Below are 281233 nucleotides of genomic sequence, written 5' to 3'. Positions count from 1 at the left end.
TCTTACCGCCCTTTTCCAGAGTAATGGTGAATGATTCCACATCCTCAAGACCAAGTCTGGGAGGTGAGTGTACCCCTCTGTTCTGAGTCCCTCCCAGTCTGGTCACTGGCCACATGCTACTGGTCAGGCTGCCTCTGAAATCTCTCCACAGGCCCTCCCTTACTCCAGCCATGGCCACTGCCCATGCCTCATGCTCCCAAGGGAGCGGCTGTGCCTGCCTCCTCTACCGTCTCTCTATCCAGGCTCTCTGCAAGGTGCCTCCCAACCCTGGGCCCCTGGGTCTTCATCACAGCACCGTGCCTTTTTTCCAGCACATGGAGTATAACCCAGTCATCTCATTTAATGCCTTCTCCTCAACTGGATGCTCCAAAAATTCAAGGACTCAATGTGTCTTCTTCATCAGGATCCTCCGTGCAGCACAACTAATGTCATGCAGCAAAAATTCAAGATATGCTTGCGGAATATTTGTTGAATACAAGGAAGGATAAATGTCTGGAAGGGTAGATGGATGGAAGAATGAGCAGATGGATGAAAGGATGAAAGGTGGATAGGAAGGTGGGTGATGGAAAAGTATATGGAAAGATGGGTGGATAGATGGAAGAATGACTCGGTGGATAAACAGATGGATGGATTGATATGTGGATGGCTGATGGTTGGATGAATAAATGGATGCCTAAACAAATGGATGGGTGGATGGCCGGAAGAATGAATAAATGGATGGGTAGATGGCTGAATAAATGGATGGGTGAGGGCAGCCCCGGTGGCGCAGCGGTTTAGCGCCGCCTGTAGCCCGGGGGGTGATCCTGGAGACCCGGGATCGAGTCCCACATCAGGCTTGTTGCATGGAGCCTGCTTCTCCCTCTGCCTGTGTCTCTGCCTCTCTCTCTCTCTCTGCGTCTCTATGAATAAATAAATAAAATATTTAAAAAATGGATGGGTGAATGGGTGGTTGGTTGGATGGAAGAATGGATGGCTGGATAAATGGACAGTTGAATAAGTGGATAGGTGGGTGACTAGATGGAAGAATGGATAGATGGATGGATGGATGGATGGATAAATGGATAGACGGGTGGGTGGGTGGATTGGTATCTACATAAACTTTCAATATATGGATGAAAGGTTGAAGGGATGGACAGCTGGAGAAAAAAAGTAAACTTTTCCAAAATGAACTCCTTTTGCAGACACTTGACTCTCCACGCTCCAATGAAACAATTTATTACCAAAGCATAATAGTGCCAAGAGTAGCAGGAAGGGTCCCCATGGAGGGGACTGGCTCACCTCCTACCATGAGTTGGGGGTCTTCTCTGTCTACAACCCCAGTGGCTGGTGGGAGATGACAGCTGAAAGGATGGGACAGTCGAACTGAGGAATTCACATTATCTGGAGCTTAACTGCTGGGTTCTCTGAGGCTAATCAAGATTGATTCATAGTGTGGTTTAAGCAACAGCAGGCATAGGCATGTGCATTCGAGGGATCTTTCCAGAAGCATATCTGTGATACTACAGCAGGCCTTCAGTCACATTTCTTGCATTGTTTTTTTTTTTTTTCTATTTCAAACCTCGAGTCAAAAGTTCTGAAAGACAATAAAAATGGCTGTTAGTATCTTACTCATTCAAGGAGCACCAATGAAACCCCTACTGTGTGATGAACACTTTCTAGAGGTTGGTGATACTACCATGAACAAGAACAAGAACCTAGGGGATCCCTGGGTGGCGCAGCGGTTTGGCGCCTGCCTTTGGCCCAGGGCGCGATCCTGGAGACCCGGGATCGAGTCCCACGTCGGGCTCCCGGTGCATGGAGCCTGCTTCTCCCTCTGCCTGTGTCTCTGCCTCTCTCTCTCTCTCTGTGTGATGACTATCATAAAAAAAAATTAAAAAAAAAAAGAACAAGAACCTTTGTTGGACTTGGAAGAGGGGGTAGACACTACAAATTAAACATCCCCACTTCTTTCCAGAAGGGGATGAGGCTGTGTGGAAAACCAGTAGTGTGATGAGGGGGTGGGGAGGTGCCTCACGAGGGCAGTCAGGGAAGGCTCAGGTCTGAGAGTCAATAATGAGAAGGAGCAAGTCATTCAAAGATAAAGGGAAAAGGTGTTCCAGACTGTGAGAATGGCAAGTGCAAAGGTCCTGAGGTGGGATCAAACTTGGCCTGATTTAGGATCTGAGGGGAAGGTAGTGTGGCTGGCACAGAGTGTACGGGAGAGGTTGAGGGGACGAGGGGAGGTCAGCCACACAGGACCCCGGCAAGGAGCTTCCATAAAGCAGAAGTGGGATGAAAAGCAGAGGTGGGATGATCTTCCAGTTACTCCAAGGTCACCAGGTTCTTTGAATAGCATCTCCTCATTAAGTTCCTAACCTTGGGACAAACCTGCTACTGAGCAGACTTATTCAGTTTCATATCCCAAACCACAAGGACCCTGAAAAGGGATGTTAGGTTCTGAGGGTTTTTTTTTTTTTTAGATTTTATTTATTTATTTTTGAGAGAGAGAGAGAGAGAGAGAGAGAGAGGCAGAGACACAGGCAGAGGGAGAAGCAGGCTCCATGCAGGGAGCCCAACGTGGGACTCAATCCTGGGCCTCCAGGATCACGCCCTGGGCTGAAGGTGGTGCTAAACCACTGAGCCACTGGGGCTGCCCGTTCTGAGTTTTAAATTTTCCATTGCACCAGGCGGACAGGGAGGCACCGCAGGACCGGCCAGCACCCACAAGGAGACCTGAGTCTCGGTCTGTTAGATTTGGGTGGAGTCTCTGTGCAGCTGGCCAGTGAGGGGCAGGTGGGGTCCCAGACAGGCCAGACAGAGGAGACCCCACCCTCATAGAGCTCAGAACCAGTAGGTGGCTATGACAGGTGACCTTGCGGTTGGCCATCCCCAGGGTGATCCTGGGAGAAGGGCAGAGGCAGAGACCTGAGGGGATGGGCAGGGGAGGCTGGCAACCTCCTGGAGGGATAGTGTAAGTGAGTGAGGGTGTGCGCAGGGTGGGGGCGGGTAGAGGTTTCCTGGACAGCTGGGGGACACAGCAGCTGTCTGCAGCACTGGAGAGATAGGCAATGGGCAATCTGTGTGGGTGGAGTCATGTTTTCACTTTTGGAGAGTCTCTGTGCTGGGGGCCAGCTGTGTGTCATGGGGCATTGAGTGGCATCCCTGGGCCTCTACCTATTCAATGCCAGTGGCACCCTTTCCCCAGTTGTGACAACCAAAAGTGTTTCCAGACACTGGGGCACAACATGGCCTCCATCTGAGGACCCCTGACTTTGGACAAACACTGAGCTTTTGATTCCAGCTAGCCACCAAGACCAGAAATTATAACTCTGTGGACGGAGGAGGGCCTGGGGGCCTCCGAAGCTTCTCTTCGGAACAGGTCCACAAAGCCTTGCCAAAATTAACTGTCGAATTAATTAGTTTATGTAGTCTTGACCTTCCCCCAACGTCTTTACACTCTCACGGGGGCTGATGGGAGTGCAGACAGGTACAGGGCTCCGATGGGGAGCTATCCAGTTCTCTCTTGCAGAATAAGAACCCCCTTCACAGACACACACGAGCTCACCCGAGTGAGGCCTGTGCACACAGGTGTTCAAAGCCACACTGCTTGTAAAACAGACCCCCCACCCCCGCCCGGGAAACCAAGCAAATGCCCAGCCACTGGTTCTAGAGGGTATCCTTCCAACCCACAAGGAAGTCTGGTGCTGCCATATACAAGGTTGTGGGCCACAGGGGAGAGCAAGGTGGCACCGGGCACAGAACCAGCGTGTTTGGTGGTGGGGTGGGGAGACAGGGAGTCAACTCGAAGGAAAGCAGAGGCTACAGGTGGTGGGATGGACGGATGGAGGAATATTTCCTGAGGGCTGAAAGGTTCAAGAACCCTGTGGAAAAATCCAGTATCTAACTGGGAAGTTGGCTCTGGAGTAACCATTTAACGGCATCTGGGAGAGTGCATGCGTGGCTCAGTCTGTTGGGCATCTGCTTTCCCCTTGGGTCATGATCCCGGGATGCCAGGATCAAGCCGGCGGGCTTCCTCCTCAGCATGGAGCCTGATTCTCCCTCTCATCCCTGCTCATGCTCTCTTTCGCTGTCTCTCTCAAATAAATAAGTGAAAAAACTTAAATTAAAGAAAAAGCATCTGGGAAAGCAGGGTTGGGGGCATGGAGGGCTGTTAAGACTCACGAACTCCTCCCACTGGAACCTACCTAGGGTACCATCTGGAGGTCCACGGGGTCGTAGGCTGACACCCGCAGGTCCTGCAGCAGGGCTTTCAGATTGTTCCTCAGCATGACGTAGGGTGGCTTCTCATCATATTGGAGGGTCATCACCACCTTCATGTACTCCTGCAGGGTCTCTGTGGTCCAGATATCCCCGTCACGGGAGAGGCCTGAGAAGGGGCCCAACCCAGAGCCTGGGAGGCTGTGCCTGTTTGCTCAGTGCTTCTTCTGCACCTGGAACTGCCTCAGGCACTTAGATTAACTTTTTTTTTTTTTTTTTTTGTAAAACATCAAACCTATGCAACAGTAGAACAGTATCACCAACACCAGCATACCCATCATCCAGTTTCAACAACTCACAGCTGATCTCATTTCCCCTCTGGTATTGGTAAAGCAGAGGCCAGTTAATTATATCATTTTACCTATAAACCTTTAGTGTGTATCTCTAAAACAGGAGTCAGCCACTTTGAAGTGGCAGAGTGGTGGCACCTGGGTGGCTCAGTGGTTGAGCATCTGCCTTTGCTCAGGTCACGATCCTGGGATCTTGGGATGAGTTCCCCATCAGGCTTCCCGCAGGGAGCCTGCTTCTCCCTCTGCCTCTTTCTGTGTGTCTCTCATGAATAAATAAATAAAATATTTTTAAAAAAGTGCCAGAGGGTAAGCAGTTTTGGCTGTGTGTGTGTGTGTGTGTGTGTGGTCTGTGTACCACAAAAGCAGCCAGAGATGACAGTAAAGCCAGTGGTCAGGTTGTGAGGCCAGACAGGTTTGTTTTACAGATGCTGTAGCCTCATTTTAGACAAGTTTAATGTACCATGAAATGTTCTTTTGATTTTTATCCCTCAGCTATTTTTTTTAAAGATTTTATTTATTAGAGAGAGAGAGAACAGGCAAGAGAAGGAGCAGCGGGGAGAAGGAGGGGGAGGGGGGAGTGGGGGGAGCAGCAGGCAGAAGGAGAAGCAGGCTCCCCATTGAGCAGAGAGCCTGATGATGGACTTGATCCCAGGACCCTGAGATCATGACCTGAGCCAAAGGCAAATGCTTAAGTGACTGAGCCACTCAGGAGCGCCGCCAACACCCCCCCCCCCGCCCCCTGCCACAGCCATGGGCTTGGCTTAGAATGGCTAAGACTCAGGGAGCTAACCCAGGGGTTCATTCTTCAGCGCCCAAGAACCCAAGGCTAGAGGGAGGGGAAAGTGACTTGAAGAGCAGAGCCATAATCAGAACCCAGGATTTCAAGGTAACAAAAAATGAGCCCTTACAGAGCCAGAGGAGACAAACTATCTGTTTCTTTCTGCCTCCTCTTTAGAGGGCAATGTGGAAGTTCTACAGAAGAGGCACTAGGAAAAAAATAAAAAGTCTAAATCTCCAATCATGGAGATTTAAAAATCATGGTTTAGAGCAGCCTGGGTGGCTCAGCGGTTTAGCGCCGCCTTTGGCCCAGGTCATGATCCTGGAGACCCTGGATCGAGTCCCGCGTCAGGCTCCTTGCATGGAGCCTGCTTCTCCCTCTGCCTGTGTCTCGGCCTCTCTGTGTGTGTCTCTCACGAATAAATAAAATCTTAAAAAAAAAAATCATGGTTTAATGGGGCACCCGAGGGGAGGCTCCTGCTCAGTGGAGAGCCTGCTTCTCCCTCTCTGCCCCTCCCCTCCCACTCGTGCTCCCTTTCTCCTGCACTTACTCTCTTTCTAATAAATAAATAAAATCTTAAAATAAAAAGATGGTTTAGCCAAATCACGAATATTGTGCAGCTGTTTAAAAAAGGCTACAATGGATCTAGGAGTAAGAACACAGAAAAGCCAGTGTCGAATGGAAACAAGATGTTGACCAAAATGTGTGTAAGGTGAGCCTATTTTCATTTTTTTTAAATAACAGTTTTGTAAAAACAATGGTTTTGTAAAACAAAACCACGTGTGCATATATTTGTCTATGTTTGCTTCATACACAGAGGAAGAACTGGCAGCAGATTGTAGGGGTGCGGCTCCTCCCATCTTGGTGCCGTGTCCCTTTGCAATGTCTGCGGCTTCTCTCATCTCATGAGGTAGAGACACCTGGTCACCTGCTGAGTCAGAGTCAGCCTTGTGACTTGCTTGAATGTGGCAGAGTGGTATCTTGGGACTCCTGTGCTCTGCAGCTTCCACTCGTGTCCTTTTGGAAAGTTGTCCTAAGAGTGCTTTGTGAAGAAGCCCAGAGCTGAGGCCTCCCAGGCCTGCCAGTGACAAGCCAGCGCCAGTCGCCAGATGGGAAAGAGGAGCACTTGAACAAGCCTGCCCCAGTTGAGCCATCGGATGGCAGCATCAGCATGAATAATTCCTCCTCCCTACTTACCCAAGGACCAGGAGAAAAATCACCAGGCAGGACCTGGCCCATATTTCTATCCCAAAGAAATTTTCATAGAGAAATACAATTTTGTGTGTGTGGTTGTGTATGTGCATGTGTGCTGTTATTTAGAGACACTTCTGAATTTTGGGGTCAGGCAATATTTTTTTTTTATTTTTTTATTTTTTTAAATTTTTATTTATTTATGATAGTCACACAGAGAGAGAGAGGCAGAGACACAGGCAGAGGGAGAAGCAGGCTCCATGCACCGGGAGCCCGACGTGGGATTCGATCCCGGGTCTCCAGGATCGCGCCCTGGGCCAAAGGCAGGCGCCAAACCGCTGCGCCACCCAGGGATCCCAATATTTTTGTTTTTAAACGATGGGCATATATGCACATGGAGAGGCAATGCCAGGATGGACCCACGCCACCTGGTCCCCACCAAGGCCCTCAACGCTTCCTTTCCCCTTTCAGGACATACCTGAGGGACACATCCAGCGACTGCACTGTCCCACGAGGGTCTCCGGGTTGTCAAGAAACCTGACAGGACAGGGGCGTTTGCAAGACGTCTTTTAGGGAAGGAAGAGCAAACTTTTAAAGCAGAATGTCTAGCAGGTGTACAGTAGACTCCTGTTATTTGGGGTCACTCTCCTGTAGTGTGTCCTCCAACACCAGATTAGTAAATGCTTTTAGGGGAAACATAGCATCAGGTTCCTGTGAGGTTCTGGTTACAATGTTTTCACTGTGACTTCAATTGATCATTACTTAAGTTTGTCTTCTGTGTGTTTGGGTTTAAAGATACTTTAATACACTGTTGATTTATTCACACTGAACTCACAGCTAGCAGCACTAGGACTCATGCCTGAAGGAAACTCACAAACACAGGTATTTTCTCTGTAAGACACGTCTCAGCCTTCTTACACTTCAGGGACACTAGATAGCTCTTCAGCACTGAGTGTGGGACCTTTTTAAATAGTGAAATCACCAACAAAAAGCACAAAAATCTGGAAAGTGTGGCATTAAAAGGACTGCATAAAGGATCCTTGTTTACGATGTGAGATTTGCAATGAAAAGGCAGAGCATCGCCTTTTTCAGCCTCAGCTGGGACTTCATGCATCAGATGGCTCAAAATTTTCGCTACTCTGTGTGTGTCTGAGAATGATCTAGAAAGCACTGTGAGTACTGATTCTGGTGAATTCACAAATACAGAATCTGTAGATAACTGAGGGTTGACTATCTTCCTCTTTATAAATGCACACGTGTATTTGTACACACACACACACACACACACAAACCGTCTTGGTGGTCCACTCAAGAAAAATAGAAATTCATCCACTTCCCTTGCTCCGTCCTCACAGTCCCAGCCCACTGGTCCTCACGGTCCCAGCCCAATGTATCTTCTCTGGCCTGGACCACCGACCTGGCTCCCCACTCTCCACACAGTGCCTGGGTGCTGTCCTTGTCTCCTCCAACCCAGCCCAGAGGTCCCCAAGCTCCACCTTCCTGTTCCCTGACCCTCTCTGTCTAGTTCAGGCCTCATACTCTCTCCCTGGACCTCAGGCTTCCTCCCCAGTTTCCTGTGCATCCCCCACATGGCAAAACAGAGTTTTGATGCCTGGAACTGACTCTGTCCCTTCCTGCTCACAGCCCTCAAGGGACTCCCCAGTGCCCTGGGGAAAACCCCAAAACCCCCAGGATGTAGGGCTGCCAGTCCCTCTGAGTTTGTCTCTCTGACTTCCTCCTATTGTCATATGCTTGGGTCACACCAAATCCCTTCTGGTCCCCTATCTAGGTCAAGCATCCACCCACATCTCTTAGCTTTGGCACATATTGTTCCCTCTGCCCTGGACGGTTGTCACCCATCTTGGCCCCCAGCAGGTGGCTGCTCTCCCTTCTGGACACTGCTCAATGGCTGATCGTAGTCCACGGATGCCCTAAGGCAACTGTCAAGACACAGGACGGGCCAGGTCTGACCTTCCTCTCTCCTGGCAGCCTCAGGATATGTGTGGCAAATGGCTGAGTGATGGCACCCAAGAGCTGCACCCCTAGCGTGCCATAAATTACATGAGCAACTCTACCACTGGCTGTTGGGAGGTGGGACCTCCCTGCCCAGCCTGCTGCTTTAAGAGCAGGGACCAAATCCCAGGGGCACCTGGGCTTTCCCAGAAGAGGATGGGTCCATCAGAAAGCCTTGGAGAATCAAAATGTCTCCCTTTTATTCATTCATTCCATCGTGAACTAGAATGTACGGAAACTGAACAAATGTTGAACAAAAAGGCAATGCACACCGGTAAAGATGACCCAGAGGACAAGTTAGGGTTCCAGAAAATGTGCATGTGGCAACATCGCCCCCTCATGGTCTTTTGTGTTACTGCCTCAGGTCTTGGGCCGGATGCTGGGAGGGGGGTAGGAAATTAGCATTTCACCACGGAGAATCTTGAGATTTCCGACCTTCCCCCTCTGTGGTTGTGGTCGGGATCTGGGGCTTAGAAATGAACTGTTCCTCGCACTTAAATCATCTATATTAAGATTATTACTAAGACTTATCATATTTACTCTGCACTAATTTGGTAAGTACTTCGGGAAGCACATCCTCTCATTGATGATCTCTCTCCTGCGAAGCGGAAGGTGGCAGAGTTGTGAAAAGGAGGACAAGGCTGTTCTTAGGAGTGAGAGGAAGTAGTGGAAGCAGGATTCGACCTAGTGGAGCCTCAGTGGAGCCTCGATGGGTGATTTCGCTGATGACAAGTGGTGCCCTCAGTGGATTCACATCTGGGTCTCCAGCATTTCCTAGCACAAGGGCTGGCACATAAATGCCCTCAGGGAACAGGTTCTGAACGGATGAGTAGTTCATGGATGTGCTATCCTATCTGCCTAGAAACATTGCCTCCCCTTGCCTGCCTGGGGAGGTCCTCTGCTCTGTACAGACTGGGTCAGGCATCTCTTGGATGAAGGCACCCAGTGGCTTGAGGCCAGGTAACCTGCCTCCCCTCCACTCCCACGATGTTTCTGGGCCTGCCTCCGCTTTCAAGAGCAGCACCTACTTCTGCCCAGGTGTCTCCTCCCAGCCCAGGAACTGCTTGAGGCTGGGGCCATGTCTGCGTGACCTGTGTGTTCACACTGAAGCCCGGGCCTGTGAATGAAGGCTCATGCATGCTTTCCTTATTTTGTGAGCGCTCACTGTGAAATTTGACTGAAGGTGGCACCGTGGAGTCTCTACCTGCTGCCCACTGTCACTTGTGCCCTGTTAAGGGCAGAATCCCATGGGTCAGCAGCCCTAGGCTGGAGACATTTCCTAGCCCCCCCGCTGCAGCCCGGGGTAGCTATGTGACCAAGAGATGCATGTCATCCCCAGTCCTGCCCTTCAGAAGCAACGAGAGATGGGGCCAGCAGAGCTAGCACCATAGGAGGATATATGCATGTTGGAGGGGCCAAGGCACTGTTCCTGAGTGGTAAGTAAACATCTACCTCATTTGATCTACTGTGTTTTGGGATCTCCTCATAAGAGCAGCTCAGGTTTGTCCATAACCCAACAGAAGAGCATAAAGGAGCTGTTTGTAGGCTTTGGTCACACATAATGCTTTAGCAATTGGGCCATATGCTCCTATTGCCGGTGTTAACAATTCTGCGACTCATTTTCACCTGGCTTCATTTCAAAAATGGAAAGCTACTGGAAAAACTACAAAGTGCAAAAATCAATTCTGAGAAAATAGGGCAATGGGCTCATGTTCTGGCGGGTTCTGAGGCTGGCTTCTGAGGCAGAGGTTGCCTGTGGAAGCCTGGGAGCCAAGCGCCCCTCTCCTTGTGTCTCTCCCTCCTTCTGCAGAGACATCAAGGGCGTATCAGCGCCAAAGTGAGACATCCTCCTTGCCTCACTGCCCTTCTGGAAGGCAATTGTCATCTATCACCATTGCCATGAAACCTGGCCTAGCCATTAAATCTAAAGGAGCAGTGCATGCCTGCACCATGACAGTCACCCTGGGGGACACCTGAGTCTCCAACTCAACGGTCCCAACTAGTCTGGCCTGTGACATGCTCTGAAGAGACATTCACTCTGTCTCTTCACTGTCTGTCACCTCCACTAGGAGATAAGTTCCCAGAGGGTAGGGATGTTAGGCTCAGTTATTTCTGTCTCTCCAGGGACGAGAACAGAGTGTGGTTCATAGAAAGTATTCAACAAGTATCTGTTGAGTGAAGGAAGCCTGCATCCAAGTGCCACCAGTCCGTTTGTGATAAGCCTCTCACCTGGCTTTGAGATGAAAGAGCCTTCCCTGGAGTCGAATGGTCTGGCTGTGAGTCTAAGCACCTCTACTTAGTAGCTGTGTGACTTGGCCTGTTTCCCTGGGTTTTCTGTGCCTCAATCATAAGAGCATTTACCTCAGAGTTGTTCTGAGGATGACACAGGAAGCACTGGGTGCAGTACTTGGCACAGATGAGTGCATGATAAATGCTGGCCTCAAATAGGTCATTATGAGCAGGCCAGTGTGACTGGGACAGATCTCTCCCTCTGAGCACCACAAGCAGGTCACCTGGGGAGGGGATAACTGAGCAGATACCTGAAGAAGGATGAGATTCATGGCATGGTACCATTTATGCCAATCAAATACACACCCAGCTGCAATATCACATATTTTCTATGGATCCAGATACATCCAAACAAATTCAGGAGCAGGATTTGGAGGCAGTGACCTTAGCAATGAAGTGAAAGATACAAAGTACAGCACTGGGTGAAAGGAAGCAGGAAACAGAATGAAAGTTAGAGCTCAGTACCATTTATGCAAATTAAATACACTCATCAGAGAGTGTCCAAGGTCACAGATGTGTCTACATAAGCTCATTGAAAAGCAGTAGTTGGAAGCAGTAAACTTGATGCATGTGCAACGATGCAGTTAAAGTTGATGAACATGGTGCTGAGTGAAACAGCACCAGAAACAGTTAAGATTTAGAGCAGAATACAATTTATGTAGGTCAGACGCACACAGTGCCACCACCACCGCACAAGTTCAGGATACAGATACACTTAAGCAAACATTATCAGTAGAATACAGATTGAGTTCATGGTTGAGAAAAAATGGTGGTGGTGGGGTATAAAAGGGAAAGAACAGAACAAGAGAGAGAGAGAGACCTACCCAACATGAGCTAGTGACACAGCATAGAGAACTGAGCAGCATGAGGGACTTGATGCCATTCCCTAGAGTTTCCCCTTTTCCTACCAGGCACACTTTCCCTGGATAATCCCATTCTCTCCCAGGGCTTCTGCTGACAACTCCTGAGAGAGCAATTGAGGTCTGAGTCTCTTTAGACGTCATTCCTGCACTTCAGACATGGATGGCTAACCACCTCCTAGATGGAACCTCCTGGATGACTCCTGGGAAACTCTCACCCCTGCCCCCAGGCTACACCAGATCTTGAATCCCAACTTCTGGGCTTGCAGGGCTTTGGAGGGGGTGGTGGTGGTGGTGGTGGTGGTGTCCGGCTGTCTCCCGCCCTTGGTGCTGAAGAGCAAAGTGCCTCTGGGCACTTCCTTCCCAGCCCCGCTGCTCGCTGTCCTTGGTACTGAATGTCTCTTTGCATTCAGCTACTCTTCTGCTGTCCTTGGTGCTGAATATCTAAACAAGAACTAGCAGGATCTGGTGGTTTTACAAGCAGAAGGCAGAAAAGGAAGTGTGGACACTGGTGGCTGGTGTTGCCACATGCTAAAGCAGGGCCCAGGCCTAACTGCTCACACTGGCCACTTGTCTGTGAAGGAATGAATCATGGTGTCCTGTGCATGGTGAGTATTTTCTACAGGTCAGGCTCTGTGCTGAGTGCTGTGTACCTTATTCCCCCAAACCTTCCATAGACCTTAAGGTAGGTGCTAATAAGATCTCATCCCATGGAGAACACTGAGGCCTGTGGAAGTTAGACTTCCCTCCCAACACACTGCAGTGGCAGGGTTGGAGCCTGACCCCAGGCAGTGTGACTCCAGAGCCCATGAGCTTGTTTGCTGGAATGGATACTAGAGGACATGCCCGAGAACTGCAAAGGCTTTGGCTCTGCTGGACACTGCCTCCCCCTCCTTTTTGTTTCCTGCTGGGTTCTGAGCTTCTGCCCCACCTACGAGGGTGCCGGGCCAGTGCTGGGTTTTGCTGACCCCAAGACTCACTTCTCTTTCAGCTTCATGATATCTTCGATGTTGGGAAGGCAGTTTGTCCATGGCAGGATCCCGTAGAGCCACTTCAGCAAACAGTAGCCCAGGGTCTGGAGGTCACTGCGGCGGGAGGGCCCTGGTGAGGGAGGGCAGGTGGTGGCAGCTCAGTCTGAATGCTCCACTCACTGACACATCCACCCTCTTCCTTTCTCTCTCTGACCTAATGCACTCATGCACTCAACCATCCAAGCACACAGGCACTCACCTGTTTATTCACTTTTCATTTGCCTGCTCTTATGTTCTCGAGTCTCTCAATTACTCTTGTTCACTCTCTCAGCCATGCCCACATCCCTGTTTTCACTAGTTTACTCCCTCATCTACTTGTCTTTCATTCATGCACTCATTCATTGAGTTCTCAGAGCTCTGTGCACCAGGCCCCATTCCACATTCTTAAATCCCAGACAAGAGTTTGGTTGGGTCCTTGTCCTTGACAGTCTCATGGAGACAGAGTATGGTGTGGGATTACCTGAGCAACAGGGGTGGCAGAGCAGGGCATGAAGGAGCCCAGATAGAAAAAGGTAATGAAGACTGTGGGATTTTATTTTTTTATGCTTCCTGAATGACATGATTTAGACAACAATTCGTATATGCATTCAACTTCTCAGTCAGCACTGAGAGTTGACTGTACCAGAACTTCCACCACTTGATGCTGGAGGCACAGGTGCCAGGCCACCCCTTCCCTGTGGGAGCTCAGTCTGGTGGGAGGACATGGGTAGGTATGTGGATGGCCATGCTATCAAAGGATTTGGGAAGGAGAGGCTGAGATCTCAAGGAATCTTCTCCTCAAAGTACTCTCTTCTTACTCTGTACACTTTCTTTGGATAATCTCATTCCTCTCCCAGAGCTTCAGCTGACAAGTCCTGAGATACTGCTGATATGTGGTTCTCTGTCCAGACTTATTCCTGTGCTCCAGACATGGATAGCTAGTTGTCTCCTTGACAGCCTCTCCTGAATGACTCTCTGGAGTCACTGGGCAACTCTCAAGTTCCAAGTCTAAACCAGATCTTGGATCTGAACCCCTGGACATGTGGAACCTCCTTGTGTCCAGCCGCTTGCTGAATGGTCCTTGGTGCTGAATGGCTGCCCTACAACTCCCTAATGCAGGCTATTCATGGTTCTGAATCCCTATTATAACTCCCTTAGTGTGATTCCTGTGTCTGGCCACTTTCTGTCTGTGGCTACAAAAACCTAGCGCTGCCCTTGTGTGAGAAGCGTGTCTCCTTGGCCCCGAATCCCTTCTCTGGACTCTTACCGCATCCCTTGTGCAGGTCAAGGCTAATGAACTCGAGATCCCCCTCATGTGGGCTCCTGCTGCCTTCCACATATGCCACATGTTTGCCTCTGGGGGCATAGCGGAAGGTGAAGCCATAGCCGGCCAGCATCACCTGTGTGGACATGTGGAGAAGCCATACAGTTTGGAGCTTAGGACCCAGAGATTTCAATCATGGGCGCAATTTGAAGTAACTGAATGCCAAACAGTACAGAAGGCTGTGAAGTACAAAGAACCCAAACCAACCACCCCCAGCCCACAACCCACCACTCAGAAGTAACCACAAATAATCGTTTCTTATGCCTTGTTTCAAATAGTTTTCTTTGAATAACTGGTAAACACACATGGATGCAGAAGGGGCTCTAAGTTTTTCACAAAGGGATCACACTATACCTCTTCCTGGGTACCTAGTTTTTTGCACTGTAAAGTTTATTTATTTTTATTCTTATTTTTTAAATTATTTTTTTTTAGTTTATTTATTTTTAAAGTAATCTCTCCACACTCAACGTGTGGCTTGAACTCAACCCCAAAGATCAAGAGTTGCACGCTCTTCTGCCTGAGCCAGCCAGGGGCCCCTGCACTTTTTTTGTTTGTTTGTTTTTTAAAGATTTTATTTATTTATTTGAGAGAGAGACAGAGAGAGTGATGGAGAGAATGAGCCCAGAAGGAGAGGGTGAAGTCGATTCTCCACTGAGCAGGGAGCCCAACTCGGGGCTCAATCCCAGGACCCTGGGATTATGACATGAGTGGAAGGCAGTAGTTTTACTTACTGAGCCACTCAAGTGCCCCAAGGGCCCCTGCACTTTAATAGTGGTTCCAGGCATTAAAATTTGGAGCCAGATAGACTGGTTCAGCCCTGTCTGAAGCCAATGAAGTTCTGCATTTTTCCACTCAATGGGCCAATAATTTGCAACACCCCCTTAAACATTTTTTTAAAAGCCATGTTAAATTGGGTTTCTCCTATTTGCAACTGAAAAAGTAATTAGAATTACTTCAAAACGCTATTTAATCAGTATCCTACCAGTAGTTTAAGGTTTTCCCATTTGAGTATTACAATCAATGCTGTCAGAAGCATTTTGTACATACATCTTTCCACATTCCTGTGAATATATGGATAGGACACATTCCTAAAAGAGGAACTGGTGGATCAAAAAAATATATATATATACATTTAAAATTTTGACTGCTATATCCAAATTACCTTCCAGAAAGGTTGGCCAATTCACACTTCCAACAGCATATAAAGAATTTCTGTTTCCTTACATCCTTATCAGCAACAGATACCATTCTTTTTAAGTTTTGCCCATCCCTAAAACAGGAAGTTTTAATTTTCATTTCTATGATTACTGTATTAGTTAGGGAGACTGAGCATCTTTTAACATATTTAACTGACCTGTGGATTTCTTTTTCTATGAACTGCTTTTCCCATCCTTTGTCCATTTTTCTACTAAGTTGCTTATCTCTTCTTATTTATTCAAAGGAGCCCTTTATATATGATGGACAGTGATTCTTTACCTGAAGTAAGCTTTGTGAAATACATGTAGATTTTGAGGTGGATGAGATCCTGAGCCCAGAGAGCCCCTATTACCTGGCTCAGATCCTCTGGATTCACAAAGATGTTCTCAGCTGTCACATTTCCATGGACATATTCATTCTCATGGAGGAACTCCAGGGCATCCAGCTGGGGGAGAAAGCAGCATCTCCATGAGTAGCATAATGAATACAAAGAGACTCTGAGGCAAAGCCTGGTGAAGGAACCTCCAGTTAGGCCTGAGGTCAGGAGGCACTACTTGTGATTGAAGATTGCTCATCTCCTCAGGCCTGTCCTCTCATGCCAACCTCACCCGGCCTCCTTATCACCCCCTCCAGCCCATCCCCATGTGGCCCACAGGGTCTATCTGTATCCAGAGCTGACCCTGCCCCTCTTTTGCTCCCAATCCTCCCATAGCTCCTTACTGCCCTCAGGACAGAGTTCCAGATCCTCAGCTTGGTGTTCTGTGCAATCTGGTCACTACTGACCTTTCCAACCCAATACGACCTAACCCTTTCCGTCACGCATGTCCCACAGCAGACGTCCTTAGCACAGAAGCTTTGGGGATAAACCTAATAGGTCGCTGACCGGCCACTTCCATCTCTCCAGCAATTTCAATTGGGTCCTTGTATCCTCCATCATAGTAGAGGGACACTTCACACTTCTATTCAGGAAACTTTTTTTTTTAAGATTATTTATTTATTTATTCATGGGAGACACACACACACAAAGAGAAAGAGAGAGAGAGAGAGAGAGAGAGAGAGAGACAGAGACAGAGACAGAGACACAGGCCGAGGGAGAAGCAGGCTCCATGCAGGGAGCCTGACGTGGGACTTGATCCTGGGTCTCCAGGATCAGGCCCTGGGCTGAAGGCGGCGCTAAACCACGGAGCCACCAGGGCTGCCCTTCAGGAAACTTTCATAGCTTGTGAAACTGTTAAATTTAGTATCACCCTCTCCCACTAGATGTAAAAACCATGTCTGTGTTACTCCCAGCACCGGGGACAGTGTCTGATACCCAGCAGCAATTTGATAAATATTTAATGAAGGGATGAATGAGTGAGAGAATAAATCAATGAACAAATGCCTCAGGCCCCCTCTCCTATACAAGTCTTAGCTTACACTGTATCCTTGGCCTGGAATATTTTCCCCATGTATCTCCACTCCCATCCCACCCAGCATCCTGCTATTTCTTTTTTTCTTCTTTTAAAATATTTTATTTATTTATTCATGAGAGACACATAGAGGCAGAGACATAGGCAGAGGGAGGAGAAGCAGGCTTCATGCAGGGAGCCCGATGAGGGACTCGATCACTGGATTCCAGGATCATGCCCCGAGCCAAAGGCAGATGCTTAACCGCTGAGCTACCCAGGCATCCCAACACCCTGCTATTTCTCACTCATAGTTTAGAAACAAACTCCACCAGAAAGCCCGATGGAGGCCCTCATTTTGAGGCTGGGGCCCCTTCCCCCAACTCCCACATGCAAATACTTGTCACTTTGGTTCTAATGGCCTTGTGTTCACCTGTTCCGGTCAAATGCCAGCCCCCAGTGTCCAGCAGAGGGAGGCAGGGGCTGAATGTGTCAATGAACAAGCCAATTGAGAATCTGGGACCCAGTGTGCCATTCCCTGGACGGGAGCCAGCAACTTTTGGGTACATACCAGCCGGCAGGCCATCTGGAACACACACCTCACTGACATAACATGCTTTGGGCTGTCATCCAGGGCCGACTGAAGGCTCCTCCCCAGGATGGGAAACACCAGGAACCTGGAAGATAGAAGTGTCCCAGGAGGTGGGAGAGATGACCAGGGGAGGAGGCAGGATACAGGCCAGCATGGATGGACTCTGGCTGGGGGGCTACAAGGTCCTGGCCCTGAGCGAGATCAAGGGTTCTTGATCATTAGGGGATCTGCCTGGCTCAAAGCTGGGGAGAGGGAAGCAAGTGAATGGCCATGTGACAGGGAGAGAAAGAAAGAGACCAGCCAGGTGGCTGGCAAGTGAATGAAATCACCTGTATTTGTCCTGGTGAATGCCAAAACCAACACAGGTGGGGATGGCCAGGAGGGGGACTGAGTTCAGCTTCTTCCACTTGTTCACTGTGGGAGGCAGGGAAGTGAGAGGTTAGAGCCAAGCTGGTCCTGGGGCCCATAGCCCATTCTCAGAGCAGAAGCAGAGTGTGCCTGAGCCCAGGTCAGACCCTTAGTCTCCCAGATGGAGACACCACTTCTGTAGGCGGGTGACAGCAGGGTGGTGACAGAGCACTCCTCATTGACCTCTGCCTGTAATCTTTATCTGCAGGTGACGGGGGGTGAACAAGGCTGAAAGCATATACAAATCTGGAGCGGAAGGGATAAGAACAGAGGGACCTCTGAATTCACATGTATAACTAGTAAGATCAGGAAATGTCTCAACTGGGCATGGTATCACTAGAGGTCTGTGCCCTCTTCCTGGGTCTCAGTTGGATGGAACAGATCCAGTGGCATGCTCATAAAAGTTTAATGGCCATCTGTCCAGGGGAAAATAGCCCTGATTGGTAGGGTTTGCCAATTTTTGTGGTAACAATACTTCCCACCATAGTCCATTTCAGGCCACTGATCCTATATCACAGAGTGTGGAGCTGGAAGAGATGCCAGCGCATCATCATATAGTATTTTCACCAAACATACAATGGATGTAAGCAAGGATGAGGTCTGTGTTCCAGATGGCCTGCCGGCTGGTATGTATCTAAACAAACAATTAGGAAGTGATGAGTTTGGGGTGTGTGGGGGGCTCAGTCAGTTCGGTGTCTGCCTTTGGCTCAGGGCATGGCCCCCAGGTCCTTGGATCAAGCCCTGAGTCAGGCTCCCTGTTCAGTGGGGAGCCTGCTTCTCCCTCTTCTCCCTGCTGTCTCTTGCTCTTTCTCTCTCAAATAAATAAAATCTTTTAAAAATGTTAAAAAAGGAAGTGATGTTTTGAGTACTTAAATATTCATTATTTTTCTTAATCTACTTGATTATAAGTTGATGGAATTAATTTTATTTTTATTTTTTTAAAGATTTATTTATTTATTTATTCATGAGAGACACACACAGAGAGAGGCAGAGACATAGGCAGAGGGAGAAGCAGGCTCCATGAAGGGAAGCCTGACACGGGACTCGATCCTGGAACTTGATCCCGGGACTCCAGGATCACGCCCTGGCCCGAAGGCAGGTGCTAAACCATTGAGCCACCCAGGGATCCCCGATGGAATTAATCTTAAATAATGACTGTTTAGCAACTGCCTTGCAGTCCTTCTGAAAATTTAACACTTGGCTCTCCAGAGCTGGTACATATAACCAGCCTCCACCCCTGTTGTCTGTCCTCTGAGGCCTGAGGCCCAACGGGTGACAGGGCACATACCTCTGGGCCTGTGATATCATGCCCATATTTCTCACACCTTCAGAGGCAAGCTAGTTGTTCTGGCCAAGCTAGTATCCCTAACTCTCTTCCCTTTGCCCATTTCCCTGCAAAATACCTTGCAAAGGCTTGGCGGCCCGCTGGAAGAAGTTCTGCTCATTGAACAGGCGCCCATCCTTGGCATCCTAGTCGGGAACGGCAGGGGGAGAAGGCTGTCACAGTGGAAGCTCTTTGGCAAGGGCTTCCAGGACATCACTGGCCATGCATCACCCCGGGTTAGTGCCAGCAACCACCACCATGACCCCCACATCATAACCAAATCCCCTAGGGTGCTTCATGTGACCACATGATCTCCCACTACCCAGATTCCTCTTCCTTTATGAGAGGATTCACAAATTTCCCTAGACATGTGGCCTTCAGCTAAAAACTACATTTCCCAGCCTCTCTTGTGGCGAGGAATGACCCTATCGCCAATTTCTGGCCCACAGATGTAAGCAGAAGAGATGTGAGCAACTTCCAGATTATGCCCTCAAAGGGCTGGGCAGGCTCTCCCTTTCCTCTTCTGTTCCAGGTGGCTGGAATGTAGAAGACATGGTAGGAGCTGGGGCAGCCACCTCAGCCCCTGAAATGGAGTTTATATACGACTAGTACAGCTGGCTTCTTAAGAGCACTGGGCTAAAGAGCTAGGTTTGAATCTCAGCTCTGCCATTCATTCCTTCTTCCTATAAAGCACCTATTATGTGCTGAGCATTCTACCGGCACTGGCGATACAGCAGTAAACAAAGCCACCTGCATGCTGGGTGTCTCTGGGCAAGTGATCAAGTCCCCATTTTCTCATATGTTAAATGGGAGAACAGAGTAACTATCTCACAGGCTTGCTTGTGAGACTCCTAGCCCAGCACGGGCATGGAGCAGACTCTCAACAAGCAGGTGCTATTACTCATCTGTGAGCCTGGCTCTGGAGCCCACTTGCATGGCCTCTGTCTAGAGCTAGGGAAGGGCACTGGGACTGGCTGCCCTGTTTTCTAGGGGTGAGCAAATGTGAATAAATGAAGAGAAGAAAATAAAAGTCATCCATCAGTTCGGCTCTTAGGGATAATGATGATGAGGCTACTAACCAGGACAATATCCTTTCATTGGGCTCTTCCTCTGTGCTGAAGAACACGACTCATCCGCCTTGGTTGCTCTCACTTTCTTGGCTTGTTTTTCCCTTTTGGGCCCCCCTCGAGTGCATGTTTCCTGCATGCTAGGGTTGTGTGTGATTTCACAGGGACCCCCCTTCTGATTGCTTGTCTGATGGACCCCAATACCCAGCACAGTGATATACAGTGGGTGCTCAATAAACACAGGACACAGACAGGTAGTGGGCAAGGGGGCCACACACTATGGCTATTAGTGGTTCCCTCACACAGATGAGGAAACTCTGCCCCAGGGGGGAAGGCACTTGCCCGGACTGCACAACCAGACAGCACCAGAACCAGGATTCAGGGCAGACCTCACTGCAGCTTCCCAGGCCCCCTCTGATAAAGAAGCTGAGGCTGGAGAGAGATGTGCCCCGCCCAAGGGCATGGACCCCCTTGCAGGCCCAGGCCGAGCTCTCCTGCCTATGCCAGTCCTCACAGGGACTTGGAGGTCAGTGGTGCCCAAGCCCCGGGCCCTCCCCCTCTTGGCACTGTCCCAAGGGACACTCACGAGTTTAAGCGAGAATCTCTGTTTCTGACTTGACTTGCAGGCGACGGTGGAGATAGACTCAGCTGTGAGTGGACAAAATGAGCAAGGTTATAATCTACAGGGAAGGTGAGAGTCACAGGCCTCAAAATCCCAGCACTTCTGCTTCTCTGGCAGGGTCAGAGAATACTCGACCTCAGGGCTTTCAGAATTCCTTCCTTCCTATTTCCGAATAGGTTCTTTTTTTTTCTTATTAATATTCAGCTACATAAAAAGGGTTATTAACAAGAATGCCTGACTTCTCTCCTTGAGAAGGCTTGCTTGCAAGGGTGGTCTGTGACTGGTGTCTGGGAACCTGGATTTGCGGAGGGTGCCAGCATTCTCTAGGAGTAAGAGAGGCCCCCAGTGCCCAAACTCTTATGCTGAACAGCTGCTTTCCTTCTGGGTGTCTAGAATGTTGGTATGTTCCAGGCAGAGTGTGCCTATGTCATCAGCTCCCAGGAGAAACCCTAGCTGCTGAGTCTTTCAGAAATGGCCTTGGTAGATGACATTTCACACCTGTTGTCATTTCTTGTACATCCTGCATCTCCCTGTGACTCCACGGGGAGAGGACTCTTGGAAGTTTATGTTCCCCTGGACTTTCTGTGTCTTTCCCTCCTTTGCCTGTGCTGTGTCCTTCTGCTGTAGCGAGTCATGGCATGAGAACAAGTACACGCTGAGGCCTGTAGGTCTTTCTTGTGAATAACTGAGCCTGGTGGAATGGTCCTGAGGACCCCCAACACATCAGCTATTTGCATTCGTCTACATGTTTGGGTGACCACCGTGTGATGGATGCAGATCCCCCCTGTGATAAAGGACTTGCCACCGGGGGAGCGCTGTCACAGGTAGCCTTCAGCCCCTCAGGGATCCCCTCAGCTGCAATTCTGGGGCAGCCCATATCCATTGGTGATCAAGGAGGATATAAAGGCCCAGCTGTGTTGGCCTGACACAACCATGCTGGAAGACCACTTCCACCCCAGAGCCCCCATGGGGCCAGCTGAGGCTATTGCGGGGCTGCACCCACCACTTGCTTCCTTCCTCCCCTCTACCTTGTAAACACCTGCATGTTTGTCCCTTTCTGCTCAGTTACAAACTTCATGCTAAAGTCACCTGGGTGGCTCAGTCAGTTAAGTGTCTGTCTTCAGCTCAGGTCATGATCCCAGGGTCCTCGGATTGAGTCCCAGATCAGGCACCCCATTCAGCAGGGAGTCTGATACCCCTTCTCCCTCTTTTTTTTTTTAAGATTTTATTTATTTATTCATGGGAGACACACAGAGAGAGGCAGAGACATAGGCAGAGGGAGAAGCAGGCTCCTCACAGGGAGCCCGATGCGGGACTTGATCCCAGGACCCTGGGATCATGACCTGAGCCGAAGGCAGATGCCCAACCACTGAGCTACCCAGGTGCCCCTCTGCCCCTTTCCCTGCTCATGCTCTCTCACTTTCTTTCTCTCATTCACACTTTATCTCAAATAAATAAAAAAGATCTTAAAAAAACAAATAAACAACCTGGTGCTAAGTGTGGGCTTTACACACATGGCTTTTCCTTTAATGCTCATGACAGCCCTGGGAAGGTCTACTGCAATGTTATTATTACTGCTGTTGCTGTTAGCACCACCTGCCCAAGGAGATGAGAGCAAAGGTTCAGACAGGCCAAGGGATACAGGAGGGAGAATCCACTGGGCCACCAACTCTCTGTGTGACTTTGCATGAGGTGCTAGACCTCTCTGGGTCTCTGCTCCCACACCTGTGAGACAGCAGTGATGAAGTCCGCCCCTGGGACTGGACACAAGGGTTCAGATGGGCCAGCAGGAATGATCATCGTAGTAGCTCAGCAGGCATTATAGCTAGAACTAGTTTCTTCCTGCATACACATCACTCAATAAACCCACCCAGCCCCAGGGCCGAGCACAAAGCCGGGCTCACTGGGAGTGCTCAACATGTGAGAGGTCTTAAAATATCATAATTGACACAAGGGCCCACAGCCAGTAAGTGGCAGAGCTGCCTTTGCCTTGCTTATCCAGAGCCCATGAACTGAAACACTGTAGTCCATCCCCTTGGCTCGGCTCTCTCAGTCCTCCCTCCTTTTTCTCCTTTTTCCTACCCCTTAACATCCAGGTTGGTATTGTCTAAGAAGCTGAGGGACAGGGAGGTGAGCCATCCTTGTGCTCAAGAAGCTCTAGCTGGAGCAGGGTAGGAATCCAGGGTTAACAGATTCAGGACCAAGGGTGACCTGAGCCAAGCCTAAGAGAGGGAAATGTGTGAAAGGCTCAGACCTCAGGGGACAGAGGGGTCCTCTGTCCAGCTGTGAGAAGGGGGTTTGGAGAGATCATCAACAAGTGTCTAGAGCTGACTGTGGCACCTCTCACACATACAAACACTACCCAGCTCACAGGGTTCCCACAAGGGCGGATGACAGGTATATTCCTGCCGCTCAGAACCAGGCAGGAACAGCTGGCAATTTTATTTTTTTAAATTTTATTTATTTATTCATGAGAGACACACACAGAGGCAGAGACAGGCATAGAGAGAAGCAGGTTCCATGCAGGGAGCCCGATGTGGGACTCGATCCTGGATCTCCAGGATCATGCCCCGGGCTGAAGGCAGACACTCAACCACTGAGCCACTCAGGTGTCCCACAGCTGGCAATTTAAACATGATCTCCCGTACTACTCTGCAGATTATGAAGGGCTTTTCTCTTCCACTCCTCCTTTTGGCCCTCCTGCGAATAGCCTGGGGAGCCAGCTGGGGAATTCCCATCACAGAGAGGAGCCAACAGAGGCCCAGAAAGGGGAATGGGGTTGGTCAATGGCTCCTGCAGAGTCCAGCTACCAACCTCAGCTCCAGACTCTGGTATCCAGGAGACACCTGTCTGATGCAGACCTCTACATGGAGAGTCCCTACATGCTCCAAATGCAGACAAGGGTGTAGCAGCCAAGCAGGTGGAAGCCCGCAAACTGCCAGAAGACGGGTGATGCTGAATCCAGAGCAAAGACGCTGCTCTGGGATCCATCATAACCAGAATGGTGACAGGAAGCACTTATACTGTGCTGGCTACTTTCCCATGCTTTCTTCTACCTATGTAATTTTCCCCACAACAACCCTGTGAGGTCGGTAGTATTACTGTCCCATTCTGCAGATGAGGAAAATGAGGTACAAGGTCACAACATCGCTTGAACAGGTCAGATAACTAGCTGTCAGCAGAGGCAGGAAGATAGCCCATGAGGTCTGGCTGCACTCTCCCACCTCTCCAGGTTGGGGAGAGTTTGCTGGGGACCCAGGCACCCCATGGCCCCTTCTCACTGCCAGCAATGCCAGGGTCCTGATGTTTCCCACTCCCGTTCCTGGGTTTCTAGCCTCTACGCCTTTGCCTATGCCCCACCTTAGCTTCGCATGCCCATCTCTACCCCAACCTCTTTGTTGTGGGCCTGGTTTGAAAGGTGCCTAATAAAATCGTAGCGCTGGGGTACCTGGGTGGCTCAGTCAGTTGAGCATCTGACTCTTGGTTTCAGCTCAGGTTGAGGTCTCAGGGTCATGGGGTTGAGCCCTGCTTCAGGCTCCACGCTCAGCAGGGAGTCTGCTTGAAATTCCCTTTCTCCCTCTTCATCTGCCCTTCCCCAGCTTGTGCTCTCTCTCTCTCAAATAAACTAATAAATCTTAAAAAAAAAAAAATAATAGCACTTCCGCCTGACAGTTACCAACTGATGGAGTCTCTCCCTAGCTGGAGGCATGTTTGGGATGCCCTGACTCAGTGGTTCTTAATCACAACCAGTGGGCATCTGGCAGTGTCTGGAGGTAGTTTTGGTTGTCATGATGAGGGGAGGAGGTGCGACTAGCATACTAAAGCTATTTAGTAGCTTTTCTAGTGGCATCTACTGGTTCTCCCAAATTGTTCCCAGGAGACAGGGAGGATGACGTTGTAACTTGGGAACTGACAAGGAAGAGTGCCCACTTATAGCACTGTAGGACTAAGGGATAAGATGAGCCGACTGGTGGTGTGAATTTAGGACAGGGTACAGAGTGGCTAAGACCATCAGCGGCTATTAAAAAAAAAAAGATTGCAATTCTGGCTACTGTTGTTTCACTGTGATTGTTTTTAACTACAGGACATAAAACCCCACCACTTCTTGACTGAGGCAAACTGGCCAAGGAGAAAGGTGACATGCCTGTGGGTAATGCTGCTCCGCATTCCACGGCCCTCACCAGTCCTGCTGCCACCTCTCTTACAGTGGTCCCGCTGACACTTCCAAATCAGAGGCTTCCGATCAAACTCCAGATTTCTGGCTCTTCCTGAATACTTGGAAGACCTCTGGAGCCAGATCTCTGGCTAGTTATTAACAACTCTGGGATTCGTTTTCCTCATCGAGTACAATGTGGACATCCACCACGAGTTAGGAAGTACAAAGCAAATACATGGCCACATGGAAACACAGATGTTCACAGCAGCACTAGTCATCATGGCCCAAAGTGGAAACAATCCACACCCCCACTTATTGGTAAATGGAGAAGCCAAACATGATACACATACACCCGGGAGTATTACTCTGCCACAAGAAGTCCTGACACATGCTCTGATGTGGATGGACCTTGTAAACATCATGTGGAGGGAAAGAGAGACACAAAATCTGAAACGTCCACGATAGAGAAATCTAGAGAGACAGCAGATTAGTGGTTGCCCAGGGCTGGGAAGAGGGGGATGCAGAGTGAGTGCTTTCACACATGGCTTCCTTTAGGGGTGATGGGAATGTTCTGGAATGAGATACAGGTGAGAGCTGCACCATGAATGGACTATAGCCCATTGAACCACAACTTTATTATTATTATTATTTTTTGTTAGAACCGCAACTTTAAAATCATCAATTTCATATGTTGTAAATTTTATATCAATTATTTTTTTAAAGATTTGTTTATTTATTTATTTATGATAGAGAGAGAGAGAGAGAGAAAGTCAGAGACACAGGAGGAGGGAGAAGCAGGCTCCATGCCGGAAGCCTGACGTGGGACTCGATCCCGGGACTCCAGGATCGTGCCCTGGGCCAAAGGCAGGCGCCAAACCGCTGAGCCACCCAGGGATCCCCAATTTTATCTCAATTAAAAAAAAAAAAAGACAAAGCTTCCTACAAAGTGCTTAGAACACAGAGTGGCCTTGAATAAGCACTCGATAAACATCAGGTTCGTTAATACTAACACTTCCACCCCAGTTCTTTTTTTTCTTCATTGTAACAGGTGTCTGACTCCATTCTTTAAAGCTTGATGATGCCAGCTTCTAAGCTGGATCCTGCCTCTGGTCCCACACCTGGGCAGGCTGGTGAGCAAGCGTGGGGGCTCCCTTCTTTGCTGTCGGTGGGAGATGCAAATCATGGGAGCCCTCGCCTTATCCCTTAACCAAATAAAAACCCACACCAGGTGCCTTTCCTTCCTCTCCTCAATAAGGTTCAGGCCTGCTCCCCCCAGAGACCTCAATTAAGTGAGCAATTAGTTGTTCATAGCCTCCCTCTCCACTCTCAACATTCAAATCAAATTTTTTGGGGGAAAGGGATTCCACGCTACCTCTGCAAGATAGATAGAACCTTCATCTTCATCCTTATCATTCAGCCACACCAGGCGTGCACATGACAAAGGCGGAGATGGAGTGCCTCTTTACACAGGGCGCCTGCTTTCCAGCTGGCCACAATCCCCACCATTCCCGATGGCTCACACTCAGGCTCCTGCACACATTTGTTCTACCTGCCCAGCTCCCATGGGTAGGGGTAGCTTGGCAGTCCCAATTCTAAGAGAAAGCTGTCTCGAGGCATGTCTGCACCGGGGAGGTGGCTTCCACTTCCATTCTCAGAATCCTCCCCCTGACCTGGCTTGAAGACACCCCCGCCCAGCCCAGCGGCTGCCCACCTGTGGATGGCGTACCTTCATAAAGAATGCCCTGGTTGTCCCTGGTCTGGAAGGATGCCAGGATCCATTGCCTCCCACTCTTGTCCGTCACTACCGTCCTCGTGGGTAAAGCCTCAAGCGAGGCAGTCACCTGGCTCCGCTTCAGTGTTTGAGGGCTTTGCCTGGTCATCTGTGGGCTTCGCTTGGTTGTCTGTGGGCTACTTTGGGGGGTTGAGGATATACTCCAGGACCCTGTGGGAGGATGGTCAGAATAGAGGAAAAAAGCAGCATCCGGGAAAGAAAAGTTAGGTGGGTAATAGGACAATGCTCATCATACTGTTAATTTATTCATTTGTTCATTCAACACATGCTTCTTGGAACCTTTCATAAGCAGGTCCTTGTATGTGAAAGCTGGAGATCCAGACATGAGTCAAACCTGGGCCCTTCCCTTGGGAGCCCATAATTTGGTGGGGGAGTCTACCCTGGACACAGCTGGTCAGAACTGAGTCTGAAACAGGGCAGTAAAGAGGAATATGAGAAAGAGACTGATAGTGCCTCAAGAAGTCAAGAGAGGCTTCCTGGAGGAGGGGACATTTGGGTTGGGTCTTTTTGGATGAGCAGAAGTTTATCAAGGGGAAAAAAAGACATTCCCGACATTCAACCCCAAATATCCTGAAATAGGACTGGCCTTGTGCTGAGTACAAGGGAGGTTCAGAAATTTGTCAGACAGAGGCCTTGCCCTTGACAGGCTCCCAGGTTGGCAAGAGAATGGGATGGCATGGTGAGGAGAGAGACATGAACACAGGAAAGGATATTACCTACTCCATTCCTCCCACCCACCATCCACCCAAGGCACAGAATGGCAAGAGGCTGTGGGGCCTGGAGGAAGACAAGGGACTGAGGGAAGACACCAAGGGCTGAGGCTTTAGATCCAAGGGTCTACTGCGAAGGAGATGGGCACATGGTCCTCAAGACTGCCATGCTAACTGGCTGGCACAAGGCCTATGCAGATGAGTCTACCTGGTCCCTGCCTGTGCAGGACTCCCAGTCCAGCAGGTGGGGCAGAAAGGACAAGGGTCCAGGCAGGGTAGGGGGTGCCTGAGCAGGGGAATGAAGCCCCAGACTGTCTGACGCCTGCCTTCTCCCCATCTAGTTGGGCCAGGTTGACCCCAACTCTCACCTGTGGGTCTCACGGTATCTTCAGACCCAGAACTGTCACCATCTGAGAAGAGGGATGATGAGGGGGAGGTGACAGAGCTGGACCATTTCACTTTTTTGGAGGGGGTTTCAGGACTGGTGTTGTTCTGTCTCCTTGAGCCTAGAGGAAGGAAGACCGGATGCAGACTACGGTTACAAAGGCTTTTTCCAGGAATCTCTAAACCAGGAACCCTGAGGGTGGATTAGACCACTCTCTTCCCTCTGATCTCTGGAGCCAAGCCTTGCTTCTCTTGTCATCTAAATATCTAAGCAAACTGTCCCTTCATTTCAGTTATTTTTTTCCCTCCTTGGATCTTGGCCTCTCTTGTGTATCTTCTATCACTTTGTCACTCTGTTCTCTTCTAGGCAATTTCTTCAGACCTACCTTCCAATCCATTAATTCTCTTTTTAGCTTTGTCTGGTCAGCAGTTAAAACATCCAACAAGTTTCTGGTTGTCATGATGGTGTTTGTGTTTATCGTTATAGGTTTGATTTGGTTCCTTTTCTTTTTTTTTATTGGAGTTCAATTTGCCAACATATAGCATAACACCCAATGCTCATCCCATCAAGTGCCCCCCCCCAGTGCCCATCACCCAGTCACCCCCACCCCCCGCCCATCTCCCTTTCCACCACCCCTTATTCGTTTCCCAGAGCTAGGAGTCTCTCATGTTCTGTCTCCCTTTCTGATATTTCCCACTCATTTTTTCTCCTTTCCCCTTTATTCCCTTCCACTATTTTTGATATTCCCCAAATGAATGAGACCATATAATGTTTGTCCTTCTCCGATTGACTTATTTGGTTCCTTTTCAAATTGATTTGGTTCCTTTTCAATTCTAACTAATGTCTGCTTCTTCATTAGATTTTTTTAATTTCTTCTCTTATTTCTTTAAACATATTAAATGTGTTTTGGACATATTCTCATCTGTTAATACTGAGGTCTCTGGTCATTGTGGGTATGAATCTATAGTTTGTTGTTTATCCTGACAGTGGCCTTTTCCTGGTGTCTTTTGATTGATTAGGAGCTCCTGGTCCTGTGGGAATTATCTAAGGCAGAGGGAGAAGGAGAAAGAGAATCTTAAGCAGGCTCCATGCCTAGCACAGAGCACGATACTGGCCTCCATCTCATGACCCTGATACTATGCCCTAAGCTGAAATCAAGAGGCAGAAAGTAAACTTACCAAGCCATCCAGGCACCTGTCTAACATCTGTCTTTAAAGGGTGTTTCCCAAGAGAAGGCTCACCTCTGCTGGGGAGGGGCACCCACACCTCATTGCTTTATACTAACTTTCCTTTTTTTTAAATTTTTATTTATTTATGATAGTCACATCAGAGAGAGAGAGAGAGGCAGAGACACAGGCAGAGGGAGAAGCAGGCAGGCTCCATGCACCGGGAGCCTGACGTGGGATTCAATACCGGGTCTCCAGGATCGCGCCCTGGGCCAAAGGCAGGCGCTAAACCGCTGCGCCACCCAGGGATCCCTATACTAACTTTCCCATGTAGGTTTTTATGGGAGGCTACACAGATCATATAAATTCTGGACCCAAACTGGTAAGGATGTGAGTTCTTGGTTAGGAATTCTCAGAGAGGACATTCTTCCATCTTTCACCCACAATCGAGGCTGAGACAGACAAATAAATGTCTTCAGCAACCTTTTCCGCGGAACATTTTTTTGTTCTGGTTTACCCACTGAAGAGTCCCAAATTTTCAGTTTTCCAATCTCATCTCTTGGACGGCTCAGGCCCTAAGCTTTGTCTCTTATGCTCCACTAAAACCCAGGCTTGGGATGCCCGGGTGGCTCAGCGGTTGAGTGTCTGCCTTTGGCTCAGGCATGATCCTGGGGTCCCAGGATCAAATCCCACATCAGGTTTCCTGCATGCAGCCTGCTTCTCCCTCTGCCTATGTCTCTGCCTCTCTCTCTGTGTATCTCTCATGAATAAATAAATAAAATCTTAAAAAAAAAAAACAGGCTTGAAACCACCAGTGACTGGCAAATAGTCCAGGACCACCATCAACAGGACTCAGAGTGATAGGAACCATTAAGCCCTACTTTTCAAAAAAAGATACTTTTCATATTTTATCCAGCATTTTGTGGTGTGCTGAACCATAAGGGGCTTTTGCCTATCATTTAGTCTGCCATATTACTAAAAGCAGAAATCTTTCAGTTGTCACTAACTTAGCTAATGTGGTTCGTTCCTGGTTGGAATGAATGGCCTCCTGACTGGTTTTCATACCTCTGATCCACTTTCCTCCTCCTTTCTTTCTCTCTCTCTATAGAGTGCATGTGAGCAGGGGGAGGGGCAGAGGGAGAGGGAGATAGAGAATCTTAAGCAGGTTCTACACCCAGAGTAGAGTGGAGCCTGATGTGGGGCTCGATCCCACGACCCTGAGATCATGGTCTGAACTGAAACTAAGAGTTGGGCGTTTAACTGACTGAGCCACCCAGGCACCCCCACTTCTCACTTTCTAGAGAGGTCTTTTTATTATGCAAATCATATTGTATCTCCCACTTGGTAGAAACCCTTCACAGCTCCCCACTACATCAGTGATTCCTGAACTCCTTGCCCATGGTCTACATAGCCCTTGGGTGTCTGCCCCAGGCAAGATGTCTTTCTTTATTTTTCCAACATGTATGGCTCCTCCCATTTCATGGCTTTTCCCTTTATCATGTCCCAATGCCTGAAACTCTTATGACTCCCTCACCTTTACCCCACTCTTCACTTATCATCTTTTATCATCCCTTGGTCTCAGCTTGAATGTTAATCCACTAGGGAGGCCTTCCTTGATCCCAGAAACAAAGTTCCCTCACATGGGTTCCATGGTCTATCTACTTTCCTTCTGTTATCATATGCTTTCCTGGCAATTCTGTATTCAATGTCTGTTTGCCCTACTGGCTTCCAAAAGCTCTGAGAAACCAGAAACCAGGTACGTGTCATGTTAATACCTACCTGGGACAAGCAGCAACTAACTACACAGTAGATGGTACATGTGTATTTGTTGCCTGATGACTGGGTGAGTGAATAAATTAATGGAGTCCTAGGTTGGCAACAGAGAAGGCTATAGTTAAAAATAAGGCTCTGGGGTGCCTGGGTGGCACAGCTGGTTAGTGTCCAACTTTTTTTTTTAATTTTATTTATTTATTCATGAGACACACACACATACACACACACACACACAGAGGCACAGACACAGGCAGAGGGATAAGCAGGCTCCATTCCATGCAGGGAGCCTGACGTGGGACCCGATCCCGGGTCTCCAGGACCACACCCGGGACTGAAGGTGGCGCTAAGCCACTGAGCCACCCATGTTGCCCAGTGTCCAACTTTTGGTTTCAGCTCAGGTCATGATCTTAGGGTCATGAGATTGAGCTCTGCATTGGGCTCCATGATCAGCAGAGTGTGCTTGAGATCCTCTCTCTCTCTCTCTCTCTCTCTCTGCCCATCCTGCTTGCTCTCTCTCTTTCTTTCTGAAATAAATAAGTACTAAAAAATAAAACCAACAACCCTCCCCACCCTCAGGCTCTGAACTCAGTTTAAGGTAAATACTTTGGGTATATGTCTGGGATGTAGACCCAATATTGAAGATGAAGAGTCATCTTGAAAACTCATGGCAAGGGGATCCCTGGGTGGCTCAGCGGCTTGGCGCCTGCCTTTGGCCCAGGGCGCAATCCTGGAGTCCTGGGATCAAGTCCCACGTCGGGCTCCCAGCATGGAGCCTGCTTCTCCCTCCTCCTGTGTCTCTGCCTCTCTCTCTCTATGTCTATCATAAATAAATAAATAAATCTTTTTTTTTTTTTTTTTTAAAGAAAACTCATGGCAATAAGCATGGGTGGGGGGAACCCATCTGCTAAGGATAGCTTATCAGAAAGACAGGAGCAACCTGGGTCATCATGGGTACACCTTTCTTTTTTTTTTTTTTTTTTTTTTGGGTACACCTTTCCTACACTGGACTGTCCCCTGCAGATTTTTTTAGTACAAAAAATAAACTCGTTCATTTTTTTTAAGCTCTTGAGAGAGCATTTTCTATTACTTGCAGACAAATGCAATCTCAAATGATAAAATGAATGTCATGTTGACTTCCTTCTGTGGCCTTCTGACAAGTAAGCTCATTTTGATTTATCAGAGCAGGATCTGTGCTTAGGCTTTCCATTGGCCAGGACCCACTGCTGCTATTTCATTCAGTCAGTCAGTGAGATTTCTCAGCACCCAACTCTGCAAGGTCCTGGGTGCCAAACAAGTTACCAGTGAGAGGTGAGGGAGGGACGGTACAGGATGGTGGTATGGAGGTTGCAGAAGTGGTCTAATGATTAGGCACCAATTTTGAAGGGACAGTGGATAAGATTTGCCAGAGGGTTGAAGTTGTCGGGTTGGAGAGAAAGAGGTCCTAAGGATGGCTACAGTCTGGTCTGAGAAACTGGATTAACATGGCTGCCATTTATACCGTGATGGGAAGCCTATGGAAGGGATGGGTGGGTGGCAGTCACATCAGGAGCTCAGCTCTGGACATGTGGGAATGCGTACGGGACACACAACAGGTGTTGTAGGCAGTCTGATATATACCTATGACTTTGGATTTCATGGGAGGAGTCCAGGCTGGAGACAGAAATGTGTGAGTTGTCAACTTTAAAGCCACGAAGCTGATCAGATACTGAGAAACTGAGTGTAGACAGAGCCTGAGTCAGCTCCGGGATCAGTGCAGGGTCAGACAGGCTGCAAAGACATCTGTCCTCTCTCCCCAAATGCATGCATGCACAAACTCATCATCCCTCAAGGGCTCAGTTCTTACCTCTGAAAGATGACGTAAGAGGTTTGACAAAGGTCTGGGACCCTTCATGTCCCTCTTCAGGCAAAATGTTTCCACAGTAGGGGCAGAATTTGAATGTTGCTTGAATATTTTTGCCACAGTCTGGACAGAAGGAGATCATGCTAGAAAACAAGAGGTGGAGGGAGGGAATGGGAAGCTGAAAGCAAAACTTAATGCATTGCCAGTGAGTAGTTATCTGAGCTCCCTGTGGTGACGAGATTACAAAAGAGAAAAGCCATCACATTGGAATACACTCTTAGGAAGTGGCCACTTCTTTTTTTAATATTTTATTTATTCATTTGACAGAGAGAGAGAGAGGGAGAGAGAGCGCGTGCACGCAAGTGAGCACAGGCAGGGGGAGTGGCAGGCAGAAGGAGAAGCATGCTCCCAGTCAAGCAGGGAACCTGATGTGGGGCTTGATCCCAGGACCTCAGGATCATGACCTGAGCCAAAGGCAGACACCCAACTGAACAAGTCACCCAGGCACCCCGGAAATGGCCACTTCTAAAATGAGCTCCTGCCCACTGCCTCTAGCTTCTAGCCATGCATCTCTCCCTAGAGGCCCAGAGCAGGTAAAAAGCAGAAAAATGGAACATGAAACTACAGGTTTCACAGAAGATATGGGAATGCCTTGAAGCCCACAAAAGTTATGCAGGAGAACTGCTCCAATCACAGAAGCACTCTGGGTCTTCCACTGTATCTGTGATGATCATTTCTTGAAACACATGATAGGGATGGGAGAGATGGTAAATGCTCACCAAATAGCCACATGCTCTCCTACCACTTCCCAGAGGGCCCTGCTACCACTGCTACCACTTCCCAGAGGGCCCTGCAGTTAAATTGTGGACACATGACTAGTTCTGGCCAATGGTGTGTGAGTGGAAGTCACTTCCCAGCTGAGGCAGTTAAGAGCTGGAGGGCCGGGATGCCTGGGTGGCTCTGAGGTTGAGCATCTGCCTTTGGCTCAGGGCATGATCCCCGGATCTGGTCCTCCATCGGGCTCCCCATGGAGAGCCTGCTTTTCTCTCTGCCTCTCTCTGTGTGTCTCCCATGAATAAATAAATAAAAATAATTTAAAAAACAAAAGAGTTGGAGGGCCTCCTCTGTCCACCCCTCCACAGCACGGATGCCTCTGAAGGCCACATACTCCAGGTAGAATAGCCAGATGGAGGAAGGCTGTCTGTTTCACACTGGAATCTCATGATCAGCAAATAAATTTGTATTATATGAAGCCATCAGGACTTTAGGGTTTGTTCTAGCTGTACAGCCCATCTTATCCTGACATACTTAATGAGACAGGAGTTCACTATATTATCCTCTAGGTTTTGTGTGTCTCTGGAATATTCCCTAAGACTTGTAAAAATCAAAACCAAAATCACACATAGAGCCTGTTACAAGTGAGAACATGGCAGGAATATTCATTTGCTTGGATTGCTATCCCTAAACACCACACACTGGGTGGTTTAAATGTAGAAATTTATTTTTTTAGAATTTTGGAGGCTAGAAGTCTGAGACCAAGGCGTAAGAATGGGGCACATGGGTAGTTCAGTCGGTTAAACATCTGACTTTTGGTTTTGGCTCATGACCTCAGGGTCCTGAGATTGAGCCCCTCCTTCTCCCCTCCCCCTTCCTGCTCTGCTGGACATTGAGCCTGCTTAAGATTTTCTGTCTCCCTTTGCCCGTCCATGCTCCCCACCACCTGCACCCTGCACATGCACATGTGCACTCTGTTTTTTAAAAAATGGTGTGTTTGGTTTCTCCTGGGCCCTCTCTCTTTGGCTTGTAGACGGCTGCCTTCTGTGTTCACATGGCCATCCCTCTGGCTGCAATCTAATCTCTTAAAATTTATTATTTATTATTATTTTTTAAAGCTTTATTTATTTGTTCACCAGAGAGAGAGAGAGAGAGAGGCAGAGACACAGGCTGAGGGAGAAACAGGCTCCATGCCGGGAACCCGACGTGGGACTCAATCCCGGGTCTCCAGGATCACACCCTGAGCTGAAGGTGGCACTAAACCGCTGAGCCACCAGGGCTGCCCTTTTAAAATTTATTTATTTGACAGAGAGAGAGAGAGCAAAAGCAGGGGGGGTGGCAGGCAGAGGGGGAAGTAGACTCTCCGCTGAGCAGGAAGCCCAATGTGGGGCTCAATCTCAGGACCCTGGGATCATGACCCGAGCTGAAGGCAGATGCTACACCGACTGAGCCACCAAGGTGCCCCTCCAATCTCTCCAATCTCTTTAATAAGGAACCAGTAATATGGGATTAGGGCCCTGCTGTTTTTTTTTTAAGCTTTTATTTATTTATTCATGAAAGACACACAGAGAGAGGCAGAGACGTAGGCAGAGGGAGAAGCAGGCTTCCTGCAGGGAGCCTGATGTGGGACTTGATCCCAGGACCCTGGGATCACAACCTGAGCCAAAGGCAGATGCTCAACCACTGAGCCATCTAGGTGCCCTGGGTCCCTGTTTCAGTCTGGGTTGCCATAATGGAAAATCACAGACTGAGTAGCTTACAAATAACAGAAACTTATTTCCCACAGTTCTGGAGAGAGCCTTCTGGCTTCCAGACTGGCAATTTCTTCCCCCTCATATGGTGGAAGGGGTTAGGGACCCTGAGATCATGACCTGAGCCGAAGGCAGATGCTCAGTCAACTGAGCCACCCACGTGTCCTAGTAGCTATGTTTTCAATAGCCAAAGAAAACAGGATTATTTCATTTGTCCTTTATTGTAAGGCTTGGTGCACAGTACTGATTATAAGCTGGATATCAATACAAAGTAAGAAGTCAAAGTAAGTTTGTGCTTGTGACTTGTCACCTGGCAACAAAGTTTTATTTTTCTTTATTTTTGACAAATAAAAATGGTATATATGTAAGGCATACCACACAATGTCCTGAAATTAACCTATCTGTCACATCCCATAGTTGCCACTATTTTTGTGTGTGTGATGAGGACACTTCAGATCTACTTTCTTAGCAAATTTCAGGTATTTGATAAATGCTATTTACTAGGTCTCTAGAACTTGTTAATTTTATAACCAAAGTTTGCCAAACCCTGAGATCAAGAGTCGCATGCTCCATCAGCCAGGTGTCTGGAAGGCTTATCCCATGTGACCAATATATTTTCTCCCACAGCCTCTATAACCACTGTTTTACTCTCTGTTACTATGAATTTGACTTTTTTTTTTTTTTTTTTAAGATTCCATATATAAGTGAGATTGCGCCCTAACTATCTTTTTGTGTCTGGCTTAGTCTAATCAAACACTTTTCCTGTACTCACTGTAAAGCTTGGTGTCTGTTGCACCTGCAAATAGTTGAGTCCTTAAAATCAGAGGCTCTGGTCCCAGGCTCCTGAATTGGAATTCCAGATCTGCCACATGCTGGGTATGTTACTTATTCTCTCTGTGTCCTGGTCTGCCCAATGGTAAAACGAGACTTCTAACAGTACTTATCTGATAGAGTGGCTGTTGAGGCCTATATGAATATATTTATAGCAAGTACTGCGTACAGGGCCTGGCCCATAGAAAGCTTTTTATATTAGTGGCTGCTTCTCTTTCCACAAGTTCTTTTTTTTTTTTTTTAATTTTTTTTTTTTTTTTTTTTATTTATGATAGGCACACAGTGAGAGAGAGAGAGGCAGAGACACAGGCAGAGGGAGAAGCAGGCTCCATGCACCGGGAGCCCGATGTGGGATTCGATCCCGGGTCTCCAGGATCGCGCCCTGGGCCAAAGGCAGGCGCCAAACCGCTGCGCCACCCAGGGATCCCTCTTTCCACAAGTTCTGAGCCTTGAAGGCCTCCATATTTCTTCTTGCTGCTGACTATGGAACTCTAGTGCTTGCCCTTGAAGACTCCAGGCCATCCAAACAGCTAATGAAAGACATCTCAGTCAGAGGAGACGAGGGTTCCTTTGGTCTGCAGAAGAGAAGAAACCATACTGTGGGAGAAAACTGCCCTTCCTTCATTTCATACAAAGGTGTGTTGTATGACATCAGATGGCAAAGACTGTTGCCAAGTATCCTTTAACCTCTAAGCAGCCTGTAATTCTGATTGGTTGTGTAATTTAATAATTGTCCTAGTAATGACATTTAAATGGACATCTCTAGGGGCACCTAGGTGGCTCAGCCGGTTAAGCATCTGCCTTCAGCTCAGGTCATGATCCTGGGGTCCTGGGCTCCTTGCTCAGCGGAGAGCCTGCTTCTCTCTCTCCTTCTGCTCTGCCCCACTTGTGCGCTCTCTCTTCTGCTCTCTAATAAATAAATAAAAATTTAAGAAAAAGAAATATGAAAATCCATGACAGTTTTAAGTGGCTTTGGAATTTTTCAGGGTGCCACGTGCCCTTAGCTAAAGATGGCCTCTAGGATGGGACAAGTGCCTAACCCAGTGACCCTGCCACACCCATGACTCTGCCACTTCCTCCTGGGAGTAAAGTCTGAAAGCAGCAACACAGAGTAGATAGAACAGGAGCAGACTCTGGGTGGAGGAGAAAAGGTCTTAAGGGACACGTCCCTGAAGAGCTGGTACCTTTATGGGGTCACAGTCTGGCCCTCAGATTCACTGGGCTGGCAACTCCATCTTAACAGTGTCCTGTAAGTAAATAAAAGTAGAGAGGTCGACTCAGGCTCACTTCACATATAAGTGGACGATGATGGTTAGTGTTTATTGATCATTGGCGAGGTAGCCAACATGTGCTAAGTTCATTCATCCATTCAGGAATGGATGTGTGCTAACTGAATTCCTAATATGTGCTAACCACGAGGGATTTAGCAGTGAAGGAAACAAACAGGCTCTTGATCTGAGAAAGCTCACAATCTAGTGGCAAAAAAGGAAATTAATAAGCAAATGTGCTGAGTGAAGTAAGTCAGTCGGAGAAGGACAAACATTATATGTTCTCATTCATTTGGGGAATATAAATAATAGTCAAAGGGAATATAAGAGAAGGGAGAAGAAATGTGTGGGAAATATCAGAAAGGGAGACAGAACGTAAAGACTGCTAACTCTGGGAAACGAACTAGGGGTGGTAGAAGGGGAGGAGGGCGGGGGGTGGGAGTGAATGGGTGACGGGCACTGGGGGTTATTCTGTATGTTAGTAAATTGAACATCAATAAAAAAAATAAATTAAAAAAAATAAGCAAATGTGCAATTGTTCAATAGATCAGATGGAAAGAGTGCTATAGTCAACGCTCAATAAATATGGATGGAAGAAGGGATCTCAGAGTGAAGTCATATGGCTAGGACTTAAACCCAAGACCATAACATTCAGGTGTCTTTATCATTTACTCACCCACTTATTTATTCAACAAATATTTATTGAACATCTGCTCTGTGTTTAGAATTGCGTCCCTCCTAGAATGTTCTCAGCCACAGCACAGCAAAAGGGACAGGTGTCTAGGTGGCCAGGATTCGCCCAGGCCCCGCCCACCAAAGAAACCAGGGATGACGTAGTGCCAAGGAGGGGCACCTGTCAAGCTCCCCACTAGTTCCGCCCACCTCCGTCGTAGTCACGACCACCGAGAGCCAAGAGTGGCTTGGAGGGGTCGCAAGGGCAGCTCGGTTATCCCGGCGACCAGAAGATTCTTTCATCGAGAACCCAGCCCCCGGGAACTCTGTCTCCCACAAATGATCGTGCTGACATCACAGGTACCAGGACTGGACTATGGTCAGTGGATCGGGAGACCTCTCTCTACTCCACCTCACCTTCCCCTCACCTCCGGACTTGGTGAGCGGGGTGAGGAGCCACAGGTCTGAGGCCAAATTCTCCAACTCTTTCCCGGGAGTAGGACTCACCTTCTTAGTTGTCCCGCGCAAACTTCCGGGAGGCAGAAAACCTGCGCGCGCATTCCCCATCCGGAGGGAGGACAGCGCCCGCGCAGGCGCAGCTGACCTCCAGACTGCCCTCCTCCTGTGCGGGAGAGGGATTATTTCCTCATCACCCACCCCTATTCCACCCACTCTTGGAAGTTTCCTCGTTCTACTGCGCATGTGCCATCTTGGAGCCAATCGTAAGGAGGGATGAACTACGGGGCATCTCTCCGCCTATTAGAGAGAGGTCATATTATCATTTTCCTGCCTCAACCCCGCCCCTTACTTCCAAGCGTCTTTTCAGGAACTTCCTTCTCAAAACGTTTCCATGGCAACCCTCCGTCTCTTTCAGGTTGGGCATGCTGATTAGGTTGTTGTTCAACAGGGTAAAAAACTGGACTACAATACCCACACGCCACCTGGTCCCGAGTTTGCGTCTACTCTATTTCCCAGGGTGCTCAGCGGAACCTCTAAGGCCGAAGAAGCAGGCGGAGATAGGAACACAAGGGAAGGAGCCCGCACAGTCTTCTGGGAAACGAAGTCCGCCGGCTGGCGCGGAGGCTCCTGGGTGGAGTAGCTTGAGGAAATTCACGCGGCGCCGGAAGTGATTAAGAGGCGCGAGTGTGAGGAGTTGGGTCTGCGTCTCCCTCGGGGCTGGAGTCGCGTCTGTTAACCCGGCGGACGGCAGTCTTCAGGTGAAGAGATGCCGAGGCTGGGGATCTCTTGAGTACTCCGAGGGTTTGGCGGCTCGGTCCTTCGCGAGGGGTGACGGAATGCTCACGGGGCGATTTCGGCAAAGGGCGCGCCGTCTTGGGCGGTGGGTGTCTGGGTGGGGTTGAAGTGTCTCTGTTCCGAGCCCGTTCTGGGCCGAGCTCTCGCAGAAACGGTTTACAGCCCTCACCGGAGCCCGTGAAAGGAGCGGTGATATTTTATTTCACCTTTTAGAGAGGAGTCTGAGGCCGAAGTTGAAACGGGCAGATGACGAGGGATGAATGAATGAATGAATGAATGGATGGATGGGAGTTCTTCAGGAGGTCCAAGTATTTCGCGTCTGAGCGCCTCGTGTCTGCTGCTTTTCTTCCTGTGAACTCCGCAGCAGCGCCTAGTGCAGCTCCTCGCTTTTATCGGCTCCCTCGGCACCAGGAGCATCAAGGGAATCACAATTTTTCGGAGTTTGGGAAGTTAATAGGCTCCTTATTTCATAGTTAGGCAACACCTCAGAGGGATCTGGGGCAGTTCTTGGAAATCTATTACTGTGTGTGAATAAATAGTCACACTGTACGTAGACTGTGGCAGTTCGTTCAGTCCAGTTTTACTGTCAGTTTATGAATAAAGTTCTGGCTTTCAGAGCTTTTTTGTTTTTGTTTTTAGAATTACAGATATGGGACTGTGGATCTGTTTCATTTGTTTCGCTTTGTACATGTGGGAACCAGGCGCAGAGAGTGTGAATGATCTGGCCGTGGACCCATGCTTAGAAGAAGCAAGACTTCCCCACTGCAGGGCCCAAGATTTTTCAGTCCTGTAATTGTTTGGCTCAGGTCATTCTGACAGGCTGGGTGGACTTGAGCTTCACAGGGGGGACTCCAGTTTCTTCTGTCCTAGGTCTTAGTGTGTATAGATATGGACAGAATGTGATGTGAAAACTGTAGACAGAGGTCTCAAACTCAGATGTCTCTGAGAGTCAGGCAGATAAGGTAAAGGAGAGAACCCACCTGGGAAGGGCTGTGGGGCTTCAGGGAGCACTTGCCCATCTAAGGGGGAGGGAGTGTTAGCTTTAAATTGGCACTAACAGCTCAGTGGGCCAAATCCTAGGATTTTTCATTAACTGGAAATTGAAATTTTAAGCAAAATTTCCCAACTTTCAAGTTTGGAACTACTTAAAGTAATTTTCTTTTAAAACCTCCTATCTTCCAGCCCTATGGGGGAAAAAAAAATCTGTGGACCAAATTATACTCTGTCATGTGAGGAAAATCACTATTGAGTAAATGTTAGCACTTACAAGTCTACCACATTGTCTTATCAAAATCTAGAAAGCTGAAGCTATTTTTTTTCCGTAAATTTGGTGTCCAAACCTGACTAGAACTGCTAAGAGTTATAACCTTCAATTATCCTACCTAGAATGAATATTTATATCCTTCACTCTAGAAATATCGAGGTGTTCAGTTACAAAATGCTGCCAATCCCACACTGCATGGTGATTTTAATGAAATATAATGTATATATGGTATCTCACCATTTTAAAAATCTGAAAATTTCTGAATTTCAAGACACATCTGGCCCCAGAGGCTTAAGCATTATGGACCTGTCATTAGGTCATCCTGCTGCTTTGTGATGGGAGTGTTTTCATGACTCCATAGATACGGCAATGGCTACTGATCTGTGAAAAGCTGTATGGCACTGTGTTTTGTATATTATGGGTCATGAAAATAATTCAGTGGGCAGTGGCCATATTTTTTTTTAATGGAGTAAAACAAATTAGAATAGAAAAGATCCCGGTACATCCTACTTTGTATGATTTAGTGTTATTTCATGAAGCTTTGCTTAGTTACATGTGAGAATGAGTAGTAACAGTATATACTGTCTTTGTTGCTGTGGGTCATGGTTTAAAAAAAAGTTGGAGAAATCTTGCTGTTGTAGAAATAGAAAGTGTTGGAGGCCAACTCGCCTGGACTCAGATCCTAGATATGGTATCAGAAATCCCAGAAGCATCATTCCAGGGGTACAATTAGACATTATGTTCTGTCAGCAAACCTTGAAAAGTATCTACTGTGCTGTAGTAGTGAGCAGAACAGAAGGTCTCCAGACCTGAAATGCCACCTCTTCCAAACATGTATCTACTGCCTATAACAAGTGCCAAGAACGGTTCTGAAGATACTTGTAGGCTCTGAAGCACAGGGTAAAGGAGGGGCTGGGGTAGTTTCAATAAATACCAAATTGTTACTGTGATTCCTGCAGGGAGACTTGCGTCCTGCCTGATCTTCCTACTTCCTGACGTTTTGGGGGCTCCTCCAGGATGGCCAGGGAGTCTGCCCTTGGCCGAAGGGAGATTTTGCCCCAGCTCCCTTGTCCCCCCTGCAGCCCTGCCAGCCCGGAATGTGGAGAGAAGGAGAAGGAGCTTAAATGAGACCGTCAGCTGCTGGGCCCTAGTCGGCTATGACCAAGGTGAGTTGAGGGCCCCTCTCTCCTGCTCGGTCATCCCCAGAGCCTGCACAGCTGGCCTGCCTTTATTTTATTTATTTTTTATTTTTTAAAGATTTTATTTATTCATGAGAGACAGAGAAAGGCAGATGGGGAAGCAGGCTCCACGCAGGGAGCCCAATGTGGGACTCGATCCTGGGACTCTGGGATCACGCCCTGAGCCAAAGGCAGATGCTCAACCAGAGCCACCCAGGTGTCCCCCCCCCCCTTTTTTTTTTAAGATTTTATTTATTTATTCATGAGAGACACACACACACACACACACACACACACAGAGGCAGAAACACAGGCAGAGGGAGATTGGCCTGCCTTTATTCTGGGCTCTTTGTCTTCTGGTGATCCTCTCATTATACTGTCGCTCCCCTGCTCAGGACCCTTCCGGGAATCCTTACTGCTTATAGGATAAAATCTACATTTCTCAGCACAATCCTGTATGATCTGAGTCCCACCCCCTTCCACAGCATCTTCTCTGTTTCTGGACACAACCAAAACTTCCCTTCTTGGCCTGGTGGTAAGATGTTACACTGTGCTTTCCAGATTCATAGCCTTTGCTCAGGTTCCACCCCCTGGCCAGAATACCCTACCTGCCATTCCTGGCTATTAAGGCTTACACAGCCTTTAAAACCCAGCTCAATCCCTCCACCTTCTCTGAGCAGTCTGCTCTTCCCTGCTCTGCTCTCCCACAGCACCCCCTGCTGCCTCCACCATAGCACAGATCACCTGGATGCGTTGTTCCTGCCCTGTTAGCCTCACCAGACAAGGTGCTTCTTGGGTACAGGTACTGATTGCGACTCACCTCTGGGCCCCCAGGAACTTTCATAGGCCTGGTACATAGGAGTTCTTTTTTTGTTTGTTTGTTTGTTTGTTTGTTTTTTTTACATAGGAGTTCTTAAAGTGTTGCTTGAGTGATGAATGAAAACCTTCCTCTACCTGGTAAGTATCTTCTTTTTTCTTTTTCTTCTTTTTTTTAAAGATTTGAGAGAAGAGCGAGAAAGCATGGAGTAGAGGAGGGGCAAAGAGAGTGGGGGAAGCAGGTGGGGCTCGATCCCAGGACCCCGAGATCATGACCTGAGCTGAAGGCAGACACCTAGCCGACTCAGCTACCTAGGCGCCTCTGGTTAATTTCTTCTTATCCTTAATGACCCAACTTGAATATCTCACTGGACCAGGAAGCTTCCCCTGACTCCCAAGGCAATGTTTTCACGCCCTTTCGCCGCAGCCCCAGATACCACTCTCTGTTACAGACTTGTCTCCTTATGCTCCCTACCAGCATCCTTGAATGTCTCCTCCAGGCCAAGGACTGAGTCTGCTGCCTCTGTGCCTCCAGCATCCCTAGAGGGGTCTGGCACACAGGAGAAATGACTGTTGAATTAATGAATGCATGCTCTACCTTGTCAGTGTCCAGTATAAAACTCTCTGTAGTTCCCCAGTGCCCTACAGATCAAATCCAGAGTCTTCCCACACCATCCACAACTGTTTCCAGGGGTGCTGTCCAGGAAAGTTGAGGAGTCCAGGAAAGGAAGCTTCTTGGGACTCTAATCTGGCTCCTGCTGAAAAAACCTCTTTGGCTAACCCCTTCCGACAGGGTATGGACAGCAGCAGTTTCAACCAGAACTAACGGATGCTCGGCTCATGATTCAGTAGAGCACATAACCAAAAAGTCCAGAGGAGGTGCTGGCTTGATCTGCCAGTTCACACAGTGTATTCAAGACCCAGTTTACCATCCCCATCTCTCAGCCACACTACCTATTATCTCCATCCTTATCCCGAAACAGATGCCAGAACTGCATACCCCCTCCCCGCTCCCCCCCGGGCCTCCTGTAGGTAAGCTTTGTTCTAGGTGCTGTATCTACATGCTGGGGAATCAGCTGATGGAGGCTAGAAATCTGAGGTCAAGGTGTCATCAGGGCACCTTCCTTTTGGAGGCTGTGGGGTAAAATCCATTCCATGCCTCTTGTAGCTTCTAGAAGTCCCTGTGTTCCTTGACTTGTGGTCACATCCTTCTGACCTGTTTCTGCCATCACATTGCCTCCTCCCTCTGACTCCTTATGCCTCTTATAAGGATATTCAGGGACACCTGGGTGGCTCAGTGGCTGAGTGTTTGCCTTCAGCTCAGGTTGTGATCCTGGGGTCCTGGCATTGAATCCTACATCAGGCTCCCTGCTCAGCAAGGAAGCCTGCTTCTCCCTCTGCCTATGTCTCTACTTCTCTCTGTGTCTCTTATGAATAAATAAATAAAATCTTAAAGAAAAAAAAAAGGGATCCCTGGGTGGCGCAGCGGTTTGGCACCTGCCTTTGGCCCAGGGCGTGATCCTGGAGACCCGGGATCAAATCCCACGTCGGGCTCCCGGTGCATGGAGCCTGCTTCTCCCTCTGCCTGTGTCTCTGCCTCTCTCTCTCTCTCTATGTGACTATCATAAATAAATAAAAAATTTAAAAAAAAAAAAGATTGGTCATGACAATTAGGGGAGAACCTCCCTATCTCAGGATCCTTAGCTTGCCACACCTGTAAAGTCCCTTTTGTCATATGAGGTAGCAGTCATGGGTTAGATTAAAAATATTCATATTGGGGTGTCTGGGTGGCTCTACTGGTGAAGTGTCTGCCTTTGGTTCAGATCATGATCCTGGGGTCCTGGGATGGAGCCCTATGTTGGGCTCCCTGCTCAGTGGGGAGTCTGCTTTTCCCTCTCTGTCTCCCCTCTGCTTGTGCTCTCTCTCAAATAAATAAAAATCCTTAAAAACCCCAAAACTCGAAAAACCTTCATACCATGTCAGCCCAGTGCAGGGCTCTTTGGATTCTGATTCAAACAAGCCAGCCATAAAAACATACTGTTGAACCTAGAGTGGTCAAATCACAGAGTCAGAGACAAAAGTAGAATGGTGGTACCAGGGGCTAGGACAGGAATGGAGGGGAGACAGTGTTTCAAGGGGACAGTTTCAGTTTGGCAAGATGAATAGAGTGTTTAATGCCCCTGGATGAAGTGGCATTTTCTTTTTTTTTTTTCTTTCCACAATTAAAAAAAAGGGAAAAAACAAAACAAAACACCATTTAGTTGTCAAACGAATCTGCATCCAGACTTTGAATTTGGTCTAGGTATTCAGTGATTAAGGAGTTCTGTGCTAAGTATTGAAGTATTTACAGGTGAAATCAGATGCTGCCTGGACTTTTGAAATATTTTGTCCTCCTGCCCCCACAAAAACTTTTTTTTTTTTTTTTTTTTTTAGAAACTATTTTTTTTTTAAGTTTTATTTATTTATGATAGTCACAGAGAGAGAGAGAGAGAGAGAGGCAGAGACATAGGCAGAGGGAGAAGCAGGCTCCATGCAACAGGAGCCTGACGTGGGATTTGATCCCGGGTCTCCAGGATCGCGCCCTGGGCCAAAGGCAGGCGCCAAACCGCTGCGCCACCCAGGGATCCCTGCCCCCACAAAAACTTTTAACAAACAAAATAGACCAGGGTTAACAGGGGTTGAAGTTGGGTGATGGATACATGGCGGTCTGTTACGTGTAAATCTCTACTTCTGTACGTGTTTGAAAATCTCCATAATAAAAACAAAATCTTGAATGAACACTCAAAAGCAAAAGCCACAATAAGCAGATTTCAGGAACAGAGAGATGTCCTGCCTGTATGGCCCTGAGGGGACTTCACGTCCCCTCTACAAGACTCCATGTCTTACCTATAAAATATGGGGATGCTGGGGTGCCTGGGTGGCTCAGTCAGTTGAGCGTCTGTCTGCCTTCGACTCAAGTCATGGTCCTTGCCCAGAGGGCAGTCTTCTTCTCCCTCTCCCTCTGCTGGTCCCCCTGCTTATGTGCATGCTCTCTCTGCCAAATAAATAAATAAAATCTTAAAAAAAAAAAAAAAAAAAGTAGGGATGCCCGGTCTCTTATGTCTCAGGGTTCCCAGGAGATGATTTTTGTCAAAAGGCTGGTACATTGAGAGCGGAGGTGCATGGAATGAGTCATTGGGTCCCTCCTTGACCCCAGTCCCAGTGTCACTGACAGTGTGTTATGTTTCAGGAACTTGTAATCCTCAGGGATGTAGCCATGGACTTCACCTTGGAGGACTGGGAGCATCTGGGGCTGGACCAGGGGGACCTATTCTGGGACACAGCACTGGACAACTACCAGAACCTTTTCCTGCTGAGTGAGTGTCCTCTCCAACCTGGGCAGTGAGCAGAGCAATGGCTCCTGAATGCCAGAGAAACCAGCAGGATGTGTGGCCCAGCAGTGCTCACACCTCGGGGATACCAGCAATGCCTAGTGACCTTTCTGATTGTCAGCCCTTGGCAGTGGGGGCATGCGCCTGGCATCTCGTGGGTGAAGCCCAGGGTTGCTGCCACACATCTTGGAATGAAAGGACAGCCCCTTCCAAAGGGGATTATCCAACCCCAAATGTCAGTAGAGCCAACGTTAAGAAACTCCCATTACCTTCCACCTGCCGCTCTGGCCTCAGCACTTGCCTCTTTGTCCTTGTAGAGCTGACACTCAGAGTCTTCGGTTTGCCTTCCCCTCCTCTGCCTAGAAGCCTTGTCCCCTCCCTGCCCCCAGGACAGCCTGTGAGCACAGCCTCCTCTGTCTCCTGCCCAGCTCGCCCACCACCCCTGCACTTTCTAACTGCTCATTTGATACTCAGTCTCCTGAGGCTGGGAGGGGGGCTCCCTGAGGAGGGGAGCTTTGCATTGGTGCTGCTCCCCGGTAAATCCCCAGTGTTAGGAACAGATGGTACAAGCGGTGGCTCAGTAAACGAAGGAGTAGGTGAGCCAGGAGCCAGGTCTCATGCTGGGTCAGCGCTTAGACCTGTTCTTCAAAGCTGCAGTCACCCCACAAGGAAGTCTGACTCCCTGTTTTGTTGGCCCTTCTGAAATCAAGGCCCAAAGAGGGGACGTCACCTTCCCTGCTATGTTGAGGTCCCCAGAAGCACCCTGTGTTTGGTGTTTTATGAGGAGGACTTGTAGGACTCAGCATATATTCATATTCATGGCCAGGACATATTACGGAGAAAGGACACAGCACAGGCAGCAGAGGGGAAACCAGGCCACCTTCCAGAGCTGTCTCCCTGTGGAGTCACACAGGATATGTAACGAGGTGACAACACTCATTAGAGACTCAGCACCCATAGTTTTTATTGGGGACCAGTCACATAGATGCACTTTGCTGGGAACTTACCAGAATTCTAGACTCCCAGCAGGAAAGCAGGTGTGCAGCATAACCATTGAGGCACAGGGGGCCCCTCTTCTTGGTTCAGAAATGCTGACATTTCCTCAGATCCAGGTTCCCAGACACCAGCCAAGGGCCAGCCTCACAGATTTTCTCTTAACTCTGCTCAGTGTGTATTATAGGAGCAGTTTTGGGAGGCTCAGCCCTCCGTGTCTTTTCTATTTTTAAACTACAGCTCAAAGTAAATGTACGTTTCCCTTGATTCCCTGCACATGTGTGTGTACGTGTGCAGCATATCAGCAGCATACCTATGCGTGTATATATATCCGAGTAGCGTGTTAGCTTCCTATGGCTGCTGTTACAAATGCCACCAGCACAGCAGCTTCAAACAATGTGCTTATTCTCATATAGTCGTGGAGATCAGAAGTGTGGAACAGGTCTAACTGGTCTAAAATCAGGATGTTGGCAGGGCTCGTTCCTTCTGATGGCTCCAGGGAAGAGTGTTTCTTTGCCCTTTTTCAGCTTTAGAGGCATCTGCATTGCTTGGCTCATGGTCTTTTCATTTTCAAGTCAGAGGGGCACTTTTCCTCTATTGTAGCACAGAGTCTCCAGTATTATGACTCTGCTACCTTCCTTGAGCAGTTTACAGAGGGCAGGGTACAGGGCTGATTGGGCTGTGGGAGCTCGGCATGCTCTATGACAGGGCCCAGCCGGGGAGGCCTAGGGTCAGATGGGCTCCCTGTGTGAATGTGTGAGCCACGGATGGCAGGGTAAGTGTGATCCTCTCTACCTGGCGAATTGCTCATTCCTCAAGAGCTGTTATAAGTCCTTTATGTCCCCAGCCCTGGTGTCTCAGCTCTGATCACCCTGGATTGTGAGTGTCTGGGTCCCTCTCCTCCATGGGACTGAGAACCCTGCAGGGAAGGTGTCCTCAGAATTGTCCAGTGCAGCATCTGGCCCTCAGGAGGAGTACGCTGAATAAAGCATTGGATAAGCAGCTGGCTGGCCCTCCATGTCCTGGTTGGTGACAGTGCTCTTCTCTACCTGCAGACCCCTCCAAACCCAAACTGACCTCTTGTCCGGATGGCGGGGAAAAGCTGGAGGTTCTGGTGAGAGCAAGCACAGAATCAGAGTGCCCTGGTGAGTGGGCAGGGAGGGGGGCGGGCAGTGGGCTTGTAGGACATGGCCCTTTGTGTGCCGTCTATCTTTGGAACTTCCATCCAGACCCAGAACGTTTACCCAGACATCTTGACCCTGGACCTGATGAGCTTCATTCTTCTATGTGCTGGCTTCTGTTCCCTTGTCCTGGCAGGGGTTGGGACCCTTCCTCTGCTGGGCTGTCTTGTCTCTGTCTGCATCTGTGTCTGGCAGGCAGCTGTTTAGGTGCCTTTCCTCTGTCCCCTCTTCAGTCCTTTCACACTGAGCAAGAGGTGGCCTTCCATGCTTTGGGTCCATCTCTCCACCTTCCTGCCTTGTACCCCTTGAATACTGCAAATCCCTGGTCTCTCTTACCCCTCTTTGTACAGGTCATCCCACAGGGGACAACAGATGGCTACATCTGTGAATAACTCAAACCCAGGCTGAAATGTAGCCAAGAATGTTTGTTCTGGTCTCTCCTAGGCCACGGTTCCTCCAGGGGAAGCAGGTTAGGCAATGAGGGTGTCACACTGGTTGAGATGTACCCAGTGGGAGAAGGCAGAGGCAGGGACCGCCTTTGGGGCACAGGAGGCTTTTCTCAGGGTCAGATCATGATCACGAGAAGGCCCGCTGAATGAGAGACCACATAGCAGTGGCTGCATGGCTCCATCTTGGCCTCCACCATCCCTTGAGAGCTCAGGAACATGGACCTCTGTAGCCTCCTGTGAGGTTCACCAGTGTTTGTGCATAGGTGACCAGTCCAGAGTCCTGGCACCTCAACAACATAGTCTCTGTTTCCAAGCATGTGTAGCCGTGCCTCTACTATCTAAATATGTCCTCCAGTGATAATAACCATACTGAATTATCATTTATCTCTCTTTCCATGTGGAACATTGCCCTTCTCCAGGAAGTGGGCTATATGTAGCTGGTGGGGGTGATGGTAGAGAGTATCTGCTGAGAGGCTCATCATCCCTGCAGAACCTGTGTGGCTGCCCAGTTCCCTCTTAACTGCCCTGGAAATGGGCTCTTTGTGATGCCAGTTCCAGCTGGATCACCACTTTGGCCCCTCCTCCTCCATCCCCTTGAGGGACAAGCTTACCAACGAGCCATCACCCGTTCTCCCTGTCTGTGTTGTCATCCTGCAGCTCCTGATATTTTATCCTGGGGAACGGGAGACATCCATACTTTCCTTCTCTTGCAGACACAGCTGGGGCCAAGACCTGTCCTCTGGCAGAAGACTACTTAGAAGGACTCTCCCAAGAGGTCACAGAGACATTGTCCAAGGATGACCTTCAGAATTCCAGTTGGGGGAAAGCCTGTGTAGGTGAGAGTTGGTTAGATAGTCTGCTAGGAGATTCAGAAAATCTTCTGAGGTCTGACATCATTACCAACAAGGAGAGTCCTACAGAATGCAGGAGTCATGAACTCAAAACAGACCTTGGGCCAGAGTTCCTCTTTTCCACAGGAGAGGATTCTGGGATGTACAATCTTTCTGAAAAGAGCCCTGCACTGGCTACATCTCAGGAACATGAGAGTGACCTTGGCTGTGTCTTAGATCAGAACCAGCAGGAGGGCATCCAAGAGGGGGAGAAATTGTATAAATGTAGTGAATGTGGGAAGAGCTTCAGCCAGAGTTACCATCTTATCCAGCACTGGATTCTTCATACTAGAGAGAAACCCAGTGTGTGTCAAGAGTACAAGGAGGGTTTCAGCCAGAGTTCTTGCCTCTTGGCACCTCTGACAACTCACACAGGCTACAGATCCTTTGTGTGTGCCAAGTGCGGGAAAACTTTCGCTCAGAACATGCACCTTGTACAGCATCAGAAAATTCACACCAGGGAAAAACCATGTAAGAATCAAGATAGTGACCAGCCATCGGTTGTCGGCCTACAGCCTGCTGAGCACCAGAAAACCCATACGGGTGGTCAGTCCCACAGATGTAATGAGTGTGGCAAGAGTTTCAGCCAAACCTTTCATCTTACTCAGCATCAGAAGACCCATACCCAGAAGCTCTACGAATGTGCCAAATGCAAGGTGACCTTCAACCTCAGGAAATACCTCCTCCAACACCAGAAAATCCATTCCACAGACCCTCCCTCTGAGCATCAGGAATGCAGGAAGGCTTTCAGGCAGAGCTTGCTGCTTATCAAACACCAGTCTGTTCACACTGGAGAAAAGCCTTACAAATGTGATCAGTGTGGGAAACCCTTCAGGAATATCTCAACCCTAAAGATCCACCAGCGGGTTCACAGTGGAGAGAAGCCTTACAAATGCAATGAGTGTGGGAAAGCCTTCTACCGGAATACTCACCTTAATGAACATCAGAGGATTCACACTGGCTATCGGCCCTACAAATGTCACAAATGCATCAAGAGTTTTAGCCGGCCCTCCCACCTGGTTCGACACCAGTCTATCCATGCCATAGAAAAGCCCTACAGCTGTACCAAATGCAAGGAAACTTTCAGCTGCAATGAACACCTCGTCCAGCACCAGAAAATGCACACTGTGGAGACCCCTTATGAATGCCAGGAGTGTGGTGAGCGCTTCATCTGCAGCTCCACACTAAATTGCCACCAGACTGTTCACACCAGAGAAAAACAAGGACTTAGTGAGAGCGGGAGGATCTTGAATCAGGACTCAGAGCAGAGTGAGCAACTGAGGATCAGTGAGAAGCACTTTAAGTGTAACAAATGCGAGAAAACCTTTAGCTGCAGCAAATACCTGGCTCAGCATGAGAGGGTTCACACCAGGGTGAAGCCCTTCGAGTGTAAGCAGTGTGGAAAAGCCTTTAGCCAGAGTACACAGCTCATTCGCCATCAGAGCATCCACTCTGGGGTGAGGCCATATGAATGTGGGGACTGTGGGAAGGCCTTTGTTCACAGTACTTCCCTCACTAAACATCAGTCTATCCACCAGAGCGAACACCCTTTTAAATGTAATGAATGTGGAAAGACCTTCAGCCAAAGTGCACATCTCTCAGAATATCGATTAATTCACACTGCAGAGAAACTCTTTCAGTGTAATATATGTGACAAATCCTTTGCCCATAGTAACTGCCTTACTCAGCATCAGAGAATTCATGCTGGAAAGAAGTTCTTTGAGTGTAACGAATGTGGAAAGTCATTCCGTCAGAGCTCATGCCTTTCTAAGCATCAGAGAGGTCACACCGGTGAGAAACCTCACAAATGCAGTGACTGTGGGAAAACCTTCAGCGTGGGTGCTCAACTCATTCAACACCAGAGAGTTCATACCGGAGAAAAGCCTTATGTTTGTCAGGAATGTGGGAAAGCCTTCACCCAGAGCTCGTGCCTTTCTGTTCACCAGCGAGTTCACACTGGGGAGAGGCCTTATGTTTGTCAGGAATGTGGGAAAGCCTTCAGCCAAAGCTCGTGCCTTTCTGTTCACCAGAGAATTCACACTGGGGAGAAGCCTTATGTATGTGCTGAATGTGGGAAAGCCTTTGCCCAGAAAGCAAATCTGATGCAGCATGAGAGAATTCACACTGGGGAGAAACCTTATGTCTGCAGGGTGTGTGGGAAAGCCTTTGGGCTCAGTGCCCATCTCAGTCAACACCAGAGAATTCACACCCAAGAAAAACTGTAGCAATGTCAGCCTTGTCAGCCCTTTGCTGTAGGTCTCAGCAGAAATCGGCAAGTTCATACTTAGAGGTAATAAGGAGTTACGTAGAAGTAACAAGTAGCAATACTATCTGCTTCTGAGTGGCAGCAAAGTCCCAGATATTTGAACATAGTTCATCTAAAGTTGAAATTGTTGAAAGTCCTAAAGTTGAAATTGTCACATTGTAAGCTCCTTCCCCCCAAATAAATACACTCCTTATCCTTAAAAAATGGTAAGAAAACTTGCACATAAGTCTTATGAAAACACAGTCGTTGAGAAGCCATGTAACATGGGAATTCAGAGGTAGATCCGAGCTAGTCAGCTGAGTTAAATCTCGGCTCTGACACATGCTACCTGAGTGATCCAGGGAGAGTCATGGGACCTCCTAGGGCCTCTGCATCCTCATCTGTAAAATGGGCACAAGATGATTACCTACCTCAGAAGGCTGCTGTGAGGATAAATAGATATAAAGAAGCACTTAGAACTGAGTGCCCAGCACACAGTATGTACGCACCAAATGTGAGCTACAAATACTCGTGAGATACAACAAATATATTTAAAAGAAGGGAAGAATTAGTAATCCTCTATTTATTGCAGTTAATGTTCTTGCTAGTACTATGTGGTGACTTTCATTTCTTATTAAAGATTTTATTTGTTTATTTGAGAGAGCAAAAGAGAGCATGAGCAGGGGTGAGGGGCAGAGAGAGTGAGGAAGAAGCAGACTCCTCACTGAGCAGGGAGCCCGACATGGGGCTCAATCCCAGGACCCTGAGAGCATGACCTGAGCTGAAGGTAGATGCCAACTGACTGAGCCACTCAGGTGCCCCTCATTTTTCTTTAAAAAGACTTTAAGTAAAATCTATACCCAATGTGAGGCTCCAACTCACCATGCGAAGACCAAGAGTCACATGCTCTTCTGACTGAGCCAGCCAGGCGCCTCTGTGTCACTTTCATTTTTTAAATAGTTTTTTAAAAAAGATTTTGAGAGAAAGTGAGTGGGAGAGGGAAAGAGAATCTGAAGCAGACTGTGTGTGAAGCCAGAGCCTGATGCAGGGCTTTATCTCATGACCTTAAGATCACAACCCGAACTGAAACCAAGAGGCAGATGCTCAACTGACAGCCAGCCAGGTGCCCCGCATAGCTCTCATTTTTAAAGTTTTCTCCAAAATGCCCCTGGCTAAATTTGGTTCCCCAAACCCAGCACCCTGCTCTTTTTTTTTTTTTTTTTTAAAGAATCTAGCCTTTTCCTTCCCCTCTGCTGTGTCATATTTTCTTAATTAACCCACAGAAGCAAGATTAGCACCAAATAGCAGGAACTTTCCACTCCTGTCAAAACCTCACTCAAAAGGACATTCTCCCACATACACATGCTACTTCTTCCCATAATCCCCTTCCCTCATTTAAAGTTGGTTATTCAGTATGAGAGCCAGTTTGCTGTGGAAGTTAATGGTACTAGAAGCAGTGGGATTCAGTTGGGAAAGCTGCATTGTATATTGCTACATGGTTCACAGATGATGTGCTTGATGGTGAAGATTGTGGTTATGTGGAAATGACTGCTAGAATGTTCTTTATGTACCCTTTGTCCCAGCCACTCACCAGGCACTTTGCCAGGCTCCAGGATAGGGAATACCAACACAGTAAGCCACACCCTTGCCTTGAACCTTCTGGAATCAAAGGGGAATGGATGTTTCCATTTCCACAGAGAAGTACTGTTCGTTTGCAAGTCACATTTTATTTTATTTTTTTAAAAGATCTTATTTATTCATGAGAATACACAGAGAGGAGAGAGAGAGAGAGGCAGAGACACAGGCAGAGGGAGAAGCAGGCTCCATGCAGGGAGCCCGACGTGGGACTCGATCCTGGGTCTCCAGGATCACACCCTGGGCTGTAGGTGGCGCTAAACCGCTGCGCCATCGGGGCTGCCCTACAAGTGGCATTTTAAAATGCCCCATTCCTTCATGTCACAGCAAGTTCTGGGACTGTGGAGGATTGCTGGAGAGCCCAGGGAGGACACCATTCTTCCTGTTGGTGCCCTTAAGTCAACTCTTCACCTTTGGCCAAGCCTGTTCTACAGTGGAGACCCCTCATGGAACCGCACGATCAGCTCCCTCTTGATGGTGCCTGCTCAGCTCTGGGTTTCACACCCACCAAGTGACCAGTCATGTTTCCTGAAGCACAAACAATCTATTGAAGACACTAACCCTCCTGATATCTTTCATATTTCTGGTGCTAAAATGCTTAGGAGTATGTGCTCTTGCGCTTTTTAAGCCTTGTACCTTAAGTTCTGCTGGTTGATTTTGTTGTTGTAACTGGGAACAGATTGGCTGAGCACTAGGCTTATGCCACAGTGGGGAGCATATTGGTTTCCAAATGGCCAAAATACCGAACTCCCTGCACGTGGTCCCTGCCCTCAGATTGCTGTGTAGTGTGGGCAACAGGCCTGTTCTGTACCGTAGGGGCAGCACAGAGGCAGGAGCTCCGAACCAATGAGTGTGTTCAACAAGAGTTTTGACACCACAGATCGAGGCCAGAGGCCTTGTAGAAAGTTGGCAGCCATGGTGGGGGCAGACTCTGTAACTACCAACCTGTGTTGCTGTGGGCCAATGTGGAAATGCCTTTATGTGTGTGTGTGTTGGTTCTCTGATTAAAGTTTTGAGTCTGTAAGCACTGGTTGGTTCTTTCAGCCTGGTGCCACATACCTGGCCAGGTGCTGGGCACACAGAGGCCCCTGTTCCTGCCAAGTGCTCACATTCTGGAGGAGGAGGGCTATAACGGTGAAAACTAGCCCATGAGAGGGGATGATTATATCTGCCTTACCAAAGTGTGGGTGGGGCATGGACACCCGGGAGCCATACAACTTCATCAGGTCCACAGATATATCATCGAACAACACTTCATTCTAAGGTGATCCTGACTGAGGAGAAAGCATGGACACTGTTGTTCGCTCTTTAGTTACAAAGACATTGCCTCAGGCTCAGGCAATCACAGTAGCTAGAAATGAATATTACCTTCCTCATGGTATTTAGTTCCTTTCTCCCCCTTCTTCCTTGACTAACAAGAAATACTAGTGTCCCACTCATGGCAGTAGTAGAAAGTCCTTAAACCTATTTAGGGGCACCTAAGTGGCTCAGTTAAGTGCTTGACTCTTGATTTTGGCTCAGGTCATGACCTCGGGGTCCTGAGCCCCACATTGGGCTTCACACTCAGCAGGGAGTCTGCTCGGGATTCTCTCTGCCCCTCCCCCCACTCATGCTTGCTCTTAAATCAATCTTAAAAAAATTAATTGATTAGGGGCACCTGAGTGGCTCAGTTAAGCATCCCACTCTTGATCTCAGTTCAGGTCTTGATCTCAGGTTGTGAGTTTGGGCCCTGCATTTTAGTTACTTAAATAAATAAATAGATTTAAGTTAAAAAGTGAGCTATTTAAAGGGAAATGCATGGCACACATCCATAGCAAAAAATTTGCAGTGCACTATAACTGAACGAGGTGGGAACACTGAATTGGCTAAGGCCTCGCATCCTGCCAGCAGATAACTTAGCATGTCAGGGTGGACCAGATAAATGCTGTGATGACACAATTAAGTGTCAAACCTCAGTGGCTGAACACAAGTTTATTTTGCTCACTCATGCTACATGTCCACTGTGGGTTGGCAGGGGTGAGGTGTGGTAGGGAGTGATCAGGGCTGGATCTCTATCCAACAGAGAGACCAGGGTTTCCATTTTGAGTCCATTGATCCTCCTGGTCACCTCAATGAGGAAGTGGCTTTAACACCCTACATCTCCCTGTGTCCTCTTCCAGGCAGAGCAAGACTCCAGCTTTGCACCCGGGGGTAGACAATGCTATCAAAAAAGTGCAAAGTTTTTGCTGCATTTACTCTTACAGCAAACTTTCATTCATGGCATGTGATACTGGTTGTCCACTCACAGTTATGGGTGAAAGGTATAAGGGGTGTGGATTGAAATTAGTGGGTCAGGAGAATCCTGGTGCAGGCAGCTGGGAGCTTGGGTGGGCATCTTGTAGCTGCTCTACAAAAACCCAAGCAGGTGACATGCGGACGCCTGATGTCGAAAAGATAGTACTCTAAGAAAACTGACTTAGACACCTACTTTATACAACCTATCCTACTTTATAAAACATGAACGTGGATGCACCCCCTGCCTCCACTGAGCCCCACCCCCAGGGTGCCACTGAATGGCCTGCAGACCTCTTCTGGAGGAGCTTTCCAAAGCCGCCTTGAAATAAACAAGCCTTCTGATGCGATCCCAGGCAGGGTAGATCCACCGAGATCTGAGCAACCAGCAGAGATCTCTCTGCCAAGGGGACTTCCCGGGAGGCTGGGAAGTACAGCACTCTTGAAAGAAGTAGCTCTCCAGCTTGTGCCACCATGACTGAAATGGCCACAATGTCCCTTGCCCTTCGTGCACACTGGGTTACGAGATAAAAGCTGTTGGCACTGCTGGTGACCGTGAACGTCTCTCTCTTCTGAGATCCACCCTTCACCTCCCCAACAGCCCTGCCATCTCTCGGGGATGCATGTAGTTCTGCATCCCCCTTACATCCCATCTCCCATTCTAGGCAAAGACTATATGGCCCAGTTTGGCTGAACAGCATTCCCATCTCTAGCCATTGTGATTGGTTCAGAAATGGGCCTGACCTAAGCTGGGCAAAGCACAGTGAATCTCAGGACCTCTACTAAGGGGCAAAGATGTTTTCTCCTTCCTGCTGGTCACGAGCAAAAGAATGCATGGAGCTGTCGTTGGCACAGCCACCTCGAGCTGCTAGGGACAGTAGTGGTTTAAACAGTGCCCAGAATTCATGCTCATCCAGAAACACAGAAGGTGGCCTTGTTTGGAAATAATTAAAGGATTGAGATGACATTATTCCAGGAATAGGGTGAGCCCTAAATCCAACCACTGGTATCCTTACAAGAGGAAGGGCCACAGAGAGACAAGGCCACATGAGGATGGAGACTGAGAAGGAGGTGATGTGGCCATGAGCCAAAGAACAGTGGAAGCCACCAGAAGCTGGAAGAGGCAAGGAAGAAGTGTCCCATAGAGCCTTTGGAAGGAGCACTGCTCTGCCTACATGTTTACTTTGGACCTCTGGCTTCCAGAATCGACAGCATAAATTTCTCTTGTTTTAAGCCACCAAGTTTGTGGTACTTTGTTACAGCAGCCCTAGGAAACTAATACAGGGACTCAGTCTTAGATGAATCAATACTTCAAAAACTAATGGAAGCAGGACGTACCTTGGTGATACTGTTGAGCTCCTGGATCAAACCTTACCTGAGCACATTCACTTTGGACTTTGAAGTTGGCCAAAGCCCATGACGCTCCCGTGTTGTTTAAGCCAGGTGGAGGTGGGTTTTATATTCATCCCAGCCAAAGAATTCCTGGCTGATACTGGTTTAATTTACCACCTCATTCCTCAGTCAGAAAACCATGTTAATACCTCAAGTGAGGGAGACGTTAATGAATCCATTCTCACTGAGGTTTCCAAACTGATTCCTTGCAAGCTTTGGTGCCATTCTAACTACACAGAGAAGACCTCCTAACTCAGTAGGCCCCCCCCCAGTGGCTGGAAGGCATCACAGTTGAGATTACTGGTCTCACTCTAGACCCAAAGCGTTGCTTGAGTGCCCCCAATGGGTGTAGCCCCTTTAATGAAAACCATCTGAGTTTTGTGAGCGTCCTGCTCTGAATGCACATGAAAATGATCATGCACTTTCTTCCTTGTGGGATCCTCACGTCTTAAGGAGATACCATGATCCCAAGTCTAAGGTTCAGAGAGGAAAGACACAAACACCAAACAAGGGGCTGAGCTTCAGCATCTTACCCCATACTTCCCACCATGCTACCATTTCTGGCCCTGCCACAGGTGGCTCAGTGGGCAAGCCAATGTTGAAGCTTTATGGTCAGAAGCCATAGATTTCAGTTCACGCCCTTAGTGATAAATCACTAAGATGAGTTACCTCTGATGTCACTGAGACCAGTGGGATGGGAGAGAAAATCCTATCGACATGCAGGTTTTCTGAATTTCTTATCCCAGTGGTTCAATGCAGCAATATTATCAATGAGGTCAGGGGTTGCAAACCTAAATTTCAGCCATTGGAGCATGGGCCCTGCTCAGAGTCATCCTTCTATCCACCCTTCCAGTTTGCCACTTTCAACTAAGGTAGAAGAATCAGTGCAAAAGAAACAAAACAGTCCGACGGCTCCAAAAAGCTGAAGAATTACCCTCTGACCTGGCAATTCCACTCCAGGGTATCCACCCAAGAGGAATGAAAATGTGTCCACAAATGTTCATAACAGCATTATTCCTAATAACCCAAAGGTAGAAATAATCCAAGTGTCTCCTCACAGATGAATAAACAAAATGTGGCACGTCCACACAATGGAATGTTACTTGGCCTTAGAAGAAAATTCTGACACACACTACAACATGGATGAAGCTTGAAGATATTATACCAAGGGCACTCAGCCAGCAAGAAAAGAACAAATACCAAATGATTCCACTTATATGAGGTACCTAGAGTAGTTAAATTCAGAGAGACAGGATGAAGAATGCAGTTGCTGAAGAATGGGTGGATGGGAGCAACTGATAGCTAATGGGCCTGGGCTTCTGAGGTGATAAAAATTTTCTAAAAATTGGCGATAGTTGTGCGTATTTGGGAATATACTAAAAGATCATTTAATTGCATACATTAAATGAGTAAATTGTACAGTATGTGAATTATATCTCAAGAAAACTTTATTTTTTTAAGATTCTATTTTTAAGCCCAAGATGGGGCTCGAACTCACAACCCCGAGATCAAGAGTCAAACACTCCACCAACTGAGCAGGCCAGGAGTCCTTCAATAAAACTTTTTTTAAAAGGATAAATGTGATAATAAAAATAGTCAGCTACAGGAGAGATAAGGTGGTAAAACCCAAACCCACGAGGCTGACTCAAGGATGGGAGTTGCAGCAGCAACCCAGCTCCCTCATAGCTCAGAACTGGGGACCCCTTGTCAGAGCAATGCCCCAGCTAAGGGGCTAAGCAAAGACTGGGGCTAAGCAATGCCCCAGTCCTTCCTCATGAAAGACTGGAACTCAATCCCCCACTCTGTGCACACCAAAACCAGGCCTCAAGACATCGTGCTAAGCTGCCTCGTCCATCAGCCCAGCCAGAGCCCCCGTGGGACCTGCTCCAGCCCCACCCATGTGCTGCTGGGGGGATTGCAGCTCGGATTTGTGTCCAAATCAGCCCTGCATAGTTTCAACCAAGCTTAGAGGTAGTTTTGCATTTCATGAGCTCTCAGACACCGATGACACCCACCCAATCAAATCCAACCCAGGCTCGCATAGAGAGAGAAGAAATCTGTGCCAAGGGAGGTAGCGTGGCGTGCCCGCCGTATGAGACTCCTGGGGCTCCCACAAACCCAGGGGGCTGAAAACAACTGAAATTTACTGTCTGCCACAGTTCTAGAGCAGGGAAACCCAAAATCCAGGTGCTGGTAGGGCTGTGATCCCTCTGAACACCCTAGAGGAAGAGTCTCCACTTGTACCTTCGGGATTGGAATTTATGAAGGTGACCAAATGCCAGCACAGAGAGGGTAATGCCACTGAGGAAGGATTTATTTCTTACATTTCATGAGAGAAGAGGGCATGCCACCTCACATAGGGCTACACGAGGAGGTCCCAGTGTCAACTGAGGGCAGGAAAGCCAAGTCCAGTTTCCATAGAAAAAGCAAGGAAGAGCACAGCTCAGGTCTGATCAATCTGGATGATTCCAGGGCTGATCCCCAATGGCCTGGTACGTGGCCCTGGGATGACTTAGGGCGGGGGACGTTGTGGCTTGGTGGCTGGAAGTATCAGCTCCAGATGGGTTGATTTTCACTATCTCTGAGAATGGGCTGGCTCTGGGAGAGGCTATATATATATATATGTATTTTTTTTTTCAATCCAGAGCACTGGAGATCACAATGAGTAAGAGCAAGAGGCCTATTATCTCCTAATTGAAAGACCAGTGTCTTTTTGGCCTATTAGGAGCTGAGGAACTGGACTGATAAACATCAGAGTGACCAGCAACCCTTTAAAAGTAACAACCCAGTGGCATCTAGTACACTCACAGTGCTGTGTGACCATCACCCTGACCTAGATCTGAGATTTTTACATCACCACAAAAGGATACTCCCTCCCCATTAAGCATGTGTTCCTCATATTCAGCAACCCTGCCCTTGGCAGCCTCCAGTCTGCTTTCTGCCTGCATGGATTAACCAATTCTGGAAGTTTCCTAGAAGTGGAACCATATGATAAGGTGACTTTTTGATGTGGTTTCAGTTAAACACCCGCTTTTGTTCTGGGTGTCTCTAATTTTGTGCATTCCAGGCCAAGGGTATCTACAGGACTAGGCCCCAGTACAAACTCTGGGCAATGACTGGGTCTCTCATGAGTCTCCCTTGTAGAGAACATTCCACATGCATTGTCACACCTCACTGCTGGCTGAGTTAATATGGCGTATGTGGTTCCATAGGGAGAGGACCCTGGAAACTGGTGCTGGTCTCCCACGTACTTCACCTCATATGCCTTATTCCTTTGCTGATTTTGTTCTGTGACATTTCACTGTAATGAGTTGTGGCCATGAGTATGACTATCAGCTGAGTCCTCTTCAGGAATCATCAGACTGAGGATGGTCCTAGCGACCCCCAGGCTTTATGAACTCTTGTGGCATGAACACAATGTCCTTCCACAGGAGAGTGGGCTTCCTAGGGTGGCACTCAGAACAGGGCTTCAGAACAGTTTCAGAAGACAAATCCCAGGTGAGCCATGCATACCAGAAACTCTAAGAACTGCCCCAAAGGTGAACCAGCCTTCAGCCACCATTCAAACTTCACCAGGACCTCAGAACACATGCAGATGGACCCCTTGGGCATGACAACTATGGGAAACCCCTAGATCGAAGTTCACCACAGCAAGCGTGGTCCCTCCCACCCAAGAGACAGACCACACTGCCTTGGATGTGACTAAGCCCCCCCCCCCCCCACTGAAGGGAAATCCTTTCTGACCACCCTGGGGCAGGGACCATGGTGACAGACACACCCTCACCCCACCCATCCTGCCATGTCTGTCACCTCAGGCAGTGCTGTCCTGATGCAGATGCCCTGTCCATGCTGTCCAGGTTGGTGGCTACCAGAAGGTGTGGCTCATGAACTCTGGGAATGAGGCTCATCAGAAGGGTTGCCCCTTGGAGGTGACCTGATGGCCTCCCATCTGAAGGAGATTGAAAAGAGAAGTGTTATCCACATCCTCAGCTTACTCTTCCAAATCAGGAAGGAGCCTTTGACCCAGATAATCCATGAAGGGTCAGGCGTGGGTCAAAGGTCTTACAGGCATGATTGCCCCCTAGACTTTTCAGTTATTGTTATTCCAGCTGGAACACTCCGTTTTGCTTCAGCCAACTGGAGTTGGATCTTCTGTCAATTATAATTTAAGTGGGGAGCCCCCTCACCTGGGCACATGATGCTCCTCTGGGTCTTGCACTGGAAGTCCCTGACCACAAGTCCCTGAGTATAGTCCAGGTCGCCGTGTCTTTCATGGGGAAACCTGCAGCCCTAAACATGGAGCTTGTCTGTGTCCACATGGGAATCCTCCAGGCTTGGATTTACTGGACCCAGGACAGAAATCCTCTCCCATCTCCAAACTGCTTCATCTAAGGCTGGCCCTGCCCCTGGTCATGGAATGAGTCCATGTGGGCCACTGGGGAAAGATCTAAAGCCGAGCTTCTCCAACATTCAAATGTGCTCCAATCACTCGTTCCTGTCCCAGGGCACACTCTGTCCTGGCGGGCCCAGCAGCACAAGACTCTGCATTTCTAACAAGCTCCCAGGAGCTGCTGTGGCTGCTGGTCCTCTGGGGCATTCAGGTGACTGGCAGGGGCCCTTCCCATTATCACCGTGACTAGTGCATGAGTGGGCAGGAGCTGGAGATGCCAGATCCTTCCAGCGGCCAGGACAGCCCCATGTAACAGAAAAACTTCCCAGGTCCCTCTTGACTTCCTGATGTCCTCAGAACATTCATTCAGGCAGAGGGTAAACTCCTTACTGAGCCTAGAATTGTGTTCCACCATCCATATAGATTCAAAGTATTTTTAAAAATTATTTTATTTTTTAAAGACTTATTTATTCATGAGAGATGCAGAGAGAGAGAGAGAGACATAGGCAGAGGGAGAAGCAGGCTCCCTGGACGAACCCGATGCAGGACTCGATCCCAGAACCTGAGATCACTACCTGAGCCAAATGCAGATGCTCAACCACTAAGCCACCCAGGGGCCCCAGCCTATGAATTCCTAAACCAAGAGCACCGAGAAGATCAGTTAACAACCCAGGTCGAAGCCCCACACCCTCTGAACCTCAGTTTCTTCACTGGACTCAAGAAGGAACCCCTGCACAGGGATTTTCAGAATAAATGTCAGCATGTTCTGCCCAATCGGCTTCTTTGGCTAAGGTCCCGCCTCTTTTCCGAGTACCTGGCCGTTGTGTCCTGGACCCCGGGTCGGCCTCTCACGCGGAGTTCGCTCCCCACTGGGAATCCCCAGGATGGCGGCGCTGCTGCGAGCGCAGCCCCAGTGCCCTGCTTGTGTATGCACCTGCACGGACTCCCTGATGGACTACATTTCCCAGATGCCCGCGGGATGCGGGCTCCTTCGGGCAAATGTCCTCAGAGGTCAAGGAGGGAGGAAACCTAGAGGAGTCCCGGGCGGGGCTTTGATCTGCGTGTCAAACGCTTCTTCAGGCTCTTCCGTAGGCGGAGTGGAGAAGCATTGCCAGCGTCCGTCTCCAGGGCAACCGTCGGCTGGAATCGACTGCGAGTCTGTCTCCATGGCAACTGCCAAAGGGCCGGCGCTAGGAGAAGGCCCTTAGTTACAGGCGCTTTTAAGTAGCAGGGATGCTCAGCAAAACAGGGTACTCTGCTCGTAAAACTTAATGGGTAAGGTATGTTTGAGCACAAAGAAGGGAGGAAAAGTAGGTAGGGTGGGAAAGAGCTAATGAGAGGAAGGTTTCTCAGAGGAGGGGATCTTTGAATAAGGTTTTGAGGGATGAGTAGGAGGTCAGCAGAAAGAGAAGAAAAGGAGAAAAAAATACCATATTTACTTCTCAATCTGGTCGAAATTTTAAACTGAATGACCTAGATCTTAAGGAAGGTGTGGGGAAGCTACCATTCTCGTACCATGCGGGTGGGGAGGGGAATGACTTCAGCCTTGAACTAAATAAGGCAATGGACTATTTTCTGAGAACCTACTATGTTCTAGGCAATGCTCTAGGCGGTGGGGATATAGTAGCGAAGGACACACATGGACCTGCCTTCAGGGAGTCAGGGAGCAAGCAGTACGTAGGAGACATTAAAGGGATATTATGATTTGTGCTATAAAGTAACCAGGCAAGGGGCTGAGACAGAAATGAAAGATTAACTCTGTGATCAGGAATGCAAATATTTGAGAACATATGTGTGCCAAAAGCCATATAATTCTCAAGTGAACTGTAGAGAAATCTTAATGTATAGCAGCTAGAGATTGCCCTTCCTGTAGATTTCTTCTTTCTAGCCTGAGTTGGGGTTTTCTTTTACTTGCCACTGAAGGCATCCTGAAGTACCAGGATGAACAGACTGACTGCCTTGCTTTTGGTCTTTTTGGCTACTTGAGTTGGTAAATAGTCTCTTGTTTGAGCTATTTTGAATTTTTCTGTAACCTGAAAACCAATACATCCTTCATAATAAAGTCTTATTATTCTCCTTTGAAAAAATAAGGAAACAGAATCAGACAGCAAGACAATGACAAAGGCAAGATTCAAAATTAGCTCCTTTTAGACAAAAAATCCAAGTGTTCTACATTAATTATGTGAGTAAAAGGGTGGGCGTGAGTCTTTGAGAAGGAAGGGGATCAAATGTGGTGATAAACGAACATACATGGTGGGATATACTAGAAGAACGAGTTTTAAAGACACTACTCCACTGGCTTTGAACATGGAAGAAGGGGCCACAAAACAAGGAATGCAGCCTAGAGCCTGAAAATTCACACCATAAGACATTTTAAAAAATGTAGATGAAATGAAAATTTAATTGTTAAAAAGTTGTAAAAGTACTAGAATAAAATATAGGATAATCTTGGGGGTGAGGAAGGCCTTTCTTAGTATGATATTTAGGTCCAAGAACTATAAAAGAAAATACAAACAGATTTGAATACCTTAAGTTTTAAAAATTCTATATAGAAAAATACATCATAAACAAAATTGAAAGAGCAATAAAAAACCGGGATAAAATATTAGTAACATACCAAAGGGTTAATATATGTAATACATAAAGACTTGCTCCTATAAGTCAATACAAAAAATGGCCCAATTAAAAGTGGAGAAAATACATAAATATGCAATTTTTGTTGAAGGCAAAAGTTCAATAAACACATAAAAGGTCATTAATTTCACTATTGATAGGACACTTTTACTTATTAGATAAAAATTTAAAAAAAAACTCTTTTAAAGATTTGCTTACTTGTGAGACAGCAGAGCAAGAGAGAGCACAGAGGGAAAAGGAGGAGCAGATTCCTCAATGAGCAAGGAGGCCAACGTGGGGCTCAATCCAGGACCCTGAGATTATGACCTGAGCCAAAGGCAGACACTTAACTGACTGAGCCACCAGGCGCCCCTAGAAATATTTTACAAAGGTAATACGGAGTGATTTTTGAAGGAAGTTGGGCAACAGAGAAATAGGAATTCATGTACACTTCCAGGAGTCATGCAAATTGGTTCATCTTTTTTTGGAGGATTATTTAGCAATAATTATCAAAATTTTAAATGTGGACATTCTGTTGTCCCACAGGTTTATTTCTAGGAATTCATCTTATGGAGATTTCTTGCACAAGTGTGAAATAGTAAATGTCTAATGATGGAAAAGAAAACAATCTCAATGTCCATTAATAGGGTTTGGTTAAATAAGTTCAAGAAACCCTAGCATGAACTATTATGCAATTGTTAAAAACAAGGATATGTGTATAAATAAATAAATAAATAAATAAATAAATAAATAAATAAATAAATTATCATAGGAAAATATACACATTATAACAAGTGAAAAAAGTCACTTCTAAAATCACAGGTGTGGGGGCGCCTGGCTGGCTGTCAGTGAAGCATGAGAATCTTGGTCTCAGGGGTTGTGGGTTTGAGCCCCATGTTGGGTGTGGAGATTACTTAAAAAAATAAAAGTCTTAAATCATATGTGTGTGCATATACTGTATAAATTGTATAGTGTGTATTTATGTGGATATACACTTGTGTGCATATACCCACACACACAACCAGTATTTCATAAAAACAAAAAGGAAGTTCATATTCACAGAAAAATATCTAGAATCTTTGGAATGAAGATTTATAGAGAGCCATTGCTTTCATTTTTGTTTTCTGAATTATTCACCATAAATGAGTATTTTGTCAACCATGAAAGGAATCATATATTAAAAGAAATACCTGGGAAGACTTTAAACATGGTAATAGTTACCATATATGATGTTGGTGAGATGAACCTATCTTCTGCTAGTCACATTGCCAATGGATACAGAACTTCTGGGAGGCCATTGGCTCACACATCTGGGATTATGGAAACATTCTTTCTTTGACTCCTGACTTCCCTGCCAGGATTTCAGTTGGAAACTGGTTGGATGCTCAGCTAAAGACTTTAGTAGAAGGGACCTTTAGAAAATTAAAAAACTGGAAACAACCAAACTGTCCAATGGGGATTAGCTAATTCACTGGATGAATAAACTATGTAACCTCCCCAAACATTTGGTTGTTAAAGATTATTTAGTGACATGGGTAAATCATGATATTTAATGATAGGGACCCATGCTATAAAGTTAAGTAAACTAGAAGTATGCCAAGTTGCATATTTAGTATACCCCACATTTATTAAAGCATATATAATATATATAATTTTTAAAATAGCAGAACTAGGGGATCCCTGGGTGGCGCAGCAGTTTGGTGCCTGCCTTTGGCCCAGGGCGCGATCCTGGAGACCTGGGATTGAATCCCACGTCGGGCTCCTGGTGCATGGAGCCTGCTTCTCTCTCTGCCTGTGTCTCTGCCTCTCTCTCTCTCTGTGTATGACTATCATAAGTAAATAAAAATTAAAAAAATAAAATAAAATAGCAGAAGTATATCCAAATGTTAACGGTTATCTCTGGGTGGCAGTGAACTTTAGGTGAAATTGTCTGGATTTCTTGGATCTTCTAAATTTTCTATAAGAAGCACATTTTGATTTTTATAATAATAAACATTATTTTAAGAATGAAAATACTATATGTGAAATGTGTTCAATCCCCATAGAAGTTCAGAGCATAGCTTGTGAGCCTGACTCCCTGGGCTTGAATCTATACTCCACAAGCTCAAAGGTGTGAGGCTTTGGCCAGTTCACCAACTTGTGCTTTGGTGTCCTCACCTGTAAAATGGGACAATACAGCCCCAAACAGGTGCGATTGTTGAAAGAATGAGGATTCATACATACCAAGGGCTTGGGACAGTACTTGGCACACAGTAGGTTACTGAAAATACTAGTCATTCTTTATATTTGATGTAGGACAAAATTATGGCTGTTCAGTGCTGGCAAAAACATAGTGGAACTGTGGTCTCATGCTCAGCTTGTGCCAGGTAGACTAGTTCCAGCTCACTTGGAAAGCAATTTGATAAAATGTTCCATAATCAGGAAAATCATTAGAATCTTGCCCCTGCTATTTCCATCCTGGGAATACAACTTTGAGAAAAAATCTTCTCAGAAAGAGAGAGGAAGCAAGCATGGAAATGTTCATTATAACATTCCTAATAATTGGGAGAATTGGTGAATCTGTGTCACTCGGGGCTTAGAACAAAGCCTAATGGGGGAATGGATTTGTAAATTTCTTTGCACCTGCCAATGAAATATCATTAGCCTGAGTAAGGACGAGTATGAAATGTATGTGATTACAAAAGACAATGCTCATTGTATAATAGGGGCAAATCAGAGAAGCCAAAATTTTGTCTATACTCTGATCACAGGAAATAAAATAACATGTAGTTAAAAATGATATTTGAGGGACGCCTCAGTGGCTCAGTGGTTGAGCATCTGCTTTTGGCTCAGGTCATGATCCTGGGGTCCTGGGATCGAGTCCCACATCAGGCTCCCCGTGGAGAGCCTGTTTCTCCCTCTGCCTATGTCTCTGCCTCTGTGTATGTCTCTCATGAATAAATAAAATCTTTAAAAAAATAAAAATAACTGAAAATGATATTTGGAAGAGAATACCAAAATATCAAAACAATAGGATTTCTGAGGGTATTTTCCTTTTGTTTTATGATAAAAAATATGAATATGTAATACAGAGTAAAACAAAACCAGAAATACACACAAAATAACTGGCACTTTCTGGGCTGTGTGGTTATGAGGAATTAGTATTTTATTCCATACCTCTCTCACTTTCCAAATTATTCTTTATGATGAGCATATTTTATTTTACTTAGAAATGTTTCATGTTATAAAAGTATGTGCATTATTTTTATAATAAAAAAATAAATACTATTGTTGGTTTGTTTTTTGTTTTTTTAGAGAGAGGGTTCAGAGGCAGAGGGAGAGAGAATATCAAACAGGCTTCACACCCAGTGCAGAGCCCGATGCAGGGCTTGATTTCATGATCCTGAGACCAGGACCTGAGCTGAAATTGAGAGCTGGATGCTTAACTGAGCCACCCAAGTGCCACCCACCTCCCCCACCATGTTTTCTTAATACAATGTTTTTATGATGAAAACCTGATGAAAGAAAAACTTCCCTTTGAGCATGAATAAAAACAGAAAATGATGTTTAAGAGGGCAACTGCTTTATAAAACATAAATCTTGGATGTGGGAAACATAGAAAAAATAGGCCTTTAAAAATGGCTGTAAATATGTGGAATATACTGTTTAAGCCAACTGCAGATTTTACCATGAAATCTGCAGTTTCAAGTTTTAAAGGAAACTAAAATCTAGTATTTATGTTCTGCTACATAAACTTGTACTTAAAAGGGTTAATCTTTCCAGCTGTGTGTTTTTTTTTTGAATATTCAAGCTCTGATTTAATGAATGATCAATAAATTTAAAAAGTTCACAGAAACCCTCTGGGACACTGTAAGAATGAAAAATTGGGGGGAGGCTGAGATTTTAGGGGGAGATCCTAAAATGATCAGAAGCTGTCCCAGCTGGTGATGAACTGTGTCAGCTCCTTATAGGTAATAGAGAAAGTGGTTCTCTCAATATATGGTGTTAGGGTTCCTCTCTGGGAGGAAGTTACTGGTGTTGATGAAGGCTGAACCGAACCCAACAGCAGAGCTGCCCATCTGCTCCCTTCTCAGGCTTTCTGGTCAGCAGCTCTCTGATAATCAGCAAGCTGTGTGCTCCACGCAAAGGCTTTCTCAAAATCATCACAGATGTAGGCGGCATGCACAGTGTGAAGTCTCTGGTGTTTAGTCAGGTGGGAACTCCAGCTGAAATCCTCCCCGCATTCCTTACACACATAGCGTTTGCCACCCATATGAACCTTCTGGTGTTGAATAAGGTGTGAAATCTGGGTACAGGTTTTTCCACAGTTGTTACATTTATAGGGCTTTTCTCCGGTATGGATCCTCTGATGCTGAATGAGGTGGATGCTCTGGTTGAAGGCTTTCCCACATTCCTTACAGGCATAGGGTTTCTCGCCAGTGTGAATTCTCTGATGTTGAGTGAGGGACGAGTTGTGACTGAATGTTTTCCCACACTCTTGGCACTTATAGGGTTTCTCGCCTGTGTGGATTTTCTGATGCTCGATAAGATGGGTGCTCCGGCTGAAGGCTTTCCCACACTCACTGCACTCATAAGGTTTCTCTCCGGTGTGAATTCTCTGGTGTTGGATAAGGTGGGAAATCTGCGTATAGGCCTTCCCACAAACTTTACACTCATAGGGCTTCTCCCCAGTGTGAATCCTCTGGTGGCGTGTAAGTGAAGAGTTCTGGCTGAAGGTTTTCCCACATTCATTACATTTGTAGGGCTTCTCACCAGTGTGAATCGTCTGGTGCTGAGTGAAGGAGGAGGTGTGGCTGAAAGCCTTTCCACATTCACTACATATATAGGGTTTTTCCCCCATGTGAATGCTCTGGTGCCTCATTAGGTGGGAGATCTGTGTATAAGCCTTCCCACACTCATTACACTCATAGGGCTTCTCGCCAGTGTGAATTCTCTGATGCTGAGTGAGGGATGAACTGTGGCTGAAGGCTTTGCCACACTCGGAGCACTCATAGGGTTTCTCTCCAGTGTGAACTCGCTGGTGCTGGGACAAGGATGAGCTGTGGCTGAAGGTTTTCCCACACTCATTACATTTGTAGGGTTTCTCTCCAGTGTGGATTGTCTGGTGCTGAGTCAAGGAGGATGTGTGACAGAAGGCCTTGCCACACTCACCACATTTGTAGGGCTTCTCCCCTGTGTGAATTTTCTGGTGGCGGGAGAGGTGGGACACCTGTGAGTAGAACTTCCCACACTGGTTGCATTTATAGGGTTTCTCCCCAGTATGGCACCGCTGGTGTTTAATGAGAGAGGAGCTCTGTGTGAAGGCCTTTCCACATTCTTTGCATTTGTATGGCTTCTCTCCAGTGTGGATCCTCTGATGTTCAGTAAGTGATGAGTTCTGTGTAAAGGTTTTGCCACATTCGCTGCACACGTAAGGCTTCTCTCCTGTGTGAATGATGTGGTGCTGAATGAAATAAGAGCTGTTGCTGAATGCCTTCCCACAATCATTACACTTGTAGGGTTTCTCTCCAGTGTGAATTCTCTGGTGGAGAATATAGTCTGAATGGTAAATGAAGGCTTTCCCACATTCGGTGCAGTTAAATGGCTTCTTTTCTACAAAGGTCCTTTGGCACTTCAGGCTCTTTCTTGGACCATTCCTCTTCCAAGTTTGCTCTCCCACAGGCCCTCTTTGCTTCCTCATGAAGGCTGAGGTCTGCCTGAGGCTCCGCCCAAGCTCACGACAGCCCAGGCCTCTCTCCCCATAGATGTTTTCTTTGGGAGTAGCAAACAAACACCTTGAATGCCTCTCTTGCTTTCCCTGGTTCTCTAACCAATGGCTCCATGTCCAGGATCCCCCCAGTCTGGCATCACCAAGCACTGCTCTTAAAACTCCCTCCATCTTCCCCATTGGGGAAGTGGCTTCTTCAGAAACCCTCCTTTTCGTAAGTGTCTCCTGAGTGGTTGCAGAGCTGGTGTCCAAGTCTGAAAGAGACGAAAAGCAAGACCAAGGAAGCAGATCAAGAACTGACCAAGAACTGACACTGGAAGACTTTAAAAGACAAGTTACAAAATTGATGTTGCGATTTCAAAAGACATGAGACAGATTCATGTTGTGACATGGAAGGATGGCCTCAAAATATTCTAAAAATAAAAAGAATGGAGTTGTATATGTTTATATATGCATGAATGTGTGTATGCACATGCCTGGTGGGATGGAGGGTTTTTTATTCATTACTATTTACTTTTTTATTGTGGTAAAATACATACAACATAAAATATGACACTTAGATAAATTTTTTAAAAGATTTTATTTATTTATTCATGAGGACAGAGAGAGAGAGAGAGGCAGAGACACAGGCAGAGGGAGAAGCAGGTTCCATGCATGGAGCCTGATGGGACTTGATCATGGATCCAGGATCATGCCCTGGGCTGAAGGCGGCGCTAAGCCACTGAGCCACCGGGGCTGCCCGACACTTAGATAATTTTAAATACTAGTGCACATTCCCCCCTTTTCAGCCCCTGGCCATGACCATTCCCCTTTGGCTATATGAATGTGCATACTCTAGGCACCCCATGTAAGGGGAATCATACCATATTTATCCTTTTGTGTCTGGCTTATTTCACTGACCATCATGTCCTCAAGGTTTATTCACATTGTTATTATTTACTTTTGTAATTAAAAAATAAAGCTTTTGGGGTAAAATCTTAAAAAAGCAAGCAAAATTTTTTGAGTAAGAAGCAGGATTATGGGGAGATTTCCATTTCCTGCTTTATTTAGATTTTCAAAGTTTCTGTGATGAACACATATAAGTGTAATTTGTTCAAAATATATCAATAAATAGGAGTGCCTACATGGCTCAGTTGGTTCAGCATCTGCCTTCATTCAGATCAAGTCATGATCTCAGGGTCCTGGGATTGAGCCTCACCTCTGGCTTCCTGCTCAGCGGGGAGTCTGCTTCTCCCTCTGCCCCATCCCCTGTTTGTTCTCTCTCTCTCTCTCTCAAATAAATAAATAAAATCTTTAAAAAAGATATCAATAAATATTAAATGTATGTGAGGCTTTTATAGTATAGTCTTGCAATTTGGAGAACAGGAAGTGCAGAGAAGAGATGATAAGCAGGAAACAAAGGCATGTGGAATTTGTTGAAGGGGATGGATTTTTTTTTTTTTTTTGATGCTAGTAGATCTGTTCATGGAACACCTATTAATAGCAAAATTGTTATGTGCTAACCACAGTGCTGGGGGTGCATGCCTCTGTGCTGAACGAGACATCTGACCCTTGCCCTCAGTGAGGGGGAGGGACAGACTTGTATTCAGACATTTTGGACAAAGCTTCCTTGTCTTTTTAGCATCCTTGCCCTTGAAGAACCACTGTTCCCCTTTCTGTAGTCTTGGTGGGGCTGTTAATCACAGTCTCTCCCCCCTCTCCATTTAAGGAGGGGGCATGAGAGCAGGCTGGCCAATGAAAACACCCTATCCCCCAGGGCATGACAATTGGTTCAAGATCCAAACAGAGCCAATCAGAGTCTTCCTTGAGATTGATAGATGGTGTTGCTAAGCAGAATATAAATTTGAAGCTGCAGGCAGCAGAACCAGTTACCACGTGGAAAGGCCTAAAGAGGGGTGCCTGGGTGGCTCAGTCAGTTAAACATCTGCTTTCAGCTCACATCATGATATCAGGGTCCTGGGATCAAGCCCCACATTGGGTTCTCTGATTAATAGGGAGTCTGCTTCTCCCTCTGCCTCTGCCCCTGCTCATGTTCTCTCTCTCTTGCTCTCAAATAAATAAATATAATCTTTAAAAAAAAGGAAGGCCTGAAGCTAGACTGAAGCTAGAAACAGAAGCTACATGGGGTGGGGGAGGAGAGAGAGAATGAGTGAACCCTGACAACACCGTTTATGGTCTTAGATCTATCGATGCCTAAAATCTTGCACTGCAATACTTTCCACATACAGGGATCAAAAAATAAATCTAATTTTACTTAAGCTCTTTGATTCTTAAGCTCTTTCAATGCAAAAGAGTCCAGACCAATGCATCCAGGTAACCACAATACTAAGAATAGGATAAAAACAATTATGATTGCATTAGGTAACATTTATTAAATGTGCCAGACACCATTGTAAGCTTCTTCTATCTTTTACCTAATTGAGTCCTCAAAACTAACTCAGTGAGGTGGGTACTATTAGTGTCCCTACTTTACAGATAAGGAAATAAAACTAAGTCACTTGCCTACAGCCATACAGCTTATCAGTGGCAGAATGGGGATCTGAGCTTAGAGAGTCTGGCTCCAAAGCCCATACTCCTTACAACATGAACAAGTGCAGTGACAGCAGTTCAAGTGAGAAGCTGTGAAAACACTCAGAAGAGACAGGTAACTTAGCCTGGAAGTCAGGGAAGGCCTCCTGGAGGACTTGACCTGATGCCTTAGTCTTGAAACATGAAGGTGTTTGCCAGGCAGATGGAGCTGGGAAGAGTGTTCCATGCAGAGGGAACATCATGAGTGAAGGCCCAAAGTTCCTTGAATGAATGAACATTCAAGTTCAGGTAGAGACAGGTGCTTCAGTGAAGTCAGGGAGTGGGGTACAACCATGGGTGGATGGTGATGAGAGGTGAGACCAGAGATAGCAGAGCCGGGTCACACAGAGCCTTGAGTGCCAGGCTGAGGGGTTAGGACTTGCTCTCAGGGGTACTGGGAAGCCAAGGGAAGGTTGTGAGTAGGGGAGGAGTAGGATTAGCTCCCAGTGTAAAAGACCCCTTTGGGGCTGTGTGAGATGAAGTGAAGGGCATAGGACTGGAGGCTGGGAGGTTAAGGTGGAGGCCAGGGTGAAAGTCCAACTGAGGGAAGCTGAGGCCTGAACCAGGGCTGTGGGAGAGAGTGCAGGGGACTGGGAAAAGTTAGGAGGTGGCTGAGACAGGACTGGAGACCCCTGGGCTGTGGCGAAAGGGAAGAAGAGGGCAATCCCCCCACCCCAACCCGCAGGACAGTGACAGAAACAAAGATGTGTCAACCCCCTCCCCTCATAGAGGTCATGGACCAGTGGGGAACAAAACTCTGGCTTCCTGTTCCCCACCATGTCAGGCAGGGTCCCACTTCTGGATCTTTACATAGATGACTCCCAGTAAAGAATCACCAATAATCACTGTAGCCTATTCTGACCAGGGGGTTACCATGCACCAGGCACTGGGCTATGCTTCCTTGTGTTAATTCATTTATCTTTCCCCACCCTGGATACTAGTATTGACCCCATTTTGCAGATGAGGAAATTGAGGCACAGGGGGACTAAATGACCTGCCTGAAGGTCACAGAGCCAGGAAGTGGTGAAGCTGGGATTTGAACCCAGTGCTCACAATTATGGCCTGTGTGTTATGCTGCCTTGTTCTTGTTACTGATCAGGACAGACAGGGTAGGAAGATGCATCACACCTGCTGGACAACCTCACGCACCTGGACAGGTAGCTTGCCGGGCTTCTCTCTTCTCCATTTTGGGCTCTTCCCCTCGTTCCAGACGGGTGATCACCTCAGGTTTGGATCCAGGAGGCCCCGCCCCTGGAAAAGACACAGGTTTGGCCATGCCTGCCAGTCATTGGGACGCCCCTGGGCTAGGTCCCAGGCCCTGGGTCTGCAGGGGAGATGCATACATGGGGTGTCTAACAGTTCGAAGCTCTAATGGTCCGGGACCCTGGGTGGCTCAGTCGGTTAAGCGTCTGACTCTGGGTTCCGGCTCAGGTCATGATCTCAGAGTCCTAGGATTGAACCACTTATTGGGCTCCCTGCTCCATGAGGAGTCTGTTTGAGATTCTTTCTCTTTCTCTTTCTCCTTCTGCCCTTCCCCTGGCTCACACTCTTGCTATCTCTCTAAAATAAGTAAATAGGGGATCCCTGGGTGGCTCAGCAGTTTAGCACCTGCCTTCAGCCCAGGGTGTGATCCTAGAGTCCTGGGACTCTAACGGTCAATGCAAGATTCATTTACTGAGTGCCTACCACATTCCAGAAAGAGTCCGAGCCTTGACATCACTGCTAAGACTCTGGTTCTGTGCTGCTCAAGCTGAGAATAGAAATGTACATCAAGGGGCATGTGGGTGGCTCAGTGGTTGAGTGTCTGCCTTCAGCTCAGGTCGTGATTCCAGGATCCTGGGATCAAGTCCCACATCAGGCTCCCCGGGGCAGTCTGCTTCTCTCTCTGCCTATGTCTCTGCCTCTCTCTGTGTGTCTCTCATGAATAAAATCTTTAAAAAAAAAAAAAACATCAAAATTCAAAGACTTACTTACTATGGAGAAAAATGTAAAAGTATCATCAATAATTGGTCTATCAATTATCATCTTGACAGGTACCAAAATGATCATATTTTGGACACACTGAGTACAATAAAATACATTACTAAGATTAACTCATTCCTTTCTTTCTACTTTTTCATGCCTGCTGTCTTTGAGACCACCAATTTCTCTTTGCCGATAGTGGGTTGAACAGTGTTCTCCCAAAATTTTGTCCACAGAAACTTCGGACTGTGACCTTACTTGGAAACGGGGGCTTTGCAGATGTAATAAGTGAAGATGAGTTCCTAGGGGAGTCGGCTGGGTCCTAAGTCCAAAGACTGGTGTCCTTGTTTGAAGAGGACAGACACACAGACACACATGGAGGGGAAAGGTCATGTGAAGATGGAGGCTGTGATCGGGATGATGGGGGCTTAGGGCGGGGAACAGCAAGGGTCGCCAGGAGCCTCTAGAAGCTGCATCCAGGAAAGACTCTGCCCTGGAGCCATCAGAAGGAGCAGGGCTCTGTCCACATCTGGACTTTGCACTTCCGGCTTCCGAACTGTGAGGGAATTCATTTCTGTTGCTTTAAGCCACCAGGTTTGTGGTATTTTGTTACAGCGAGTGTTGGGAAACTAGTACACTTGCCTACTGACCCTTCCCACAGCAGACAAGTGTGCTGACACAGTCCCCACCTCAGAAGGCAAACCTGCCTCCGGCCGGAGAAGTAAAAAACAAACGGAATGGATGGAGATGAGACCAAGGAGGTTGGCAGGGGCCCAGGCACAGAAGGGTCTGAAGCTGGTGAAGGCAGTGCCCAGCACTAGCGGGGGACTGTCCCTGAGATGGAGGGGCCAGAGGAGGAGTGTATCTGTGGGGCATAGTGAGCTCAGGGGAAAGGCAAAAGGGACCTATTTCTTTACACCCAAGTTGTGCAGAAAATGGTTCAAACAGGCTGCCAGCTCTCCTTGAAAGGCCTGCTCCCATGGCTGCCCAGGGCTGGCATCTGGGAAGCTGGATTTCGGGAGGGTTCCCAGAACTCCCCAACCGACAGGATGGGGGGGTCCCCATACCTAAGTGGCTTGTGCAAAAAATATGGTTTCTGCTGGACAACTGCTTTCCTTCAGGGAGTCTGGAATTTTGGCACATGCCAGGCTGGGGGTGCTGATATGACCAGCCCCAGCTAAAAACCCAGGGTGCTGACGGGGCCTCTAAGGAGTGTCTCTGGTGGACAATACCTCATGTGTTGTCATATCTTTTTTTTTTTTAAGATTTTATTTATTTATTCATGAGAGATGCAGAGAGAGAGGTAGAGAAACAGGCAGAGGGAAAAGCAGGCTCCCTGTGGGGACCTCGCTGTGGGACTTGATCCCAGGACCCCAGAATCACCCCCTGAGCTGAAGACAGATGCTCAACCACTGAGCCCTGTCATATCTTGTGTGCCCTATGTGACTACACAGGGAGGGGACTCTGGAAGCTGGCCCTGGTCTCCCCTGCACTTGGCTCCATGTGCCTTACCTCTCTGTAGCCTGTGCTCTGTGTCCTTTCACTGCAGGGGGTCAGGGCTGGGAGTCCAAGGACATGCTGAGTCCTGTGGGTCCTCCTAGAGCCTGGGGGGCTTTCCTGGGGCCCCTGACACAGAAGTTTATGCGGGTTTTTGGTGAGTCTGTCCAGTGAAAGTGTGTGAATGAGGATGGCTGAGGAAGGAGTCTTTAAGCCACCAGAGCTTATAGAGAAAAGGCAGGACAGAAGGATGGGAAAAGGAAATTGAAGAGAGACAGAGGTGGATGGAAAAATAGACCACTGAGGAGGCTGGACTAGGGTCAGGGGGTGAGGATGAGACCAGGTCAGGGCTGGGCTTCTGAGATTGTTGGGAGGCTGTCAGGGAGCAGCGAGGGAGAAGCAAGGATGGTGTGGAGATGGGGTAGGGGGATGAGGGTCTCGTCTGGGGATGGGGGTGGGAGGGAGATACAGAGGAGGAGGAGAAGCAGGTCAATGAGGAGATGCTGAGCTTAGGGTGAATATGACAAATGTGAGGGGCCTTACAGGGGTACAGGAGGTGCATGGGTGAACAATGTAGGGCAAAGAAGACATATTTGGGGAACAGCATTTATGTGCTTTGGAAAGATTCTTAGACAGAGCCAGAGGGCTGGAGGACACCCAAGGAGCATTTGGAGTCTGAGATCCTAGAACAGACATTCCAGTGAGGAGCCTGAGGTCACCACGTATGGAAAGGGGAGCAAGAGAAGGTGAGGGCACAGCCTGAAGATTTTGCAGGACAGGCGGAGAACTCGGGGCCCTTGGGGACACAGGGACTCTAGGAGGAGTAGCAGAGAGACATGGGGATAGAGGCCAGCCAAGAGGGACTGGTGAGAGGAGCAGAGAGGGCAACATATAACCTCAGAGAATCCCTGCTCTTAAGAAGTGGGTGGGCGCAAACAAGATGAGGGCAGAAGAGGGTGCATCAGGCATCTTCCTGGGAAGGCAGGGGGCAGGGCTCACCCAGTGAGAGAAGGTTCCGGTAGTTCTCCAGCATCACATCCCGATACAGCTCCCTCTGGCCAGGCCCCAGCTGGCCCCACTCCTCCAGGGTGAAGTCCACAGCCACATCCTTGAAGGTCACTGATTCCTGCAAGGGCCAGTTTCACATGGTGAGGGGGCACATCCTTCTAGAACTCTGGGGCTGGAGAGGTCATGGGTCAAGAGCCGCACTGCTGGTGGCTGAACCAGTTCTAACATTCCAGGCTGGAACCTACTGACTCAGCAGATTTGAGATAACAGAATAAAAATGGCCCACAGAAATACAGAAAGTTTAGTGCAGCTGTTAGCCCACTGGCACCTGGGCAGAAGGAAGGAATAAAGTTCCCTTTTGTGTGACTCTTTAGTGCCCTCTGTTGGGAAACTCATGATAATATGCCAGTTATTTTAGTATATGACCATTTACTGCCATCTGCACGAAAACTGCCATAATATGTCAGTGTATGAGGTGTAGGATGTGAATCTTTTCACTGAAGTGAGGCACCCTTGTGCAGCGCAAAACCTGCACATCTGTGTACGACACCCCTAAAAAATACTTTAAAAAAATCAAGTCATTGTGTGGAAGAGTGATGCCTAAGTGATGCTCCATCCCAGACCTGAGCTGGGATCCCAACCCCCATCCCTGACTCTGACAAGGCTCGGGGGTGAAGCAAAACCATCCACTGCCTGCTTCTCTTGGCAACCCAAAGGCTGCTGAGTGTTAATTAATGATTGATTTTTGGACTCTGTCATAATGTCCCAACTCAGAGCATCCTGTTCCCATCACCCCTCCTCCCTGCACCTCCTGGCCCCAGAATCCTTCCCACCACCATATCCTCTTCCCCATGACTGGGAGGGACAGAAGATCTTCAGGCCACAGGCAGAGATAAGGATGACTCCCTGGGATCCACAAAATCATCTTGGGGAAGAGGAAGCCCAGACTCACCTGGTCTTCGGCCATCAGGGTCCTGGTGGCCACTGCTGGGTCCTGGGCATGTGCCTCTAGAAGAAAGGACCAGGCCTGAGTCCTCAGAGCTGGATGAGGAGACTGGAGCACAGAGGGAGTCAGTTCTGGCCCAAACAGACAAACACTTTCCCAAAGATGCCTAATGACAGATGGGACCCAGGTCTCCTAGGAGCTTGAGCATAGGCTCAGGACAACAACCACTAGCAATCAAGAGGTTCAGCTCACTGCACCCACGTAACAGCTCCAAGAGAAGTAACTAGAGTTATCCGCAGAGAAGGAAACAGAGGCACAAGAGGTCAAGGCCTGGGGCACCTGGGTGGCTCAGTGGTTGAGCATCTGCCTTTGGCTGAGGTTGTGATCCTGGGGTCCTGGGATGGAGTCCTGCATCAGGCTCCATCTGCCTGTTTCTCCCTCTGCCTATGTCTCTGCCTATGTCTCTGCTTCTGTGTGTCTCTCATGAATGAATTAAAAAAAAAAAAAAGAGGTCAAGGCCCTTGCTCAGGTCACAGAGAAGTCAAGTGTCAGAGTTGGATTCAGATCCAGAAGTCTAGCTGCAGAGCCAACCTGACTTTCTTTCTCTCTCTCTCTCTTTCTCTTTCTTTTTAAAGACTTTATTTATTTATTTGAAAGAGAGAAAAAAGGAGCAGGGTGAGGGACAGAGGGAGAAAGAGACTCCCTGTCAGGCAGGCAGCCCAATGCAGGGCTCGATTCCAGATCTCTGGGATCATGACCTGAGCCAAAGGGAGACGCTTCACCCATGCGCCCTGAAGCCATCTTTTTATTCTAACTTTTTTCTTATGGTGAAATACGTACAACATGCAATATAACATTTTAACCACTTTAAATTATACAGCTCAGTGGTATTTAGTGCATTCACAATGTCATGCAACCATCACCACAATCTGGTTCCAGAACATTTTCACCATCATCCGAAAAGGAAACTATATACTGCTGATCAGTCACTCTCAAATCTTTCTGTTCTGTTCCAGCCCTCCAATGCCAGATTGATAACTACTCATCTATCTTTCTTTTTTTTCAAAAGATTTATTTAGGGATGCCTGGGTGGCTCAGTGGTTGAGCATCTGCCTTTGGCTTAGGTCGTGGTCCCAGGATCAAGTTCCACATTGGGCTCCCCATACGGAGCCCGTTTTTCCCTCTGCCTGTGTCTCTGCCTCTCTGTGTCTCTCATGAATAAATAAAATCTTAAAAAAAAAAAAAGATTTGTTGGGGATCCCTGGGTGGCTCAGCGGTTTAGCACCTACCTTTGGCCCAGGGTGTGATCCTGGAGTCCTGGGATCAAGCCCCACATCAGGCTCCCTGCATGGAACCTGCTTCTCCCTCTGCCTGTGTCTCTGCCTCTCTCTCTCTCTCTCTCTCTCTCTCTCTCTCTCTCTCTCCCTGTGTCTCTCATGAATAAATAAATAAAATATATTTTTTAAATTTGTTATTTATTTTACGGAGGGGGGAGGGGTAGACACAGAGGGAGAGTCCCAAGCTGACTCTGCACTGAACCTGGAGCCCAACTTGAGGCTCAGTCTTACGACACTGAGATCATGACCCAAGCCAAAACAAATAGGTCACATAACTGACTGTGCCACCCTGGCACCTCTTATCTTCCTATCTTAATGGATTTGTCTCTTCTGGACCTTTCATATGAATGGAATCATATAATATGTGGCCTTTTGTGTCTGGCTTCTTTCATTTAGCATAACATGTTGGAGACTCATCCATGTGGTACCACATATCAAGGCCTCCTTTCTTTTTATGGCTGAATGGTATTCCATGGCACGGATCTACCACTTTTTCCAGTGCTTCTCCTTCTCTCTCTCTTTCTCTCTCTTTTTTTAAATAGGGTGTGGAGCCCAGTGCAGGGCTTGAATTCACAACCCTGAGATCAAGACCTGAGCTGAGATCAAAGTCAGATGCTTAACCCACTGAGCCACCCAGGTGCCCCTGCAGAGCTCCTTCTATCTGCCTTACAAATCCTGCATAAGGATCCTCATCTCCCACTTAAGATGTTGTTTGAAGAAAGGTTCCATCTGCTGAAAAAAAACTTTAAAAATCCTCCCCCCTAAAAAAATTTTCTGGCAAAGGAAAGTTAGTATTCAGACTATGGTCACTTCCATTCATTCATTCATATTCATTCAAATATGTTTACTGAGACTCATGTGAGATGACAGGCTCATCTGAGGACAGAATAATGAGCGAGATGCGCTCTGCCCTGAAGGGGCTCCCTGCCTGGTGGAGGAGAGAGGCCTGGACATAGACCAGGTGGTGGGCTGAACAATGGCCCTAAAAGATATCTTGTGGGATCAACCTGTGATGTCATTAAGTTAAGCACTTTAGACAGGAAGATTATCCTGGATTATCAGGGTGGGTCCTAAATGCAATCCTAAATGTCCTTCGAAGAAGGAGGCAGGGGGATATTTGACACAGAGAAGAAGACCATGTGAGAAGTAAAGAGAAGCAGAGCCAGAGAGAGACAACACCATACCTCTGGCTTTGAAGCTGGAAGAAGAGGTCTCCCCTAAGGAACACAACCAGCCTCTAGAAGCTGAAAAAAGCAAGGAAACAGATTGTTCCCTAGAGCCTCAGGAGGGAGCAACTCTCTGCTGACACCTTGATTTTTTTTTTTTTTAGATTTTATTTATTTATTCATGAGAGACACACAGAGAGAGGCAGAGACATAAACAGAGGGAGAAGCAGGATCCCTGTGGTGAGCCCGATGTGGGACTCAATCCCAGGACCTGGGGATCACGACCTGAACCAAAGGCAGATGCTCAATCACTGAGCCACCCATGTGTCCCTGACACCTTGATTTCAGCATGTGACACCCACTTCAGACTTCTGATCTCCCGAACCATAAGAGAACACATTTGTGTGGTTCAAAGCCACCAAGTTTGTGGTAACTTGTTACAGCAGCAACGGGAAGCTAATACAGTCCAGAAATAAGAAGACCCTGCATCCCATGAGTTTCCAGCTACACAGGAAGAACATCAGCAACTGAAGGCTGAAACCAGGGGTGGGCCTGGGTGGCTCAGCATTTGAGCTTCTGCCTTTGGCTCAGGGCATGATCCCGGGATCCGGGATCGAGTCCCACATCAGGCTCCTTGCAGGAAGCCTGCTTCTCCCTCTGCCTGTGTCTCTGCCTCTCTCTCTATGTCTCTCATGAATAAATAAATAAAATCTTAAAAAAACAAAAACAAAAAAAACCCTGAAACCAGGGGGCAGAATTCTGATGAGGAAATGAGGAGCAGAGTCTTATAGACTCTAACTTATCTTCACCCAAGGCACTTAATGATTACAAAAAGAAGTTCACTTGAGGGAATCCCTGGGTGGCGCAGCGGTTTAGCGCCTGCCTTTGGCCCAGGGCGCGATCCTGGAGACCCGGGATCGAATCCCACGTCGGGCTCCCGGTGCATGGAGCCTGCTTCTCCCTCTCCCTCTGCCTGTGTCTCTGCCTCTCTCTCTCTCTGTCTCTCTCTGTGTGACTATCATAAATAAAAAAAAAAATTTAAAAAAAAAAAAAGTTCACTTGAGAGCCGAGACACCCGGCAGGCACCACTGCTGCCAAGTGATGGGATGAGGACACAGCATCACCCCTGACCTATTCCCACCAAACCTAAATTGAATCACGAGGAAACAACACATCCAGACTAAGGCACATTCTAGAAGTCCCTGGTCTGTAGTCTTCAGAATCGCCAAGATCATCAAGATCAAAGAAAGACTGAAAACTGTGTCAGGTTCCTGGAGACTTAGCCCTAACAACGAATGCAGCGCGTGGTATGGGATTTTCTTTTGCCATTAAGTACATTATTGGGACAATTAGCAAAATTTGAAAGTCTGCAGATTAGGTAACAGTTTTTGTCGATGTTACTGTCCTCATGTGATCATGGTACTGTGGTCGTGGAAGAAAATGGCCCTGAACCACACAGACTCGCGGGGAAGGGGGGTGCGAAAACACACAGACGGGGGACTGAACAGCGACTGGGATGGCGGGAGGAGGAGATCAGAGAGAGGAGAGACCCAGAGAAAGGATGGCATGCTCAGGATGAGGGCAGAGACGGGACGTGACTGTGCGGAGTACCCGGGGACGGAGGGGGGCTCTCGGGTCAGACACCTCGGGTGTGATCCCAGGCCGACCATTGTGACCTGCGAGAAGCCACAGAGTCTGTGTCTTCACCTGCTAAGTGAGGAAACACACGGTCTCCCTCCTGGGAGACCGCGGCAGACCCGCGCTCCCCCGCCTCTTGGCAAACAGCAGGCGCCCAATTCTTGCGCGCTGCGATCGTCCGGAGCGGCGCGAGTGGCAGTCTCTGGGGCCGCCTCGCCAGTGACAGGACGGGGCGGGACACCGCCCACAGCGCCCACCGCGGCGCGACTCGAGCCGCCCCCTGAGCGCCCGCCGGCCTGCCGGGCTCGGCCCGCACCCACCTGCTCCGGCTCGGGGCCGCCAGGTCGGGACTCACCTGTGCGCCCCCGCGGTTTGCGCGGGGCGACCAGGCCTTCCCTCCCTCTGGCAGGCCGCGGAATGCGCCTGCGCGGTCGCTGTCTCGGAACGCTGAAGCTCTGGTTCTTTCAACTCGGCTTCACAGCTGGACTCCGTTTCCCAGAAACCATCGCGGGCTCACGCCCCTTTCGGCCTAAGCTCACTGGAGGCAGAGGAATGCTGGGAAATGGAGTCTAGGAGTACCATGGGGGGCCGGAGGGAACGTGGTATTTTGAAATGTCTGGCTGTACTAGCACCGGGAATATTCCTATTTTAGCCAGAGACTTTTCGGTGCCCTTCACAGGAGGGGATGTCATATTCCATTTAACCTATTTAACGAAGTTTCCCCTGGAAAGTCCACAGGACATGAGGAAGCTGGCCCCATCTAAATTGATGGGAGTGAATTGAGCCTCTGTCACTTAATTACTATCTGTGGGCATCCGCTTCTGTTTGCCTCGGTTTCACCTATCACCTCCTAAAGGGTGGTGTGGTAAAGGAAATAGGCCCCTATAGTGGGAGCTGGAATGCAAGGATGGTTTGCTATTGAGCTATCATATAATTTGCTAATTGGTATTTCAAAGAATACCACACATCCGTGGATATGAAAAGGGTTTTGAGAATGTTCAGTAATAAGCCATTTCTACATAAACTTCATATATTTAAGAATAAGCCCATCTTGAATAGTAATGACAATAATCTTTTTTTCTTTTAAGGATTTTATTTATTTACTTGAGAGAGAGTATGAGCAGGGGTGGGGGAGAGGAGAAGAGGGAGAGGGAGAAGCAGACCCCCCACTGAATATGGAGACTGACTCAGGCCCTATCCCAAGCCCCTGAGATCATGACTTGAGTTGAAGGCAGACACCAGGTACTCCAGTAATGACAACAATCTTAAGGAGTTACTTGCTTCTCCCTTTTTAAAAATTATATACATATCATCAAAACTTCAAATCAGGCTTAATGCTGAAAACCAAAAGATTCCCCATGAAAGTCAGAACAAACTGTCCAAAGAAAACAAACTGTCCAATATGACCACTTTTGGAAGAACTATCAATGCAGTTAGACAAGAGAAAGAAAAGGTATCATTGGAACAAAGAAGTCTGGGTTTTCATCTTTCTTTAAATATGATATGATTGCTATCTTGGAAGTCAGAGAATCAACTGAAACACTAAGATAAGCCATGATTATGTAAATTACTGGGCACAAGATTAATAAAATCCCATGGATTTTCTCTTTTCAAACAAGAATGATGAAAAATCTAATTTTAAAAAAGGTGGTTATTTGGATTTTAGTGCCATATTTGCCTGATAGATTGTAATCTCATTGTGATCTGGGGCAGTTCTCTTCCACTCTGCACCGAGGTTTTATTCCCTATAATCCCTCATTGGGATAATGTGTGGCAGATAGCTCTTCTTCAAAGCCTTCCCCCTACTTTCTGTACACACAGCTATACTACATTTCCCAGCCTCCCTGGCAATCTGGGGTGGCCATATGACCAAGTTCTGGCCAATAAAATGAGAGAAATGCACCATGCCCAGAACTGGCCCATTAAAATCTCTCACTTGTCATGTCCCACAGTCTTTTCCCTTCTGCAGACTTCTGCAGGTGAAGTCCTATGTTGACGATAGTAGGAAACTAGGTCCTTGAATTATCACTTGGAGGGGGCCATCTCCAATCAGAAACCAAATAATAAAAAGTTATTTTCAGTCATATGGATTCAGGAGATTGGTTACATAAATGATGGAATATCCTGCCTATGAAACGTTATCGAGCCTGAAACAATTGGGATAAGCTCACGATAAGATGGGGGAAATACTTGTGAATTAAAATTAAAAGAAGAAAAATTGCAAAGTTATGTATCTTTCATGTTTCTAAAGATGTAAAATATACATATACACGTGAGTAGAAGATAGATGAATCATGTTAATGAAATGAGAACAGCTGTCATTTAGTGACAAGATGAAGTGGGCTTTAGTAGCTTATTTAATTTGTACAACCACCCTGTGAAGATGTGAACAGCCCTAGAGAGACCTTTGCAGCCCCAAGGATCAAGGATCCAACCAGGGACAGTGGGTCCAGGGAAGTCTCTCTTCTCATCGTCAGGTTCCTCAGCTCTGCTGCCTGAGGGTCTCCATGCCCATGAACTTGGCTCTGGCTCAAGCCTTGTCTTCACCCTAGAACCTCACTGCAATCTCATCTCAAACCTCCTGGCCCTCAGTGTCTCCCCTCCAGTCTGCTCCCCCATGCACCCCAGAAGTGTCTTTGTTTCTTTCTTTTTAAGATTTATTTATTTTAGGGAGAGTGAGAGAATACATGCGCACAAATGTGGGGGAGGGGCAGAGAGAGAGGGAGAGAAAGTCCCAAGCAGGCTCTGTGCTGAGTGCAGAGCCTGATACAAGGTTCGATTTGACAGCCCATGACAGCACAACCTGAGCTGAAACCAAGAGTCCAATGCTTAACCAACTGCCCTCCTCAGGTGCCCCCCCCCCCCAGAATAGTCTTTCCACACCCAGAGTAGATCCAGTCCCTCCCCTAGTTTGGCACTGCCCTCAGCAAAGTGTCCAGGCTTTAACCGGGTACATGAAGCCCTGTGAGACTGGAGCCTGCCTTGCTTCACTACCTGACACTCTACCTTAACCAGCTTTGGCAGCCCATAGTAAAATACCATAGGCTGAATGACTTAAGCAACAGAAAATTATTTCTCACACTTCAGGAGTCTGAAAGTCCTAGATCCTGGAGCCAGCATGGTTGATTTCTGGTGAGAGCTCTATTCCTTGCTTGTAGATGGCTACCTTCTCCATATATCCTCACATGGATTTTCCTTGGTCTAGGAGTATGTGGAGAGAGAGCTCTGGTGTCTATTCCTTGTTTTATAAGGACATTAGTCCTGCTTCTGTCCTTGACCAGCTATGGGTCTTGTATGGGTTACTTAAATCCTCCTTCTAGTGCCTTTGTCTCTAAAATGGGGGAGGAATGCCTTCTTCATTGAGTGGTCATGCAAGTTAAATGAGCTCAATGACATATGTCACTTTCATCTGCATTTCATTGGTTGAAGCAAGTAGCATGGCTGCAACTGAGTTCATAGAACAATCCCAGGGAAGGGTCCTGATTGGTCCTTCTTGGGTCTTGGGCCCACCCCTTGGATTGACCACTATTGTTAGGATTAGGGTACTTGATAAAGACATGGTTACAGGCAGTGAGGACCTCGTGTGATATGTGTGCTTGATGGGGACAGCCCAGGGCATTGTATGAGCACAGAGGAGGGCCTCCAACCCACTCTGGCCAACAACCCAGTCTGGGAGGACTTCCAGAGGAGGTCTCAGCTTAGCTGTAACTTGGAAGATAAGAACCAATGGCTTAAGAGACATACATATGTCCAGTGAAGGCAGAGAATGAGGTGGGCTAATCCAGGCAGAGGGAAAAGAGTGCACAGAAGCCTAGAGGGAAGAAAGAAATAGAAGTAGCTCTTTGTGGCTGGCATGCAAGGTGGGATGTACAAGTGTGCAATGGACTAAATGTTTGTGTCCTTCAGAATTCATAGGTTGAAGCCCTAACTCCCAGTGTGAGTTTATTTGGAGATAGGGCATTTGGGGAAGTAATTAAGCTTAAATGAGGTAAAAAAGATAGAGCCCTAGTTCAATAGGATTTGATGTTGTATGGAAGACAACTGGCACAGTGCTTTGCAGGTAAGACCCTGTAGCAAGGGCCACAGAGCACAATGGCTAATCCCACTTATTCACTGAGTGACAAAGTCACTAACTCTCTGTACCACTGCTTCCTCACTGTACATGGGGAGATAATAAATACCCTAATAAATAAATGACATTTGAATAGGTTGATATAACTAAAGCCATTAAAACAGTATGTTTCAGAAAATACCACCTTCATGCTTGCTATTAGCATTACTGACATTAAATATTATTTTTTGACATTAAATATTATTTTTAAAAGTTGTTAGTACCTCCCACCTCTTGACCTTTGTATGTGCTATTCTCTCTGTCTGGAATATTCTTTCTCTCTATTTCCCTTGGAAGAATGACATTTCTTGCCACCAGCTCTTACAGCCCTTCCTATGGGAAAATTTCCCCTATCCCCCCACCCAGCCCAACCGGAGCTGGCAACTCAACCACCTCCCGGGGTTCCACAGGGACGTCAGGGTAACATAGAGCTGACATTATAATACTTGCATTGTAATTATTTGGTAACTGGGCTCTCCAGGAGCATTCATCACACTTTAATTTCTGCCCAATTCAATTATCTATTTATAATCGTGCACTGCTCCCAGGAAATTCACAGAAACTTAGGGCAGTAGCTGGACTTGGAGCGTGAAGACATTTAAAAAGCCAAAACAGGGGATCCCTGGGTGGCTCAGCGGTTTAACGCCTGCCTTCCGCCCAGGGCGTGAACCCTGGGGTCCCGGAATCGAGTCCCACATCAGGCTCCCTGCATGGAGCCTGCTTCTGCCTCTGCCTGTGTCTCTGCCTCTCTCTGTCTCTCGTGAATAAATAAATAAAATCTTTAAAAAAAAAAAAAAGAGGGGAAAAAAAAAAGAATTTTAGGGCCACCAACTTACGACCCCCAGGCCTTCACCGGAGTGGGCACCAGCTTAAGAAGTGAACGTCATGTCGAGCATCTTTGACTTATCTGCAGTAGCCTTGCTCCCCTGGCCAGCGTGCTTGGTGAAGGTGACATCATGCGTGCCAGCAGTGACCTCACCAAGGAGACAGCATTCGTCACCTCCACAGAAGGGCGCCTGAGCAGAAGGGGATGGTGGGGGAGGCTGGAAACTACCATTTCCAGAATCCTCTGGATTGGAGCCTGTGCTCCACCTCTCCCAAACCGTCCTGATCTAAGCCTCCCTAATGCTCATGTGCCAAAACCGGTATCTCCGGATGGCTGGAGTCGGACTCCTTAAGATCACACCCTCCTACGGATGGCAGTATCTGTGGCAACGGACGCAGTTGTAGGCGGCGAGGATTCTGGGAAATGTAGTTAATTACAGAGTCCAGCGAGCTCTACGCTTAAATCCTCATTTGCCAATAATCTCTAGCATAAAAAAATATAAGCGACACGCAGCTTCAGATGTTTCTCTGTCACCTCACAATGATAGCAAAACGTGTTTTGGGTTGGTCCTCAGTATTTGAAAAAAATAGTTGCCCACAGTACCCTTGGAGGAGAGATTTCACATTTTAAAAATCTGAATTTCTGGGTTCTCTTGAAAATCCTGAAGATCTGATAACACTGAGCTGTTCTTTCACTGCGACTTCAGTAGAATGGAGCTGAGTACTTTCTATCCTCCATGGATGCGACCTGTAGTTTACTTTATCCTTCTGGACCCATCAATATTTGGGGTTTCAATCCCAGACCCTGGGAAATCACCAGGCTCCTTTCCCTGGCATTTATAGGCCCTCAACAGGGACACGTGGGTAGCTCAGTGGTTAAGCGTCTGCCTTTGGCTCAGGTCATGATCCTGGGATCCTGGGATGGAGTCCTGCATTGGGCTCCTATGTCTCTGCCTCTTTCTCCGTGTCTCTCATGAATAAAATCTTAAAAAAAAAAAAAAAAAAGGCCCTCAGTGTATGGATCAATATCATTTTTGCAGGCTTCTTCCCCTTCCCCCAACACTACCGTCCTCATTTATTCAACAAAGATTTATTGAGAGCCTGCTCTGGGCACCAAATCTTCAGCTAAATTTGGTCTTTCTTATCAACGCCCATCCCTCCCACTAAACATCTTCCTGGTCCAGAACCTGAATGAGATAGCAATACTTCTGCTAGCAAGTTCAGAAACAGAAGGATACTATGTTATCCAAATTTATTTGCTTCCTACTTTGGGTTAGCAAGTAGCAAGAGTTCAGACAGCAAAAGATTCACATGAAAATGTTTCTGAATCTACTCAGGAACACAGAGGGTGAAATTTTAGTTCAGATAGGGAAAGGAACCTGTATTCTCTGCTTTGACTACGCTATTCCTCTGCCAGACCATCCTTGAGGGTCCTAATATGGTGTCGTCTCCTTCAGGATGCATTTCTCCCCAAAGGAGGAATGGTTGTTCTTTCAAGCTCTTGTTATAGGTTGTCTATTCCTCTTGAAGATCCAAATCACTTCTACTTTGACGTAGGGTAATTGGTACCTACAGATGAATGAGACCTGGTCCCAACCCCTGAGGAAGACCCACCTGGACACCAACTGGGAGGCAGGTCCTACAGAAACTGACAGAGACATTGAAGAATTTGTCATAGGCTTTATTAAACTTCTTTTCCTTTCCCCTTACAGATCCCCAAACCATCGCCCTACTGCAGCAGGATTTTTCGGTTTTGCCTGTACATAATAGCCCTGGTCAGAGAGAAAAAGCCTGGAGGTTACAAAGAGAACTTCAGGTCCCTCCTGGTCAACCATACTCCCTCTCTCCCCCCAAAAACACTTCCCTCCAATCATCAGCCTTATTTGGTTCAGCCTGTGACATCATGGGTATCTGGGCGGATTTCCAGGGTTCTCAGCCAATCAGTGTTGGTACATGAATGAGGAGGAGAGAAAATTTGGGACTGGGAGTGAGGGTAAAATGTGGAAATAGAGGGAAAGACTGGAGGAGACTTTGGGGAGACATAGACACAGGGCAAGAGGCTCGCGGAGGAAAGACAGAGGAGACGTAAATGAAGAAGAGAGAAAGGTGTGGTGAGTTGAATTGTGTTCCCCCTCCCCATGATATAGCCAAGTCCTAATCCCCAGGACCTACGAATGTCCCCTTGTTTGAAAATAGGGTCTTTGCAGATGTAATTAAGTTAAGGCAAGATGAGATCATCTAGGAGTTAGGCTGGACCCTACATTCAAAGATTGGCATGTCCTCATAGGAGAAGGAAGAGAATGATCAGAGACACAGACGCAGAGGAATATGCAATTTCGAGTTGAGAGGACAGAGATTGGAGGGAGACCATGAGCCAAGGAATGCCAAGGATGCCAGAGATCGAGGGGTGAGACAGAAATGAAGACCTAGGGATGCCTGGGTGGCTCAGTGGTTGAGTATCTGTCTTCAGCTCAGGGTGTGATCCTGGTATCCTGGGATTGAGTCCTGCATTGGGCTCCCCACAGGGAGCCTGCTTCTCCTTCTGCCTATGTCTCTGCCTCTCTCTGTGTGTCTCTCATGAATAAATAAATAAAATCTAAAAACAGGTAAAGGGGTGAAGGGAAGAGAAGAGGGGCTGGAAGGGGTGACAGGAAGGTGGTGGGGGGAAGAGTCCCTCAGAAGGGCAGAGAAGATGGTGAGGGCCACTTCTGCCCTCAGCACCATAGGCTCAGTGCTGGGGACCTTGGAAATGTTTTCATTTTAATCACTTTGAAAAGCAGAAGAAAATAAATTAATAATGATGATGGTGAAGAAAAATATGTAATAATGAATTCAGCTTGGATGACATCTTTTTTCATACTTGCACATACATGAAATACAATTTAAAAAAAATATATATATATAAATGGAGGAAGAGAACCAGAGAGGTGAAAGTGCTGAGGACCCAGGAAAGGCATAATGTGGTCCAGGGGTGGGAAGAAGAGGAGGTGAAAGAGAAGGAAAGATGAACAGAGACAGAGATGGGGGCGGGGAAAGGAAGAGATGTAGAGAAGGAAGGAGAAACAGAGACATAAAATGAGTGGGGAGGAGATTCCCAAAGGACACAGTGACTGATCCAGGGCAGGGACATTTTTGAGGGGCCCAATTTTTGAGGGGCCCAGGAAAGGGCAGGGATGACTCACGAAGACACGATGACCCCGAAGGCAATAATAGCCAGAAACACGGAAATTATGACACCAGACTCGGGCTGATTCTGCAGGTACGCACTGTCCTCGTACTGCAGGGCCATGCGGGGCTGCCTGTCAACTGGTGTGTGGGGGGGAGAGACAACCCTGATTTCCAAGTCACCACCCTTCTGTGGCCTTGTACCCCACACCCACCTGCTCACCCAGCAAGTTCAGCCTCTCCCTCCTCCATACACCTGACTCTTGCCCTCTCCTGGGTTTTCAATGCATTCACCCACTCCTCAAAGTCTGTGTCCCAGGCACTGTTTTTAGGTGCTCTGTATACCTCCGTGAGCCCCCCTGGCAAACATCTCTGCCCTTGCGACCCAGACACATCACAGTGATGGCAAAGAGCCCAGTGCTAAATGTGTCTCATTGGATAGGAGGTGGGTGGTGGGAGGAGGACATGGGGAGTTTGACTACCCATGAACAAGAGCGTTCTCACAATCTTGAGACAAGACGAGAGTCTTAGCTTGGGGACCCTGGAGATCCTTGGGATTCCCATTCTGAATTTTCCAATCATCCTGTTCCCCCACCCCCAATTCTTTCATTCTGTTAGCAGAGCCTCTTGGCTGCCCCTTCAGAATGTATCCAGAGTCTGATCCACTTTCTGGGCTACTGACCTGGTCCAGCTATCCAAGCTCCACGTGGAGGGTCTCTGCTTCTCCTCATCCTACAGTTAGTTCCCCTTTTGGCGGCCAGAGGGCGCCTGTTAACACCTAAGCCCTCTGGAGGGCCTCCTCCTGCAGAACCTTTCCCTAAGCTCACCTTGGATAGGATAAAAGCCTAAATCTTCACCGTGGCTCACCAGGCCCTGCACAATCTGGTCACCATGTGATTAGCTAGCTACTACACCCTTCTTCATTCATTTGGCTCTGTAGCCTCCGTCTTGTTGCTCAGCCAAGTTGGATCCTTGTACCTGCTGTTCCCTCTGTCATTCACACTATTCCTTACTCCCTCACTTCCTCTAGATCTCATACAGCACTTCTTTAGAGAGGTCCCACCACCTGCACTCTCTAAAGTAGCACCACCGCTCCCTTTCCCCCAGGCACTTTCTATCAAATTTTTCTGTTTTCTTTATGGCACACTTGTTATCTGGAATCGATCCATATATTCATGTAATTGTCAAAGCATGGTTCTCAGCTGGGGACAATTTTGGGCATTTGGAAAGGTCTGGAGACTAGAAAGGATTGTCATGACTTTGGTGGGGGGAGAACTACTGGCATGTAGTAGGGTAGAGGCTGGGGTGTCCTGCAACACCTGGGACAGCCCTTATAACAAAGAGTATCCAGTCCCAATTGTTAGTAGTGCCAAGGATTGAGAAACCCTAGTTTTTAACCCTTCACCCCATTAAAATGGGGGCAAGATGCGGGGTGCCTGGGTGGCTCAGTTAGTTGAGTGTCCAACTCTTGATTTTGGCTCAGGTCATGATTTCAGGGTTGTGAGACTGAGCTCTGCATTGGGCTCTGCCCTTAGTGGGGAGTCTGTTCGAGATTCTCTCTCTCTCTTCCTCTCCCTCTGCTCCTTCCCCCTCTCTAAAATAAATAAATCTTCAAAAAAATATATGAGCAATGTGAGACATTTGTCTTCCATTCTGCTGATCTTCAGTTTGGGGGCACAATGGGGAACTCGAAATATCTGTTGTAGTTAATCACCATACTAAAGGATCAAATGAATGAGTCCCTTCTTTTTATTTTATTTTTTATTTTTAAAAAAATTTTTTAAAGATTTATTTATTTATGATAGATATATATATAGAGAGAGGCAGAGACACAGGCAGAGGGAGAAGCAGGCTCCGAGCCCGACGCAGGACTCAATCCCGGGACTCCAGGATCGCGCTCTGGGCCAAAGGCAGGTGCGACACCGCGGAGCCACCCAGGGATCCCCAGTCCCCTATTTTTTTTTTAATTTTTTTTTTTTTATTTATGATAGTCATACAGAGAGAGAGAGAGGCAGAGACACAGGCAGAGGGAGAAGCAGGCTCCATGCACCGGGAGCCCGATGTGGGACTCGATCCCGGGTCTCCAGGATCGCGCCCTGGGCCAAAGGCAGGCGCCAAACCGCTGCGCCACCCAGGGATCCCCCCAGTCCCCTCTTTTTAAAAATATTTTATTTATTCATGAAAGACACAGCGAGAGGGGCAAAGACACAGGCAGAGGGAAGAGCAGGCCCCCTGCGGGGAGCCCCATGCAGGACTCGATCCCAAGACCCCAGGTTCATGACCTCAGCCAGGAAGGTAGAAGCTCAACCATTGAGCCACCCACGTGCCCCGAATCCTTTCTTTTCAACTAGTCAATGTCATAGAGGGGAAAACTGATAAGAGAAATTCTTCTAGAGTAAAAAAAGAAATGACAAAAAAGAAACCCTACAATTGAATTATATGAGAAGTCCTTTCAGTGGGTCCTGGTTTGAACGAATCAACTGTGAAAGATATTCTGGGGACAGTCAGGGAAGTTGCAAAAGGATTCAGAATTACCTGATATTGAAGAATTGCTGCTAGGCTTTTTGGGTGTGAGAATGGCATTGTGGTTACACAGGAAATGTCCTTATTTTTAGAGCCACACACTATTTATGGGTGAAATTTCACAATGCTTGATTTCTTTTAAAATATCATGGCAATGGGGCACCTGTCTGGCTCAGTTGGCAGAGCCTATGACTCTTGATCTTGAGGTTGTGAGTTTGGGTATACAGATTACTTCAAAAAAAAAAAATATGATGACTACAAACAAAGCAAGTGTGGAGAAATGTCCACTGTCAACATAATTTGATAGAAAGTGCTACTTTATAGAGAGTGTGATCAGAGAGTCCTCTTTGAGGAGGTGAGCTTGGAGACTTTATTGAAATGAGAGGGTGAGAGGAACAGTGTGATAGAGAGGGAATAGCTTGTGTAAAGGCCCAGCATGACTATTCAGTCTTGATGGATTCATTGTACTTCATGGGGTTCATTGTACTAGTCTCACTGCTATAAGGATATACATTTCAAAAATCTTTGGGGGTGCCTTGGCTGCTTGGGTCAGTGGAACATGCAACTCTTGATCTTGGGGTTGTAGGTTTGAGCCCCACTTTGGGTGTAGAGATAATTTAAAAAATTTTTAAAAACTTAAAGAAAATCTCTGAATAAATGAGTGAGTGAATGAGTGAATTCAGCCTATCCTTCTGGACTTCCCAGGTATGGTACTGGTGAAAAATAAAACACTTTTCTAGCATCTGCCTTTCTGGTATTAGAGGCATTATAAAATTATAGAGGAGTCCTCCCATGGAACAGTGAGGGGAAAGCGAATGTCAGGATGTGGATGTGACATCTGGGCCACACTATAACCAAGTGTTAAGTGCAGGATTCAAGGCTATATGTGGGAGAACTCAAAACCCATATCTGCTGGGTCACAGCTCTCTTCTCTCATGCATCTCTGTCTTCCCCCACCCCCAGGAGCTTACCAAAACAGTGCTTTCTTGGGATACACCTGGGACTGATCTTCTGGCAGTGTAAACAGTCTAAGACTTTTTCTTTTAGCAAATCTGGAAAGGAGGGAAGGGAGGGATGAGGGCAGTTATCAGAAGACTGGCAAGGGGCAGGAAGGCAGTGGGGAAAGAAATGGGAGTCCCTTGGCTCTCCTGAACTTGGAGGTCCCATGTGTAGCAGAACAAGCTGAGCAGAATGCACCAATTCACATTAAAAATAATTTCTAGGGGGGGATCCCTGGGTGGCTCAGCGGTTTAGCTCCTGCCTTCTGCCCCGGGCGTGATCCTGGAGTCCCAGATTGAGTCCCGGATCAAGTCCCACATCGGGCTCCCTGCATGGGGCCTGCTTCTCCCTCTGCCTGTGTCTCTGCCTCTCTCTGGGTCTCTCATGAATGAATAATTAAAAACAAATCTTAAAAAAAATTTCTAGGGACACCTGGCTGGCTTAGTCAGTGGAGCATGTGGCTCTTGATCTCAGGATTGTACATTTGAGCCCCACCTTGGGTGTAGATATTACTTAAAAATAAAATAAAAATAATTTTTAACCATTGAAGAGTTGAATTGAGTTGCAGTCATCCAGTCGACCAACATTTGTTTGTAGACATTTAATTTAACAAATGTTTGACTAAAGGTCTACAAACAGAATGTTTGCTTTCCTACATTCCTGTTTTGCAGTGCCCTGTGACATACACTGGCTAGTTGCTCACTCATCAGCCTCCTCCTCTTCCTGCCACACAAAAGACTACATTTCCCAGGCTCCTTTGCAGTAAGTTGCAACTATGTGACCAGAGTTCTGGCTAATGGAAAGTGGGCAGAGGGTATGGCCAATTCCTGGCCAGGGCATAATGTCCCTGTAGGAGTTTTTCTGTATTTTCTGGCCCTTCTGAAGCTAGGTTAGAACCCACAACAGAGGGGAACCTGGGTGGCTCAGTGGTTGAGCATCTATCTGCCTTTGGCTCAGATCATGATTCCAGGGTCCTGGGATTGAGTCCCACATCAGGCTCCCCACAGGGAATCTGCTTCTCCCTCTGTGTCTCTGCCTCTGTGTGTGTGTCTCTCATGAATAAATAAATAAAATCCTTAAAAACACACACACACAACAGAGGTGCAGTCTATATCCATGGGCTACCATTTGGAAGAAAAATTCAACCCTCAAAGGAATTTGGGTAAAAGCCAAAGAAATCTTTCTTTTGTTAAACCACTGAGATGTGGGGTTTCTTTGTTACTATAACATAGCCTATCCCATCCTAACAACCCCCCCAAATATTTTTTTGCAGGTTGAAACCACTTCCATTAAGCCCTCAAAAATCAGATATCCCTAGATACTACAGCTTTGGGGAGGAGGAACTGCCAGATGTTGTAGATGGTAGCGGGGCTTGATTTGGGGGAGACAGGGTAAGGAGGTGCAGGAGTGTAGGAAAAGGAGGCACAGACAATAAATCCAGGACTCACGGCAAATTTTGCGATCACAGGCTGCAAGAGAAAAGAGCTGAAGTGAGTTAAGTCAGGATGGCAATTTGAGAATTGAATGGGAAGGGACTAAGGGAGGGAGAAGTGAGTCTGGAAATGAAAGCTGGGACTACTGGGGAGAGGCAAGAAGGCTGAGTCACAGGGGAGGTGAGCAAGGAGTTTGGAAGAGAAAGTGGGAGAAGGGGATGGAGATGATGGGGGAGGGGAGAGGCAGCTTGGTGGAGAGAGATGCTACACCTTTCAGTTCATATGATTTTAAAGCTTTCTTGAGTTCCTTGATCACTCTTTCCCTGAGAACTACCAGCTCTTCCAGCAGAGGCCCATCTGAGGAAAGACAGAGAGATAGAGAGATCCTTGTGGGGTGGCAGGAACCCACCAAGCCCACCCCATCTGTAGCTTTGAAGAGATGAGGAAACCCCTTTTCATTCACCAGGAGTAACCAAGAGCGGATATTCCTCAGGTCCACTGGACAAATCTGTGGCCTGGGAGGTCCTGCATCTAGCTTCTGATCCACTATGGGGCCCGAGGACAAATGACCTTCCACTGGCTTCAGTTTTCTAATCTGGAAAGTAGTAGAAGGATGGACTTGATTACCTCTCCTTTCTTTCCCTCTGACCTGCTCTCCTCTCTTCTCTGTCTACACTCACTCCTTCACCCAGCTGATTTCATCCAGCTTCATGGCTTTATATATTCATGTAGACCTGCACTATCCAATAAGGCAGCCACTAGCCACGCATGGCTATTGAGTATTAGAAATGGGCTAGTCTGAACTGAGATATGCTGTCAGTATAAAATGTATGCTGGTGTTTGAAGACATGCTATGAATAAAATAACTAAAAAAAACCCTCGAGAATTTTTATGTTGCTGGCATGTCGAAATGGTCATTTAGTTAGGTATGGGGCTAAATAAAATATATTCAAGTTAATTTCACCTGCTTCTGTTTATCTTTTTGAACACGTGGCCACTAGAGAATTTAAAGTTACATGTGAGTCCTTGTGCCTCACAGCATATTTCCACTGGACAGCACTGTTCTGTGTGTGCCGATTCCTCCCATGTTTATGTCCCTAGCCTCTACCGCTCACTGTAGTCCAGAAGCATAGAGCCAGATGCCCACTTAGGATCTCCACTTGGATGTCTGACGGGCATCTTACTCTCAGTAAGTCCAAAACTGAACCTTGACGGGCTCCTCCAAACCTACTCCGAACCTCCCGAGCCTTCTCCACCTTAGGAGATGAGAGGTGCCCGATTCTAAGCTGCTCAGCACAGTCCTTGGCGCTTTGACTCCTTTTCTCAGATCTCACAAGCAGTATATCAATATGCGTGTTATGTGAACGACACCGGTTTGTTCAGTATCCAAGATAGATCCAGGAATGTGATCACTTCTCATTTTCTCCCTGCTACCACCCTGGTTCCAGCCATGATCATCCCCTGCCTGGGCCACCGTGGCAGTTTCTCGCTGACCTGCCAGGATCCCCCTTGCCCTGCCCAGATCTCTTCTCCACGGCCAGAGGGATCCTCTTAGAACCACAGCAGGTTCACCTGTTGCTCGGAGCCCTCCCACATGACCAAGAATAGAAGTCAAAAGTCCTCAACATGGCCTGGAAGGCTCTACTCCATCTACCCAACCTCGCTGCCTTACCTCTAGGACCTCATCTTCCACATCTCTCCCTCTCTCCACTCCAGCCTCCCTGACTTCCTTGAGGTTCTGTGAATATGCCAAACATAGGCCTATCTCAGGGATTTGCACCTGTTCTTTCTGCCTTCAGCCTTCTACCCCAGCCACCTCCTGGGGCTTCTCCCTCTCCTTCAGATCTGCTCACATGTTGACCTCTCAGTGACGTCCCTCTTGGCCACCTGACTTTATACTATACCCCCCACCCCTACTCCTAGTACTCTCTATACCCTGGCCCCTGCGTTATTTTCTCCATAGTATTTGTTCTCATCTATATTGTGCAGTAAAGGGTTAACTCAGCAGGTCTGGGTTGTCCAAACTCTGCACATTCTGAAAAAATGTTTGGCTCCTCTAAGTCCTTGGAATATCCTGCCTGGGAAGAGTGTCTTTCTGGAGGCACCTGGCTGGTTGGTTGGTAGAGTATGTGACTCAGTCTTGGGGTTGTGAGTTTGAACCCCATGTTGGGGATGGAGCCTACTTATAAAAAATTTTAAAAAGGAAAAGAGTTTCTTCTTTTTTAAGATTTATTTATTTATGATAGACAGAGAAATAGAGAGAGAGAGAGGCAGACACACAGGCAGAGGGAGAAGCAGGCTCCATGCTGGGAGCCCGATGCAGGACTCGATCCCAGGACCCCAGGATCACGCCCTGGGCCAAAGGCAGGTGCGAAACCGCTGAGCCACCCAGGGATCCCCAAGAAAAAGAGTTTCATTCTTTATTGGAGCCTTGGACCATGCTAGTTAGTCTATGCTATAGTGTGATTCATGGTGGGGATTTGGGCCACATGGTAGCAGCTTGATCTCTGTAGAGGCTGGAGACCAAGACTAATCAGCCATTTGGGTTCGCTGTGCCTTCATGACCAATCCCCAAATGATGTAATAATAGTAAGTAAAATCAATGGCCTGGGATCTTCAAAAGTGTCAGTGTAGGGATGCCTGGGTGGCTCAGTGGTTGAGCATCCGCCTTCAGTTCAGGGCATGATCCTGGGGTCCTGGGATCGAGTCCCACATCAGGCTCCCTGTGGGAGCCTTCTCCTGTCTCTGCCTGTGTCTGAATTATGTTATGAATAAACATAATCTTTTAAAAAGATAACAGTGTCATAAAAGACAAATGAATGAAATGCATAGACCCAGAGCAGATCAAGGATTGGAAGAAGAATAGTGATGAAAGCCATGATTGTGTCAATTGGAGGAATTTGAGGACTGGATATCAGATAGTATGGAGTTCGCATTAAATTTCCTAGTTCCACTCACTCATTGTGCAAGAAAATACCCTTCATTGCTCTTAGGAGATCCCCCATTGAAGGAGTTAGGGTTGCAATGTCACTAACTCTTAAAGGGTACTCACACACAAACACACACACAGAACAAACCAGGCAATATACTGTGTGAACAAATGGTGAATAGGTGTTCACTGTACTATTCTTGCAACTTTTATAACCATTTGAATTTCAAAATATAAAAATCACCTTTTTAAAAGGTGAGAGCTTTATTTTTTTTTAAGATTTTATTTCTTTATTCATGAGAGACAGAGAGAGAGGCAGAGACAGGAGAAGCAGGCTCCATGCAGGGAGCCCGACATGGGACTCGATCCTGGGACTCCAGGATCATGCCCTGAGCAGAAGGCAGATGCTCAACCACTGAGCCACCCAGGCATCCCTAAAAGGTGAGAGCTTTAAAAATGACTGATGTTCAGGCCCAACCCATGATATTCTGATTTACTTGGCTGCTGCCTGGGCTTCTGGAATATTTTAAAAGTTCTCTGGGAGATTCGAATGTGTAGCCTGAGTTGAGACCTAATACTTTAAATCTTGTCTGTTAAGGTTCAGATAGTAAATATCTTCAGCTTTGAGGGCTAGATGGTCATTGTCCCAAAAATTCAGTTCTGCCTTGGAGAGCAAAAGTGCCTGTAGACAATATGTAAATGATTATCCTTCTGGGATCCCTGGGTGGCTCAGCGGTTTAGCGCCTGCCTTCGGCCCAGGGTGTGATCTTGGAGTCCTGGGATCAAGTCCTGGGATTGGGTCCTGGGATCGAGTCCCATGTTGGGCTCCCTGCATGGAGCCTGCTTCTCCCTCTGCCTGTGTCTCTGCCTCTCTCTCTGTGTCTCTCATGAATAAATAAATAAAACCTTTAAAAAATGATTATTGTTCTACTAAAACTTTTTTACAGAAACAGGGGGCTGGCAAAAGGATTTGGCCTCTGCTGTATTTTGTCAACCTCTGCTCTGGACATAGAGATCAGATGCAGCACAATAATCTTAATAGCTAGGGGCACCTGGTGGCTCAGTGGTTGATCACACCTTTGGCTTAGGGTGTGATCCCGGGGTCCTGGGATCGAGTCCCACATCAGGTTCCCCACAGGGAGGCTGCTTCTCCCTCTGCCTATGTCTCTGCCTCTTTCTCTGTGTCTCTCATGAATAAATAAATAAATAAAATCTTTTCAAAAAATAATCTTAATAGCTACCATTTATTGGGCACTTACTGTTTGCCTGGCTTTGTTCTAAATGCACATTCACAAATTCATTTCCAGTTCCCAGTCACCATGAGATGAGTGCTATTTTTCTTGTTTTACAGATGAGGACTCTGAGGTATCCATAGAGCCCTCTACTGCCCTCTGCTGGGGAATGTCATAAAGCCCTCAAATAACTAACCCCTCCCCCTGGGGCCACTGGGTATAAAACCAGAAGAGACACCCCAGGGGCGGTGGTTGGGAATATAATGTCTGAGTTGGGGACACCTGGGTGGCTCAGGGGTTAAGCGTCTGCCTTTGACTCAGGCCGTGATCCCAGGGTCCTGGGATCGAGTCTCACATCGGCCTCCCTGCAGGGAGCCTGCTTCTCCCTCTGCCTATGTCTCTGCCTCTCTCTCATGAATAAATAAAGAAAATCTTAAAAAAAAAAAATGTCTGAGCTGCGTACTTTGGACTAGTCACCTAACTTCTCTGAGCCTCGGTCTCCTGTCTGTAAAGGGCAGATCACAGCAGTGCCTGGCATCAGGAACTGTCCTAGGCTTTTCTGAGTAAAACCCTTAGGACCCTGCCAGACACACAACTAAAAAGGCTATATGCATGCTTTGTTTTAATATCAAGGGGAGGCAGGGTGGACTCCTGGAAAGGGAGGACGAAGAAGGGTGCTGGGAAAAGCTTTCCCTCTTAGTTCCTACCTCTTAGAGAATTAACCATTAAGTGGTTTGTTTGGTTCTTGATAAAGGATGCCACAAAGTCCAGATGATCTATCCCTGGGGGTAAGAGGGGAGGAAATTCCAGTGGGTCAAGAGAGCCAGGGGATGCCCCCCATCTTCCTCCGGGGGGTCCCACCCACCCCTCTTGGGGACAGATGTCCCCAAAGCAGGTCTCCCACCCCAGCCTCGGGCTACTCCCCGTGTCCCCCCACCTCCTCGCACCCCCGCAGTGCCAGGCACCCTCCCCTCTCCAGCACGCACCCACTTTCCCCACAAACGCGTTCAGAGCGTAGTCCCGGAAGAAAGGCCCCTCCATGCTCAGCAGCAGGGCCTGGGCGCGAACCTGCAGCGAATCCAGATGGAAGCGTTTGGGGATGAGGGCTGATCGCAGCTGACTCAGAGCCTCCAGCACCGAGTGGTCACACTGCAGGCAGCCCCGGCCTCTGTGGGCACTCAGGCCCAGCAGCAGCAGGAGGGCCAAGGCCAGAGGCATGGCAGGGCCTTTGTGACCTCACAGAGAGAAGCTTGCCGGCCCCACCCCCCACCTCCCCAAGGGCGGAGTCAGGGATGTGGTTGTGGGGGGAGGGGCACGTGTGCAAAGGCACATGTTTGCTGAGCACCTGCTATGTGCCAGGCATGATTCTAAAAGCCAGGAGGAGAGTCCAGAAAAACAGGTCTCCAGGCACCGGGGTGGCACAGCGGTTGAGCATCTGCCTTTGGCTCAGGTCCTGATCCTGGGGTCCTGGGATCCTGGGTTTGAGTCCCACATGAGCTCCTGCGGGAAGCATGTTTTTTCTCTCTGCCTATGTCTCTGCTGCTCTCTGTCTCTCATGAATAAATAAATAAAATCTTTTTTAAAACCCAAAAAAACAGAAGTCTCTGCCTTGTCCCCCTGGATCTTACATTCATTCAGTCAACACATATTTATTGAGCACCTACTAAGGGCTGGGTGCTGTTCCAGGAGCTAGGGCTAGAGGGCTAGAAAAACAAGCAGCCAGTGCTCTTTCAGGACTTACATTCATGAATTCAACAAATAATTTCCGAGCACCTACTATGTGCCAGGCCCTGTTCTAAGCACCCCATATAGAGCTGAGAGAAACAGTCTCTGCTCCCACGGAATACATTCATTTGTTCAACAAGTAGCAGTGGGTCCGTCTAGCAAGGGTGGAAGGAAGTGTGTCTGTGAGAAATGTAAAACCCAGTAAACAAGCTAGTAAATAAGAATGATAACCTGTAGTAAGCCCTGGGGAGAAAATTATTGATTTGGGGGGCACCTGGGTAGCTCAGTGGTTGAGCGTCCATGCCTTTGGCTCAGGTTGTGATCCTCAGGTCCTGGGATGAGTCCCACATCAGGGGGTCTCCCCCCCCCCCCCCCCGTGTCTTTCAGGAATAAATAAAATCTTTAAAAAATAAGCAATTTGAGATGCTAGAGTTCCTTGGGGGGCTAGTCCCCCAGTATCAGTGGTTTGTTTGTTGGGTTCCCTGCTCTAGTCCAATTCTTGGCATCTATTAGGTACTCCAGAGATACTTATTGAATTCCATGAATCCACAGGGGAATTGCTTTTTCCTAGGGTATTTTTATTTTGAAAATCCTCAAAGCTGGAGAAAAGTTGTGGGAATGGTAAATGTTGTGAAGGTGCCATGTTAACACTCTGCATTCATTGTATTTCCCCCTCCATATGTATAAGACATTATATAGAGATTAATTACATGTTAATTTCTACGGGCAGACTGAGTGGCTCAGTTGGTTGGTCAGGTGTCTAACTCTTGATCTCAGCCTAGGTCTTTTTTTTTTTTTTAAGATTTTATTTATTTATTCATGAGACGCACACATACACAGAGGCAGAGACATAGACAAAGGGAGAAGCAGGCTCCATGCAGGGAGCCCGATGTGGGACTCAATCCCGGGACTCTGGGATCACTCCCTGAGCCGAAGGCAGACGCTTAACCGCTGAGCCACCCAAGCGTCCCATCTCAGCCTAGGTCTTTTTTTTTTTTTTTTAAATTTTTATTTATTTATGATAGTCACACATAGAGAGAGAGAGAGGCAGAGACACAGGCAGAGGGAGAAGCAGGCTCCATGCACCGGGAGCCCGACGTGGGATTCGATCCTGGGTCTCCAGGACCGCGCCCTGGGCCAAAGGCAAACCGCTGCGCCACCCAGGGATCCCTCAGCCTAGGTCTTGATCTCAGGGTCATGAGTTCAAGCCCCACATTGGGCTCCACACTGGGCGTGGAGCCTGCTTTAAAAAAAAAGTTAATTTCTATTAAAAATGGGCAAAGGGCTTGAACAGGCATTTCTCCAAAGAAGATATAAGAATGGCCAATAAGTGCATGAAAAGATGCATAACGTCACTTAGCAACAGGGAAATGCAAATCAAAACCATAAGGAGATACCACCCGACACTCGTTAGCATTGGCTACTTATCAGAAAAATGGAAAAGAAGAAGTGTTGGCGAGGATGTGGATAAATTGGAACTCTTGTGCACTGTTTGTGGCGATATAGATGGGGACAGTCACTATGGAAAATAGGATGGAGCTTCCTCAAAAAATTTAAAAGAACAATTGCCACATGATGGAGAAATCCTTCTGGGTGTAAACCCCAAAGAACTGAAAGCAGAACTCAGAGACGTTCATACATTCATGTTCACAGCAGCATTATCAGCAAAATCCATATGGTGGAAGCACTTGGGACACTCTAAGCACTTGGGAAGCACCCAAGTGTCATCGACTAATGAATGGATAAAACAGAATGTGGGATATGCCTACAATGGGATACTATTTGGCCTCAAAAAGGAAGGAAATTCTGACACATGCTGCAACATGGATGAGACTTGAGGTCCTTAGGCTAAGTGGAATAAGCCAGTCACCAAAAGACACATATTGTGTGATTCCACTTATTGGAGGCATCTAGAGTATCTAGAGTAGTGAAATTAACACTCAGGACATTTAACATTGGTTTGATCGGTTTAACCCAACTCAGACTTTCCCAAATCCCTCCTAAGTCTTCCACTTCAACGTCACCTCCTTTGGGAAGTTCCCCAGATTACGGCCTGTAAAGGATATCTTCATCTGTTATTCTCTAGGGATCAGCACACTTTCTGTCAAAGCCAGGTGGCAAGTATTTTAGGCTTCATTGGCCATTGTTCTCTTGCTAATGCAGGATGAAAGCAGCAACAGGCATTATGGAAACAAATGGTGTGGCTGTGTTCCAATAAAACTTTATTTATGGACACTGAAATGTAAATTTCACATAATTTTCATGTCACAAAAATATTCTTCTTTTGACTCTTTTCCAACCATTTAGAAATGTAAAAACGATAATTAGCTTTGAAGCCATGGTTTGCCACTAACTCATTCTCCTGCTGGTGTCTGTCACAGCAACAATTTTAATTGGTAATAATTTTTTAAGATTTTATTTATTTATTTATTTGAGAGAGAGAGAAAGAGCAAGCCGACAGGCAGAGGGAGAGGGAGAGAGAAGCCGACTTCCCACTGAGCAGGGAGCCCAACATGGAACTCGATCTCAGGACCCTGGGATCATGATCTGAGCGGAAGGCAGACCCTTAACCTACTAAGCCACCCAGGCGCCCCACAACTGATAATTTTTTTTGTTTTTCTCCCATATCATCCTATAAACCCCTTCAAGCCAGGAACTATGTGTACTTTGTTCACCATTATGTCCTAGTCCCTTGGAAGGAACCAGGTATATGATAGATGTTTAATAAATATTTGTTGAGGGATGCCTGGGTGGCTCAGCAGTTAAGTGTCTGCCTCTGGCTCAGGGCGTGGTCCCAGGGTCTTGGGATCGAGTCCCGCATCGGACTCCTTGCATGGAGCCTGCTTCTCCTTCCACTGTTTATGTCTCTCATGAATGAATGAATGTTGAGTGAAAGAAAAATGAAAAAAGTCAGTTTCCTTTCTGAACCTCAATTTTCACCTCTGTAAAATGGGAGTAATCATATACCTGCCTCATGCCAAGGGCGAAATGGTGTAAACCAATGTTTGTGCTGTCCAATAATGTAAGCCACGAGTTGTTGAGCATTTGAAATGTGGTGTGACTGAGAGACTGAACTTTTGATCTTATTTAATTGTAATTAATTTAAACTTAGATTTTTTTAAAAACAAATAGACTCCCAAATCAGTTATTGGAAAGCCATTAATCATGCTTGGAACAACCTGAGTCTGTGAATGGGCTTCTTCACCTGTAAATGTTACAAAATCGAAACAGAGATCAAGTATTTTTAATGCAAATTTAGTGTCCCAATTGACATGTGCTGTCCTGATCTGAGAACATTTCAAAGGCTTAGTACAGAAAAAAGTAAGATGTTTCAGTAATTTTTACATTGGTTGCACATTGAAATAACATTTTGGATATGAGTTAAAGAAAATATAATTAATGTCACCTGACCCCCCTTTTTTTTAGATTTTATTTATTTATTCATGACAGACACACAGAGAGAGGCAGAGACATAGGCAGAGGGACAAGCAGGCTCCCTGCCTGGGGCTCTATCCCAGGACCCCAGGATTGTGACCTGAACCAAAGGCAGCGGCTCAACCACTGAGCCACCCAGGTGTCCCCCCTTTTTACTTTCTTAACATGACTGGCAGAAATTTGGAAATTACATGCAGGGCTCACATTATATTTCAACTGGACATTGCTGGTCTGGCACATAGGTGGTGCCCAATACATACATTTGCATTGGTTACATGTGATTAAATTAGCCGGGACTTGATGTGGGGAATCACACAGGGTGTAATGGGCGATTGTACCACAAGGGGGAGCTCACAGCCGAGTGAAAAATCTCTCCTCACTCCCACCTGAGTCTCACCTGTGACTTCCTGTGGCCCCCCCCACCCCCTCACCCTCCACCTCCCCCACCCCCCCACCCTCGCAACCCAGAATCAGCCACTTATAATCCTAGCTAATGTCATAGAGCCATTTGAGATAAGAACTGAGATATGGGGATCCTTGGGTGGCGCAGCGGTTTGGCGCCTGCCTTTGGCCCAGGGCGCGATCCTGGAGACCCGGGATCGAATCCCACGTCGGGCTCCCGGTGCATGGAGCCTGCTCCTCCCTCTGCCTATGTCTCTGCCTCTCTCTCTCTCTCTCTCTCTCTCTGTGACTATCATAGATAAATAAAAAATTAAAAAAAAAAAAAAACTGAGATATGAACTTGCTGGCCTTCCTTATTCCCCCATTACCATGCTCCATGGCAGGCAACAAGTCAAGGAACTGTTTGTCCTAAGAAGTTGTCAGAATGGGGTAGAAAACAAAGGTAGGAAAACAAAGGCTATAAATTTCTCCAGCTTCCAAGCACCAAAGCCTCAGGTCCAGGTGCAAGGCAGGAAGAATCAGGAAGCAGAACAGGTTTTGTTTCTCTGATGATGCAGCCACATTCAGGTGCAATTTGGTAAAACGTAGTTAAATTGAACATCTCCAGATTTCACAGCCCTGCAATGTCTAGTCCTTTTGGGCTGAAGAAGTTCTCACCCTCACCCACCAGGAGCGAAGTGCTTATTTAGCACGGTGTTGTTTATGATGGGAGTGTCAAAGGCAACCTGGTGTCCCTCACTGGGGAGGAGGAGATGCCCCTGAGTGTCCAGGGTGGAGGATTCTGCAGCCATGGGAAGCAAGAGACGAGGCTGTGCCCTCAGCAACAAGGGTGGATCGGTGTGAACATAGTAAGAAACAGCGAGACCTATCACCCAATACCGTTAATATAAATTTAAGATTCATACATCCCAAACAAAACTAGGCAATGCGTAAGGACACATCCTACAAACCAAAGGATACATATAAACATGACAGAGTGGTGGCTCTAGCAGGGAAGGAAAAGAGGGTGGGTGGCGAGGGCAAAGTGGAATAACTAGATAGGAAATAAATAAAACTAACACCGGCTTTGTGCGAACCAGGTGGTTAAATGTTACTACTGGGGTCAGACTGCCTTCATTTGAATTAATTAATAATTAAGCTCTTTCTCTAAATCATTGGGTGGCCTCATGCAAATTAGGTAACCTCTCGGTGCCATAGCTGCCTCATCCATAAAATGAACTGACAAGAGTCCCTATGTTACAGGGTTGTTCCAAGGATGAAATAGGAAGACGGATAGAGTTTAGAGTAATATGTAGCAAGCACTACCTAAGTGTTGACTATTTTTATAAGCTTTATGAAATGAAGATTATGAAATGATGATTATGATTTACTTTATCATTTGTACCTGAGGTTATTAAAAATGGAAGGGAGGGGTGTCTGGGTGGCGCAGTTGGCTAAGCATCCGACTTTTGGTTTCAGGTCAGGTCACCATCTCAGGGTCTTGAGGTTGAGCCCCGCATCAGGCTTCATGCTGAGCGTGGAATCTGCTTAAGACTCTCCCTCTGTCCCTCCCCATCCCTAAAATAAGTAAATAAATTTAAAATAATTTCTAATTAAATACTAATTGTTAATAAATAATTAATCATAATATAATAAATTTATCAATTATTTATAGATAAAAATAAAAATAAAACAACAATGGGGGGAAAGGGGGTCCCTCAATGCTGGGAAGGGGAGAGAGATTGGAGCATGAGAGGAAATAATAGCTTTGGATGTGAACGTGGGGACTTCTGAGTGTGGCAGGGGTGAGAGGACATGAAAGATGCCTGCATTAGCGTAAGCTGGGCTATGCTGCTACAACAGGCAGTCCCCATATCTCAGTAGCTTAAAACAAACTTATTTTTCACCAATGTCATTATGGCTGGCTGGTCAGGACTCTGGCAAGGGGGAAAATAAGAAGAAAACTCACATTCATTCTTAAAAGTTTTCACTGACAGTTAACACCTGCTCCCTGGCCAAATGGAGTCATATGGCCACAGCACACTTTACAAGAGTGAGGAAGAACAAACCCTCATGCACCAAGAAGGATTGAAAGTTGGAATATTTGTGAGCAGCTTGAATGTCTGGCTCAAAGGCCTCTTTAAGCTTAGAGACCTAAGAGCTGAGACAACCTGTCCCTTAAGTATGGGGCTGGCTCAGAGAAGTTCCATCCTGCCATCATGGTAGGCAGTGTAATAGTCACCTGTCGCTGTGTAACAAAACATCCCAAAACATAGTGAATGGAAACAACAATAAGCATTTGTTATCTCACGGTTTCTGTGGGTCAGGAACTAGGAAGTGGCCGAGGTAGACAGTGCTGGCTCAGCGTCTCATGATGTCAGCTGGGGCTGTAGTCATCCGAAGGCCGGACTGGGGCTGCAGAATCTGCCTCCATGGTGGTTCCCTCACAAGCTGGTACTGGCTCTTGGCTAGAAAGCCTCAAGTCCTTGCCCTGTGTGTGTCTCTCTGCAGGCTTCTCAAAGGTCCACAAGATATACCAGCTGGCTTCCTCCAGAGTGAACATTCATAGAGAAAGCCAGACAGGGACACCTGGGTGGCTCAGCGGTTGAGCATCTGCCTTCAGCTCATGGGACCCAGGATGGAGTCTCGCATCAGGCTCCCTGCAGGGAGGCTACTTCTCCATCTGCCTCTCTCTCTCTCTCTCTCTCTCTCCCTCTGTGTCTCTCATGAATAAATAAGTAAATCTTAAAAAAAAAAAAAAAAAAAGCCAGACAAAGGAGCCATGTCTTTTGTGACCTAGCCTCAGAAACCACGCACTGTTACTTCTACCATGTTCTATCGATTAGAAGCAAACCATGGAGTCTGGCTCATATCCAAGGGAAGTGGAAGTAGTCTCCACCCTTTGAAGAAAGGAGGGTCAAAGAATTAGTGGATATATTCTAAAACTCCCCCAGGCAGCCATGTGATGTGTATGTGTTTGGCCATGGGAAGGCTCCGTATATGTTGGATAGGCTCACAGCCATTAGGGTTGGATAGGCTCACCACAAATGTGGTGGAGGTTGCTAGTTGACACCAAAATCTGGTCCCCCTTGAGCATGTACAAGCGCCACACTCTATTCTAGATACTTATGCTTAATCCAAGTTATTTTCATGACAACCCCACGAGGTAATAACACAACACCCAACGTTTATGGAGCACTTATTACATGCTAGGCACTGTCCTTACTATGCTTCATACAACAAATCATTGAGAAAGGTACAGTTTTTGGGTTTTTTTTAAACGATTTTATTTATTTATTCATGAGAGACACAGAGAGGGAGAGGGAGAGACATAGGCAGAGGGAGAAGCAGGCTCCATGCAGGGAGCCTGACGTGGGACTCGATCCTGGGATTCCAGGATCATGCCCTGAGCTGAAGGCAGGCACCTACCTGCTGAGCCACCCAGGCATCCCAGACAGGTACATTTTTTTTAAAATTTTTATTTATTTATGATAGTCACAGAGAGAGAGAGAGAGAGGCAGAGACACAGGCAGAGGGAGAAGCAGGCTCCATGCACCAGGAGCCCGACGTGGGATTCGATCCCGGGTCTCCAGGATCGCGCCCTGGGCCAAAGGCAGGCGCTAAACCGCTGCGCCACCCAGGGATCCCCAGACAGGTACATTTTTTACTCCCATTGATAAATGGGAAAACTGAGGACCAGAGAGGTTAAGTTACGATTCTAAGGTGGCACAGCAGGTAATTGGTGAGAGCTGGGATTTGAACCCAGGCACTTCATATCCTGTGTCCATGCTCTTGACTGCTACACTATGCTTTGTGCACTCACTGCCACTGTAGAATAGTTGTACCTGCTGCTTCAAAAATTTCAGAGGCCTTCACTGTGCTCCATGAACCTCCTAGAGTAATTGACATAAAATAGAGTATTGTCTACGTGAAGGCAATCTTTAGCACATTTAATCTGCACACAGCTTTTTTTTAACATTTAAAAAAAATTTTTTTATTTATTCAGAGAGAGAGAGAGAGACTGAGAGGCAGAGACACAGGCAGAGGGAGAAGTGGGCTCCATGCAGGGAGCCCGACGCGGGACTCGATTCTGGGTCTCCAGGATCAGACCCCGGGCTGCAGGCGGCGCTAAACCGCTGCGCCACCGGGGGTGCCCTGCACACAGCTTAAAAAAAAAAATCCATATTTGACAGATGTGGAAACTGAGGCTTAGCGGGGCGGTGCCACTCCCGCTGGGTTGTGTAAGTAGGGACACAAGCAGGAGTGGGGCCAGGCAGCCAGGATGAGGTCACTGGAGCCCCACTGGGCCATGCTAATGGCCTGGCTTGGCGTTGGTGGGAGGCTGGAGGGAAAGAATGCCAGGGAAACGGTTGAGAGGGATTTGGCTTTGAGCCCAGAAGAGGAGGCAGGAATTAGAGGAGGCAGCTCCCGGGATGGGTGGGGGTGTGGTGGGGGGGTAGGGAGCGGTGTTGGTGCGGTGGGGGAGGGGCAGGGTGCGGTGGGGAAGGGGCCCGGGAGAGTGATGAGGGTGGGGGTGGGGGGGTGGGGGATGCAGCGGGAGAGGGGCGGCTTTGGTGACTGGCTGGGGGATCCGCGTTGGTGCGGTGGGGATGCGGTGGGGATGCGGTGGGGGTGCGGTGGGTGCTGTCCCACAGTCCATCCCCGGGCCCAGCCCCCGGTCCACACACCGCGTGGCTGTGGAGGCAGCAGCTTGTCCTTAGGCGATGGTGTAGGAGGATAAATTGGAGCAACCCCTTTGGAGACAGTCTGGCAGGACCCAGGTCTGGCCAGTGCATGTCCCCTGGCCCGTGTGTGTGTGTGTGTGTGTGTGTGTGTGTGTGTGTGTGTGTGTCCGCGCGGGTACGTGGACACGAGCGCCCACAGCCTCGCTCTTTGTGATGACCCTGAGCCAGAAACAGCCCAATTGTCCATCACCAGGGGACTCACTGCATCAACGCTGGGTGCTTTTGTAGATTAGTAAAAGAGAATTGCTATTCCTCAGGTCTTCTAGTGAGTAGTTGTAAAAATCATGTGCTTGGGCATCCCCAGTGGCCCAGTGGTTTAGTGCTGCCTTCGGCAGGGGTGTGATCCTGGAGACGCAGAATCGAGTCCCATGTCGGGCTCCCTGCGTGGAGCCTGCTTCTTTCTCTGCCTGTGTCTCTGCTTCTGTCTCTCTGTGTGTCTCTCATGAATAAATAAATTAAAAAAAGGAAAGGAACATTATTAAAAAAAAATCATGTGTTGCAGCTTTATGATTCTTTTTTTTTTTTTTTTTTTTTTAAATTTTTTTTTTAATTTTTTATTTATTTATGATAGGCACACAGTGAGAGAGAGGCAGAGACACAGGCAGAGGGAGAAGCAGGCTCCATGCACCGGGAGCCTGACGTGGGATTCGATCCCGGGTCTCCAGGATCGCGCCCTGGGCCAAAGGCAGGCGCCAAACCGCTGCGCCACCCAGGGATCCCTGGCTTTATGATTCTTAAAATATTTCAGATATTCTGAAGCTTTTTAACCTCACTGTCTTGTGGCTTCCCAGCGCTGTGCCTTCTCTGATGCTGAGCCTCCTTTTCACATCAGCCAGGGGACACCTACTTCCTGTGTGCTCCGCCTAACCCTGTTCACTTGGTCTGTGATGTTCTGTAAACGCTGCCTGCCTGCCAGCAGGGCTCTGTACCACTAACTCACTGGTGAAAATACGAGATTGGCCGTTTCAACAGCAAGAAAAAAATTGTCTTAATTGACAGTTGCAAAAAATGTGCAGTGGTTTTATATTGATCTTTTGCTAATGCAATTGACCGTATGTTTTGCATGTATGACAATAAATCCTTGGATCATTAAAAACAGAACAAAATCCACTGCAGCACGTTCATTGGATTCTTTCGTTCGTTGGGCACAGCACTGGGGCAAATGGTCCCCTAAGCATACATCGTTGGAGGCCTTTCTTACACATGACTTCAAGACCAAGAAGCCACACAAAGGAGATGTGATCTAAGATTGCATTGAAAGCTCAAAATAGGTCAAAGCAAACAACAGAATCAGGTAAGTGGACCAGCAAATCAACTGGGGGGGCGGTGTGTGATAGAAAAGTGAGAGAGGAGGGGGGCATGAAGCAGGGGGCACAGGGTTCTGTTTTGTGGCTTGCTGGTGACTACAAGGGTTTCGTTTTACAGCCATCAACTAAAAATCTAACTAAATCTAAAATCAGTTAGATATTTTATTCTTAGAGGAGGGATAAGTGATTGACATGACCTGATCTACATTTTACAAGATTGTGGCAAAACACACACAACATAGAATTTACCATTTGAACCATTTTTATGTTTATTTTATTTATTTTTAAAAATATTTGGGCAGCCCAGGTGGCTCAGCGGTTTAGCGCCGCCTTCAGCCCAGGGCCTGGTCCTGGAGTCCCGGGATCGAGTCCCATTTCTGCTCCCTGTATGGAGCCTGCTTCTCCTTCTGCCTGTGTCTCTGCCTCTCTCTCTCCTTGTGTCTCTCATGAATAAATAAATAAAATCTAAAATTTTTTTAATTAATTAATTTATTTTGAGAGAGAGTATGAGAGAAGGGGGAGGGGTGGTGGGAGAAGAAGAGATAGAATCTCAAGCAGACTCCTTGCTGAGCATGGAGCCTGACCCCTTCCATCACACAACCCTGAGATCACCACTGAGCCGAAATCAAGAGTCAGACACTTAATGGACTGAGTCACTCAGGTGCCCTTATTTTTAATTTTTTTTTAAGTTTTATTTAAGTAATTTCTACACCCCATGTGGGGCTTGAGCCCACAACCCTGAGATCAAGAGTGTCATGTTCTTTCTACTGAGCCAGCCAGGAACCCCTCATTTGAACCATTTTTTAAGTGTACAGCATAGTCGGAGTGCCTGGGGGGCTCAGTGGTTGAGCATCTGCTTTGGGCTCAGGTCATGATTCCTGGGTCCCAGGATCCAGTCCCGCATCAGGCTCCTCAGGGAGCCTGCCTCTCCCTCTGCTTATGTCTCTGCCTCTGTGTATCTCATGAATAAATAAAATGTTAAAAAAATAAAAATTTGGGACGCCTGGGTGGCTCAGCAGCTGAACATCTGTCCCAGGTCAGGCTCCCTGCGTGGATCCTGCTTCTCCCTCTGCCTGTGTCTCTGCCTCTCTCCCTCTGTGTATCTCATGAATAAATAAATAAAATCTTTAAAAAAATGTTTTAATGTTATGTATTTAAAATATCTATATATTTAAAATATATAAAATTTTATATAAATAATTTAAAAATTTTATGTATCTAAAAATAAATACACTTATTTAAAAATAAATAAAACTAAATAACATGCAGTGCTATTTGTTGGTTAAATGGCACACATACACATGTAGTCACACGGTGGCCTAGGCCTGGGTGTCACCTTGAGACAGAGGTGGGGCCCATGACCTGTCTCCTGGGGCATTTCTCACACCCACGGGGTGGGGCGTGGTCACACCTACCCACCAGCTTCTCTCCACTTCAGTCACCTGCCCTGAGGGGACTACGCCATCTCTGCTCAACTTCAGGTCCAAGTGGCCTCTGGGGCCAGGGCACCTCAGGACATTCAGCGCCTTCCCCAGCCCCAGGGCCTCTCTGCAAACAGCTCCCCTCCCCCCCACCTCCTTTCCCAGTGCAGTTGGGCTCCTGAGGCGACCCCAGGCTCAGGCTGTCCACCCTCCTACAATCCCAGCTTCCATTCCTTCTGTTCCTCAAACTCGGTCCCTCACTGTTTTTCTCTTTTTGTCTCTCCCTCTCTTTGGGTCTCTGTGCTCCATCTCAGGATCTCCATCTTTCTGTGTCTTTTTTTCTTGGCTTGCTTTTCCTTTTTCTGCCTTCCTGCCCTTTTTTGACCTCTGTTTGAGGAGCTGTCTACTCTCTGTGTGACCTCAGACAAGAGCCTTTGCTTCTTTGTGCCCTCCCAACAGATGCACCACTGACATTTGGGGCGAGACGAGTCTTCCTTGTGGGGGGCCATCCTGTGGGCTGTATCACAGTCAGCAGCATCTCTGGCCTCTACCCACCAGATCCAAGTAGCACTCCACCCCCAGTTGTGTCAACCATAGTTGTCTGTAGGTATTGCCAAGTCCCCCATTTAAGAACCAGTGAATAAACATTAGTCAGTAGAATGTGGGGATCAAGAGAAGGGGTGAGTGAGGACCTAATCACAATGTAAAATTTTGGGGTTTCAAAAGACACCATCAAGAAAGTGAAAAGATGGGGTCACCTGCCTGGCTCAGTCAGTAGAGCATGCGATGCCTGATCTCACAGTTTTAAGTTCGATCCCCATGTTGGACATAGAGCTTACTTTAAATTAAAAAGAAAAACAAACAAACAAAAAAACGGGATCCCTGAGTGGCTCAGTGGTTTAGCACCTGCCTTTGGCCCAGGGCGTGATCCTGGGGTCCTGGGATCAAGTCCCGCATCATGCTCCCTGCATAGAGCCTGCTTCTCCCTTTGTCTGTATCTCTGCCTCTCTCTCTCTCTCTCATGAATAAATAAATAAAATCTTTAAAAAAAAGAAAAAAAAGTGAAAAGACCCACAGGATGGAAAAACATATCTGAACATCACAATTATGATAAGTGATTTGTATCCAGTGTATATAAAGGACTCTAAGAATTCAACAATGGAGAAATTAAATAACCCAATTAAGAAATGGGCAAAGAATTTGAACAGACATTTCTCCAAAGAAGATGTACAAATGGCCAATAAGCACATGGAAAGATGCTTAATGCCAACTAGTCATCAGGTAAAAACAAACCAAAACCACAGTGAGGGACCGTCTCACACCACTGGGATGGCTATGGTCAGAGAATCAGGTGCCAGTAAGTGTCGGCCAGAATGAGGAGAGGCTGGAACCCTCATGCATTGCTTGTGCGGGTGTAAAATAGAGCAGCTGCTCTGTAAAAACAGTCTGGTTGCTCCTCAAGAAGTTCAACATAGAGTTACCATTTGACCTAGCAATTCCACTCCTTGTTAAATATCCAGAAGAATCGAAAGCATATTTCCACGAGAAAGAGTGCACACGCATGTTCAGAGTGGCACTATTCACAATAGTCAGGAGGTGAAAACGGCCCAAGTGCCCATCAGCTGATGAATGGATAAACAAAATGTGGTCCATTCATGCAGTGGGATATTATTCAGCCACAAAAAGGGAATGACACATTGTCACACGCTACCCTATGAATGAGTTTTGAGAACATCATGCTAAGTAAAAGAAGCCAGACACAAAAGACTATGTATCATAGGCTTCCATTCGTATGAAAGGTCCAGACTAGGCAAATCCATAGACTTAGGGAGCCAGAGTAGTGGTTGCCAGGGCCTGGGAACTATTGCTAATGAGTTTGGATTTCCTTTTGAGGTGACAGTTCCCCCCAGAACCCTGGTGTTCCCATCTGTAAAATGAGGATAAATCAATATCTCTACAATACTTTTATTGTGAGGGGCAAGTGGGATGATGCATTTAAAATCCTTGCCCCTGGGGCACCTGGGTGGCTTAGTCGGTTAAGTGTCTGCCTTCTGCTCAGGTCCTGATCTCAGGGTCCTGGGATCAAGCCCTGTGTGGGGCTCCCTGCTCTGTGGGGAATTTGCTTCTCCCTCCCCCTCTGCTCTCCCCCTGCTCTCTCTCTCAAATAAATAAATAAAATCTTTAAAACAACAACAAAAAAGAAATTCTGATTGGTGAAGACTCAGCCCCCCTCCTCTGCCTCTCCCCCTGGCCCCAGCCTCCTCCCTGGCCTCCCTGCCTTCAGTCTCCCCACTCCAGTCCATTCCCTCCAGGGCCCAGAGCTGGCACTGCCCCTCCTTTGTGTTTAACCCTACTCATGGCTCCCTACTGCCCTCCCTGGACAGAGCCTGGCCTGGCAATGGAGACACCTGGCCATACTCTCCCTTTGCATTACCTTCACTGTTCCAAGGACTCGGGGATGGCCTGACTCACAACTCCATACCCTGGTCCATGCAGGTTTCCTCTGCCTCGAATGCCCTCCACATTCTCTCCTTCACCACCTGCCCAGTGAACTCAGTTCCATGCTATAAGGCATGTCCTTTGACCTAGTGACTCCAATTCTAAGAATCTAGCCTTCAGATAACACCCACAAATGAGCTCAGAGAACTAGGCACAAGGACATTTGTTTGCTGCAGCGCTGCTAATCATGGCAGAGGGGAGAATAGTCTAAACGTTCATCAGGAGGGGATTGCCAGCTAAATCCCAGGAGGAGGCTGTTAAATAGGTGAAGGTGATAGATGCACATGGGTGCAAGGAGATGTCGCTTCAAGATGTTTTACCAAGTGAAAAACACGAGGCATGAAATCCCGTGTTTTCTGTGCTCTGCCCCTCCCTACTTCACTGTGTGACCTTGGGAAAATCACTTTGCCTCTCTGAACCTCCATTTCCTCATCTATAAAATGAGGTGTTCATAATCTCTGAGGTCGCCATAAAGATTAAGTGACAAAACATGCAGGGATCATACAGGGAAACAGGGAACCATACAGGGAAACATACATAGAGCAAATGGTAAACATTCAGAAAATGTTAGGGTTTTTTTTTTTTTCCCCTTTTTGGGGTGGGGAGGGGCAGAGGGAGAGAGAGAGAGAGAATCTTAAGCAGGCTACGTGCCTAGCATGGAGCCTGAAGCAGGGCTCAATCCCACGACCCTGAGATCACGACCTGAGCTAAATTGAGTCAGACATGTAACAGACTGAGCCACCGAGGTGCTCCAGAAAACATTAGCTTTTAATATTAGGGCTGAGCTTGGAAACTTTTTCTGGGAAGGGCCAGATAGTCAATATTTTTGCCTTTGTAGACCATATGGTCCCTGTTGCAACCACTCTGTTATTGTAGCACACAGGCGGTTACAGACAGTGCATCAGCAGATGGATGCAGCTGTGTTCCAAATAAATAAATAGACCAAATTTTATTTAATAGGACAGCTGGTCCCTGGGCCATCGTTTGCCAACCCCTATATTAGAATTGAAAAAGAAGGGTGCCTGGGTGGTGCAGTCGGTTGAGTGCCAGACTCTTGGTTTCAGCTCAGGTCATGATCTCGGGGTTGTGGGATTGAGCCCTGTGCTGAGCTCCGTGCTCAGCACTGAGTCTGCTTGAGGATTCTCTCTTCCTCTGCCTGTCCCCCACTCCCAAGCTCTTTCTCTCTCTCTCAAATAAATAAAGAAATCTTAAAAAAAAATTTGAAAAAGAGACAACTATTTATTTTTTATAGGCTTTGTATGCCCCTCCAACCTTTGAACTCTTCTCTTTCACTGTCCTTATCAGACAGCATTGTGCTATCAGTATTTCTTTCCCTATGAGGCTCCAGCCCTCCCCACCACTAGACATTGAACTCTCTCAGGGCAGGAGCCTTATCAGAACTACATGGGTCTCTAGAACCCAGCCTCCATTCCTGTTCTAGGAGCACAGGCGAAACATCTGTTGCATTCATTCATTCATAGAGGCAGTACACACCCAACTGCATGTCAGGTGCTGATATAAACCCTGAGACTATAACACAGACCCAAACTCCTGGAGCTTATGTTATGAAGGGGGAGACAGTTCATCAGTCAAATAAACACCTGAAATATATAAACTGTTAGATGGTCCCATGCACCAAATTGAAGTAAATAAAGCAGGAACAGAGGATGAGAGGTGAGGGAGGTGTTGCTAATTCTCATGGTTTGGCCTGTAGAGGCCTCACTGTGATGGTGAGGTCAGGAAGGAGATGAGGGAGTGAGTCATGAGGATATCTCAGAGATGAACCTTTGGGTGGAGGAAACAGCAAGGGCAAAGGTCCTGAAGTGGGAACAAGCATGGAATTTTCAAGGAACAACAAAGAAATCAATGTGACAGCAAGTGAGTGCATTGGGGAAAGAGTTGAACATCTGAGGGAGGGTCACAGGGTTCGTGGGGGCATCATAAGGACACATAATCTCAATCATGAAGGCTCTACCCTCATGACCTAATGACCCCACCACCACCAAATCTCATTTCCTAATACCTTTACTTTGAGGATTAGGATTTCAACACACAAATTTTAGGAGGACACAAGCATTCACACTGTAGCAAGAACCAATATTGTCTCCAAACATTGCCAAGTGTCCCCTGAGTGACCCAATCACTCCCAGTTAAGGGAGCATCACTAATCAAATGCAATCATGCCTATAGCAGTCAGAACAAAATAGGGTATGTTGCAAAACAAACCAGGCCCAAGTCCCAGAGACATAAAACAGCAAAGGTCTGCTTTTCACTTATCCTTGTGACTTTCACTGGCAGCTGAGGACTTCACCTCCAAATCCCCATTGTTCCCCCCTATTAAACTCAGGCTGACCAAAGAGCCACTCTTGGGGACTTTGCTGCCAGTTAGAGGAAGACCATGTGCTTACTTCATCCCAGGAATGAGGAGTATTCCTGCTATCATTTCATGTGCCCAAGCAAGTCATGCAACAGGAAGTACAATCTTATCATGTGCTCAAAAAGAGAGAAAAAACTAAATATCTGTGAACACCCTACTATACTGCCTCAACATTTGCATGTTGGAATTCATATTATTTTACTATCTGTTATTTTCACTGTATTTTTCCTTTATTTATTTTTTTAAGTAGGCTCCATGCCCAATGTGGGGCTTGAACTCATGATCCCGATATCAAGAATCGCATGTTCTGTTGACTGAGCCAGCCAGTTGTGCCCCCTTTTTATTTTTTAATTGTTTTTTAAAAATTGATTACATTAATTGATTTTTTAGAATTACCTGTACAGATTGGTAATTGATTTTTTAGGTCATGTTACTTGTAAATTCATTTTAGCAGAGTAAAAAAGGCTATGAGAAACATTTTTGTTCTTGTCATTCTTTAAGGATTTATTTATATATTTTAGAGGTGGGAAGGGGCAGAGAGAGAGAGAGAGAGAGAATCTCAAGCAGACTCCATACTAAGTATGGAGCCTGATGCAGGGCTGGATCCCACGACCCTGAGACCATGACCTGAGCTGAAGTCATGAGCCAGACACTTAGCCCACTGAACCACACAGGTGCCAGAGAAATGTTTGTTATAAAAAGGGGACATGGCACACCCAGCAACAGTGTGTATATATGTTCACTGAAATCCTCATATGGAGATAGGGATTGGCAGATTACAGCCTGGAGGCCAAGTATTGTCTGTATTGGGTGACCCAGAGCTAAGAATGGTTTTATATTTTTAGAGTTGTAAAAAAGAAAAAACAATGAATTAGAAGAATATGTGACAAAGATCATATGTGGCCCATAAGACCTAAAATATTTACCATCTTTCCCTTTACAGAAAACATTTCGGAACTTCTGTACTAGAATGTTCTTAGCAGCCCTATTGTAATAAACCCAAACTGGAAACTACACAAAAAACCATTCACAGTTGGATGAATAAATAGATAGTGTTATATTTGTACAATGGAATGCCATCCAGCAGGGCATTCAAAAGCAGGGGTTGACAAACATTTTCTGCTAAAGGCCAGATAGTAAACATTTTCGGCTTTCTGGGCCATATGGCCTCTGCCACAGCCATTGTAGTGAACAGCTATAGACAATAGTAAATGAAGAAAGAGCTGTGGCTGTGTTCTAATAAAACTTTATTTATAAAATAGGCAACAGGCTGGTTCTGGCCCACAGGCTATAGTTTGCCAACCCTCACCACCCAGAAATGAGAATAAACAATCTACAACATAAACCCACGTAGATACATTATGTTAAATGAAAGGAAAAGAGCTGTTGGATTCCCTTTACATGAAATCCAAGAGCAGGAACATCTCATCCATGCTTTTAGATGTTCATATGGGGCTGGATTGTTCTATCTTTTTTTTTTTCTTAAGATTTTATTTATTTATTCATGAGAGACACACAGAGACATAGAGGGAGAAGCAGCCTCCCTGTGGGGAGCCTGATGCAGGACTCCATCCCAGGACCCTGGGATCATGACCTGAGCCAAACGCAGACGCTCAATCGCTGAGCCACCCAGGTGTCCCTGGAGTGTTCTTTTAAAATCTGCTATGTTTATTCATCCAACTGTGAATGGTTTTTTGTGTAGTTTCCAGTTTGGGTTTATTACAATAGGGCTGCTAAGAACATTCTAGTACAGAAGTTCTGAAACGTTTTCTGTAAAGGGACAGATAATAAATATTTTAGGTCTTATGGGCCACATATGATCTTTATCACATATTCTTCTAATTCATTGTTTTTTCTTTTTTACAACTCTAAAAATATAATATATAATATTCATTGGCATGCTCACTTTGTGATAATTCCTTGAGCTGTACCCTTATGAGGGAGTCAGTCCCTCTTTTGTGCACGTTATTCCAAACAAATGCTGGCAGGGGCGTTGGCTGGGATGGTCTGAGGTCCTGCACCGCAGCTGGCAGCAGCAGTGGCCCTCAGCTTCTCCCTGCGGGTGGGATCTGACAGCTTCTCAGCCCCGCAGCTGTTGGGGCTTCTCAGAGGGGCTGATGGAGTGAATTCGACACAGCGGAAAAATTCTCAGATTCTTCCGAGGACCACGCCCCCGTGACTACTCCCTCTTAATCTCCGAGGCTTCAAACAGGAAGTGAGCAGGGGGCCACAATCACACTAAAATACCTCCTAGATGCCAAGGGAGGTGTCATAAATGCCAGGCGATGACATTCGCGTTCATCACTCATAAGAGAGTGTTGTTGACTCCTCTCCTTTGGGCTGTGACTCGAGTGTCCCCTACACACACAGAGACCTTCCCAGGCCGCTCCATCCTGGGGAGAGCTCTTACCCCCCCACCACCTGTCGGCCTGCTCTGCCTTGTGTTCTGCCTTAGTCTGTGGTAGGTGTTGAATTGTTGAGGTCCTAACCCCCGGTTCCTCAGAATATGAACTTATTTGGAAATAGACTCATTGCAGATATAATTAGGATGAGCTCATCCTGGGTGCCTGAGTGGCTCAGTCGGTTAAACATCTGCCTTCTGCTCAGGTCATGGTCTTGGGATCGGGTCCTATGTTGGACCCCCTGCTCAGCGGAGAGTCTGCTTCTTCCTTTCCCTCTCTCCCCGTTCTGCCCATTCTCTCTCTCTCTCTCTCTCTCTCTCTCAAATAAATAGAATTTAAAAAAGAAAAGGATGCACTCATCCTGGATTAGAATGGCTCTAGATCCCATATGCCTGACTGGTGTCCTTATGAACAGAATGCCATGTGAAGACCAAAAGGCGTGCAGGGGGAGTGCCATGTGACAAAGCAAGGGCAGAGACCAGAGAGGCAGCCAGCAGCTGGCAAGCCACAGGGCGTCAGTGGTCCAGAAGAATCAAGGAAGAATTCTCTCCCCTGGATTTTGAAGAGGGCATGGCCCTGCCAACACCCTAATCTCAGGCTTCTAGCCTTCCACAACTGCAGGATGACACATTTCTGTTGTTCTGTGCCACCCAATCTCATGGCACTTTTGCATGGCAGTCCTAGGAAAAGGAGCCAGTATGTGTCACCATCTGACTTATTATTTATCTCACTTATTCTCTCCCCATTGGGATGTGAAATCCACATGGGTCAGGATTTGTGTCTGTCCTGTCCACTGCTGCATCCCCCAGGGCTAGAGCAGAGCTTGTCATTATAGGTGATCAATAGGTGTTTGTTGGAGCACCTGGGTGGCTCAGTGGTTGAGCTTCTACCTTTGGCTCAGGGCATGATCCTGGGTCATGGGATCGAGTCCTGCATCGGGTTCCCTGCAGGGAGCCTTCTTCTCCATCTGTTTATGTCTCTGCCTCTCTCTGTGTGTCTCATGAATAAATAAATAAAATATTAAAAAACATAAATGTCGAATTAATTCATGTAGTCATTCTGAAAACACAGAGGAACACTTCTTTGTACAGATGCACAGTGGGAACAGACGGGGTGTCTGGGCATTGATGCTGCCCTCAGCAAGCTGCCGTGCTAAGAAGACAGGCACAAAACAGAATCGAAAGTAACCAGACGTGTCTGCATGAAATGAATCTGGAGGAGGAGCTATGTGGAGTCAGCAGACAGATTAGTGAGGGTTGGGCAATGAGGAAACACTTTCAGAAGGAATCAGGATTTGAGGTGAGAATTGACAGGTTGAATTATGTCTCCCTACAAAGATATTGATTGAAGTCTTGATGCCCCAGGACCTACGAATGTGACCATGTTTGGAAATAAGGTCTTGGCAGACTCAAGTTAAGATGAGATGTTAGGGTGGACCCTAATCCAGTAGGTCTGATGTCCTCATAAAAAAAGGAAGGTTGTGGGGCACCTGGCTGGCTCTGTCGGTGGAGCATCTTGATCTCAGGGTCCTGAGTTTGAGCCCCACACTGGGAGTAGAGTTTACTTAAAAAAAAAAAAAAAAAGCGAGCAGGGGAAGGGGATGGACTTGGACAAGGACACTCACATTCAGAGGGAAGATGATGTGAGGACAGAGAAAACATCCCATAAAATTAAAATTAAAATTTAAAATTTAAAAGTCAGAAATGGGGGATCCCTGGGTGGCTTAGTGGATTAGTGCCTGCCTTTGGCCCAGGGCGTGATCTTGGAGTCCCGGGATCAAGTCCTGCATCAGGCTCCCTGATGAAGCCTGCTTCTCCCTCTGCCCGTGTCTCTGCCTCTCTCTCTCCTTCCCCCCTCCTCTCTCTCTGTCTATCTTGAATAAATAAATAAAATCTTAAAAAAAAAAAAAAGTTAGAAATGCCTGAAGCCTAAGCTGCCAGAAACTGGGAGAGATGCCGGAGACAGAGTCCGCCTCAGCGCCTCACAAACAACCCACCCAGCCAACACCTTGGTTTTCAGCCTCTAGATTACAGAACCGTGAGACGTGAGACAAAACCCGTCTGTTGTGAGTGTGTGGAGCTGGTTATGGCAGCTCTAGCGGGCAGATCTGGATGTATAAAACTGAGATATGTGGGGAAGAGAGAGTAGCCAAGTCTCAGAGGTTGAAAATATCTGCCTCTGCTGTATTGCTCCACTCCTATTCTCAGAGTTCAGCTCCTGCCAGTGTTCTCTCTCTCCCCTTGCTCAGCATTTTAAAAATCTTATCACCACTCAATATTATATCACATATATTTTATTGTTTATTTGTTCATTATCTGTCTCCTCCACCCCTAGAAGGTGAGATCCAGGAGGAGAGAGACTGTTGTTTGCATGGATATTCTCAGCTCCTAGTAGGTGCTCCACAAATTCACGTTGGATTTTTTTTTTAAGATTTTATGTATTTATTCATGAGAGACACAGAGAGAGGCAGAGACATAGGCAGAGGGAAAAGCAGGCTCCCTGCAGGGAGCCCGGTGCGGTACTCAATCCCAGGACCCTGGGATCATGCCCTGAGCCAAAGGCAGATGCTCAACCACTGAGCCACCCAGGTGCCCCAATCATATTGGGCTTTTAAGAATGCAGGCACAGGAGCATGATGCTGTGGGTTCGAGTTTCAGCTCTGCCTCTCCCCTGTTTCTCTCTGAGCCTGTTTCTACTTTGGCAAAATAGAGACAGTGGTATCAAGAGAGTTAGACCAAGATGTTGCACGTGAGGTTCTTGCCACACACATGGCTCATTTTCTTTTAATTTATCATTTTAAGACAATTTCAGAAGTTCCCCCAAAAGTTGCAAACATCATGTGAAGAATTCCCATATATTTCTCACCCAAATTTCTCCAAATGCTAACCCCTTACATAACCACAGTAAAATGATCAAAACCATGCAAACTGCCTGTGAACCAACCCACAGGCCTTATTCATTTCACCACTACCCCAGTACTGTTCTTTTTCAGATCCAGGATCTTACAGCACAATTATTTTGTCATGTCTCCTTAGCCTCCTCCAATCTGTGATGCTTCTGTTTTTCATTGTCTTTCATCACCTTGACCCTTTTGAGAAGTACTGGCCATTTATTTTATAGAATAAAGTCCTCAGTTTGGATGTTTTCCTTATGATTAGGTTCAGGTTATGCACTTTGGGCAGGAACACCTCGGAAGTAATGCTGTGTCTTTCTTGGTGCCTGACATCAGGAGGCCCATGGGGTTGGGAGGTCCTATTACCAATCATATTAGTTTTGGTCACTTGCTTAAGGCACTGTCTTTCTAGTGTCTCTTCTGTAAGCTTACTATTTTTTACACAGGGCTCCTTTGATGTTAACTATTATTTTTTATTTTTTTCCAACACATATTTACTGAGCACCCACAAGATGCCTGGAGCCCTTTCCAAGATATTGTAGCAGTCAAGACTTTTCTCCATGGGAGTGTCACACTCTCAAGAGGAAGACTGCAAGGTGACCAGAAATTCACAACAGAGAGAGACCAGTGGATGACTAAAGTCTTGAAGGGCACTGAAGGGATGCAGGGGTTGTGTACTGCTCTATCTGAGGGAGTCAAGAGAAGGCTTCCTGGAAGAAGGGATATTTGAGTTGGGTGTTGAAGGATGAATAGGAGTTCACCAGGGAAGGGGGAGAGAATTCTAGGTAATGGAAACAGTGGTGGTGCAAAGATGAAACAGACTATTTCCAGGGCCAAGTTGAAGGGCTGGGATATTGTCCTAGGAGCACTGGGGAGCTATAGGAGGACTGTGAGCAGGGGGTGGGCACAATCAGCTCTGGGTATAGAAAGATATTCTGGAGCCATATGGGGGACAGTCCAGAGGGGAGACCCTGGAAGCGAGTGAGCAAGGAAGAGAGAGGCAGTGATGGTGACACCCCTGTTATCTAACCTAGATGACTGGATATACATTTACCAAGAGGGGGAGTACAGGTATTAAAGCAGGTTTGGCAGGAAAGATAATGAGCCCTGTGTAGTGCATGGCACTTTTTTTTTTTTAAGATTTATTTATTTATTCATGAGAGACACAGACTGAGACAGAGAGGCAGAGACATAAGCAGAGGGAGAAGCAGGCTCCTCGCAAGGAGCTCGATGTGGGATTCGATCCCAGATCCCGGGATCATGACCTGAGCTGAAGGCAGGCACCCAACCACCCAGGCGTCCCCCCCCCCTTTTTAGGTAATCTCTACACGCAACATGGGGCTCGAACTCATGACCCTGACATCAAGAGTTGCATGCTCTTCTGTTTGAGCCAGTTGGAATCCCCAATGTACATGGCACATTAAGGAAGATTTCCTTAAAAAAAAAAAAAGAAGGAAGGAAGGGAGGAAGGAAGGAAGGAAGGAAGATAGGGAAAGAAAGAAAGAAAGAAAGAAAGAAAGAAAGAAAGAAAGAAAGAAAGAAAGAAAGAAAGAAAGAAAGAAAGAAGAGGAAGGAAGGAAGGAAGGAAGGAAGGAAGGAAGGAAGGAAGGAAGAAAGAGAGAAAGAAAAGAAGAAAGGAAGAAACAGAAAAGACCGATTTCCTGGATGGCTGGCCCCCAAGAGGTGTGTGGAATTTAAAGAGTTAATCCCTCTGCTATTTGGGAAAGAAAGGGCTTGGCCAGAGTGTCTTTTTCTCTTACTCCTCCTATTTCTCTGGGAATAAACAGAAGTCAGATAATATGGTCAAGAAAGTATCTGGCACTCAGTAAATACTCATTAGCTGGCAGTTCTGTGTTTTTTTTTTAACGTAATGAGTACCTACCAAGTGCCAGACAATTATTATTATGGTGGAATTTTTTTTTTCTCTTTCTTGTCTCTTCTTTATGTCTTCCTTTCCTCACCCCCAGTGGTTAGGCAGTTGTCTGGCACAATGATACATCTGTGTAATCTTGGGAAATACAGTTACTTCTGTAAGAGATGGGTTGGTTTCCCTGTAGATACTTCTAGAACTTTCCGTGACAATGGAAGTGTTGCCTATCTGTGCTGTGGAAATAGTAGCTACCAGCCTCATGTGGCTACTGAGCACTTGAAATATGGCTAGCAAAATCGAGGGACTGAATTTTTTTTAAGTAAACTCTACCCCCAATGTGGGGTTCAAATTCATGACTCAGATCCAGAGTCACACACTCCACTGACTGAACCAGCCAGAAGCTCCAGGAACTGAATTTTCTTTTCTCTTTTCTTCTCTCTCTGTCTTTTTTTTTAGATTTATTTATTTATTCATGAGAGACCCAGAGAGAGAGGCAGAGACATAGGCAGAGGGAGAAGTAGGCTCCTCGCAGGGAGTCCGATGGGGACTCGATCCCAGGACCCTGGGATCACGCCCCGAGCCATAGGCAGATGCTCAACCACTGAGCCACCCAGGTGCCTCCAGGAACTGAAATTTCAATCATATTTCATTTAATTCTTTTAAGCTTAAATAGACTCATGTGACTGCGGGCTCCCGTATTGGACAGTGTGGTCCTAAAATTAAGCCTACTCACCCCTCACCCCTCAACCCCCTCCAAATTCCCTCACCCCCACTTCCAGGAAGTATAAACATTTGCCTTGTTTTCCTCAAAGGCATAAAGTCTCTAGTAGTGCTGAGGTGGCAGGGGAGTGTGAGCTGAAAAGGGAGAGAAGAATATAAAAGGAGAGGGAAAATGGGAACTTCCTGTGTGGATGTTGGGAGTGTAAAGTGAATGAATCAAATACAGAAAGGCTCGAATCCTGGGGCACCTGGGTGGCTCAGTGGTTGAGCGTCTGCCTGCCTTTGGCTCAGGTCGTGATCCCCCGGTCCTGGGATCGAGTCCCACATTGGGCTCCTCACGGGGAGCCTGCTTCTCCCTCTGCCTGTGTGTCTGCCTTTCTCTCTGTGTCTCTCATGAATAGATAAATTAAATCTTTAAAAAAAAAAAAAAAAGGCTTGCATTCCTCCTGGAACTCAGTGACTAAAAGACAAACAACCAAATTCAAAAATGGGCCAAAGATCTGAACGGACACTTCACTAAGGAGAAAATACAAGTGGCCAGAAAATACAAGTGGTCAATTAGCCCAGGAAGAAAATGCTCAACATCATTAGTCATCAAGGAAGTGCAAATTGAAAACCACCAGGAGATACAACACACCTACCACAGTGGCGAATATGAGACAGTGTTAAAAGTTGCAAGGATGGGAAGCAGCCAGAGCTCTCAGACACTGTTGGTGGAAATATAAAAGGTAAGCATTTGGGGGCACCTGGGTGGCTCAGGGGCTGAGCATCTGCTTTTGGCTCAGGGTGTGATCCCGGGGGTCCAGGGATTGAGTCCTGCATCAGGCTCCATGCAGGGAGCCTGCTTCTCCCTCTGCCTATGTCTCTGCCTCTCTTGGTGTGTCTCTCATGAATAAATACAGAAAATCTTTTAAAAATTAATAAATAAAAAGCAAGCATTTCGTTCAGTCTAAACTAATCACAATGATATGTAATCATTTAATAATATCTAATAATAATAATCTAATAAGACAGATATCTACATCCTAATCTCCAGAACCTGTGAACATCTGATTACATGGCAAAAGGGACTTTGTGGATGAGATTAAATATGGGTCTTGAGCTGGGGAAATTTTCCTGGATATCACCCTGGAGATTGTCTTGGGTACTATCACAAGAGTCTTCATAAGAGGGAGGTGGGAAGGTTAGAGTCAGAGATGTGCCAGCCGACACAGAGGTTGCAATGGTCAGGTCACAAGCCATGGAATGAAAACAGCCTTGAGAAGCTGCAAAGGGCTAGAAATGAATTCTCCCTGACAACCTCCTGGAAGGGGTTCTGATGGTACCTGGATTTTATTTTATTTATTTATTTTTTTTTGTTTTTGTTTTTTGTTTTGTTTTGTTTTGTTTTTGGTACCTGGATTTTAGACCTGTAAGACCCACCTCAGACATCTGACCTCCCGATCTAGAAGGTAATAAATTTATGCTGTTTTAAGCTGCTGAGTTTGTGGAAATCTTTTTTAAAAAGATTTTATTTATTTATTCATGAGAGACACAGACTGAGAGACAGAGACATAGGCAGAGGAAGAAGAAGCAGGCTCCATGCAGGGAGCCGGATGCGGGACTTGATCCTAGGACCCTGGGATCATGCCCTGAGCTGAAGGCAGACACTCAAACCCTGAGCCACCCAGGTGCCCTGAGTTCATGGGAATTTGTCACAGCAGCAACAGCAAGCTTAATACAGTCACCGTGGGGAAAGGTCTAGCATTTTCTTCTAAATTAAACTCACACCAACTCTATGACTGAGAAGTTCCACTCAAGAGAAATAAAAACATATGCCTGCAAAGAGGCTGGTATAAGAATTTTGATAGCAGCTTTCTTCACAATAGTCCCAAACTGCAAATATGCCAGGTGTCCACCCACAGAAAACGAGTAAGCCCATGGCTACATCCCTACAGTGGAATGGTACACAGAACAAACTACTGACTCATACAATAACATGGATGAGAATCAAAAGCATCTCACGGAGTGAAGGAAACCAGACACAAAAGATCAGCCCACACTAGGATTCCATTTATAAAAAGGTCTATAACACACAAAACTCGTCTATGGTGATAAAAATCAGAACAGTAGTTGCTCGGGGTAGGGTTATGGGGAAGGAGGTAGGCATTGTAAAGGTAACTTCCTGGGGTGTGGAAGTGTTCTGTATTTTCTTCCTCTTTTTTTTTTTTTTTTTTTAAGATTTTACTTTTGGGTGCCTGGTTAGCTCGTTGGTTGAGCTCCTGCCTTTGGCTCTGGTCATGATCCCAGGATCCTGGGATCAACTTCTGCATTGGGTTCCCTGCAGGGAGCCTGCTTCTCCCTCTGCCTGTGTCTCTGCCTCTCTGTGTGTCTCTCATGAATGAATAAATTTAAAAATCTTAAAAAAAAAAAAAAAAAAAAGATTTGGGCAGCCCCGGTGGCTTAGCGGTTTAGCGCCACCTTCAACCCTGGATCGAGTCCCATGTCGGACTCCCTGCATGGAGCCTGCTTCTCCCTCTGCCTGTGTCTCTGCCTCTCTCTCTCTCTCTCTCTCTCTGTCTCTCATGAATAAAAATAAAAATTTTAAAAAATAAAAATAAACAAATAAATAAAAATATTTTATTTTTAAGCCATTTCTACACTCAACATGGGGCTTGAATTTACAACCCTGAGATCAATAGTCGCAGGCTTTACTGACTGAGCTAGCCAGGCAGCCCTGTTCCATATTTTCTTATAGTGGTATATACATATGTCAAAATTCATGGAATGGTATATTTAGGAGTTTGCATTTTACTGTATGTAAATTCTAACTCAAAAGGGAACCGTTGACAAAGAATGACCTCTAGTTAATAAGGTGTGTGCTGAAGTGTTGAGCACTGAAGTGTATGAAGACTGCCAAGTATTCTAATGAGTGGCTACACTGCAGGGTTTCTCAGCTTTGGCACTATTGACATTTGGGGCCAGGCCATTCTTTGTCCTGGGGGCTGTCCCAGGCCCTGCAGGATGTTGACTGGCACCTCTCCCACCTGCCCCCCTGCAGGTTATAACAATAAAAGAGTCTGTTTCCAGACTTTGCAAAATGTCCCCGGAGGGGCAAATTTGTCTCTGGATCAGAAGAGCTGAGATAGAGAGAAAGAGACATATGGACATCTTGTAATAAAATAAATACAGCAAATACCAATGATAGAATGTTGCCAGTGGCTACTCCCATGTTCACTGGGCACTTACTCCCCCACCCCTAACCTTTCTATATGCTTGAGGTGATTCATAATAAAATATTAGGAAACCATGCACATGCCCTAAGGTCCATCTTAACGAGTGTCTACCCTAGGGAAAGACTATTGGTTTGTGTTCGCAGGAAGGATTCTATTTGAACATTCATCTTTCCTCTCATTTCCTTGTTTATAATATGAAAACACTGGAAACAATCTAAATGCCCATCAGCCCCCTCAACCATTGATTGAAATAAACTCCGTGTTGCAGAGTTCTGTGCAGTCACTTTTTGGTTTCGTTTTTCATGAGAAAGACATACGAAAGTGCTGACATATTGAGTGCTGTGCTGCTCGTGGACCTCAGCAACAGGGCAAACATCATGAGAGAATTTCAGGGCTGATGGATTAGGCCTGCATCTTGATCGTCTGTCTGCATTTGTCAGAACCCAAAGAACTGTGCGCTAGAAAGGGTGAATTTTACCTTGCCTAGAAAAATAATATATGTGTCTGTGATATAATTACATATTTGCATATGGATTATACCTCAATATGCCTGACTTAAAAAAAAATGATTCCATGGAAAAGCTTGTGGGTTTTATTAGATGGCAGAGGGAAGAACAGGAAGGGGCAGCGGGCAGGTACCGGAAGGCAGGCTCATAAGGCTTAGGTGTGGGCGCTGCGTGTGCACATCTGCATCACCTGCCACAGCACGAATGGAAGAAGGAGCAGGAAGGACATCCCAAGGTGAGGGCCCTGCATGGCCCAGGCTGAGGCTCAGAGGTGGGTCCTGGGGCAGGTGTGCCAACCAGGAGGCTGGAGTGCAGGGAACAGGGAGGGGAGTGGTAGGGGGAGGAGGCAGGAGGTGAGGTGAAACCAGATTGGGGCTCTTAGCATTTATGGTTTCTAACCCTGTCACCAGGCTGTTAACATATACAGCCTGCCATATATTCGTTAATTATACACCTGCCTTATCTGCCCTCCCAGCCTGCATTCCATTCAGGTGGGCAGATGATTCTGGAGCCCTGAGAGATACTGGCAGCTATGCTGGGCTCTGGGGAAGCCAAGGCAAACCGACTCAGGCCTGTGTCCTGGAAGAGCTCCCAGCCCAGCGGGAGAGACCAGCAGGTGAGCAGGCAATGCCCACACCTGGGGAGGAGGCTTTACACGAGGGGCCACAGGCATGGGTAGAGTTCTATGAGAAATCATGGAAGGCTTCCTGGAAAAGGAGACATGGGGGGAGTACCTTTCCCAGTGTCCAGAAGCCAATTGTAACAATAACAACGATATTAATAATGATAATAGTGGATGGCAACATTTATTGAGTGTTTGCAATGTGCCAAAATCATGGCACTAAGCACAGGGCAGAAATTGATTGAACCATCCAGCAACTCAATACGGTAGATACTCTTATCATTATCATCATCCTTCTCATGGATTTAGGAAAATTGAGGCACAGACTTGGTTTCCTGCGCTCAAATGGCATGTGCTGTGGTTGGGGAAACAGCGGCAGAGTCTCAATCTAGGGAAATGTGTCTTTACTGGTGGGAACTGAGAGTGGATGTGACTGCTTCTGGCTGGGGAAGGCTGTGGGGGCTTCCAAGAAGAGGACCCCCTGAGATGGATCCTTTGCGGGGGGTAGAGCTGAGCGCATAGAGTTACATCATATTCCTGGTTTTGCCTTCTTTTTTCTCTCTCTCTTTGATCCTCTACCCCCACCCCACTCCTAGACAAACCCAACAGGCTGCATCCATGCCCCATTGGGTACTTGTAAACACAGGCTTGCAGACCAGACCATCTGCTTTGTATAACTAAATCTTCTACATGGATAGGAAAGATATATTTTATCTCTTAAATTGTGCTATAGGACCCGGGTGTGGTTCTTACTTTTTCTACTCAGCAGTACGTCTTTGAGATCTTCCTGCATTTCCATATGTAACCCTGATCTGGGGCTTCTAGAACAACTGGAGAATCCCCCTCCCTTTTACTTACCCACTCCCCAAGTAACAGGGCCCATGACCCTGTCTATGTTTCCAGTCCCAGCTCAGAGGCTGCCTTGGCCATCTTTGGACACATCTTATGTCACCTGTGCATGCCTTCCTGTGGGTACTTGGAAATGCGACTGCTGGGACATAGTGTAAGTGCATAGTTAATGTCACAAAATTTCCTCTGATCCTCTAGGGTGGATCTTGAGGCTCTCACAGCATTTCACTGGGCAGACAAGGGCGGAGAAGAAACAGCCAGCTCAAAGAGCTGAGCAAGTCCTCGGTGTATTCGGGGGTCAGGAAATTACAGGTGAAACTCCCCGAAGGGTGGAACCTTTTGCAGAATAGCCGTGTAATAAATACCTGATGGGATTGGTTTCTTTTTCCATTTCTTTCCTAAAAAGGAAACTAGGGTTGTTGTGGGTGGCAGTTTGGCAACATTTATTGAAATCTTAGCTGCTTTATACTCTGACTCAGCAATATCTGTGCCTGAGCATGAGGAAGTAGGCAGAAAGATGTTCGCTAGATTGTCATTTATAAACGTGAATGATGGAAAACCACTGAAAGTGCCATCAGTAGGAGGAGGGTGCTACAGATTGATGTTGGAGTGCTATGCGGGTGTGAAAAAGATGAAAGTGAAGTTAAATGTAGGGGTCCAGAAAGTTCCCCACGACATATAGTTAAATAAGAAAAGTAAAAAAATAATAAGAAGAAGAAAAGTAAGTTCAGTGTATCGAGTATGATCCTATTTCCTAAACACAAGAAATCATAGGAAATATTTTTCAGTAACATATTTATCTATCTATATAAATCAGAAGTTGGCAAACTTTTTTTTTTTTTTAAAGATTTTATTTGTTTATCCATGAGAGACACACCGAGAGAGGCAGAGACACAGGCAGAAGAGAAGGGCTCCCCTGCAGGGAGCCTGATGCAGGACTCAATCCCAGGACTCCAGGATCATGCCCTGAGCCAAAGGCAGATGCTCAACCACTGAGCCACCCAGGTGACCTGGTTGGCAAATTTCTTCGTAAAGTCTCTAATAGTCAGAGTTTACAGCTTTGAGCCTCCCACAATCTCTATCATAACTCCTCAACTCTGCCCTTGTGGTGTGAAAGCAACCATGGATGATGCATAAACCTATGGGCGTAGCTGTGTGCCAATAAAACTTTATTTACAAATACAGGCAGTGGCTCCCTGATGTTAATAAATAGTACGTGTTTTTGGAAGAGTATGCACCAAAATATTATGAGGGGTCCATCTAGAAGGGGATGTGAGAAGGAAGGTGCCGGTCAAGGGAAATATTACCCACTTACTCGATTTTTTCCTACCTTGCATAATTAAGATGGTTTTAGTCCGAAAAGAAAATAATGTGTTAAAAATAGCTTCAGTGGCCTTTTCTCCCTTTCTGGTTATAAGGTAGTGATGATTGTTTTAGAAAATGCAAGCAGCAGGTAAATGTAACCAGGAAGTTGAAGTTCCCCATTATCATACCAGCTCGAGCAGAATTCCTTTTTTGGTTTGAGTTTATTTATTTATTTTTAGTAATCTCTATGTCCATTGTGGGGTTTGAACTTAGGACCATGAGACCAACAGTCCTTGTGCTCTTCAACTGAGCCAGCTAGGCACTCCTCCTTTCTTTCTTTCTTTCTTTTTCTTTCTTTCTTTCTTTCTCTTTTCTTTCTTTCTTTCTTTCTTTCTTTCTTTCTTTCTTTCTTTCTTTCTTTCTTTCTTTTCTTTCTTTCTTTCTCTTTTTAAAAGATTTTTTTTTTTTATTCATCAGAGACACACAGAGAGAGGCAGAGACATAGGCAGAGGGAGAAGCAGGCTCCCTGCAGGGACCCCGATGCAGGACTCCATCCTGGGACCCTGGGATCAGGACCTGAGCCAAAGGCAGATGCTCAACTCCTGAATCACCCAGGCACCCCTCCAGCAGAATTTCTTAAAGGATTTATTTCCATTACAAAACAGATATTTACCAGTGCTCACTCTGGGCAAGTGTTAGGTGCTGAGGCCAGAGCAGTAAACAAAGCGAAGTCCCCACCCCCTGTAGCCTGATGTTCTGCAGTCAAAGACAGAGGATAAAAAAGAAACACAGTAAATAAGTAAATAATGTAATATGTTGGAAGGTAAAAAGTACTGTGGGAAACAGAAACAGGACAGCAGATGAAGGAGATTGGGGCCACCTGAGGACTGGTATGCTATTAAGCAGAATGGTCAGAGACGATCTCATTGCCAAGGTGACATTTAAACAAAGACTTGAATGAATAGAGGGAGAGAGCCATGGGGATTCTGGGAAGGAGATGGCCTGTGCAAAGGTCCTGAGGTAGGAGCATGGCAGGTGTGTTCAAGGAACAGCAAGGAGGTAGGGCGAGGGGGTGGGAGATGAGGTCAAGGAGGGGATGTAAAGGGGCCATATCCTGCTGGGTCTTGCAGTCATAGTAAGGACTTTGTTTTTTATTTTTATTTATTTATTTTATTTTAAAAAAATTTTTATTTATTTATTCATGAGAGACACACAGAGAGAGGCAGAGACACAGACAGAGGGAGAGCCCACGCTCCCTGCGTGGAGCCCAAAGCCGGACTCTATCCTAGGACCCCAGGATCATGCTCTGAGCCAAAGGCAGAAGATATTCAACCACTGAACCACCCAGGCATCCCAGGACTTTTTTTTTTTTTTTTAATATTTTACTTATTTATTCATGAGACACAGAGAGAGAGAGAGGCAGAGACACAGGCAGAGGGAGGAGCAGGCTCCACTCAGGGAGCCTGACGTGGGATCGAGTCTCCGGGTCTCCAGGATCATGCCCTGGACTGAAGGCGGCGCTAAACCACTGAGCCACCGTTGCTGCCCAGGACTTTGCTTTTATTTGGAATGTGATAGGAACCACCAGGAGGGCTCTGAGAAGAGAAGGGACATGAGCTGACTTGGGGAATAGACTGAGAGAGGCAAGTTGCTGAAGCAGGGAGAACAGAGAGAAGGTGACTCTAATAGTTCAGGCAGGAGACAATGCTGGGTTGGTTAAACCAGAGTGATGGCAGCAAGGGGTCAAGTTGGATCTGTTTTGAAGGTCAAGTTGACAACATTCACGGATGGACTGGATGTAGGGGGTAAGGAGAAAAGAGGAATCAGGATGATGCCATGTGTTTTGGTTAGAGTATGATCTAGAACCACCTGCCACGAGATCAGCTGGGAACTGTAAACATGCAGATTCCCAGGGTCCCCCAGGTCTACTCAACTGGCACCTTTGGGGAAGGGCCCAGGATCCTGCCTCCTGAGCAAGCTGCCCAGCTGAAGACTGGTGGGGACTGGTGACCCCAAGGTAACCAGGGTGGGCCCCTCTGGGGGAGTCTACTCAGGACTGAGAGAGAGGATGAGATGAGAGAGAGGCTCCCCATTCCCTAGCTGGAATGACAGCTGGAGTGACACTGGAAATTCTCCCAGCCATGACTTCTTCATCTGCGATATGGGGCCATTGATGGGAGCCTGCCTCACAGACGTGATGTGCGATCCGAATGAGCTCATGTGTATAAAATATTTAAACCAGTGCCAGCGCATACAAGCTCCCAATAAAGGGCGGCTATAATTAGCATCTTCTTTCACAAATGATACATACTTGGTAAAGGATCAAATTGATTATAAACAAGCCATGATCTCCTGCAGACTCTAGCACACCTCGCCCCACATCGGGGAGTACAAGGATAAGATGCTACACCAGACCCAGTCCTGGCCTTCCAGAGTTCCCATTCTTGTGGGCAGGGCAGTGCCAGTCCCAGATGGGCATGACCCAGGGGTGTCAGGGTGACAGAGAAGGGGCAGAGCTATGGAATCCCAGAGGGAGAACAGGAGCTCTGGGGAGGGGTGTCCCTGACTGGCAGTGAGTACATGAGTTCTAGACAGATAAGGCGGGCAAGAGAGGAGTGCTGGTCCGTGTGTAAAGGTTAGAGAGGCCTGAAATGGTCCTGTGAGTGTGATGGGCTTCAAAAGCATCAGAGTAGCATGGTCAAGTGCATGAACTTTTGAGTTAGACTGCTTGAGTTCAAATCCCAGCTGTGCCCCTTCCCAGCTATGTGATCAGGGACAAGTTTCTTCACCTCTCTGTGCTTAATACCCAAACCCTTTTCGTTCTCCATCTGTGCATAACAAGTGATTCCCCCCAACCGACAAAACTTCATGATTTAAAGCAACACACATTTGTGGTCTCATAGTTTCTATAGGCCAGGAAACATGAAATTTCATAGTTTTTTTTTTTTTAAGAAGAATAAACACCAAAATATTATCAGGGGGATGTGTGTTTGGAATGGAGTTGGAGGATGCCGGTCAGGCAAAATGTTACCCTATTGTTTGATCCCCCCCCATCTTATGTAATTAAAGTAGCTCCAACTTGAGGAGAAAATAATGTTTTTAAAAATAGCTGTAGTGATTCTCTGCTTCAGGGACTCCCACAAAGCCATAATCAAGGTGTTGCTGGGAGTGCAGTCTCATCTCATGGCTCAGCTGGAAAGGGTCAGTGTCCGGGCTCGCTCTCATGGTTGTTGGCAAGATTCGGTTCCTTGCAGGCTGTTGGCTAGAGGCCAGCTTCCCTTCCTTGCCCCTGTAGCCTTAAAGGTGTGAAGTTGCTTTATCAACACCACCTAGAGAGGGGATCCCTGGGTGGCTCAGCGGTTTAGCGCCTACCTTTGGCCCAGGGGGTGATCCTGGAGTCCCGGGATCGAGTCCTGCGTTAGGCTCCTGGCATGGAGCCTGCTTCTCCCTCTGTCTGTGTCTCTGCCTCTGTGTGTGTGTGTGTGTGTCTCTCATGAATTAAAAAAAAAATCTAAAAAAAAAGAAATAATCAAATCTGACTCTAGATGCTTGTTGGGAGTTAAACAATGCAACCTATATGCATAAGAGAGCATTTGGGATGCCTAGGATATAACAAGTATCATAAAAATATTGATTGTTAGTTAAAATGTTAATTAGTTGCTATCTGGCCAGCCAGGAGGAGTCAGAGAAGTCTTCTCAGAGGGAATTTTCGAGTTGGGGTTTGAAATATGAGTAGGAACTCACCAGGTGACAGGTCATACATCCATTCATTTTTCTTAGCCAACAATCTTTCTGTGAGGCATCCTGTGTTCCAGATCCTGTGCTGGGAGATCCCAGGGACCCAGTGAGTCAGACTCTGACCCTTTGTGGAGCTACTGGTATGAGGAATGTTGCTCAAACCTAAGACTTGTCCTCTAAAGGCTCCAAGCTGGTAGAGGAGGCAGAGAAGGATAAAGTCCGGGGTGATCAGGACAGCAACAGAAGGAAGAGAGTGGGTGAAGGACTCCTAGAAGGTCGGTACTGAACAAAGGCCTTGAAATGGCTGGTCTGATTCCCTACATTTGCTGAAGCCCAGAGAGGGAAAGGGACTTGCCCAAGATCACACAGCATGGAGGAGTCTCCTGATTCTGGACTCTGGATGTCTTGAGGACTAGGCGAGATGCAAGAGATGCAGACCTGCCTCATTGCAGGCCCTTAACTCAGAGACACCCTACATACCCAAGCCCCGCACTCCAATCTGCACACCCCCCACAGACAGCGATGTTGTCAGAGTCATCTGCCTCTAGACTTGATGCCTCACACACATGCACAGCATTCGTCTCTGGAGACCCTTCCCATCCCATGTACCAGTGGGGTTCTGGGTATACTGGGAACACAGGCATGACTTGGAGTCAGGCCTAGCCCTAGAGGGGCTGCTGGTCTGTAAAGGTACCAGCAGACAGATTGTTCCAATCTAGTGTCATCAGAGCATCAATACAAGGGAGAGGATATGGTGGCCGGGCATAGGGTGGGAGTAGAGTGAGACTAGCGGGTCTTTTTTTTTTTTTTTTTTTTTTGAAGATTTATTTATTGGGGAACCTGGGTGGCTCAGTGGTTGAGCATCTGCTTTTGGCTCAGGTCATGATCCCAGAGTCCTGGGATCAGGTCCCGCATCGGGCTCCCCTCAAGGAGCCTGCTTCTCCCTCTCCCTTATGTCTCTCTCTCTCTCTCCATGTCTCTCATGAGTAAATAAATAAAATCTTTTTAAAAAATTACAATTTATTTATTTATTTATGAGAGAAGTGGGGGAGGAGGGGCAGAGGAAGAGAATCTTCAAACAGACTCTGCTGAACATGGAGCATGGAACTTGAGCTCACAATCCTGAGATCATGACCTGAGCTGAAACCAAGAGTCAGATGCTCAACTGATTGAGCCACCCAGGTGTCCTGACTGTGTTAAAAGGTTTTAACACCCAGTACAGACTGAGCCTTGGAAAGTTGGCCTAGAGTTCTTGGGGTGGAGAGACAGAGAGGAAATAAGGAGCAGGATGTATAGCATGTGAAAAGGTACGGGGGCATAAAAGACCATTTATCCATTCATGTGTCTGTCCAGCCATCCATTCATTCATCTGTCGATCCATTTATGCATTACTTGATTCTTCCATCCATCTGCCCACTTATTTATTCATTGTGTATATACTCCATTCATTCGTTTATTCTTCCATCCAGTCATCCATTTCCTCACTGATCCATTTATTGATCCACTCATGCAGTTGTTCATTTATTCCTTCAGTTACACACCCATCCATTCATTCAATTAGTCAGAGTACCAACTGTCATATCATCCTTCTACTCCAAATGTCATCTCCTCAAGAAGCCTTCCCTGACTCCCTTGCTAAAATAACAGCCCAGGTGACTGCCTTCTCTTACTCTCTTCGACTTTTTCTTCCTAGCACTTACCCTGATTTGCCAATATGCTCTATAATCATATGTTCACTTGTTTGGTCTGTTTCTACCACTGGAACACATTCATTCCTTCAGCAAGAGTGTGTTGAGTGTCTCCTGTGTCCCAGGCTCTCCTGTGTTTTAGGCATTGGGAACATGGCAGAGGACAGACAGACAAAATTCCACACCAACATGGAGGTGACATTCTTGTTGGGGGCATCGGACAATAAATAATGAATGTAATAAGCAAACTACTGGCAGGTTGTAGGATGCTGAGTGCTGTAGAAAGAAAAAAAATTTTAAAGGCTGAGCAAGTGAGGGGTATTGGGAGTCCAGGGGAAAAGGTGCTCAGAGAAGCACTCATGGAGGAGGTGATATCTGAGCAAAGACTAGAAAGAGATGAGGGGGCCAAATGGTTACCCAGGAGAAGAGGATGCCAGTAGAGAATGGCATATGCAAAGGACCTGAGGTAGGGCAGAGTGTGGTGCGTCTGGAGCACATGGAGGAAGCAATGGAGAGATGGCAGGAGATGAGGTCAAAGAGGGAACAAAGGGGGCTACATGGTGGAGAGCCTATGGGGCCCTGGTGAGGACTTTGCTTTAACTGAGTGAGACTGGTTCCAGGGGTGGACTCTGAGTGGAGGAAAAACAGGATTTAACTACGGTGTGAGCAGTTTCCCTCCACCTGCCTGTAGGAGTAGATTAAGATCTGAGTTCTGTGAGGGCTGGGATTATGTCTCTGTAACCTCCATCTCAGTTTCCAGAAGTGGTCTGAAAACTACGGCCCACAGATCAGACCCTCCCACCTCCTGTGTGTGTGTGTGTAAGCAAGGGTTTAGGGAAACACAGCCACATCATTTACATTTTATCTATGGCTCTTTACCTGCCGTAAGGGCAAGCGGCGTGTTACAGCAGAGACCATGTGGCCCTCAAAGCTGAAAATATTTACCGTCTGGCTCTTTCCAGAAAAAGTGTGCTGACCCCTGGTTTTAAAACAGGTCTGGCACGTAGTAGGCATTCAATAAATATTTGCTGGCGCAGAACTGAACCGTCATTCATCTGTGACCCTCAAGATGCCGCCAACATGCTCTTGTCTCAGAGCCAGTTCCAACTCTGAGTCACATGCAGGAAAACAACAGCCCAGCAACCAAAAATAAAATACTAGAACCATTCAAATCTTCACCACAGAGAGAAAATGCCCAGGAAGGATTACAGTCAGGGCCCACAGTGAAACTTAGCATGTTCTTTGTCCATTTCATGTTCTCTATTAAGGCTTGGGATACCTTGATTCTTCATTTCAGCTCAGGTGGTGATTTCAGGGTTGTGAGATCAAGTCCCACTTTTGGCTCTGTGCTCAGTGGGGAGTCTGCTCGAGACTCTCTTTTTCCCTCCACCCCACCTCCTTGCTCTCTCTATGTAAATAAATAAAATATTTTTTTTTAATATTTTTTTTCAATTTTTATTTATTTATGATAGTCATAGAGAGAGAGAGAGAGAGGCAGAGACATAGGCCGAGGGAGAAGCAGGCTCCATGCACCGGGAGCCCAACGTGGGATTTGATCCCGGGTCTCCAGGATCGCGCCCTGGGCCAAAGGCAGGCACCAAACCGCTGCGCCACTCAGGGATCCCAATAAAATATTTTTTTTTAAAAAATAAGAAAGTTTTAGAGTGCCTGGGTAGCTCAATGGTTGAGCATCTGCCTTTGGCTCAGGTTGTGATTCCGGGGTCCAGGGACTGAGTCCTGCATCAGGCTCCCCACAGGGAGCTTGCTTCTCCCTCTGCCTGTGTCTCTGTGTCTCTCATGAATAAATACAATCTTTAGGGATCCCTGGGTGGTGCAGCGGTTTGGCGCCTGCCTTTGGCCCAGGGCGCGATCCTGGAGACCCGGAATCGAATCCCATGTTGGGCTCCTGGTGCATGGAGCCTGCTTCTCCCTCTGCCTATGTCTCTGCCTCTCTCTCTCTCTGTGTGTGTGACTATCATAAATAAATAAATTAATTAAAAAAATACAATCTTTAAAAAATTAAAGCTTAAGTTTAACACAAAGTAAAACCCCTACCTCTCCAGGCATGGGAGCTGCTCCCTCTAATTTATTTTTCTGGTTCAGTCAGTAGAGCATGTGACTCTTGATCTTGGGGTTGTGATTCAGGCCTCACATTGGATGTAGTGATTGCTAAATCATTAAAAAAAAAATCCTCCCAGATTCTCTTCCAAAGAGCAATCCCCTCCCTGGTTCTTCTGTCTCCTCCCCTTTCAGCTCCAACATTTTCTTTTGGTCCATGAACTTAGCTTCCTGATGGCTTTTATCCCACACCTGTGCTGCCTATTACTCAGATTCTGCAGGACAAGGTGATTGTGGATTAAGAATAATGAGGTCTGTGCCAACTGGCAGAAATCCTTCTCTTCTTCTGGGAACTCAGAATGCTCCCGTATCCCCATTTCCTTTTTCCCTTGATACATCCATCTCAATATTCCATAACCCCCATTTTGAGTTTCCTCTCTATCACAGCTTATGCTACACCCACAGAGTCAGATCTGGCCACTGACAGCTCTGAGTTCACAGCTTAATGGGGACAATCCCAGTGCTGGGGTGAAGAGATGGATGCGTGGTGGAGATGCCTTGACCGTCAAGGGAATGAGTTTGGGTCTTTATCCTAAGGACCCTCTGTGCCGACTTGAAATGGAGGACAGATAGAGGTTCTGAATTGGTTTCCTGGGTCTCAGCCACTCTCTGGTGGTTTCATATAGTGATCCACATTCCAAGCTTTGGGCCAGACTGCCTGGGCTTAAATCTGAGCTTTGATGCTTTCTAGCTGTCCACATCCTTGGACAGCCTTCTGTCAGTGTCCTCATCTGTAAAATGGATATAACACTAGTACCTACCACGTAAAATTTAATACACATAAAGAGCTTAGTACTGTGCCTGGCACATAGTAAGTGCTAAATATCTATCACCAACTATTAAAGTGTTTAGCACAGACATCCAGCTCATAGAATGTCCTCAGCAAAAGGAAGCTCAATATTACCAGTCAGTAATGGCATCAGTTACCCTATAGATTGGGCAGAAATAATGATATCTCCAGTTTAGAACCTTGGTGGGAATGATGACATCACTAGTTGCCAGGTAGAATATGGTTAGAATGGGAGTGCCGCAGCCTTCTTTCCTGTTTGAGTTTTTTTTTTAATATTTTATTTATTTATTCATGAGAGACACACAGAGAGAGGCAGAGACATAGGCAGAGGGAGAAGCAGGCTCCCTGCGGGGAACCTGATGTGAGACTTGATGCCAGGACCTCGGGATCACAACCTGAGCCAAAGGCAGACGCTTAACCACCCAGGTGCCCCTCCTGTTTGAATTTCTGTTGTGTCCCAGTTCACACACTCTTCCCTGGTGCCCTCACGTACATGGAGTTTCATCTGTTTTAGCCTTATTTTTCTATCGGTCAAGTGGGGATAATGAAGGTATCCATCTCATCAAATTGTTGAGAGAATCCAGTGAGTTAATACACATAATGGGCACAATGTCCAGCACACAGTTGCTACTCAATAAATAGCAGCTCCCGTTGTCTTTACTGCAGGAGACTTCCATGGAGAACACTTCAGCCAGATAACAGGGGCCGCAGCTCTCTTGGTTAACGGCATAGACTCACAGGTCTGATCTCCTGCAATCTAAACCCAGATCTGCCACCGGACGCAGCAAAGGGACCCTAGGCATGTTGCTGGCCTGTAAAGTGGGGGTAATGACAGTGCCAACCTCATAGGGCTGGCATGAGGATGCACTGGGATAATGATGGGCATGTTTCAGGCCCCATACTTGTGAACTGTATTATCACTTCAGGTGCCCTCGGAAAAGTTCTCCCCTCCCTGGAACTCACTTTCACTATCTGCAAAGAGGTGGGCTGTGGCTACGGCAACCTCAAAGCTTCTTGCCCGCAAGGACTAACATTTGCCCTTTGCCATTGCCAAGCAAATGAGTTGAGAGTTGGATGCTTGCACCCGTGTCTGCCCCCACCCCAATTCCATCTCTCTTCACCTGTGTCTGTATTCTCTGTCTCTTACCTGTCAACCATTCCCTTTCTCTGACTTCTTTCCCTTAAGGTAGATTCTCTGTTGTTTCTCTCCTTCATACTATCAGAAGGGTTTGTAGAGCACCAAATAACAACTGTAATAATAATCATTGTTTATTCAGCCTCTTCCCAGTGCCAGGTCCACACTAAGTTCTTTGCATGAATTAACTCATTTCATTCACACAATGCAAGGATTTCTTACTATTGATTAAACAAAAACTTATGGAACACCTACTGTGTGTCAGGCCCTGAGGATCCAGCACTGAACAAAACAAAGACCCTTGCCCTCTTGGGACTTATATTCTAGTGAGGAGACAGATGATAAACAGATAAACATATAAATATTTCCAGTGCTACAACGAAAAACAAAGCAAGGTCAGGGGAGAAAGTGATGAAGGGAATCAGTTTATATAGAATAGTTGGGACAGGCTTTCAGGAGCAGGTGACATTGGAGGAGACCTGGCAATGTGAAAGGCAGACAGCCATGCAGAACCAGGAGGGAGGAGGATTCCTGATAGAAGAAACAGTGAATGCAAAGGCCCTGAGGCAGGACCATGCATGGGAAGTGTTTGTGGAATTTAGGAACACCCAGGAGGCCAGTGTGTCTGGAGAGGAGTGACAGGAAAAAGAGAGGGAGATGAGATCAGACAGGGCCCCAGGGAACACATCACACAGCCTTGTGGGCCATAGTGTGAACTTTGGCTTTTATGGAGAAGGAGCCATGAAGCACAAGTTTCTGGGCAGAGGAGGGATACTGTCGTAATAGAGTTTGACAGGATCCTACCAGCAGTAGACAGTGTGTGTGTGTGTGTGTGTGTGGCTGGTGGGGGAACAAGAGTGGAGAAAGGGAGATCATCACCTCCTTTTACAGATGCAGAAATCAATGGAATTTCAAAAAAGTCCAACTGGCCCAAGCCCACACAGCTGTTGAACAGCAGAGCCAGGCTAGCATACTAGCTGGAACTTGATTCACAAGCAGCCCCCTGCCGCCACCCCAGCTGCTCACTCCTCCTGGAGTTCAGTGTACACCTGTAAAATGGAGACACAGCTCAAAAAACAATGATGCAGGGCTGCCCAGCAACAGAGTAGCTTCAGAGTGGGTTCCATCTCTGGGTTCAGTGGGACTTTTGCTCTGTGACCTTGGGAAGTCATCTGCCTCTCCCTGAGCCTCAGTTTTCACATCTGAGAATTGGGCAGCATTAACCACCGTTTGGGTGTATGTGGTGGTTAAGAGCACAAGCTCTGAAGTCGGATTTGGCGGGATCCGAGTCCTTGCTCTGCCACTTGCCAGCTCCATGACTTTCGACAATTAACGCCCTTTTTCTAAGCTTGGGTTTACCTCATCTAGAAGATGAAGATCTTAATTCCAAGGGGTAGTTGTAAGGATTAAATGAGATCATGCAGGTAAAGCGCTTAGCACAGCTCCTGGCATCCATCGGGCACTCAATAAATGATCATTATTATTACTGACGGCATCGCCCACACCTCCGCGGTGGGTGAGAGTCTGGGAGAGTGCCTGGTACGCGGCCGGCGTTCGACAAAAGTGAATTCTCTCTTCTGCCTCTCCTGCCCGCCGGCTCCCGGGGGACCCAGGCATTCCGGCCTCCAGCCGCCCCCCCCACGCCGGCCCTCACAAAGGCCCTCATTCATGCCTCGCGCACAAAGCGGCGCATTCACCCGTGTCCCTTGGGCCTCCCGCCCCCGGCCGCCCCCCAAAGCTCGCCATTGGACGCCTCCCCTGCCCGTCAGGCCTGGGTCCTGCCCACGACCGCGCCGCCTGGCTCCGCACTCCGGCGCCGTTCTTTTCCCACGGCTGGCACACTCCGACAACTTCTGATTGGTCCGGTCCACCAGCCGCTCCTCTTGATTGGCGGGCGCGTCCCCCACGGGCGGGGCCGTAGCTTGTCGCAGCGGGCGCCGATTGGCCCCTGCTGCGCTCGTACGGGCGGGGCTTTCCTGACGGGCCCGCCCCTCTTTCTCCCCAGGCCGAAGCCTCGGGACGGCCCTGGAAGCCGGTGAGTGCCCGGGGCCCGCTGCCCGCCGGAGGCGGCGGAGCGGGACTGGGCCCGGGGAGGCCGGAGCCTAGGGGCTTCGGATAGGGGCCCCGAAGGCCGGCGCGGGCGGCGGGGGAGAGACGGTGACGCGGCTCCTCACCTTGGGCGCGCAGCGGGACGGCGGCGGGGAGGGGGGCGGGGGGGCGGGGCGTCTACATTCCCCCACCTCTCCCCAACTCAGTTCCAACTGTGTGTAAGGCCGGGTCGAGGTCCTCGCTGGAGGCCCCGGGCCCATTCCGCAGACGGGGAAACTGAGGCCTGCTTTGGGACCTTAGACGCTGTAATACCTGAGTCATCGCCTTCAGTCCTCCGCCCCCGGATAAGTGTCTCTGTTCTCACGTGTAAAAATCGCAGACTGGAGACAGGGGTCAGGACTGGCAGAGGACGAGGGGTAGGGAAAGGCATATTTGAGCGCTTAACGTGTATTCGGTCGCTTTTATTTTTACCACTAAATAGTTTGTGTTCACTTAAGGTTATATTGTACCCATTTTACAGAGAGGGGAACACTGCGGCTGGACAGAGGCGGTGACTGCAGGGAGACGGGGTTGAGAATAACACTTTGGAGACCAGCTGTGCACTGGGTCCCTTAACCCTTTTTAATCTCCTAGTAGCTCCCTAAGGAAGGCTGTGGTCCCTATGGCTTAGATGGAGAGGCAGGTTCGAGAGAGTTAAGCAACGAGGAAGAGGAAATTGATCCCTTTGAGGACCCAGTACCGGTTCTCCCTAAATCCGTCTTTAGAATCGCAGCTCTCCCTCTTGACCGTGTGGCCGTCAGCCCATTACCTCCCCTCTTCATGCCTTACTTTCCACGTTGAACAAATGCAGATGCTGCTCGTCCCTATCACATTGGTTTTTGAGATCATTCTATACATTCAAACCCAGAATGCTGTTCTAGGATCAGAAAAACACTGGCACAGAGTAGGTGCGCTTACCAGTACTTAGTCCTCATTCCACCCAGAAGACTGAAGCTCCGGAGGCCAGAATAACACTTTGTGGTCTTCTTTGGTACTCCTAGTATTCCTTGTGGATTGTGGTGTCCCGTTTCGGGGTTGGGGAAACTGAGACTCAGAAAGATTAAATGATGTCGTGAGGCGCTGCTTGTTTAAGCACTGGCTGGGGGGGGCAATTTCTCCCAAATTATCTTATTTATTTCCTTGGCCGCAATTCACGGAGAGAAGAGGGAAGCCCAGAAAGCTTGAGCGGGATTCGAACTCTCGGAGTCCTCAGCCCTCTGCGCCACGCAGGTCCTTGACGTTTGCCTGCCGGGAGGAGGAGGGGCGCCTGGTGCTGCAGCTGCGGCCGCGGCCCACCCGGCATCAGACTCATCTCCGCCCACCCGCCCCCCTCTCCATCCCCGGTCCAGGGCCCTGCAGCTCCAGGACCCGCCCCCTTCCCCGAGCCCAGCAGGTGCTGGGTGACATCAGAGCCGGGCTCCCTCCGGGTGACGCGACGTGGCCCCGCCCCGCGCTGGACCGCGGAGGTAGTCGCACCTGAGAGCTCAAGCGGCCAGGGCATTCCCGTGCCCCCTCCCCATCTTCCCGATCCCCGCGCTGGCCGGCGGCCCCAGGTAGCTCCGAAGATTCGAGGGTTGAGGGGGCGGCTGGACGCTTGGGTCTCGGGAAAATGGGGGTTGGGCGCTCAGATTCCTGGATCTGAATAGGGGAGCTGGGGGCCAGGAACCCCAGGTCTGAGTGAGGACAGCACTGGTAGCCTGGACTCCTAGGTCTTGAGGGAGAAAGGCACTGGGTCCAAGACACTGGGTTTGTGGGCCTGGACACCTTGTTCTGGGAGAGGAGGGGCTGGGGGCCTGGACTCCTGGTCCTGGGGGAGGAGGGGCTGTGGGTCTGGACTCCTGGTCCTGGGGGAGGAGGGGGCTGGGGCCTCCCACTCCTGAGTCTGAGGGAGGAAGGGCTAGGGGCTCCCACTCCTGAGTCTGAGGGAGGAGGGGGCTGGGGGCTTGGATTCCTGGGTCTGAGTGGGGAGCGGCTGGAGGCCTAGGTCTGAGGGAGGAGGGACCTGGGCACCTGGACTGCTGAGTCTAGGGGGTGAGGGGGCTGGGGACAGGACTCCCTGGTCTGAGGAAGGAGAGGGCTAGGAACTCCCACTCCTGGGTCTGAGGGAGGAAGGGCTGGGGGCTCCCACTCCTGGGTCTGAGGGAGGAGGTGCTGGGGCCCAGATTTCCGGGTCTGGCCATGGAGGGGACTCTTGAATACTAGCACTAGGCTGAGGTCAGAGGGCTGGATGCCAAGGGCCCGGCCCCTGCCCCAGGGGCGGATCCCTGGCTCCTTTTTCTTTTCCAGCCCAGCAGCCTCTGCCCCTCCCAGGGCAGGTGAAAGCACCTGCCCTGGTGACGGTAATGAGCCCCGGCAGAGGTGTTCCTGCCGGCTAAGGAGGGCGGGGCTGCTGGAGGGGCTCAGCCATTTGGAGCAGAGGCCTGCAGGCCCTCCCTGTCAGGCCTGTGGTCAGTCCTCAGGCTTTGGATGTGCCATCATCCTCACCTCTAGCCTGGCTGCAGTGAGGTGAGAGAGCCCTCTGGGCTCATGGGTCCAAGGGAGGAGGGATTGGGGGTCCAGACTCCTGGCCCTAGGGAGGGGAGGCAGAGGACCAGATGATTGCAAAAATTCTCAAACCTTTCCTGGTCAAAGGTCCAGGGCTGGAGGGGTGGGGGGAGTGGGTGGGGTGGAGTGAGGGTTGGGGCAAAGTCCCAGCGATGGGGCTTGGCTCTGGGTGGATCAGTGCCACACTGGAGGCCGGGGCTTAGCATTGGCACTTGGGGACCTGGGGACTGGGGGGGATTGGAACTCTGCTGCTTGAGGGCTGGGGCCATTCGTGTGAGTCCTGAGAGCACCACACCCCCAGGATCAAGGCTGCCAGTTTGGGGGTCTATGTTGGGGGTCTGGGTGGAGGTGGGAGGTGTGGTCTGGAGCTGAGTTTCCAGGTGGGAGAGGCTCTGAGTGAAAGGCAAGGGCCCGATGGGACCGATGTGGGGAGGCCTCAAGGGGAGGTGGGTGTTTGGAGGGACCTCTCCGGGCGTATATTGGAGGTGGGGGCCCTGGAGGGCAGAGGCAGAAACATTGGGGTAGAGGCGGCGAATATCCAGGCCTTCCTGTGCCTGGTGTGGTGGGGCAGTGAGGAGGACTCTGAGGTGCAGGGAGAGAATAGAGACAGACTCTTTGGCAACAGGGCACAATGAGGGACGGGGTTGTGTTCTTCCTGAAGGCACTCAGACTGCCCTGGAATCGCTGTGGTCTGTTCACTGCTGGTCTGTGGGCCCTTTGAGGGTGCGGAGGGGTCTAGCACATTCTCGCTCACCCAGTGTCTCCATTCCAGCACATCGGTCACACTGGGCTGTGGCCAGCTGAGACCCCAGCTGGTCACCCCCAGACCAGGAGCGCCTCAAGGCAAGGCCCCCTCTGAAGCATCTCTGGGTCCCCAGAATCACTCTAGGCAGAGGCTGGTATCTGAACAGCCCTGTGGAATGTTGGATGAATGCGGAAGTAAATGAATGGGGGCTGTTCTCCCCATCATAAAGAAAAGGAAGCTGGGTTGCAGGGAAGGAACAAACTGATAACTAAGGCATGAGATTGGAGTGTTTTGTTCTGCAGTTGTGGGGTAGACTGGAAATGGTCAAGGAACCTGAGTGACAGAAATTAGACTGACACCTTCCTAGGGCTCACATCTCAGAGCTTGACATCCTCATCATGGCCCAGTCTGGCCCTCTTGGTCTCCAATCTAACTTCACCTACCACCTCACGATGCCTTGGACATGGGGGCACATTCCTGCCTCAGGGCCTTTGCACTGGCTGCTCTCTCAGCCTGGAATGCTTTACCTCTCAACATTCCCATGGCTCACTCCCTTCATCTCCCTCAAGTCTTTATTCAAATACCACATCAGAGAAGCCTGCCCTGGCCACCCCAATTAAAATTGCAGCACCCCTCAATCCTAACATCCCCTGCCCCCTCCTTTATTTTTCTCCTTGGCATTTATCACGTTTAACATACTATATAATTTACTTATTTATCTTTTTATCTGGCTCCTGGGATGACAGCAGCGCTATCCAGTAGAAATATAACGCAAGCCAAATGTGTAATTTAAAATGCCACAGTAAAAGTGGAAAAAACTCAAAAGGAACAAATGTTGTTAATGTTAATGATATATTTTATTGAACCCAGCATATTCAAAATAACTATCATTGGCATGTATCAATCATCACATATAAAAAAATACTAATGAGTTTTTTGTTGTACGAAGTCTTTTGAAATCTGGTGTGGTGCTTAGAAGCCCATCTCAGTTTGGACTCTCCATTTCAAGTGCTCAGTAGCTGTGTGGGGCAGTGGTTCCCATGCTGGCAGCACTGGGCTGGCAGGTAAATGTGTTCGTAGGCAGGGGTTTTTTGCTGGCTTGTTCTTGGATGCATGGCCAGTGCCTTGCCTGGCTGGGCCAGGCTTATTAGAGAATTATTGAATGAATGAATGAATGAATGAATGAGTGAAATTAGTAAAGGAGATCCATGGGCCCATTTTGCAGATGTGTCAAAAGAGGTCTGGCGAAGAAAAGCTGCGGGGACTGATGAGGGGGATCTGGGCTGGGGACAGAGCCCCACCTGACCTGCACCCTTCTCTCCCCTTGCAGACCATGGCCGCAGCGACCTTGTCGGTGCCTGGGCGGAAGGTGGCCCCCAGGCCCAGCCCGGTGCCGGAGGCCGCCCAGCCCTACCTGTTCACGCCCAGTGGGCCAGGCATGGGGGGCGCGCCCGGGGGCGCAGGCACCTCGCCGCAGGTGGAGTGGACGGCGCGGCGCCTGGTGTGGGTGCCTTCGGAGCTACACGGGTTCGAGGCGGCGGCGCTGCGGCACGAGGGCGAGGAGGAGGCCGAAGTGGAGCTGGCCGAGAGCGGGCGGCGGCTGCGGCTGCCGCGGGACCAAATCCAGCGCATGAACCCGCCCAAGTTCAGCAAGGCCGAGGACATGGCGGAGCTCACCTGCCTCAACGAGGCCTCGGTGCTGCACAACCTCCGTGAGCGGTACTACTCGGGCCTCATCTATGTGAGTGGTGGTGCCCCGGAGGCCATGGCCAGGAGTGGGGAGCTGGGGGTCTGTGCCCACCTTGAGTGGCCTCAGACATTCTCTACTTTGTATCCCGGGTCATGGGACCGTTCCTACACTTAGTTGCCAAATTATAGATTATTGGGTTGCCCGAACTGCCTTGGGCCCCATTGAGGGCTATCCCAGAATATTATACTGTAGATGCTGTGCACCTTATTATTTTCCCTAAAGTGTAAAAAAATCCCAGATTTCCAAATAGGACACATCCAGAGGGTTTTGAGAAAGAGATATGGGTCTGCCATAATAATTAATAACAACCACCGAGTGTGGAAAACTGCTCGCCAGGCTCTGTGCCAAATGCCTTCCATGTATTAGTTCACTTCCTCTCACTTTACACAGAGTAGAGCCTGTGATTAGCCTCGTTTAACCTAAAAGGAAACTGAGTCCCGGAGAGGTTTCGTAACAATAAACAGGGACATTTATTAAGCAGACACTAGGCACTTGTAAATATATTGTTTTTATACACTTTCTCAATTATAAAGCATTTTGTACCCATTTTACAGATTGGAAAAAACCCGGAGGCACAGAAAGGCCAAGTTCCTTGACTGAGTTTACCCAGTGGGTCATGGTGGACCTGGGTGATCTGGCTGTAGGTGCCATCCATCTGCTGTGGCATCTTTCAAGATAAAGACGGGATTGATGCTAGTGAGGTTGACTACAGTGATGTCGTGCCTATTGAGCATTTAGGATCTCTTGCATTATTTAATCTTTACAGCAAACAAGTAGAATAGGGAAGGCAGTGGTTCACAAGCCCGTCTTTGCGAGTTAGAATCACCTGGGGGATTTTTTTTTAACATATTAGCTCCCGGGCCCCACCCTACCCGTTAAAACAGATTTCTGGGGCTGTGACGTGGACAATGGTATTTTTAATAAGCTTCCAGGGTGGTTCTAATGGGCAGCCAGAGCGTTATTAGCGCAAACAGGATTAAAGGGATTGACAAAGAATGTAGACAATAATAACGAAAAATAATAATAATGGTAGTGAGCAAATATTTATTGAGCACTTACCGTGTGCCAAGTACTGTTCTAAGTGCTGAGTGTGGGTTATCAGCGCACCTCTGGGCTGGAGACTGTTGTTATCACCTGATGTTCAGGAATGTCAAGTGACTTGGGTCCTGGCTCACACAGATAGGAAGGAGTCAGGGTGGGATTTGAACCCAGACAGGTGGCCTCAGAGTGGTACTCGAAACAGCAAGCTTAGAGGGCTGGGGTCTCACCACCTCGAGCTGGCTCCCTCACCAAGAAAAATTTCTTGCTAACACCCTCAAAAGAAAAGTACTAGTTTTATATTTTATATTTGGAAAAAAAATGACAAAACTTTTATGGGAGTACTAAAAGAACATTGAAATCAATGATGAGATGTACCAATTTAAAAATAAATAAAGTGGCCCCAATAATTGCCACTCTGTTAAGGGTTGCAGATCACAAGCTCAGGATATTTTTGTGAAGTCTGACTGCCTTTTGGGAAGGAGGACACCAAGGCTGTGAGAACCAGTGGCTGGCTCGGGGCCCCTCAACTGGAGGAGGCGGTTGTGGGATTGGAATCGAGGGCTGTCTGACCCTGGATGCGATTGGCACGCTCCCCAGGCTGCACTGGCCCCTGCTGAGTTCTCGCTTGCTTTTTTTGCAAGCCCTGGGAAAGAGACCTCTGCCCAAGCCACTCCCCGGGATCTCACAAATGGAAGTGCGATGGAAGATTCCAGAAGACTAGATGGGAAGCTAATTGGGTCTTAATAATAATCTTTAGTACTTAGTGAGTGCCTGCTTTCTCTGTCGGGTGCTGTCCTGAATTTCCTGGTGTGATCTTGCTGACACCCCCCCCTCAATCCTAACCCTATTCCTCCACCTTGGGGTGGTGAAGCCATTGGCCCAGCAGTAGTTAACATCTCGTGTTAAGCACGCACCATGTTCCAGGGCCCTTGCCTGCCCCATACGTGCAACATGACGGTTCCCAGCCACCCTATGTGGAAGTGCTGTTCCTGTCCGTCACCATCTGATGAGAAAGCGAGATCCAGAAAGCTCGAGGGTGCTTGCTCGAGCCACCAGCCAGAAGATATTAGAGATGTGATCCGGCTCCACCCTGCTTGTGTGCTTTAGAAACATTTGTTGGACTGGCTGACTGGTGATGGGGGAAGGCAGCATTGCCCAGTGGAAAGTAGAAAGAAACCCAGTTTCTGCCGTCAATGTGCTATTTGGCCTGGTGTCTTGGTCCCTTTGCCTGGATGCTTTGGGCAGGAGGGGAACCCGTCTTGTTGAGCACACACTGTGCTCCCAGCCCTGGGAGGCACCAGAAGGTGCACTGTGGCAGCTCACTCAGAATCTTTCTAGGTGGTCAGGGTCAAAAGCCCATTTTCCGGGGCCGGGGACTGAGGCTCAGTGAGGGCAGATCCCTGGTGCGAGTCACACACCAACTGGAAACCCAGGCTCATGTGGCTTTGAAGCCTGAGCGAGCTTTTAGTGCCCAGTTGGGATGGGTAAAAGGAGAGTCTCAGGTCCTATACTTGGAGTACCTTTTAAGGGCCCCGCCTTGGGCTGGCTGGTTTTTATTCATTATCTCCCTTAATCCCCACAGCCTCTGTAATGAGGTGGGGAGGAAACCGAGACTGTGGAGAGAGTCGCTGGGCTGGGCAGCTGCTCCAGACCCTTCCAACTGGGTGTCCCCAGCTATGCCCCCTCCACTCAGGTGTCCCCAACCCTCTCTGCGTGCACCAGCCTCTGCCCTTTGCACCCTGGCCTTGGCAGCCAGCTCAGGTTGCCATTGGGCGGTGGGGGGGAGGGGGTGTCGTCCTGGCAACAAGGGGGCTGAGGTGGGAGGGTGGCTTGGGGAGTGGGTACCCCCGCCAGCCAGGAGTGGGGGCCGGGGCGCCAGCAGCCATGAGATACCCTCCCAGGGAATGTGGTCCGGCTGCCCCGCCCTCTGCCAGCCAGGAGCTCCTGGGAGCAGCTCTTCGAGGCAGGGAGGGCAGACACCCAGCAAACCGGTTGTTCTGCTCCTGGCCCGGCCACCCACCCTCCCACCGTTAAAAGGTTGGCACCTGGGAGCTGGGCAGCCTGTGGTGGCCACACCCTGCTCTGCTTGAGAAGCGCCAGCTGTCTGGGGAGCTTAAAGCAGTCCTGCTACTAACCCACCAAGTAGCTGGCTAGCTGGCTGCATAGCCCAGTGGTTTAATAGTTAACTAGTGAAGCCAGTAAGCCTCTAACTCTTTGGCTAGTTTCACTAGCCAGTTCCAGCTAGCTGAGCCGGTTAGCTCTCTGGGTTGGCTTAGCTGGGTGGGCAACTAGCTCTCTAGCGATCCTGTCTCTGTGGCTTGAGTGCCTCCCGTCTACCTGATGCTCCGTGTGAGCTGGAAGGGCTCTTCACCTGTGCCAGGGTCCTGAGCCCGGGCCCATCAGGTGTGAGGGTGAATTCAGGGAGTCTGTAAATTTGGATGCAAGAAAAATGGCATCTTTATTTTCACAGTTTGATCCTGAAATGTAGCATTTTCTCCAGTAGGAGTGTAAGCAGGGCCTGTGACTCTTTTTCGGTAGAAACTACAGATTTGTTCCTGTCATATTTCAGCAGCAGATACTGTGATATCTTCTGAAGATATCTTCTGTACATTCAAGCAAATACATACAAATATTCCTCTTCCGCCTCATTCAGCGCAAACAGTCCTCACCTTGTTTTCTGTATTCAATAATGCTTTGGAAAGAATTCCAGATCCGTACACTGCAAGTATCATAGGAATCCATTGTAAGAACATGCCTGCAGGTCATTTCCAGACTTCTGCCATTATAAAGAGTGCTGCAGCAGATGAGCTTGCACAGGGTCATTTTATGTGTATGCGTGTTCAGGTTGTAATGGGCTGTGACCCAAGTCTGGCTTGCTGCAAAGGCCGCATTCTCTATCAGGGTGAATTCTTATCCTTATAGCACATTTGTGCAATTTCAATAGATTCTCTTTTACCATCAGCCTGAAAGTCTTTGTAACAAATGGTCAAGTCTACGTTGTCATGATATGAATGGCAGCCACTTTGATGGATGTTGTTGTGCAGTGCACAACCTGCCCAGCTGTACACAGCAGTCCCATGCTACCCTCTGGGCCTCAGACAGCCAGCTGAGGCCCTCTTTTTTCTTGCCCACTGCAGACGTACTCTGGCCTTTTCTGTGTGGTCATCAATCCGTACAAGCAGCTTCCCATCTATACAGAGGCCATTGTGGAGATGTACCGGGGCAAGAAGCGCCATGAAGTGCCACCCCACGTGTATGCGGTGACCGAGGGGGCCTACCGAAGCATGCTCCAGGGTGAGTGTGGCGCTGGGACTGCTGGATATGTCTCTTTGGGGTGGGGAGGGGCAGCCTGGAGGGTCATGATAAGATGACGATAAAGGATTTCAGACTCTCTGAGTCTTCTTCATGGGGCAGGAGGAAGCACAAATATAGGGCTGAGTGGACAAGCTCTGGGTCCTACCAGTCAGGCCCCATTTTGCCTTTGTGTTCACCTCTTCTCTCAACAGTATCATTTGGGAGCCATTGCTTCTACAAAATTTTCTTTTGAGACAGTAATTCCTCGTGCTCATTCATTCAACATTTATGTTGTTGACATGATCCACATTGTCATGGAATTAATCAGTCCCTTAGATGATGGGCAATGTGGGGTCACTGTGTATAGCTAGGCGGGTTGCACAAGAATGTCCAGACAAAATTACATAATTCACATCTACTACATATGACCTAATTGCTATAAATTATTAGATATATATTTTAATATTTTGTTTATATTAAAATGCATATTAAATATTTAAAAATGCATGTCTTACCATCATATGATATATAATAGTATGCAGCAACATATTTATATGGTATGTATTACACTTCTATCACAGATCATATGCTATAGCTCTATTGTAGGTTCTTTTTTAAAAAATGTTATTTAGGGATCCCTGGGTGGCCCAGCGGTTTAGCGCCTGCCTTTGGCCCAGGGCGCGATCCTGGAGACCTGGGATCGAATCCCACATCGGGCTCTCGGTGCATGGAGCCTGCTTCTCCCTCTGCCTATGTCTCTGCCTCTCTCTCTCTGTGACTATCATAAATAAATAAAAATTTTTAAAAATGTTATTTATTCATGAGAGACACAGAGAGAGAGGCAGAGACATAGGGAGAGGGAGAAGCAGGCTCCCTGCAGGGAGCTCATGTGGGACTAGATCTCAGGACCCTGGGATCACGGCCTGAGCCAAAGGCAGATGCTCAACCACTGAACTGCCCAGGCACCCCTATTGTGGGTTCTAATGATGCATTTATATTGCATAATGCAGCGGTTCTCAGAGGGTGGTGAGCATCAGCATCCCTGGGAACTTGTCAGAAATGTGAACCTGGGCCCCACTCCAGACCTGCTAAGTCAGAGAAACCCTGGGGGTTTTACAAGCTCCCCGGGCTCCCTCTGGAGATCCTAATGCTGGCCCCAGGTTCGAGAACCACTGGTATAATATCCAATATATCATACACCTGCATTGTGTAGTAGAACACATTTATAGGCAACGTTTTTATATTCACATTATGAATTTATATTTGATCATTGGTCACACTTATTTCCTTCGGTTACATAATCTAATTTGTTATATACTTATTTCTGCAATCATTTTTAGCCATTATTATATATTAGTTACTATACCTTAAGAATAAATAATGTACGATAAAGCTGAGGTGAGTGGCTACTCTGTGCCAAGCACTTTTCATGAATTGACGTGTTTAATCTCAGAATGAGTGACCTTGTAAAGTAGATGTGCTCATTATCCCTGGTTTCCAGATGGGGAAACTGAGGCACAGAGTAGTGCAGACATTGTCTACAGTCATACTGGTGGGTGGGTGGCTGAGATGGGACTTGAACCCAGAGCCCCCAACCTCCGCCTCCCTGTATTTAGGTCACATTGTGTGTTACATCCTCACCCTGGGCTGGGTGTTGTGGGTTTTGCTGTTGTGACTCACCTGCTCCACCCCAGCTCAGCTTCTTGCTTGCTGTGTGACACTGGCACAGCAGCTGTCCCTCTCTGAGTCTGTTTTCTCAAGTGTAAAATGGAGATGATGAACCTCAGCTAAACAGAATGTGATTCATTCAACCAGCTACAATTTGAATCCATACTATGTGCCACTTGATGCTGGATGTGAGAGATTCCAAGATGCAAGAGGGCTTCACCCCAGGGCTCAGCCTTTAACACCAAACAGGCCACAAAACAGCATTATAGTATATAAAAACTTTTTTGGACATTCTCTGAGTTCTGACTACAGCCCTATAAGGCTGTTTGAGCTCTGTTTTTGAGATGGAGAAACTGAGGCACAGAATATCTCAGAGACAGGCCCAAGGTCACACAGCAAGACAGAGGGGGTGCTGGGCCTTGAACCCACGTCCATATGGCTCCCAAACCATCTGGCTCTCCCTTGGGCTTAAAACCACCTGGAGGCCTCCTGCCCCATTTAAAAACTGTCCAGATTTTTTATTTTTTATTTTTATTTTTTTTTCTGTCCAGATTTTTTAAAAAAGATTTATTTATTTGAGGTGGGGGAGGGGCAGGGCAGAGGGGGAGAGAGAGAGAGAGAAAGAGAAAGAGAGAGACAGAGAGAAACTCTCACGCAGACTCCCTGGTGAGCATGGAACCTGACATGGGGCTCAATCTCACGACCTCAAGATCATGACCTGAACCAAAATCTAGTTGCACACTTAACCAACTGAGTCACCTAGGTGTCCCCAAAACTATCCAGATCTTTTAATTATGGCCTCCAAACCCATCTGCACAATGTCTAGCTCTGCCCTGTCCCCCAGCCTCTCTGGCGTCCTTTCTGTTTCTCTGACATCTCCAACTTGGTCTTGCCACAGGGCCTTTGCACTGGCTGTATCCTCTGCCTGGAATGCTCTTTCTCTACTTCCTCGTCTTTTAGGGCTGAGCTGAAACACCTCTTCTGGGAAGCCTTCCTGGCCCTCCACCCCTCAGTCTTCTTACTATGTTACACCAGGGCTTCTTAATTCTGGCTTTTTTTTTTTTAAGATTTTATTTATTTATTCATGAGAGATATGCAGAGAGAGAGAGGGAGGGAGAGAGAGGCAGAGACACAGGCAGAGGGAAAAGCAGGCTCCATGAAGGGAGCCCGATGTGGGACTTGATCCCAGGACTCCAGGATCATGCCCTGGGCCAAAGGCAGCACTAACCGCTGAGCCACCCGGGCTGCCCTTAATCCTGGCTTTATTGGCATTTGGGGCTGGATGATTCTTTATATAGGGGCATCTCATATGTTGTAAGATGTTTGGCAGCATCCCTGAGCTCTACTCAGTAGACCGTTGTAAGGATCTCCCGGTTGCAACAACCAGAATGTCTGCAGACACTACCTACTGTCAAATCATCTGTGGTTTTACATATGTGCTTTGTATCCCCCTGACTTGAGCAGAAGCTCCATGAGGACAGGGACTTGGCCAGTTCCCACTGTTGTAGGTGCCTGGCACTTAGGAGGCTGTCAGTCACGTCAGATGCAGGGCGAGTGCTCGGGGAGACGGTGGGAACCATGCTGTGCCCTCTGCTGGGCAGAGATCCCCCCCGGACCACCAACCACTGTCACTATGTTGTTGTGGCCTGTTTTCCATCAGAGGCTGAGCCTTGGGGTCCCGGACATTGCTCTTTTGTCTTTGCATCTCACGTACCCAGCATGAGGTGGCACACAGTAGGGGCTCGGACTGAAGTTTGTTGAATGCATTGCATTCTGTTGAGTTGGAGTTTATCAGCTCCATTTTACAGGTGAGGAAACAAGGCCAAGAGAGGGAGAGCTACTTTGCCAGCATCACACAGCTGAGTTGGGGTGGGGTGTTAGAATCCAGGAGTGTCACACATCAAAACGCTTTTGTGAGGAGGGGTGCCTTTTATGGCTCAGTTGATAAAGTGTCTGCCTTTGGCGCAGGTCATGATCTCAGGATCCTGGGAGGGAGCCCTACGTCGGGCTCCCTGCTCAGTGGGGAGTCTGCTTCTCCCTCAGCTCATTCCCCTGCCCCCTGCCCTGCTTGTACATGCTCTCTCTCTCTCTCTCAAATAAATAAAATCTTAAACAAACCTTTTGGGGGGCAAAAAACTTCTCCTTACCCCTTTGAAAAGGGTGTGGTATAAGAGGTCAAGGTCCCACTAGAGAGACCCTCCAGCTGACATGTCCACTTCTGTCCCTTACAGATCGTGAAGATCAGTCCATTCTCTGCACGTGAGTAATCCTGAAGGGCTTCCTGGAGGAGGCGGGGCCCTGGCTGGGTGCGGCTCTGCTCAGAATGGGCAGGTCTGACCTGGCATCCCTGTCAACCCTTTCTGCTTCCTCCTTGTACCCCACCCCCACCCCACAGCGGGGAATCTGGGGCTGGGAAGACAGAAAACACCAAGAAGGTCATCCAGTATCTTGCCCACGTGGCATCATCACCAAAGGGCAGGAAGGAGCCAGGTGTACCGGTAAGTGACCTGCCTCAAGACACTCTCTGGGCCCTGCCACCAGCAATACCCCCTCCTCTGTCTGAGGTCCTGCTTGTCCCCATAACCCCCTGCCTCCCTTAGGAGGCCCGTGACTGTGAGCCATCTCTTGGCTACCTCTGCTGCCTGTGCACCTAGTGTGTCTGATACAGGGTTAGGAGTGGAGGCAGGATGGAAATGGAAATTTCAAGGGCCTGATCTTGGCTTCATCAGACCTTAGGACAGTACCTGGCACCCAGTAGGTGCTTATGGTCCTGAGCACCTACTATGTGCTGGGCCTGATTTAGTGCGCACTTACATAGTGCCCATCTCTGCTTCCATTGACTGAACACCCCATGAGCGGGTGGTGTTTTCCTGTGGTTGAGAAACTGAAGGCATGGCTGGGCAGGAGTCTGTTGTTGGAGGAGTCTGCTAGAGAGGATTCAGACCCGGGCCACCCTACTCCACCTGCCCGATTCCTCCTGCACCCCATGTCTCCCCTGCTGCCCGCCACTCACGACCGCCGGTTCACCTGTGGGTCTGTCCGTGTTGCATGTGCCGTGTCCTGGTCTGTGTCCCGGTCCGTGTCTCGCGTCCTGTGACTTCCTCAGGCTGCCAGCATCGTGTCTTATGTGAGTAGCAGGGGACCACCTCAAATCATGCCACCCCTCATGCCCCCTGGGTCAGCCCCATCCATGGGCTTCCTGGCAGATAGGCCCCAGGGCACTGATGGCCATCAGGGAGCCATACTGCCACTTGTAGTGGTCCTACTGTGTGCGTGTTGGGCCCCATGCTGTCATCTAATGCAGCCCTAGCGTGTGTGCACAGGGCTTCCTGGTGTTTACGGCAGCCCTGTGCATGCACACATTCACAGCCCGTGTTGCCATGAAGGGCTGTCCAACTGTGTGCATGTAGCCTGGCCACAGATGCCAACATGAAATTACCCGGGGTCATTTATTGCTGATCTGCTAAATGTGTGTAGATCAGGCCGACGGGTGCAAAGATTCCCACAGCCCAGAGCCTCACACTGCCGTTATCACAGCTGCCTGGGTACACCCAGGTCAGGCTAGTATCTGAGGACTCACAGGAATTTACGGAAAGAATTGATGCCCTCGAGAACCTACCTGGGGGCAGGAGGGGATTGCTGTCTCCTGAACACCCATGGTCCTCCTCGCTCTGCCACTAAGGTGGCCACAGGGAAGTTCAGAGTCAGAGCCCTCCCATGGAGCAGCCTGGCTGGGGAAGGAAACTGCCATCTCATGAATGCCTACTCTGTGCTGGACAGTTGGAAGGACATTCATACTGATGGTATAGATTTTTTTTTTAAGATTTTATTTATTTTTTCATGAGAAACACAGAGAGAGGCAGAGACATAGGCAGAGGGAGAAGCAGGCTCCATGCAGGGAGCCCGATATGGGACTCAATGCCATGACCCCAGGATCACAACCTGACCCAAAGGCAGACGCTTAACCGCTGAGCCACCCAGGTGCCCCTAGATTTTTTTTTCTTAATGAATCCTGCAAGCGATACACGAGTGCTTTTCTCTTATAACAACAGAAAAAGGTAAAATGAAATTCCCCCTTTGTCTTCTCCATTGCACTCTTGGCAGTTTGGTGTGTGTCCTTGTAGACCTTCCACTCAATGCTTCTAGATGTGTGTCTATACCTGGAGAAGTAGGAGTCTTGTTTTTGTGGTGTTTTTTTTTTTTCCCTCAATTTATTTTTCATTAATGGAATCACACTGGAGGTATCGCTCTGCAACAGGTTTTTGCTGTTTTGCTGTTTCTACTCCACGATGTATCCCGGAGACGATGTATCCCGGAGACATTTCCTGTTCCGTTAACAGTAAACTAAAGGGCAAAAGCCGGATGCGGGGAAGCAGCCCCCATGCAGACACACAGAGGCCTCTCACACTCAGACCCCAGACAGTTGTAACACAGACCAACAGACCACCCCCCCACCCCCCTGCCGACCCCAGCCCCTGTTTTCACTAATGGGTCCTCTCCCCGCCCCACAGGGTGAGCTGGAGCGGCAGCTGCTTCAGGCCAACCCCATCCTAGAGGCCTTTGGCAACGCCAAGACTGTGAAGAATGACAACTCTTCCCGATTTGTGAGTGCTGGGGGAGGGCAGAGCCTGGCCCTGGGAGCTCTGGAGGTGGTTAAGGGGAAGCAGGAAGGGTGGGCTGACTGAGGGAGGAGGGGCTGGGGGTTCAGACTTCAGGGTCTGAGGGAGGAGGGGGCTGAGGGCCTGGGTCCCGTGGAAAGCAGTCAAAGGGGCCCAGACCTTGGATTCCCCAGGGAGCCCCTGGCTGGGACCTCACAATTAGGGTGGGGTTCAGGTGGAGGGAGAAAGAAAGTGAGATGCAGCCCTAGCTCTAGGAGAGGTGAGTGTGGGTTAGGGATGCCCTTCAGGTCCACGGTGGGGAAGAGGCCCCTCAGCTAACCCCAACCCCTTCCTTCCCAGGGCAAATTTATTCGCATCAACTTCGACGTGGCTGGGTACATTGTGGGCGCCAACATCGAGACCTGTATCCTCACATAGCCCACAAGACACCTGGTGGCCAAGGAGGGTGGGCCTTGGGATCTCATTGCTTACAGGAAACAGGTGTCCACACACACGGGAAGCCTGGCTCCCTGATGTTCGGAAACTGTACCTCAGTTTCCCACTCTTGAATGGAGAGGAACCTGGGGAAGGCAGAGATGCATTATCTCCCGGTGCAGGAAGGAGGGTAGGACTGCAGTTGCCCTGCTGTGGGGCGGTAGGGCAGCTGTGGCTTATCACAGAGAGAGGACATAGAGCACAGGCCGCAGGGGGTAAGGCATGCAAGGCCAAGTGGGGGAGAGACCAGGGCCAGCTTCCAGAGTCCCCTCCCCGTGGAGTCACACAGGATGGGCAACATGTGAGGTGTTGTCCACCAAGGACGCTCCTTAGAGACCCTGTCAGCACCCCCAGGTTTTCAGTAGGGGCCGGTCACGTCAGCTTCCCTGGCCTGGCATGTGCCAACATTCCAGACTCCCTGGAGGAAAGCAGGTGTTCAGCAGAAACCACGTTGTTTGCACAAACCGCTTAGGCACAAGGAGCCCCCTCCTGTCATTCGGGGAGTGCTGGGAACTCTCCCGAAATCCAGCTTCCCAGATCCCAGCTCTGGGCAGTCGTGGGAGCAGATCATTTCAGACCTGTTGTGTCAATCCTGCTCTGCATAGGCTACATGCAAGCTCACTGGGAATTTTTAATTTTTTTTTTTATTTTAAAAAATATTTTATGGGGCAGCCCGGGTGGCTCAGCGGTTTAGTGCTGCCTTCAGCCCAGGGCCTGATCCTGGAGACCCAGGATCCAGTCCCACATCGGGCTCCCTGCATGGAGCCTGCTTCTCCCTCTGCCTGTGTCTCTGCCTCTGTGTGTGTGTGTGTGTGTGTGTGTGTCTCTATGAATAAATAAAATCTTTAAAAAAATTTTATGTATTTATTCATGAGAGACACACAGAGAGAGGCAGAGACGTAGACAGAGGGAGAAGCAGGCTCCCTGCAGGGAGCCCGATATGGGACTCGATCCCAGGACCCCAAGATCATGCTCTGAGCCAAAGGCAGATGCTCAACCACTGAGCCACCCAGGCACCCCTAGCCTCTTTTTTATATTCACATTTTCTCCACTGGCTACTTCCAAAAGTGAACTTTCTTCATCCACACTCCCCTCTAGTTGTGGCTCCCCGCATGGGGTACAGGGCTCTCAGGCATGGCCCTCTGTGCCTGGGGCCACTGAGCAGCCTGTGGGGTATTGCTCACGGGGCAGGTGCCACCCCCAGGCCAGTCGGATGAGTCTCGGGCTCAGCCTGACCCCTCAGCCCTGGTGTCAGCCTGGGCAACATTTCTTGAGGGTTTATGCTGCACCTAAGGCTGTCCTGAGAGCTCTCGCTCTGTGATCCCAGCCCCTCTTCCCTGTACCCCTCATCATCCCATTTAACAGAAGTAGAAACCAAGACTCAGGGTGTGTGCTTCCCCCACTCCCCGTCCCTGGTGGGATCCCCTCCCCAAGTCCTCCCCATCTTACCTGAGCAGGTTAGTGAACCAGGGCTCTTGGTCAGTGATTTGCAGCAGACCCTGGGCAAGGCTCCCCGGGGTAGGTCCTGTGTTACAACTGTCATGCTGAATCGGTGCTGTGTGGTCTGTGAGTGTGGGGCATGGAAGGGCAAACAAGTCATCAGGTGTTTTATTTTAAGGTGGCTTTCCGATTTCTAGACCATAGCTGTGCCATGTGACTTTCCTAGAAGGGAAGAGCCCATAGCCCCACTATCCATCCAGGGAAACTGAGGCCAGCAGGGTAGCTATGGCCAGAGATACTCTTCGCTATGGTTAACTACAAGCCATACACTGCTCTTGGATGTTTGACACATAATAATGCATTTACCCTCACAGCAACTCATTCATGGGTGTTACATGGAGCCTCTTGCACATATAAGGAAACTGAGGCACATGTGTGCTTAAGTGACAGGCCCAAGGCCTGGGCTGTGAACAACTCCACGGCTTCACAGGATAGCAGGGGGTGCAGCGTGGGTCAAGGGGGCTGGGTGGGCTCCCCTCGCCACTCCGCCCCTGTGGGACCTTGACTCCCAGCCGCCCAGACCTGTTGGAGAAGTCCAGGGCCATCCGCCAGGCCAAAGATGAGTGCAGCTTCCACATCTTCTATCAGCTGCTGGGAGGTGCTGGAGAGCATCTCAAAGGTCAGTGCTGTGGCTCCCAGGGGGACTGGGAGGGGGCCCGGGATGTGCCCCAGGAGGAGGAACTGAGCTCCTGAGAGGAACTGAGTAGGATTTGTTGAGCACCTGCTGTGTAGGTCAGACTCCTGCTGAGCAGTGGATTTGGGTACCGCCCTTCCCCAGGAAGCCCTCTGTCCCCAGTTTCTGCTATGTCGTGACTCTGCCATCAGTGGTTTTGACTGAGTAGAGAATCCTGCCACCCCTGGCCCACGCTGCTGGCTGACCCCTCCTGCTCTCTGATCCCACCTTCCCCCCATGTGGCTCCTGCTCACATTCCTTCTCTTCCGAAACTCCAAGGCTTCTGCTTATTCCAGCTTGTGTTACGCCCATGACTCCAGCTCTGCTGCAGGTCCTGCTGCCTCATGGTCCTGGGGGTCTTGGTAGTCCTGGTGGTCCTGGTTTTTGTGGCTTTCGGCACCTGGTGCTTCACCTGGTGCCTCACCTTGTCCCTTTACCCTTGCTCCTGCCTGAGCTTCCTCCTGGCTTCTCATTGCTCCTCCTGGCCTCTGGCTGAAGAAAATCCAGGGCTCTTCTTTACAAGGGTGCCTGCTGTCCCAAGGCTCCTTCCCCCAGAGCTTTGGCTGCCTCCTGGCCCCTCCTTACCCAGACCCCAGGACTCACACATCCTCTGCTGCCAAGCCCTGCTGTCCCACAGCTTTTGCTAACTCAGGCACCTATAGCCTCATTGCTCCTGCCTGCTCTGGACTGTTCTAGGACTTGACAATCTCAATGGAATGAGGGAAGATGAAAGGGTCCAATGTGGGCTAAGCACCCCCTCCAGGCCTGGCCCTTCCCATCAAATTATGAGGAAAGGATCCTCACTCATATGACAGAGGAAGAGACCAAGGTCCCCAGTGGAGGAAGAGAACACTGCCCCAGGGTGGCCATCGGGACTTGAGTTGGACTCCACAGCTCACCCTTGACCTTGGCCTCCACTCATTACCTCCTGCAGCTGAACTCCTCTTGGAGCCATGCTCCAACTACCGCTTCCTGACCAACGGGCCGTCATCCTCTCCTGGCCAGGAGCGGGAGCTCTTCCACGAGACGCTGGAGTCACTGAAGGTCCTGGGATTCACCCCGGAGGAAATCACCTGTGAGTGAGCCCTGAGCAGCCCCTCCATGAAGGGTGGAGCTGGGGTGGCGTATGGGCAGGTGGTGAACCTGGACACACGGTCCTCAATTGGGAAAAAGAAACAGGCCAGAGGAGGGAATCGGGAAGGGGACATCAAGATGATGACCTTTGAGCCAAGGCTTGAGGAGCTGAGATGGTGAACATTGGTGCTAGCATGGTGTTACCCCACAAAAATAAAACAGTGGGTTATTTTACCAGCCAAATGGATTTATCCAGGAAAGCAGAGAATTGTAAATTGGGACAAGTAAGCTGCGGCAAAACCATAGACAAATCTAGCAAGGGACAGGAATTTTATCTTATGGAGAAGAAAAGGAAATCGGAAGAGGTTGTTCTGAACGAAAGCCCTCTGGAGAAAAGCAAGAGTTCAGGGTGTTGACGGTTTCTCTGGCGGCCAATTTCTTGTAGGCGATGCTGTGTACATCTTTCCCTGTTGGGGCCTGTCACTGAGGATTCTTTCCTGTTGAGGATTATTATGTTGAGGTGTTTACTTGATGTTGAGGCATGTGGCTCCTCCTTCCAGCTTCCCCTCCTAGCCTCCTGAGTCTGCCTTAGTGAGGTTTCCCTTACTAATTTTCAGAGAGAGAGAGAAGAGCGTTCTTTTTTTTTTGTTTTTTTTTTTTTGTTTTTTTTTGAGAAGAGCGTTCTAGGCAAGGAGGGATCAGTCTATGCAAAGGTCCTGGGGCAGAAAAGGCATGGCGTATTGAAGGAATTGAAACTTCTATTTTTTTTTTTTTAAGATTTTATTTATTCACAAGAGACACACACACAGAGGCAGAGACATAGGCAGAGGGAGAAACAGGCTCCCTGCAGGGAGCCTGATGTGGGACTCGATCCCAGGACCCCGGGATCACAACCTGAGCCAAAGGTAGACACTCAAACACTGAGCCACCCTGGTGTCCTACTAGAGCATATGTTTTGACAGTCGTTCTGTTGAAGTACTGTATTTGTTTGCTTGAGCCGCTGTGACAAAGCACTGCAAACTGAGCACCTTGAACAACAGAAATGGATTATCTCCCTGTTCTGGAGGCCAGAATTCTGAGCTCAGAGTGTTGGTAGGGTTGCTCCATCTTGGGAGAATCTGTTTTTTCCCTGTCCTGCTCTCCCAGATTCTAGTGGTTTGCTCGCAATCTTTGGCGTTCCCTAGCATGTAGAAGCATCACCCAAGCTCTGCCTTTATTTTCATGTGGCTTTTCCCTGTCTGTGCATCTGTGCATTCAAAAGCCATTCGTCGTGTTGGATTAGGGGCACCCCACTCCACTGTGCTCTCATCTTGACTTAAATAATTAAATCTGCAATGACCCAATACCCAAATAAGGTCACATTCTGGAGAAGTCTTGGGGACTTAGGACTTCAACGTACCTCTTTTTGGTGGAGAGGGTACAATTCAACCCATAACACATACATAGAGGTGGACCTCAGACTTTTTTGCAAGTCCCCGACTGTTGATTATTTGGACCAACCCTGAGTCCTGCCGAGGCAGACTCTGAGGTCTGGGGCTGAGTGGTAGACCCGGGTCTCTTACTCCCTGGGTCTCTAGCACCACGAGAAGCCCCGGGAACTCTTGTGGGCTCCAGGGCCAGCTGGGAGGGCTGGAAACCGAGCGCCAGCTTGGCTGTCTCCCCGGGCTGCAAACAGGCCGGCCTTCTTGGGAGTATTGACACAGGGTCCCAGGCCTCCCCTGCTGGATTTCCCAACCATGGTTGCGAAACTTCCTCCGCCTGGGAGTCTCTGTTCTCCTCCCTGGGGCAGCTGGCAAGAAAATCCAGATGGTAGCCATGGTGGGGGCCTGGCCTCCCGACAGAGATCACCTCAAGTAACCCTCCCCGCGGCCGCCCTGCTGTGTGGTGGATACATGGGGCAGCTCCAATTTTTGCAATTCTGAAACAAAACTTTCGAGGTGACATGCATGTCGTGACATAATCCGAAGGTGCCAAAGGTCATAGTGTACAAACCAGGTCCCATGCAGCGCCCTGAACCTGACTTTCCCGCTCTTTGGCTTCCCTCACCTCCTCCCAGGAATATTTTAGACATCTAAGAAAGGACACACACTTTTTTTTTTTTTAAATAAAACCAGGCATTCCATAGCCCCAGGGCTGGTATTCAGCTGTACTGGTGATTTTAAAAGAATGGTAAATATTTCTCTACTGAATTTGAAAGTTTCCTCAAAGGGGCATCTGGGTGGCTCAGTCAAGGAAGTGTCAGACTCTTTATCTCTGCTTGGGTCTTGATCTCAGGGTCATGAGTTCAAGCCCTATGTTGGGCTCTACCCTGGGCATGGAGCTTACTTTAAAAGTTGTCTCTCCCCTCTACCCCACTCCCTGCCCCAGGCAGCTGTTGCTCCAAGTGGGCCTTATCTCCCTGACCTCCCTCCCAGGACCATCCCAGATACAGCAAGGAACAGTTTAAAAAACGCTTGACACATGCTCAGGTGCTCAGGTTAAGGACTCAGCTCATCACCCCTGTGCTAGTGCACTTCATACCCACTTTTCCCAGCAGACAGTATATTTTAGCAGTAATTCTGGTCTTGTAAGTATAGGTAAACTTCAATGTGTGTGTGTCTGCGTAAGGTTTCATTGTTTAAATGGCCTATGATTTTTTTTTTAAGATTTTATTTATTTATTCATGAGAGACAGAGAGAGAAAGGCAGAGACACAGGCAGAGGGAGAAGCAGGCTCCCCACAGGGAGCCGGACATGGAAACTCAATCCCAGGTCCCCAGGATCACACCCTGGGCTGAAGGCAGCATTAAACCACTGAGCCACTCAGGCTGACCGACTATGATTCTTTTTTAATTTTTTTTTTTAAATTTTATTTATTTATGATAGTCACATAGAGAGAGAGAGAGAGAGGCAGAGACACAGGCAGAGGGAGAAGCAGGCTCCATGCACCTGGAGCCCGATGTGGGATTCGATCCCGGGTCTCCAGGATCGCGCCCTGGGCCAAAGGCAGGCGCCAAACCGCTGCGCCACCCAGGGATCCCCTGATTCTTTTTTAATAAAGATTTTATTTATCTGTCTGTCTATCTATCTATCTATCTATCTGTCTATTTGAGAGAGAGAGAGAGACAGAGACAGAGAGACAGAGAGAGAGCATGAGCAGGGGCAGAGGCAGAGGGGAGAAGCAGACTCTCCACTGAGCAGGGAGCCCAGGTCGGGGCTTAATCCCAAGACCCCAGGATCATGACCTGAGTCCAAGGCAGATGCTTCGCCGACAGAGCCCCCCAGGCTCCTATAAATAGACAATGATTCTTTCAACCAGTCTCTGTCCCTTGTGGACAAACTTTTATTGTGTCTGCACTCATTGCTATTAGAATGATCCCTCCCCCACCCCCAAAAAAGGTGCCAATAATATCCCTGTAAGTAGCTCTCTCTGTATCAAAAGAACTGTAGGATCAATTCTTCAAAAAATGCTGGATCTAAGGAGAAGGTGCAATTTTGTTCTTAATCCAGCTTTTACAGAAGTGTAACAACCGTACTGAGCTACAATTCGCAGACCAGACCACTCACCTGCTTAAAGCTTACAAGTCAGGGGCTTTGGGTCCATTTCCAGGGTTGGGTGCCCATCTCCAAAGATGAGTCTAGAACATTTTCAGTGGCCCAAGAGGATACCTGGCAACCATTCGGTGGCTTCCTGTGTCTCTGGATTTGCCCATCCTAGACCTTTCATGTCAATAGGATCACACAATACCTGGGTCTTTGAGGCTGGCTTCTTGTACTCCACGCGACAGTTTTGAGCTCATCCATGCAGTGGCATGTCGGCTTCATTCCTGTTTATTGCTGAATAGTTTCAATTTTTATCTTTTTATTACGGGCACCAGATCTGATAATCAACCACTCACTGACTTCTTGGGTTTCTACTCCAACTCCCATCCCCCCACCCCCACTCTGACCGTTTTTTTTAAGTTGTAGAGAATCCACTCTATCACTGTCCAGGAGGTGGCGCTAGTTTCTGTTTCCACTCGCTGTGTCCTTCCAGTGGTTTTCCTACATGCATGCCAGCAACCACTGTTGTAAGCTTTCTGGCTTTTGCTGGTGCTGGTGTGGCATGTGGATGAGGCCTCATAGTTTTATTTGGTGTTTTACTTACAAGGAGTGGAGCCAGCTGGTCACCTTTTTTTTTTTTTTTAAAGGTTTTATTTATCATTTATTTGGGGGAGAGAGAGAGAGAGAAAGCGAGAGCAGGGGGAGCAGAGGAAGAGGGAGAGGGAGAGGCAGACTCCATGCTGAGTGGGGAGCCCAACATGGGGTTTGATCTCATGATCCTGAGATCATGACCTGAGCAAACCAAGAATCCAATGCTTGACTGGCTGAGCCACCCAGGTGTCCCACGGTTACCTTTTCATAGTCTCCTTTTGACAAAAGAGAAGACAGGGGTCCAGGGAGGTGGGGTGTCCACCCTACAACTCACTCCAGTTGACAAGGAGATGATGGAACCCGGGTCTGACTCCAAAACCAGCCCATGATCCGTTTTTAGAGAGACAGGCAGGCACTTCTGTGAAACTTTCCCGACCATCTCTGGGAAGGTGGTTGCCAGTGGGAAACCCAGAGAGGAGAGCACTGGGACCAGTCCAAGCAGCTCCCTGGCTTCCTGTCTTCACCAGTGCAGGCACCATGAATGCCACTCAGAAAGTTTGAGCAGGACTCCGCATCACCAACCCCACGCCCCCCTCTTTCCTTCCCCTGCAGGCCTGGGCTTGCTAGCAATCGGCTGGTCTGAAGTCACCAGCAAAAGCTAACTGCCAACTTCTCAGGTGTCAGATTCACCCGGGTGCTTGGCACGGATGTGAGTTCCTAAGCCAACTGTCAGAGGCCATTTTAAAGGCCATTGAGGGGACTGAAGGTCTGGGCTGGATCTGAGCTGACATTAAGGAATGATCATTCAGTTTGTTAGGTGATGATGCCATTGTGGGTCTGTAAGGAGAGGTCCTTGTTTATTTGTCTTTTGGGAGGGCTGCTGTCCCCTAGGAAACTCCTATAACTGCCAGAGCCCTGGGCTGTCTGCGACCACCCAGTCCCCCTATCCCCAACCCCAGGCTGGCAGAACCAGACATCTCTGAGCCCAGCCCTTCTCACTGCCCAGCCAGGGAAACTGAGGCTCAAGAGGTCAACCAGCTTATCTAGGGTCACACAGCAAACCCCTACATCCAGGATGTATCCCCCATTAGCTAACTCTTTGCCCTTTATCTGTTAATATATTGATTTATTCAACCCGTGATGGGGTCAATTTGTGGGCCAGGCCTCTGCAGGTACTAGGTAAAGTTCACCATGACCAAGATAGAACAAGCCCCTGATCTGTGGAATGCTGAGACCCAGAAGCATCAAATCACACAAATGGATTAAAGTTGAGCCCATGGAAGGGTGACCGGTGGAAGGTGCATGGAGCAGTGACCACGTGTCATGGGGCTCCAGCGCAGTCTGGGGAGGGTCAGGGCAGCCCCTGGAGGAGGTGGCCCTTGCCTGAGCACCGACAGTCTTGCAGGAACTAACCAGACATAGATGGTGGTGGCGGCAAGAAGAGTGTTGGAGGAGCTATTGGAATAAGCAAGGGGACCCTAAGGCCAGAGGGACTGGGAGTGTCAGGGACATGGTGCCCAAGATCCTGATGAGGGCTTAAATTGAATCCTAGAAGCAGCAGGGATCACAGGATGAATTCTTCCCTGGGAACAGGCAAGCTCAAGTTCATTCATGAAAACATTTATAGAGCACCTAGTGTATGCAGAGCACATGGGTAGGAGATAAGTAAGGAACATATACTTTCCACAAGGAGTTATGATCTCAGTGGAAATGGAGAAAAATTAATATCTGTTGCACATCCTGCCTTGCCCTGCAAAGTATACCAAAACTTGGTTTTGGATTTGGTTTTGTTGTGGTTTTTTTGTTTGTTTGTTTGTTTTACTTTTTATTATTATTGAATGGTATGTCAGTTTCAGGTATATAACATATAGATTTGACAGTTCTGTCCATTAGTTAGTGTTCATCCCAAGTGTAGTCACCATCTGCCTTTTTTTTCCTTTGAGATAGAATCTACATACTGAAAAATTCACCATTGGAAAGTGCACAGTGTGGCAGCGTGTGGCGTGTGCACAATCACTGTACTGCAATCATACTAATTCTAGACATCAAGTCCTTTCTTTTAAAAAAAAATTTTTATTCATATGAGAGACAGCATAAGAACAAGAGCATGAACACGAACAGGGGTGGGGGCACAGGGAGGGGGAGAATCAAGACTCCCCACTGAGCAGAGAGCCAAAGTGGGGCTCAATGCCAGGACCCTGGGATCCTGACCTGAGCTGAAGGCAGACGCTTAACTGACTGAGCCACCCAGGCACCCCATGCTAAGTCCTTTCTTAACAGCCTTTTTTTTTTTTGGTTTATATCTGACACTTCAACAGATAGGAGGGGACACCTGGGCGGCTCAGTCAGTCAAGCACCTGCCTTTGGCTCAGGTCAGGGTCCTGGAGTCCTGGGATGGAATCCTGCATCAGACTCCCGAAGGGAAGCCAGCTTCTCCCTCTGCCTGTGTCTCTGCCTTTCTCTCTGAGTAGGCATGAGTGTCTCTCATGAATAAATAAATAAAATATTTTTTAAAAGATGTATGGAACTCAGAAAGAATATAATCACTAAGGTGTCCTGGGCTCTCAAGAAGCCACCTCTGTCTGCGGTTTCCTGTGTGTCCTTCAGAGCAAGGCCTCTTGAAGCCATCAGGCCAGTGACCCTTCTTCTGTTTTCAGGGTTTGTTCAAAAACCCTTTGTATTTGGAATAATTTCAGACTTACAGGAAAGTTGCAAAAAAGGTACAAACCATCGCTACTCTCTTCTTGAAGATTCCCCAGGTGCTAAAGTCTTGCCACATTTGTTTCTCCTTGTCTGTCTTCCTAATTATTTGTTCTGAGCAGTTTGAGAACAAAGGGTGTGGATGAGCGTGCAGCCACACCCCAGCAGGCTTTACACCAAGGGCAGGTGACGGTCTGGTGAGGCGGAAGGAAGAAGCCGGAGGCGGGGACAGAGGCACAGGTGTACTGGGGGGACTTCCATGTAGGAAGTCCAGGGGCAGCCTCCTGGGCAAAGCTGGGATCCACATGCAGCTCTTCTAGTAGCAACGAGGTAGCAGCTCTCTGCAGCCTGCTCCTCCTTGCATGGCTGGCCTTCCCAGGAATTCAAGGCCCGCCATTTGGGCACTCTTTGTCACAAAGGAGACGCTCTGGGTTGGCCACCTCTGCGCCCCTGACCTTGAACATCAAACAACACGCTCTTCTATGTATTCTACTTGATGGGCATATAGAGAGCTCTCTATATTCTCAAGACAGCAATTGACAAAATCAGTCTTAGGGGCAGAGTTGGTTCCTTCTAGAGGCTCCAAGGGAGAATCCGTTTTCTGGCTTCGAAGCACATCACTCTAACCCCTGCTCACGTGGCCTTCTCCCTTGGCCTCGCTCTTATAAGGACCCTGCCATTAGAGCCCACCTGGGTGATCCAGAATTAATCTCCCATCTCAGAATTCTTAATTTAATCACATTCATGAAGTCCATTTTGCCCTGCCAGGTAACATTTGCAGGTTCCAGAAATTTGGATGTGGACTTCTCTGCAGGAGGCTGGAGGGGGGAGGCACTGTTCAGCTACCACCCTGTTGAATCTGTCAGTGCATCTTTTTAAAAAGATTTTATTTATTTATTTATGAGAGACACAGAGAGAGAGGCAGAGACATAGGCAGAGGGAGAAGCAGGCTCCCTGTAGGGAGCCTGATGTAGGACTTGATCCCAGGACCCCAGGATCACGCCCTGAGCCAAAGGCAGACGCTTAATCACTGAGCCACCCAGATACCCCTGTGTATTTGTTTTTTTAGGTAGGTTCCATGCCCAGCATGGAGCCCAACACAGGGCTTGAACTCACAGCTGTGAGATCAAGACCTGAGCCGAAATCAAGAGCTGGAGGCTCAACCAATTGAGCCACCCAAGGCCCCTCTGTCAGTGCATATTCTTAAAGAGCGTTCTCTTTGCAAAAGCACAGGATGGTACCATTATCAGGAGCTGAGCACTGGCTTTTTTAGTACTGTTATTTATTTCACCAACCATATTCTCCCAGTAATGACCTTTATAGCACAAAAATGTCTTTTTACAGACTGTATTCCAGTTTTCCTAACAATGTCCTTTACAGCAAAAAAGATTTTGTAAGTGACGCACACATGTGCTCGCACATTTCCCCAGGCCAGGATCACACGCATACCCAGCACATTTTCTTCTCCGTCTGTCTGGAACTATTCTTTCTTTATCATTCGTGACCTTGACACTTTTGTAGATTACAGACCAGTTGTTTTGTCTCAACTCTGGGTGTGTTTCCTTGCGGTTAGATTCAGGTTACACATTTTTGGCAGGAGGATAGGTCCTCGTCCCTCCCCCTCCTCCACCCCTTTTTCCTAAGTAAGCAGTGTAGAAGCATAGACACCAAAAAATGTTCCCAGAGCCTAAACATCTATTTCCAGGGGCTTTCTGCAAGTGAATGCCCGTCTAACCAGTACCTGGAAACCCCCTTGTGCCCCTTCCCATCACCTGAACCGCCTTTCTTGAATGTGATCATTAATCTGGCATCTAAGAGCATAGAGTTGTTTCACTTTTCCTTGAATTTGGTACAGACTCATACAGCACATGTGCTTTCATGTCTGGCTTCATTCACTCCACCCTGTGGCTGTGAAATTTGCCCACGTTCAGGGAGTGGCCAAGAGGGGCTTCCAGGAAGCTGGCTTCCTGGGTGCATCCCCTTCATAAAAACTCATCAAGCCTAATGGGCATGAGTTGTGCACTTTTCTGTATGTGTGTTATACATATGTGTTTACATTAGAATTTTCTGCCAGAAGAGGGAAGAAAAGAGAAGCATTAAGGATATAGACCCTGGGGTCAGACTGTCTAGGTTTGCATCTTGGCTCTGCTGCTGCTGAGCTGAATGGTCTTGGGCAAGTAGGTTTCCCGAATGTGCCTTGATTTCCCCATCTGTGAGGGGGTTTTATTCCATTCCCCACCTATAAAATGTTATTGTAGGATCTGCCCCCCGAGTTGTTACGAAGGTTTAATGACTTCATTTGTAAGTGTTTGGAACAGGACCTGGAATGGAGTTGAGCAAAAATAAAATCAGTGTCCATTTGAACCTGTAAGTTGTGAGAATTGTTCTGGAATTTGTGGTTGATGGGGTAGCTGGGCATTTGCTCTCATCTGTAGGGTCACCATGAAAACAGCAGATACAGACCCCACCAAGGAAGGCATGTTATATGGTCCACTCCAATGCCATGTGCCACTTTGCTGTCGGAGATGACAGAGTTCTGAGATGATGCCCAAATCTTGATAAAATTCCAAACAAAACCAACCACAGTCTTTCCTCAGATTTTACAGTAGCTACCCTCCTGTGTATTTTTCTAAAGATTTTATTTATTTATTTATTTATTTATTTATTTATTTATTTATTTATTTGAGAGAGAGAGAGAGATTGAGCAGGGGGAGGGAGAGAATCCCAAGCAGACTCTGTGCTGAGTGTGAGCCCTATGCAGGGCTCAGCCTCATGACCCTGAGATCATGACCTGAGCTGAAACCAAGAGTTGGAGGCTTAACCAACTGAGCCACCTAAGCGCCCCCGCCGCAAAATCCACTCTGTATGAAAACCAAACACAAAGCACTTGTGTTTATACATGAAACAGTTGGGATTCAACTCAGATAATTACAGACCATTATTTCACGGACACAGATGTCCAGTGGGATGTTTAGGAGTCAGATGGGGTGTGGGCAGTTCTTTGTGGTGTGGAGGGGCGTCTTCATCTGGGTCCCCACTTAGACCCTGTGATACCCAGAAACGCCGCACAAATTGCCCCATGGCTTCCATGTTTATGCCAGCCAACCCCAGGAGTTCCTGAGATGTCTCTAAGGGCAGCTCTGTCCATTCTCCATCAGCTCTCTGAAAGCTCTGTGCTGACAAGCACTTAGAATCCATCCTCTTTTGCGGTTTCTGCATTTGCGACTTAGCTACTCGCTAGGTTTATCCGGAAACACCCAAACCAGTACTCCTGGTGCTTTTGTGATCATCATGTCATTCACATGGGGTGTGGAAAATTTGAATTGTCCAGCGCACATGAAGCTAAGGTTCACCAAAGTGGTGCTCTGCTTCCTGTCTCAGCTCAGTCCGTAACCCGGTATCCTTTTTGCCTGCCACTGAGTGCCACATTTTTCATATTTTTGTGCTTTTCTTGTTGATGGCTTCACTGTCTAAACCCCGCCCCCTCAAAGCACTGTGCTTAGTGCTGGCTAGCATCCCTAAGTGCAAGAAGGTTGTAGTGTGCCTAGAGATTACTTAAAAATAAAATCTTAAAAAAAGGAATCTTTTCATATTGCCAAAGACCTTCTTCATTCATCTCCACACGTCCCTTTAAACCTTATGTGCATTGCTTTATAAAACGGACACAAGCAGACACCAAATTGTGCTAAAAACAAACCTTGAATACAAAATACAGAATTTATCCATCTATTTTTATGTTTTAAGACCTGCCCAGTGTCACAGATGGATTTTAAGCGGAGGTGCAGTGGTGTAATTTGACATAGAGTTGGGGGGTTTTCTTAGAGGTTTTATTTATTTGAGAGAGAGAGAGAACACATGCAAGTGGGGGGAGGGGCAGAGAAAGAGGAGACTCTCAAGTGGACTCCACACTGAGGGTGGAACCCAGTGCAGGGCTTGATCCTATGACCCTGAGATCATGACCTGAGCCAAAACCAAGAGTTGGTCGCTTAACCGACTGAGCCACCCAGGTACCCCTGATGTAGGGTTTTTAAGCTAGATTTCTAAAGGGCTATTTAGGACCACGCATCAGGGTCCGGAGCCCCATGCCATTGCTCTCTCTGCCCCTTAGCCATGCTGCGGATGGTCTCTGCCGTTCTCCAGTTTGGCAACATCGTCCTGAAGAGAGAACGGAATAAGGATCAAGCCTCCATGCCTGACAACACAGGTATTCCATCTGGCCCACAGCCCACCTGCCTGACCCTGTGTTCCCCGTTCCCCTGGACAGAGCATCCCCCTCAGCACTCCCTACTCCCCAGCTGGGCATGCCTCCAAGCTGTGCTAATCCTTTACCAAAGTGTCACTTCCCACTCTTTTCCTGATTCTAAAAGGTGTCATCTCTGCCACAGGTTTGAACAATACCAGCATGCTAGAGATCCCTGGTCATCTTGGCCCCTCTGAGAAAATCACCATTAGCATTGGGCTTATCTCCCCTTGGCCTCTCTATTCTGCATATATATACTTTTTTTTTTTTTTTGAAAGCAGAATTATAGTTGCTACTCCTTTTATTCTCAAACTGGAAATAGCTCTGCTTTATTATCATAAAATAATGCAAACTGAATGGGGGAAATATCTGGCAATACAAAGAAGTATAAAAGCAAGAAAATGACCCACAGTTATACTCCTGAGAGGTAATTACTGTAACATTTTGAGGGTAGTTCTCTCTGGGCTTTATTCTCTGTCCATATCAATGTGGAAATAATTGTCACAGACGTGGGATCACGCTTTCACACCCTTTCCCCCTCAAGACAGCAAGGGCTTTTGTCCTGATTATAAAACCCTTTGGGCTCATTTTCAAAAGCTATATAACCACAGAAAATATGAGAAAAGGGGCCCCTCTCACCATGCTGTTGATCAGAGTATCATCTGTGGCGCTTGGGGAGCTCTGTTCACACTCCCAGCAGGTGTGCTGTGCACACTCATTTATTCATCCAATCCATGAAGTTGGCATCAGACCTTGTAGACTGTTTTAAAATTTGCTTTTTTCCCTTAGTGCACTGAGGGTAACTTTTCAAAGTTATTAACTCCAGCGCTACTGGGGTTTCTTCCTCTAGGGTCTGTGGGTAGAACCCTATGTCAGCAGAATTAATATCCTGGGAAGTCCTGTATGTTTCATTCTTTGCATTTGCAAACAGTAATTGGAGACGCAGTCCATGGGCTTCACCAGCTGCCAGAGGACACAACAGAGGCTTTCGAATCCTACAGAAAACCATCCTGTGACTGGCAGCATAGTGCCCCACTGCACATTCCTGCTGTTTTTCAAGGCCACTTATAGTTCTCAAATACTTTCCATATAAGGCAGAGTCACCATAGAAGAATTGAAAACTGCAATTGCACCCAAAGGAAAAAAAAAAAGAGGAGAAATGTAAATGCTCATCACCTCACCTCTCAGAAATAATCTCTGTTTATTTATTTTGGTGTTTCTTCTTCTAAATGTTTTCTCTTCCTTTCAATTTTCTGCTGGAGCTGAGCATTTATAGTTTCCGTCTTCCCATTACGAAAGTGACAAGCAGAAAAACGTTTCATAATCACCATTTTTTAAAATGCATTTTTCCCCCTACCAAAAAAATAAGGAAGAACAAGTCGTTTTAACATATTTATTTGGGGTTTGGTCTCTTACTCTAATAGCTTTTCCCCCAATATTTTATTAGGAAATTCGTAAACACACAGAAAAGTTGAAAGAATTTTATTGTAAACATCCAACCAGCCATCACCTAGATTCTGCCCCTGACATTTTACTATCTTTGCTTTTTTTTTTTATCTTTGCTTTATTGCATATCTTTCCATGCACTCTTTGTCCACCCTCTTGTCTCGTGCATTTCAAAGTTGCACATTTCCATGCATTTCAAAGCGTATACACGAGTCGTTCACATGTACATGCTTTGGCTTGTGTATGCATATCATTTACTGGTGTCTATTATTTGCTTACAGTTCTTTCTTTGATTTGAAGTGAAACATACCAGTCGTGAAATGCATACATCCTAAATGTACCATTTAATGAGTGTTAATAACTTTCAGTGACTGTGGAACACTTATGCAAATGGAGGATCCCTGACTCTATAACCAATCCCTAGTTGCTGGGCATTCAGGTTTTTTCATTTTCCTCCATCATACACAAGGCTGTGATGAACATCGTCCTGGTCCAGTGTATGATCACCTCTGGGATTATTTATCCCATCTTGGAATCCCAGAGAGAGAAGCCAGAGGACGTACACACTTATAGAACCTGTAATGCGTCTGGTGGGAGAGGTGGGGCCCCTCGTCTGTTCCACCAGCAGTGGGGGCTGCCCCCTCCCCTGTGCTCAGTGCCCCCTGCTGCTTCCCGGAGCTGATCAGACTCTTAACCCTCAGCTGCACAGAAGCTCTGCCGCCTCCTGGGAGTAGGGGTGACGGACTTCTCCCGAGCCCTGCTCACCCCCCGCATCAAAGTTGGCCGAGACTACGTGCAGAAAGCACAGACCAAGGAACAGGTAGGTGGGACGGGGGCAGGCAGGGTGCAGGGAGAGCCAGGCGCCAGGATCTGAGCCTGTAAGCAGCGTATGCTGGTTTTTCTCTCACTCAACAAACCGTTGCTGATTGTTCGCTCCATTACCAGGTCTGGTTCTGATGCTAGGAATAAAAGTCATAATGGAAACAGAGACCATACCTTCATGGAGCTCAGGCCAAAACAGGAAACAGATCATAAAAGAAGATACATAAACAGTGAGGCCTTCTAGGAAGAAGAGGGTTCGTGTGGTCAGGAAAGTCCTCTATGAGGAGGTGATATTTGAGTTAGACATAGATGGTTCAAAGCAGAGGGAAGAGTATGAGTGAGGGCCCTGGGGCCAGAACAGGTTTGGCAAATGGAGAATATCAAAGAGGTCAGTGAGGCTAGAGAGTAGAGGGGAGGATGCAAAAGGATGCAGAGAAGTCAGAAAGGACAGATCACGCAGGGCCTTAGGGGCTACAGTAAGGAGGTGAGTTTTATTCAGAGTGCAGCAGGAGACCAGTGAGGGTTTAAGCCAGGGAGCAACTTGATTCAGTTTGCCTTTTATAAAGATTCCCTTGTCTATTGCATGGAGAACTGGATCCAGGGGGTACAGGGCTGGGCGGGGTGGTGGGTAGGGAGACATAAGGAGGCTGCTGTCGTAGTCAGGCATGTGATGATGATGGTGGGAGTGGGGAGAAGTGAACCCATGCTAGAGATTTTCCGAAGCCAGCTTTCGGGCAGAGGCCTCTGCCTGGCCCCAGGCTGGGCAATCCAACAAAGTACTAGGATAAAGAAGACACAGTGGGGGGATATGAGAGCCAGGTTCCACTCACAGTGGAGGTACTGTTGTTAGGATCCCTTTTACAAATGAAGGAACATGTTTGTTCACATGCCTGAGGCCACAGAGCTTCCAAGGGGCAGAGCCAGGATACAAATTCATGTTGTCAGGCTCCACAGTTCACTTTCTTAACTGTTAGGCTGTCGAAATTGGTCCAAGGGATGGGGGATGATTAATGAACTAATGTGCCCCCAAGCGATTCACACGCTGCCTGGCACATGGTAGGGCTCTGTACTGGTTGGCGTCATCATTAATGTCATCATTCTTGATGAACTGTGATGCCTCCCCCCCACACACACCGGTGTCTCCTTGCAGGGGTGGGGGTGGGGGTAGGTCAGGCTGGGGATGTGGGGACAGGGCCGGGCCCTCACTACGTGTCCTCACCATGTGCCCCGTGCCACAGGCTGACTTTGCACTGGAGGCCCTGGCCAAGGCCACCTATGAGCGCCTCTTCCGCTGGCTGGTCCTGCGCCTCAACCGGGCCCTGGACCGCAGTCCCCGCCAGGGCGCCTCTTTCCTGGGGATCCTGGACATCGCTGGCTTTGAGATCTTCCAGGTCTGTACTTGGTGCCAGGCTGGGGCTGGGAGGGCCCTGTCTCCTTCCCTCTGGTCTCTATCCCCCACCCCACTCCATCTCTGTCCCTTCTCTCACCTGTTCCCTCATCCCCTGCAGCTCAACTCCTTCGAGCAGCTCTGCATCAACTACACCAACGAGAAGCTGCAGCAGCTCTTCAACCACACCATGTTCATCCTGGAGCAGGAGGAGTACCAGCGCGAGGGCATCCCCTGGACCTTCCTCGACTTTGGCCTCGACCTACAGCCCTGCATTGACCTCATTGAGCGGCCGGTGAGCCTGAGGGTCCCTCCCGCCTCCACCGGCCTTGAGACCTCGGTCAGGCTCCTGCCCAGCTGGGCCTCTGGCCTCCAAATCAGTTCATGACAGCGTCTGCTTCACAGATGCATGGCTGCTACATGGTTAGGCCCGAGGAATGTGCCTGCCACAGGGGTTGGCTTGAACCAAAGCTCTAATCAACGGCCATAAATGTGACTACTGTTCTCATGTTTGGTTGTTATGTCTGTGTGTCTCTTACAAGAGCTACAAGTGAGCAGCAACCTAAGTGTCCAGTATGTGGGGATCTGATGTGCTCTTCCCCTCTTGTCGATGGTTAGGCTAACCCCCCTGGGCTCCTGGCCCTGCTGGACGAGGAGTGCTGGTTCCCAAAGGCCACGGACAAGTCCTTTGTAGAGAAGGTGGCCCAGGAGCAAGGAAGCCATCCCAAGTTTCAGCGGCCGAGGAACCTGCGGGACCAGGCTGACTTCAGCGTCCTGCACTATGCGGGCAAGGTAGGGGGCTGGCTGGCTGTGGGACATGAAGGCAGGGGTGGAGACCCTTTGGCTACAGTTGAGGGGAGAGTGGAGAGGGGACACAGGAGCCACCTGATGTCCGCTGGGACAAGACACTGGCAGGGGCCGGGAAAGCCCAAGGAGGACTGAGGACTCTGTCTAATGAAGTCAGCAGAAGCTTCCTTACAGAAGGGATATTTACAGTAGGCTTGGAGGGGTGGATAGGAGTTCACTGGGAGAAGAATTATGTGCATTACATTCACTCATTCAGCAAAGATATGCCTTTTGTGTGCTCAGCACAGGGCTGAGCACAGCTGGGGCCCTGTGCTGAACGTGGTTTTCGTCCTCACAAAGTTCTTGATCTGAGAGAGGGACAAACACAGGCCATTGGGATATAAGGCTGGAAGGGCAGCTAAGGGCAGCATCAAAGCCCGGAGGAGCAAGGCCAGGGGAGATTTCACAGAGGAGAGTAATGCTTGACCTGGAACTTAAATCAAGGGTTGCACACATTTTCTGTAAACAGTTTCAGCTTTATGGGCCAGTGTCTGCCGCAGCTTCTCACTTCTGCCATTGTAGCATGAGAGACACCCCAGGGAATACATAAATGGATACATTAGGGCGCCTGGGTGGCTCAGTCAGCTAAGTGTCTGCCTTCGGCACAGGTCGTGATCTCAGGGTCCTGGGATTGAGTCCCATGTTGGGCTCCCTGCTCAGAGGAGAGTCTGCTTCTACTTCTCCCTCTGCCCCTCCCCCCATGAGTGCTCGCTCTCATAAATAAATAAAATCTTTTTTAAAAAGTGGATATGTAAATGAAGGCTGTATTCCAACAAAACTTTATTTACAAAATAGTGGCAGGCAGGATTTGGCTCGTGGGCCATCGTTTGCTGATGCCTGGCCTAAGTGATGAGTAACATCCAGTGAAGGATGGGTGAAGGATGCGAAGGGCTGTCCTGGCAGAAGGAACAGCATACAGAGGCTGGGAGGCAGGAAACCCGTGTGCTCTGTGTCTAGCGCTCCCTTCCTCTTCCACACATCATCTAACACTCACCGTGGGCCCAGCCCGGTGCTGTGAGTCAGACTCGAGCCCTGGCCTCAGGGAGCCATTGTCCGGTGAGGGGGGCACGTGTGTGGGGGATTGTGCCCATCAAGACTGTGACTCTGGGAGACTCAGAGCAAAGCCCTGAATACTCGGAAGGAGCCAGCCATGTGAAAAATCCACCATGAGGGAATCAGGCAGCAGGAATGGCAGGGGTAAAACTGTGAGGTAGAAATGAGCTTGCATATTTGAGGAACAGTGAGGAGGCCAGTGTGGCTGGAATAGAATGGATAAGGAAGAAGTGGTGGACGAGGTCCTGGAGGTGGGCAGTGGACAGAGAAGGAAACTAAAGGGAGAGGGGCCAGGTGCCTGGGTGGCTTAGTTGGTGGAGCATCTGCCTTCATCTCAGGGTCCTGGGATCGAGCCCCATTTTGGGCTCTCTGCTCAGCGGGGAGTCTGCTTGTCTCTCCCCCTCTGTGTTCTTTGTCTCTCTCTTGCTCACTCACTCTTGCTCTCAAATAAATAAAATCTTTAAAAATATATTTATTTATTTATTTATTCATGAGAGACACAGGAAGAGAGACAGAGACATGGGCAGAGAGAGAAGCAGGCTCCCTGTGGGGAGCCTGATGCTGGACTCAATCCCAGAACCACGAGATCATGACCTGAGCCAAAGGCAAATGGTCAACTGCTGGGCCACCCAGGCATCCCTCAAATATATAAAATCTTAAAAAGAAAAAAAGGGGGGAGGGGAGGGGACCATGCTGGTAGAGGTGCAGTTCTGGGTATAGATGCAAAGTGGCATCGATGCTCTCATCTGTGGTGAGCCCTGGAGCTGGCTGGCTGGGAGCTTCTGGGAGGTTCCTTGGGAAATTGGGAGACCTGGTGAAGCTGCAGGCTCACCACCTTCCTCTGCCCAACTTCACCCAGGTCGACTACAAGGCCAATGAGTGGCTGATGAAAAACATGGACCCTCTGAATGACAACGTGGCAGCCCTGCTTCACATGAGCACAGACAAGCTGACGGCAGAGATCTGGAAAGATGGTGAGGTCCAGCTTCCCCCTGTCCCTGGAGCTCTGTGCATCCCCTTTCCCAGCCCACAGTGTGAACACCTTTGTTCTAGAGGCTAAGTTCTGAATATAAGTTGTCTGCTCAGATGCAGAACTGATGTAGGCAGGCCAGATGGTCTCCTGATAGTGTTTCTAATCAGTGATTGGTTGGTTACTATCTTAAGCCAGCACCATACTCATGATAAAACATACTTCTTAATCAGAAACGAGAGGGTTCCCATGATCACCACTGCTGGGAAACAGGGTTTTGGCAATACTAGCCTCTGCAATCAGACTGGAAAAAGAAATAACTACATGAATATTATAAAGAAAGAGAAAAAGTTATTCATTGTAGATGTCATATGGTCCCTAAGAAAGAAGAAATCAAGAGATTTGAATGAAAAAGAATTAATCACAAGAGAACTCAGCAGTCTGGTGTTTTTACAGATTAGTCAGTGTTGCAGCTTTGCTTTCTTTGTTCTCATAAAGTTCTCATCAGGGACCCAGGGAAGAAGAAAAGAACAACAGACGGAGGAGATGTAATCTGGGAGAGCTTTCCTGCCCCATGGCCATCAGTCTTTTTGGAATGGTATTTCTGGGAGGCATAGGCAGAAAAGCCAAATGTCTCTGGAGTGACACCTTGTAGCTTTCCAAGCCTTGTCTGTTAATCCCCATCCTTAGAGGAGAAACTGTTTTAACAACCAGTAGAACTAGCATCTTGGTTTGTCCCGATTCAAGACTTCCAGACTCTGTCAGTTTGCCTTAGCCTTTTTTTGAAGTGAAAAGTGTAGTTGTAAGTGTGTCCCATGCAATTAGACAGGAGAACAAAATAAGCAAGATGCGTGGTTCCCAAATGAACTCACAGAACAGAAGGGTGTGAAGTGCCTTGATACTAGTGAGCTGGTTTTAGACAGATTTGAGTTTGTGTCTTACATGATTTACACCTGAGGGATTGACAAGCAGTGTTTGACGTTCAGTAACAGAACTAGATTCTGCTATGAGAATCATCTCCTCAGCCCAAAAATCCACCCCCAGCAACACACACATAGTTCTTCAAAATCTGTGTCCCCTTCATGGACACATCATGCCCCCTACCCTTACTGGGATCCTTCACATGCCCCATCTCATATGTGCCTGGCTGCCTAGGGGTTCCAAGAGACAAGTGGAAGCTGGGAGGCCTCTCAAGTCCTGGACTCGAACCTGGCACAGTGTTATGTCCTGCATGATTCTCCTGAACAAAGCAAGTTACAGCAGCCCAGATTCAAGGAGCTGCAAGTCCTTGAGGGTAGGACAGGAATGGGGGTGTCTTTTACGTATTAATCTCTATGACAGTCCCAAGCCCAGAGTTGGGTGCCCAGCATCTAGGTAATCCAAGGGGAAAGGCAGATGAGACAAGCTTCTTCTCAAGAGGCAAATGCAACAAACTAGGTAGGAGTATTGTGTTAATCCTGGAGCTTCCTGGCAGCCAGGGCAAAAAGGGATACCTAGTAAAACAGATTCAATCTCTAGGGAGAGAGATCCCCACCCACCCCGGCATTAAATTTTCACAAAGAACACTTATCTTTTCCATCAACTTTTACGCCTTTTGTAGGTAGACACAAAGGTGAACGGGATAGTCTCCCTGGCTTTAGAAGTTCATGGCCAAAAATGAAGTTTTCCCTCCTGCTCTGCCTTGTGCTATTGACTAATAACGCTCTCCTCTTTTTTTTTTTTCTGCCACCATCTCTCCCTTCATGCCTCCCCCCTTCTCCTTCTGCTCCCTTTGCATCTCCCACCCCCATCTCTGCCTCTCCCCTCATCTGTCCTCACCCCCCAGAACACGGGGGCTTCCAGCAGTTCTCTTTCCTTGGCTCCCTCCCACCATCACCCCCAGGATCTTCAGGGAGGCACGGCTCTGCCATTTCTCCAACAGGGGGTGGGTGTTGCTGTGCACCGACGGGTGAGATTTGCCGGATAAGGAGGGTGGGCCTGTTGGACCAGATACCGAACACCTGTCCCCTCTCCTCCATATGGAGGACTGTTGCCCCGCTTCTCCTTCCCTGTCGCCTCCCTCAGCAGTTTCCAGACTCTTGGTAGCAGCACACGCCTTCTAACTAAACTGCATGTGAAAGGACAAGCAACTGTGGCAATACCAGCTGGCGTTTACTGAGCACTTACTATGTGCCGCACACTGTGCAAAAGCCCATTTATGATTACTAACACTTGGAATCCTTTGAACAACCCAGTGAGTCAGGTGTTAGTGCTACTACCCCCATTATACAGACAAGGAGATTTAAGCACAGAGAGGTTACAGGGCTGCCTGAGGTCACACAGCTAGTTAGGGACAGAGCTGGGATTTGAACCCAGGACACCAGGTCCCAGAGCCTCTGCTCTTATCTGTGCTGTAAGAACTTAATTATCATTTTGATAATAGCTGGGAGCATGGTGGTAAGAGGGAGCATTGAATGTGGGAAGGAAGAGGCCAAGTGCGAGTCCTTACTGAATACCAGGCCCTGCCCTAAATGAGGATTATCTGTTGGCTCCGATGACCCTTGCTATTGAGGATCCCAGGACATAAGAGTCTACCCCTGCTCCACGTTCCTGAGAAAGCTGGCAGGTTTAAAACAGAATTGAGGTGAAGGAGTGGGTATTTCTCACTTGCTGGAATGACATCATCAAATGACAATATCAGACCTTGCTGGAAAAATGGTTCTTAGTGGATGCAGTCTCTGTCTTTTAAATACTGCACATAGGGGCTCAGTGGTTGAGTGTCTGCCTTTGACTCAGGGCATGATCCTGGGGTCTTGGGATCGAGTCCCGCATCGGGCTCCCCACAGGGAGCCTGCTTCTCCCTCTGCCTATGTCTCGGTCTGTCTCTCTTTGTGTGTGTCTCTCGTGAACAAATAAAATCTTTAAAAAATAGTAAAGCAATACTGCACACAAAAGGCAGGCTTTATTACATTTTTACTGGGATACTGTTTTAAGTTCCTAAAAATGCAACCGTGTTGTGTTCATTATCCCTGCTGCCCAATCTGTGCCTGTAAAGTGGGAATGATTCTTCTAGGCTTGTAAGTGAGCAGATGTATGTAAAGTGCTTTGAGCAGTGCCCGGCAGAGAGGAAGTGCTAGGTAAGCATATGCTGTCATCATCAGCATTTGTCCATAAGGAACGTGGAGATCATGTCCTTGAGAAGACAAGCAGTCACAGGCCAGGGTTCCAGAGGACTCACACTCCCCGGGTTCAAATCTTAGATGTGTAGTTTCTAAGCTGTGTGGCCTCAGGCACAGTCTTTCACCTTTCTGAGCCTCCTTTCTAAGTTTACACATCAGTCCAATGGGGCTGACAACACCTACCTTAATCAGTGTTTCATATGTAAAGTGCCAGGTCCTATAAATGATAAGACCCTTGAACTTTGACCAACCTAGTCTACTTACATCTGACCCCTGACCCTCTTCTTTCTCTACCTCTGTTTCCTCTGGCTGTAGTGGAGGGGATCGTGGGGCTGGAGCAGGTGAGCAGCCTTGGAGATGGCCCTCCGGGTGGCCGCCCCCGCCGGGGCATGTTCCGAACAGTAGGACAGCTCTACAAGGAGTCACTGAGCCGTCTCATGGCCACACTCAGCAACACCAACCCCAGCTTCGTTCGCTGTATCGTCCCCAACCATGAGAAGAGGGTAAGTGACCAGCCTGGGGAGGGAGGCATCTCTGGCAGTGGGGAAAACCCTGGCCACTAAACTTGGCTGGAGACAGGCTCGCCTCTGACTGGCTGGGTGATCTTGAGCAAGTTGCTTTCCCACCCAGGCTCAGTGCTCTGTTAAGAAAATTCATTCATTCACGGGACTTAAATTTTATTGAGCACCTACTAAGGGCCAGGTATTGGGGATACTTTGGAGAGAAAAGCACAGCCAACTCCTAGTCTCATAGTCAAATGGGGAACACAGACATTCAACTGACCACCCACAATGAGTGGGTGATTTTGTTGGGGTGGTAAGTATTACCTAAGGTTTAGTCTGGTCTGTGAAGTCAGGGAAGCCTCCCTGGAGGAGGTGGTGATTGAGCTCTGAAGGATAATGGTATGAAAGGTACAGAGGATGGAATGAAGGCTGTTGGGGCTAGAGGTGTCAAGTAGGGGTGGAGAGACCTTGCCTGGCTTCCCAGGCCACCAGAAGCTTTCCTTTTTAGGAAAATCAGAGTGGGCCCTGTAGAGAAGGGTCAACAAGGGTGGAAAATGAGAATGCAAAATAAGGTGCCTGAGGCGTATCTTGTCCCCAGGAAACAGGAACTGTGGTTACTGGGTGGGTGGATCTGTATGAGTGAAAGAGATGTCTGCAGATACCATATTTTATCAAATCTAAGACACATTTATTTCTCCCACTTTAGTATCTCTGAAGTTGGGGGCATGGCTTACAATCAATGGCCTGTCAGAGGTTAATTGATAGGAACTTTTCTTTCTTTCTTTTTTTTTTTTTTTAAGATTTTATTTATTTATTCATGAGAGACAGAGAGAGAGAGAGAGAGAGAGAGAGAGAGAGTGTGTCAGAGGGAGAAGCAGGCTCCATGCAGTGAGCCCGATGTGGGACTCGATCCTGGGGCCCCAGGATCACGCCCTGGACTGAAGGTGGCGCTAAACCACTGAGCCACCTGGGCTGCCTGGAACTTTTCTTTCTTATGGTATATAAAGTAACAGCATGTTTTGCAACTGATGGGGGCTTATATTTGATGAAATAACAAGATTCACTCATTTTTCCAAGGAGCCCTGGTTCTTTTTAGTGAATGGTGCTTAGAGTCTAAAATCTGACAAGTGTATATACATGCATGCACACGTGCATACACATGTCTTCAAGTATGTATACACACACGTTTTTTTTCTTAAGTCATCTCTATGCTCAACGTGGGGCTGGAACTCACGATCCCAAGATCAAGAGTCACGTGCTCCTCCGACTGAGCCAGCCAGGTACCCCTGTATACACACGTTTATATCTCTATTTATTTCTCTAAGTATCCTTGCATATTGAAAACTATGAGTTCACACCAATGCGCCAAGTTCTGTCTCAGCGTCACAGAGTTCATCGTAACTTTCTCCTCCTGCAAATTCGTAACTCTTTTTGTGTGTGTATGACAGTGAGAAACCTGTATCCTACAAAATACTACACATTTGGGACACCTGGGTGGCTCAGCAGCTGAGCGCCTGCCTTTGGCTCAGGGAGTGATCCCAGGGTCCTGGGATCAAGTCCCATATCGCTCCCTGAGAGGAGCCTACTTCTCCCTCTGCCTCCTCTCTCTCTGTGTATCTCTCATGAATAAATAAATAAAATATTTTTTAAAAAGTGAAAATAACTTAAAATAAATACTACACATGTTTGTGTTTTCTCAGTCTCCTTTAATGTAATCCATCTCCTGGCCCTCCTGGGCGTCTCCCCCACTCAAGCTTGCCCAGTATTTTATCAACAAATGGAATGACAGGAGGAAGAAAGAAAACAAAACATTAATGAGAGACCATCTTATATATTATTTCCAACTTACAGCTCTCCAGCTATTTCTTTGGGGCTGTTTTGATTATGAGACAGTCAACTGAGATGGCTTAAGCAAAAAATGTGAATTAGCATAAACTCACATAATTGAAATTCCATGCGTTGGGTTCAGTTACCGCTGGATCCAGGTGCTCAAATGGTGTGTCAGGGATCTTTTTCCTTTGCTTGGCTCTTCGTTGTCTTCACTCTGAAAGAATCTCATTCTCTCTGTCTTTCTCTTACTCCCCTCGGGATGGCAAGGCAGCCCCCAGTAACTCCAAACTTTGGAGCTTACTTTAAAAAAAGAAAAGAAAGGGCAGCCGGAGTGGCTCAGCAGTTTAGCACTGCCTTTAGCCCAGGGCCTGATCCTGGAGACCCGGGATTGAGTCCCATGTTCCGCTCCCCGCATGGAGCCTGCTTCTCCCTCTGCCTGTGTCTCTGCCTCTCTCTCTTTCTCTCTCTGTGTCTCTCATGAATAAATAAATAAAATCCTAAAAAAAAAAAAAAAAAGAAAAGAAAAACTGGGGATTGTATTGCCCACTCTGGGGGCCTGGACAAGGCGAGAGTTGTTTTTTAGAATGTCCAGTTTGAGGGATCCCTGGGTGGCGCAGCGGTTTGGCGCCTGCCTTTGGCCCAGGGCGCGATCCTGGAGACCCCGGATCGAGTCCCACATCGGGCTCCCGGTGCATGGAGCCTGCTTCTCCCTCTGCCTGTGTCTCTGCCTTTCTCTCTCTCTCTGTGACTATCATAAATGAATAAAAAAAAATATATTTAAAAAAAAAAAAAAAAAAAAGAATGTCCAGTTTGGGCAGCCCCGGTGGCGCAGCGGTTTAGTGTTGCCTGCAGCCTGGGGTTTGATCCTGGGGACCCTGGATCGAGTCCCACATTGGGCTCCCTGCATGGAGCCTGCTTCTCCCTCTGCCTGTGCCTCTGCCTCTCTCTCTCTGTGTCTCTATGAGTAAATAAATAAAATCTTAAAAAAAAAATAGAATGTCCAGTTTGAATTTTTGTACTATGTAGATTTTTTAGAAGCAATTAGAAAGAAAGAAAGAGAGCGGAAAGAAAGAAGAAAGAAAGAAAGAGAAAGAAAAGAAAGAGAAAGAAGGCAACAAAAGTTAGCTACTCCAAAATAATGATGTATGGGTTTTATTTATGCATCAGCTCCCCAGAGAGGCCTTTCCCCAGCTATCCTGTGTGCAAATTCAGCACTCCCAGACCTCCCTGCTCTTTTCTCCTTAGCAATTAATTGTTTGTCCCACGTTGACTAATGATTGATTTCTTGACCTCATTTATTGTCAGCCTCCTCCTCTGGACTCTGAGCTCCCCCAGGGCAGGGTTTTCGGTCTGGCACGCAGTAGGTGCTCAGTAAATTACAGGTTGTCCCTATGAAATCGCCAGTGATTGCTCACCTGCCCGAAGCGCGGGTACTGGTCCCCCATCCCCCACCCCCAGCCCCCACGGCTGCCCTCTGGTGCATGGCGCCCCCGTGTGACCGCCGCGGACCCCGCCTGTCCGTCCCCTCTCCGCAGGCTGGCAAGCTGGAGCCTCGGCTGGTGCTGGACCAGCTGCGCTGCAACGGCGTCCTGGAGGGCATCCGGATCTGTCGCCAGGGCTTCCCCAACCGCATCCTCTTCCAGGAGTTCCGGCAGCGGTGAGTGCGATGCTGGGGGCGGGGCAGGGCTCCACCTTGGAAGCCCCCGGTGTCTGCACCCAGACAACCCCACTGCTACTTCTGAGGTCTGTGGAGTCAGTGGCCCGTTCCTTTAGTTCCTGTCTCACCTTTCTCCTCTATGGGATGGGAGAGCAGTACCCTGCTCAGTGCACTCCCACAAGAAAGATTGCCTGATGTAGCCATTCTAGTGGGGCCATCTGCATTTCTCTACAAAGGCCATATAGAATGGGATAGAACAGAAGATACCAGAGTTGAAGGAGCAAGTAATAGGGGCCCCTGGGTGCCTCAGTCCATTAAGCCTACGACTCTAGGTTTCAATTCAGGTCGTGATCCCAGGGTCATGAGATCTAGCAGGTGTAGGTCTGCGTGCTAAATATGGAGCCCTCGAGATTTTCTGTCTTCTTCTCCCTCTGCCCCCTCCACACACACAATGCGTGCTTTCTTTCTCTCTAAAAAATATATATATATATATATTAACAAATCCAGTTCCTGGGGCGCCTGGGTGGCTCAGTCGGGTAAGCGTCTGCCTTTGACTCAGGTCATAATCCCAGGGTCCTGGGATTGAGTCCCACATCACATTGGGCTCCATGCTTAGCCAGGAGCCTGCTTCTCCCTCTCCCTCTGCTCCTCCCCACTGCTTGTATACACACACACTTTCTCTGTCTCTCAAATAAATAAAAAATCATAATAAAAAATAAGTAAATAAATAAATAATCCAGTTCCTCAGTTGGCCAGGCCACATCTCAAGGGCTCAGTAGCTACACGTGGCCAGTAGGTGCTCTGTTGGACAGGACAGGTCTGTTAGTTTGCTCCTCAAAGTGTGTGGTCCCCGGAACCAGCAGCATGAGCATCACTCGGCAGCTCATAAGGCACATTTTCAGGCACCATGGCAGACTTACTGAATTAGAATCTGCGTTTTAACAACACCTCTGTTGATTGAGCAAGCCCAATACACACACACACACACACACACACACACATGCACATTTCTCAATCACCGGTCATAAAATATGCCATATTAACATAGGACATGTATTACATATCTGATACACATGTATGTGTATATATATTGTATGTATAATATGCATTATGTTTTATGAAATGTCGGAATCCAGGGAAGGGCGCTCTGAGGACATACACGCATGTGTTTAGGAACCGTATCCTGTTTTATTCTCCTTTGCGCTTACACATCTGGAAGATGCTGCCTCACAGTGCTTTGCTCAGGGCCTGACAAATAATAAGTCTTCAAACACATTAGCTGTCATTTGCAGTCATTCTCACATTTCCACTCTGAGACATGACACACCTGTGTTCCACATCTCAAGGAGATGTGCTGGTGGGGCATCAGAACATTCATGATCAGCAGGTGCTGGTGTCCAAGGAGTGGCAGCTCCTGTGGTCAGTGCTGTCATTGGTGATATTAAGGCTCTTAGCCCAGCATATGGTGCTCCATAAATGATCGAATGTTCACTCTTCTTACTATTCATATCATCATCATCATCGTCATTATTGCTATTTGTCACTCTGAGCCCAGTGCCGGGCTACGGCAGGAGTTCAGTGACAGTGTGCCATAACTATCCACCCACTCCTTCCCACCCCCGGCAGATACGAGATCCTGACGCCCAATGCCATCCCCAAGGGCTTTATGGATGGGAAACAGGCCTGTGAGAAGATGGTGAGTTTGGGGCAGAGCCTGGGGGTGCCAAGGTCTTAGGCAGCGGAAGAGGAGGGCTGGGACCTCCCTCTCATTGCTTTTCCTCTTCATTACTCCTCTCCCACCCCTCACAGATCCAGGCTCTAGAACTGGACCCCAACCTCTACCGTGTGGGACAGAGCAAGATCTTCTTCCGGGCAGGGGTCCTGGCCCAGCTGGAAGAGGAACGGGACCTGAAGGTCACAGACATCATCGTGTCCTTCCAGGCAGCTGCCCGGGGGTACCTAGCTCGCAGGTAAGGCACTGTGCTGTCTCCTGGGTCCCCTTGGCCAAGGCTGGGTGGAGGAGGGGGGCAGGGCAGGGTTGACCAGATGGCTCCAGGGTTCAAGGCTTCCAAGATGGTAGAAGGGCTGGGAAACAAAGGCATGGAGGCACCAGATGCCCAGGCTTCTTGCTTCCCGGAGGAAGTCCCCGAGGGCCCTCATAGCCCAGATTCAGTGTGAAGCAGAGCTAGGGACAGAGAAGAGGTAGGCTTGGCCATAGGGTGACGGACCATCCTGCTTCACTCAGGACCGGAGATTCTCCGGGATGCATGATTTTCAGTGCTGAAACAAAGCAAGCCCTGGGCAATGGGGCATGGTGGTCGCCCTAATGGCCAGTGCCTCAAGGGACTCCACTCTGGTGGAGGAGACTGCGCGGGCACAAAGTGTCACAGTCCTGGAGTGGGATGCGCTTGGATGGGTCATACAAGTGTAGTGTGGAGACCCCACAGCAGACCAGGACACCTCCAAGTCACACTTGATGACCAGAGAGACAAAGGATGGGGTAGGTGTTGCAGGCAGGAGCAAGAGCTGGTACAAAGAACCAGTGATATGAGAGCCTCACAGTGTTTCAGGAATGCGAGAAGTTTGCAGAAGAGTCTTCTTCCCCTTTGAAATGGTCCAGAGGAAGGATCCGAGAATAAAGAACTCAAACACGGCTGTGGACTGTGGGCTGCCGGGGTCGGTGAAGGATCTCAAGATGGCTGGGCGAAAACTTGCTCTAAAAACCATTGACTGGGTAGCTTTTGGCGAGATCATACCCCAAAACCAGAAGGCCATTGCCAACTCCCTGAAATCCTGGAATGAGATGCTTACCTCCAGGTTGGCTACTCTTCCTGAGAAACCACCTGCTATCGACTGGGCTTACTACAAGGCCAATGTGGCAAAGGCTGGCTTGGTAGATGACTTTGAGAAGAAGTTTAATGCCCTGAAGGTTCCTGTGCCAGAGGATAAATACACTGTCCAGGTGGATGCTGGTTCCTGTGCTCAGTTTTTGTCCCTCTCAAAGGCCAGGATTGAAGAATATGAAAAAGAGCTGGAGAAGATGAAGAACATAATTCCATTTGATCAGATGACCATTGAGGACCTGAATGAAGTCTTCCCAGAAACCAAATTAGACAAGAAGAAGTATCCCTATTGGCCTCACAAGCCAATTGAAAATTTATAAACTTGAGTTGAGGAGAAAGCCCCGGCCCTCATATTATAAACATGGGACATTAAAAATAATGATACGGAAAAAAAAAAGAACTCAAACACCAGGCTGAGCAGTGGGGACCTTATTTATTCAGGGATGCTGGGCAGCCATGGGAGAGCCATGAGCAGGGGAGGAGGAATGGGTGAGCTCTAGTGTAGAAAGACCCCTTGGGAGGTATGTTGGGGATGGACTGGAGGCAAGAGATTAGAGGTTGGGAGGTTGGGGTGAGGGTCCAGGTGGGGGAAGGGGAGGCCTAAACTAGGGTTGTGTGGACAGAGGGGAAGAGGCAGAGCAGAGAGTCAAGGGCAGAGGACTGACACATTATATGCAACAAGATCTGCGAGTAATAGAAAGTGCTTGCACACAGTAGGCACTTAACAATGGTTGACTAATTGAAGGGAGCTTTGCTCTCTTGCTAAGGGGACAGGCTTAGAGGGGCCAAGCCTTCACTCTCCCACTTTTCCGTCTCCCCACCCAGAGCCTTCCAGAAGCGGCAGCAGCAGCAGAGTGCCCTGAGGGTGATGCAGAGGAACTGTGCTGCTTACCTCAAGCTGAGACACTGGCAGTGGTGGCGGCTCTTCATCAAGGTGAGGGCACCTGGGGAAGTGGCCTGAGCAGCAAGGAGACAGAACCTTGGGGCCAGGTCTGCTTGGGCAACTGGCTTTCTTTGTTTGGGCCTCAAGTTTCTGCATCTGTAAAATGGGACCAATCAGCCCAACCTTTGTTAGCCAGGATTTTTTGGTGTAACAAGTGACAAAAGAAAAAAAAAATCAGACTCAAACCAACATGGTTAAAAGATTCAGGACAGCTTCAGGAATGGATAGACCCAGGGCTGAGTCGGGGGTCCCAAAGACCCCCTCAGATTCAATGATTCACTAGAAGGACTCACAGAACTTGGAGAGGCTGTTATACTCATGGTTAAGGTTTATTACAGTGAACAGATAGAGATTAAAGCCAGCAACAGAAAAAAATGAGCAGGCAGAAGCTTCCAGTTGTCCTCCCAACATGGAGTCGGGTGGACAAGGCTTAATTCTTCCAGAAACAATGTGTGACAACACATACAGGCTGTTGCTTACCAGGGAAGCTCTCCCGAGTCTGTGTCCAAGCTTGTTTTTGGGGGGTCAGTCTCATAGGTATGGCTGACCCCCAAATGTGGTTGATCTCATGTCTCCAGCACCTCCAGAGGTCAAGTTGATTATATGTGACTCAAAAGCCTGAGGTAACAAAGTCACTCTTACTAGAATATTCCAAGAGCTTGCAGATTATTTTCCAGGAGCCACCCAAGGGCCAGGCCTTTCTATGAAACATGCAGGGTTTGGACAACCCAGGCCTACTTAATCAATCCTTTATTGCACAAGGACCCGAACAGTGATGCCAATTACCTGACATTCTGTGCCTCGCATTCGGCTTTCCTCCATGGTGATCACGTAGACTTTTCTACGTGGGGCCCACTAACAGATTGAGTCTTGTCCCCCACTACCAGCTAGGCCAGCATGGTCTCCTCCTATCCCAGAGCTCCAGCCAGAGCCCAGCCAGACTTGACCTTCGCCAGCTGGGTTCATGTGACCACCCCAGACTCCTCACAACAAATCAGATGAGCCAAGCTGGTGTCACATGCCTGCCCAGAGCCAAGGGGCAGGGCCAGGTCATCTGGCTCCCTGTGAGCATGGGGGCAGTGTGTTCCCCCAATGAGAAATTGGAGAGGAGTAAGGAAAATTGAAATTTGGAAGCAAAAATACCACAGCTGTTCAGTGTAATTCTGAATATGTTATGTGAGCAGTCACCTACATGCGCTCAGTTAGTGTTAACTGAGTACCTACTATGTGCCAATGACTTTTTCGGGGATCCTGATGAAATGGTGAAATAAAAACCAAGTCGTTGGGCAGCCCCAGTGGCACAGCGGTTTGGCACTGCCTGCAGCCCGGAGTGTGATCCTGGAGACCCAGGATCAAGTCCCATGTCGAGCTCCCTGTTGGAGCCTGCTTTTCCTTCTGCCTCTCTCTCTCTCTGTGAATAAATAAATAAAATCTTAAAAAAAAAAAAAAAAAGTTGTACCCCATGGAGCCCACAGCCTAGAACAGGCATCGGCAAAGGGCGGCCTGGCCCAGCTGTCTGTCTTGGGAAATGCCCATCGGTTAACATATTGTCTGTGGCTGTTTTTGCATTCCAGCAACTCTGTGGAATAGTTTAAACAGAGACAGGGTGGCCTGCAAAGCCTCAGACATTTCCAAGCTGACCCTTTAGGAGAAAGCTTGCCTGCCCTGGGTCTTGGGGGTGGGAGTTGACTGATATCAGTGAATGAGTCTCACAGATAAAATATAAAATTATAGGGGTGCCTGGGTGGCTCAGTCGGTTAAGCATCTGCCTTTGGCTCAGGTCATGGGTCCTGGGATTGAGCCCCACATAGGGCTCCCTGCTCAGCGGGGAGTCTGTTTCTCCCTCTCCCTCTGCCTGCTGCTCCATCTGCTTGTGCTCTAATAAGGAAATAAAATCTTTAAAAAATATATATGTATATATATATAATTATAGCTGTGATAAATGCATTGCAGTAGGGCAGAAGAGAATACAATACACTAGATAAAGAACTGAGTAGAATCAAGAAGAACCAAAGAGAAAGCAGGGGGATGGAAATGATCAAAGGAGACCCCATTCAGCAAGGGGGAGGGTGGTTCTGTGAGCCTGTCGTTTCAGTTGCTTATGTGTGTGTGGCACCTGTCGCCCCCACCGGAATCCGTGTAAAGTGCATCTATCGCCCTGGATCTGCGAGTCGGGAACTTTGAGAGACATTGTGCTACAGAATGGTGACGCTGATGTCTCTTGTCCAACCAGGGTTAGTTTAGCAAGGAAGGAACACGTTTAGTACCGCTGGCCTTGTGCCTCTGACTGTTCTAGGCTTTTCACTAGTGTCAGCTCATTCACCCATTGTGAAAAACCCTGGGCAGCAGGGGCTGCTCCCATCCCCTTTTGTTTTTTTTGTTTTTAAACAGCATGTTTTTGTTTTTTTTTAAGATTTTATTTATTTATTCATGAGAGAGAGAGGGAGAGAGAGAGGGGCTCGGAGACACAGGCAGAGAGAGAAGCAGGCTCCGTGCAGGGAGCCTGACTTGGGACTCAATCCCGGGTCTCCAGGATCAGGCCCTGGGCTGAAGGCGGTGGTTAGCGCCGAGCCACCCGGGCTGCCCTCCCATCCCCTTTTGATAGATGAGAATGTTAATGTGCTTGCGGGAGGCCACGCAGCTCATGGGTGGCGGAGCTGCCACTGGAACCCAGGAATGGGGCCTGCTCAGAGTGAGTGCTTACTCAGCTCCTTGGCCAAGGGAAGCCAGCCATTCTCACCTTTACCTCCCCCTAGGTGAAGCCGCTGCTGCAGGTGACGCGGCAGGATGAGGTGCTGCAGGCGCGGGCCCAGGAGCTACAGAAAGTTCAGGAGCTGCAGCAGCAGAGCGCCCGCGAGGTGGGCGAGCTCCAGGGCCGCCTGGCGCAGGTAAGGGGCGGGGCTGCGGGGGGGGGGCGGCCCGTGGGTGGGGCCAGGGTGTGGGGGCGGGGCTCCCGGCCGAGCCCTGAGCGCCGTGGAGGGAGGAGTTAGGGTGAGGGCAGAGCTCAGGTGTGCCGGGGCCCAGTGTGGGCGGGGCCGTGGGTGGAGCCAGGGTGTGGGGGCGGGGCCGTGGATGGGGCGGGGCTCCCGGCAGAGCCTTGAGCGACCCGGGAGAGTGTGGGGGAAAGGGTTAGGGTGGGGGCAGAGCTCAGGTGTGCTGGTGCCAGTGAGTGCTGAAACCCTGTGGTGCTGGGGGGCTGTGTGTGATGTGCAGGGGACAGGGCCCTGGGGTGCAGGCAGGGCATTGAGTGGGGGGCTGGTTCCTGCAGAGCCAAGATGCTCAGGGGGCTGGGCTCCGATAGGGGCCGGGCAGGGGCCGGCCTTGTGGCAGGGCTGGGGGTAGGTGGGTGGTGAACTTTTTATTGTCCAGTTTTTCTGGTGTCTTTTAAGTAATGCTGAAGCAAAACCCTCTTGAGCATTTTTTCTATTTGCTTTTACTGAGCTTTTTCCTTTGGTTAAATTTCTAGGCGTAGGAGTGTTAAATATGAGATAGTAGAAAGGCCTCACTGGGGCTATTCTGGAGGGTGAACTGGAGAGGCAGGGCCTGGAGGTGGGGAGGCTGGGGAGGAGGCTAGGGAGTCGGCTGGGGAGAGAGTCTACCCAGAGAGGATAAGGCCCAAGCTCGTCAAGCTATGGGACCAGAGAGGAGGGGACAGGGCAGAGGGTCCAGGGGCATGTCGACAGTGCTGGGGACTGATAGGCTGTGAGGAGGTGAAGGGAGGTGGTGGAGAGGCTGCACCCAGGGGTCTGACTTTGTGACTAGGGGGATTGAGGTCATGCTGAGATGGGGGCCTAGAAGAAGACCCTCCAGGCCTCAAAGGGCAAAGCAAATCAGTGCTCCACTGAGACTGCCCTGGGAGCACTGCCTGCTGAATGCTGACCTCCTGCCCTGTCCCCAGCTGGAAGAGGAGCGCACTCGCCTGGCAGAACAACTGCGAGCAGAGGCAGAGCTGTGTGCGGAGGCTGAAGAGACACGGGGGCGGCTGGCAGCCCGCAAACAGGAGCTGGAGCTGGTGGTATCAGAGCTGGAGGCCCGTGTGGGCGAGGAGGAGGAGTGCACCCGCCAGCTGCAAAGCGACAAGAAGAGGCTGCAGCAGCATATACAGGTCTGGCCCCTGTGTGCCCACAGGCCACCTCTCCCCATGCCCTTCCGTCTACCCTGACAACCATTGCTTCTCCAAACCATGTCTCATTGGGCCACAAATTTGCATAAAATTCAACTCAATTTTAGTATATGTGCTGCCGAAGCAAGCACATCAGAAAATTCAACTCAAAGTCACTTAGACAAAAAGAATACGTCTTTGGTTCAAATAATAGGAGATTCCCTAATGAATAAGCTTCAGGCATGGCTGGATCCAGGTGCTGAGGTGATATCCTTTGTGCTCTTTCTCTCTCTATCTCCTGGCTCCATTTGCCTCTAGGCTGCTGCATTCCCAGGCAGGCCATCCTCATCTGTCTCCTCTTCAGAATCCACTATGTGTTTTGCACTAATGGTACATCTTAATTCATATGCTCAATTTTCATTGGCAGTACTTCATCTGCATTTATGTTTTATGACTTCTTCACTTGAAAAAGGTAGGTTTAGGTACCGAAGCGATTCCAAACATATTTAAAAATTATCCAGTGATTACATGAGTATCTGGCTTTAAATTTTAAATAAATAAAATTAAATAAAAATTAAATAAGTTTGAAAATTCAGTTCCTCGGGCATACAAACCACATTCCAGGAGCTCAGTAATGTTTTAATCACCTTCTCTTCGTTATGGGGTGGGGGGGGATCCCAACCTATAGTTATGGAGATAGCCTAACACACCACGCCCAACTCAGGACAGATAAGATAGATAGTAGTTGATTAGTAAAATACAGGCAGAGGTAGGCAGACACCATTCCACAGAGAGCCACACAGGGGTTGCACTTAGAACTAAAATGAATAGGCAACAGGATGTCGGAGGCAGGCTTTGTAGTAACAAGAGGATGGGGTGACCCCTGGTTCCTACAGGGAGATGTGATCAGTTTGTTTAAATAATTCCAGGGCTGAAAGGCAACTGAAGTCTACCATGTGAGCATAAGCTGGTACTGTGCCTGTCCCTATGATATGTAGTGTTATGTGGCCAGTGGACCTTATCCATGGGAGCAGAGTGGGTAGGAGGAGGATATGTGATTAGGCCATTACGGATCCTCCCAATACCAGATAGCAAGGCAGCACATAATACTGAATCTTTTTTTTTTTTTTTAATTGAGGTATTATTGGGACACTTGGGTGGCTCAGTTGGTTGGGTGTCTAACTCTTGATCTCAGCTAATGCCTGATCTCAGGGTCATGAGTTCAGGTCCTATGTTGGGCTTCATTCTCTGGAGCCTGCTTAAAAGAAAAAAAGAAGAAAAATTGAGGTATTGTTGACATGTAACATTAGTTGAGATATACAATATAATGAGTTGCTATTTGTATATATCACGAGTTAACATCTATCACCTTACGTAGTAACAAAAAATTTTTTTCTGGTGATGAGAACTTTTAAGATCTACTCTCTCAGCAGCTCTCAGATATACAATATTTGAACTACAGTCATGCTGGACATTACATCACCAGGACTTACGTACTTTATAACTAGAAGTTTGTACCGTTTGACCACTTCACCCACTTTGCTGATGTTTTCTTGCACCCACCCACCTACAACCACTCATCCGTTCTCTGTATCTATGAGCTCAGATTTTTGTGTTTGTTTTGTTTTTGTTTTTTAGATTCTACATATAAGTGGGATCATACACTATTTGTCTTGCTCTGGCTTATCTCACCTAGCATAACGCCCTTGATGTGTCCAGGCTGTCGCATAACGTCAAACCTTAATTTCCAGTTTCACACCACATGTTGCCATAGTGGACAGTACCTGTCTAAATAAACAAACATTATATATTTATTTATTATGTTTATTGTTTACAATCTTCCCGCACACACAAGAACGTAATTTCCATAAGACAAAGATGCCTAGTACATTGCCTGGCACATACTGGGCACTCAGGGAAGGCTTAGGGGTAATGAATGAAACAGGAAGATCAGAAAAGTGTGATCCTTCCCAGCCTCACCCAGAGTATGGATCGGTCTGAGCCACAAGCCCTAGAGGTTTGGGACCGTCCCCTCCCCTGTGCCCTTCCCATTGCACCCCAGCCCCCAGCCTCTGGGGCCTCATCCCTCCCACCCTCCCCTCTGCAGGATCTGGAGAGCCACCTCGAGGCTGAGGAAGGGGCACGGCAGAAACTGCAGCTGGAGAAGGTGACCACAGAGGCGAAGCTGAAGAAATTTGAGGAAGACCTGCTACTTTTAGAAGATCAGAATGCCAAGCTGAGCAAGGTCAGTGGCCTGTGGGCCATACATGGGGGGCATGGGGGGATCTCTCTCTGCGTCTCCCCCAGCTCCTCCAGCTCGCACCATCTCTAGGGGCCTCGGGCTCTGAGTGTCAGCCGTTGGCTCTCATGGGCAATCATCAGGTTGTGGTGGCTGGGTGTGGGTGTCTGCAGTCCTGATCCTCCTTTGTGTGGCTTCTGTCCTCACAGGAAAGCCTGAGTTTCTTACATGGCAGCTCAGGGCTTTAAGAATGAGAATGGAAGGGATCCCTGGGTGGCGCAGCGGTTTGGCGCCTGCCTTTGGCCCAGGGCGCGATCCTGGAGACCCAGGATCGAATCCCACGTCGGGCTCCCGGTGCATGGAGCCTGCTTCTCCCTCTGCCTGTGTCTCTGCCTCTCTCTCTCTCTCTCTCTCTCTCTCTCTCTCTCTCTCTCTCTGTGTGTGTGACTATCATAAATAAATAAAAAAATTAAAAAAAAAAAAAAAAAAAGAATGAGAATGGAAGTGGAAGCTTCCAGGCCCCTTAAGATATTAAGCCTGGAACTGTTATGGCATCACTTATGCCCAATTCTATAGATCAAGGGTTGGCAAACATTTTCTGTAAAAGGTCAGATAGCAGGTATTTCACTCTTTGCAGGCCTGTGTTTTGGTCACAAACACTCAATTCCACCGATGTAGTGTGAAAGCAGCCATAGTGCATAATCGAACACATGTGACTGTGTCCCAATAAAACTTTATTTATAAAAACAGGTGGTAGGCCAGATTTGGCCTGCACACTGTGGTTTGCAGACCACAGAGCTTAAAACAGTCATAGGCTCAGCCCAGATTCAGTGGTTGAGAAATTAGACTCCATCCCTGAGTGGGGACACGGCGAAGAATCTGCCTCTATCTTTAACCTGCCACAGCCAGGACTGGGCTAGGCACAAGGCATATGGTGTGGAACTAACTAGAAAACCATTTATGTCCTTGTGAGGGGCCAGGGACAAAGGATGCTAGGTGAGACACCACAGAAAATAAATATAACCACATGATATGACTTAATTATAAACTGTCAGCAAAAAACAGAAGATGATAGAGAGGGGCCAGTCCCTTTCCTGTCCTAGGGGTAATCAGGGAAGGCTTCCCCAAGGCAATGATGCCTGAGTTGGGAAGTCAAGGAAGCACAGGAGTTTTCTGGAATGTTCCTTGGGTGCAATGACTATTCCATTCTACACTGTTCTATATCTTTCTTTTTAAGGGTAGGTCCAACACAGTACATTGGTTTCCAGAAGCACTTAGTTTGAAAAGTACAGCTCCAGGCCAGTGCTTCTCAAATGCTAATGTGCACGGGAGTCATATGGAGAGCTTGTTAAAATGCTGATTCAGGGAGTCTGGGGTGGAGCCTGAAATGCAGCATTTCTAAAAAGTGATCATTTGGTGTTTATGCCACTGATTTACAAAACTCCTACTTTGAGTGGTATGGATCCAGAACTCGCGTGAATGCAGCAGATGGGCAAGGATGTTCACTGCAATGTGTTTATAATCACACATGAATTGAAATGAACCTCAGTGCTCATGAGTGGAATGGTGCCCTAGCGAACCGCGGGGTTCTTCGAGTAATGGGAGCCAACCCTGCAGTTACTAGGTGTGAACCTGTGCCTATGGGACAGGTCTGCAAACCCAAGAGGATGGGGAAGGGAAGGCTGGGGTCAGGAGCGGGAGGCTCAGTGATGGGTGGAGGTGGAGGAAATGCACATGAGAACTCATCAAAGATGAGCTTTGCGGGGGAGCTGCTCTGACGGCCCCCACTTCCCACCACCCTCAGGAGCGGAAGCTGTTGGAGGAGCGTCTGGCCGAGTTCTCATCACAGGCGGCCGAAGAGGAGGAGAAGGTCAAGAGCCTCAATAAGCTTCGACTCAAATACGAGGCCACGATTGCGGACATGGAAGGTGAGCGCTGCCCACAGGGTGCAGCCTCTGGGGTCTGCGCATGCTGGTGGGGGGCGGGGGGACGGGATGTTGGGTGTTGGGTGAACCTCCTGTGCCATCGAGCCTCAGCGGTCGGTCGAGCCTCAGCGGTCGTATCTGTTAAAGGGGGACAGGAAAGAAGGCTCAAGACAGATTGAGTGCCCTCGTAGCTCTTAGGTTGTTTCTGTCGCTTGAAATGCAATTCTCTTGCCCTCTCCTCCGCATCTTGGGTGGCTCTCTCTCTGACTGTCCCACTACCTGTTTCAGACACCTTGTTGTCTCTGCCCCTTGCTGACTCAGAATCAGCAGCAGAAGGGAGAGAGCACAGGAGAAGGCTGTGGAGATAGGACAGGACAGGGCAGAGGTAGTCCCTGAGCTGGAACAGGGCTGCCACTAAGGGGTGAGGAGGAGAGGACGGCACCTGGGGGTCAGGCCCAGGGCTGGGGAAGCTGGAAAAGGGGCACAGAGGGAGATGCTGAGCCAGTTTCACCCCCACCCCCACCCCAGCAAGTGCCGGGGGCGGGCCCTTGGGTGTCCGGGAGCTGCTGGGTGTGGGGTCTGGCGCCCTCCCGCATGGCCCCCACTCCCGCCTCCAGACCGCCTACGGAAGGAGGAGAAGGGCCGCCAGGAGCTGGAGAAGCTGAAGCGGCGGCTGGACGGGGAGAGCTCGGAGCTGCAGGAGCAGATGGCCGAGCAGCAGCAGCGTGGGGAGGAGCTGCGGGCCCAGCTGGGCCGCAAGGAGGAGGAGCTGCAGGCGGCCCTGGCCAGGTGCTGGGCGGAGGGGGGTGGGGAAGGGGGAGGTTGAAGAGGGCAAGGAGGCGCTCGGTGCCCGGTGCCCAGTGCCTGGGCCACAGTGCACCACCTGCCAGTGCCAGCGGGAGGGACGCCCCAGGGAGACTCCACCAGCGCACACGCGCCTCAGCCCCATGGAGCCTCAGTGTCCTCTCCTGCAAAGTGGACCTGGCGAGAGTACCAAACCCGCCCCGGTTAAGGGAAGAGTGAAAGGAGGCCCAGTTCCGGAATTGGAATCAGGGATCAACTGTGATTTCATAAGTGCTCTGGCCATGAGTGGAATCGTATCATTATAATTACAGTCAGTAGCAATTATAGAGCACCTACTGTGTGCCAAATACGGCACTCGGTGTTGCGAATGCCTTTTACCCGCCGTGCTTCATGCCGTCCAGGAGCCCCTGATTATAGGTGGGGCTCAACTTCAGAGATGTTTAAATGTGAGAAAATGTGTGTCTTGTAGTCAGTGGTGCCAGCGGGGTGTGAGTGTGTGGTTAAGACCCTGCAGGCCCATCAGATCTCTGGATTGGAGCCCAGGCCCCGCCCCTTTCCAGCCTTGTGACCTCACTGAGTGCCCTCAGCCTTTGGGGCGGGGGGCATTTTGAAGCTACTCCTAAGGTTCTTGTAGGGATTAAATAAGAAAGTGCTCTTTAAAGGTTTAGCATACCATAAGCCCTCAATAAATGCGGGTGTGTCTATTACTACTTTTCCTTGTTTTATTCACATGTTCTTTTTTTTTTCTTTTTATGGAGGTGAACTTTACATAACAACCGTATTATTTTTCTTTAAAGATTTTATTTGTAAGTAATGTCTGTGTCACACATGGGGCTTGAACTCACAACCCTGAGATCAAGAGTCACACTCTCTGCCAACTGAGCCAGCCAGGTGGCCCCCATAACATAACCAATTTAAAGTGTGCAATTCAGGGCGCCTGGATGGCTCAGTCTGTGAAGCATCTACCTTTGGCTCAGGTCATGATCTCAGGGTCCCAGGATTGAGCACTGTGTAGTCAGGCTCCCTGCTCAGCAGGGAGTCTGCTTCTCATGCTCCCTCTGTGCTCTCATGCTTTCACTCTCAAGTAAATAAATACAATATTTAAAATAAATAAATACTCCATACAATTCAGTGGCATTTGGTGCACTCATGGTGTTGTGCAACTACCACCTCTGTGTAGTTCCAGAACACGTCCATCTCCCCCAGAAGGAAGAGTCCAGTACCCATGAAGCAGTCCCTCCCCTTCTTCCCCTGCCGCAGACCTTGGCAGACCCTTGCAGACCAACAACCTGAGTTGTTTGACATGATTTGCCTCTTCTGGATATTTCACATAAGAGGAAGCATACAACATGTAGCCTTTTGTGCTTTTATTATCAGTTTTATTGTCATCTTCACAGCAGCCCTGTGCAGTGGGGTAGTGTGTCCTCTTACAGGCCAGGAGCCTACAGTTCAAAGCGGTGGTCAAGTGACCAGGGCAGGTGGCCGAGCAGGGGATCCAAACCCCAGTTTGCTTGGCTCTGTGAGCAACTTAACCTCAGCCACTGCTGCCACTTCGATTCAGCTTCTCTTTGCAAGAGGCTGTGTCTCAGAGGGGGCATGAGGCAGATCAGATGCTGGGGTCAGCTCTCCGTATCGCTGACCGGGTGACCTGGGCAAGTACTTTCCCACTCTGTACATCCGTTTTCTCATTTGGTGTGATCCTGAAACGAAATGATAAAGGAAAGGGTCCCACATGGCAGGAGCTCAGTAACCCGCCCTGTGATTACTGTTGGTGTCATCCCCATTTCACAGAGAAGGAAACTGAGGTTCTGAATACTGAGGCATGTGCCCAAGGGCAGAGGTGGGATTTTAACCTGGGATGGGCCCCCTCCCAATCCACCCTGGCCTCCCCACCCCCAGAAATCTTCCCTGCCCTCTGCCTGCCCCAGTACTGACTCCATGGTCCTTGTCTATCCCCAGGGTGGAGGAGGAGGGCGGTGCCCGGGCCCAGCTGCTCAAATCCCTGCGGGAAGCACAGGCAGGACTCGCGGAGGCCCAGGAAGACCTGGAGGCCGAGCGGGCAGCCAGGGCCAAGGCAGAGAAGCAGCGCAGGGACCTGGGTGAAGAGCTGGAGGCGCTGCGGAGTGAACTAGAGGACACGCTGGACTCCACCAATGCGCAGCAGGAGCTCAGGTGAGGCCAGGCTGCCCTGTGGCTGGCACATCCTGGGTGTGTGCAGGGCAGGGTGCAGGGAGAGGAGGACTTTGGTGCTCACCAGTTGTTCATCGAGTATCAGCTCTGCACCTGGGCTAGGCTGGGGACAGAGATAAGTCAGAGCCAGACATTTCCCACTAGAACTCTTGGTCCAGGGGAGGCAGATTCAGGCAAAGAGGCCCAGTGGAGAACAAAGTATGCTCTAAGGGAGCAGCACAGGGCATTGTGAATGATAAGAGAAAGCCCTTAAACCACGTGTATGGAGGAGTCTGAGAAGACTTCCTTGAGAAAGAGCCTTTTGAATAGGGTTTTGAGAAATGAGTAGGAGTTCACCCTTAAAGCCGCATTGTTCCCTCACTTCCCACCCAGTTCCCTTAGAAATGTAGAGTGAGGTCCTCATTCTTAAAGGAGGCATACCCAGATGTCAGGAGGACCCCCCCAAAGTCCCTGCCTTTCTCTATTCTGAAATTATGCTCCCTTTACAAAAGGTCCAAGAGGGAACAGGAAGTGACAGAGTTGAAGAAGGCTCTGGAAGAGGAGACACGTGTTCACGAAGTGGCGGTGCAGGAGCTGAGGCAGCGCCACGGGCAGGCATTGGGCGAGCTGGCGGAGCAACTGGAACAGGCCCGGAGGGTGGGTTGGGACAGGAGTGGGGGGTTCTGGGGGGCCCTGGGAGGGGAAGGCAGGATGCAGGAGGACGTGCCTCTGACTGGTTCTAGGCTAGCTCCTATTTCTGGAGTTCTTTCCTTGTGTATCCATGTCCTTGGTTCACCTTCCATTCTGCAAACATGGGGAGAATACTATGTCCCCAGGATGGTCTGGGGACCCAGCAGTGTGCAAAACAACCCATATTCCCTTCCGTTGTGGAGTTCACATGTTACCAGGAGAGCCAAAGGCTAAATAGCAACCCATTCCTCATGTATATTGGGGTAATAAATGCTCTGGGAGGGATGCCTGGGTGGCTCAGTGGTTGAGCGTCTGCCTTCAGCTCAGGGAGTGACCCTGGAGTCCCAGGATCCAGTCCCACATCAGGGTCCCTGCGTGGATCCTGCTTCTCCCTCTCCCTATGTCTCTGCCTCTCTCTCTGTACGTCTCTCATGAATAAATAAAATCTTTAGTAAAAAAAAAAAAAACTCTGGGAAAACAACAATAAACAAAGGGGCAGCAGAGTCAGGGTTGAGGGGTTGTGACTTCAAAAAGAGACATCACAGAGCACATCTGAGTAGAAGACTAAAGGAAGTAAGGAGTGAGCCATCTAGTGTCACAGGGAAACGTGTTCCAGGCAAAGAGAATAGCCAGTGCCAAGGCCCTGAGGCAGGAATATGCCTGCTCTGGTTGAGGGGGAAAGTATACTTCTTTACTGGTCTCTCTCACTTGCCAGAGCAAAGGTACATGGGAGAAGACCCGGTTGGCCCTGGAGACTGAAGTGTCTGAGCTACGGTCGGAGCTGAGCAGCCTGCAGGCCTCACGTCACGAGGGCGAGCAGCGGAGACGCCGCTTGGAGTCACAGCTGCAGGAAGTTCAGGGCCGGGCTGGTGACGGGGAGCGGGCGCGAGCCGAGGCTGCTGAGAAGCTTCAGCGAGCCCAGGTGAGTGGGGCGGCCTGGGCAGGAACCCTCTCTGGGCTTCCGTTTGGTCCACAGCAGCCCTCGCAACTCTTCCAACGTGATCACACATGAAGAGCTAGTATTCAGTGAGCAATTACTATACACCAAATATCCTATGTATTTCCCTAAATCTTCCTGACTCTCCTTTTAAGGAAGTGCTAATATTGTTCCCCTTTTACATATGAGAAAACTGAGGCCCAGCAAAGTGAAGCAGATTGTCTAAGACCCCTCAGAGACAAAACTCGAACCCAGGCTTGCCTGACACTGTAGCTCTTAACCCTACCATGACTCCCCACTCTCCTAGAAGCTTTAAATAATCTGGATTCTGATTAGAAAAGTCTAGTGTGAACACATGGAATACTGTAGGGATGATACATACCATTACTGTTAAAAAAATGTGGACTTTTAAGTTTTAATTTTATGTTTCTTTAAATGGCCAACACGTATGCGTTACTGAGAATACAAAGAAGCAGAAAGGATGAAGGAAAAAACTACTTTAAAAAATAATTTTAAAAAATATTTTAAGTAATCTCTACACCCAACATGGGGCTCAAACTCACAACCCTGAGATCAAGAGTCAAATGTTCTGGGATCCCTGGGTGGCGCAGCAGTTTGGCGCCTGCCTTTGGCCCAGGGCACGATCCTGGAGACCTGGGATCGAATCCCACATCGGGCTCCCGGTGCATGGAGCCTGCTTCTCCCTCTGCCTGTGTCTCTACCTCTCTCTCTCTCTCTCTCTCTCTCTCTGTGACTATCATAAATTTAAAAAAAAAAAAAAAAGAGTCAAATGTTCTACCAACGGAGTCGGCCAGGTGCCCCAGGAAGAATGATTTTTAATTGTCCAGCTCCTCCAGAGGAAAACATCATTACAGTTTTTAGTTTCCAGATTAAAATAGCGTATTAGTGTAAAAGTTGCAATATAACCAAAGGCACCCCCATAATCCATCAGCTTTAATAAAAGACTTCTGTCTCCCTGTTGAGAAAGAGACTCAGGGTAAGCAGTGGAAGCTGGCAGGATACTATGCTCCATGAGGTCACTCAAAACCCAGGTTCCTTGTTCTTGTCATGCCACCATCCCTGAGAGCATTGCCCTCATCTTCAGACTCAAATCTGGGTTATGGGTACATCTGTGCTCCTGCTTAGGAAGGGGGAAAGAGAGGAAGTGGTAAACTTGCATATATCACTTTGCTTGTATTCCTTTGGTTGTCATCACATGATCAAATGACCACAACTAACTGCAGGAGAGGCTGGGAAATGTAGTTTCCAGCTGATAGCCATGGGCCTAGTGAATAGACTATCATAGTGGGGCCAGAAAGAGTGGATTTAAGGGTGGGGGCAGCCAGGATCTGCCCCGGATGAAATCATGCTACCTAGTGGTCACTGTAGTAAACATTTTACATATGACACAAATGAAAGTGACACCAGAAGTAGAGTTTGGTGGTTGGCAGTAGGAGTTCCAGCCAGCACTAGAAGTTTCTTCAGTGATGGAAATGTTCTATATTTGCGCAATCCAGCCACTGAACGTTGAAAATGTAGCAAACACAGCTGAGGTGGTGGATTTTTACTTTTATTTAATTTTAGTTTTTAAATGTAAGTAGCCACATATGGCTGGTGGCTACCATATTGGACAGCACAGCCCTGGCTCAGTCCCCCTTCTGGTAGCTGTGTGATCTTGGGCAAATTTCCTAACTTTTCTGTGTCAGCTTCCTTTATGTAAACTGGGAATAGTAATAGTATCACCTCATAGGGTTGGTGTGTGAAACCAGTGGGCTTCCTTCCCCTGGAGAGTAAGGTGAACCTGTGTGGGCTGGTTAGACAGTCTTGTTCTATGATGTCAGAAGGACACCTGGTTTGAGGTGCCTGGCTGGCTCAATCAGTAGAGTATGCGACTCTTAATCTTGGAGTCATGAGTTTGAGCCCCACGTTATGTGTGAAGATTACCTAAAAAGAAAGAAATAATACATAAATAAATAAATAAATAAATACAGGGACACCTGGTGACTCAGTGGTTAAGTGTCTGCCTTCCACCCAGGGCGTGATCCTGGAGACCCCGGATTGAGTCCCGTATCATGCTCCCTGCATTGAGCCTGCTTCTCCCTCTGCCTTTGCCTGTGTCTCTGCCTCTTTCTCTGTGTCTTTCATGAATAAATAAGTAAAATATTTAAAAATAATAATAATAAAGTCCTTTAAAATAAATAAATAAATAAATAAATAAATAAATAAATAAATAAATGATTACAAAGAGAGAAAAGTACTTATACAGTGGAGAACTCTGGCTGCTGAATGAAATACTCAAATTTAACATGGCTAATAATGAGATAAACTGGTCACATATGCCTCCTAATCTGATAGAGACTGGGGGGTGGGAGGAAGGACACCTGGTTATCTTCTTGTCTCATTTCCAAGATAAATTTTCTTGCCAGCTGGAATTTGAACCCAACCTTGTTCCCTAAGTGAACCCCAGAAAGGGAGAGCAGGTGGTCCAGGGCAAGACACAACACCAGAGACTCTCATCCCACAAACATTTCCTGAGCACCTGCTATGTGCCAGGCCCTTTCCTGGGACAGCAGGGAACAAAACAGATGAGGACCTACCCTCCTGGAGGTGACAGTCTGGGGGAAGGAGGTGGTGAGCTGTTACCCGATTCCCACTGGGAAGAAATGTGAGGCCAGGATCATTGTGAAAACTTTTGGTGGGGGAGGGAAACGGCTTTGTTGAAATAGAACTCATATGCTGGGGGCCCCTGGGTGGCTCAGTCAGTGAAGCATATATATGCCTTGGGCGCAGGTCATGATTTTGGGGTTCTAGGATTGAGTCCCACATTGAACTCCCTGCTCCATGAGGAGTCTGCTTTTCCTTCCGCCCCTCCCCCTCCCCTGCTCATGCATTATCTCTCTCAAATAAATAAATAAAATATATTTTTAAAGATTTTATTTATTCATGAGAGACACAGAGAGAGAGGCAGAGACATAGACAGAGGGAGAAGCAGACTCCCCACAGGGAGCCTGATGTGGGATTCGATCCCTGGACCCCAGGATCATGCCTTGAACCAAAGGCAGACATTCAACCACTGAGCCACCTAGGCATCCCAATAAAATATTTTTTTTTAAAGGAACTCCTATACGGATGCCTGCGTGGCTCAGAAGTTGAGCGTCTGCCTTTGACTCAGGGCGTGATCCTGGAGTCCCAGGATGGAGTCCCATGTCAGGCTCCCTGCATGGAGCCTACTTCTCCCTCTCCCTGTGTCTCTGCCTCTCTCTCTTTCTCTCTCTCTGTGTCTCTCATGAATAAATAAATAAAATCTTAAAAAAAAAACCTCATATACTGTATAGTTCACCTATCTAGAGTGTACAATTCATTGGTTTCTGGTGCATTCCTAGAGTTGTACAGCCATCACCTTAATCTAATTTTAGAACATTTTCATCACCCCCTGGAAGAAATATTGTATTCTTCAGCTACCATTCCCCAGCCTTCCCCCCATTACACCCCCCCTCCCCCCAAAACCACAAATTTCCTTCCTATCTCTTTAGATTCCCTATCCTGGGCATTTCACATCAGTGGACTCATATGATATCTGTCCTTTTGGGTCTGGCTACTTGCACCCAGCAATCATGTTTTCAAGGTTCTCCCGTGCTGTAGCACGTGTCAGATTCATTCATTCCTTTGTCTTGTCAAATAATATTCCATCATTTGGCTATGCCACATTTTATTCATCTGCACATCAGCTGATGGACAGGTAGGCTATTCGCACCTTTCAGCTGTGGTGAATGGTGCTCCCTGGACATTCCCATACAAGATTTTGCATAGACATAGGTCTTTAGTTCTCTTGGGTCCACGCCTAGGAGGGGAATTGCTGGGCCATAAGGAGACTCTGTGTTTCAGTGTTTGAGGAACCACTGGGCTGTTTTCTACAGCAGCTGCCCTACTTGCCATCCCCACCAGCCTGGTGTGGTAGGGATTGGAGGGGATGGAGTGGCTGGGGGCAGCCAGGTGGAAGCCACCATTGGAAGGTGCCCCTTCCCTGCAGGCTGAACTGGAGAATGTATCCGGGGCCCTGAGTGAGGCCGAGTCCAGAGCCATCCGGCTCAGCAAGGAGCTGAGCAGCTCAGAGGCCCAGCTACATGACGCTCAGGTGAGGCCCTCCCCACTCAACCCCCAGCACCGCCCCCACCATGGCTCTCCACCCTCTGCCTTCACCTTATCTCCATTTCCTCCACCATCTGTAGGAGATGCTTCAGGAGGAGAGTAGGGCAAAGCTGGCCTTGGGGTCCAAGGCGCGAGCCCTGGAGGCTGAAGTGGCGGGGCTGCGGGAACAGCTGGAGGAGGAGGCAGCCGCCAGGGAGCGGGCAGGCCGCGAGCTACAGACCGCCCAGGCCCAGGTGAGCAGTCCTGGAGGGAGACCTGGTGGGGCCTCCAGTCAGTCCCAACCCACTCCTCTGGATTCCTCAGCTCAGGGATGGCCCCATTGCCCACCCAGTCCTAGGCCGGACCCCCGGGAGACCCCCATTCTTGTCTCTGACTCTCCCTCAGCCACAGCCTGTCCTTCACCACCCCACTCTGAGCTCCCAAGCCCTTTGTCTTCTCATCCCCATTCCAATCACCTTGGGCTGGAACTCTCTCTGCCCATGGGTCCCCACACACACCCGAATGGGAGCTCCTTGAAAGTGGAACCCATCAAAGTTAGGTCTTGGTCTTCAACACAGGCCAACCTAGAGCCTGGCATATAGGAGGCCTGGAGAAATGTCTGATGAATGAATGAGTGATGACTGCATGCCTCTAAATATCCTTCTTCAACTGGCAGCTTCCTATGCATACTTCAAGATCCATCTCAAATGCCCCCTCTTCCAGGAAGTCTATCTTGAATGTTCTGAACAGATTCTAAATTCCTCCTGTGGGTTCCCATGGCTGCCATGCTGCTTCTCCTTTAGCCTCCACCACCCTGGCCTTGATGCTCAGTCTCCCCCATCAGAATGGAGTCCTCCCCAGGGTGGAGTCCGGGTCTGATTCATCTTCTGGGTCCTGATGGGAGTAATTTTCATCTCCTGAAGAAGCTGAGGTTCATAGAACTCACAACCTCAAGCCTACTCCAAAGCAGAAGAACCCAGTACAACGAGTCCCTTTTCTCCTCAGGCCTCAGGCTCCTTGTCTGGGAAGTAGGGCACTACCAACTCACACCTTGGTCTGGTCACAGCCATGACAGCCACCCACCCTTTCTCCTCATCCCATGCCCCACCCCCAGCTCTCAGAGTGGCGGCGGCGCCAGGAGGAGGAGGCAGGAGCCCTGGAAGCAGGAGAGGAGGCCCGGCGCCGGGCAGCCCGTGAGGCTGAGGCCCTAAGCCTGCGCCTGGCAGAAAAAACTGAGGCGGTGGAGCGGCTGGAGCGGGGCCGCCGCCAGCTGCGGCAGGAGCTGGACGATGCCACCGTGGACCTGGAGCAGCAGCGGCAGCTCGTGAGCACACTGGAGAAGAAGCAGCGCAAGTTCGACCAGGTAGGGCACCTCACCCAACCCGGTGGGCAATCAGGATGCTCACTGGCGCCCCCACGGTCATTGTGTGCAGTCAGGAGTAGGAGATGTCAGGCTCCACTATGAACCTGGGGGGACCCTAGGACAAGATGCTTCTTCCCTCTGTGCCTCTGTAAAATAGGAACCCTTCATCCATCCTGGTTTATGTCTCCTGTCCCCAAATAATTATTGGTAGTACCCACTTTTTTTTTTGTTTTTGTTAACAGAGGGAACTCGTGTATGAGCAGGGGGAGGGTGGGAGAGAACGTCAAGCAGACTCTACGCTCAGCACAAAGCCTGATGCAGGGGATCCCTGGGTGGCTCAGTGGTTTAGCGCCCACCTTCAGCCCAGGGCGTGATCCTAGAGTCCTAGGATCGCGTCCCACATCAGGCTCCCTGCATGGAGCCTGCTTCTCCCTCTGCCTATGTCTCTGCGTCTCTCTCTCGGTGTCTCTCATGAATAAATAAATTAACTTAAAAAAATAAATCTCAGAATTATTTTGAGATTCATCCATGTTTTTGCATGGATTAATAATTCATTCTTCAGGGCATCTGGCTGGCTCACTTGGTGGAGCTTGTGATTATTGATTTTAGGTTCATGAGTTTGAGCTCCATATTGGGCATAGAGAAAACTTAATAAAAAAATTTATAATAATGTATTCCTTTTTTTTTTGTATTCCTTTTTTTTAAACTGCCAAGTATTATTCCTGTATAGATAAACCATATTTTGAAAACCATTAACTTGTTGAACATTTGAGTTATTTCTAGTTTTTGCCTATTATGGATAAAACTTTAGTCTTTCTAATAAGGTGTAGTGGTTTGAATTCACATTTCCCTAATGAGCAATGACACTGAGTGTCTTTCATGTGCTTATTTGCCATGTATACCTCTTTGGTGAATGAAGTGTCTGTTCAAATCTTCTGTCCACTTTTTAAAATTAGGTTGTTTCCCCCTTTTTGTTTTGTTTTTGGGGTGGGAGTTGTTTCTTTCATTATTGGATTGGAAGTTCTTTATATATGGTGAATAAAAGTTCTTTAGCAGATGTATTATTTTGCAACTATTTTCATCTAGTCTGTGGCTTGCCTTTTAATTCTTCATTAGAGTCTTTCAAAGAGCAGGAGGTTTGAATTTTGATGAAGTCCAGTTTATTAAATTGTTGCTTTGTGGACTGTGGTTTTTAGTGTTGTGTCTGAGGAGACTTTACCTAACTCAGTCACAGAGGTTTCCTATATTTTTTCCAGAAATTTTCTACTTTTCAGTTTTATATATATGTTTGTGATCCAGTTTGAGTTAATTTGTTTATATTGTGCTAGTATGGCTCCAAATTAATTTTTTATACGTGGCTTTTGAATTGTTCAGACACTGCTGAAAGAATCTCTTTACTGACTCATTTTTGCATTTATATTAAAAATCGGGTAGTGTCAGTTGTCCATTTTTTTTCTTCTTTTTCAAAGTTCTTTTGCTTTTTCCAGGTCCTTCTCATTTCCACATGTATTTTAGTATCTGTTTGTCAGTTTCTACACACAGAAAGAAAATCCTCTTGATTTGGGATTTTGTTGAATCTATAGATTAATCTGGGAAGAATTGACATACTAACAATACCAAGTTTTCTGGCCTGGAGATGTGGTAGATGTGCCCATTTATTTAGATCACCTTGACTTTTTGTACTTTTCAGTGTACATCTTTCTCATTTTTCATCAGATTTATTTCCAAGCATTTCATATTATTGATGCCATTTTTTTTTACTTTCTTTCTTTCTCTTTCTTTCTTTCTTTCTTTCTTTCTTTCTTTCTTTCTTTCTGTCTATTTTTAAAGATTTTATTTATTCATAAGAGACACAGAGAGAGAGAGAAAGGGCAGAGACACAGGCAGAGGGAGAAGCAGGCTCCATGCAGGGAGCCTGATGGGATACTTGATCCTGGGACTCCAGGATCACGACCTGGGCCAAAGGCAGGCGCTAAACCACTGAGCCACCCAGGGATCCCCTTTTTTTTTACTCTATTTATATCATTTCTGTCAACTTGCTTTCAAGTTTACTGGTTCTTCTGAAGTGTCCAGTCTGCTCTCGGTTTCCTCCAATGACTTTTTTATTTCAGATACCATGCTTTTCAGTCCTGGCCTTTCTAGTTGGTTCTGTTTTAGTTTCAAACCCCTCCTGAAATAACCTTGGGTCTTCACCCACTGTATTCATCTGGTCCTGAAATTTACTAATCTTAACTATGATTATGACTTTAACTATAGTCCTTGCGTGATAAATCCCAGTGATGAGGTCATCTGTTGGTCTGTTTCCATGGACTGGTTTTTCTCTTGACTATGATCCCTGTTCTCTTCCCTCTTGTCAGATCTTGTAAGTTTTATTATTGTTGATTTCTGTGCCTTAAAAAAAAAGCCAACAAAGGTTGAAGTACATTGTAAAAATGGTATACGTGTCTTTTGTACCACTACCCCAGGAGCAAGAAACACTCTTTCCTCTGTCAGGTTTCTAGAATGAGGGGCTCCTCACTTTGATCCACTCAAGAGCTGGGCTGGTCAGGGACACAGTTGCAACTTTAATCCCTCTACCTCCGTCTTGTGTCTCTGCCTTTGTCTGTCTGTCTCTCTCTCTGTCCCTGGCTGCTCCCTCTTCCCCATCCACTTGTACACTCCTTTCAGCTAATCTATTTCCCCCACCCCATCTCCCTCAACCTGGAAGCTCCTGGCAGAGGAGAAGGCAGCTGTCCTGCGGGCGGTGGAGGAACGTGAGCGGGTTGAGGCGGAGGGCCGGGAGCGCGAGGCTCGGACCCTGTCACTGACTCGGGCACTGGAGGAGGAGCAGGAAGCACGTGAGGAGCTGGAGCGGCAGAACCGGGCCCTGCGGGCAGAGATGGAAGCACTGCTGAGCAGTAAGGATGACGTCGGCAAGAACGTGAGCAGGGGCCCCCACTCCACAAGACACACGTGTGGACAACTGCATGAACACCTGATGTTGGGAGACACAGACACACATGTGTGCTCTTATGCATGGATCGCAGAATCATCCATCAGAGTTACATGTTCATGCCAAGCACAGAATGATAGGAGAGCTGCTGACCAAACGTACATGCTCACATAACATACACAGAGTGTGAGGAGAATCTTCCACCAGACACATATGTTCATACACACATGCAGGAAGTAAGGAGAGCCATTCCTCAACATGCATGTTCACATACACATGCATAACAAGAGGAGAATCTTCCAGAGAACATAAAGAGAATTTACACACTACGTGCAACCTGAGAACCACACCCCAAACATGAGTCTATGCACATGCACACACCGCACGTACCATACATACCACACACACATACATTTCCTCACACACACCACACATGTACCACACATCGTGTGTACATACTGCACACACACCACACACACATAAACCCCTCACACACACCACACACATCACATACACATATACCTTCTCACACACATATATCCCCTCACACATCACACACATCCCCTCACACATACCACATACCCAGTGTGAGGACATCCCACCTTGCCACCCTCAACCCCACTGAGCACATAGAGGCTCCCCCCAGGTCTCTCTCTTCCCCCCTGAATCACAGGTCAATGAGTCTCCCAGGGCCAACAGGGAGTCCCCTAGGCCAGTCCTCAGTCACCACTCACTCAGCCCACATCCCAGCCTTCTAGAAAGGTCCACCACACCCTCTATTGTATCCATTCTGCCCAATAAATATACTTATGGAGCAGCAGCAAGGACAGGCCCAGGGACACCCACTACCCTGACTGATGATAGGAGGCACTGACAGGATTTGTGTTTCAGTGAGGCTCTGAGCAGACACACTTCTAGTGCCCTTTCTTATTGCCAACAACACACTCTCATGGGTGCAGCAGATAAGGGCTTTATCTTCTCTATACACTCTGGTGTTGATCTGATAGAGCTTTCAGCCAAGTCTGGAGGGAACCCCTGAACCCCATGACATACCCTTGGCCTGCAGCCCCAGGGATACCAGAGTTAAAATCCAGCTCATGCTCAAACTACTAAGGTCTCTCCTTTGGGAAAACTGTCAAGTTATTCATGGTTACTCCAAAAGGCCTACTTTGTTCGAATAGGATGTTGATGGGAGAAAATTTACCTCCTTCCTGTAAACAAAACTGATTGGCAGGTGCCAAATAGGAAGGGAGACCTGTTGGCGTCTTCCAAGGGCAGGAGGTAGACACTGGCACTGATAAGAATTTCCATGAGGTTCTTTGGGCAGTAGTGACACATAGATACAGTCCCTGCCCCATGAAACTCACAGTCCAGTGTAGGGGGTGGACGTTGCATAAGAAGACACATAAGCTCATGTTAAATGACTGTTGTGACTAAGGCTGGGTCAGAGAGGGGCTCGGGGCAGCAGCTTGGGTAACAGAAAGGCCCCGACAAGCAAGGGACGCTCCTCTGAGAAGGTGACAGTTAAAGGAGAGGCATAGGCACGGGGCTTGAGGTCTCAGAACTCATAAGCCCAAATATATCTTCCAACAGTGTTTGGGATTTTAATTTACAACTCCCCGGAAGTTCTGGGAACCCTCATGCTGAGAAAAAAAAATCACAGTAGGTGGTGGAATGGTACTATCCAGGGGAGTCCAACACACAGCAACACTCAACTCTGGAGCTATGTGCCTCCAACCCAGATCCGCACAGGATTCCCAGAGTTGAAGCTCCAGGGAAGTCAGCACACGATGCAAAAATCTCAAAACCCACGAGGATGTAATCCACTGTGAGTGAGAGTCAGCTGGCCTAACAAACACTTAAACCAGATTCTCAGGGCCTGCAGATAACAGAACTTGCACACATCGGTTATTAATGAATTGTTTTAGGATGATTCGGCAGGAGACACAGAGTAACTAGCTGCCCTGGGCAATGGTGAATGAATGAGCAAACCAGAATGTGCGCATCAGCTTGTCCATTAAAGCTTCCTTCACTCTGTCCTCTGAGACCTCCGAGAGATCTAGGATCCTGCCCCCCTCCCCCACCTCCCCAAGACCCAGGAGCCCAGAGCTCACCTTCCCATCCCCCCAGGCGCATGAGCTGGAGCGATCCCGCCGGGCAGCAGAACAGACAGCCAACGACCTGCGAGCACAGGTGACCGAGCTGGAGGATGAGCTGACGGCAGCCGAGGACGCCAAGCTGCGGCTGGAAGTGACCGTGCAGGCTCTCAAGGCACAGCATGAGCGCGACCTGCAGAGCCGAGATGAGGCTGGCGAGGAGAGGCGGCGGCAGCTGGCCAAGCAGGTAGGAGACCAGGCTGGAGGCTGCAGGGCGCCTGCCCACAGCTGGGAGGGCTCTGGTGCCCAGTGGCTAAAAGAGGAGACAAGAAAGTCTTACCTACCTGCTGCTCAGTGTTTCTTCCCAAGGCCTTCCTGTTCCCCAGCCTTCATCCACCATAACCCCTGAACCCACACACATGTCCCACTGACCGACTGACATGCCCTGGATCAGACATCACCGCTGAACCATTCACCCAGCCCCCCACCCACACACAGCCCCCCCACCAACCAACGCTTCTATGCAGCCACATCTGTGTCCAGCTTCTCCATTTGCCCAACTAACCCTTTCCAGCAACTTCCTCTCCCCAGCCGCTCCCAACTTCCCCAGCCTGCCCAAGTGCTCATCCATCGTTCATGTTCCAGCTCCTCTACACCCCTCTATCCACAGCCTTCCTCCCTCATTCATTTACTCATTCCCCCTTCCCTGTGGTCTGCAGCATCCATTTCTGACCCATCCAGTGGAGGGCTTTCTTGTGGTCTGAAGCTGGCTGGCACTGAGTGCTGAGCATGGGAGGGTCAGGGCAGCTCTGAATGTAGAAAGACCTTCTGGAGCTGTGCGGGAATGGGCTGCAGGGGGTAGTTGGGAGCAGAGCAGAGGCTGGACCAAAGGCAGGGAAGGATAAGCCCAGAGCCAGGGCTCCGGTGACAGAGCACAGAAGGAATGGCGCTGCTGGCCTGGACAGGGGCTGGTGGGTGGACATCTAGGTCACTAGCATGTAGAGGGAGGCTGGACCTTCGTCCCCTGAGCCTACCCCTCCCATCCTCCCCACAGCTGAGGGATGCAGAGGTGGAGCGGGATGAGGAACGCAAGCAACGCGCCCTGGCTGTGGCCGCCCGCAAGAAGCTGGAGGCCGAAGTAGAGGACTTGAGAGCCCAGAATGCGATGGGGGTGCAGGGCAAGGAGGAAGCGGTGAAGCAGCTCCGCAAGATGCAGGTAGGGGTTGGGCTCAAGCCCACCATGAGCCAGTCCCGCTGTTCCCCCCCACACACACCTCCTCTGCACCGTTCTGTAAACATCCAAGCACCAAAGGCTCACTTGTTCCTTTTTATATTTTTTATTTCCTTTACTTAGGATACTTAGTTGTTTTTTTTTTTTTTTTTTTTTGGAGTCCAAATTCCTCATTTTACTTAATTTTTGAGATGGAAATGCCTTAGGGTTCCTCCCCTAATATGAAATCTATACCTGGTTGTTTAAAAGAAATTGGAGGGTGGGGGGAAATAGGTACCTGGCTGGCTCATTTGGTGGAGCTTCTGACTCTTGATCTCTGGGTCGAGAGTTCCAGCCCCAGGCTGGAGTAGAGATTACTTAAAATTTTTTTCTTTCGGGATCCCTGGGTGGCGCAGTGGTTTAGCGCCTGCCTTTGGCCCAGGGCGCGATCCTGGAGACCCGGGATCGAATCCCATATCGGGCTCCTGGTGCATGGAGCCTGCTTCTCCCTCTGCCTGTGTCTCTGCCTCTCTCTCTCTCTCTGTGTGACTATCATAAATAAATTAAAAAAAAAATTTTTTCTTTCATGATAATGATGTGTCCGTGTAACGTCTAATTTTTTTTTTTTAATTTATGAGAGACAGAGAGAGAGAGAAGCAGGCTCCATGTAGGGAGCCCTATGTGGGACTCCAAGATCTCAGGATCACACCCTGAGCCAAAGGCAGATGCTCAACCCCTGAGCCACCCAGACGTCCCAAGTCTAATTTTTTTTTTTTTTAAGTATAGAACTGGGCTGTCCAATACAGCCAGCCCCATGTGGCTATTGGGCATCTAAGATGTGGTGGGGCTGAAATCCAAATCACATGCTGGATTCTGAAGACTTAGTACAAAAAAACAAAACAAAACAGTAAACTATCTCAATTTTTATAGTGATTGTAAATGGAAATAACATTTTGGATAGGTCAGGCGGAATAAAAATATTGTGTTCAGGGATCCCTGGGTGGCGCAGTGGTTTGGCGCCTGCCTTTGGCCCAGGGCGCGATCCTGGAGACCCGGGATCGAATCCCACGTCGGGCTCCCGGTGCATGGAGCCTGCTTCTCCCTCTGCCTGTGTCTCTGCCTCTCTCTCTCTCTCTCTCTGTGACTATCATAAATAAATTTTTAAAAAAATATTGTGTTCAAACTACTTTCAGCCATTTTTTTTTTTACCTTGTTAATGTGGCCACTAGAAAATGTAAAACAACATATGTCCTTGCTATATCTTCCCAGTGAGCAACACGGGGATAAAAAGATCCCTCCCCAAAAAGTAAAAATTAAAAAAAAAAAAATTAAAAAAAAAAAAAAGTAAAAATTACCAATTATGTCATCCCTGAGAAAAAGTGCCTGCACTGAAAAGCTGTTACTAGCAAGCAAGTAATAATATTAATAACAGCGATGATCCTTAATAAGAGCAATGATCCTGCTAGTACCACCCCCAGCGCTATCCTCACCATCCTTTCAGAGTTTTTTTTTTTTTAAATAGTGATGGACATCAAGTTTGGGTTTTACTTTTCTTTAAGCGCTATTGAAGAGAAAAGCCTTACACTGGCATCTTTACACACTTAGTGGTGTGACCGCATAGTAAAGTGACTAGAAGTGTAAATTCTGAGGCCAGATGGCCTGGGTTCAAGTCCTGACAATGCCATTAACCACGCTCGGCTTATTGCGGAACCTCTCTGCGCCTCATTTGCTTCATGTGTCCACTGGGGAGGAAACTAATCCCCACCAGCTGGAGTTGTGAGGATTAAGGGAGTCAGTACATAAAAGGGCCTGGCACGCGAATGATCAGCAAGAGTGTGCCAGCATAATTATTACTGCAGAGTCCAAATACTACACCCATTTCATGCTGACTTTTAATTTTAAGGTGTTACTTATATAAACTGGAGGTAGCCGAAGCCCAGAGATGGGGAGGAGCTGGGGCCGGCTGCAGGGCTTTGCTTGTTTTCCGGGAGCCGAGGAGCTCCGAAGCACTCCCGCAGGGCAGAGGCGAGGGGAGGGGCTTCCCCGTGAGCCACCACCTGGCCGCACCGCTCACATGCTTTGTTCGGCCCAGACCCAGATGAAGGAGCTGTGGCGGGAGGTGGAAGAGACGCGCAGCTCCCGGGAGGAAATCTTTGCCCAGAACCGGGAGAATGAGAAACGCCTCAAGGCGCTGGAGGCAGAGGTGCTGCGGCTGCAGGAGGTGAGGCCTGGATGGGCGTGGCCCTGGGAAGGGGTAGGTGGTGGGCGGGGCGCTGGGGATGGGGGGGCGGAGCCCACAGGCTGGGCTCCAGGGCACTAGGGAGCCCTGGGAGGATTCTGAGCAAAGTAGGAGGAGCTTGGAGTCAAGGAGGCTGGAGAGAGGATAAAGCCTGAGCTGGGCCGGTGGGGATGCAGGGAGGAGGCACAAGAGTAAGGGTGGGCATGGATAGGGCTGTGGGTTGTAAGGGGGCAGAGAAGGTGAGGAGAGCCTGAGGGTCAGGCCTGGTGCCTGGGGAAGCCTGGAGCAGGAGCAGGTTTGAAAGGAGATGCTGAGCTCTGTGAGGCCATGCGGAGGGGGAGGGGCCTGGGGCCCGGAAACTAGAGGTGGTGGGGTCAGGGGCTCTGTGGAGACGTCTGCCTGTAGATAGAATTTCATTCCAAGGCTGCCCAGGGATGGGATGTTCATTTGCACTGAAGACAAGGCCAAGAGACCTGAGGTGTGAGGGGCAAGGAGGTCCCATGCTAGGATAGTGTCCCATCGCCACTGCTGACTACCACCCCTCTCTATCATCACAGGAACTGGCCGCCTCAGATCGTGCCCGGCGGCAAATCCAGCAGGAGCGGGATGAGATGGCAGACGAGGTGGCCAATGGCAGCCTTAGCAAGTGAGTGGCCAGTTGTAGTGTGTGGGGCAGAGCCCGGACCCTGGCCATTTGGCCTGCTCACCCTCCCCTATTCCCGTTGTCCTTAGGACGGCTATTCTGGAAGAGAAGCGTCAGCTGGAGGGGCGCCTGGGTCAAATGGAAGAAGAGCTGGAGGAGGAGCAGAGCAATGCGGAGCTGCTCAATGACCGCTACCGCAAGCTGCTCCTGCAGGTGAGCATAACTGTCACTCCCTGACGGCCTGGGCCTCCGCTGACCTGGGACCATAATCTTCAGTCCTTTTATTCAATAGGTAAAGGAGAAGGGGATATCTAGGTTGGGTTTTCATGGTTGAATAGGAGTTTTTGAGGGTGGTGGGGGTAGGCACTGATGCATTCATTCACTTGTGTTTCTGAAGCTTCTCAAGGGCTGGATCCAGACATGAATTATGTGGGGTCTCTCGGTCCTCCAGAGTTCCCTGGGAACATAGACCTGGAACTCAGTGTCTATGGGTGGGGTGGCATGTGTGATAATAGAAGTATGTGGGGCCCAGCAGAGAGACAGACAGAGGTAGAGAGAAAGGGAAGGAGGGAAAGAACTCTCTGTAAGAATCATAAAATATGTGGAAGGAGAGATATTTGCTGGGATTTGAAAGCATAAGTAGAACCTAGACAGACAGAAAAGCATATTTTCATTTGTGTATTTATTTATAAATACTGTTGGAAGCTTCAGGTCCTATTCTGTGGGGTGCTGGGGACCTGGTGATGGATCATTCCAGGTCTCTGCCTTTAAGGAGACAGACTATCCCAATACAGAAGTATAAATGAAAATGGAGGAAGCACAGGACACTGTGAGGAGAATACTGACCCAGCCTGGAGGTTAAGGGGCTATCAGGGAAGACTTCCTGATGGAGGAGATATCTTAAGAAATCTTGAAGAAAGTGAAGAGTTTAGGGCAGCCTGGGTGGCTCAGAGGTTTAGCGCCACCTTCAGCCCAGGGCATGATCCTAGAGACCTGAGATCAAGTCCCATGTCGGGCTCCCTGTATGGAGCCTGCTTCTCCCTCTGCCTGTGTCTCTGCCTCTCTCTCTCTCTCTCTGTCTCTCATGAATAAATAAATAAAATCTTTAAAATAAAGAAAAAAAGAGTTTGTCAGGCAGACAATGGAGGGATGGGATTTCCAGAGAGAGAGAGACATATGTCACCACTATTTCATTAATTTTTTGTTTTTAATTTGAGAGAACATGTGAGCCTGTGTGAAAGAAGGGGGTGGTGGGAAGGGGCAGGGAGAGAAGGAGAATCTTAAGCAGGTTCCATTCCCACCATGGGCTTGATCCCATGTCCCTGAGGTCATGACCTGAGCCAAAATTAAGAGTCAGACACTTCACTGACTGAGCCACCCAGGTGCCTCTCATTAATTTTTTTTTAAGATTGTATTTATTTATTCATGAAAGAGAGAGAGAGAAAGAGACATAGAGGGAGAAGCAGGCCCCATGCAGGGAGCCCAATGTGAGACTCGACCCTGGAACCACGGGATCATGCACTGAGCTGGAGGCAGACACTTAACCACTGACCCACCCACCCAGGTGTCCCAATTTTTAAAGACACATTTTGAGGCCTCTCAGGAGCCATGCCCTACCACTGCTGTCAGGATTCAGAGAAGAGTAAGACCCCAGCTCAGCCCTTGCAGAGAACCTAGACCAGTAGGAGAGGCAATCATACTCCAGGATGATGACCTCACTCAGAATGAAAGCCCAGGGATCCCTGGGTGGCGCAGCGGTTTGGCGCCTGCCTTTGGCCCAGGGCGCGATCCTGGAGACCCGGGATCGAATCCCACGTCGGGCTCCCGGTGCATGGAGCCTGCTTCTCCCTCTGCCTGTGTCTCTGCCTCTCTCTCTCTCTCTCTCTCTGTGACTATCATAAATAAATAAAAATTTAAAAAAAAGAATCTCTGCCTCGCCCTCCCCTTTAAAAAAAAAAAAAAAAAAAAAGAATGAAAGCCCAGTCATAAAGGCTGCACACTCTAGTCCCTGGCCAAGGGCAGCTCAGACCTTATCTCTAACCCTTTGTCATCCCTGGTTGACTCTGCTCTATCCACACCAGCCTTCTCGCTATTCCTTGACTCTGCCAAGTTTATTCCTACCTCAGGGCCTTTCCTTTTGCTATTCCCACCTACTGAGAGAAAGCTCTTACACGAGACCACCCATGTCTCATTCCTTCAGAAGAGCCTTCCCTGACCACCCTGGGTGAAACAGCCACCCTTTCTCCCACAATTACCCTCCATTCTTTCTGCTTTAATCTCCTTCAGATCACTTACTGCTACCTGGCACTATATTATATACTTACCTGTTTGTCTGCTGTCCATCTCCCCAACAGAATGTGAGCACTTTGAAGGGCACCTGAGTGGCTCAGTTGATTAAGCATCTCTTGATCTTGGTTCAGTCTCAGTTTCAGGGTGGTGAGTTCAAGTCCCATGTTGGGCTCCATGCTAGGTGTGGAAAGCTACTAAAAAAAAAAAAAAAAAAAAATAGGGCAGCCCTGGTGGCTCAGCGGTTTAGCGCCTGCCTTCGGCCCAGGGTGTGATCCTGGAGACCCGGGATCGAGTCCCACATCGGGCTCCCTGCATGGAGCCTGCTTCTCCTTCTGCCTGTGTCTCTGCCTCTATCTCTTTGTGTCTCTTGTGAATAAATAAAGTCTTTAAAAAAAAATAACATAAGTACCTCGAGAGTAGGGCTTCTGTCTTATCACTACTCTATCCCCAGTACCTAAAATAGTGCTACATGCTCATTAGAAATGAGGTAAGTAAGCCAATCCATGCTCTGGTGAAGGGAGCATAGGATCCTACAAGCATACAAGGAATGATATGACATAACCAACCTGCATCCTTGGTTGTTGATGAAAAGGAGAATGTCTTTAAAAATCAAAATGGGGGTGGGGTGCGCCTAGGTGGCTCAGTGGGTTAGCTGTCTGACTTCAGTTCAGGTCATGATCTCAGGGTCCTGGGATCAAGCCCCACATCAGTCTCTGTACTCAGCACAGAGTCCGCTTGGGACTCTCTCCTCCCTCTACCCTTCCCCTCTGCGCATGCATGTATTCCCTCTCTCTCTAAGTAAATAAATAAATCTTTAAAAAAATCAAAATGAAACTTTAAAAGACACAAAAAGGGATTTATAAGAAAATAGCAAATATTGAAGAGAAGCAAAGAAGATCCAACATATGGTAATGGGAGTCCCCAATGAAGAAGACCCAGGCAGGGGGACAGACCAAACCTGAGAGAATAATACAAGAAATTTCCTGAAATAATATAGCTGAAAGCTACATACTACAAGAGCACACTGTGTACACAGAAGATAATGACCCATCAAGACCAATACCAAGACAGATGCTAGTAAAACTGCACAAGTTGGGGGGGTTGGGGAGTGGCTATCCTTAACCATCTAGGAAAAAATGAGCACGTGATCTACAAGGAAAAGGAAATTAGATTTTTTTTTAAGATTTTATTTATTTATTCATGAGAGACACAGGCAGACAATGGAGAAAGAGAGGCAGAGACACAGGCAGAGGGAGAAGCAGGCTCCATGCAGGGAGCCTGACATGGGACTCGATCCCAGGTCTCCAGGATCACACCCCGGGCTGAAGGCGGCGCTAAACCGCTGAGCCACCCAGGCTGCCCAGGAAATTAGATTTTCATCAGATTTTTGAGAGCAAGATTTCGTGCTGCAAGAAAATGGGAGGATATAGCTAAGATTCGCAGAGAAAGATGTGAGCTGTGGATTTTGCATCCAGCAAGACTTCCTTCCAAGCATAAAGGACACAGATGAGTTGTCAGCATGCAGCAGCTGGGGGGCCATGTTCCCACAAGTGATTCCTGAAGAATCTATGACAGAGGTGGTTCTCACACTGGCTCCAAGGCTGGCAGCATCAGAATTACCTGGGAACTTGCTGGAAACGGAAGTTCTCTGGCCTCAGCCAAGCCAAAGTGAGTGAGGAATGCCAGAAGTGAGGCCCAGCAATGTGTTTTAACAAACCCTCTGGGTTCTGAGGCTTGATGTGTCTGAGGGCCACTGCCCAGAGCCCCAGGTTCTGGTAATTCTCCAGTGTGAGAGCATAATGAACATGCAGTCTGCTCACTGTTCTAAGATGGAGTAAAGGCTGAAAAGGGGTAAGAAAGGCAATGGCTATCTGCTCAGTTGTGTGCAGTGCAACTATTCTTAAATTAAGAGAATGGGCAAATAAGAAAAAAATTGTATTACTGTATTGAGTAATTATATTGGTAATTCGCATTGTGTTTTCTGAGACCATCCCATGGGATAAAGCACAAGAGAAAAGACACAATCTTTGCATTCTGTTGCCACCCGCGTCCATAAGCATGTGAGCACCTAAATGTAGATGTGTCGTGGGCAGAGGTGAAATTAAAACCAAAGAGAACTCTGTGGTTCTGAATTTGACTGGGACTTGTTCACAGGGACTATTTCTGCCCATCAGGCCTAAGAACAAGAACCAATCCAGCAGTGGTGAGCAATCCCTGCTACCCAGGTTTGTGGTCCAGAATGCCATCTCCTGCTCAAAGAAACCGGAGCTTCTTTACAAATGGCCAATTGCAGATTGGAGACAGGAAATGAACAAGAGGAACGTGGAGCATCTGATCATACCATGCCCTAATCTGCTAAAGCTGCCATAACAAAATACCACAGATAGCAGTTGGGGAGATGGGGTGGGGGATCACACAACAGACAGTTATTTCTCACAGTTCTGTTAGCTGGGAATCCAAGATCAAGATGTCAATGAGGTAAATTTTATTCTGAGGATAGCACCTCTTTTGGCTTGGAGACAACCACCATGTGTGTGCCTATGCAGAAATTAGAGCACTCCCTGGAGGCTCCTTATAAGGGCACTAATGCCATCATGGGGGTCCCACCCTCGTTGCCTCATTTAACCCTAATTACCTCCCAAAGGCTCATCCCAAGATACCACCATAATGGGGCTAGGGCTTCAACATAGGAAATCTGGGGGGACACGAGCATTCAGTTCATAACACATTTATCAAGGGAGCTAGCATAGTTCTGCCAGAAAGCACCTATACATCAACCGGGAGAGGCTCCTGGTGGCCACAGATGGAGCCATTGGAGCTTCTACAAGGAAAATAATCACAACCGCTTTAAATGTATCTAATCTGTTTAAATCCATCAATTCACAGTGATTCAATACTCATTAATAATTATATTAGTTTCCGGGATCCCTGGGTGGCACAGCGGTTTGGCGCCTGCCTTTGGCCCAGGGCGCGATCCTGGAGACCCGGGATCGAATCCCACATCGGGCTCCCTGCATGGAGCCCGCTTCTCCCTCTGCCTGTTTCTCTGCCTCTCTCTCTCTCTCTCTCTGTGACTATCATGAATAAATAAATAAAATCTTTTAAAAAAAATTATATTAGTTTCCTAGGGTAGCTGTAACAAAGTATGCCAACCCAGGTAGCTTTAAAACGACAGCAGCTTCGGAGCACCGGGGTGACTTAGTCAAGTGTCTGACTCTTGATCTCAGCTCAGGTTTTGATCTCAGGGTTATGAGTTCAAGGTCCACACTGGGCATGGAGCCTACTTTATTTTTTGAAAAGATTTTATTTATTCATGAGAGACAGAGAGAGAGGCAGGGACATAGGCAGAAGGAGAAGCAGGCTCCATGCAGGGAGCCTGATGTGGGACTCGATCTCGGGTCTCCGGGATCATTCCCTGAGCCAAAGGCAGACACTCAACTGCTGAGCCACCCAGGCATCCCTGGAGCCTCCTTTAAAAAAATAAAGTATAAGGACACCTGGGTGGCTCAATTGGTTAAGTGTCTGCCTTCGGCTTGGATCATGATCTCAAGGTTCTGGCACCAAATCCCAGGTCGGGCTCCCTGTTCAGTTGGGAGTCTGCTTCTCCTTCTCCCTCTGCTCCTCCCCCTGCTTTCTCTCTCTCTCTCTCTCTCTCTCTCTCTCTCAAATAAAATCTTTAAAAAGTTTTTTAAAAGCATATGCTAATCACCATGTCAATGTGTTCCTGTGAGGGCACAGTGAAATAAAGTATGAATCAGACTGAAACTGACTCACTTCCTTAGCCCCAGCACAGGACCTCACTTGGAGTACGAGCTGAATAAATAAACAGGGACTATTATTAGGGGTGTGTTTACACATTCTCAATGTAGTAGCTGCTATTTGTTGAGCTGGCATTTCTTAAAATTATTCCACACGTCACCTGTATCAGAACCACCTGAGGTGCTTGTTGAAAATGCAGATTCATGGATCTGCTAGAAGCAGAATTTCTGGAGAGTAGGACCTGCAGTCCTCATCTTTTTTGCAAGCTCCCCAGATGATCCTGGTGTGAAAAGAAGTGTCATAACCTTTCAAATAGACTCATTCACAGTCCAAGGTAGAATTTATATCATTTAAACAAGTTTGTGATAGTCTTGTGGACTTACTAAAATAGCAGAAAGCTACCCAAAAGGTTAAAACCTGGGGCTGGCACTGCTGTTGGCTGATAAGCCAACCAGAAAAAAACATGCTGACATTTATTGGGTATTTAGTATGCACCAGCCTCTGTGCTGTTCACTTCACAATTGTCAACTCATTTAATTGTGGAAGGTACCTGAATTTACCTACCATCTTCCCTCTGAGACTCCACCATGACAGTTCTGCTTTTCCCACTGCTACAGGTGGAATCACTGACTACAGAATTGTCAGCTGAGCGTAGTTTCTCAGCCAAGGCAGAGAGCGGGCGACAGCAGCTGGAGCGGCAGATCCAGGAGCTCCGGGGGCGCCTAGGTGAGGAGGATGCTGGGGCTCGGGCCCGCCAGAAGATGGTCATTGCCGCCCTGGAATCCAAGCTGGCCCAGGCTGAGGAACAGCTGGAGCAGGAGAGTAGGTAGGTGGGAGAAGAGGGCACAGCTGGAGGGTGATCCCCACATTCTGGTCAATGAGATGAAGGAGAGCTGTTTCGAAACATCAAAAAGGCATCATAATGTTAGTGAGTGCTGATTTCCTATATTTTTTAGGATACTCTAGGCTGCAAGTAACTACAGTCTCACTAAGAATATGATTTAAACAGTAATGTAGGGGCGCCTGGGTGCTCGGTCAATTGAGCATCTGACTCTTGGTTTTGGCTCAGGTTATGATCTCAGGATCATGGGATCAAGCCCCGTGTTGGGCTCCAAACTCAGTGTGGAGTCTGCTTCTCCCTTTCCCTCTGCTCCACCCTGATCCCACACACTCTCTAAAAAAATCTTCAGGGCAGCCTCAGTGGCGCAGCGGTTTGGCGCCGCCTGCAGCCCAGGGCGTGATCCTGGAGACCCTGGATCAAGTCCCATGTCAGGCTCTCTGCATGGAGCCTGCTTCTCCCTCTGCCTGTGTCTCTGCCTCTCTCTCTCTCTGTGTGTCTCTATGAATAAATAATTAAAATCTTAAAAAACATAAAAATAAATAAAAAATAAAAAAATCTTCAAACAGTAATGTAGCAGTTAGCTCTGGCTGCATAACAACCAACCCTAAATTTTAATGGCTTAAAACAACCACCATTTATTATTGCTCATGAGTATTTGGCTGGCTGATAGGTTTTGCTGATCTGAGCATGAGGGCTTCATTCACAGATCCGTAGCCATGTCAACTAGATGGATTTGCTGATCTTGGTTGGTCTCTCATTGCCTAAGGCCATGCCTGGGACAACGAGGCTAACTTATCTCTGCTCTAGGTTGGCCCAGGATTGTTCACATGGCAGAGCCCAGGTTCCAAGACTGAGGGAAAGTGTTAGAGGCTTCTTGGGGCCTTGGACGGGTACAGTGGCATTTCTGTCAGCTCAGATGTAAGGGAATGGTGAAATAGATTCTGTCTCATGGTGGGAGAAGCTGCAAAGTCCTGTTGCAAAGGCTGGAGGATAAAGAAAGAGGTGAGAACTGAGGCCATTTCTGTCCCAGGCAGAGCACCAGCCTTAGGGACACATATGGGAGCCATCAGGGCATTTGGAGGAGTGCAACTGGTCCTGGGAGCCTGTGACTCAGGAGAGGGATGGGGAGGCAAGAGCCTTGAATGCCAGGTTGAGGAACTCCATCTGGGGGAGATGGGGAGCCATGAGGGTAGGGGTTGTGAGCAGGGGAGGGGCAGGGCCAATGCAGGTTGTAGAAAGTACCCCCACCTGGGGCCAAGTTGGGAGCAGACTAGAGGTCAGACTGGGAGCTGGGGAGGAGGCCGGGTGATGGTCCAGGTGGCAGGAGATGAGGCCTGAGCTGGGGCTTGGGCGTGAGGATTGACACAGATGGAGGGGATGAAAAAGAAAGTTGGAGGCAGAAGAGGTGGAGCTGATAGGCTGTTGTGGGTGTAAAGGAAAGAGGGCAGTGTTTGGGGCTAAGTCCTAGTGAATTTGGGGGGAACAAGTTGAGTTCACTGGGGAACATGATGAGCATGAGAGGTGTCAGGGACAGGCAGTGGGAAGCAGCCCTGGATGGGCATGGGAGAAAGTATTCTCATCCCAGGGCCTGGCCTGTGGCCCAGGGGCTCATGGGAGATGTAGTTTAGGGTCTCTAGGGAGGACTTCCAGAGGCAGATGAATACATGGGTCTGAGCTTTCCTCTGTCCTATTATTCAGATGGAGAAACTGAGCCTCAGAGGGTGTTAAGGACCTGTTCAGAGTCACCCTGGGAGCAAGGAGTGGCCAGGGTATCTGTAACTAAATGAGCCTCCCCCATTGCATCCCCTTCCATGACTGGAGCCCTCCCACATCCCCCAGCCCTGTGCCTTCCCCTCAGCACATCTGGGGCTGCTGTGTACAGTGGTGGCTGCCGAACACTGCCCATCACTAGGGCCCCATCACGTGGAGTTCACCCCAGGTGTGATGGTCCATGCAGGAGAGGGCAGATGAGCCAGGACCACGCCGGGGATGGGGAAATTTGGGAAGGAGAGGGATAGGCTTTGAGGGGAGAGGAGGTGAAAATGGCTGTGGTGTGTGACCTGCAGATGTAGGTGGAGCAATGGGAAGCAGGAGGAGGAGCAGGTTGGGGAGAAGGCATGGAGCCTAGCGAGGAATGTGAGGGTTGTGCGGGGTCTGGTGGACGGCCCAGGGTGGGGGCCGATCCAGGCTGGAGCCCAGAAGATAGATTTAGCAGTCATGGGGCTCTTGCTGGGCGTGGGGACCTGGGATGCAGATGGGTGTGTCCAGGGAAAGCATGTATGTGAGAGAGGGGAGAAGCAGCCAGGGGAGCTGAGGGGGAAGCTCTGGGCTTCCAGAATGTCACCCACATACTTGTGGACAGTGCAGAAGGGAGCTGAGAGGGAAGGGACAGGCCAGGTCAGGTGGGAGAACACAGGGTTGAGCTGCGGGCTAGAGGACAGAAAGGAGGGGACAGGACAGAGTTTAGGGGGCAATAGGATGGGGTTTGGGTACTGACAGGCTGGTCATGGGGCCAGGAGAGAAGAGGCAAGGATCACACCCCAGATCTCACCTGGGCCTGGTGGTCAGTGAGTCAATTCCCTGAGAGGAGGTCTAGGAGTGCGCAGTGGGGTATGGTGAACTGGTTCAGGCGTGAAGACGCTTTTAAGAATGCAAGGCATCTTGGTTTCAAGTCAAGGACTAGATGCCCTGGAGTCAGAAGCCTGGGAGCCTTGTCTAGCCTGAGTAGCTTGTGGGAGCCACTTTAGGGTGGGAAAGAGGGAAAAAGGCCATTCCAAAAACAGGATGGCAGCCATTGGACGAGGCTGAGGGGACAGAACCCCACTGGCCCACCTCTCCTGATTGTCTCCTTCATGCTTCTCTCCAGGGAGCGCATCCTCTCAGGCAAGTTGGTGCGCAGGGCTGAGAAGCGGCTTAAAGAGGTGGTACTCCAAGTGGAGGAGGAGCGGAGGGTGGCTGACCAGCTTCGGGACCAGGTGAGCAGTTGACATCAGTCTTGGGGGAGCAGTGGGGGACGGGGGGCAGGAATGATCTCCACTGACAGAGAGACAGCCCATCCCATCCATGGAGGCACTGCGTTCCCATCACAAGAGGCAACTTGCAGCCACCATCCTGGTGCAGCAACATAGATCTAGAATCTGTGACTCTGCAAAGAATCTAAATTGTGGAACCTAGGCATGGTCCTGGTGGGGAGCTGAGGCAACCAGAGAGAAGGAAGAAGTGAAACCCTACCCAGAGGCGAGGCCGGGGCTAAAATCACAACATGTAGTGTTTACGGAGTGCCTTCTATATGCTGGGCTCTGTGCAACAGACATAATGTGTAGTACATTTAGTTCTTATCAGAACCCTACAAGGTGGTTTACTAGTCTTTTCCCTCTTATTCAGGTGAGGAAAATGAGGCACAGAAAGGTGAAAGAACTTGTACAAATTACTGAGCTCGTAAGATATGGAGTCTGGGTTCAAACCCCAGGACTCTGGCTGCAGAGTCTGTGCTCTTGATTATTTACAGAGCAGCATCTGTGCCCCAAGTACTGTGCCACGTGGTTTCAAAATATTTATGTATAGATGTCTGCGTTCTCTCACCAGCCCCAAGGCACAGGTGGGAAAATAGAAACTTTGAAAGGGGACACAATTTGTGCCAAAGTCACACAGTTAGTAGAGACAGAGCCTGCATCAGATCTGTCTGACTCTAGACAGAGTCGCCGTGCCTTTAAAAGCTCAGCTGCGGCTTATTTGCCTTTCACTCCACAATTACCAGGTACCCAATACTGTGTTTGGCATTGGAGATAGGGTTGTGAACAAACAGAAGGTTCCCGCATTCACATTTGTAGCATAGGAAAAGAAAGATACAAACCTATGAATAAGGAAAGATGATGACAGACTGAAAGGCTATGAAGGAACAAGAGAATGAAGAGAGGAGATGGGAGAGGATTAGGGAATACTCTGTAGATTGGGGGTAGGGGAGTGAGGTCAGGAAGACCTCTCTAAGGAGCTTACATATGAATTGAGAACTGAAGGGAGAGAAAGAGTCAGGCAGAGGTTGGGAACAGTAGGTCCAAGGCCGTGGGGGTGCAAAAAGAGCAGTGTGGCTGGAGAGAATGGGGAAGGAAGGTTGAGTGATAAGAAATGAGGCCAGAGGGGTTGGTGGGAGGCAGATCATGAGTGTCCCATTCATGGTGATAGAGGGCTTTGGGGAGGGTCTTAGTGAAGATGATCTGGCCAATGGGTTTATGGAAAGAAGACCCTGCATGGCCTGCAGGGATAGGGTCTCGTCTGAGGGCCACTGGGGAGTCACGGGAAGGCTTTGAGCAGAGGAGAGACATGGTCAGTTCTGGGCATGGACATACCCCTCTGAGGCCAAGTGGGGGACAGCCTCACACTTGAAGCTGGAATGGAAGCTGGCAAGAGGATGGAACGGGCACCTGGGTGGCCCACTGGCTGAGTGTCTGCCTTCTGCTCAGGTCCTGATGCCAGGGTCCTGGGATTGAGTCCTGCATCAGGCTCCTCGCAGGGAGCCTGCTTCTCCCTCTCACTATGTCTCTGCCTCTCTCTGTGTCTTTCATGAATAAATCATAAAATACTTTTTAAAAAAAGGATCTAGAACAAAGCATGAACAGAAGGCAAGGCACAGAATGGTGTGGGGAACAGGAGGGATGGGGCTCTGGGGGCCGAGGGAGAGGGTGAGGACGGCCCCTGCACACTCAACCCTGCCCTCTGCACCCACCAAGCTGGAGAAAAGCAACCTCCGGGTGAAGCAGCTGAAGCGGCAGCTGGAGGAGGCCGAGGAGGAGGCGTCCCGGGCTCAGTCGGTCCGCCGGAGGCTGCAGCACGAGCTAGAAGATGTCACAGAGGCCTCGGAGTCCATGAACCGCGAGTTGAACACGCTGAGGAACCGGCTCCGGTAGGGCTGCTTACGCATGCACACCCACTTGCCCCTGCCCTCCGCCCTTGTGGTCTTTCCCTCCACCCTGCTCCCTCCTTTAACTTCTGTCTGTCTGTCTCCCCTCCTCCCTGCAGGCGCGGTCCCCTTACCTTCACCACTCGAACTGTGCGCCAGGTCTTCAGGCTGGAGGAGGGCGTGGCATCAGAAGAGGAGGTCGAGGAGGCGGAGCCTGGGGCCGGGCCGCCCCCGGAGCCGGAAGGGCCCCCGGTGTCCCAACCGCAGTGACCCCACCCGTCCCCAGTCCTCAGCTGTGGCCCCTCCCTCCCTGGCCGCTGGCCACCCTTGGCACCCGCCCCAGGAACCCTCCCTCCAGCTTCTAGCACTTTGGAAATGGTGCCGCCCTCTAGCGCTGCAGCACTTATCAACCCTGTGGGGCGGGGGTCGGCGCCAAGACCGCCTGTGAACCCCTAAACCCTCCGGGCAAGCAAGGAGACGAGGACCGGGGCTCTTGCTGGGAAGGAGATCCAGGTGGAGTTGGCAAAGCTGTGGTCCCAAAGGGTTCCCCAACATCCTTCAGTTGTGGCTCCCCTGCCCTCCAAAGCTAGGGTTCTCATTCCTTTCCCCCCTCCTCTCACTCCCCCTTCCTCTCTCTCTCCACTTAGCCACTGACCCCTGAACTTCTGAGCGATAGCAGCCTGAGCCCCAGGTCTCCACCAGACTGACCCCGAAGAGGGGCGGGATAAGGAAATCAGCTCCCCCCTCCTCAATGCTCTGCCCTCCCTCTGGTTGCTCTTGTGTGATCAACTTTGGGTCAGAGTTTACTGTGGGGGCTGGAGGAGGCCCCGTATCCTCCCAGCCTCCAGGCTCTGACAGAAATAAACTCCGACCCCAACCAGACTGCCTTGGGGCTGTGTGTGTTCCTGCACGGGGATCTCTGATGGGGCAGGAGCGCACCGGCTCCTTCAGCCCGCCTGCCGGGGCAGCAGGTGGGACAGTCTGCTGGTTCCGATCACAGCTGGCCAGTGTTGGGAGCCCCATTTCAGCTTCCTTCCCAGGTGTTCCCGCCATTATACAGATGGGCAAATGAGGCTGCGCTCTTCTGTCCCTTGCTCCATGCCTCCCAGGAAGTGGCAGGAGCGATGCCTCGCTCTGGCTGACCCTCAAGTCTTTGCAAAAATGGTGACAGAGTGACTGCTGAGCCATCTGTTGCATAGTGATCCTTTGTTTAGCTGAACATGGGCAAAACGTGGGACACTCGTCTCAACCTTCCGCACAGCACCTAGAACTTGCCTGGCTTGTAGTTGGGACTCACGTATTTGCTGAATGAATAGATCGCTCCCTCCTGCCCTGTGAGTGGTGGGAACAAGCCCAGAGAGGTTGAGACACCCCAAAACACAGCTACCAAGCAGATGAACCCACAGTTTGGCTTCAGAGTAGGCCAATGTGGAGCATGTGGTCCTTGGCCCCTAATGTCTAATTGAAGACCCAGCTCTACCCCTCTCCTGGTCGTCACCCTCACCTCAGAGCTCATTACCAGGTGCCCTCAGTTTCAAGTTAAGGGTGTGGATCCCCATTTTTACCATCAGGGAGACTGAGGCAGGCCCTTGTGATTTTTCACCCTCCAGAAAAATCACAAGGTGAGAACCAGTGATCAAGAGGTTGTCTGGCCCCCCAGAGTGCACACCCTTGCTACTTGAGTATGATCCGTGCTCTTGAAGACCCAACCCCTCTGTCTGCTCCCATAGCCCCCATCCCGGCCCAGATCAGGGGACCCTCCCAGCAAACAGGATGCACCTTGTAAATGAAAAGGAAACTTTTATTTTGGTGGGAAGTGAGAAGGGGGGGGAGGGGGCATGACACTTTTTGTTTGGGGAGGGCAGGTGACATGCGGCAGCTTCTGCATTGGGCGGTTCATGCACCCAGGGTGGGCGTGGGGGAGACTTGGGGGAGGGGCCATCCCGACCCCTCCCTCCCTGCCCTGGGGGTGGGCTGAGAAGACCCGCCGTTAGCACCAGAGTTGGACGATTTTGCAGACCTCCCCTCCCCACACTGACTCCGGACACCCGCCCCCATCCCTGAGAGCGCCCCCCTCGCCACTCCTCCCACCTCCCACTTCCGACAGGCCAGGCCCGCCCCGCCCACGTTTGAGTGAGAGAATCTTATTGCTGTGTGTGATGGGGAGGAGGAGCCGCGGAACTCAGGAGGACCCCCCTGCCGGCCGTTCCTCCCCAATCGCCCCGCCCCCCGCCCCGTGTCCGTGCGTTCCCGGAGCGCAGGAGGGGCGCGACATGCGTGTGGGGAGCGCGTCATGCAGCGCATGCGTGTAGTTGCAGGCACCCTGGCGGCCGGGGAGAAAAGGGGAGCGGGACTCGGATGGTGTCCCTTTAGCGCTCTCTCTCTTCCTCCCCGAATCCCACACTGTTGACTTGGGGGATTGGGGTGGAGGTGGCGGTGAGGGACGTGAGTCACGTTTTGTAAAGGTTTATGGTTGTGATTACTTTTAAAAGCTGAACTAAAAAGCTGGGTACGTGTGGCAGATTGGCGAGCAGGGGGAGACGTTGGGAAGAGGTCTGTACCCTTTAGAAAAGATCCTCACCCCCTTTCCCCGCACTGTTCGGCTTCCGTGAGGGTTAGAGGAATCTGGGGGCTATGTTTTTTTTTTTTTTTTTTTTAAGAAGTTAAACCCTTTGGCAATATGATCAGTCCCCACCCCCATACCCTGGTGTCTGGAGCCCCTAGCCCTTTGCCTCGTCCCACCCCGCTCCCACCAGAACCTGCCCCACCCCTCACCCCTGATTCACCAGGGTTTAGGGTCCGAGGGAAGGATGGGGGGACTCAAAATGCCCCTTGCATAGGAATCGTTGCATCAAGAATCGTCCTCAGTGACACCCCCCCCCAACCCTCAGGTGGGTTGGGGGGGGTTCCTGAGGCCGTGGGAGCAAAGGGAGGGAGGTTGCTAATTCCGTGGGCCTCCAGCTCCAAAAGGTGGGGGAGTCCCTTCTAAGGATTCTGGGACCGGTGCGGTCTCTGGGCTTGGGGGAGGTAGCGCATCCTTGAGCCAGGATGGGATATGAGAAATGATCTTCCACCCGCGAGCAGGGCAGGATGAGGAATGCCGGGGAAGGGTGGGCTGGTATCCCAGCCCCGGTAGGCTTGTCGTTTCCCGAGCTTCTGATATGTTCCAGTGTCCCTTCACGGGGGGCACAGCCTCTGCTTTAAGCGGAAACACTCTACCCTAAATAAATGGTGTCTGGGCCAGGCAGCAGTATCTGGACTTACCGGCTTTGAGCAAGATGCCGTAAAAGACAAAACTTTTTAGATTAAGTGTCCTTGTACTGCCTAAAACCTTAGCACATCACCACGGGTACAAATATAACCCTCTGGGAAACACTGATGTCCATGAAGAGGGTCCCTTTTGGGCACCATTGAAGGGGAGGGGCTCTTGGAGGAGGCAGGGCTAGGCATAAGAAAGGGGATGCCCGGGAGAAGGTCTGGTTCCCTGGAATTGCAGACAGGTTGAGCCTATCCTGGAAATTCTAGCATCAGGAGAACCTGAGGTGGATGTCTGATGTCGGAAATTTGGGGACATCGGTGGGGGGGGGAGGCCTGAGGATTTGGGGGTGTCCAAGAAATGTCCAAGTGTGGGAAGGATTTGGAGCATCCCAAAGGCTGAAGGGCTGGGTCAAGTCTTGGAGGTTTGAGGTGCTGGGATGCAGTCCAGGCAAATGGGTGGGGTGGGGCTTGGGGGGGCAGCATCTGTATGCAGAGGTGAAGTCCCAGGACCTGGTGGGGATTTAGGGGATGTGGGGTGCCAGGGTTGGTCTCAGGAATCCTGGTGCAGGTCTCATGTCCTGGTCATCTGGAGGGGGTGTTGGGGGAATTTTGTGTGCTAGGCTCAGATCATCCCAGAAATTCTGAGATGGGAGGTCTGAGTCCATGCAGCAAGAATAGAGGCGAGCAGATCCCTTGGGGGTGTGGGGGTGTGGAGGGATGAAAGGGTCATATTCATCAGAGGGATCCCCCTAAAGGCTGAGGGAGCAGCTGTCCACAGCACACCCCCCATGCCTCTGCTCCTACCATCTGAGCTCAGCTCATTTTGTTGTTTTTGGCTTGAGTGACTATACCTCCTTCCCCCACATTGTTGCTAATATATTTTTTACATCAATGTGATGGGTTGCCCTCCTGGGGTGAAGGGTAGAAGGCGAGGAGACCCTCCTGACCCCCTTGAGGTCCCTGCCCCCTTCCCAGAGTGCCCCTTCCCTCAATGGCATGGCATGCAGCCCCTGGCGGCTTATTGCTGAGGTGAAGTTGGAAGGGGGGGTCCAGGTTGAGGGAGGCATGCAGAATAGGGAAGAGGCGCCCCAAAATGTAATTGGCATAATTTGGACGTATTTACAGGAGTTTATGGGAGCGGGATGTCCTATGGCTCATGGAGACCTGAGAAGGCTTTATTTGGAGGGGGGGAAGAGTTGGGGGCGGGGCTTGACTTTGGCTCCTTCCCCTCCATCCTGGGGGCCCAGGTGGGGGTGAGGGGTCCGGGGGTGTCTGCTGGCGTCGTCGTCTCGGTTGCATATTATTAATGACTTTTTGATTTAAAAAAAAAAAAAACCCTTTCCCCCACCCCCCACCCCCAGCTCCTTTGACCTTCTTCCCTGTCACCCCCAGTCCCCCCACGGGGGGGAGGGGAGCGCTAGAGGATGGAGGGCAGGGTTGGGGGAGCGCGGCGGGCGGCCCTGGGAGAGCCAGGGGGAGTGGCAAGGGGCGCGAGGCGCAGGGACACCCCGCTCAGGCCCGCGATGCTGCTCAGGCTGCGGGATTTCTCGTAACCTGGGGGGGAGGGGTCAGAAACACAGGAGGAAGCATGAAGATGGGGGTGCAGGGGGAGGACCCAACAGACAGAGAGACCCCGAGGCAGGGAAGCAAGGGAGAGATGGCCAGAAAGGACAGGAGATGGAGGGAGGGAGAGAGAGAGAGAGAGAGAGAGAGAGAGAGAGAGGGAGGGAGGGAGAGAGAGAGAGAGAAACAGGCAAGAGACAGAAAGGTAAGTAGAGAGAGGGTCAGGGATAGAGACAGGGAGACAGGGGTGAGGGAGACAGAAGGGATGACAGAGACAGACAGACACCAAGACGGACAAGACAGACGGCAGAGGCAGAGTGATGGACAGAGGTGGACCAAGGAGATGAAGGGAGAGAGGTGAACAAATCGGACAGTCAGTCAGCATCAAGGAGAAAGGTTCAGACATGGGGAGGGGGGAGAGACTCAGGGTTAGGAGGCAGGGTGGTGCCCACCGAGCCTCCCGCACCCCCACCCCACCGAAGCCCACCCCTCCCCTTCCTCTCCCCCTCCCCCGTTGGCCCCCCTTATCTGAGGCAAAAAGGTGGGGGGCAGCGAGGCAGATGGTGGGCAGCAGGGGCATGGGGAGGGAGCTCGGTGGAATGCATGTAGGGGGAGCAGCCGGAGGGGAGGCTCGGGTGGGGGCTGACCTAGTGGTGGGGAAAGGACAGGCAGGTGATGGGGCCGTGAGGGGTGGGAAGGAGCAAAAGCTGGCAGTGCCCCCGGGGTGGGGGGGCGGGAGAGCAGTCTGAGAGGGGCAAAGCTCACCTGGAGGTTGTAATGGGGTATCTTTAAAGGGTCATGAAGCCTTGAGGTGGAAACCTTCTGATGGGAAGGTTCTAACAGGGTCTTGATGGCCAAAAGGGCCTAAGATTGGGGAGCAAGTGTGTGGTTTCTCAAAAGCTTGGGAAGACCTCAGAGTCCTGCCAGTGTCAGGTGGGGAGAAGTTCTAGTGCTTTTCTAGGCGATACCAAGAGGTCTGTCTGGATGAGGGTGTCTTGACCGGAGGAGAGAGGGCCTGGGGGGGTGGGGGGTTGGAAACCCAGTATCTTGGGGACACCCCCTCCCAACCATTCCCAATTGCTAACCTGGGGGGAAGGGGCAGGGGGGGACCGAGGGTCTCGCGAGGTCTCAGGCGGTGACAAGAGCTGGGGACAGAAATACACAGAGTCACGGAGGGGGAAGGGTGGTCAGGGGGAACCCCCCAACACAGCCTCACTGTTGGGGGGACAGAGGAACGCCGGAATCTCTTCCTCCTCTCTGGTGCTTTCCGGGGGAGGGGAGCAGTGAAATGGGGGCGGCCAGAGACATCAAATATGGGAGGAGCTTCCGGGGTGGCTGGGAGGGGGGACTAAGGAAGGGAGGAGGGGGAGGGGTAGGGAAGAGGACCAAAGAAGGGAGGAGGGGGAGGGATGGGGAGGGATGGGGGGAGGACCACGGAAGGGAGGAGGGGGAGGGATGGGGAGAGGACCAAAGAAGGGAGGAGGGGGGATGGGGAGGGATGGGGAGGGATGGGGGGAGGACCACGGAAGGGAGGAGGGGGAGGGATGGGGAGAGGACCAAAGAAGGGAGGAGGGGGGATGGGGAGGGATGGGGAGGGATGGGGGGAGGACCACGGAAGGGAGGAGGGGGAGGGATGGGGAGAGGACCAAAGAAGGGAGGAGGGGGAGGGAGGGGGAGGAGGACCATGGAAGGGAGGAGGGGGAGGGAGGGGGAGGAGGACCACGGAAGGGAGGAGGGGGAGGGATGGGGAGAAAGACAAAGGAAGGGAGGAGGGGGAGGGATGGGGAGAAAGACCAAGGAAGGGAGGAGGGGGAGGGATGAGTAGGAGGACAAAGGAAGGGAGGAGGGGGAGGGATGGGGAAGAAGGAACAGGTGTCAAGTGTTAGACTCAGGTGGCTGGAGAAAGAAGACAGAGAAAGGAAGGGTCAAGGGTAATGGGGCCACAGGGAAGGGTCTTGGGAGAAGGGGGGGGGGAACAACAGTGGGGGGGTCACCCAGGAAGGATGGAAAGAAAGAGAGAAGTTTGGAAGGGCAGGAGTAGGGAGGAATCCAGGACCCTGGGGCAGAGAAGTCAGCCCCATCAGCTCCAGCCATTATTTGAGTTCAATGAATGGATTTTGGCATCAGAGGCAAAAGAAGCAGAGACCTCCACCCACCCACCCCCACTCTACCCTCCCTCCCATTCCCAAATCCTCCCCCCTCCCTCTGCCCCTCAATTCTCTGGGGGCCCATCCAGACCTGGGGGTAGGGGACGAAGGGTGAACAGGATGGGGTACAAGCAGGGGGAGAGGTGAGGTGGGAGCAGGGAAGGGGGGATGAGATGAAAATGGAGGATGAATTGGGGGTGAGGGAGGGATGGAACGAGAAGAGCCACAGTCCCTTCTGGAGTAGGAGCCTGGAAGCCTGGGTTCTCATTGCTATCTGCTCTGTAGCTGGGGTTGCTCATCCCCTGCCCCCAAAACTTCTGTGAAACAAAGAGCTTGAGACAAGGATGTGCCCAGAGGCTCCCCAAGTCCCACTACAGCAGCTTCCTAGGCTGCAGGCAGGGATTCCCTGGGGTATCTCTCTCTATTTCTAAAGAAGGTTCCACAGGGCTAAGTGATCGATCAAGTGGCTCCAGGCGGCTTCCCATCAGTCTGAAGATCAAATACAGCGTCTCCTCAAGGTCAGAAAAACCTCTCAGGATCCTTCCCCCACATACTGTCTGCACCCCTTCTGGCACCCCTCTCCCCTCGGCTACTCAGTTCCAGCCACACTTCCCTCATTGCTATTCCTTTAACAAACCAAGCTCACCCCACCTCAGTACCCTCGGACCTTTGCACTTGCTTTTCCTTCTGCCCGGCTGGCCCTTTTTTTACCATTTTTACCATTCAGGTTTCGTGTTACCTCCACAAAAAGGCCTCTGCAGACCCCCTCATCCAAGTGGCCAGAGTAATTCTCTGGTTCACTCATCTGTTTGATTTTCTGCTGCCTCTGATCAGGGGGTGGCAAACTTTTCCTGCAAATGGCCAATGACTGAAGATTTTCAGCTCTTTGGGCCACCCGTTCTCCGTGGCAACTCTTCCACTCTACTGTTACAGCATGACAGTGGCTGTGTTCCAATAAAGCTTTATTTACAAAACAGCCTGCTGGCAGACCTGGCCCGTGGGCTGAAGTGTGCCAATCCGTGCTCTAGCGTGAACACTCCGTGACGGCAGATTCTTGCTCTGTGCTCTGCCAAATCTCCAGTGCCTGGCACTGTGCCTTCAGTAATGAGGTGCTCAATGGATGGAGGGAGGGAGGGAGGGACGAAGCCACTCCGTGCATTAGCTAGGGTCGCTGTGAGGACTAGAGAATACGCGTGAACTTCCTGGCATAAGATAAATGCTTGACTGTTGAAAGATTCCTCTACTACCTCGAGGCTCTATCCTCCTGTCTCCTGCCCCCCAGTCCCCAGCCCTGTCTCTCCTGCCCCCCCACCAATCTCTGCCTGCCTCTACCTTTTCCCTTCATCTCCATCCCCACAGCCCCAAACCGGGCCCAGGCGGCCTCCTCCCCCTGGACCTTCATCTCAGCCTCCTCTCCAGCCTCCCAACTTCTGGTCTCCTGCCTCCAGTCCATCTGCATGCAGCCCAGAAGCTGACCTGCCCTCCCGGGGTCCCTGAACAAGGCCCTGCCCTTTTGACCTGGCCCTGCTTTCCCGCCTCATGTCTACCTGCCAGTCCCCAGTCTCCTCAGCTCTGCTGGTGCTTGTCCCTCTGGTCACTACCGTCTAATGGTATCACATCTTCACCTGAGGTTAGAACCTCAGACATCAGTTCCTGCAGGAAGCCTTCCCTGACACTTCCCTCCTACCCTGGGGATTTTGGCGTGTTCCTCTTACTGCATATCCCTGTGCTACCTCCACTTCCACATTATGTCCCCTCAAATTGGGACATTCTAGAGTGGTGGCTGCCTCTGCCGGGGGCAGTGGGGCTGGTTTTTTCCCTATTGATTCCCTTTGCCTAGCATCATGCCTGCCAGTGCCCAGCGGGGACCCTGTAAGCGCTGGCCAATTCACAAGCGACTGGATGACTGACTGAGTCTTCCTCACCCATCCTGCACCCAGAAGTGTCCTTAGTTTATTCTTAGTTGAATAAAAATAAAACAAAACAAAAAAGAAAACCACCCGAGGGGGAGGCAGGGAGAGAGATGTGGATGGGGGTGAGGATGGGTGTCAGTCGTGAGGGCGGGGGAGGGAGGTCAGGCACATGGTGGGGAGGGCTGGGTTAGTTCTGAGGGGTTAGTGAGGGCAGGGAAAGTTCTCAGCAGGTGGGTGTGGGGTCAGTGTCGTGGCTGCAGGTTAACTGGATGGAGCTGTTCACAGTGAGGGGACAGGAGTCTCAGTCAGTGGGGCTGCATGTTCTCCGAAGGGTTAGTCAGGAAGGGGTGGGGATCACAGGGTGCAGGCTACTTACCCTGGGGGGAGGGGATTCTTCCACTAGGGGGATATCCAGGCTGCAGCGTTGGCGTTGAGGTCGGGCAAGAAGCTTGGGGGCCCTGGCTTATGCCAGTCTGGGGGGGGCAGTGGGGGAGCACCAGTGGCTGGGGGTGGGGGAAGAGGCCAGAGGGTCCAGGGTGGGGTGGGGGGAGATGGAGATGGAATAAAGACAGGGAAGGATCAGTGGTGAGGAAATCTGGGGGCGGGGGGGGGGGGCGCAAGAGAGGAAGGGGGTCTGGGAGGTAAGGGAATTTGGGGCTAGTGGATGGGGAAAGGAAGTCCAGCACCTCCTCCCTCATCTCCCCCTCCTCCCTCCCCTGAGGGAGGGAGAGAGAGGGAGGGAGGGTCCCGGGGTTGGGGGGGGGCCGTGGAGGGCACCTCACCTTTCCGGATGGAGCCATCAGGGGAAGGGGCGTAGTCGGTGAGGAGGAAGCAGGCTCGGTCCCGGCTGTAGCGGCCACGGCTCCCAGGGGTGATGGGGCTCTTGTCTTCCGGGGACATGGCGGGCTGGTCGATGGCTGGGCAGTCCTCGTGGGCCAGTGCAGCTGCTGCAGGGTCCCCATTGGGCCGGGGATCTGCACCCGAGGGTCAAACAGGCACACAAAGGAGAGAGTGAGGTGTGGAACCCAAGGTGTGTGTGTGGGGGTGGGGGGGATGAGCAAGGAGGGTGTTGGAGAATGTGGGGTACTGGATGGAGAGGCTCAAGGGGCAGGGTGTCTCAAGGCAGAGACAGGAGGGGCACAATTTGGAAGAGGGTGTTGGGGCACGTGGCTGGTGGGTTTAGGGAGCAGGTCATTGGGGGAGGGTGTTGAGTGCTGGCAAGGACAAGGATAGGGAAGGGTGGTTGGGGGTGGGTGTGGATGGAGGGTGTTGAGTGGTCCAAAGTGGTGGTCAGGCCAGGTGGTGGGTGCTGGGAAGGGCAGGACGGGGCCTGGGGTGCTGGGTTGGTAGGACGCATGGGTTGGGATGGGTTTGGAGGGACCGCTGGGGCATGTGGGGGCCCGGAAGGGAGTTGTTGAGGGAGGGTGTTGGGTGCTGGAGAGGGCACAGTGTGGAAGGGTTGGGAAGGTGACAGAGGAGGGAGGGGGGGAGGTAGGGGTCCCCTAGGCTCTGACTTAAGCTATTTTTAATTGGTGTGAAACTGGGTCAGCGGCTGAGGGAGCAAGACGAGGGCTAGGTGGCCCAGCTCCCTTTCTTGACCTACTTAAGTCATGGGGGTGGGGCCCACCAGCCTCTCCCCGCTGGGGACTGCTGCCCCCAATCATCGCCTCAGAGACAGAGACTCTCGGGCAGGGGGATGCGTGCAACACTAGATCAACTTTCTTCTCCCTTGTCTCCTTCACTTTACCTCTTCATCTTGGCAGTTTTCCTGCAAATCTCTGACCCCTCTCAGCAGGGCCAGAGCCAAGGCCCTGGGTCCCAAGTCACTGTCACATGGCCGGCTTGCCCCCTGGGCCTATCTTCCTGGCCTCTATCTACCTCTGGGTTTTAAGTCTTCTCTCCTCTCTTGACCTCACTGTTATTAGAGCCTGAACTCTCAGTCACTGACCCCCCCACCCCTCTCTCCATCTCTGTCCTCTGTCCCCAGCTCTCAGTGATGAGTGCTTGGTTTCTGACCCTGTCGCTTTTAGATTGTATTCTCGGAGTCATTGCTGGAAGATGCAGATGGTGCAGGTGTCCCTTGGCCAAGTCCCCGGCCTGCCTGTAAATCCCACATTAGACCTATGTGCCTGTTTGATGCACCCCCTTTCTCTCTTTGTATCTAAGTTCCCCTCGCCAGAGGCTGATTACTCTGCTTCCCTGGTCCCCTTGAATATCTTATCCTGGCTGCAAGTCTGTCTCTCCCAAAAACTGTCTCTGGCACAGAGAATCTACCTCTCTGCTTCTGGACCTTTTCATAGACCTCAGCCAGAGCTGTTCACTTTCCTCTCTCTGGTCTGTCTTCTCTGGTCTGTTGTAACCCCTCCCCCCCCCATCTCTCTTAACTTCAGCAGTGACCTCTTGCCCTCTGGAAAGCTCTCCGCCTCCTCCCACCAGCCCCCCATGCACCCTTCTCACCTGCCCGGTTGATCTCAATTACTTCCTCCTGAGCCAACGGGCAGGGCTCCCCAGGGGCTGGCAGAGGAGGCAGCCCCATGATCCCGAGCCCACCCGCTCCCCCCCTGAGCAGCCCTGGGTGTGTGTGGGGGCCCGGTGGGTAGGCCCCAGCCACAGTCACCCCCACAGAGGGTGGGGTGATGGGGGGCGGGGGGCTGATGCCGCCGCTGCCATGGTGGGGGTGGTGTGGGGGTGGCGGCGGAGGGTCAGGCTTGCAATAGTTCGGAGAGCCGGGCTGCGGGGGGCGAGGGATGTGTTTGTTCTTCTTCTTGGGCAGCTTCTGTTTGGCCATGGCCAGCGAATAGTACATGCCAAAGTTGTTGACAATGACGGGCACAGGCATGGCGATGGTGAGCACCCCCGCCAGGGCACACAGCGCCCCGACCAGCATCCCTGACCACGTCTTGGGGTACATGTCTCCATAGCCCAGGGTAGTCATGGTGACCACGGCCCACCAGAAGCCGATGGGGATGTTCTTGAAGTAGGTGTGGTTGGAGCCCAGGATGTCATCGGGGTCGGCGCCAATGCGCTCGGCGTAGTAGATCATAGTAGCAAAGATGAGCACGCCCAAAGCCAGGAAGATGATGAGCAGCAGGAACTCGTTGGTGCTGGCACGGAGCGTGTGGCCCAGGACACGCAGCCCCACAAAATGGCGCGTGAGCTTGAAGATGCGGAGGATTCGGACAAAGCGGACCACCCGCAGGAAGCCCAGCACGTCTTTAGCGGCCTTGGAGCTGAGGCCTGAGAGTCCCACCTCAAGATAGAAGGGCAAGATGGCCACACAGTCGATGATGTTGAGGCTGCTCTTGAGAAACTCCACCTTGTCTGGGCAGAAGGTGATGCGCATGAGAAACTCGAAGGTGAACCAGACCACGCACACGCCCTCCACATATGTCAGGCAGGGCTCTGTCTCCACCTCCACATTGGTGATGTTCTCTGGTGGAGCCCCAGGGATCGGGGAGGCCTGTGTTACGGTCTTGTTGCTGATATGGATGAAGCCTTCGTGGGTCTCCAGGCAGAAGGTGGTTATGGAGATAAGGATGAAGAAGAGGGAGGCGAAGGCCACATACTGTGAGGCAGGGCAGGAGAGAGAGGGCAAAAGGTGACCCACGCATCTGGTCAACCAGCCATATCCACAAGACCCTCCCAGTTGTCCCTTTTCCCAGCCCCAAACTCCAGGGAAATCCAGGAGTCGCAACCCTGTGCCTCCATCACAGCCTGCCTCCTGCTCTCCCCTCTAGAGCTTGAGAAGGGGGAGGAAAAGGATCAGAGGCAGCTCTCCCCAGTTTGGGATAGGAGCTGGCTCTAGCAGTGGCAGCAGATGGGCACCTGTTTTCATGGAAACAGCAATTTCTGGTCCTTTACTCTGTCTCCCAGATCACTTCCCCACACCCTGTGGCCCATCTCAGGACCCCCCAGCAGGGTCCAAGGATTTGGGGGGAGGGATGGAATGGGGTGTGGAGGAGACTAAGACCACTTACCCTCTGTGTATCAGAGGCTTTGGAGCTCAGCTTGGAGCCAAGGGAAGGGGAAGGGGAGAAGGTGGGCAGAGGATGCAGAATCCTGAGAGGGTTAAGAAAGCCTGGATTTGAATCCAGCTTTTCCTTTGCCTAATGTGGGCAAGGAGATTAAGCTTCCTGAACCTCGGGGGTTTTGCCAGATTATTATGAGGGTTACATTAGATGAGTATAAAAAAGTCCTGATTCCAGAAACAGTGCTTGGTCCAGTGTCTGGAACTCAGTAAGAAAGTCTGAGCTCCTATTAGGGTATGTGGGCATCAGTTATTGGGGGGCAAGGTCAACGCCTTCAGAGAGGAGCTAGCGCTTAAAGACCCTAATGTTCTGGCCCCAAAGAAGGGAGAAAGCTGGGATCGCCCTCACCGAGGAAGGACAGCAAAGGGCTGGAATGACAGGTGTTAATGCCATAAATAGGAAAGGAAGAGAAGGAGGGTTGGGGTTTCAGGCTCTGGAGAGGAAGGGAGAGTCAAGGGCCTAAGCGTGGAGGGAGATGGTGAAGCTAGGGCCATAGGGGTGAGGAGGCTTTAGCTGCAAGTGCAGAGAAGGGCGGGTGGGAGGCACACATGGGTTATTTCAAGATGGGGAGGACCAGAGTGCATGCAGTGGTGTGGATTTTGAAGAAAACCTTGAGGAGAAGAGGTGCGGTCAAGATCTTTGGGAAGAAAGGGGACAGAGTTGGCCCCTGGAGATGACAGTGGGCTTTATCAAATATGCAGAGAGGAGAGGAAGAGTGAGGTTAGTGCCTTGGAGGGAGAAGGGGATGCATGTCGGGGCAAACAGGGGCTTTAGTCAGATGGACAGAAGAGGAAGGAGGGCCTAGGAAACTTGAGTTTTAATCAGGGATGCAGAGACGAGCGGGAGCCCAGGGTCCAACTGCAGACAGGACCCTGGACAGAGGGTGGGCTGGGGGCCAGCACAGGCCCTCAGCAGCTCCTCTTCCTCCACGGGGCTGGGGGGCGGGGTCTGGGATTGGGAGGGCTTAACTTTAATCTGAACTGCAGGGCAGAGAGGCGAGCCAGAGTCGGCCGCAGAAGGGCCCCCCCCGCCCCCGGACCCTACAGTGGGCTGGGGTCAGCGCTGGCCCTCGCTGCCCCGCCCCCCTGCTCGTTTCTCCGCAGTGGTTTAAGAGGCCAGAGGCCGCCGCAGAGCGCATGCCCGGTGCTCCCCCGCCCCCTCCGAGCCGGGTGCGCGGCGCAGGCTGCGGCACCGCAGTGGGGGCGGGTCGGCCGGCCCGGGGGGCGGGGCGCGCGGCGGCCAGCACCTCGGCCAGCTCCCCCGCCGCAGTGCGCAGCCGCCGCGGCGGAAAGCGGCCTTAACCCCTTCCGGGCCGGAGCTGAGCAGGCGGGGCGCAGCCGCAGTGCCACCGCTTTCCCGCCGGGAGGCCGCGGGCCAGTTTAACTCTTTCCCTCCCGGGGCAAGGAAGAAAAGGTGGGCACCCGTCGCAGTGCGCAGCTGTGAGGCTGGACAGCGTCGGGACTGGTTTAACCCTTTGCCCGAGGTGGTTCCAAAGCCGAAGGGATAGGAGCGTAAGGAATCCCTCTAAGAAGGAAAGGAAAAATGACGGGGAGGGAATCGAGGATGAGACAGGGCCATACTCTCCAGGTTGCACTGGCTTCTGCTCCCAACTCGGTCAGGCTAGCTCAGTTGTACTTTGGAAAGTACTTGGAATGCGGACACTCAAAAACTATTTGTGGAGTAAGTGAGTGACAACCCCCCCCCCCCAAGCTGTCCCGAACACCTAGTCTCACCTCAGCACCTTTCAATGGGGTCAGAGAGAAGGGCGCCCCAGGCCATGGGGGAGGAGGTCACTCAGAGGCCTGAGGAAGCATTTAGGGCCAAGTCCCTTCGGAACCTCCTCCTTCCCACCTCCCCCCACCCAACTCCAAATCTCGCCAACTCAGCGCTTCCTGGGACCAAACTTTATGCAGTGCCACTGGGCTGCCCCCCCCCCCCCCCCCCCCCCCGGCCTCGCTCCCTCCCCTGGCGTGAATGCGGCACTGCGGCTCCACGTCCTTCCCGGCCCAGGACAAGGCACGATGGGGGGAGGGGGCGGACTGGTTCCTCTGGGTGTTTGGGTCCCTGGGAGGCGAGGAGGGGGTCCCCGGAGTTGTTCCTCTTTCCCCTTCTCTCTGACCCCCCCCCCCCCATTTTGAACGGTCCTCCTCTCTTCCAACACAGGGAGGAAGTTAGGAGGAGGAAGAGGTTCAAGGGAGAACCAAGCCGGAGGATAGCTATGTAGTCTAGGAAGTTAGAGATGTTTGAGGGAAGTTTTGGGGGAAAGATGTAGGGAGTTTTGGGGGGAAATCTGACATTTTGAGGAAGATAAGGGTAGAGTGTGGGCTCTCCAGTTCACTTTGGGAGCAGAGGGGCCCAGTCCTGGGCTTTGGAAGGTGGGGGTGTCTGGAGCTTGGGAACGAGGGAGTGAGCAGGGCTGGGGTAGGGGCCAGTGGAAAGATACCAAGGCCGAGTGGAAAGAATTGGGAGCTATTTTGAGAAGTTTGGGGACAGATAACTTGGTGATGGGCGGGGAGGGGGGGGGGGAGTCCCAAAGATTGAGGTTCCGTAAAGTTCTGGAACAGGAAGAAAAGTCAGTTGATTCAATTGGAAAAGGACCCGGAGGCTCTGGATGGGGGATCCCAGGAGATAAAGAGTGGGAAGGGAGAAGAAGCTGGGAGAATCTGTGGATGAAGAAGGAGGCATATGGGAGCTTCTGGAGAGGAAAGACATATTATGGGGGCTCAAGACTCTTCTGGAGACACTGAGGAGGAGTGTGAAAGGCTTGGGGGAAGTCTGGAGCTTTATAGGGAAAGTCCTTGGGATGGGAGTTGGCGTGAAGGATGCAGGAAGATATGTGAACATAGAGAGAATTGGAGGGTCCCAGGAGGGAAGGCTCCCCAAGACTTTCGTGTTGCAGTGGGCAGGGGCGGGGGGAGTGTTCTAGCCAGAGCAAGTGATTTGGGGATTCACAGGGGCCCAGGAGGCTCTGAGACTGAGGCAGAGTCTTCTAAGACTTTGAGAACAGAAGTCAGGTTCAAAAATAGCCAGAAGCCTCAAACTTGGAGAGAGGGGGAGGTGCGGGGAGAGAGGGGCATAGGGACAAAGAATCAGGGAGGTGTTGGGAGAACCAGAGGGACTCAGGGCTGGAGATGGGGCTTCAGAGGAGCTGCAGGGGGCAGGGAAAGGCAGGAGCAGTGTTCACAGGGTCTGGGACACTGAAGGTTAAGGAGGGAGGTCTTCTGAGGGTCTGGGAATGGTCCAAGAAACTGAGGGCTGCAAAGGGGTTCTCTGGGGCTGTAAGGGGTGACCAAGAGGGGTGGAAAGGATTTACAGGGGCTCAGAAGACTCGGGACTGGAGAAAGTTCTTCTGAGGGTCTAAGAAGGGTCCAGGAAAGGAGGGAGTGAGGTTGTTTAGAGAAGCCCAGGAGACTCACAGTCAGGGCAGAAGTTTCTAAGAGTCTTGGGTAGCCTAGGGAAGCCAGGTGGGGTTTGGAGGGATCTGGGGGATTCTGAAGGTTGCGGAAGCGTCTTCTGAGGATCTGGGGAGGGCAGGGAGAGGGGGTGTGTTCTGAAAAGTACAGGAGGCTCAGGGTTGGAGAAAGAGGCTTCTAGAGAGACTGGGAGGCCCAGACACCAGGAAGACCAGGAAGACCAGGAGGGGCTGGGACAGGCCAAGGGATTCTGAGGGTTACGATGGGCACTCCTAAGGGGCTGGGATCTCCAGGAAAGGGGGGAGGGATGGGAGCTCCGAGAGCGCGCTCACCCTGGCGGCCCGCGACGAGTAGGGGTCCTCGAAGAGCGCCCACACGCGAGGCTGCCAACGGCGCCACCACGTGCCGCCTGCGCCGCCCGCGCCCCCTGGCGGACCCCCGGCGCTGCCGCCCGCGTCCTGGAAGCAGAGGCGCTTGAGCTCGCCGCCCGCGCCGTCCAAGCCGCCGCCGCCCGCGCCCGCCTCGTCGTCCAGGCCCGCGTCGTGGGCGCCGGCGGCGTTGGCGGCGTTGGCTGCGCCCGCTGGGTCCGGAGCCTCGAAGGAGTCGAGCGCCTCTTCGGCGTCGCGGTGCTGCCGGTAGGTCATCCAGCAGCAGGCCTCCACGTCGGTCTCGTCGATGCCCCAGAAGCCGAGCTCCTCCTCGAAAAGCGGCCCGCACACGTCGGCCGGACAGTGCAGCTTGCCTGTGCGGTAGTAGTTGAGCACGTAGGCGAAGACTCCCGGGTGCCGGTCAAAGAAGAACTCGTCAGCGCCGGGATCGTAGTCGAAGCGCGCCGCCGCCTCGGGCTCGGTCAGGCCGGCCAGCCGCGTCCCCGGCAGGGTGCGCAGCGTCGAGCGGTACGTCTCATGGCGCACGCCGCCCACGTTGATCACGATCTTGCCGCTGTCGCCACCGCCGCCGCCGTGCCGCCCCATGGCCGCCGCCGGCAGCCCGGGGCATGGCTCGGCGCGCCGGCCCCCGGGCCCGCGAGGTGCCGGGGGGCCCGCCGAGGACGCGGCGGGGCCGGGCTGCGCAGACTGCTGCTGCTGCAGCGGCGGCGGGGACGGCGGCGGGGGCAGCGGCGGCGGGGACTCGGGCGGCTGCGGCGGTGGCGCCGGCTGCTGCTTGCTGGCCCCCTGGCGCCCGCGGAAGGACGAGACGCAGACTGAGCTCAGCATTGGACGGGGGGCGGGGCGGGAGGGGCGGGACGTCGGGGGCGGGCCCGCAGGGGGAGAGGCAGCCGGGATTGGGCGGAGGAGGCGACGAGGGCAGGGGGCGGGGCCGCGGCGGGGTGGGGCGGAGGTGGAGGAACAGAACTGATTGGCCTGGGAGGGGCGGGGCGGGGCTGAGGCAGCGAGGAGGTCGGGGACTCCACACCGCCTGGCTGGACGGGGCGGGGCTGCAGGTGAAGCACACCGATTGGATCTTTCTGAGAGAAGGGGCTGGCAGAGCAAGGTGTTAAGGGGGCGGGCAGGGCAGGGAAAACGGAGGAGGTGGGACTAGATATGAGATAGAGATCTGATTGAACTGAAGAAAGGAGCGGGCGGAGCAGAGGAAGGGGACACGTCCAAACTATTTAAAGACTCCTGACAGGCATGGGGGAGACGGTCCTGATTGGACAGAGAAGGGACCTAAAGCGCTGGCAAGCAGAACCCGGTGGGGAGGGGCGGATGGAGACAGCCGGGTTGGGTCCTTAACTCTGCTTGGTCGCGACAGGGCGGATGCTAAGAAGAGGCAGGGCCTAAGAAAGTTAGAAAATCGTCTTAATTGGGCTGGGAGAGTGAGGGGGCGATACTGAACGAGGGGCGGGAGCTGGAAATGAAGAGTAGAGAGTACTTTCACGCGAATGGCACTAGGCTGCCCTGAAAGGAGGAAGAAGGATGGAGACCCAGTGAGAAAGAGGGGACATTAGCGAGGCCTGGGAACCCGAGAGTGTCTGGCTAGGACTAAGAAAGAGGGCGAAGTGAGGAAGGGGAGGGGCCGGGGCTGCCAGCTTGGCCTGCTTAGACAGGGCTGGGCCGGGAGAATGATGGTCAGAATGGAGAAGGTGGGTGGGGTCTACGAAGGGTAGAAAACCTCTTGAAGGCGCTGTGGGAAGGCGAGACTAAGGGAGGAGCGGGGTTCTAAGAGGCTTGGAAGCAACCAGGCTAGGCGGGAGTGGGGCAGGGTTCAGAGTAGAGAAGGAGTAATGGGGACGCTACGGGGAAGGTGATACCTGCAGTGTACAAAGCTACTGGGCTGGTTGGAAGAATGGGACTTGGAATGGGGAGTCTTGGGGCTCAGAGAACCGGGGAGAGAGTCATAAGAGTCAGCGGGGCTTTAGATAGAGATACAAGAACTTTCAACTGGTGATGACAAAGGGACCAAGTCTACAAAACAGCAGACTGCAGACTGGAGAACCAGGGGATGGATGAGGACCGTTGAAGAGGGAGCCCTAAGGGCTGCGGAGGGGAGAAACCTAGGAGCAGGGAAGCCTTAGACCAGGCTGAGGAAATAGGGCGGGGCCAATGAGAAATGGGGAGGAGCTAGGTGGCCGATCGTCCCGGAGGGAGAGGAGATACGGAGAGCTGGGCGGGGCTAGCCGAGGGGCGTGTCCGGCCCCGCCCCCCCGGCTGGCCAGCCGCCGAGTAGCAAGGAGCAGGCGCTGGGGCGGGGCCAGCGGCTGCTGCCGGGGCTGCGGCGGGAGGAGGCGGTGCCTGCGGGAGCGAAGGGGGAGGGTCAGGGGCTGCAGGCTTCCTCCCGCTGCACTGTCCCTGGCCCGCCGCCTCCCTCTGCAGGTGCGGCGGCTGGTTCGTATCGCCTACCCACTCACCCTCGCTCCCGTTTCTGCGTCTCTCGATGTCTTTCTCTCCCCTTTCTCTGAGTTATTTGTCCCCTCGTCTCTGTCCTCGCCACTCTGGGACTCTGGCCCATTGTTCTCTGAATCTGTCCCCCCCCTCCCCTGAGTCTTTGCCGCCTTCGAAGGCTCAGTCTCTCCTCTCCCCCAACTGTGTCTCCTTCCCCTCACCCCCAGTCTCTCCTGATCTCTGTACCTTTTTTTCAGGAATTTGCCTCTCTCTGGGTCTCTGTCCCTCCTCGTTGTGTCTCTGTCCTCCATGCCCGAGCCCCCCGCCAGCCTGTCCCCTCTCTGGATCTCTGTCCCTCCAGCCCTCTGTCCCTCTTCGTGCCTCTATCCTCCACTCCCCTCTCCCAGTCTGTACCCTCCACCCCGTCCCTGCTCATTCATTTGCGTTTCTGTCCTCCTTGCTCTTGTTCACTGATAACGTCCCTCCCGGTGTCTTCTTCCCCTCCTCTGTAAAGTGCCTTTTCTCCTTCTGATCTTTCTCTTTCTCCGTCGCCTTATGCGGGTCTCTATCCCTGCTCCCCGTGTCTCTTTCACCCCCTCTGAGTCTTCATCCCCACTTCCTTGGGACTTTGTCCCGCTGTCCTTTGGTTCCTGACCCCCCCCATCACCCCCTTTAACCCCCATCCTGGCCAGGACTCGAGGCTGCGTCACTGCGGAGAGAGTTGCAGAAGTGGGGCCTGTCCTGCAGACCAGGGAGGTAGTTTCCCTCACTCCCCAGACCCTGGGCTCCCCCACTGCCCGCAATTCACTATCCTTAATCCAGTATCCTTGGGCAGCCCTCAAGCCCCCAGTGGGACCCAGGAAGGCAGAGAAAAGACATCGGAGCTTCTTACTCCTCTCTGCCCTGAATTCTGGTGTATCCCCAAGCAGAAGCAGTGAATCTTGAGGTGAGGGACTGGGCTTAGGTTGAGGCTTGGGTTGAGTTAGTTTTCTGAGCAAGTTGGGAGTGGGGGTGGTGGCTGGAACAGGGGTTGAGTAGGCACTGAGGGGGGGGAGTAGGGGCTAGAATTAGGACCTAAATCAGCCACCCTCACTTATATCCTCTCCCCTCCCCCCAACTCTACTTTTCTCTTCTGCTTTTGACAGCAGCCAGGCACGGGATCAAGTTACCAAATCAGCATTTTTTTGCAGAGGTCAGAAGGTGTGGGAGAAGGTGTGAGGGAGGGGAGGGGGCTGCCACAGGGGAGAATATGGGATAAAACTCCAGATTAGAGACCATGTGAGCAAGGAGGAAGACCCCGGGCAAGGAATAACAGAATAGTCCAGACTCCATCAGGCCCTGGGAAAACTGAATGCCATCCCTCCTTCATGGCCCTCCCCAGACCCTACCAGGATATGTGGGGGTTTTGTGAGCCTTGATTCTGTACCCATGGGGTAGGCTTCTGGAGGCATAATGTGGGCTCCGGTTATGGGGTACCCAGCCCTGCCAACAGGCTAGAGGGAAGTGGACTCAATTTTTGGCGATAGACACCAGTAGGGTGTAAGCCAATGTCTGTCCTCGTCTTCAGACCTTTCCCACCCTTCCTCCTTCCCAATCTATCCTTTCTCTGGTCCTCCAGGAGCAAAATTACTGAAAATTCCAAACTCCTACATCCGTCATCCGCGGCGCCCTCTCCTAACCCTCCTCCCCCATTCTCCAAGGCGCTGGAATTGGGAAAGGGTCTTCCGCTTCGCGATTTCTAGGACCCCAGCCTTGTGCGTCCGCTCCCATTCCCATCAGATTCCCCAAATCTAGGAAAGAGTCTCCCGAACACTAAAGCTGGAAATATGGAGACTCTCTACCTAGGATCCATGTTCCCCTAGACCCCTCTAAGAACCTTGGCCCCCAAAGCTCGTTATTAAGAAAGAATCTCTCCGCTGAGATTTTTGAGTCCCCATCTCCCGGGTCTCCCGCCTCCAAAACTGGGATTTGGGCCGTCTTACCGCCCCCGGACCCTGTGCCTTCTCCCCCTCCCCCGTACTCACCCCAAGTCGAGGCGGGGCGGGGATGGGGGGAATCCGGGGCTGGCGTTGGGGGAGGGGTGACCCAGCCCCGGCAGCTCAGGGCAGCAAGAGGCTGTGGAGGGGGGGAATGACATCATCGCCGGAGGAGGGACAGCACAGCTCCCCCCAACCCGGGGGCTTCAAGCCCCGCCTTTATGGCGGACCCAGGGGTCTCCGAATCCCAAAGGGAGAGAGAAAGGAGATGAAGTCTGCGGGAATCATATTCCATCCCCTTAAAACAAGGGTTGAAAAGCCCTTTACGATTTAGCCACCACCCCCCACTGCCACCTGTCGCTGCCGTCGCGACCTGTCGCCTCCCACGCATGTTGTGGCTGCGCCCGCCCCCGGCAACAGGAGAACGCGGCCTGGAATACAAGGTCCATGATGCTCCGCGATACCGAGCTCCTTTTTCTATGGGCGGCATAGGCGAAGGGCTTCATGGGATTCGTAGTACAAGACCCTCGCACCGCTGTGAGCCCTGCCCTGGAGAAAAGGAGTGATACCTTTCTCCTTCCTTCCTCAACTCCAGATTGTTGAACACTAATTTATCTCTCCAAAAATAGTGTATTAAAAAAAAAAAAAGGAACCCAGGTAGGGTCAATGTAAATAACGGATTTTTACTGAGTAGCTGGGCCTCGGCTACTACTCGGTGCGCAGGCGCCTAGCCTGGGCGCCAGCCGGAGAACTGCGCCTGCGCGGACCCACCCCCTTGTGGTCCGGCTCGTAGAGGGCTGGCGCGCGCCAAACCCACTCGGGCACCGCCTGTTAGGTTTCCGCGGTCGAAGACTGCAACGTGGGCCCCCAAGAAGACATCGCCGAGAATCCAGAGGGGCCCTGTGGGCGGAGGTATGTCCAGGGCCTGGAAGCCAGACAAGCAGAGGCGGACACCACCCCGAGCAATCTGCAAGGCGACAAGACAGGCCGCTCAGTGCGTGTCACGCGCACGGAACCTCCTCTTCCCTGGGAGCCAGAGCTTTGCCCTGCCCACTATTCCGGGCACCAGAAGTGTTTCTGGGGCCTCTGCTCCGGCCTCGTGACGTCTCATTCCCAGCTCCATCCTCTCAAATCCCATCTTATTGTATCACTCTGACTTGTGACGGCCACCTACCTGGATGACATAGTCCTGGGCCGTGAGGTTAAACCAGACCCCCCCAAGGAGGAAGGAGATTGGAGGGAGCGTTGGGATTTCTGAGCACTGGATGAGGTACTGAAGAAGAAGAGGAACAAGTGGAATTAGGTACTCAGGGCCTTGTATGGTCAAGCTCTGCTGCCTTCTCTGGCCTTACTGGCTCTTCTGCCCTCATGTAATTATTGCTACTTCCTTTAGGCGCCCTTTTGATCAAACCTTTTACTCCATCCACCTGTAGATCAAAAACTGCTAGCCCAATGAGGCGCATTGAGCCCATGGTGTATCTAAGTTGTCTTACACTGTGTCAAAAATGTGTTGAAAATTATTTACCAACTGTACACCACGGTGGTACAGACTCCAAGTGATATCCTTGGAGTCTGCTGCTGTGCAACCTTAGACGAATTGCTGAACCTCTCTGTGCCCCGTTTCCAATTTGTAGGTGTAGTTGATGGTAATACTTCACAGAGGTGTTGTGTAAGAAATAAATGAGTTTGGAAAACTGCCCGACACATAGTGTCATTATTCACAAATCATGAGGTTTCAAATAATGTTTTCAGCTTTCTCCCAACAAAGCATAAGATCTGACTTTGCCTACATGGAAACATGGCTGGAACTGAGTGGCTGGGAGCTGCCCTTTTTAGATTGATGGGGCACCTGCTTTCTAGTTTGCCTCCAATCCCACCACTCCCAACTACCTAAGAATACAATATTAGGTTACTGTAAATGACTACCAGGAAGTTTATCTTCCTTAAAAACCAGTACTAATTGCCTTGTTGGGAAGGCAAGGAATGGTGAGAAGTTAATTTCCAGTGTACATCTCTCTTGAGAGATAACAGCATCACAGTATTATTCTAAGTACCTTAAGTGGGTTAATTGATTCAATCCTCACAACATACCTAAGAGGTGAGTTTTAGTGACCCTACTTCAGAGGTCAGGAAACTGAGGCCAAGGAACATTAAGTGACTTGTCTGAGACAGCACAGCTGTTAAGTGGCAGAGCTGGAACCCAACCAGGGTAACCGAGCCACTATGATGTACCTGGTTCCCTTGGCTCATTACAAGTCCACGCTTTAGGCATTTGGCTCAGAATCCCCACAAACTGCATTTTCTCTACCCTCTTAGAAGTATCAAAGAACACAGAGAGCCACAGAAATTCTGACCTGGAAGGACCCTCCCCCCACCCAGGAGCTGCAGGGCCTCGTAGATGTGAGTGAGCAGCTTTTATGTTGCGCTGTGGCCCCCTCCATGCTTGAAACTCTTTGCATGGCTTCTCTGAGCCTCCTTCACTTGCCAGGGGCTCCTCCCCTGCCTCTGGCTGCTCCTGCCCTGTCTCCACATCTACTCTACATGGATGTTCCCCAAGGCTGCTCCTGCAACCTCTTCTCCCATGGCAGAAGGGCTGTCTGAGGGCTGATGGCCCCTAAATATTCCTGAGCTTCCTCCACACCTTCCCAGACACCCCCAGGCTCCTTAGGCTTCTCACTCCCATCCAGCCCTGAATAAACATGCATCGCCATCTCCTCCTGTCCACAATCATGCAGCCGATGTCTAGGAGGTGTCCTTGCTGCCTCCAACTACCCCTCCCCCCCAGCCTGTCACTTAGGATGGGCAGTGCCTTTTGCCCTGGGATACCTCTTAAGCACCTATTCCCACCCTCGGGCCCTAACATGGTGCCTAGTGTTTGCCATCAAAACTCCACCAGACACTGGGTCCTCACCTCCCCCAACAGCAAGGAGAATCCTCCAATGGCTGCATTCAGGGCCTGGATCTCTTCAGTGGGTCCTGTGATGAGGGATGTACCTGTGTCCAGGATGGCAGCACAGCCCTGGGCACAAAGAATCAGCCCAGTGCCCACCTTCACACTGTGAGGGGGCAAGGGGTAGACATTGAAGCCAGTGTCCTAGGAGTCTAGGCCCTCAGCTGTCCTTCCCTCAATATAGGAGCCCTAGCCCCTCCTCCCTTAGACCCAGGAGTCTGGGCCCCCAGCTCCTTCTCCCTCAGACCCAGGAATCCAGGCCCCCAGCCCCTCCTCTCTCAGATCCACGAGTCTGGGCCCCCAGCCCCCTCCTCCCTCAGACCCAGGAGTCCGGGCCTCCAGCTCCTCCCAGGATACTGGAAATCAGGCTCTAGCCCATTCCTCCCAGACCTAGGTGGCCAGGTCCCTCACCGCTCCATGTGGATCTGCCAGTAGGCAGGGACCGTGACTGGCAAGAAAGTGAGGGGTGGGATATAGTGAGCTGGATCGGAGCCACCCAGGACCAGCTCTCCTCCATCCACTGCTTCAGGATCCCTGCAGAAGCAAAGTGCTTTCAGTTTCATGGGTATCTGCCTTGCCAGCCCCAGAAGGGGCCAAGGAAGGGAATTCCTGCCAATGCAAGGTCTCCAGGTTCTAGATGGGGTAAGTGGGATGCAGGCAGGGTCTGATGTTGGGACTGGAAGCAAAGCAAGAATTGAAGAGAAATAGGACTGTTCTTGATGATGATCAGGACCGTAGGGTGCTGGGGGCTTTTTTTTTTTAATAATTTTTTTTATTTATTTATGATAGTCACACAGAGAGAGAGGGGGGCGGGGGCAGAGACACAGGCAGAGGGAGAAGCAGGCTCCATGCACCGGGAGCCCGACGTGGGATTCGATTCCAGGGTCTCCAGGATGACGCCCAGGGCCAAAGGCAGGCGCCAAACCGCTGCGCCACCCAGGGATCCCTGCTGGGGGCTTCTGAAGTGAGGGTGGGGCCTCTAGGTTTGGCTGTGGAAGGTGGAAATCTTGGGGTGGAATTTAAGTGGAGCGTCGGGGTTTGTGAATTGGCTCTGGCCTAGGTGTGACTTGGGTAGAAGTGCAATGGCTTCCTGGGTGCGTGGTGAGACTTTCTGAATTGTAACTCTCACAGTTCAGAGGTGGTAGACTTCCTAGTTGGTTGAGAGGGGCAGGAGGAAGGACGGTGATTTCTGGAAGGGTAGGAAGAGAGGATCTACCCACCGGGGGCTTCCTGAGTGGGTTGGACATCCGGGTAACTGAATAGGCATAGGATTTTATGCCTGTGGGGGATGGGCCTCCAGAAGAAAGGTGGGGACTTCCTGGGTGGTGGGTGGGGCTTTCTGAGCCTGTGGTTGAGCTTCCTAACAGGTAGGTGGGACTTCTTGGGTTAAAATGGGTAACTTCTGGGGCACCTGGGTGGCTCAATTGGTTAAGCATCTGCCTTCAGCTCAGATCCTCCTGGGATCCTCGGATCCTGGGATCGAGCCGTACGTCAGGCTCCCTGCTCAGGGAGAGTCAGCTTCTCCATCTCCCTGCCTTCTGCTTGTGCTTTCTCTCGATCTCTCCCCACTCTCTCTCAAATAAATAAATAAAATATTTTTAAAAAATAAAATAAAATGCATAACTTCTGACTTCTGGAATGTATTCTTTTTTTTTTTTTTTATGATAGTCACACAGAGAGAGAGAGAAGCAGAGACACAGGCAGAGGGAGAAGCAGGCTCCATGCACCGGGAGCCCGATGTGGGACTTGATCCCGGGTCTCCAGGATCACGCCCCAGGCCAAAGGCAGGCGCTAAACCGCTGCGCCACCCAGGGATCCCTGGAATGTATTCTTAAATGGCATTTGGACTTTATGGTGAAGAGGAGATTCCTAAGTTGAGTAGGTAGGGAATGAAGTTTCCTGGTTTGGGTTTGAAACATGGAGCATTTGAAATGATAGTGAGAGGGACTCCTGGGTGGCTCAGTGGTTGAGCATCTGCCTTTGGCTCAGGGCATGATCCCAGGGTCCTGGGATTGAGTTCCACATTGGGCTGCCTGCAGGAAGCCTGCTTCTCCCTCTGCCTGTGTCTTTGCCTCTCTCTCTGTGTCTCATGAATATATATATATATATATATGGAATGATGGTGTGTCTTCAGAAGGTCTTAAGTTTGCTTGGTGAGCGGGACTTTTGAACAAGTGTTACTTATATTGGGTAGGTGACTTGGTGAGTGGAGGATGAGACTTCCTTTATTGGGTAAGGGACTTTCTGAAAATAGACAACCCTACTTCTGGGGGCTAGGACTCATAGGAAGGTAGACCCTTCGCCTTTACCTGTTGAGATAGAAGGAGAAGACAGGCTTATCCAGTAGCCCCTGGTCCACCAGTAAATCCAGCGGGGGCTGAACTCCTCCCACAGCCAGAATGGGGAAACCGAGGCCCAGTATTCCATCGAAGTGGGCTAAAGTGAAGACCAGGCTGGGCTCCCACAGCGCCTCTCCAAAAATCACTGATGCACTCTTAACTCCTCCAATCTAAGGATAGATTCACATGGGCAAATTACTTCTTGGAAGACATAACCCTGAGATTTTCCAAACCAAGGCATGAATCTGGAGACATCTGAAAACAACTCCGACTGTCTAGAAAGCTTTGCTTCCCCACTTAGGAAGCCCACTCCTTTAACCAAAAAGCCCCACCCCCACTTCAGAAGCCCCGCCTCCCACTTCAGAAGCTTCATCCACTTGCCTAGGTAGCTCCACCTCCTAAACCACTTCCCTAAGCCAGATCATATGAGTCTGGCTAATATTAGATCATATTAGAAACATTAGGGTTCTCCCAGGCTCAAGTCTTCCTGGGGTCAATGGTCACGCACAGTCAGCTTGTCCTCACTCAGGATGCCATCTAGCCTCCCAGTTCCATATTGAATGGCAAACTTGGTCCCATTGGGTTGGAATGAGCTGGAGGCTTTGGAGTTGTAGCGGTGGTGGAACCCTAGGACAGAAGATCAGGGAAGTGTCACTGGGGAAAGGGAATCTCCCCAACACCTCCTGCCTTGGTGAACTTGTCACCTGTGAGGGCATGTCAGAAGAGAACAGTGCCTCAGATATCCTTGGCAAGCCAAGAAGCAGCCTCCTCCCCTTCTCCCATCACCCCTGTTCAGCCTTATTCTCCCCCATGAAAGCTCACAGCAGGGCAGACTGAAGAAGTGGCATCTTATGGATGGGACCCAGAGATTGGAGGAGCCAGTGTCAAAGATGACAGAGAAGTTTTGCGGGGGTGTTCCCAGTCCAATTTCCCCATAATACTGGACCTGATGGCAAAACGGGAGAGAAGGAAAATGAAGAGCTTGACTTCTTAAGCGCGGAGAAGGGGAGGGACTCTCTGAGACTGTGACTCACATTCATGTAGTTAGAGAGAGGTACAAAGACAGGGTTATCCCCAGAGGATGGTACCCCCAAACTGGGGGGCACCGTTGGCTTCCCCCATCCCCTCAGTGAGTTCAGGGTCTTGAGTCCAGGGTAGACTCGGCGGAGAGGAATCCTGTAGGAGAGAATACTGACAGTTAGGAAACTACTCTTCCTGGAGACCGCGTATAACAGAATTTCCCAAATAGGATGTAATGACAAAGCAAATGTCTCTATGGCCCTACAGTAACTGTCATTACCAGAAACCCTACAATAACAGCCTCCCAGGAAAACTAACCAAACATATCAAACCATGGTGACAAATTTCCCCCAAAGACTCTACAAGAGTGAGCCATCCCAAACAGACCTTCCCCAAAATCTTTCAATAAGAGACTTCCAATTAAAATAAGTCATTCTCAGGAAACAGATATTCACAAAGGTTTTCGAAGACCCTAAACATAAAACTAGCCTTTGTAAAGATCCTGGCATGCTTCACATCATGATGCTGAAGGCTATTTTCCTCACTATTCGTGGGGGAGGAGAGTACAAGCATCAAATCCCAATTTCACTCTTCACACTAAACTACATTCCAGATAATCAAAGACCTAAGGTGAAATGTAATATCATAATATTGCAAGAGCACTAGAACGAAGTAAAATGTTTCAGTAACTCTGGCTTTTCAAAGCATGATAAGAAGATCAGAAATCACTGGAGAGCCAGACACCTGGGTGGCTCAGCAGTTGAATGCCTGCCTTTGGGCCAGGGTGTGATCCTAGAGTCCCAGGATCAAGTCCCACATCGGGCTCCCTGCATGGAACATGCTTCTCTCTCTGCTTATGTCTCTGCCTCTCTCTCTGTGTCTCTCATGAATAAATAAATAAAATCTTTAAAAAGAAAGAAAAAAATCACTGGGGAGAATATTGATGAGTGGGACTCCAAAATTTTATTTATTTTTTAAAGATTATTTATTTATTCATGAGAGACACACAGAGAAAGAGGCAGAGACACAGGCAGAGAGAGAAGCAGGCTCCATGCAGGGAGCCCGACATGGGACTTGATCCCCGGTCTCCAGGATCACCCTCTGGGCTGAAGGCAGAACTAAACCGCTGAGCCACCCGAGCTGCCCGGAACTCTAAAATTTTAAACCTTTGTACTTCCTTCCCCCAACACACAAAGCTGTTAAAAAAAAAGTTTTAAAAAATCAAGGGGAAATAATTACAAGTTATATGTCAAAGAGTTAATATCTCTAATATGCAAAGAGTTCTTTGCAAATAAACAAATAAGAATAAGATAAACCACCCAGGGATCCCTGGGTGGCGCAGCGGTTTAGCGCCTGCCTTTGGCCCAGGGCGCGATCCTGGAGACCTGGGATCGAATCCCACGTCGGGCTCCCGGTGCATGGAGCCTGCTTCTCCCTCTGCCTGTGTCTCTGCCTCTCTCTCTCTCTCTCTCTCTCTGTGACTATCATAAATTAATAAAAATTTAAAAAAAAAAAAAGATAAACCACCCAGCATTGGGAGACAATTCTCCATGCTTCTCTCACATTTTCACAGAGGGACTGACTACCTTTGCCAAAGATTTCTTTTAATGAACAGCCTTGGGAGAGAGAGTGTCTCCCTCTGGGGCAAAAAGCAAACAGGTTTATAATCCATTATAAAAAGTTCAGGGTCCCTAAACTTAGGGTTCCTCTCCTGTATTGCACCTCACTGCATGTGCAAGTCAAAACCAGCCCTCTTCATCTCACCCTGTGGGTACTGGGGCTCAGAGAACTGATGCCCTGGCTACTACTGTTGCCAGGAGTAATAACCTGTCCTTGTCTCTGACCTAGGGGTCTTATGCCTTCTATGAGCAGCCATGAAACTGTGGCAAGCTAACTTCACAGTTCTTGACATTTGGTAGGAAAATAGGCAAAGGACATAAACCGGTAATTTGCAAAAGAAATCAAACCAATTTCTAAACAATTAACATCTTTTTATGTTAGATGTTGAACCCCAATTGTCATCAAAGGAATATAAATGACAAGAATCAGAAACCTTTTTTGAACCTGCAAATTGGCAAAGAACTAAGAATACTCACTGTTGGCTAGAGGCTTAGATTGATATAAAACTCTCTGGAGGAGGATTGGGCAAATATATATCATAGAGTTTAAAATTGTACACACCTCTCAACCCAACTTAATTTCAGTGAATTCCATCTACAGGAGATCACTGGACAAGTGCACAAATATGTTTATGAGGATTTATCTAATTTTGAAAACTGGAGATGAGGCACCTGGGTGGCTCAGTGGTTGAGCATCTGCCTTTGGCTCTCAGGTCATGATCCTGGGGTCCTGGGATGGAGTCCCACATCGGGCTCCCTGCAGGGAGCCTGCTTCTCCCTCTGCCTTTGTCTCTGCCTCTCTCTCTCTGTCTCATGAATAAATAAATAAAATCTTAACAAAAAAAGAAAACTGGAGATCAACTAGGTAGGACTTGGCTCTGTGATGGAACATGCATAGAATGGAGTCCAATCAATCACTAAAAAGGAGAAAGGAGATCTTTATGCCAGTGGTTCTCAAACTAGCAGGAAGAGGAATCACCTAGAGCAATGGGCAAAGTTTTTTGTAAAAACTTTGCCTGCCGTTTGTCTCTGTTGGAACTGCTCAACTCTTACTAGTATAGCACAAAGGCAGTCCTAGACAACATGTCTGGGTTTTGTCAAACTCCATTTGCAAAACAAAGACAAAAGCAAAACAAAAAAACAAAAACAAAACAAAACAAACAAACAAAAAAAACAGGTGGCAGGATGAATTTGGCTGTGGAGCTTGGTGTTTGCCAACCCCTGACCTAGAGTTGAAATTCAGAGCTTGTAGTTTCTGATTGACTAGGTCTGAGGTAGAGCCTGAGAATTTGCATTTCTAACAGGTTCCTGGGTCATGTGGATGCTGTTGGTTCTGAAATAACTCAGAGAACCACTGCCCTTTGCCCTGGCTTGGGAAATGGTTGTGATTTATTAGGTTCAAAAAGCAGCTTAGCAAACATCCTGTGCAGTAATATTTTTGTACCTTCTTATTGTCATTCCTGAGAGCCGTGCTCCCTCCCTCACATCTTTGCCACACACTCCCCTGCCCCCGCTGCCATGACCAATCTTTGAGAGGCTCAAGAATGTCAAGTGGAGAAAATGTTTCCTGGAAGAGGACCCTCCTTCTCCCCATCAAGAGTTCCAGGAGATGGGAGAACAGAGGAGAGGAAGTGAGAGGTGGGGGAGAGCATCAGGCCAGGGGAGCGGGGAGGTCACTGGGGCCCCCAAAACTGGACTTCCAGAGACCTAACCAGTTTGGAAGATGTGAATCTGGGGGAGTCACAGCTCTGAGTCTCCAAGATCTTGTTGGGCTAGGGGTGTGGGGAGTTGTATGTCTGGAGACCCCAGGACCAGTTCATCAGAGCTCAGGGTGGCATCTGGAGGGTGCTCCCAAAAACTTGTCAGGAAAGGGGAGAGAATGGGGAGTCCCCCAGTTGAAGGTCTCAGAGTTGGAAGACCTCGGACTAAAAGGGTTTCCCTAAGGTTTCGCTCTTAGTTCATATGGAGTAGAAGCCCCGCGGGGATGAGAGCCCCTGTTTGGAGATCTGCAAACCCAAGAGATAGGAGTCATGGGTCTTGAGGTGCCAGGTTTAGGAACCAGTGAACTAGGGGTCCCAGACTTAAATGGCGAGAAGGGAGAGTCTGTCCTGGATTTGGGGTGGTGATAGGGTCCCCAGTACCGGATCAGCGAGGCCCGGGCAGGCTCCACGATCAGCGGCAGTGGCAGCAGCGGCAGCAGCAGCGCTAGCGGCAACATCTTTAGGGACCCGATGTAGACGCTTCGGTTCTTTCCCCAGAGACTCCACCCTGTGCACCGCCCACCTCCGGGGTCCGGAGGCGAGGTGACCAAGAAGTGAAGTCTCTTAGCGGGTGAGGGAGGACGGAGTGGAGGGAGGGTGCGGTCAGAAAGCGGCAGGTGTTTTTGGAGGGATGTGTGGAGTAGTTTTGTAGGGTCGCCAGAAGGGTCAGCTCGTGTCGTGGGCTCGCCTCCATCGCAACTCCAAGTGGAGGGAGGTCTCCTGCGGCTCCACCCCCATCCCCCCTCAATCCTTCAGGTACTGTCGCTTTTATTTGTGACTTTCATTTCACTTCACTTTTCTGAGACTCATTAACCACAAGAGTTTTCTTGGGCAAGCGAAGAGATGGGCGGGCTTTGTGAAGATGAAGGATCTGGAGGGAAGGGGAAGAGGGTTAGACTAGAGGCGCTCTGTCTCATAAATGGGACCCCCAACTCTTAAGAGGTTTATTTGGAAAATTCTGAAACACACACCAATAAAAGTAGCCCATAGCCCCATCGCCATCGAAAGAGCATCAAAATAATTGGCAGTGTCTTTATCTCTGGGCCTACCACCTTTTTCATTAACTAAATTTCTCAAATATTAAATGAGCATCAGAAAAATCTGGTTAGGGACGCCTGGGTGGCTCAGCGGTTGAGTGTCTGCCTTTGGCTCAGGGCGTGATCCCGAGTCCCGAGATCGGTCCCACATCGGGCTCCCTGCATGGAGCCTGCTTCTCCCTCTCCCTGTGTCTCTGCCTCTCTCTCTCTCTCTCTGCATCTCTCATGAATAAATACATAAAATCTTAAAAAAAAAAAAAAAGAAAAGAAAAAGAAAACTCTGGTTAAAAGGCAGATTCCTTGGCAAAACGCACCTCCCCCCACCTCATTCCCCCCTCTTCCCCCCCATCCCCGCCCAGGGATCCTGATTCCAAAGACATAGAGCCCAAGAACCTGCATTTTTTCTTAAGATTATATTTTTAAAGATTTTCTTTATTTATTCATAAGAGACACAGAGGCAGAGACATAGGCAGAGGGAGAAGCAGGCTCCTCAGAGGGGGACTCCGATCCTGGAAACCCAGGATCACACCCTGAGCCAAAGGCAGAGATGCTCAACCACTGAGCCACCCAGGTGCCCAAGAACCTACATTTTTAAAAAAAAATTTTATTTATTTATGATAGTCACACAGAGAGAGAGAGGCAGAGACACAGGCAGAGGGAGAAATTCGATTCCGGGTCTCCAGGATTGCGCCCTGGGCCAAAGGCAGGCGCTAAACCGCTGCGCCACCCAGGGATCCCCAAGAACCTACATTTTTAAACAAGCCCACTGATCAGGGAGCTGCAGGCCTTTCTAAGAAACTATTTGACGTGTTGGTTTTCTAACTTAGATTTACATATCAATATCAGCTGGCATGATTATTAAAGTAAGTAAAAGCAGACTTTACTTATTGACCAGTAAGGTTTCTTTGTCTTCAGTTAACCATATATCTTAAGAAAAATTTAGATGTAAAAAAAAAGAAAAATTTAGATGTAACTTACATATAGTAAAATGCACAAATTTTAAGTGCATGGCACTATGGCTTTGTTTATTTTCCCTGACAAATTATTATGAAAGATTTTTCAAGTGGATAGCAAAGTTGAAAGAATTGTATGCCAAACCCCATTACATACCACCTCGGTTCTACAGTTCACTATTTTGCTGCATTTCCTCTGTTACACACATATCCAGCTGTCCATTCCTCTATTCATCCAACAACCCATCTATATTAATTATGTGTATTTCAAATAAGTTGCAGACATTATATTCCTTACCCCTTAAGACTTAGCATTTACATCGCCAGCTTGATGGATTTTTGCATATGTATATGTGCCACCCAGATCAAGATATAAAACATTTCCAGTTCCCCAGATTGAGAAGGTTCTTTCTCCCTCTCTTCCATTGTGTGCCCCGAAAAGTAACTAATACTCTGACCTCTATGACCACAAGTTATTTTTGCCAGGTTTTGAATGTTACATAAAATGAAGCACATGAATTTTTCCTTCGTGTCTGGTTTTAGTACTCAATTTTATGTCTTTGTATATATTTATTTTTATAACGACTTTATTTATTTATTTGAGAGAAAGAGAGAGAGAGACAGAAAGAGAGCAGCAGAGGGAGAGGGAGAAGCAGGCTCCCCAATGAGCAGGGAGCCAGACTTGGGTCTTGATTCTAGGACCCTGGGATCCCAGGACCTGGGATCATGACCCGAGCCAAGGTAGACACTTTAACCAACTGAGCCACCCAGGTGCTCCTTTGTGTATTTTAAAAAACTAGATGGGGGGATCCCTGGGTGGCGCAGCGGTTTAGTGCCTGCCTTTGGACCAGGGCGCGATCCTGGAGACCCAGGATCGAATCCCACGTCAGGCTCCCGGCATGGAGCCTGCTTCTCCCTCTGCCTATGTCTCTCTGCCTCTCTCTCTCTCTCTCTCTGTGTGTGACTATCATAAAAAAAAAAAAAAAAAAAAAAAACTAGATGGGGCACCTGGCTGGCTCAGTCAGTAGAACATGTAACTCTGGATTTTGGGGTTGTAAGTAGCCCCATGTAAGGTATGGAGATTACTTAAAAAGTAAAATCTTAGGGACGCCTGGGTGGCTCAGCAGTTGAACATCTGCCTTTCGGTCCGGGGTGTGACCCTGGAATCCTGGGATCGAGTCCCACATTGGGCTCCCTGCAGGGAGCTTGCTTCTCCCTCTGCCTGTGTCTCTGCCTCTCTCTGTGTGTCTCTCATGAATAAATAAATAAAATCCTAAAAAATGAAATAAAATCAACAGCTACATTGTATTCCAGGGGCACCTGGCTGGCTCCGTAGGAAGAGCCTGGGACTCTTGATCTCAGGGTGATGAGTTAAAGCCCCATGTTGGGAATAGAGATTACTAAGATAAATAAATAAACAGACTTTAAACAAAACAAAACAAAACACAGCTACACAGTATCCCAGGGTATAAATGTAACACTATATATCCCATGCCCTATGTCAGTCCTTCTCCTTTTTCAACATTATAAACAACGTAGCAGTCATCTTTTATATATGTATTTTTCTGTGTACTAGTTCCAGGACATATCTGCATGACAAATTCTGATTTTTTTAAGTGATCTCTACACCCAAGGTGGGCCTTAAGTTCATGACCCCAGAATCAAGAATCCTTTGCTCTACCCACTGAGCCAGGCAGGTACCCCTGCATGACTATTTCTAGAACCATAATTGCTCCAGCAATGACCAGATCTAAATTATAGATCTGGATACATATTGCTTAATTACTCCCCAGAGTACTTGTAGTGATGTAGGTTTCCAACAGCAGGGGTGTGTGTGTGATAATAACCCCAATTTCCCCACAGTCTTGCCAAGCCTACATGTTATCTGATACATAAAGAAAAAAAAGTTCTTCCATCGTTCTTGAAGCATTCATTCCTTGACTATTAATGCTGTTGAGTATTTTCCTTTCTCTTTTTTTCTTGCTTTTTTTATTTCTTCCTTCAGAAATTTCTTTTATCTCTTGCACACAAGCGTATCAATATGCGCAGCCACACACACAGGTGAACACACTTCAAGACTCTTTAAAAACTCAAATAATTCTGTAAGACTTATTATGACAAGTCCTGCCCCACTCTTTCTCCCATTTTTTTCCTCCCAAGGGACAAACACTTTCATTTGTTTTAGTGAATAAATTTGGTATTGTTTCCACGTCTCTAAGTAGCACGTTTATATCACTACTTCTTGCTTTGTCGGTTTTAGACGTTATCTATCAGCACAGAAGTTCTGCTGATTCAGAAATTCAGGATTCAGCTGTCTTTCCTCCCTCTACCCACACTTCTTTTTTTTTTTTTTAAGATTTTATTTATTTATTCATGAGAGACACAGAGAGAGGCAGAGACATAGACAGAGGGAGGAGCAGGCTCCCTGTGGAGGGAGGCCCATGCAGGACTCAATTCCAGGACCCCAAGATCATGACCTGAGCCGAAGGCAGACCTGAGCCCAAGGCAGACGCTCAACCACTGAGCCACCCAGGCGCCCCCCTCTACCTACCCTTCTTATACACACTCTCCCTATTCCTGTTTAATATGCTCATGCAATCATTTTGGTTAGGTCACTCAGCATTGGGGCTCCTGAGTTGACTCAGGCAGGAGAAGCAGGTCTACAATCCCCGAGTTTCAGGAAGTATTCTCAACAGCACCATGAGCACATGTGGGCATATGGGGAAGGGGAATCCTGAAGGAACCATGAGTGGCTCAAGAGCTCTACAAATAATGATGCAAGAGAGAGAAGGAAACATTACAAGAGGCCAAGTTTGGAGTAGGGAGAAGGATTCAGTAACTAAATGGAGGGGTTGGTCCCCTTAAGCACTGTCCAAACATGGTCGTGGGAGGGGCAGCGGTGCACAAGGACCTCTGCAGGTGAGCTAGCAGTGTCCCTGGGGTAAGCACAGGGAAGGTTTCTTCTGGTGGCTCCACTTTTTTTTTTTTCAGCAAAAGGAGAAGTGAGAATGAAGAGGGGGGTGCTGGAGGTTTTCAGAGAGGTGAGAATAGGACTTCTTAGAGAATGGAGAACAGAACTGGAGAGGCCTTTTTAGGCTGGTTCTGAATGTTCCCTTGAGGTTTGGTGTCAGTGCAGCTGAGGTGTGTCTTCTGGCAAGCTCTACTGGGGGGGAGGGGGGGAGTAGGCACAGAAAAGGCAGAGTCCATTTTAACCAGGCTTGAGGTTTGGCCAAGCAAGTGTGACCCAGGGAGAAAGAGCAAGGAAGTTGATGTAATGTGTGCAAGGACAGAACTGTGGGGTGTCTGGGGGGCTCAGTTGGTGAAGCGGCTGCCTTCGGATCAGGTCATGATCTCAGGGTCCTGGAATGGTGCCCCACATCAGGGCAGGGAGCTGCTTCTCCCTCTGCCTCTCCCTCTGTTGGTTATCTCTCATGCACACTCTCTCAAATAAATTAATTCCTTTAAAAAATTTTATTTATTGATTCATGAGAAGGATGGCTGAGTGGCTCAGTGGTTGAGTGTCGGCCTTGGGCCCAGGGAGTCCCAGGATCAGGCCCACATCGAGCTCCCTGCATGGAGCCTGCTTCTCTCTCTGCCTATGTCTTTGCTTCTCTCTTTGTGTCTCTCATGAATAAATAATTTTTTTTAAAAGGGTAGGATCAAAGGATCAGACATACCAGTGGCATCAGGAATTGAAAGTCCCTTTATGATTTTGGCCCCCTTCTCTTTCTGACTTCATCTTTCCCCTCCCTCCCTCACTCATCCAATCTAGTCACATTGGCCCCCTTGCTGTTCCACAGGCAAACCCAGGCATGCTCCTGCCTAAGGGCCTTTGCACAGGCTGTTCTGCCTGAGTGTTTTCCCTCCAGAAAAACCCTACTCAGCCCGTCTCCTCCTTCAAATATTTGCTTAAATATCACCTTATTAGTGAAGTCTACTCTACCTTCCTTATATATATATAATTTTATATACATATATATAATTTTATTTATTTATTCATATGAGAGACACACAGAGAGAGGCAGAGACACAGGCAGAGGGAGAAGCAGGCTCCATGCAGGGAGCTGGATGCGGGACTCGATCCCGGGTCTCCGGGATCACACCCTGGGCTGAAGGCAGACACTTAACCGCTGAGCCACCCCGGCGTCCCGTTTCCCCCATTATAATCTAACCTCCACGAGGGCAGGGATCTTGGTTTGTTTCATTTGCCGCTGTGTCCCCAGCACCTAGGACAGTGCCCGCAAATGCTCAAGTAAATACTTCCAACAACCCAGTCTGAGCGCCCCTGCTTTAGGGGATTTCCCAGACACGGAAGATGGAGAGGCAGTTTCTCTACAATAAATCTGACCACATCTCCCGCTTCTCTGTCTTGGCAGCTGGGATACTCAGTCTTGACTCCTCGGAGTCCCCTCGCTTCCAGTCCCACTGCCTGCTTGCCCCCAAGTAAGTGATTTCTGAAAGGGGGTTCTGCCTGCAAATCCCCAAATGGCCACACGGTGGTGGTGTGGGCCTATCTTCCCGGCCAAGATGTCTGTCTCCGCCCACCTCATCAGTCTCTCCTTTGAGTCCAAGTGCATGATTTATTCACTACCAATCATACTCTCAACACCTAGAAATGAAAAGCCTTGTGATCATTCCCTACTCCGTATGGGGTAAAAACATTTCTGATCAGTCTAGTTTACGTGACTTCTGATAATACAGTTTTGTTTTTTTCACTTCGATTTCAATGTACATTTTCTAAAAGTCTTGAAAACTTACTGGACGGGGCACGTGGGTGGCTCAGTGGTTGAGCGTCTGCCTTCGGCTCAGAGAGTGATCCCGGGGTCCTGGGATCAAGTCCCGCATCGTGCTCCCTATAGGGAGCCTCTCTCTGTGTGTCTCTCATGAATAAATAAAATCTTCTTTTTAAAATTTTATTTATTTATTCATGAGAGACAAGGAGAGAGGCAGAGACACAGGCAGAGGGAGAAGCAGGCTCCATGCAGGGAGCCCGACGTGGGACTCGATCCTGGGTCTCCAGGATCACGCCCTGGGCTGAAGACGGCGCCAAACCGCTGAGCCACCTGGGCTGCCCAAATAAATAAAATCTTAAAAAAACAAACAAACAAAAAAACACCTTAGTATACATGGTATAAAAATGGTGAACTCCACACACAATATTTTTACATTAACAATAACACTCTATGAGCTTTGTTGCAAATACAAAGAAAGAACCAGTCTCTCTCTTAAAAAAAAATATTTTATTTATTTATTTGAGACCGAGAGAGAGAGAACAGGGGTGGGGGAAGAGCAGAGGGAGAGAAACAAGCAGACTCTGTGCTCAGAACAGAGTCCTACTCGGCTTGATCTCACAACCCCTGAGATTGAGACCTGAGACAAAAGCTTAACCAGCTGAGCTATCTGGGCATCCCTTGAAAAAACAATCTCTTAATTCGACATAATTGACTGCAGTCCAACAGGCATTTTTTTCTTAAAGATTTAGTTTATTTTAGAGAGGCAGAATGAGGGCTCGAGTGGGGAGAGGGGCAAAGGGAGAAGGAGAGACAACCAAGCTCCTGGCTGAACATAGTGCCCCATATGGGGCTCCATTGTATACCCTGAGAGCATGACGTGAGTTGAAATCAAGAGTGGGATGCTTAACCCACTGAGACACCCAGGCGGCCTGGCATTTTGGTTTTTTAAGATTTTTATTTTTAAATAATCTCCACCCAACATGGGGCTTGAACTCACAATCCTGAGATCAAGAGTCTCACAGTCTTCTGACATCTGCTGACAAGCACAGGCATCTGCTGACAAGCATTTATTAAGCACCTGCCCACAGAAGCAATTTAAAAAGTTTTTTTTTTTAATTTTTAAACTTTACTACCCCAGTTTCTTGAGCTGAAATCCTGAAACATCAGGGTCCTTCCAGTCTTGGGTCCATTGTAAAAGACGCAGAATAAATGTTTCCTCCCTGGCTACCCCCTGCCCAAGGTAGGTGGGAAATGTCTTCTGAACACACTCAACAAATGGGACCCAGATCACCCCTATTTTGTCACAGTGTGGTTTAGGGGTAGATCTTCACTACCAGACCAGGAGGCCTTGAAGGTAAGGCTCTGTCCTCATCCGTTTCTGGGCCTCGTGACTCAGTTTACCATAATAACTCATAACTCAGGATTTGACTGCATAAAGGATTACCAGATTTTCCAAGCCACCATTTTATACAATCACTCAGTAACCTTGTAAGAGAGGGATTATTGTCCACATTCAGAAACAGAGGTGTAGGGATAAAGGAGGGAATAGCTCTGGTGTGCTTGGCAGGATTTGAACCTGGATCTTGAGGCTTCAGACATCTTGGAGTGAGCCCAGACATGGCTTCCTCTCATGTCCCTTATTACTTTTGATCTTGTTCCATCTGGGCAGAATCCAGTCATGTGGTTGCACCTAGCTGCAAGAATATGCTGGGAAATGTAGTTCGCTGGGGTCACCCAGGGTAAGGGATCATTTTGGGTAATGCTCACCCAGTGTTGGACACATCTGACACACAAGACCTCATGATCCTACCACCCTCTGGTATGAGCTTGCCTTGCACCCTCTGCCATCCCACCTCACTCATCTGCTTCCATCCTAGCCTACTTGCTGCTTTTTTAAATATGCCAAAAAATTATTTCTACCTTGATTTATTGATAACTTTATTAGGATTTGGCCACAATTTTGGAAAAATTGTGTTGCACAAGGCAATGCTGCCTGAGGCATTTGAACCGATGATACAGCCCTCCTGCTCCAGACTGCTCTGTTGCTTTTATTTTTATTTTTTTTTTTAAAATTTTTATTTATTTATGATAGTCACACACAGAGAGAAAGAGAGAGAGAGAGGCAGAGGGAGAAGCAGGCCCCATGCATCGGGAGCCCGACGTGGGATCCGATCCCGGGTCTCCAGGATCGCGCCCTGGGCCAAAGGCAGGCGCTAAACCGCTGCGCCACCCAGGGATCCCGCTCTGTTGCTTTTAAATTTTCAATAGTTCTACCTTTTGAAGTAAGATCTGGTTGCCATATTGTGTCTCTGGGCACCTATGTTGAAACGAGTGTCACTTTATTACAAATTGGCTTCTATTGGGACATCTGAGTAGCTCAGTGGTTGAGTGTCTCCCTTCAGCTCAGGTCAGGATCCCTGGATCCCCTGCAGGGAGCCTGCTTCTCTCTCTGCCTATGTCTCTACTTCTGTGTGTGTTTCTCATGAATAAATAAAACCTTAAAGAAATTGACTTCTATTTATACATCTTTTGTCTTGGCAGTTGGCGAAGTAAAATGGTATTTTGTTATAGGGACATAATTCAGCTATATTATCTTTGGATTTCACTTCAGAATAGTAAAGGCAGGGGTGTCTGGGTGGATCAATTGGTTAAGCATCTGACTCTTGCTTTCAGCTCAAGTCTGATCTCAGGGTCATGAGCTCTGCACCCAGTGGGAGTCTGCTTGGGTTTCTCTCTCCCCCTGCCCCTGCCCTGTCCTCAAATAAATAAATAAATTTTAAAAAGCCAAAAGAATAGTAAAGGCAGAATTACACATTATGAAGTATTTTTGATAAAAAGAAATAAGAATTAGCCATCAAGGAAGCACAAACTAAAACCACAGTGAAATATCACTTCACATCCACTAGAATGGTTATAATCAAAAAGACATAAAACAAGTGTTTAGAGGTGCCTTGGTGGCTCAGTCAGTTAAGCGTCTGCCTTTGGCACAGGTCATGATCCTGGGGTCCTGGGATTGAGTCCTGCATTGGGCTCCTTGCTCAGTGAGGAACCTGCTTCTCCCTCTCTCCGCCCTCTGCTCATATTCTCTCTCTCAAATAAACAAATAAAATCTTAAAAAAAACCCCAAGTGTTGGCAAAGATGTAGAAAAATGAAGTCCTTAAAAATTGCTGGTAGGAATGTAAAATGGTGCTTGTGGTTAGGCAGTTCCTGAAAAAGTTAAACATACAGTAACCTCATGACCCAGTAATTCCACTCCTAGGGGTATACTCAACAGAAATGAAAGCATGTGTTCAAACAAAAACTGGTATTTGAAAGTTCGTAGCAGCATTGTAGCCAAGAACAGAAACAATCCAAATGTCCATCAACTGATGAATGGATAAATAAAATGTGGTCTCTCTGTACAACGTAATATTCAGCCACAAGAGAAATTAAGACCTGATGTGTGCTACGAACATGGATGAACCTTGAGCACATTATGCTAAATGAAAGAAACCAGACACTAGGAACATATTCTAAGATTCCTTTTATACAAAATGTCTAGAATGGGGAAATCCATGGAGACAAGAAATAAATTAATGCTTGCCTGGGGCTTTGGGGATGGGATAATTGGGGGGTGACTGTCAGTGGGTATGGCACGTTTTGGGGGGACAGGTGATGCAAGTGTTCTAAAAGTGATTGTGGTAATGGTTGCAACAGTTCTGTGAATATACTAAAAACATTGAATTTTACACTTTATTATATTTTTATTTATTTTATTTAAATTTTTATTAAATATTATTTTAAATTAAATATTATTTAAACTTTTTAATCTTATTTAAATTCAATTTGCCAACATATAGTATAACACCCAGGGCTCATCTCATTGAGTGCCCTCCTTAGTGCTCATCACCCAGTTACCCCATCCCCCCACCACCTCCCCTTCTGCAACCCTTTGTTTCCCAGAGTTAGGAGTCTCTCATGGTTTGTCTTCCTCTCTAATTTTTCCCCACTCCATTCCCCTCCTTTCCCATATGGTCCCTTTCATTATTTCTTTTTTTCCCCCTTTCATTATTTCTTATATTCCACATACAAGTGAAACCATATGATAATTGCCTTTCTCCGATTGACTTATTTCACTCAGCAATAACCCCCCAGTTTCATCCACATAGATGTGATAAGTATTCGTTCTTTCTGATGGCTGAGTAATATTTCATTGTATATATAGACTACAGCTTCTATATTCATTTGTCTGTTGAAGAACATCGTGGCTCCTTCCACAATTTGGCTATTATGGACATTACTGCTATGAGCATTGGGGTGCAGGTGTCCCAGCATTTCACTACATCTGTATCTTGGGGTAAATACCCAGTAGTATGATTGCTGGATCATTGGGTAGCTCTATTTTTAGCTTCTTGAGGAACCTCCACAGTTTTCCAGAGTGACTGCACCAGGATGCATTCCTACCAACAGTGCAAGAGGGCTCCCCTTTCTCCACATACTGGCCAACATTTGTTGTTTCCTGTCTTATTAATTTTAGTCATTCTCACTGGTAGAATTATACACTTCAAATGGGTGCATTGTATGGGTAGCTGAATTATACTTCAATAAAACTGTTACCAAAATATTATAGGACATTGGATCAGTCATAAATGAAGATATTGGTCTGAAATTAGGTTCAGATAACAAAACTGCCACTGACAGGGTTGACTGGAAAAATAAAAGTTACTTTACCAGCAAAAAAAAAAAAAAAAAAAAAATTATTTGGGAATAGGAGAGAGCTGCAATACTGTAATTTCGGATCGACATGCTCTGGCAAAACAAAACAAAACAAAACAAAACAAAACAAAACAAACAAACAAAAACCCAGGCAAGCTCAACAAAAGAAAGGAGTATTATTTTATGGAGAAGAAAGAGGAAGTTGGGAGGAGTTGTTTTGACCGAAAGTCCACTGGAGAAAAGCAAGAATTCAAGGTGAAGATGGTTTCTCATTGGATGAGTCTGGGGTAGCTGGTTTCTTATAGGAGATGCGATGTACATCTTTCCCTTTGGGGGCTTGTAATTGAGGATTCTTTCTCGTTGAGATTCTTCTGCTGGGGTCTGTCTGTAATTGACAGTCCTTCCTGTGATTGACACAGGAGTGATAACCCAGGAGAGCTCCCCCTGCTGGTCTGCCCCTTTCAATTTACTGAGGTCTCCCTTTATGAATTTTCACCCTGGATGCTTAGGTGCGCCAGGCACTGCCCCTCCTGAATCTTCACACCTTTCTTAAGAAATAGGAATAACTTCCCCTATTTTACAGATCCGTCAACTGAGACTGAGGGTGATATGCCTTGCCCCAAACTGCTGTAATTCATTTTCAGTCTCTTTCAGCCTTTTGCACTATTCTAGGGAAGTTAAAAACAACCTGAGCATCCCCAAGAATAAACACAGTTCTCACATATTAGGCTCTCCTTATTTGAACCTGACCTGACTCATTCTTTTTACCTTATTTAGTTGTAATGACAACCCAACTAACTCTTATTGGGCCCAATTTATTTTTTTTTAGATTGTATTTATCTATTCATGAGAGACCGAGAAAGAGGCAGAGACACAGGCAAAGGGAGAAGCAGGCTTCCTGCGGGGAACCTGATGCGGTCTCAATCCCAGGACCCTAGGATCACGACCTGAGCCAAAGGCAGGTGCTCAACTACTGAGCCACCCAGCCTCCTCGTTGGACCCAGTTTAGGAAAGGAAACTGAGGCACAGGCAGGGTCAATAGCCTGGCTCAACATAACACAACTAGGAAGTGACAGAGACACGAGTTCAGCCATTCTCTCCACTCTATGTCCATGTAATCACCCCTTTTAGTGGTAACATCCTCCGATTCCATAGCTTCAAGGTCATGTCGGAATGGACAAAACAAATTATAAAAGAGCATGACTCATACGTTGCAATAAAAAACGGATATATGCTCAATATAGATCTGATTATCATCCAGGGAAGACCAGAACAGTTCCCTTTTTCTACCTATTCAAGTACTGTGAGTTATCTTTAAAAGCTATTATTTGTATCACTTTGGTTATGAGGTTATGCTTTTTTTAAATCTTCATATCAACAAGTTCTTTTATATATATATATATATAAAGATTTTATTTATTTATTCATGAGAGACACACGGGGGGGGGGGGGCAGAAACACAGGCAGAGTAAGACGCAGGCTCCATGCAGGGAGCCCGATATGGGACTCGATCCCAGGACTCTAGGATCATGCCCTGGGCCAAAGGCAGGCACCAAACCGCTGAGCCACCCAGGGAGCCCTCAACAAGTTCTTTTTTTAATAGATTTTTCCTGGGTCTAGGTTTGCAATTCAATTTATTTCAAACCAATAAGCAACGTGCCTCTAAAACCAGAAAACTTGTTAATCAAACAAGGACAAACATGCTTCAAATCAACGTGTGCGACAAGGAGCAGAAGGTCGGGAGCTTTGTGACCAGTAAACCCCCAAGCTACGAGCCCAGAGAGGAACAGGGCTGGAGCAAAAGCAGCCCAGCTCCCACTCGGAAGGTTTGAGACAGGCCACGCCCCCTCCCGCACTACATTCGGGAACTGGTCCGGAACTCTCCTGCCAGGCCTCGGTGGAAATACTCCGGACGGTAAGCTTCCGGTGAGAATACGACTTCCGTGCGGGGCAGCCGATTTGGCTAGTTAAGCGGACCGGAAGTCCGTCACTCCTGACTGCCCGCCCCCTTCCTAAAGTGACGCACGGCGGGGTTGCCGGAAGAAGTGGCGAAGTTACTTTTGAGGGGATCCGAGAAGCGGCGGCGTGCCAGGGGATACAGAGAAGGAGGAGGAAAAGCAGAGCAAGGGGACAGAGGCAGGTGCACTAGAGTGTGGGGAGACTCGGGAGGCGTCCTGGGCCCGGGGCTTCCCGGCGTTCCCCGCGCTGCTCCGCTCAGCCTCCTTCTCTCCTTCCCCCCCCTCCCTTCCGTAGCTCGCGCTGTCTCCGGTTGTTTCCAGGGCAACGGGAGTAGGAGACCCCGCGAGAGGCCGCCCACAAGACCCTCGCGCGCAGCCATGAGCCCCGCCCCCCACTGGTGTTCGGAGAGGGGCGGGACCTGGAGCGAGGTGTGGGGGCGGAGCGTGAAGGGAGGGGTGAGGCGTGGCCTGACGGGAGGTGGGGCGGGGCCTGCAGGGAGGGGCACCGGCGGGGCGGGGCAAGGGGAGGGGCGGGGCGTGATGGCTGGAGTGAGGGTGGGACCTGGTAGGCTTGGGCGGGACCTAGATGGAAAAGTGGGGGTGGGGCAAGGGGAGGTGGTGGGGTCAGGGTGGGAGTTGGGGATGCTATTTCCGCGGAGGTGGGGAGTTCTTACTCGTAGGTAGGGTGAAACTGGGTGGGATGGAGGAAGTGAGGGCGGAGCACGATGGAAGCAGAAAGGGCAGTACCTGCAGGAACGGAGTGGGCGGAGCCTACGGGAGGGGCGGAGTCTAGGTGAGGGCAGGGCTGAGAGCCTGTGGAGGCCTGGAGCGGTCGGGGGCGGGCTCTGTCCCAACCTGAGGAGAGGTCCCAGAGGCAGGCAGGGGCTAGGCGGGGGTCTCTGCAGTAAAGGAGGAGCCTGGAAAAATGGAAGAAACAGGTGCCCGCATCAGGACTTGGGGCTGGCCTAACCTGAGCCTCCCTGGCCCCACAAGGCTCTCGGTCCCCCCGTATTCTGCAGGTTTCTCCGTGACTCCACCATGTCCACCCCCACCACCAGTTCTCTGGACACGCCCTTGCCTGGTGAGTGAGCTCCTTCCCGGCCCAGCCCCGACCCCCGTGGCACACTTGTCAGGAGAAACTCACTGTGCTTACCTCTCCCAGGAAATGGCCCGCCTCAAGCCAGCGCCCCATCTTCTTCACCAGCGATAAAGGAGGAGGGTCCTGAACTGTGGCCTTCGGGTCCAGATCCTGATGTCCCAGGCAGCGATTGGGCCCGCTCCGCTTGCAGCGGGGGTGAGATGGGGGCCAAGGACAGGGGCTGGGACAGGGTTGGGGAAGGATCCAGAAAGGGAGAAAGATCAGAAATGAGGATGGGAGGCTCCCAATTTCTCGTTAATTTTTTCTTCCATGCTTACTTGTCACTTTTTTTTTCTTTTTTTGCCCGTGAGCATATTTTTTTCCTACTTGATGCCACTTGTCATTTGTTCTTTGGGGTTCACTGATATGCACGCTTTTGTTTCTGAGACACCATTTCCCTGGGTCACTGTCTGTATCCTGGCTTTTTGCTTCTCTCTTGTGGGGATGATCCTTGGGCTGCAATTTCCTTCCGAGGCCCTGTGTCTCAGGGTTCCTGACCACCCACCCCAGTCGTTCCAGACCCTGCTGAGGAACCTGAGCGCAAGCGAAAGAAAGGCCCAGCCCCAAAGATGCTGGGCCATGAGCTGTGCCGTGTGTGCGGGGACAAGGCTTCTGGCTTCCACTACAACGTGCTCAGCTGCGAAGGCTGCAAGGGTTTCTTCCGGCGCAGTGTGGTCCGAGGCGGGGCCAGGCGCTACGCCTGCCGGGGTGGCGGGACCTGCCAGATGGACGCCTTCATGCGGCGCAAGTGCCAGCAGTGCCGGCTGCGCAAGTGCAAGGAGGCCGGGATGAGGGAGCAGTGTGAGTGCTGGGGGGAGAGCCGGCCGGACCCCTGCCCAGCCCTGGGGCCTCTGCTGAGGCCTCTGTCTCCCGAACAGGCGTCCTCTCGGAGGAACAGATCCGAAAGAAGAAGATTCGGAAGCAGCAACAGCAGCAGCAGCAACAGTCACCAGTAGGGCCAATGGGCAGCAGCACAGCTTGTGGACCTGGGGCCTCCCCTGGAGGGTCTGACGGAGGCGGCCAGGGCTCTGGGGAAGGCGAGGGTATTCAGTTAACAGCTGCTCAGGAACTAATGATCCAACAGTTGGTGGCAGCTCAACTGCAGTGCAACAAACGCTCCTTCTCTGACCAGCCCAAAGTCACGGTACCTCCCCTCCCACAGCCTTGAGGGATGATGAGCATGGTGGGGTTGAGCCAGTAAGGCTGTAGCCAAGGGCATGGGGAGGTAACAAGCCTTCAGAGGGCAGGGCCTTGGAGAGGAGGGTCTCCTAGGGTACAGTCTTTGCCTCAAGGTGTCCCTGCAGCCTTGGGCTTGAGGGAGAAGTCCTGAGAATAACCCTGGCCCCTGTTTCCCCAGCCCTGGCCTCTGGGTGCAGACCCCCAGTCCCGCGATGCCCGCCAGCAGCGTTTTGCCCACTTCACGGAACTAGCCATCATCTCAGTCCAGGAGATTGTGGATTTCGCCAAACAAGTGCCTGGCTTCCTGCAGCTGGGCCGCGAGGACCAGATCGCCCTCCTGAAGGCGTCTACCATTGAGGTAATGGGCAGTCTGCCCATCCTCTACAAGGCCCTTCCTTCCTGCCCATGAGGAGCTCCAGGGATAAGCCTCAGGAAAGCTGTTGGGAGTATAGTGATGAGTCATATACCTCCAGTTGTTGCCCTTGTGGAGAGGATACCCTACAGGGGAAGGCCAAAATACTAAACAGATAATCAGAGCCTCCCATGAGCCAAAGAGAACAAGGAAAGGGGCCGGGGCTGGGAAAAATCGAGGATTGGGCTGGAAAGAATGTGGTGCTGGGAAGGCTATTCAGATGAGTTGGCATTTAATCCAAAGCAACCATAACAAATAAATATTGAATTCCTAGCATATATGAGGCTCCACTCCAAGTGCTGAGTATGTGGCAATGAAGAAAACAGACTGCCTGTCCCCATGCCTCATAACCACCTGGGAAGAGTATCCCAAGTAGAGGGTGCTGTGGGTGCTAAACCTGGAGGAGAGAGAGTTTGGGGTATCTGACATGCTGACTGCAGGCTGGGGTGACTGAGGGAACAAGGGATGATTTCTGGCGAGATTAGGTCCCCCCACAGGCCAAGAGAGGAGAGACCAGTGGCTAAAGGGTCATAGGGACTCCTAGAGCCCCTGCCCCTGCCTACTTCTCTCCCTGCTGTCCCCAGATCATGCTGCTAGAGACGGCCAGACGCTACAACCATGAGACCGAGTGCATCACTTTCCTGAAGGACTTTACCTATAGCAAGGATGACTTTCACCGTGCAGGTACAACAGAGAGTGGACTGGCAGGGTGCAGGGCTCGTGCCCCTGCTGGGCCCCTACTGGTGGGAGACCTCAGGCCCTCATTCTTGTCTGCCTCCATTTCTTTATTTCCAAAGCATGGGGAGCTATCCTTGTGGTGAGATAAGGGTACAGAATGCCGAGTCTGTGCACTAGGATGCAATGCAGGATGAGGTGAAGGGGGCTCTACTGTCACATAGGGCATTTTGATAGGAATTAAGAAAAAACGCTCCCTCCTCCCAAAACCTGGTGTCACTGGAGGAAGACTGCATCTTAGTCCATTGCAACCTACTCAACTGTACAGGGCAGTCCTGGTCCCTGCCCTCCAAGAACATTTACCTGGGGATGTGACCTAGGTGGTGGGCTTTTGGAGGAAGTTGAGGCCTTAGGGGTGAGATTTATCACCTAGGAAAAGGGAATTGGGGAGTAGCATTGCCTTCTGGGAACCCCATGTAGAAAAACGCTGTGCTCGTTCAGTCTCTGGGCTTTCTCTATAAGTCCTGCTCTCCCTCACCATCTCTTCCTGGGGCACCTGTCTATACTCCCACATGTGTGTTCCTAACCTCATCCTCTTCCCTTCCTCAAACCCCTGGCCATCTCAACCCCCTTTGAATATGAACTTGACAGGGGAGCAGTGGGTGGGGAGAATGATTTTGGCAGAGGGCCCTGAGGTAGGGGAAGACCTAGATGGTTTTAAGGAACTACAGCGAGGCACAGGGAGCTGGGGCTGGAGAGAAAGATGAGGTCCTACCAGTGTCTCTTCCTGGAACATTGCCAGGTCCCCTCGCTGGGTTCTCTTGAATGTGTCTTTTCACACCACAAACAGAAGGATCCTGTTAATACCAAGTCAGCCCATGTCCTTCCTCTGCTCACTAGCCTGCATGGCTCCGGTCTCATTGGAAGAAAAGGCAGAGTCCTTGCCATGGCCCACAGGCACTGCAGGAGCCTCTCTGTGCTCATCTCCCATTCCCACCCTCCTCCTACCACACTGGCTTCCTCCCTGTTGTTGGAACCCAGCAACTGTGCTCCTGCCTCAAGGCTTTTGTAGTTGCCGGTTTCTCAGCCAACATGGGTGCCAACTCACCCTGGTTCATGTGGGACCTTTGTAGTTTCAACATTGAAAGTCTTGAGGCTCTGAAAGCTGCCCAGTTCTGGGCAAAACAGACAGTGGTACCCACCTGGAACACTTATACATCCTTGTAACTTTTCCCTTTCCCTCCTTTGGGTTGTTGCTCAAAGGTCACCCTACAGTGAGGCCTTCCTACAACATCACCATGCAGTGGCCACCTTGTCTAAGATGCTGATTTGGTATAGATGCCTCCATTGCCCTTCCTTGCGTTAACCTTGATCCAGCAGAACCCATCACTCTCACAGGCCGAATGGCTCACTTACATGTTTGTCTGTTGTCTCTTCTCCTCAACCCCCAAATGCAAGTTCCACAAGAGGGGAGGCTTTGTCTTGTAAACAGCTCTACCCTGGAGCCTGGCACATAGTAGGTGATTGATAATGTTTGATGAATGAACGAACTGCTCTTGGGAATAAGTTTAGGTTTTACTCTGAGCAGGGGTGGCTACCACAGGAACAACACAATGTAACCAAGGTTTAAAATTTTTTCCTTTCCTGAAGTCAGGAAGGAAGTGAAGGTAGGGTGGGGTCATAGAAAACACCGAAGAAACGTTCACTTTTCGTTACTCCTTCCTTTACTCAAGCAGGGGTTATAGCACACTTACCATGTGCCAGGCACTCATATAGGCGGTGGAGACAGGTGAACAGATGTGACAAGGACACTAAAATTGCTGCCATTCTCAGTAGCAGGATCAGGATCCGGGAGTGGGGTCAGTCTGGGGCTGGGGGAGCTTATCAGGCTGGGCCTCCCGCCCCCACAGGCCTGCAGGTGGAGTTCATCAATCCCATCTTCGAGTTCTCGCGGGCCATGCGGCGGCTGGGTCTGGATGATGCCGAGTACGCCCTCCTCATCGCCATCAACATCTTCTCTGCTGACCGGCCCAATGTGCAGGAGCCCAGCCGCGTCGAAGCCCTACAGCAACCCTATGTGGAGGCGCTGCTCTCCTACACGCGCATCAAGAGGCCACAGGTAGGCGGCTCCTGGAGCTACCCAGAGCCCAGCCCTTCCTGCAGCCCTGGCAGGGGGACAGGAAGCCAAGACCCATGTGGGTAAGCCCAGGGCTGTGGTGTTACTTCCTCATCTGAGCCCGGCTCCCTTGGCAGCAGAGCTCTGAGCTCTGGCTGACATCCTCCCGCAGAGTCTGTCCTCAGGCCCCCGTCCCCTGGCCAAGGAGCCAGGCCTAGTACAGGCATAGGGGTGGGGGCCCCACACTCTGCCCAGCCACTCCCCACCATGCTGTCCTGGCTTGGCCCAAGGAGGGAGGCCCTCCTGGTAGTCCTGATGGGCCAAGTAGGCTGAGCAGAGCCTCATGAGTCAGGAGCTCCGGCCAAAGCCCACCTTCCTCCTGTCCCCATGCAGGACCAGCTGCGCTTCCCTCGAATGCTGATGAAGCTTGTGAGCTTGCGTACCCTGAGCTCTGTGCACTCCGAGCAGGTCTTTGCCCTGCGGCTTCAAGACAAGAAGCTGCCGCCTCTTCTGTCTGAGATCTGGGACGTCCACGAATGAGGGGCCTGGTGACCCTGCCCCACAGCCCTGTACCCTTCAGCAAATGGACATTGTTACCCCTTCCTCCTCCTGGAGTGGGAAGGGGCCCAGCCTGGGGTCCCACCTTGTGGCTTTTAGCACAAGTCCTGGCCCCACCAGCCCTCAGCCCACGGGTGAGCCCCAGTCAGGGTCCAGGAGGCTCCCCCCTGCCCACTGAGTCTTCCTGGGAGGGCTGGATGGGTCATAGATCCCAACCTCTGACTCTCCTAGCACTACCAGCCGCCCTCCCCACCCAGCTTACACCTCAAGCTCACTGCGCACCTTGAACAGAGGGATTGGGGGACCTGAGGCTCTCCCCTCCAGCCTGAGAGACTGCAGGCCTCCTCCCCTTGTTCCTTTTATTTAATAAAAACTAAAAAAAAAAAGACAAAAACAGGAAAATAAAAGTATGAATAGAAACCTGCCTTGAGCCAGAGTGAGTCAAGGATGTATATAGGTGTTGGGTGGTCAGGGTCTTCATTGATACCAGCCCCCAAAACTTGTGCTTCCAGGCTGGTGAAGGGTTTGAGGTAATGGGACTTGAACTCGGGGTGGGGGGCAAGTTCCAAGGGGCTAACCTAACAGCCTTGGGGGTCATCTCCCTACAGGTGAGTTGGAGCCTGTTGAAGGAAAAAGAATTTAAGGTGATGGAGGGACTCGGGCTTTCACTACTCAAAAAATATTTGCTGAAGCCACTGGTGGGCTAGTCACCGTGCTGGCCATTCTGGGAATGCAGATATTCATCCAACAAATGTGTATAGGGCACTTACTGTGTGGCGAACAATTGTGTGCACTGGAAACATGGGAGAACAAGATAAGGTTCGCTGGAGGTGGCTACCAGTTGGCTGGCCTTAGGGGGTGATCAGGGTCAACTAGAATGTAAGTGTTATTAATAGGGGCTTTAATGGGGGCAGCTCGCAGCTGTGTGTGCATCTAGACGTACAAGGTACACAAGTCCTCATCAGGGCATCAAGATACCAAGACTAGGGTCCCGCCCCCTAAATTAAGGAAAGGGCACTGCCAACTCTGGATGGTAAGAGGCTGTGGTATGTTCAGAATAAGGGCGGACTGCAGAGTTCTCAGAGTTCCTTTTTCCCCAGGGCCAGGCCCTGAGGGGTCACGGAAGTGAGCTGGACAGTCCTGGCCAAGGGTGAAGGAGGTGTTGCCTGAAGGGACGGGCTGGGGACCGAAAGCTATGTTTTTTAGAGCAGGTAGGGGGAAGTAACTAGTTACAGGCGTCGTCCCATTCTAAGCAGTGTGCCTGGCTCCC

At 49.2% G+C, this 281233-nt stretch overlaps 8 protein-coding genes and 2 long non-coding RNA genes across 57 annotated transcripts; 4 read left to right on the top strand and 6 right to left on the bottom strand.

Annotated features, from left to right (window-relative positions):
* Window positions 1-1190: 1190 nt before the first annotated feature.
* VRK3 (VRK serine/threonine kinase 3) lies at window positions 1191-38408 on the bottom strand. 7 transcript variants are annotated; one of them, XM_038528147.1, is made up of 15 exons: window positions 38233-38408; window positions 36970-37032; window positions 32433-32572; window positions 27634-27771; window positions 26490-26705; window positions 20572-20633; window positions 18998-19064; window positions 17516-17600; window positions 17166-17271; window positions 15562-15654; window positions 13956-14088; window positions 12659-12779; window positions 6995-7053; window positions 4185-4366; window positions 1193-1573 (listed from the first exon to the last, which is right to left on the bottom strand). In XM_038528147.1, exons 3-14 carry the CDS (start codon window positions 32569-32571, stop codon window positions 4185-4187), a joined length of 1401 nt encoding a protein of 466 aa, XP_038384075.1. In that variant the 5' UTR covers window position 32572; window positions 36970-37032; window positions 38233-38408; the 3' UTR covers window positions 1193-1573. The 7 variants fall into 7 exon arrangements, with proteins under 7 accessions (XP_038384082.1, XP_038384075.1, XP_038384079.1 ...); XM_038528151.1 differs by having other exon boundaries at window positions 4185-4333; XM_038528148.1 differs by having other exon boundaries at window positions 38143-38376.
* ZNF473 (zinc finger protein 473) lies at window positions 37953-51591 on the top strand. 14 transcript variants are annotated; one of them, XM_038528141.1, is made up of 8 exons: window positions 37953-38085; window positions 38600-38942; window positions 41326-41409; window positions 42132-42223; window positions 42329-42378; window positions 45467-45593; window positions 47657-47746; window positions 48945-51591. In XM_038528141.1, exons 5-8 carry the CDS (start codon window positions 42358-42360, stop codon window positions 51344-51346), a joined length of 2640 nt encoding a protein of 879 aa, XP_038384069.1. In that variant the 5' UTR covers window positions 37953-38085; window positions 38600-38942; window positions 41326-41409; window positions 42132-42223; window positions 42329-42357; the 3' UTR covers window positions 51347-51591. The 14 variants fall into 14 exon arrangements, with proteins under 14 accessions (XP_038384069.1, XP_038384065.1, XP_038384064.1 ...); XM_038528137.1 differs by having other exon boundaries at window positions 41203-41409; window positions 42132-42206; XM_038528136.1 differs by having other exon boundaries at window positions 41203-41409.
* Window positions 51592-63435: 11844 nt separating this feature from the next.
* Window positions 63436-81980, bottom strand: LOC484365 (zinc finger protein 260). 7 transcript variants are annotated; one of them, XM_038528128.1, is made up of 6 exons: window positions 81852-81887; window positions 79877-79936; window positions 77362-77463; window positions 76401-76527; window positions 73092-73193; window positions 63436-69628 (listed from the first exon to the last, which is right to left on the bottom strand). In XM_038528128.1, the coding sequence occupies exons 3-6, from the start codon at window positions 77374-77376 to the stop codon at window positions 67737-67739; spliced, it is 2136 nt and encodes a 711-aa protein (XP_038384056.1). In that variant the 5' UTR covers window positions 77377-77463; window positions 79877-79936; window positions 81852-81887; the 3' UTR covers window positions 63436-67736. The 7 variants fall into 7 exon arrangements, with proteins under 7 accessions (XP_038384056.1, XP_038384058.1, XP_038384053.1 ...); XM_038528130.1 differs by having other exon boundaries at window positions 77362-77417; XM_038528125.1 differs by lacking the exon at window positions 79877-79936 and having other exon boundaries at window positions 77362-77417; window positions 81852-81964.
* A 5379-nt stretch (window positions 81981-87359) lies between these two features.
* IZUMO2 (IZUMO family member 2) lies at window positions 87360-99963 on the bottom strand. 10 transcript variants are annotated; one of them, XM_038528115.1, is made up of 7 exons: window positions 99700-99963; window positions 99421-99495; window positions 94823-94909; window positions 94568-94588; window positions 93092-93172; window positions 88047-88204; window positions 87360-87416 (listed from the first exon to the last, which is right to left on the bottom strand). In XM_038528115.1, exons 1-7 carry the CDS (start codon window positions 99929-99931, stop codon window positions 87375-87377), a joined length of 696 nt encoding a protein of 231 aa, XP_038384043.1. In that variant the 5' UTR covers window positions 99932-99963; the 3' UTR covers window positions 87360-87374. The 10 variants fall into 10 exon arrangements, with proteins under 10 accessions (XP_038384043.1, XP_038384042.1, XP_038384044.1 ...); XM_038528117.1 differs by lacking the exon at window positions 87360-87416 and adding an exon at window positions 89615-89738 and having other exon boundaries at window positions 88097-88204; XM_038528114.1 differs by lacking the exon at window positions 87360-87416 and having other exon boundaries at window positions 87987-88204.
* Window positions 99964-128682: 28719 nt separating this feature from the next.
* Window positions 128683-230579, top strand: MYH14 (myosin heavy chain 14). 7 transcript variants are annotated; one of them, XM_038528105.1, is made up of 43 exons: window positions 128683-128825; window positions 147162-147572; window positions 151760-151916; window positions 155816-155843; window positions 155980-156082; window positions 156691-156711; window positions 158096-158188; window positions 158543-158606; window positions 160698-160796; window positions 161785-161925; window positions 172845-172940; window positions 175124-175242; window positions 176483-176635; window positions 176753-176926; window positions 177250-177423; window positions 179390-179504; window positions 181326-181424; window positions 182974-183161; window positions 186527-186648; window positions 188275-188344; window positions 188458-188618; window positions 190317-190425; window positions 193191-193322; window positions 194333-194539; window positions 196644-196781; window positions 198580-198703; window positions 199318-199489; window positions 201464-201676; window positions 202186-202330; window positions 203079-203285; window positions 207331-207435; window positions 207530-207682; window positions 208543-208791; window positions 211499-211711; window positions 213854-214066; window positions 214874-215035; window positions 217122-217250; window positions 217826-217914; window positions 218001-218124; window positions 224577-224785; window positions 227667-227775; window positions 229528-229700; window positions 229817-230579. In XM_038528105.1, the coding sequence occupies exons 1-43, from the start codon at window positions 128742-128744 to the stop codon at window positions 229965-229967; spliced, it is 6198 nt and encodes a 2065-aa protein (XP_038384033.1). In that variant the 5' UTR covers window positions 128683-128741; the 3' UTR covers window positions 229968-230579. The 7 variants fall into 7 exon arrangements, with proteins under 7 accessions (XP_038384033.1, XP_038384034.1, XP_038384038.1 ...); XM_038528108.1 differs by lacking the exon at window positions 128683-128825 and adding an exon at window positions 142384-142489; XM_038528107.1 differs by lacking the exon at window positions 128683-128825 and adding an exon at window positions 143952-144095.
* Window positions 195675-200010, bottom strand: LOC111097449. Of its 2 annotated transcripts, XR_005354514.1 has the most exons (4): window positions 199841-200010; window positions 198790-198838; window positions 196229-196324; window positions 195675-195791 (listed from the first exon to the last, which is right to left on the bottom strand). It is a non-coding gene; the product is annotated as an uncharacterized LOC111097449 (long non-coding RNA). The 2 variants fall into 2 exon arrangements; XR_005354513.1 differs by lacking the exon at window positions 198790-198838.
* Window positions 230580-232277: 1698 nt separating the features above from the next.
* On the bottom strand, window positions 232278-247236 carry KCNC3 (potassium voltage-gated channel subfamily C member 3). 4 transcript variants are annotated; one of them, XR_005354511.1, is made up of 6 exons: window positions 246352-247236; window positions 241036-242143; window positions 239361-239552; window positions 238955-239081; window positions 235604-235663; window positions 234437-234509 (listed from the first exon to the last, which is right to left on the bottom strand). XR_005354511.1 is itself a non-coding variant. In XM_038528113.1 (5 exons), the coding sequence occupies exons 1-4, from the start codon at window positions 247234-247236 to the stop codon at window positions 235647-235649; spliced, it is 2202 nt and encodes a 733-aa protein (XP_038384041.1). In that variant the 3' UTR covers window positions 234387-234509; window positions 235604-235646. The 4 variants fall into 4 exon arrangements, 2 of the variants coding, with proteins under 2 accessions (XP_038384040.1, XP_038384041.1); XR_005354512.1 differs by having other exon boundaries at window positions 238955-239051; XM_038528113.1 differs by lacking the exon at window positions 238955-239081 and having other exon boundaries at window positions 234387-234509.
* A 1502-nt stretch (window positions 247237-248738) lies between these two features.
* LOC119870938 lies at window positions 248739-252522 on the top strand. Of its 2 annotated transcripts, none has more exons than XR_005354510.1 (2): window positions 248739-249790; window positions 249993-252522. It is a non-coding gene; the product is annotated as an uncharacterized LOC119870938 (long non-coding RNA). The 2 variants fall into 2 exon arrangements; XR_005354509.1 differs by having other exon boundaries at window positions 249990-252522.
* Window positions 251479-261221, bottom strand: NAPSA (napsin A aspartic peptidase). Its single transcript, XM_038528104.1, has 9 exons — window positions 260890-261221; window positions 257144-257285; window positions 256932-257055; window positions 256618-256736; window positions 256080-256279; window positions 254182-254304; window positions 253732-253876; window positions 251995-252093; window positions 251479-251787 (listed from the first exon to the last, which is right to left on the bottom strand). Exons 1-9 carry the CDS (start codon window positions 260964-260966, stop codon window positions 251548-251550), a joined length of 1269 nt encoding a protein of 422 aa, XP_038384032.1. The 5' UTR covers window positions 260967-261221; the 3' UTR covers window positions 251479-251547.
* Window positions 261222-273906: 12685 nt separating this feature from the next.
* Window positions 273907-280383, top strand: NR1H2 (nuclear receptor subfamily 1 group H member 2). 3 transcript variants are annotated; one of them, XM_038528103.1, is made up of 10 exons: window positions 273907-274067; window positions 274181-274341; window positions 274905-274966; window positions 275048-275179; window positions 275534-275824; window positions 275902-276167; window positions 276381-276560; window positions 277199-277298; window positions 279200-279408; window positions 279799-280383. In XM_038528103.1, the coding sequence occupies exons 3-10, from the start codon at window positions 274924-274926 to the stop codon at window positions 279943-279945; spliced, it is 1368 nt and encodes a 455-aa protein (XP_038384031.1). In that variant the 5' UTR covers window positions 273907-274067; window positions 274181-274341; window positions 274905-274923; the 3' UTR covers window positions 279946-280383. The 3 variants fall into 3 exon arrangements, with proteins under 3 accessions (XP_038384031.1, XP_038384029.1, XP_038384030.1); XM_038528101.1 differs by having other exon boundaries at window positions 273908-274067; window positions 274181-274314; XM_038528102.1 differs by having other exon boundaries at window positions 273930-274063; window positions 274181-274314.
* The last annotated feature ends 850 nt before the right edge of the window (window positions 280384-281233 follow it).

Source organism: Canis lupus, chromosome 1 (genome assembly GCF_011100685.1).
Source record: "Canis lupus familiaris isolate Mischka breed German Shepherd chromosome 1, alternate assembly UU_Cfam_GSD_1.0, whole genome shotgun sequence".
NCBI classification, from domain to species: Eukaryota; Metazoa; Chordata; class Mammalia; order Carnivora; family Canidae; genus Canis; species Canis lupus.
This window is presented reverse-complemented; position numbering and strand designations above follow the sequence as displayed.

Coding starts and splice junctions, on each gene's coding strand:
- LOC484365 (XM_038528125.1), bottom strand. Junction 73,194..76,400: donor CCGGAACCTTCTCTCACTGG/GTGAGCCCTGCC, acceptor TGTCTTTTCCAG/GGGCGGGGCCTCCTGGATCC. Junction 69,629..73,091: donor CCGGCAAGCTACCTGTCCAG/GTGCGTGAGGTT, acceptor CGTCTCTTTCAG/ACTTGGACACCAGCTCTGCA.
- NR1H2 (XM_038528103.1), top strand. CDS start 274,924: ATGTCCACCCCCACCACCAGTTCTCTGGACACGCCCTTGCCTG. Junction 275,180..275,533: donor CCGCTCCGCTTGCAGCGGGG/GTGAGATGGGGG, acceptor CACCCACCCCAG/TCGTTCCAGACCCTGCTGAG. Junction 279,409..279,798: donor CGCGCATCAAGAGGCCACAG/GTAGGCGGCTCC, acceptor GTCCCCATGCAG/GACCAGCTGCGCTTCCCTCG.
- KCNC3 (XM_038528112.1), bottom strand. CDS start 247,236: ATGCTGAGCTCAGTCTGCGTCTCGTCCTTCCGCGGGCGCCAGGGGGCC. Junction 242,144..246,351: donor ACTCGTCGCGGGCCGCCAGG/GTGAGCGCGCTC, acceptor CCTGCCTCACAG/TATGTGGCCTTCGCCTCCCT. Junction 234,510..239,360: donor TGATGGCTCCATCCGGAAAG/GTGAGGTGCCCT, acceptor CCTCCCCCCCAG/GTTACGAGAAATCCCGCAGC.
- VRK3 (XM_038528147.1), bottom strand. CDS start 32,571: ATGATCTCCTTCTGTCCAGACTGTGGCAAAAATATTCAAGCAACATTC. Junction 27,772..32,432: donor TCTTACGTCATCTTTCAGAG/GTAAGAACTGAG, acceptor TCCTTCCTCTAG/GCTCAAGGAGACAGAACAAC. Junction 26,706..27,633: donor AGATACCGTGAGACCCACAG/GTGAGAGTTGGG, acceptor ATCCTCCCACAG/GGTCCTGGAGTATATCCTCA.
- ZNF473 (XM_038528140.1), top strand. CDS start 42,358: ATGAAAACCTTCCTCTACCTG. Junction 42,379..45,466: donor TGAAAACCTTCCTCTACCTG/GTAAGTATCTTC, acceptor GTTATGTTTCAG/GAACTTGTAATCCTCAGGGA. Junction 45,594..47,656: donor CCAGAACCTTTTCCTGCTGA/GTGAGTGTCCTC, acceptor CTCTACCTGCAG/ACCCCTCCAAACCCAAACTG.
- NAPSA (XM_038528104.1), bottom strand. CDS start 260,966: ATGTTGCCGCTAGCGCTGCTGCTGCCGCTGCTGCCACTGCCGCTGATC. Junction 256,280..256,617: donor TGAGTGAGGACAAGCTGACT/GTGCGTGACCAT, acceptor ATCTATCCTTAG/ATTGGAGGAGTTAAGAGTGC. Junction 253,877..254,181: donor TGGCAGATCCACATGGAGCG/GTGAGGGACCTG, acceptor GCCCCCTCACAG/TGTGAAGGTGGGCACTGGGC.
- IZUMO2 (XM_038528114.1), bottom strand. CDS start 99,931: ATGCCTCTGGCCTTGGCCCTCCTGCTGCTGCTGGGCCTGAGTGCCCAC. Junction 93,173..94,567: donor CTGTGATCGCAAAATTTGCC/GTGAGTCCTGGA, acceptor CCTCCTTTCCAG/ATTTGCTAAAAGAAAAAGTC. Junction 88,205..93,091: donor CCCAAGAAAGCACTGTTTTG/GTAAGCTCCTGG, acceptor CTCTCTGACCAG/GGCTATTATGTACAGGCAAA.
- MYH14 (XM_038528105.1), top strand. CDS start 128,742: ATGCTGGGCTCTGGGGAAGCCAAGGCAAACCGACTCAGGCCTGTGTCC. Junction 193,323..194,332: donor TCCAGGGCCGCCTGGCGCAG/GTAAGGGGCGGG, acceptor CCCTGTCCCCAG/CTGGAAGAGGAGCGCACTCG. Junction 202,331..203,078: donor AACTGGAACAGGCCCGGAGG/GTGGGTTGGGAC, acceptor CTCACTTGCCAG/AGCAAAGGTACATGGGAGAA.